Genomic DNA, 288,358 nt, shown 5'->3' on the forward strand with positions numbered 1-288,358 from the left:
TGCTATAGTGTGCACCGATTTATTGGGGTTAATGGAGAGCGGTATGTTACTAGTATGAACTTGTCACCGATTCTATAACCAGCTGAAAGTGTATTATCCACCTGCAGCAATGAGGCCTTAATGTTAGCCCATTTATTGTGCCTTGTTTTGTAGAGCCAATAAATTACATGGTTCAGTTGGACTGTATAGTAGTAATTTTGCATGGTCAGGAGTTCCAATCCTTCAGTGGATATAGGGGCATGTGTATCAATATTCGCAGCAGTGCAATCCGTATAGCAATGGATATTTTCATTCTGTGGGAAAATATCCCGGCTATGTACCAAAGTCAACACTTGCAGGCACAGCAGTAGTGATAACCGCTGTACATGAGAGTTACTTCACCAGCATTTTGGGTAAGTCTTCAAATTTATGAAAGCCTAATTAGGTCTAATTAGCCTTGTGCAGGACATTTCTATGCAATGATTACTACTATTATTGTAAAACGTCCCACTAGTTCAAACCCCCCTCTACCCTCCATTTTTTTCTGTTCCCCATTCTACTTTACGATCTATTGTTGGAAAACTTTGTTTATATATAGAAAAATAAATAAGAATTTACTTACCGATAATTCTATTTCTCGGAGTCCGTAGTGGATGCTGGGGTTCCTGAAAGGACCATGGGGAATAGCGGCTCCGCAGGAGACAGGGCACAAAAAGTAAAGCTTTAGGATCAGGTGGTGTGCACTGGCTCCTCCCCCTATGACCCTCCTCCAAGCCTCAGTTAGGTACTGTGCCCGGACGAGCGTACACAATAAGGAAGGATTTATGAATCCCGGGTAAGACTCATACCAGCCACACCAATCACACTGTACAACCTGTGATCTGAACCCAGTTAACAGTATGATAACAGCGGAGCCTCTGAAAAGATGGCTCACAACAATAATAACCCGATTTTTGTAACTATGTACAAATAATGCAGATAATCCGCACTTGGGATGGGCGCCCAGCATCCACTACGGACTCCGAGAAATAGAATTATCGGTAAGTAAATTCTTATTTTCTCTATCGTCCTAGTGGATGCTGGGGTTCCTGAAAGGACCATGGGGATTATACCAAAGCTCCCAAACGGGCGGGAGAGTGCGGATGACTCTGCAGCACCGAATGAGAGAACTCCAGGTCCTCCCCAGCCAGGGTATCAAATTTGTAGGATTTTACAAACGTGTTTGCCCCTGACTAAATAGCCGCTCGGCAAAGTTGTAAAGCCGAGACCCCTCGGGCAGCCGCCCAAGATGAGCCCACCTTCCTTGTGGAATGGGCATTTACATATTTTGGCTGTGGCAGGCCTGCCACAGAATGTGCAAGCTGAATTGTATTACACATCCAACTCGCAAAAGTCTGCTTAAAAGCAAGAGCACCCAGTTTGTTGGGTGCATACAGGATAACAGCAAGTCAGTTTTCCTGACTCCAGCCGTCCTGGAACCTATATTTTCAGGGCCCTGACCACATCTAGCAACTTGGAGTCCTCCAAGTCCCTAGTAGGCGCAAGACACCACAATAAGCTGGTTCAGGTGAAACACTGACACCACCTTAGGGAGAGAACTGGGGACGAGTCCGCAGCTCTGCCCTGTCCGAAAGGACAAACAGATATGGGCTTTTTTGAGAAAAAAACCACCAATTTGACACTCGCCTGGTCCAGGCCAGGTCCAAGAGCATGTTCACTTTTCATGTGAGATGCTTCAAATCCACAGATTTGACTGGTTTTAAACCAATGTGTTTTGAGGAATCCCAGAACTACGTTGAGATCCCACAGTGCCACTGGAGGCACAAAAGGGGGTTGTATATGCAATACTCCCTTGACAAACTTCTGGACTTCAGGAACTGAAGCCAATTCTTTCTGGAAGAAAAATCGACAGGGCCGAAATTTGAACCTTAATGGACCCCAATTTGAGGCCCATAGACACTCCTGTTTGCAAGAAATGCAGGAATCGACCGAGTTGAAATTTCTTCGTGGGGCCTTCCTGGCCTCACACCACGCAACATATTTTCGCCACATGTGGTGATAATGTTGTGCGGTCACCTCCTTTCTGGCTTTGACCAGGGTAGGAATGACCTCTTCCTGAATGCCTTTTCCCTTAGGATCCGGCGTTCCACCGCCATGCCGTCAAACGCAGCTGCGGTAAGTCTTGGAACAGACATGGTACTTGCTGAAACAAGTCCCTTCTTAGCGGCAGAGGCCATAAGTCCTCTGTGAGCATCTCTTGAAGTTCCGGGTACCAAGTCCTTCTTGGCCAATCCGGAGCCATGAGTATAGTTTTTACTCCTCTACGTCTTATAATTCTCAGTACCTTAGGTATGAAAAGCAGAGGATGGAACACATACACCGACTGGTACACCCACGGTGTTACCAGACCGTCCACAGCTATTGCCTGAGGGTCTCTTAACCTGGCGCAATACCTGTCCCGTTTTTTGTTCAGACGGGACGCCGTCATGTCCACCTTTGGTAATTCCCAACGGTTTACAATTATGTGGAAAACTTCCCCATGAAGTTCCCACTCTGCCGGGTGGAGGTCGTGCCTACTGAGGAAGTCTGCTTCCCAGTTTCCATTCCCGGAATGAAACACTGCTGACAGTGCTATCACATGATTTTCCGCCCAGCGAAAAGTCCTTGCAGTTTTTGCCACTGCCCTCCTGCTTCTTGTGCCGCCCTGTCTATTTACGTGGGCGACTGCCGTGATGTTTTATCCCACTGGATCAATACCGGCTGACCTTGAAGCAGAGGTCTTGCTAAGCCTAGAGCATTATAAATTTACCCTTAGCTATATTTATGTGGAGAAAAATCTCCAGACTTGATCACACTCCCTGGAAATTTTTTCCTTGTGTGACTGCTCCCCAGCCTCTCGGGCTGGCCTCCGTGGTCACCAACATCCAAAACTGAATGCCGAATCTGCGGCCCTCTAGAAGATGAGCACTCTGTAACCACCACAGGAGAGACACCCTTGTCCTTGGATATAGGGTTATCCGCTGATGCATCTGAAGATGCGATCCGGACCATTTGTCCAGCAGATCCCACTGAAAAGTTCTTGCATGAAATCTGCCGACTGGAATTGCTTCGAAGGAAGTCACCATTTTTTTTTTACCATGGCCCTTGTGCAATGATGCACTGATTTTAGGAGGTTCCTGACTAGCTCGGATAACTCCCTGGCTTTCTCTTCCGGGAGAAACACCTTTTTCTGGACTGTGTCCAGAATCATCCCTAAGCACAGGAGACTTGTTGTCGGGATCAGCTGCGATTTTGGAATATTTAGAATCCACCCCTGCTGTTGTAACAGTATCCGAGATAGTGCTACTCCGACCTCCAACTGTTCCCTGGACTTTGCCCTTATCAGGAGATCGTCCAAGTAAGGGATAATTAAGACGCCTTTTCTTCGAAGAAGAACCATCATTTCGGCCATTACCTTGGTAAAGACCCGGGGTGCCGTAGACAATCCAAACGGCAGCGTCTGAAACTGATAGTGACAGTTCTGTACCACGAACCTGAGGTACCCTTAGTGATAAGGGCAAATTTGGGACATGGATCCCGGTTCGTTATCACTGCTCTGAGTGACTCCATCTTGATTTGAACCTTTGTAAGTGTTCAAATTTTTTTAGATTTAGAATAAGTCTCACCTAGCCTTCTGGCTTCAGTACCACAATATAGTGTGGAATAATACCCCTTTTCTTGTTGTAGGAGGGGTAATTTAATTATCACCTGCTGGGAATACAGCTCGTGAATTTTTTCCCATACTGCCTCCTTGTCGGAGGGAGACCTTGGTAAAGCAGACTTCAGGAGCCTGCGCAGGGGAAACGTCTCGACATTCCAAACTGTACCCCTGGGATACTACTTGTAGGATCCAGGGGTCCTGTACGGTCTCAGCGTCATGCTGAGAGCTTGTCAGAAGCGGTGGAAACGCTTCTGTTCCTGGGAATGGGCTGCCTGCTGCAGTCTTCTTCCCTTTCCTCTATCCCTGGGCAGATATGACTCTTATAGGGACGAAAGGACTGAAGCTGAAAAGACGGTGTCTTTTTCTGCAGAGATGTGACTTAGGGTAAACACGGTGGATTTTCCAGCAGTTGCCGTGGCCACCAGGTCCGATGGACCGACCCCAAATAACTCCTCTTCCTTTATACGGCAATACACCTTTGTGCCGTTTGGAATCTGCATCACCTGACCACTGTCGTGTCCATAAACATCTTCTGGCAGATATGGACATCGCACTTACTCTTGATGCCAGAGTGCAAATATCCCTCTGTGCATCTCGCATATATAGAAATACATCCTTTAAATGCTCTATAGTCAATAAAATACTGTCCCTGTCAAGGGTATCAATATTTTTAGTCAGGGAATCCGACCAAGCCACCCCAGCTCTGCACATCCAGGCTGAGGCGATCGCTGGTCGCAGTATAACACCAGTATGTGTGTATATACTTTTTATGATATTTTTCCAGCCTCCTGTCAGCTGGCTCCTTGAGGACGGCCCTATCTATAGACTGTACCGCCACTTGTTCTGATAAGCGTGTGAGCGCCTTATCCACCCTAAGGGGTGTTTCCCAACGCGCCCTAACTTCTGGCGGGAAAGGGTATACCGCCCATATTTTCTATCGGGGGGAACCCACGCATCATCACACACTTCATTTAATTTATCTGATTCAGGAAAAACTACGGTAGTTTTTTCACATCCCACATAATACCCTCTTTTGTGGTACTTGTAGTATCAGAAATATGTAACACCTCCTTCATTGCCCTTAACGTGTGGCCCTAATAAGGAATACGTTTGTTTATTCACCGTCGACACTGGATTCAGTGTCCCTGTCTGTGTCGACCGACTAAAGTAAACGGGCGTTTTAAAAAACCCCTGACGGTGTTTTTGAGACGTCTGGACCGGTACTAATTGTTTGTCGGCCGTCTCATTTCGTCAACCGACCTTGGCGCGTGTTGACATTATCACGTAATTCCCTAAATAAGCCATCCATTCCGGTGTTGACTCCCTAGAGAGTGACATCACCATTACAGGCAATTGCTCCGCCTCCTCACCAACATCGTCCTCATACATGTCGACACACACGTACCGACACACAGCACACACACAGGGAATGCTCTGATAGAGGACAGGACCTACTAGCCCTTTGGGGAGACAGAGGGAGAGTTTGCCAGCACACACCAAAACCGCTATAATTATATAGGGACAACCTTATATAAGTGTTTTCCCTTATAGCATCTTTTTTATATATTTCTAACGCCAAATTAGTGCCCCCCCTCTCTGTTTTAACCCTGTTTCTGTAGTGCAGTGCAGGGGAGAGCCTGGGAGCCTTCCCTCCAGCCTTTCTGTGAGGGAAAATGGCGCTGTGTGCTGAGGAGATAGGCCCCGCCCCTTTTTCGGCGGCCTCGTCTCCCGCTCTTAACGGATTCTGGCAGGGGTTAAATATCTCCATATAGCCCCCGGAGGCTATATGTGAGGTATTTTTAGCCAAAAAAGGTTTTCATTTGCCTCCCAGGGCGCCCCCCTCCCAGCGCCCTGCACCCTCAGTGACTGCCGTGTGAAGTGTGCTGAGAGGAAAATGGCGCACAGCTGCAGTGCTGTGCGCTACCTTAAGAAGACTGAGGAGTCTTCTGCCGCCGATTCTGGACCTCTTCTCGTTTCAGCATCTGCAAGGGGGCCGGCGGCGAGGCTCCGGTGACCATCCAGGCTGTACCTGTGATCGTCCCTCTGGAGCTAATGTCCAGTAGCCAAGAAGCCAATCCATCCTGCACGCAGGTGAGTTCACTTCTTCTCCCCTAAGTCCCTCGTTGCAGTGATCCTGTTGCCAGCAGGACTCACTGTAAAATAAAAAACCTAAGCTAAACTTTTCTAAGCAGCTCTTTAGGAGAGCCACCTAGATTGCACCCTTCTCGGCCGGGCACAAAAATCTAACTGAGGCTTGGAGGAGGGTCATAGGGGGAGGAGCCAGTGCACACCACCTGATCCTAAAGCTTTACTTTTTGTGCCCCGTCTCCTGCGGAGCCGCTATTCCCCATGGTCCTTTCAGGAACCCCAGCATCCACTAGGACGATAGAGAAAACTGCTTTAATCCCACATGCAATAAACACTTCATGTACGTAGGGAAATCACAGGACAAATAAAGCCGCACAGCTGCTGTTTTTCTAATATTTTAATATTTTTCACCTGCAAACGGTAGCAAAACATTATTAGATTTATTATGCAGACATGAGTCTTCATGGAGATTGTAGGCCTATGGAAATGGCTAGCTTTATTGGGCAAAATAAGTCTGTGGGTTTCTTTATTTTAATGAATAAAATGTATACATAATTTCTCAATTAATATTTAAATTTCCAAGCCAGATTGCTAAAATTATGAAAGTTTTTTTGAGCAGGATGGACACTTAGGGCCGCTTAGTTTCTGCTCTCCCACATAGCATAACGTGTTACGAGTTAGAAATACTGATATGAATAATTACCTAGTCCCTAAGAAAAATATATATATACAGTACTGCAGCGTAAATGAATATGGAATCTGCAATAACTTACCAAATTTAATATACCTTCAGTTACCCTTCGGTTGCCCAAAAAGTTTGCCAACACACTGCACTGCAATATTTTGCTAACAAGCCTCTAGGCAACCAAGGGAGTCGAATGACAAAGAAAAGGCTTTCCAATTGCACATATTACCTTGTTTTTGTTCCTTTTTTTTGTTTAAATACAAAACAAAAAACCCTAGAATTGCAGGCTCCAAAAGAACTCCCTGTGTTTAAAGCTTACGCTGGTTAAACAAACAAGACAAACAGTGCAAGAGGCAGTACATGTAAGGTGATGCCTGGTAAGCTCCTGTGTTAGTCTAAGGCTATAAGAAAGGATTCGTTGACGAACTTCCTGCAGGAAACTGCCCAGAAGGTGCCCCGGCCTGCAAGAAAAGGAAAACACTAGGATTGTAGTAGCTGTGGATATTAGAAATACAGGTTTAGTAGCCCATATCGAAAATGCTTGGGACCAGAAGTATTTTGGATATGGGATTATTCCGTATTTTGGAATAATTGCATACCATAATGGGATATCATGGTGATGGGACCCAGGTCTAAGCACAGAATGCATTTATGTTTCATATACACCTTATACACACAGCCTGAAGGTAATGTTAGCCAATATTTTTAATAACTTTGTGCATTAAACAAAGTGTGTGTACATTCACACAATTCATTTATGTTTCATATACTCCTTTTATAGACACAGCCTGAAGATCATTTAATACAATATTTTTAATTATTGTGTGTATTAAACAAAGTTTGAGTACATTGAACCACAGAAAACAAAGGTTTCACTATCTTAGTCTCAAAAAATTCCGTATTTCGGAATATTCCGTATTTTGGAATATTTGGATATGGGATACTTAACCTGTAATACATTTCACATCATAAGTATAGATATGGCAAATCTATGAAATTTCATAAGTAGAGATTATGAGGGTTATTCAATTGTTTGACAAGTCAGTTGGATGTCATTTTTTTCCTATCTAATAGACAGGAAAAAACAGACATCCAACCGACTTTTCAATCATCTGAATTCCCCCCATACGTCTATTCTTTACCTTTGTTGAAATTAGGCAAATTCAGTAATATACTTTGGGAGTCTTTAATGTGCTTTCACGCTGTAATTAGTGGGCAGACCCCAGAGCTGCATGGGTCTTAGTGAATGGCCTGCAGTGCATGTGATAATGACATGCTCTATAGCAGGGGTGGGGAACCTTTGGCCCTCCAGCTGTTGTTGAACTACACATACCAGCATGCCTTGCTACAGTTTTGCTATTTGGCAATGCTAAAAATGCTGCAGGGCATGCTGGGAAGTGTAGTTCAACAACTGCTGGAGGGCCGAAGGTTCCCCATCCCTGCTCTATAGAGATTGCAGTAGTAATGAACACACAAGGTGAAGAATAATATCACACAGCAAGACTGAAGGTACATAACAATTGTTACTTTGTTGTGACCACATCCTCAATGTTTCAGCTGCTGTCTATATGCGGCTTTTCTTTTCCTGCTGGTTGTGGCAGAGAGCTGATGAAATACTCCATCATACTTTATAGCTTAACCACTTGCCTACCATAAATATATGTGATCCTCTTAACCTTCCACTCCCCAGGGCGCACACGTCCTCATCTTCCATCCCCCAGGGCGCACACGTCCTCACCTTCCACCCCCCAAGGCGCACACGTCCTCACCTTCCACCCCCCAGGGCGCACACGTCCTCACCTTCCACCCCCCAGGGCGCACACGTCCTCACCTTCAACCCCCCAGGGCGCACACGTCCTCACCTTCCAACCCCCAGGGCGCACACGTATTCACCTTCCACCCCCCAGGGCGCACACGTCCTCACCTTCCAACCCCCAGGGCGCACACGTCCTCACCTTCCACCCCCCAGGGCGCACACGTCCTCACCTTCCACCCCCCAGGGCGCACACGTCCTCACCTTCCACCCCCCAGGGCGCACACGTCCTCACACGTCCTCACCTTCAACCACCCAGGGCGCACACGTCCTCACCTTCCAACCCCCAGGGCGCACACGTCCTCACCTTCCAACCCCCAGGGCGCACACGTCCTCACCTTCCAACCCCCAGGGCGTACTCGTCCTCACCTTCCAACCCCCAGGGCGCACACATCCTCACCTTCCACACCCCAGGTCGCACACGTCCTCACCTTCCACCCCCCAGAGCGCACACGTCCTCACCTTCCACCCCGCAGGGCTACACGTCCTCACCTTCCACCCCCCAGAGCGCACACGTCCTCTCCTTCCAACCCCCAGGGCGTACTCGTCCTCACCTTCCAACCCCCAGGGCGCACACATCCTCACCTTCCACACCCCAGGGCGCACACGTCCTCACCTTCCACACCCCAGGGCGCACACGTCCTCACCTTCCACCCCGCAGGGCTACACGTCCTCACCTTCCACCCCCCAGAGCGCACACGTCCTCACCTTCCACCCCCCAGGGCGCACACGTCCTCACCTTCCACCCCCCAGGGCGCACACGTCCTCACCTTCCACCCCCCAGGGCGCACACGTCCTCACCTTCCACCCCGCAGGGCTACACGTCCTCACCTTCCACCCCCCAGAGCGCACACGTCCTCACCTTCCACCCCGCAGGGCTACACGTCCTCACCTTCCACCCCCCAGGGCGCACACGTCTCACCTTCCACCCCCCAGAGCGCACACGTCCTCACCTTCCACCCCCCAGGGCGCACACGTCCTCACCTTCCACCCCCCAGGGCGCACACGTCCTCACCTTCCACCCCCCAGGGCGCACACGTCCTCACCTTCCACCCCGCAGGGCTACACGTCCTCACCTTCCACCCCCCAGAGCGCACACGTCCTCACCTTCCACCCCCCAGGGCGCACACATCCTCACCTTCCACCCCCCAGGGCGCACACGTCCTCACCTTCCACCCCGCAGGGCTACACGTCCTCACCTTCCACCCCCCAGAGCGCACACGTCCTCACCTTCCACCCCCCAGGGCGCACACGTCCTCACCTTCCACCCCGCAGGGCTACACGTCCTCACCTTCCACCCCCCAGAGCGCACACGTCCTCACCTTCCACCCCGCAGGGCTACACGTCCTCACCTTCCAACCACCAGGGCGCACATGTCCTCACCTTAAACCTTAGGACAAATATACATCTTCTACATCTAAGGTTTGTTAGGAAATTTGTAAACTAAAATAATATTTTGCCCATTATATGTTGTGTGGAGAATCTGTTGATTAAATATAATTTTAATATAGGATTACTTGTAAAATGACATAATTCATCAAATTAGTACAGCAGGTTTTCTATTACTCCCCAAAACACTGAAAATTAAATACTTGGTACAATGGTGTGACAGTGTTACTCTGAGGCACAGCCAAAACCTAATTGAGGAAATGTTTAATCTCCAAACACCCAGCCATTCATCTAATATATAAAGGGACCCATTCTTCAATGCCACATTTATTCTCTATATAAAACTTATTTCTGAATATATATTCCAGGCTTTGAGCCTTATTCACAATACAATTTGACATGCTATAGGACTAAATACAGATCTATACTTCAGACCAATAATAATGAGCACAGTTGCCTGAGGTTCTTAATAATTAGTCACAGTTATTCTATCAGCCTTTCAAACTTAAAAGCCAATGGGCAGGTTGGTGGTGTGCAGACCACCCCATAGAAGCCTTATACGTTATAGTATGTGTATGTGTGGTCACTCATGCAGTTACTCACCATGAAAGGATTGCTAGATACGGCAGGAGCTGCTACCTGCCCAAATGGAGTAACCACAGACTTCCCTGGACCAAACACACCAAAACCAGCTCCTTCAAAAGAAAAGATGCAATAACAAATGAGATTACAGTCCCCAATATCCATGGAAACTATTATAATGGAAATTAACCCACAATTGTTAAGAGGGTAAAACCTTAGACTTGAACTTGTTGAATACACAGTACCTTGTATATTGCCATTGGGCTGCTGTGAGAACGCCGTCTGTTGGGGGAAGGCCATCTGAGGGGGGAATGCAGGCTGATGGAAACTGCCACTAAAGCTGGTAGGAAGACTGTATGGTGCCGATGTCCCGAACCCTGCGGGCATGCTTAGAGAGGCTGTGGCAAAAGACGCTGTGCCAGAGGAAATAGAAAAGAAATATAAGCCAAGAAATAAGGTGGTATGCGTGCAGACTCCTACAGTAGCGGTGACCCGGGCAATATCTGTGCGTCACTGCCACAGGCTGGAACACTTAACACATGTTGTAATGATACAAAGTGTGCCATATTTAACTAATCAGCTGTAACTCGCTATGATTGTCATTCGTGTGCAGAAAAACCCTGGGAACCTCGGAGGTAAAGGTTGCCTAAATAAAGTGGAGCCACACGCCAGCTATCTGCCCAGCCTAAATGATCTAGATTGAATTGACAGCTCTCCATAAGCACAGGCTTCATGATTTAATGAGAAAACGTCAGTGGAAGCAGACTCTGAAGTCTGCAGCCAAGGAGGAGACATGGGCCTATCCAATACCACTCACAAACTAAGCAGTACAATAGATTACATCCACGATGCTGACAGAGGCTCATTCAGGTGCGGTCGCAAAGCGGCTATTGTACGCACATCAGTCAATGTTTTCTTACTGCACATGCGTCTGAGTGAGTGAGTGGTAGGAAGATAGCGTTTGGTGGTGGGAACGGGGAGTGGTCAGGTAAACACAGGCATCTCATGGTCATTAAGAACCATGAGTGAGTGAGTGGTAGGAAGATAGCGTTTGGTGGTGGGAACGTGGAGTGGTCAGGTAAACACAGGCATCTCATGGTCATTAAGACAGTGCTTTCTGGGTGTGCATATATTAGCAGTTGCGATCTTACTTGCTACTGGAGAGCAGCTCAGTCTGCCCGTCTAAAGAGGCACTCAGACTCAATGGTACCGATGTATCAGCAGTTGTACACCGTCGGACGGAAGTGATATGATAGTAGTGGGCTTCTCTATGCATATAATAGCAATTACGTATGGCACAAGATAGCAATGGTAGTAGCAAAAACAACCGCACCTGAATGAGCCTCAATGTGTCTTCCACTCATGATTTTATTGTGCCCACAGACACAGTGAATGGACATTCTCTTATTTATGCAGAGCTCATTTACAGAGTAAGGTAAGTACCGCAGCTAATTAAATCCTGCCCTAAGCAAACAAATATAGTGTAAAACATGCACAAATGTGGAAGTGGCAGCAACATCCTCAGGGAAACTATAGATAAAGTAGCTAAACACCACACAGATATTACACAGAGAGCATAAAGTATACTTTTCCTTTTGCAGTAGATCACACACAGTATACACAAATAAAACAGCTTTGGAAAAAGCAGTCTGTCATTAAATCTCTCACAGTGCACTGATAATGTTCTACAACAGAAGGCAGTTACATGCTCAGAGATACATCAGAGACAGAATGTCCACACAGAACCAAGAGATCAAGGAGAAATCTGCAATCAGCAATTCTGCATAAAGCCATGCGACTATCACCTGCGTTTGCAATCTGGCTTGTGTATGGAAATGTTGGAAGTGTCCTCCGAAAAAAGACTGAAACAGTGTATAACATTAATAACCGTCCACTGAACAGCACAGGAGTATAAGGAGGACAATGCACAAAATAAGAATTTACTTACCGATAATTCTATTTCTCGTAGTCCGTAGTGGATGCTGGGAACTCCGTAAGGACCATGGGGGAATAGCGGCTCCGCAGGAGACTGGGCACAAAAGTAAAGCTTTAGGACTACCTGGTGTGCACTGGCTCCTCCCCCTATGACCCTCCTCCAAGCCTCAGTTAGGATACTGTGCCCGGACGAGCGTACACAATAAGGAAGGATTTATGAATCCCGGGTAAGACTCATACCAGCCACACCAATCACACCGTACAACCTGTGATCTGAACCCAGTTAACAGCATGATAACAGAGGAACCTCTGGAAAGATGGCTCACAACAACAATAACCCAATTTAGTTAACAATAACTATGTACAAGTATTGCAGACAATCCGCACTTGGGATGGGCGCCCAGCATCCACTACGGACTACGAGAAATAGAATTATCGGTAAGTAAATTCTTATTTTCTCTGACGTCCTAGTGGATGCTGGGAACTCCGTAAGGACCATGGGGAATATACCAAAGCTCCCAAACGGGCGGGAGAGTGCGGATGACTCTGCAGCACCGAATGAGAGAACTCCAGGTCCTCCTCAGCCAGGGTATCAAATTTGTAGAATTTAGCAAACGTATTTGCCCCTGACCAAATAGCTGCTCGGCAAAGTTGTAAAGCCGAGACCCCTCGGGCAGCCGCCCAAGATGAGCCCACCTTCCTTGTGGAATGGGCTTTTACAGATTTTGGCTGTGGCAAGCCTGCCACAGAATGTGCAAGCTGAATTGTATTACAAATCCAACGAGCAATAGTCTGCTTAGAAGCAGGAGCACCCAGCTTGTTGGGTGCATACAGGATAAACAGCGAGTCAGATTTTCTGACTCCAGCCGTCCTGGAAACATATATTTTCAGGGCCCTGACTATGTCCAACAACTTGGAGTCCTCCAAGTCACTAGTAGCCGCAGGTACCACAATAGGTTGGTCCAGATGAAACGCTGAAACCACCTTAGGGAGAAAATGAGGACGAGTCCTCAATTCCGCCCTGTCTGAATGGAAGATCAGATAAGGGCTTTTACAGGATAAAGCCGCCAATTCTGACACCCGCCTGGCCTAGGCCAGGGCCAACAGCATGACCACTTTCCATGTGAGATATTTTAACTCCACAGATTCAAGTGGTTCAAACCATTGTGACTTTAGGAACCCCAAAACTACATTGAGATCCCAAGGTGCCACTGGAGGCACAAAAGGAGGCTGTATATGCATTACCCCTTTTAAAAACGTCCGAACTTCAGGAACTGAAGCTAGTTCTTTCTGGAAGAAAATTGACAGGGCCGAAATTTGAACCTTAATGGACCCCAATTTTAGGCCCATAGACACTCCTGTTTGCAGGAAATGCAGGAATCGACCTAGTTGAAATTCCTCCATCGGGGCCTTACTGGCCTCGCACCACGCAACATATTTTCGCCTAATGCGGCGATAATGCTTTGCGGTTACATCCTTCCTGGCTTTGATCAGGGTAGGGATGACTTCATCCGGAATGCCTTTTTCCTTCAGGATCCGGCGTTCAACCGCCCTGCCGTCAAACGCAGCCGCGGTAAGTCTTGGAATAGATAGGGTCCTTGATGGAGCAGGTCCCTTCTTAGAGGTAGAGGCCACGGGTCCTCCGTGAGCATCTCTTGAAGTTCCGGGTACCAAGTCCTTCTTGGCCAATCCGGAGCCACGAGTATAGTTCTTACTCCCCTCCGTCTTATAATTCTCAATACTTTTGGCAAGAGAGGAAGAGGAGGGAACCCATACACTGACTGGTACACCCACGGTGTTACCAGAGCGTCCACAGCTATTGCCTGAGGGTCCCTTGACCTGGCGCAATACCTGTCCAATTTTTTGTTTAGGCGGGACGCCATCATGTCCACCTTTGGTTTTTCCCAACGGTTTACAATCATGTGGAAGACTTCTGCTGAGGAAGTCTGTTTCCCAGTTGTCCACTCCCGGAATGAACACTGCTGACAATGCTATCACATGATTTTCTGCCCAGCGAAAAATCCTTGCAGCTTCTCTACGTGGGTGACTGCCGTGATGTTGTCCGACTGGATCAGCACCGGCTGACCTTGAAGCAGAGGTCTTGCTCGGCTTAGGGCATTGTAAATGGCCCTTAGCTCCAAGATATTTATGTGAAGTGATGTCTCCAGGCTTGACCACAAGCCCTGGAGATTTCTTCCCTGTGTGACTGCTCCCCAGCCTCGCAGGCTGGCATCCGTGGTCACCAGGACCCAGTCCTGAATACCGAATCTGAGCCCTCTAGAAGATGAGCCCTCTGCAACCACCACAGGAGAGACACCCTTGTCTTTGGTGACAGGGTTATCCGCTGATGCATCTGAAGATGCGATCCGGACCACTTTTCCAGCAGGTCCCACTGGAAAGTTCTTGCGTGGAATCTGCCGAATGGAATTGCTTCGTAGGAAGCCACCATTTTTCCCAGGACCCTTGTGCACTGCTACTTGGCCTGGTTTTAGGAGGTTTCTGACTAGTTCGGATAACTCCCTGGCTTTCTCCTCCTGGAGAAACACCTTTTTCTGGACTGTGTCCAGGATCATCCTTAGGAATAGAAGACGTGTCGTCGGGATCAGCTGCGATTTTGGAATATTAAGAATCCAACCGTGCTGCCGCAACACTACTTGAGAAAGTGCTACCCCGACTACCAACCGTTCCCTGGATCTTGCCCTTATCCGGAGATCGTCCAAGTAAGGGATAATTAAAACTCCCTTCCTTCGAAGGAGTATCATCATTTCGGCCATTACTTTGGTAAAGACCCGGGGTGCCGTGGACAAACCAAACGGCAGCGTCTGAAACTGATAGTGACAGTTCTGTACCACAAACCTGAGGTACCCTTGGTGAGAAGGGTAAATTGGGACATGGAGATAAGCATCTTTGATGTCCAGAGACACCATATAATCCCCTTCTTCCAGGTTTGCCATCACCGCTCTGAGTGACTCCATCTTGAATTTGAACCTTTGTATGTAAGTGTTCAAGGATTTCAGATTTAAATTAGGTCTCACCGAGCCGTCCGGCTTCGGTACCACAAACAGCGTGGAATAATACCCCTTTCCCTGTTGTAGGAGGGGTACCTTGATTATCACCTGCTGGGAATACAGCTTGTGAATGGCTTCCCATACCGCCTCCCTGTCGGAGGGAGACGTCGGTAAAGCAGACTTTTAGGAAAACGGCGAAGGGGAGACGTCTCGAATTCCAATTTGTACCCCTGAGATACCACCTGAAGGATCCAGGGGTCCCCTGTGAGTGAGCCCACTGCACGCTGAAATTTTTGAGACGGGCCCCCACCGTGCCTGAGTCCGCTTGTAAAGCCCCAGCGTCATGCTGAGGACTTGGCAGAAAACGGGAGAGGGCTTCTGTTCCTGGGAACTGGCTGTTTGCTGCAGCCTTTTTCCTCTCCCACTGCCACGGGGCAGAAATGAGGAGCCTTTTGCCCGCTTGCCCTTATGGGGCCCAAAGGACTGCGCCTGATAATACGGCGTCTTCTTATGTTGAGAGGCTACCTGGGGTAAAAATGTGGATTTTCCAACCGTTGCCGTGGCCACCAGGTCTGTTAGACCTACCCCAAATAACTCCTCCCTTTTATAAGGCGATACTTCCATATGCCTTTTGGAATCAGCATCACCTGACCACTGTCTTGTCCATAACCCTCTTCTGGCAGAAATGGACAGCGCACTTACTCTTGATGCCAGTCGGCAAATATCCCTCTGTGCATCACGCATATATAGAAATGCATCTTTTAAATGCTCTATGGTCAGTAATATACTGTCCCTATCTAGGGTATCAATATTGTCAGTCAGGGAATCCGACCAAGCCACCCCAGCACTGCACATCCAGGCTGAGGCGATTGCTGGTCGCAGTATCACACCCGTGTGAGTGTATATACATTTTAGGATATTTTACTGCTTTCTGTTAGCAGGTTCCTTAAGGGCGGCCGTATCCGGGGACGGCAGTGCCACCTGTTTAGACAAGCGTGTGAGCGCTTTATTCACCCTAGGGGGTGTTTCCCAACGTGCCCTATCCTCTGGCGGGAAGGGGTATGATGCTAATAACTTTTGAGGAATTAACAGTTTTTATCGGGGGAAACCCACGCATCATCACACACTTCATTTAATTCCTCAGATGCAGGAAAAACTACAGGCAGTTTTTTCTCACCCAACATAATACCCTTTTTAGTGGTACTGGTATTATCAGAAATGTGTAAAAACATTTTCCATAGCCTCAATCATGTAACGTGTGGCCCTACTGGAAGTCACATTCGTCTCTTAATCGTCGACACTGGAGTCAGTATCCGTGTCGGCGTCTGTATCTGCCATCTGCGGTAACGGGCGTTTTAGAGCCCCTGATGGCTTTTGAGACACCTGGACAGGCACAGGCTGAGTCGCCGGCTGTCTCATGTCATCAATCTTTTGTAAAGAGCTGACTCACATAATTCCTTCCATAAGCTCATCCACTCAGATGTCGACTCCCTAGGGGGTGACATCTCTGTTACAGGCATTGCTCCGCCTCCACCTCATTTTCCTCCTCATACATGTCGACACAACGTACCGACACACAGCACACACACAGGGAATGCTCTGATAGAGGACAGGACCCCACTAGCCCTTTGGGGAGACAGAGGGAGAGTATGCCAGCACACACCAGAGCGCTATATATATATATATATATATATATATACAGGGATAACCTTATATAAGTGTTTTTCCCCTTATAGCTGCTGTATTGTTATACTGCACCTAATTAGTGCCCCCCTCTCTTTTTTAACCCTTTTCTGTAGTGTAGTAACTGCAGGGGAGAGCCAGGGAGCTTCCCTCCAACGGAGCTGTGAGAGAAAATGGCGCCAGTGTGCTGAGGAGATAGGCTCCGCCCCCTTCTCGGCGGCCTTTTCTCCCGTTTTTCTGTGGAATCTGGCAGGGGTTAAAATTCATCCATATAGCCCTGGGGGCTAGATGTGATGTATTTTCGCCAGCCAAGGGTGTTTTTATTGCTGCTCAGGGCTCCCCCCCCTAGCGCCCTGCACCCTCAGTGACCAAAGTGTGAAGTGTGCTGAGGAGCAATGGCGCACAGCTGCAGTGCTGTGCGCTACCTTGGTGAAGACAGGATGTCTTCTGCCGCCGATTTTCCGGACCTCTTCTTGCTTCTGGCTCTGTAAGGGGGCCGGCGGTGCGGCTCTGGGACCGAGCTCCGAGGCTGGGCCTGTGTTCGGTCCCTCTGGAGCTAATGGTGTCCATTAGCCTAAGAAGCCCAATCCACTCTGCACGCAGGTGAGTTCGCTTCTTCTCCCCTTAGTCCCTCGATGCAGTGAGCCTGTTGCCAGCAGGTCTCACTGAAAATAAAAAACCTAAAACTAAACTTTCACTAAGAAGCTCAGGAGAGCCCCTAGTGTGCACCCTTCTCGGCCGGGCACAAAAATCTAACTGAGGCTTGGAGGAGGGTCATAGGGGGAGGAGCCAGTGCACACCAGGTAGTCCTAAAGCTTTACTTTTGTGCCCAGTCTCCTGCGGAGCCGCTATTCCCCCATGGTCCTTACGGAGTTCCCAGCTTCCACTAGGACGTCAGAGAAAGGCAACTCAACACCCACATCACCTGCTAATGTTTCCGCAGCATGACCATTCAACAGGAAACGGTGCATACAGAGTTGTTACACTGTGCGACTGGGCTGCTGGTGGTGAACATTGTATTAATTGCTATAGGGATTAACACACCAATGCTTTACCATAATGTTTGAAGTTGTAAAGTCGACACTGTTAAAATATTTTAAATTGCCTTATTAACAAGTCGGCATTACGGCTTCGACCTGACACTGTCCTCATTCTGAGTGTTGACATTTTTAATGCTGAACTCGAAACTGCATACAGCATATCTGTGTTACACAGTCTGTTACATTGCGAATGTGTTTTTAAAGAATATCTTCCTAAATCCCCACCTGTCCCAATAACCAGGACTAAAAAGGACCGGAATCTCTGTGGTACATGATAAAAATCTCAATTACAGTGAAAGGGAACCACTGTCCCAGGAATGACGTCACCAGAGAGGTAATCACTGTACCTGTCAGGATGGTGAGGGAGAGCGTTTATATAGCATAACGTTTACGTTTGTATTTAACCACTTGCCTGGCGCGACCATGCCTGCAAGTGATCTATCTGACTTGGTCGCACAGGATGCCACAAGTCAGATAGAGAGTGTTAGCAACGGCATGTCAAAGTCAGAAAAATATCTCTATGCACACTGCCATATTTGCACCTCACACAGGTCTGCGCTGCGCATGCGTGCGCTCTCCCGTGCGTGCGCATACTCGCTGTTGCGGGCACCCGCGGGTGCGCGGTATGTGCATTTACGGTAGAGTTCATGTGTTCGTAGCGTGCGACCCAATCGTTACATATTTCCACTATATAATGTATTTTGTAGATCATGGTCCCTTTGATAGAGTCTGAAAGTTTGGTTAATGTAGAATGTTCATGAACAGAGAAATCCCTCTTTGTTTGATACGAAGGGTCAGACAGGAGTAATACAGTGGTGTTTAGTACCCATCGGAAGAGTATTTAATTAGCAATATTCCGGTGTTGGTTTGAAGCAGATTAATCGCTCGTGCGAATAGTTATGGACATAAGAAGTTTATGTCCATTTACTATTATTTGCACTTACTTATCCATGCGGCGGGAAACCTAGTTGCCCACCCACCTGAGCAGTTGGAAATCGTCACAGCCCACCTGTATGAATCAACCTATGACCTTTTGTTATAATGCGAGGAGGAATTCCTGTGTCCAATGAACAATGAGATTGTAGGGACCATTGAATTTTATTGTGTGTGGGGCATAAATAGACAAGCCGATCACATCCAGCTCTCACTCTTCAACGGTTATCATTGCTGAAAATCGGGAGCTGGATGTCCAGAGGCGCATGCGATCGTTTCCTTTGTGCGTAAGTTTTCTCCGCAATCATATTGTCTTTCTTGATGTTATGGGCCATTTCTCTCTCTCTCTCTCTCTTCTCTTCTTTCTCTCGTACACTCCTAAACGTAATAGTATTGTATTGTATTTCCTGTGTAGTTATCTGGTTAGGTAGTCTATGTTATATTGTAGTGTATGACTTGTATTGTATTAATTCTTTCGCAAGTATAACATTCATAATATATATATTAGGCGTTGGACCCTAAGCACGGTATCTGTGTATTTCTTATAGTGTTAAGTATTCACAGAGCGTCGGTGACGCTCAAACAGCTTTTAAGTTAATAAGGTTACACTGTGTTGCATCTACACCCTATCTCTACACTAAGGTTTTACAGCATATTACATTGTTTTTGGTTTAGATTTAAAGGTTTAACATTGTGAGCGTCAGCGCCGCTGGTGATCTCCTCGTGGTCCCGAGCGTCCGCTACGCTATAGCGAATCATTACGTTAGCCGGCAGCCAATAGCGTGCCTGCCTGTGATCTCTCGGCCGTGAGCGAACGTGACGCTTGAGCGTCTCGACCACGGCTAAGCGATCGTTACGCAACGAGCGTACCCTTACGGTACTCCATACGTAAATAGCGTACAGTGTTCTTAGACCTCATAAAGGGTTTTATATAAGATAAATATTTAGCTTTATCAGGCAGGGAAGAGAAACTTACCTCCGCTGCTGCTGTCACAAGGACCGGAAGGTCCCTCTGCCTCCCTGCACTCTCCCCTACTGATTGCCTTGCTGCCGATCACCGCTGATCAGTCAGCACGGCAGGATCACCCCCCCCCTCCAGCGGCTGCAGACAATGGCAGCCGCTGGGGAGTGTAAATTAACCCTCCCAAGCCACCCCCAGACCTTCCCCTGTATGCCTGGAGGCTGTCCCGGCTTTCAGAATGAAAGCCGCGATGGTCACGATGTTCCAGATGGACGCTATGTTCCCGATCAATGTTTCGATGTTTGGGGGAAAAATAATTTTATTTTATTTAACTAAAATCATATGGGATAGGGTTAAATTCATGTTCTTCATCTAATTCACTCATTTAAAAAAAAACCCGACAATTTCGGAGTGGATTTTGGCTAAATAAATAGTCAGTTAAGTGGTTAAAGGACATAATCCATGTCTCTAAAACAGGACCTATCCCCCCCTAGGGGTGGTAACTTGAAGTGTGAGCTGGATATTATTCCTGAAGATAATGGGCGTTGCAGCTGTGATTTCTGCCAAATTCAGCAAGGAAGACAGCGGAGCAAAAATTATAAAACTAGATAGTGGTAACATGCTGCAGAAATATTGGTACTAAATTCCTGCGTATTTCCTGTGCGATCTGGGGACTCATGCGTTACCAGGGTACTGTACCATCTATATTCTGCTGTTTTTGTGAAGGTAAGGCACATACATATAAACCTGGTTTCCTCACAGCCCTACATAAATGTTCATACAGGTTGAGTCTCCCTTATCCAAAATGCTTGGGACCAGAGGTATTTTGGATATCAGATTTTTCCGTATTTTGGAATAATTGCATACCACAATGAGATATCATGGCGATGGGACCCAAGTCTAAGCACAGAATGCATTTATGTTTCATATACACCTTATACACACAGCCTGAAGGTCATTTTAGCCATTATTTTTAATAACTTTGGGCATTAAACAAAGTGTGTCAACATTCACACAATTCATTTATGTTTCATATACACCTTATACACACAGCCTGAAGGTCATTTAATACAATATTTTAAATAACTCTGTGTATTAAACAAAGTTTGTGTATATTGAGCCATCAGAAAACAAAGTTTCACTATCTCAGTCTCACTCAATAAATTCCGTATTTCGGAATATTCCGTATTTCGGAATATATGGATATGGGATACTCAACCTGTAATTCTAATAATAAAAATTAGCGAATGAAAAGGAAAACAATGGTACTGTACTAAACGAGGAGCTCTGCGAGCACATTTACTAGCACATCACAGAAACGTGCTATAACAAGAGTATTTTTACACATTAATAGGTACATAACCTAATCCCATCAAAATATACAGCAAGTGTCCCTTTAAATATTACTAGCTGTACTAGGTCAGTGATTCCCAAACTCTGCCTTAATGCCCCCACAACAGCCAAGGTTTTAATGATAAGCATGCTTAAGCAAGGATGGTTAAATCAAACTGACTGAAGTACTAATTAAGTTAACGGTGTTTAAATGTGGATCACCTTAAAACCAGGACTGATGGGGTGGAGGATGCATGAGGACAGTGTTTGGGAACATGACAAAACAGGAACAACAAATTAGTCTCTCACACAAAAACAAATCCAAATACGGACACGTTATCAGCAGTCTAATCAGACAAAGTTAGGGAGACACTACTCACAGACATCCATTGCTCCTGCGGCTGTTGGTAGTCTGGCCTGGTGGAAGGGGTGGAATGGGGCGCTCTGATACTCCATCTTTGTGGTATGACCATCACGGATTCCTGATCGGGAAGAACACGCCATACAGTCACTACTACATTATAAACCAGGCATGCCCAACACTGAATGATGAAGAGCCTAAAATTCCAGGGCAAAGTGTTTATAAAAGTAGTTAACTTTTCATACAAGCTTTAGTAAAACCACCAGATAAAGTACAAGAGCTGGTAACTGAACGTTTATGTAAGATTCCCAAATCTGGTGCAATAAAAAATAAGAATTTACTTACCGATAATTCTATTTCTCGTAGTCCGTAGTGGATGCTGGGGACTCCGTCAGGACCATGGGGGGGATTAGCGGGCTCCGCAGGAGACAGGGCACATCTAAAAAAGCTTTTAGGTCACATGGTGTGTACTGGCTCCTCCCCCTATGACCCTCCTCCAAGCCTCAGTTAGGTACTGTGCCCGGACGAGCGTACACAATAAGGAAGGATCTTGAATCCCGGGTAAGACTCATACCAGCCACACCAATCACACCGTACAACTTGTGATCTGAACCCAGTTAACAGTATGATAACAAAATGAAGTAGCCTCTGAAAAGATGGCTCACAACAATAGTAATAACCCGATTTTTGTAACAATAACTATGTACAAGCATTGCAGACAATCCGCACTTGGGATGGGCGCCCAGCATCCACTACGGACTACGAGAAATAGAATTATCGGTAAGTAAATTCTTATTTTCTCTAACGTCCTAGTGGATGCTGGGGACTCCATCAGGACCATGGGGATTATACCAAAGCTCCCAAACGGGCGGGAGAGTGCGGATGACTCTGCAGCACCGAATGAGAGAACTCCAGGTCCTCCCTAGCCAGAGTATCAAATTTGTAAAATTTTACAAACGTGTTCTCCCCTGACCACGTAGCTGCTCGGCAAAGTTGTAATGCCGAGACTCCTCGGGCAGCCGCCCAGGATGAGCCCCCTTCCTTGTGGAATGGGCATCTACATATTTCGGCTGTGGCAGGCCTGCCACAGAATGTGCAAGCTGAATTGTACTATAAATCCAGCGTGCAATAGACTGCTTAGAAGCAGGAGCACCCAGCTTGTTGGGTGCATACAATATAAACAGCAAGTCAGACTTTCTGACTCCAGCCGTCCTAACTATATATATATATATATATATATATATATATATATATATATATATATATATATATATATATATATATATATATATATATATATATATATATATATATATATATATATATATATTTTTAGGGCCCTGACAACGTCTAGTAACTTGGAGTCCTCCAAGTCCCTAGTAGCCGCAGGCACCACAACAGGTTGTTTCAGGTGAAAACGCTGACACCCCTTTAGGAAGAAACTGGAGACGAGTCTCAGTTCTGCCCTGTTCAAATGGAAAATTTTAATATGGGCTTTTGTAAGACAAAGCCGCCCATTCTGACAATCGCCTGGCCGAGGCCAGGGCTAACACATGGTCACTTCCCATGTGAGATATTGGTCAACAGCATGGTCACTTTCCATGTGAGATATTTTAAATCCACAGATTTGAGCTGTTCAAACCAATATGATTTTAAGAAATCCCAACACTATGTTGAAACCTCACGGTGCCCCTAGAGGCACAAAAAAGCTGTATATGCAATACACCCTTTACAATCTGGACTTCAGGAACTGAAGTCAATTCTTTCTGGAAGAAAATCTACAGGGCCGAAATTTAAATGTTAATGAACCCCAATTTGAGGCCCAAAACACTCCTGTTTTCAGGAAGTGTAGAAATCGACCTAGTTGAATTTCCGTCGTGGAGCCTTCCTGGCCTCACCCACGCAACATATTTTCACCACATGTGGTGATGACGTTGTGCGGTCACCTCCTTCCTGGCTTTGACCAGGGTAGGTATGACCTCTTATGGAATGCCTTTTCCCTTCAGGATCCGGCATTCAACCGCCATGCCGTCAAACGCAGCCGCGGTAAGTCTTGGAATAGACATGGTACTTGCTGAAGCAAGTCCCTTCTTAGCTCCCCAGGCCCTTAGTCCTCTGTGAGCATTTCTTGAAGTTCCGGGTACCAAGTCCCTCTTGGCCAATCCGGAGCCACTAGTATAGTTCATACTCCTCTATGTCTTATAATTCTCAATACCTTGGTTATGAGAAACAGAGGAGGGAACACATACACTGACTGGTACACCCACGGTGTTACTAGAACATCCACAGCTATCGCCTGAAGGTCTCATGACCTGGCGGAATACCTGTCCCGTTTTTTGTTCGGGCGGGACGCCATCATGTCCACCTTTGGTCTTTGCCAACGGTCCACAATCATGTTGAAAAACTTCCCTATGAAGTTTCCACTCTCCCGGGTGGAGGTCATGCCTGCTGAGGAAGTCTGCTTCCCAGTCGTCCACTCCCGGAAAGAACACTGCTGACAGTGCTATCACATGATTTTCCGCCTAGCGAAAAATCCTTGCAGTTTTGTCACTGCCCTCCTGCTTCTTGTGCCGCCCTTTCTGTTTACGTGGGCGACTGCCGTGATGTTATCCCACTGGATCAATACCGGCTGACCTTGAAGCAGAGGTCTAGCTAAGTTTAGAACATTATAAATTTGCTCTAAGCTTATTTATGCGGAGAGAATTCTCCAGACTTAATCACACTTCCCTGGAAATTTTTTCCCTGTGTGACTGTTCCCCAGCCTCTCAGGCTGGCCTCCGTGGTCACCGGCATCCAATCCTGAATGCCGAATTTGCGGCCCTCTAGAAGATGAGCACTCTGTAATCACCACAGGAGAGACACCCTTGTCCTTGGATATAGGGTAATCCGCTGATGCATCTGAGGATGCGATCCGGACCATTTGTCCAGCAGATCCCACTGAAGAGTTCTTGCGGGAAATCTGCCGAATGGAATTGCTTCGTAATAAGCCACCATTTTTACCAGGACTCTTGTGCAATGATGCACTGACACTTTTCCTGGTTTTAGGAGGATCCCGATTAGCTCGGATAACTCCCTGGCTTTCTCCACTGGGAGAAACACGTTTTTCTGGACTGTGTCCAGAATCATCCCTAGGAACAGTAGACGTGTCGTCGGAAAAAGCTGCGATTTTGGAATATTTAGAATCCCCTCGTGCTGTCGTAGAACTACTTAAGATAGTGCTACTCCGACCTCCAACTGTTCTCTGGACCTTGCCCTTATCAGGAAAGCGTCCATGTTTCTTTTAAGAAAAATCATCATTCCGGTCATTACCTTGGTAAAGACCCGGGGCGCCGTGGACAATCCAAACGGCCGCGTCTGAACTGATAGTGACAGTTCTGTACCAGGAACCTGAAGTACCCTTGGTGAGAAGGGCAAATTTGGACCTGTAGGTAAGCGTCCCTGATATCCAGTGACACCATATCGTCCCCTACTTCCTGGTTCGCTATCACTGCTCCGAGTGACTCCATCTTGATTTGAACGCTTGTATGTAAGTGTTCAAATATTTCAGATCTCACCGAGCCGGTTGGCTTCAGTACCACAATATAGTGTGGAATACTACCCCCTTCCTTGTTGTAAGAAGGGTACTTTGATTATCACCTGCTGGGAATACAGCCTGTGAATTGTGTGAGGGGGAGACGTCTCGAATTTCCAATGTACACCTGGGATATTACATGTAGGATCCCGGAGTTCCCTTGCGAGTGTTGCTGAAACTCTTGAGATGACCCCCTACCGCACCTGAGTCCGCTTGTACGGCCCCAGCGTTATGCTGCGGACTTGGCAGAAGCCGTGAGGAGCTTCTGTTCCTGGGAATGAGCTGCTTGCTGCAGTCTTCTTCCCTTTCCTCTACCCCTGGGCAGATATGACTGGCCTTTGCCCGCCTGCCCGTATGAGGACGAAAGGACTGAGACTGAAAGACTGTGTCCTTTTCTGCCAATATGTGACTCGGGGTAACAAAAGGTGGATTTTTCAGCTGTTGCCATGGCCACCAGATCCAATGGACCGCCCCTTTATACGGCAATACTTCCATATGCCGTCTGGAATCTGCCTCACCTGACCACTGTCGTGTCTTCGTCTGGTAGATATGTACATCACATTTACTCTTGATGCCAGAATGCAAATATGCCTCTGCGCATCACGCATATATAGAAATGCATCCTTAAAATGCTCTATAGACAATAAAATCCTGTCCCTGTCAAGGGTATCAAAATTTTCAGTCAGGAAATCCGACCAAGCCCCCTCAGCGCTGCACATCCAGGCTGAGGCGATTGCTGGTCGTAGTATAACACCAGTATGTGTGTATATACTGTTATGATATTTTCCAGCTTCCTATCAGCTGGCTCCTTGAGGGTGGCCGTATCTGGAAACGGTAACGCCATGTTTTTTATAAGCGTGTGAGCGCCTTATCCACCCTAAGGTGTGTTTTCCAACTCGCCATTACTTCTGGCGGGAAAAGGGTATACCGCCCATAACTTTCTATCGGAGGAACCCCACGTATCATCACACACTTCATTTAATTTATCTGATTCAGGCAAAACTACAAGTAGTTTATTCCCACCCTACAAAATACCCTTATTTGTGGTACTTGTGGTATCAGAAATATGTAACACCTCCTTCATTGCCCTTAACATGTAACTTGTGGCCCTAAAGGAAAAATACGTTTGTTTCTTCACCGTCGACACTGGGGTCAGTGTCCGTGTCAGTGTCTGTCGACCGACTGAGGTAAATGGGCGTTTTTACAAGCCCCTGACGGTGTCTGAGACGCCTGGACCGATACTAATTTGTCCGCCGGCTGTCTCATGTCGTCAACCGGCTTGCAGCGTGTTGACATTATCACGTAATTCCCTAAATAAGCCATCCATTCCGGTGTCGACTCCCTAGAGAGTGACATCACCATTACAGGCAATTTTCTCCGTCTCCTCACCAACATTTTCCTCATACATGTCGACACACACGTACCGACCTACTGCACACACACAGGGAATGCTCTGATAGAGGACAGGACCCACTAGCCCTTTGGGGAGACAGAGGGAGAGTTTGCCAGCACACACCAAAAGCGCCATAATGTATATAACAACCCTAGAAGGTGTTGTTTCTATATATATATGCGCTCTTAATATATAATTATATCGCCAATTTATGCCCCCCTTCTCTTTAACCCTGTTTCTGTAGTGCAGGGGAGAGTGGGAGCCTTCCTCACCAGCGGAGCTGGTCAGGAAAATGGCGCTGAGTGCTGAGGAGAATAAGCTCCGCCCCTTTCTCGGCGGGTTTTTCTCCCGGTTATTAGGAAAACTGGCCTGGGTTAAATACATACATATAGCCTTAATGGCTATATGTGATGTATTTATTTGCCTCTAAGGTAATCTATATTGCTGCCCAGGGCGCCCCCAGCAGCGCCCTGCACCCTCCGTGACCGAGATCAGTGAGCCGTGTAGCAACAATGGCGCACAGCTGCAGTGCTGTGCGCTACCTTCATGAAGACTGAGGAGTCTTCTGCCGCCTGTTTCCGGACATCCGTTCTGCCGTTCTTCAGCGTCTGTAAGGGGGATCGGCGGCGCGGCTCCGGGACGAACCCCAGGCTGACCTGTGTTCCGACTCCCTCTGGAGCTCAGTGTCCAGTAGCCTAAGACTTCAATCCTCCTGCACGCAGGTGAGTTGCAAGTCTCTCCCCTAAGTCCCTCGTTGCAGTGATCCTGTCGCCAGCAGGAATCACTGATTAGAAACCTAAAAAAATAAGAATTTACTTACCGATAATTCTATTTCTCGGAGTCCGTAGTGGATGCTGGGGTTCCTGAAAGGACCATGGGGAATAGCGGCTCCGCAGGAGACAGGGCACAAAAGTAAAGCTTTTACAGGTCAGGTGGTGTGTACTGGCTCCTCCCCCCATGACCCTCCTCCAGACTCCAGTTAGGTACTGTGCCCGGACGAGCGTACACAATAAGGGAGGATTTTGAATCCCGGGTAAGACTCATACCAGCCACACCAATCACACCGTACAACTTGTGATCTAAACCCAGTTAACAGTATGATAACAGAGGAGCCTCTGAAAGATGGCTTCCTAAACAATAACCCGAATTAGTTAACAATAACTATGTACAAGTATTGCAGATAATCCGCACTTGGGATGGGCGCCCAGCATCCACTACGGACTCCGAGAAATAGAATTATCGGTAAGTAAATTCTTATTTTCTCTATCGTCCTAAGTGGATGCTGGGGTTCCTGAAAGGACCATGGGGATTATACCAAAGCTCCCAAACGGGCGGGAGAGTGCGGATGACTCTGCAGCACCGAATGAGAGAACTCCAGGTCCTCCTTTGCCAGGGTATCAAATTTGTAAAAATTTACAAACGTGTTCTCCCCTGACCACGTAGCTGCTCGGCAGAGTTGTAATGCCGAGACCCCTCGGGCAGCCGCCCAAGATGAGCCCACCTTCCTTGCGGAATGGGCCTTAACAGATTTAGGCTGTGGCAGGCCTGCCACAGAATGTACAAGTTGAATTTTGTTACAAATCCAACGAGCAATCGACTGCTTAGAAGCAGGTGCACCCAACTTGTTGGGTGCATACAGTATAAACAGCGAGTCAGATTTTCTGACTCCAGCCGTCCTTTAAATGTATATTTTTAAGGCTCTGACAACGTCCAACAACTTGGAGTCCTTCAAGTCGTCTGTAGCCGCAGGCACTACAATAGGCTGGTTCAGGTGAAACGCTGATACCACCTTAGGGAGAAAATGCGGACGCGTCCGCAGCTCTGCCCTATGTCGAATGGAAAATTAAATAAGGGCTTTTATAAAACAAAGCCGCCAGTTCAGATACTCTCCCGGCCGAAGCCAGGGCCAGTAACATAGTCACTTTCCATGTGAGATATTTCAAATCCACATTCTTTAGTGGTTCAAACCAATTGGATTTGAGGAAATCTAAAACTACATTTAGATCCCACGGTGCCACCTTAGGCACCACCGGAGGCTGTATATGCAGTACTCCTTTGATAAAAATCTGGACCTCAGGGACTGAGGCCAATTCTTTTTGGAAGAATATTGATAGGGCCGAAATTTGAACCTTAATAGATCCCAATTTGAGACCCATAGACAATCCTGATTGCAGGAAATGTAGGAAAACGACCCAGTTGAAATTCCTCCATCGGAGCACTCCGCTGCTCGCACCACGCAACATATTTTCGCCAAATACGGCGATAATGCTTCGCGGTGACTTCCTTCCTTGCCTTTATCAAGGTAGGAATGACTTCTTCTGGAATGCCTTTTCCTTTTAGGATCTGGCATTCAAACGCCATGCCGTCAAACGCAGCCGCGGTAAGTCTTGAAAAAGACAAGGACCCTGCTGAAGCAGGTCCCTTCTCAGAAGTAGAGGCCACGGATCGTCCGTGACCATCTCTTGAAGTTCCGGGTACCAAGTCCTTCTTGGCCAATCCGGAGCCACTAGTCTTACTCCTCTTTGCCGTATAATCCTCAATACCTTTGGTATGAGAGGCAGAGGAGGAAACACATATACCGACTGGTACACCCAAGGTGTTACCAGCGCGTCCACAGCTATTGCCTGCGGATCTCTTGACCTGGCGCAATACCTGTCCAGTGTTTTGTTGAGGCGAGACGCCATCATGTCCACCATTGGTTTTACCCAACGGTTTAATAGCATGTGGAAAACTTCTGGATGAAGTCCCCACTCTCCCGGGTGAAGGTCGTGTCTGCTGAGGAAGTCTGCTTCCCAGTTGTCCACGCCCGGGATGAATACTGCTGACAGTGCTATCACGTGATTCTCCGCCCAGCGAAGGATCCTGGCAGCTTCTGCCATTGCCCTCCTGCTTCTTGTGCCGCCCTGTCTGTTTACATGGGCGACTGCCGTGATGTTGTCCGACTGGATCAACACCGGTCTTCCTTGAAGCAGAGGTTCCGCCTGGCTTAGAGCATTGTAGATTGCTCTTAGTTCCAGAATGCTTATGTGAAGAGACTTTTTCAGGCTCGACCACACTCCCTGGAAATTTCTTCCCTGTGTGACTGCTCCCCAGCCTCTCAGGCTGGCATCCGTGGTCACCAGGATCCAATCCTGCATGCCGAATCTGCGGCCCTCCAATAGATGAGCCTCCTGCAACCACCACAGAAGGGATACCCTTGTCCTCGGCGACAGGGTTATCCGCAGGTGCATCTGAAGATGCGACCCTGACCATTTGTCCAACAGATCCCTTTGCATGGAATCTGCCGAAAGGGATTGCTTCGTAAGAAGCTACCATTTTTTCCCAGGACTCTTGTGCATTGATGTACAGACACCTTTCCTGGTTTTAGGAGGTTCCTGACCAGGTCAGATAACTCCTTGGCTTTTTCTTCGGGAAGAAAAACCTTTTTCTGAACTGTGTCCAGAATCATCCCCAGGAACAGCAGACGAGTTGTCGGCATTAATTGGGATTTTGGAATATTCAGAATCCATCCGTGCTGCTTTAGCACCTCTTGAGATAGTGCTAAACCCATCTCTAGCTGTTCTCTGGACCTTGCCCTTATTAGGAGATCGTCCAAGTATGGGATAATTAATACGCCTTTTCTTCGAAGAAGAAATATTATCTCGGCCATTACCTTTGTAAAGACCCGAGGTGCCGTGGACAAACCAAACGGCAGCGTCTGAAACTGATAGTGACAGTTTTGTACAACGAACCTGAGGTACCCCTGGTGTGAGGGGTAATTGGAACGTGGAGATACGCATCCTTGATGTCCAAGGATACCATAAAGTCCACTTCTTCCAGGTTCGCTATCACTGCTCTGAGTGACTCCATCTTGAACTTGAACTTCTTTATGTACAGGTTCAAGGACTTCAGATTTAGAATAGGCCTTACCGAGCCATCCGGCTTCGGTACCACAAAAAGAGTGGAATAATACCCCTTCCCTTGTTGTAGAAGAGGTACCTTGACTATCACCTGCTGAGAATACAGCTTGTGAATGGCTTCCAAAACCGTCTCCCTTTCTGAGGGGGACGTTGGTAAAGCAGACTTCAGGAAACGGCGAGGTGGCTCTGTCTCTAATTTCAACCTGTACCCCTGAGATATTATCTGCAGGATCCAGGGATTTACCTGCGAGTGAGCCCACTGCGCGCTGTAATTCTTGAGACGACCGCCTACCGCCCCCGAGTCCGCTTGCGAAGCCCCAGCGTCATGCTGAGGCTTTTGTAGAAGCCGGGGAGGGCTTCTGTTCCTGGGAAGGAGCTGCCTGTTGCTGTCTCTTCCCTCGTCCTCTGCCTCGTGGCAGATATGAATAGCCCTTTGCTCTCTTATTTTTAAAGGAACGAAAGGGCTGCGGTTGAAAGGTCGGTGCCTTTTTCTGTTGGGGAGTGACTTGAGGTAGAAAGGTGGATTTCCCGGCCGTAGCCGTGGCCACCAAATCCGATAGACCGACCCCAAATAACTCCTCTACGCATCGCCTGTCCACTGTCGTGTCCATAAAGCTCTTCTGGCCGAAATGGACATAGCACTTACCCGTGATGCCAGTGTGCAGATATCTCTCTGTGCATCACGCATATAAAGAAATGCATCCTTTATTTGTTCTAACGACAGTAAAATATTGTCCCTGTCCAGGGTATCAATATTTTCGATCAGGGACTCTGACCAAACTACCCCAGCACTGCACATCCAGGCAGTCGCAATAGCTGGTCGTAGTATAACACCTGCATGTGTGTATATACCTTTTTGGATATTTTCCATCCTCCTATCTGATGGATCTTTAAGTGCGGCCGTCTCAGGAGAGGGTAACGCCACTTGTTTTGATAAGCGTGTTAGCGCTTTGTCCACCCTAGGAGGTGTTTCCCAGCGCTCCCTAACCTCTGGCGGGAAAGGGTATAAAGCCAATAACTTCTTTGAAATTAGCAGTTTTTTATCGGGGCACCCCACGCTTCATCACACACGTCATTTAATTCTTCTGATTCGGTAAAAACTACTGGTAGTTTTTTCACACCCCACATAATACCCTGTTTAGTGGTACCTGTAGTATCAGCTAAATGTAACATCTCCTTTATTGCCAAAATCATATAACGTGTGGCCCTACTGGAAAATACGGTTGATTCGTCACCTTCACCACCGGAATCAGTGCCTGTGTCTGGGTCTGTGTCGACCGACTGAGGCAAGGGGCGTTTTACAGCCCCTGACGGTGTTTGAGGCGCCTGGACAGGCACTAATTGAGTGTCCGGCCGCCTCATGTCGGCAAACGACTGCTTAAGCGAGTTGACGCTATCCCGTAATTCCACAAATAAAGGCATCCATTCTGGTGTCGACCCCCTAGGAGGTGACATCCTCATATTTGGCAATTGCTCCGCCTCCACACCAATAACGTCCTCATACATGTCGACACACACGTACCGACACACAGCAGACACACAGGGAATGCTCTATACGAAGACAGGACCCACTAGCCCTTTGGGGAGACAGAGGGAGAGTCTGCCAGCACACACCAAAAAGCGCTATATATGACAGGGATAGCCTTATGATTAAGTGCTCCCTTATAGCTGCTTTTATATTAATATATTGCCATTTATTTTGCCCCCCCTCTCTGTTATACCCTGTTTCTGTAGTGCAGTGCAGGGGAGAGACCTGGGAGCCTTCCTGACCAGCGGAGCTGTGACAGAAAATGGCGCCGTGTGCTGAGGAGATAGGCCCCGCCCCTTTTTCGGCGGGCTCGTCTCCCGCTATTTAGTACATTTAGGCAGGGGTAAATATCTCCATATAGCCTCTGGGGCTATATGTGAGGTATTTTTAGCCTTTTTAAAGGTTTTCATTTGCCTCCCAGGGCGCCCCCCCCCCCAGCGCCCTGCACCCTCAGTGACTGCCGTGTGAAGTGTGCTGAGAGGAAAATGGCGCACAGCTGCAGTGCTGTGCGCTACCTTAAGAAGACTGCAGGAGTCTTCAGCCGCCGATTCTGGACCTCTTCTTGCTTCAGCATCTGTGAGGGGGCCGGCGGCGTGGCTCCGGTGACCATCCAGGCTGTACCTGTGATCGTCCCTCTGGAGCTTCATGTCCAGTAGCCAAGAAGCCAATCCATCCTGCACGCAGGTGAGTTCACTTCTTCTCCCCTCTGTCCCTCGTTGCAGTGATCCTGTTGCCAGCAGGAATCACTGTAAAATAAAAAACCTAAGCTAAACTCTCTAAGCAGCTCTTTATGAGAGCCACCTAGAATTGCACCCTTCTCGGCCGGGCACAAAAATCTAACTGGAGTCTGGAGGAGGGTCATGGGGGGAGGAGCCAGTACACACCACCTGACCTGTAAAAGCTTTACTTTTGTGCCCTGTCTCCTGCGGAGCCGCTATTCCCCATGGTCCTTTCAGGAACCCCAGCATCCACTTAGGACGATAGAGAAAAACTTTTCTAAACAGCTCTTTAAGAGAGCCACCTAGATTGCACCCTCTCGGACGGGCACAAAAACCTAACTGAGGCTTGGAGGAGGGTCATAGGGGGAGGAGCCAGTACACACCATGTGACCTAAAAGCTTTTTTAGATGTGCCCTGTCTCCTGCGGAGCCCGCTAATCCCCCCCATGGTCCTGACGGAGTCCCCAGCATCCACTAGGACGTTAGAGAAAGTTGCAAACAGCATTTAATGACATTACTGGATGGGGCTAAGAGAACACAATGTCTTAACATATGACAAAATAACATTAGTAGCATAGTAGAATTGTGACCTCCCCTAGTATAAAGTGGTACATGTCTGAGAACGCTAGAAGCTGCCTACAGTATATAAGTGGCTTGCTACTGCACATTCTATGAGAACTTCCAATTGAAAAAAATGATAGTATAATTTTAAATATTCCTCAACTGGCATCCAATATTTCATTAAATCGGCAGATCTCCCAATAGCTAGTGGCCTATCACAGTGACCATCACTTCTACTGAGGCTTGCTTATCTCAGACAAGTTTTGGTGGTGTTGATTCTCCTCCAATGTGAACTTTGCAGTCTCACAAATAAGAAAGGTAGCAGGGAGAAGACACTGGCAACAAAAGTTTCATGAGGGCAAGTAGGGGAGAGGATTGCATCTGCCAGACAGCATGAGCCCCTGAAGGACACACTGAATAGGCAGTATGCCAGACCACAGGTAAGTAGTGGTCATTACAGTGCATCCGGAAAGTATTCACAGCGCTTTTGCCACATTTTGTTATGTTTCAGTCTTATTCCAAACTGGAATAAATTCATTGTTACACTCAAAATTCTGCACACAATACCCCATAATGACAACGTGAAAAAAGTGTTTGAGATTTTTGCTAATTTATTAAGAATTAAAAACTTAGAAATCACATGTAAATAAGTATTCACAGCCTTTGCTCAATACTTTGTTGATGTACCTTTGGAAGCAATTACAGCCTCAAGTCTTTTTGAATATGAAGCCACAACTTGGCACACCTATCTTTGGGCAGTTTCGCCCATTCCTCTTTGCAGCACCTCTCAAGCTCCATCAGGTTGGATGGGAAGCGTCAGTGCACAGCCATTTTCAGATCTCTCCAGAGATGTTCAATTGGGTACAAGTCTGGGTTCTGGCTGAGCCACTCAAGGACAGAGTTGTCCTGAAGGCACTCCTTTGGTATATTGGCTGTGTGCTTAGGGTCGTTGTCCTGCTGAAAGATGAACAGTCGCTTCATTCTAAGGTCAATAGCGCTCTGGAGCAGGTTTTCACCTAGGATGTCTCTGTACATTGCGGCATTCATCTTTCCCTCTATCCTGACTAGTCTCCCAGTTCCTGCCGCTGAAAAACATCTCCACAGCATGATACTGCTGCCACCACCATGCTTCACTGTGGGGATTGTATTAGCCTGGTGATGAGCGGTGCCTGGTTTTACCCAAACAGGACGCCTGGCATTTACGCCAAAGAGTCCAATCTTTGTCTCATCAGACCTGAGAATTTTGTTTCTCATTGTCTGAGAGTCCTTCAGGTGCATTTTGGCAAACTCCAGGTGGGCTGCCATGTGCTTTTTACTAAGGAGTGGCTTCCGTCTGGCCACTCTACCATACAGTCCTAATTGGTGGATTGCTGCAGAGATGGTTGTCCTTCTGGAAGGTTATACTCTCTCCACAGAGGAATGCTGTAGCTCTGACAGAGTGACCATCAGGTTCTTGGTCACCTCCCTGACTAGGGCCCTCTCCCCCGATCGCTCAGTTTAGACAGCTGGCCAGCTCTAGGAAGAGTCCTAGTGGTTCCGAACTTCTTCCATTTATGGATGATGGAGGCCACTTTGCTCATTGGGACCTTCAAAGCAGCAGATATTTTTTCTGGGAACTACTACGAGATACCGGCGCTCGGGATCCCAGTGCTGGGATCCCGAACGCCGGAATGCTGGCAGCAGGGTGTGGGCAAAAGAGCCCCTTGCGGGCTCACTGCATGCACCACGCTATTTTATTCTCCCTCCAGGGGTGTCGTGGACACAAGAGGGAAAAATGGTTGTCTGTATCCCGGCAGTCGGGATCCCAGAGCCGGTATGCAGAGCTCTGGGATCCCGACGGCCGGGATATCGAGTGCCTCCCATTTTTCTGTACCGTTCCCCAGATTTGTGCCTTGAGAAAATCCTGTCTCAGAGGTCTACAGACAATTCCTTTGACTTCATGCTTGGTTTGTGCTCAGGCATGCACGGTCAAGTGTGGGACCTTATATAGACAGGTGTGTGCCTTTCCAAATCATGTCCAATCAACTGAATTTACCACAGGTGGACTCCAATTAAGCTGTAGGACATCTCAAGGATGATCAGTGGAAACAGGATGCACCTAAGCTCAATTTTGAGGCTGCTGCACGGTGAAAAGAACATGAGTTGTCGTGGTGTCCGTCGATTTGCAAGTTATAATGCTGCATGTGTCTCTGTGCTACTGATCAGTAAATGTTTATAAGGATCTGCAGAGGTTGTGCTCTTCCTCTCCTCTACCTTTCAGCACGGAACTATTAATTGGAGCTAAGAAGTTACAAGGACCTTGAAAAGAAACCTTTATGGACGTGTCTCCACTCATTCAAGTGTGAGTTGGGTACACCCCTTATATCTATCATTGTTTCACTTATGTCTGGTGACCCTCGCTAGGGTGTGTGTGATTAGAAGCATTCCAGAAAGGATAATTCTGTTGGATTAAAGATACCTATATATGTGTTTATTACTCCTTTATGGATGTGAGTATGGTATGCACATCACCAGCCTAAGAAAGCCTATAGTAGGGAAATTTACCCTCTGGACAAAAAACCTACTACACTATTGGTTGTCTGTTTTGTTTTTCCCTCCTCCTTTTCTCCATCTCCAAGGTTTCAAGCGACTCATCTTCTGTTTGGAGAAGTAACGAAACCGTGATGACTACGGGATATGGGAATAAAAGATACCTTTATAGGAGGATAACGTCACATTGCAACGTGAGTACGGTACGCACACCCTTTTCCGCTACAGTTCAACTCTTACATAGACGATATTAAGAAAAGGAGGGATTACATCCGAATAGACTCATCATTACCACATATGTTCACTAAAAGACTCTTGGAACTTTAATTCATTTTCGAAAAACTTTTTTTCACCATTGTGTATATACAGATTTGATGAGCGGAGAGGTGATGTTTATACTTTCTTGTTTGCATTTCTGTGGTTGCTGAGTGACACCTTGTAGACATCTCCACAGCAGCTCTCAGAGGCGTGGCAGTTCTCTTTAACATTTTTTCTTGAGCTTCATGGCAAAGGCTGTGAATACTTATGTACATGTGATCTCTGTTTTTTATTTTTAATAAATTATGGGGTATGGGGTATTGTGTGCAGAATTTGGAGGGGAAAAAATGGGATTTATTCCATTTTGGAATAAGGCTGTAACATAACAAAATGTGGAAGAAGTGAAGCGCTGTGAATACTTTCCAGATGCACTGTATATATTAAAGCCTTTTGAACTCCATCTGGAACGTTACATTCAGTTTGGGGACAGAAGTTTCAAGTCAGAAAACAATATCTGAGATGGCATCCCTTCCAGTGTGTTCTAAAGCCGGAAATATTCAAACTATAATGCTAGAAGTCTACAATCGCACATAAAGAATGCACCCATACCTGGAGGTGCTCGTCCATTTGTCTGGAAAGGGTTAACAGTAGGTACAACAGGAGCGGAGACAAATGGGTTTGTTGAAGCAGGACCTGAAAAGAAAATAGGATGTAACATGACAACGTGCCAGCAGTGAGCAGCCAGACATACCTCACACATAATGTAAGATTATTCTACACCACAGTGGTAAAACATGCCCAACAGAAACTGTGGATTTCAGGCTGAAAATTCTGCAGTAATGGAACAACTGAGATCTAATGCACTACAGGCTTTTAGTCTTCCACAGGATGTTTAGGGATATTAACACATCCAACAATCCAAAACACCAGCAAACAAATATGTCACACCTACTTACCTCCAAAAGTTCCTGCGACTGAGGCAGTCTGATGTGTGTGCGCTGATGGGACAGCAGACGGCATTCCAAATACATTGCTGCAAGAGAGGTGTTGCTAGTCAGTTGTGATATAGCAATCAAACATAACATTAAGAGGTTTTTAGATAAATGGGAAAAGCTTGATAGGACATATTCTTTAACTCATTACAGGGAATTAATCCTTTAACCTCAATTGTTACAGCCACAACCAAAATCCATGACCAGTAACACAAGATTAGTATGCTTTTTTGTTTTTAATTAGTGACAAATGTCACCGCTTTCATTTAAAAAAAAAAGAAATGTCACCTAAATTCAAACACCGTACATAGACATCTTTGCAAATGAACTCATAAGACTAACGGACCTACACACTCAGCGACCCGCCGCCCGACGGCCGATGGCCACCGGGGGAGGGGGGGGGGGGGAATTTGGTTGGTAACGGGGGAAGGGCAGCTTCTTCACTCCCCCCCCATCACCAGGCCCCATAGCTATGCATGCTAATATGGACGAGATTGTCCATATTGGCGTGCATGCATAAGCGACCCGGCACCAACGATGAATGAGCACAGGGCCGCGCATCGTTGGTGCCTACACACTGAAAGATATGAACAATATCTCGCTCATTAATGAATAAGATTGTTCAAATCTTTCAGCGTTATCGCCTAATGTGTAGGGCCTATAAGATTGTAGTAATACTGATCCTCATAATCAGTATACAAGGAAATTCTATGGTACAGAAAAGGGGTTCCAAAAGAAAGACAGAGAGAGAGGGAACAAGGTGGCATGGCAGAGAGGAGGGTCACAGGAAAGAGCGGAGAGGGAACAAGTTACCACAACAGACAGCAGACAAGGTGTGTGGGAGGGGCCCAAGAGAGAGATGAGAGGAAACAAGACAGCAGGGCAGAGGAGAGGGAAACAACAAATGCTGCACAAAAGAGAGAGATAGAGAGGGGAGGCATAGGAAAGGAGGAACAGGACCCTCCACAAAATTATGGAACGCTAAAACTGTGGCAGGGCAGGCTGGGATAATAGGATTTTGGTACCTACCGGTAAATCCTTTTCTCGTAGTCTGTAGAGGATGCTGGGGTCCACATTAGTACCCTGGGGTATAGACGGGTCCACCAGGAGCCATTGGCACTTTAAGAGTTTAAGAGTGTGGGCTGGCTCCTCCCTCTATGCCCCTCCTACCAGACTCAGTCTAGAAACTGTGCCCGAGGAGACGACATACTTCGAGAGAAGGACTTAACACAGATAGTGGTGAGATTCATACCAGCTCACACATACAAGGCACTTCAAGTCAACTAGCTTCAACTAATCAACAAACGGCTGAAAAATTACTTACCCAGTAACTATGCAGTACGCAACTAAACAAAGTGGTACTGAACCAAATAACATAAGCAGGAAAACGAAGCGCTGGGCGGGCGCCCAGCATCCTCTACGGACTACGAGAAAAGGATTTACCGGTAGGTACCAAAATCCTATTTTCTCTAATGTCCTAGAGGATGCTGGGGTCCACATTAGTACCATGTGGATGTACCAAAGCTCCCAGAATGGGACGAACAGTGCGGAGGCTCCTGCAGAACTGATTGACTGAACTTCAGATCATCAGAGGCCAAAGTATCGAACTTGTAGAACTTTGCAAACGTGTTCGACCCCGACCAAGTTGCAGCTCGGCAAAGTTGTACTGCCGAGACACCCCGGGCAGCCGCCCAGGAAGACCCCACCTTACGAGCAGAGTGGGCCTTAACAGATTTTGGACACGGCAGTCCTGCCGTAGAATAGGTGTGCTGGATAGTGAACCTAATCCAGCGAGAAATAGACTGCTTAGTAGCAGGACACCCAATTTTCTTGGGATCATATAAGACAAACAGAGAGTCCGACTTCCTGTGACGAGAGGTTCTCTTCACATAAATCTTCAGAGCCCTCACGACATCCAAGGACTTTGAAGTAATTGAGGAGTCAGTAGCCACTGGCACCACAATAGGTTGGTTGATATGAAATGCCGACACAACCTTTGGAAGGAACTGCTGACGAGTCCGGAGCTCAGCTCTATCCTCATGGAAGATCAAGTAAGGGCTTTTGCATGACAAAGCCCCCAGCTCAGAGACACGCATAGCAGAAGCTAAGGCCAACAAAGTGACCACCTTCCATGTAAGAAATTTGAGCTCCACCTCCTGTAGAGGCTCAAACCAATCCAACTGGAGAAACTGCAACACCACGTTAAGGTCCCAAGGCGCCGTAGGTGGTACAAAGGGAGGTTGGATGTGCAGAACTCCCTTCAAAAAGGTCTGAACATCAGGGAGGGCAGCCAATTGTTTCTGAAAGAAAATGGACAGGGCAGAAATCTGGACCTTCACAGATCCCAATCTCAGCCCCATATCCACTCCTGCCTGCAGGAAGAGGAGGAAACGTCCCGTCCCAGTTGAAATTCTACCGCAGGAAACTTCTTGGACTCGCACCAAGAGACATATTTCTTCCAAATACGATGGTAATATTTAGACGTTACCCCTTTCCTAGCCTGTATGAGGGTAGGAATCACTTCTTTCAGAATACCCTTCCAAACAAGAATCAGGCGCTCAACTTCCATGCCGTCAAACGCAGCCGCGGTAAGTCTTCATAGGCGAACGGACCCTGTTGCAGCAGGTCCTCCCGAAGAGGAAGAGGCCTCGGCTCTTCTTGCAGTAGATCCAGTAGGTCCGCGTACCAAGCCCGTCTTGGCCAGTCTGGGGCAATGAGGATCGCTTGGACCCTTGTTCTCCTTATGAGCTTTAAGATTCTTGGGATGAGTGGGAGTGGTGGAAACACGTACACTGACTGGAACGCCCACGGAGACACCAGGGCGTCCACCGCCACTGCCTGAGGGTCTCTCGACCTGGAACAGTAACGCCGAAGCTTCTTGTTGAGACGAGAGGCCATCATGTCTATTTGGGGTAGACCCCAAAGATCTGTTACCTCCTTGAACACCTCCGGATGGAGGCCCCACTCTCCCGGATGGAGATCGTGTCTGCTGAGGAAGTCTGCTTCCCAGTTGTGTACTACCAGAATGAAGATGGCTGACAATGCCAACACGCGCTTTTCCGTCCAGAGGAGTATTCTTGTGACCTCTGACAACGCCGCCCTGTTCTTCGTTCCGCCCTCTCGGTTTATGCAACCCACCGTTGTTACGTTGTCCGACTGTACTTGAATGGCCCTGTTTCTTAGAAGAGGGGCCACCTGAAGAAGACCGTTGTAGACGGCTCTTAGTTCCAGAATGTTGATGGGCAGGCTGGCATCTAGGCTTGACCACCTTCCCTGGAAGGTCACCCCTTGAGTGACTGCTGCCCAGCCCCGGAGGCTCGCATCCGTCGTTAGCAGGACCCAGTCCTGAATCCCGAACCTGCGGCCCTCCAGCAGGTGAGGCAATTGGAGCCACCATAGGAGTGAAATCCTCGCCCTTGGCGACAGACGAATTCCCTGATGCATGTGAAGGTGAGATCCCGACCACTTGTCCAGGAGGTCTAGTTGGAAGGTCCGAGGATGATGAAACCTCCCGTACTGGATAGCCTCGTAGGAGGCCACCATCTTTCCCAATAGGCGAATGCATTGATGAACTGACACCCGGGGTGGCTTCAAGACATCCCTGACTATGGATTGGATCACCAACGCCTTGTCCCGCGGAAGGAACACCCACTGTACTTCCGTGTCCAGAATCATTCCCAGAAACAACAATCTCCGGATCGGTTCCAAATGTGACTTTGGAAAATTCAGAATCCAGCCGTGACTCTGAAGCAGCAGTGTTGTGAGAACAATGGATTGCTGCAATCTTTCCCTGGACGATGCCTTTACCAGGAGATTGTCCAGATAAGGAATGATGTTCACACCCTGTTTTCGGAGTAGCATCATCATCTCCGCCATCACCTTGGTAAACACCCTCGGTGCCGTGGAGAGGCCGAACGGCAGAGCCTGGAACTGAAAATGACAGTCCAGCAATGCGAATCGGAGATAAGCCTGATGCGGCAGCCAGATCGGAATGTGAAGGAACGCATCCTTGATATCCAGGGATACCAGGAATTCCCCCTCTTCCAGACCTGCTATCACCGCCCTGAGATACTTCATCTTGAACTTGAACTCCCTTAGAAAGGGGTTCAATGACTTTAGATTCAGGATAGGCCTGACCGAACCATCCGGTTTCGGTACCACGAAAAGGTTCGAATAGTAACCCTTTGTCAGCATGTGCGGTGGTACCGCCACAATGACTTGTGCCTCCACCAGCTTTTGGACAGCGTCCTGTAGCACTGTGCTGTCTTGCAACAGAGTTGGTAAGCCCGACTTGAATAAACGATGAGGAGGAAGACTTTGAAATTCCAGCCTGTATCCCTGAGAGACAAATATCTACCGCCCAGGGATCCAGGCTAGACGAGACCCAGACCTGACTGAACTGTCTGAGTCTCGCTCCCACAGGCCCCACCTCCGGGCCCTCCCGTCCACAGTCATGCGGAGGACTTAGGGGTACCTGAAGCAGGCTTTTGTTCTTGGGAACCTGCAGCGGCGGTTTCTTGGACTTAACCTTACCTCCTCTGAAGAAGGTATTGAATGACTTGGCCTTTCTGGTCTTGTTGGGCTGAAAGGACTGCTGCGTAGCTGAGGAGAAGGATCTCTTTGGAGCAGGAGCTGCTGAGGGAACATACGGAGACTTACCCGCTGTAGCGGTAGAAATCCACACATCTAGGGCTTCCCCAAAGAGATCCTGGCCTGTATAGGGTAGCGACTCCACACTTCTTCTGGATTCCGCGTCGGCCGACCACTGGCGGAGCCACAGTCCCCGACGAGCTGAAACAGACATGGAAGAAATTCCCGCAGCCATGGAACCCAGGTCTTTTATGGATTCTACCATGAAACCTGCAGAATCATGAATGTTGCGTAAATACAATGCAACCTCATCCCTATCCATCGTATCCAAATCCTCCAGCAAGACAGCCGACCACTTTACTATTGCCTTTGCAATCCAAGCACTAGCAATAGTGGGACGTAAGATGTCCCCTGAAGCAGTGTACACCGATTTCAGAGTATTATCAATTTTCCTGTCTACCGGCTCCTTTAAGGCGGTAGATCCTGGTACCGGTAAAACCACCTTCTTTGAGAGTCTGGATACAGATGCGTCAACAATAGGCGGGTTTTCCCACTTTTTCCTATCCTCCTCAGGGAAAGGAAAAGCTACCAAAATCCTCTTAGGAATCTGAAACTTCTTTTCAGGATTCACCCAGGCCTTTTCGAATATAGCATTCAGCTCTTTTGACGCAGGGAAGGTTAGCGAGGCTTTCTTGTTTTCAGTGAAGAAAGCCTCCTCAACCTGCTCAGGTGTGGTATCATTAACATTTAACACATCCCTGAAAGCCTCTATCAACAACTGTACCCCCCTTGCGAGAGATGCGGACCCCCGCAATACATCCTCATCACCATCTGTAGTGTCAGAATCAGTATCCGTGTCGTCCTGTGTTACCTGCACAAGCGCACGTTTGTGGGGGTATATTGTGGGGTGACTCGAAGTACCCGACAAGGGCCACACAGCCTCCGAGGACTGCAATGCCTGGGTTGCCGACTCATTACTGGCAACCCTATCAGAAATCTGAGAAATCCAAGTTTTGATAGAGGAAAACCACTCTGGTTCCCTTGCTGGAATCTGTGCTAAACCAGTGCTAACCTGATTACATGGAATGGGATCATCCTGTAAGGACAAATCCTCCGCAGCATATGACACTGTATCCATGGACATCGCTGCAGGTGACCACCAAACACACCACACACAGGATGGGGTAAGACAGAGTTTCCCCCCAAAAAAATGGCAAGAGAGAGACAGAGATTGAAGCCAACCCCCACCAGCGCTTTACACAAGGAGAAAACCCCCCATCAGCGCTGACTTGTGCTCCTTAATAGGACACACAGTCAAATAATCAGCCTACCCTCCCTTCTACAACCCCCTGGTACCGTGATACAGTAATCTGGAGCTGCTGTGGAGGGACCAGGATCTTCCTCAGCTATCAGCCTGCAGGAAAATGGCGCTGGAACGCTACAGGGTCCGCTCTGAGAAGCTCCGCCCCCTTCATGGCGCTGTCTTCCCGCTCTTCTGACTTGAAAACTGGCCTGAGGATTTGTGCTGGCTGGGATCCCTGGGGCCCGACAGGCTTGGTGACCAGTGTGAGGGGTAAGCGCTGGCCCAGGGCGCCTCTCACAGCGCCGCACAGTGTGCCTCTGGTGCCGTCCAGGAGCGCGGTTAATACCGCGCTCCCTCCCCTGTTGCCGCCATCTTCACACCGGCCCCCCGCTTGCTAGGGGGGTCGGTGACTAACTCACCACTGCTTCAGCTCTGTAAGGGGTCAGCGGCATGCTGCTGGGGTGAGCGGTTCCCCTGCGGCGGAGACCGATCCAGCTCCTCTGGAGCTCAGTGTCCAGCCAGCGGAGTCAGTGGCTCAGACTCCGCAGGGCGGTCACTGCTCCCCCCCTTAGTCCCACGCTGCAGGGAGGCTGTTGCCAGCAGCCTCCCTGTAAAATAAAAAACTCCAAACTAAACTTTAATTAGGAAAGCTCAGGAGAGCTCCCCTAGCTGTGACCGGCTCCTCCGGGCACATTTTCTAAACTGAGTCTGGTAGTAGGGGCACCGAGGGAGGAGCCAGCCCACACTCTCAAACTCTTAAAGTGCCAATGGCACCTGGTGGACCCGTCTAAACCCCATGGTACTAATCTGGACTCCAGCATCCTCTAGGACGTTAGAGAAAATAAGATTTTACTTACCGATAAATCTATTTCTCATAGTCCGTAGTGGATGCTGGGACTCCGTAAGGACCATGGGGAATAGCGGCTCCGCAGGAGACAGGGCACAAGAATAAAAGCTTTAGGATCAGGTGGTGTGCACTGGCTCCTCCCCCTATGACCCTCCTCCAAGCCTCAGTTAGGATACTGTGCCCGGACGAGCGTACATAATAAGGAAGGATATTGAATCCCGGGTAAGACTCATACCAGCCACACCAATCACACCGTACAACTCGTGATCTGAACCCAGTTAACAGTATGATAACAACGAAAGGAGCCTCTGAAAAGATGGCTCACAACAACAATAACCCGATTTTTGTTAACAATAACTATGTACAAGTATTGCAGACAATCCGCACTTGGGATGGGCGCCCAGCATCCACTACGGACTATGAGAAATAGATTTATCGGTAAATAAAATCTTATTTTCTCTGACGTCCTAGTGGATGCTGGGACTCCGTAAGGACCATGGGGATTATACCAAAGCTCCCAAACGGGCGGGAGAGTGCGGATGACTCTGCAGCACCGAATGAGAGAACTCCAGGTCCTCCTCAGCCAGGGTATCAAATTTGTAGAATTTAGCAAACGTGTTTGCCCCTGACCAAGTAGCTGCTCGGCAAAGTTGTAAAGCCGAGACCCCTCGGGCAGCCGCCCAAGATGAGCCCACTTTCCTTGTGGAATGGGCTTTTACAGATTTAGGCTGTGGCAGGCCTGCCACAGAATGTGCAAGCTGAATTGTACTACAAATCCAACGAGCAATAGTCTGCTTAGAAGCAGGAGCACCCAGCTTGTTGGGTGCATACAGGATAAACAGCGAGTCAGACTTTCTGACTCCAGCCGTCCTGGAAACATATATTTTCAGGGCCCTGACAACGTCAAGTAACTTGGAGTCCTCCAAGTCCCTAGTAGCCGCAGGCACCACAATAGGTTGGTTCATGTGAAAAGCAGAAACCACCTTAGGGAGAAATTGAGGACGAGTCCTCAATTCTGCCCTGTCAGAATGAAAAATTAAGTAAGGGCTTTTATATGATAAAGCCGCCAATTCTGACACACGCCTGGCTGAAGCCAGGGCTAACAGCATCGTCACCTTCCATGTGAGATATTTTAAGTCCACAGTGGTGAGTGGTTCAAACCAATGTGACTTAAGGAACCTCAAAACAACATTGAGATCCCAAGGTGCCACTGGAGGCACAAAAGGAGGTTGTATATGCAGTACCCCTTTTACAAATGTCTGAACTTCCGGTACTGAAGCCAGTTCTTTCTGGAAGAAAATCGACAGGGCCGAAATTTGAACCTTAATGGACCCTAATTTTAGGCCCATAGACAGTCCTGTTTGCAGGAAATGGAGGAAACGACCCAGTTGAAATTCATCTGTAGGGGCCTTCTTGGCCTCACACCACGCAACATATTTTCGCCAAATGCGGTGATAATGTTTTGCGGTTACATCCTTCCTGGCTTTGACCAGGGTAGGGATGACTTCATCTGGAATGCCTTTTTCCTTCAGGATCCGGCGTTCAACCGCCATGCCGTCAAACGCAGCCGCGGTAAGTCTTGGAACAGACAAGGCCCCTGCTGGAGCAGGTCCTTTCTTAGAGGTAGAGGCCACGGGTCTTCCGTGAGCATCTCCTGAAGTTCCGGGTACCAAGTCCTTCTTGGCCAATCCGGAACCACGAGTATCGTTCTTACTCCTCTCCTTCTTATGATTCTCAGTACTTTTGGTATGAGAGGCAGAGGAGGGAACACATACACTGACTGGTACACCCACGGTGTCACCAGAGCGTCCACCGCTATTGCCTGAGGGTCCCTTGACCTGGCGCAATATCTGTCTAATTTTTTCTTTAGACGTGACGCCATCATGTCCACCTTTGGTTTTTCCCAACGGTTTACAATCAGGTGGAAGACTTCTGGGTGAAGTCCCCACTCTCCCGGGTGAAGGTCGTGTCTGCTGAGGAAGTCTGCTTCCCAGTTGTCCACTCCCGGAATGAACACTGCTGACAGAGCTATCACATGATTTTCCGCCCAGCGAAGAATCCTTGCAGCCTCTGCCATTGCCCTCCTGCTTCTCGTGCCGCCCTGTCTGTTTACGTGGGCGACTGACGTGATGTTGTCCGATTGGATCAATACCGCCTGACCCTGAAGCAGGGGTTTCGCTTGACTTAGGGCATTGTAAATGGCCCGTAGTTCCAGAATGTTTATATGAAGAGATGTTTCCATGCTTGACCACAAGCCCTGGAAGTTTTTTCCCTGTGTGACTGCTCCCCAGCCTCTCAGGCTTGCATCCGTGGTCACCAGGATCCAATCCTGAATGCCGAATCTGCGGCCCTCTAGAAGATGAGCACTCTGCAACCACCACAGGAGAGACACCCTTGTCTTTGGTGACAGGGTTATCCGCTGCTGCATCTGAAGATGCGAACCGGACCATTTGTCCAGTAGATCCCACTGAAACGTTCTTGCATGGAATCTTCCGAATGGAATTGCTTCGTAAGAAGCCACCATTTTTCCCAGGACCCTCGTGCACTGATGCACTGACACCTGGGCTGGTTTTAGGAGGTTCCTGACTAGCTCGGATAACTCCTTGGCCTTCTCCTCCGGGAGAAAAACCTTCTTCTGGACTGTGTCCAGAATCATTCCTAGGAACAGAAGACGTGTCGTTGGAATCAGCTGCGATTTTGGAATATTTAGGATCCACCCGTGCTGACGTAACACTATCTGAGATAGTGCTACTCCGACTTCTAACTGTTCCCTGGACCTTGCCCTTATCAGGAGATCATCCAAGTAAGGGATAATTAATACGCCTTTTCTTCGAAGAAGAATCATCATTTCGGCCATTACCTTGGTAAAGACCCGAGGTGCCGTGGACAACCCAAACGGCAGCGTCTGAAACTGATAATGACAGTCTTGTACTACAAACCTGAGATACCCTTGGTGAGAAGGGTAGATTGGGACGTGGAGATAAGCATCTTTGATGTCCAGAGACACCATATAGTCCCCTTCTTCCAGGTTCGCTATCACCGCTCTGAGTGATTCCATCTTGAATTTGAACCTTTTTATGTAAGTGTTCAAGGATTTCAGATTTAAAATTGGTCTCACCGAGCCGTCCGGTTTCGGTACCACAAACAGCGTGGAATAATACCCCTTTCCTTGTTGTAGGAGGGGTACCTTGATTATCACCTGCTGGGAATACAGCTTGTGAATAGCTTCCAGAACTGCCTCCCTGTCGGAGGGAGACTTTGGCAGAGCAGACTTCAGGAACCGGCGAGGGGGAAACGCCTCGAATTCCAGTTTGTACCCCTGCGATACTACCTGTAGAATCCAGGGATCCACTTGCGAGTGAGCCCACTGCGCGTTGAAATTCTTGAGACGGGCCCCCCCCAAGCCTGAGTCTGCTTGTAAAGCCCCAGCGTCATGCTGAAGACTTGGCAGAAGCAGGGGAAGGCTTCTGATCCTGGGTAGCGGCTGCATGGTGCAGTCTTTTTCCCCTTCCTCTGCCCCGGGGCAGAAAGGAATGGCCTTTTGCTCGCTTGTATTTATGGGAACGAAAGGACTGAGTTTGAAAAGACGGTGTCTTTTTCTGTTGATGTGAAGTGACCTGGGGTAAGAAGGTGGACTTTCCAGCCGTTGCCGTGGCCACCAGGTCTGAAAGACCAGCCCCAAATAACTCCTCCCCTTTATACGGCAATACTTCCATATGTCGTTTGGAATCCGCATCCCCTGACCACTGACGCGTCCATAACGTTCTTCTGGCAGAGATGGACATAGCACTTACTCTTGATGCCAGGGTGCAAATATCCCTCTGTGCATCACGCATATATAGTAATGCATCCTTCAAATGCTCTATAGTTAACAATATATTGTCCCTATCCAGGGTATCAATATTTTCAGTCAGGGAATCCGACCACGCGACTCCAGCACTGCACATCCAGGCTGAAGCGATTGCTGGTCGCAGTATAACACCAGTATGTGTGTATATACTTTTTAGGATATTTTCCAGCCTTCTATCAGCTGGTTCTTTGAGGGTGGCCGTATCAGGAGACGGTAACGCTACTTGTTTTGATAAACGTGTGAGCGCCTTATCTACCCTAGGGGGTGTTTCCCAACGTGTCCTAACCTCTGATGGGAAAGGATATAGTGCCAATAATTTATTAGAAATTAGCAGTTTTTTGTCGGGAGAAACCCACGCTTTATCACATACCTCATTCAATTCATCTGACTCAGGAAAAACTATTGGTAGTTTTTTCACCCCCCACATAATACCCTTCTTAGTGGTATTTGTAGTGTCAGAAATGTGCAATGCTTCCTTCATTGCCGTGATCATGTAACGTGTGGCCCTACTGGACATTACGTTCGACTCATCACCGTCGACACTAGACTCCGTATCTGTGTCTGGGTCTGTGTCGACCCACTGAGGTAACGGGCGTTTTAGGGCCCCTGACGGTGTCTGAGACGCCTGGACAGGCACTAATTGATTTGCCGGCTGTCTCATGTCGTCAACAGTTTTTTGCAAAGTGTTGACATTATCACTTAATTGTTTGAACACGATCATCCAGTCAGGTGTCGACTCCCTAGGGGGTGACATCACTAACGCAGGCAATTGCTCCGCCTCCACATCATTTTCCTCCTCATACATGTCGACACACACGTACCGACACACAGCACACACACCGGGAATGCTCTGATAGAGGACAGGACCCCACGAGCCCTTTGGAGAGACAGAGGGAGAGTCTGCCAGCACACACCCAGCGCTATATATATATATACACAGGGATAACCTTATATAAGTGTTATTCCCTTATAGCTGCTGTTTATATTGTCATTTGCTGCCAATAGTGCCCCCCCTTCTCTTTTTTACCCTGATTCTGAAGCAGGACTGCAGGGGAGAGTCAGGGAGCCGTCCTTCCAGCGGAACTGTGAGGGAAAATGGCGCTTGTGTGCTGAGGAGATAGGCCCCGCCCCTTCACGACGTCCTTATCTCCCGCTTTTTTGTGTAAAAATGGCAGGGGTTAAAATACATCCATATAGCCCAGGAGCTATATGTGATGTATTCTTTTGCCACCTAAGGTATTTGTCATCTATATTGCGTCTCAGGGCGCTCCCCCCCAAGCGCCCTGCACCCTCAGTGACCGGAGTGTGAAGTGTGCTGAGAGCAATGGCGCACAGCTGCGGTGCTGTGCGCTACCTTAGTCTGAAGACAGGATTGTCTTCTGCCGCCGATTTCACCGGACCTCTTCGTCTCTTCTGGCTCTGTAAGGGGGACGGCGGCCCGGCTCCGGTGACCCATCCAGGCTGAACCTGTGATCGTCCCTCTGGAGCTAATGTCCAGTAGCCTAAGAAACCCGATCCACTCTGCACGCAGGTGAGTCCGTTTCTTCTCCCCTTAGTCCCACGATGCAGTGAGCCTGTTGCCAGCAGGACTCACTGAAAATAAAAAAACCTAAATTAAACTTTTATTCTAAGCAGCTCAGGAGAGCCACCTAGCCTGCACCCTTCTCGTTCGGGCACAAAAATCTAACTGAGGCTTGGAGGAGGGTCATAGGGGGAGGAGCCAGTGCACACCACCTGATCCTAAAGCTTTTATTCTTGTGCCCTGTCTCCTGCGGAGCCGCTATTCCCCATGGTCCTTACGGAGTCCCAGCATCCACTAGGACGTCAGAGAAATGTAGTTTTATAACAGCTGGAGAGCTACAGTTTGGCCAGGCATGGAATAGAGAGAGGGTGTGTGTGTGTGTGTGTGTGTGTGTGTGTGTGTGTGTGTGTGTGTGTGTGTGTGTGTGTGTGTACACACACACACACACACATATAAAACTATACATACACACACACTGATGTCGCCACGCTCATCCATTCAGCATGCATGGCTTGACTAGTGTGCCGGCATGGCTTGACTAGTGTGCCGGCATCCATGACGCGCGTGACTTTACTGGTGTGGCTGTGAATAGTTGCAGCCCAGTGAGCCATGCAGCTTGCCGCGATGCTTATGTCCGTGCGCATGCATCGAGCCAAAGCGGAGCTCTGCTGCATACAGTATGTATATACTCACTATTCTATTGTTTGCAGCACATTTGCAAAGCAATGTTGAGTACCTCTATTGTGATGAAAGGAATAACTACATTACAGGGAGCTACTTTCTGTGCTGGTCCTCACCCAGAAGGGTAAACGTACATTGATAACTCGCTGCATACAACATTCAGTGTTACTTTGATAAACAGCAATACTGAGTGTTCATTACCACAACCCAATGTCTGGGCATCACAAATAGACCCCATAGCCTGCTGCCAAACAAGGACAATGCTAAGATAACCATTAAGGAGAGGCACAATTATCTAAAATACTTACTTGTCTGCCGGGGCTGGAGCTGGACCTGACGTGGCAGACACTGATGCAGTGTTAAAACTGCTGCCCTGGCCACTGCCACCTAGGAAACAATCAGAGTCAGAGAACACTGTATGCACAGGGAGAATACACTGTAATAGTGAACAAAAAGTCAAAACATCGGCCACTGGATTTCTTAAATGGAGCAGATTGTCTTAACCCATGTAAAAGATCTTTCTACAGCAAATATATACGAAAGTTACTGCAGAAATTGGTCGTTGTTTATAAGGACGCAATGCTCTGAGTCACTGCAGAACATGCTATCTTCCTAACTAAACAATAAGACAGAGGTAAAAAACAAACAATAACACGTATAAAGAAGAATACTGCAGGGGTCATCAAACATGAGTCCAAAATGCTGCAGGGGTTAATGTCAAAGTAAATCCAAAGAAATGTGAAATAATCAAAACTATGCGATCTGTTTACATAATAATGGGAAAAATATACCAAGCATATCTCCCTATTTGTACTACTCAATAGTCAACTCACTTATCTATACTAACGAGAACATTTCTAGTTCAATTCAAAGTTGCCAAAATGTTTATTATAAAAGACTAAAGTAACCTGACAACCTAAACGAAATTTAGATCACTGTGGTTCCTTCTGAGCCCAGAAGAGGGAGCCGGTGCTCAGTAATCACATCTCTATGCCTGTGTGATAGCACTTTTCCAAGGATGATTGAGCCGCCCTCCTTGAATGTCAGCTGTGCTGCCAACACTCCCAAAATGAGAGCAGTCCACCAGTATAAAACCTATAGCAAAGGCCATCAAACCCAAAATAGTAAAAGTTTATTGTGTGGGCAGTAATAAGATAGGACATACAAGGTAATTGCCAATGCTGATTTTAACACTAATATATATATATATATATATATATATATATATGCAGAAGCACCTTTAACGTGGATACACAATAACCAGTTCAAGCAGAACTTTGTCCCGTTAATTAACAACATCCTTTAAGTCAGCCGTGCACATAAGGAGACATGACCACTATATTAGTTCAGGTGTTAAATAAAGCCCCTTTATTTAGATAACACAATATACAAAAGGTACAAGTACATCTATGGTAGACAATAACCAATTTAATAGAGAAGACAAATTAAATAAATGTAAGTTGTGGACGCTAAAAAGTCAGGTAATAAATAAACGTAAAAATGCTAAATAAAAGCAAAAATAAAAACAGAACGAACCTCACTTATTTGGATTCTTGCAACACATAGCTCAACCCCTTCCTCAGCCAGCTGAGCCGTGAAACATGTTGCAAGAATTTATTTCATTTGTCTTATCTATTAAATATACTAAAGTCAGCACTGGAGATTACCTTGTATTTCATATCCCTCTCTGGAAGCCATTCAGGAGGCTTCCTTCTAATCTCCTTGGCCACAGTCTTTAGATGCTTTGGCGCCAGCTATTTCTTTGACCCAGGTAATAAATGACCTCTTTCCCTAGAGACATCTCACAATGAAGATAGCCCTTCCTGCACCCTTATCTTCATTTGTTTTTAATACCAATGCATCGTCATACTTTTTTTATAGTTCCATCTTATTCTAAGCATCATTTACATGAAAACCCATGTCTGTGAAGTTGTTACAGTGGGTATCCTCTTTATAGCACCTTTTCGGAACACGGGCCAAATACTGTGCTATGCAAAAGGTGACGTTTCACTGAACAGAAATCTAACGCCCATGTGCTAAGAAAACATACCAGGTGTGAGCAAGGATGGAGGTGCAAATAGTGCTAAAGCCAGAGTGGCGGTGTAAAGAACATGCACTAGCATATACTGTATATGTATTGCTCTCTCTTCTTACATTGTGCACTACTGAAGATATTGTCTAGGTCAGCAAGAGCTGCATATTTATCTGCTGAAGTCTGGCTGGGTTTACTAACAGCAGCAGTTTTACTGGCTCCAGTTGAATTGAAGGCTCCAAAGTCGGCGCTGGAGGACTTGGGAAAGTTGTCAAATTGAGCAAAGTTTGCATTAGCGTTTGTACCTAAAAAATAAAAAGGAACGCTTGAAAAAGTCAGGAAAAAAAAAATCAAACACTCCCTGATATAACATGACGGGTGGTGACGCTTTGCGTTCAATCAACTCAACACTGAAGCATTAAATGTGATGTGTGCTATTCAGACAAGTCTAAACGTTGTCTATTGTATTTTGCTACAGAAAAAGCTTTACAGTCAGCATTGTTACAGAACCATATTCTCCCTTATGGGACTAGGCGTTACTACACCACAAGAATTGACGCATAGTAAATAATTAGACAACACTCACATGTTCTGTATAGTAAAGTTTTTGGGTCTGCGTACTATTACAAATTCTGCCCATTAGTGATGGTGTAAAACCTTTTCAGTTACACAGGCCGCTAATAAAATTTGAGGTCGACGGAACATTTATGAAAACTGGTGCACAAGATAATCATTTGCTGTAACCTACGGCAACCAGATAATAGCTGCCTTTTCTAGTAGTTTAATAAAGGCAAAAAAATTTGGTAGAAATTGTGATATAGCACTTAATAGGTTTCATAAATGCTCCCGTAGGTGCTGGGGACAACCTGTAAACCATCCACAAACATGGGGTGCATCTAATCTACAGACTACGGTAGAAAGCTACACACACCAAGTACAAATGAAACACCAGTAGATGCCCCCGGCAGGGACAGGAAAACTTACGGTAGGGTGCCTGCAGACAGAAAGCAGACGTAAAGTCGCCAACACTACAGCTGGTTGAGAGCGTTCTGAACGCTGAGTGGCCATGAAAAGGTGAGAGGGTGAGGTGGAAAAGAAATACAAAAAGTTTGCATAGAAAAATAATCCAGACACCATGTTTAAAGGAATGGAAAACAACAAAACATAGACAAAACTAGAAAAAGAAAAGTGCATGCAGTGACCAATAGAAAGTTGCAGACCACTAACTTGCTGCATGCTCCAATGTAGTATGGATACAGAAGGGGAATTACTAAGGCTGGGCAGTAGCAAAGACTTATTATTGAAGACTGTTTCCTGGCAGAGATAAAGGGCAACAACAATAAAACATAACATTTTCTCCTTCAGAAACAAGCACTGGCATTTCTCCTTGTAAAGCAGGACCATGTTGGCAGCAGTATAGTCTTGCACAATTCTCCAATAGTCTCTGCTATTGTACAAAGGCTGCAGGAAGTAGTGAGATCCCTGCTGAATGACGTGTCATAAGCAGGTTTAAACTCTACCATACACAAGGAGGAAGCAGCAGCAACTGGTCACTATTGGTAGTGTATTACAGCTAAAAAAAAAATCAAAAAAATCATTGCTATCCCATTAAAGGTAGAAAGAATACCTACATTACTGAGATGGGCAGAAATAAAACCCTATTGGCCGGTACGTACATCAGCCCTTGTGTGCAGCAACAGCATAACGCCAATACTTAAAGGCCTCTACCTAAAATACAGTGCATCCGGAAAGTATTCACAGCGCTTCACTTTTTCCGCATTTTGTCATGTAACAGCCTTATTCCAAAATGGAATCATTTTTTTCCTCAAAATTCTACACACAATACCCCATAATGACAACGTGAAAAAAGTGTTTGAGAGTTTTGAAAATTTATTAAAAATAAGAAACTAAGAAATCACATGTACGTAAGTATTCACAGCCTTTACTCAACACTGTTGATGCACCTCTGGCAGCAATTACAGCCTCAAGTCTTTTTGAATATGTTGCCACAAGCTTGGCAGCCCTATCTTTGGGCAGTTTCGCCCATTCCTCTTTGCAGCACCTTTCAAGCTCCATTAGGTTGGATCGGAAGCGTCGGTGCACAGCCATTTTCAGATCTCTCCAGAAATGTTCAATCGGATTCAAACCTTGGCTCTGGCTGGGCCACTCAAGGACATTCACAGAGTTGTCATGAAGCCACTCCTTTGATATCTTGGCTGTGTGCTTAGGGATGAACCGTCACCCCAGTCTGAGGTCAAGAGCGCTCTGGAGCAGGTTTTCATCCAGGAGGTCTCTGTACATTGCGGCATTTATCTTTCCCTCTATCCTGACTAGTCTCCCAGTTCCTGTCGCTGAAAAACATCCCCACAGCATGATGCTACCACCACCATGCTTCACTGTGGGGATGGTACTGGCCAAAGGATGAGCAGTGCCTGGTTTCCTCCAAACATGACGCCTGGCATTCATGCCAAAGAGTTTTGTCTCATCAGATCAGAGAATTTCGTTTCTCATTGTCTGAGAGTCCTTCAGGTGCATTTTGACAAACTCCAGGTGGGCTGCCATGTGCTTTTTAATAAGGAGTGGCTTCCATCTGGCCACTCTACCATACAGGCCTGATTAGTGGATTGCTGCCCATATGGTTGTCCTTCTGGAAGGTTCTCTCTCCACAGAGGAATGCTGTAGCTCTGACAGAGTGACCATTGGGTTCTTGGTCACCTCCCTGACTAAGGCCCTTCTCCCCCCGATCGCTCAGTTTAGACGGCCAGCCAACTCTAGGAAGAGCCCTGGTGGTTTCGAACTTCTTCTATTTACGGATGATGGAGGCCACTGTGTTCACTGGGACCTTCAAAGCAGCAGTGATTTTTCTGTACCCTTCCCCAGATTTGTGCCTCGAGACAATCCTGTCTCAGAGGTCTATAGACAATTACTTCTGACTTCATGCTTGATTTGTGCTCAGACATGCACTGTCAAGTGTGGGACCCTATATAGACAGGTGTGTGCCTTTCCAAATCATGTCCAATCAACTGAATGTACCACAGGTGGACTCCAATTAAGCTGTAGGAACATCTCAAGGATGATGAGTGGAAACAGGATGCACCTGAGCTCAATTTTGAGCTTCATGGCAAAGGCTGTGAATACTTACGTACATGTTCTTAGGTTATTATATTTAATTATTTTGCAAAAATCTCAAAAAACTTTTTTCACGTCATTATGGGGTAGTGTGTGTAGAATTAGGAAGGGAAAAAATAAGATTTTACTCACCGGTAAATCTATTTCTCGTAGTCCGTAGTGGATGCTGGGAACTCCGTAAGGACCATGGGGAAGAGCGGCTCCGCAGGAGACTGGGCACAATTAAAGAAAGCTTTAGGTCACCTGGTGTGCACTGGCTCCTCCCACTATGACCCTCCTCCAAGCCTCAGTTAGGACACTGTGCCCGGACGAGCTGACATAATAAGGAAGGATTTTGAATCCCGGGTAAGACTCTTACCAGCCACACCAATCACACTGTACAACTCGTGATACAATACCCAGTTTAACAGTATGAAAACAACTGAGCCTCTCAACAGATGGCTCAACAATAACCCTTTAGTTAACAGTAACTATGTACAAGTATTGCAGACAATCCGCACTTGGGACGGGCGCCCAGCATCCACTACGGACTACGAGAAATAGATTTACCGGTGAGTAAAATCTTATTTTCTCTGACGTCCTAGTGGATGCTGGGAACTCCGTAAGGACCATGGGGATTATACCAAAGCTCCCAAACGGGCGGGAGAGTGCGGATGACTCTGCAGCACCGAATGAGAGAACTCCAGGTCCTCCTCAGCCAGGGTATCAAATTTGTAGAATTTTGCAAACGTGTTTGCCCCTGACCAAGTAGCAGCTCGGCAAAGTTGTAAAGCCGAGACCCCTCGGGCAGCCGCCCAAGATGAGCCCACCTTCCTTGTGGAATGGGCTTTTACTGATTTAGGATGCGGCAGTCCAGCCGCAGAATGCGCCTGCTGAATTGTGCTACAAATCCAGCGAGCAATAGTCTGCTTAGAAGCAGGAGCACCCAGCTTGTTGGGTGCATACAGGATAAATAGCGAGTCAGTTTTCCTGACTCCAGCCGTCCTGGAAACATAAATTTTCAAGGCCCTGACTACGTCCAGTAATTTGGAGTCCTCCAAGTCCCTAGTAGCCGCAGGCACCACGATAGGTTGGTTCAAGTGAAAAGCTGATACCACCTTAGGAAGAAACTGGGGACGAGTCCTCAATTCTGCCCTATCCATATGGAAAATCAGATAAGGGCTTTTACATGACAAAGCCGCCAATTCTGACACACGCCTGGCCGAAGCCAAGGCCAATAACATGACCACTTTCCACGTGAGATATTTTAGATCCACGGTCTTAAGTGGCTCAAACCAATGTGATTTTAAGAAACTCAACACCACGTTGAGATCCCAAGGTGCCACTGGAGGCACAAACGGGGGCTGAATATGCAGCACTCCCTTCACAAACGTCTGAACTTCAGGCAATGCAGCCAGTTCTTTCTGGAAGAAAATCGACAGAGCCGAGATCTGTACCTTAATGGAGCCTAATTTCAGGCCCATAGTCACTCCTGTTTGTAGGAAATGCAGAAATCGACCTAGTTGAAATTCCTCTGTTGGGGCCTTTTCGGCCTCACACCAAGCAACATATTTCCGCCATATGCGGTGATAATGCTTTGCAGTTACATCTTTCCTGGCTTTAATCAGCGTAGGAATGACTTCCTCCGGAATGCCCTTTTCCTTCAGGATCCGGCGTTCAACCGCCATGCCGTCAAACGCAGCCGCGGTAAGTCTTGGAACAGACAGGGCCCCTGCTGCAGCAGGTCCTGTCTGAGCGGCAGAGGCCATGGGTCCTTTGAGATCATCTCTTGAAGTTCCGGGTACCACGCTCGCCTTGGCCAGTCCGGAACCACGAGTATTGTTCTTACTCCTCGTTTTCTTATTATTCTCAGTACCCTTGGTATGAGAGGCAGAGGAGGGAACACATAAACTGACTGGTACACCCACGGTGTCACCAGAGCGTCCACAGCTATCGCCTGAGGGTCCCTTGACCTGGCGCAATATCTCTCTAGTTTTTTGTTTAGGCGGGACGCCATCATGTCCACTTGTGGACGTTCCCATCGATTTACAATCAGCGTGAAGACTTCTGGATGAAGTCCCCACTCTCCCGGGTGGAGGTCGTGCCTGCTGAGAAAGTCTGCTTCCCAGTTGTCCACTCCCGGAATGAACACTGCTGACAGTGCTAGTACGTGATTTTCCGCCCATCGGAGAATCCTTGTGGCTTCTGCCATTGCCATCCTGCTTCTCGTGCCGCCCTGTCGATTTACATGGGCGACTGCCGTGATGTTGTCTGACTGGATCAGTACCGGCTGGTTTTGAAGCAGAGGCCTTGCCTGACTTAGGGCGTTGTAAATGGCCCTTAGTTCCAGAATATTTATGTGTAGGGAAGTCTCCTGACTCGACCAAAGTCCTTGGGAGTTTCTTCCCTGTGTGACTGCCCCCCAGCCCCGAAGGCTGGCATCCGTGGTCACCAGGACCCAGTCCTGTATGCCGAATCTGCGGCCCTCTAGAAGATGGGCCCTCTGCAGCCACCACAGCAGAGACACCCTGGTTCTTGGAGACAGGGTTATCAGGCGATGCATCTGAAGATGCGATCCGGACCACTGGTCCAACAGGTCCCACTGAAAGATTCTGGCATGGAACCTGCCGAAAGGAATTGCTTCATAAGAAGCCACCATCTTTCCCAGGACCCGCGTGCAGTGATGCACCGATACCTGTTTCGGTTTCAGGAGGTCTCTGACTAGAGATGACAGCTCCTTGGCTTTCTCCTCCGGGAGAAACACTTTTTTTCTGGACTGTGTCCAGGATCATACCCAGGAACAGTAGACGTGTCGTCGGCACCAGCTGTGATTTTGGAATATTCAGAATCCAACCGTGCTGGTGTAGCACCTCCTGAGATAGTGCTACTCCCACCAACAACTGCTCCTTGGACCTCGCCTTTATTAGGAGATCGTCCAAGTACGGGATAATTAAAACTCCCTTTCTTCGAAGGAGTATCATCATTTCCGCCATTACTTTGGTAAAGACCCTCGGTGCCGTGGAGAGTCCGAACGGCAGCGTCTGGAATTGGTAATGGCAATCCTGTACCACAAATCTGAGGTACTCCTGGTGAGGATAGTAAATGGGGACATGCAGGTAAGCATCCTTGATGTCCAGGGATACCATGTAATCCCCCTCGTCCAGGCTTGCAATAACCGCCCTGAGCGATTCCATCTTGAACTTGAATTTTTTTATGTATGTGTTCAAGGATTTCAAATTTAAAATGGGTCTCACCGAACCGTCCGGTTTCGGTACCACAAACAGTGTGGAATAGTAACCCCGTCCTTGTTGAAGTAGGGGCACCTTGACTATCACCTGCTGGGAATACAGCTTGTGAATTGCCTCTAGCACAGCCTCCCTGTCTGAGGGAGTTGTCGGTAAGGCAGATTTTAGGAACCGGTGGGGTGGAGACGCCTCGAATTCCAGTTTGTACCCTTGAGATACTATTTTCAGGATCCAGGGATCCACCTGTGAGCGAGCCCACTGATCGCTGAAATTTTTGAGGCGGCCCCCCACCGTATCTGGCTCCGTCTGTGGAGCCCCACCGTCATGCGGCGGACTTGGAAGAAGCGGGGGAGGACTTTTGCTCCTGGGAACCTGCTGTTTGTTGCAGCCTTTTTCCCCTACCTCTGCCTCTGGACAGAAAGGACCCGCCTTTTCCACGCCTGTTTTTCTGAGTCCGAAAGGACTGTACTTGATAAAACGGCGCCTTTTTAGGCTGTGAGGGAACATGGGGTAAAAATGCTGACTTCCCAGCAGTTGCTGTGGAAACTAGGTCCGAGAGACCATCCCCGAATAACTCCTCACCCTTATAAGGCAAAACTTCCATGTGCCTTTTTGAATCTGCATCCCCTGTCCACTGGCGAGTCCATAAGCCTCTCCTAGCAGAAATGGACAGTGCACTTATTTTAGATGCCAGCCGGCAGATCTCCCTCTGTGCATCTCTCATGTATAAGACTGAGTCTTTAATATGCTCTATGGTTAGCAGAATAGTGTCCCTGTCTAGGGTGTCAATATTTTCTGACAGGGAATCTGACCACGCAGCGGCAGCACTGCACATCCACGCTGACGCAATAGCAGGTCTAAGTATAATGCCTGAGTGTGTATATACAGACTTCAGGATAGCCTCCTGCTTTCTATCAGCAGGCTCCTTGAGGGCGGCCGTATCCGGAGACGGTAGTGCCACCTTTTTAGACAAACGTGTGAGCGCTTTATCCACCCTAGGTGGTGTTTCCCAACGTGACCTATCCTCTGGCGGGAAAGGGAACGCCATGAGTAACTTCTTAGAGATTACCAATCTTTTATCAGGGAAAGCCCACGCTTCTTCACACACTTCATTTAATTCTTCTGATGGGGGAAAGACTACGGGTAGTTTTTTCTCCCCAAACATAATACCCTTTTTAGTGGTACCTGGGTTTATATCAGAAATGTGTAACACCTCTTTCATTGCTTCAATCATGCAACAAATGGCCTTAGTGGACATTAGACTAGACTCATCGTCATCGACACTGGTGTCAGTATCCGTGTCGACATCCGCGTCTGCCATCTGAGGTAGCGGGCGTTTTAGAGCCCCCGATGGCCTTTGAGACGCCTGGACAGGCACAAGCTGAGAAGCCGGCTGTCCCGCATTTGGCATGTCGTCAATTTTTTTGTGTAAGGAGTCGACGCGTGCACGCAATTCCTTCCATAAGTCCATCCACTCAGGTGTCTGCCCCGCAGGGGGTGACATCCCTTCTATATGCAACTGCTCCGCCTCCACCTCATTATCCTCATCAAACATGTCGACACAGCCGTACCGACACACCGCACACACACAGGGAATGCTCTAACAGAGGACAGGACCCACAAAAGCCCTTTGGGGAGACAGAGTGAGAGTATGCCAGCACACACCAGAGCGCTATATAATGCAGGGACTAACTGAATTATGTCCCCTATAGCTGCTGTTATATATACTGCGCCCAAATTTAGTGCCCCCCCTCTCTTTTTTACCCTTTTCTGTAGTGTAGACTGCAGGGGAGAGCCAGGGAGCTTCCTTCCAGCGGAGCTGTGAGGGAGAAATGGCGCCAGTGTGCTGAAGGAGATAGCTCCGCCCCTTTTTCGCTGACTATTCTCCCGCTTTTTTCTGGATTCTGGCAGGGGTAATTATCACATATATAGCCTCTGGGGCTATATATTGTGGTATTTTTGCCAGCCAAGGTCTTTTTATTGCTGCTCAGGGCGCCCCCCCCTAGCGCCCTGCACCCTCAGTGACCGGAGTGTGAAGTGTGTATGAGGAGCAATGGCGCACAGCTGCAGTGCTGTGCGCTACCTTGGTGAAGACTGATGTCTTCTGCCGCCGATTTTCCGGACCTCTTCTTGCTTCTGGCTCTGTAAGGGGGACGGCGGCGCGACTCCGGGACCGAACACCAAGGCCAGTTCCATGCGGTCGGTCCCTCTGGAGCTAATGGTGTCCAGTAGCCTAAGAAGCCCAAGCTTCTTCTCCCCTTAGTCCCTCGCTGCAGTGAGCCTGTTGCCAGCAGGTCTCACTGTAAAATAAAAAACCTAAATATATACTTTCTTTCTAGAAGCTCAGGAGAGCCCCTAGTGTGCATCCAACCTCGGCCGGGCACAAAATCTAACTGAGGCTTGGAGGAGGGTCATAGTGGGAGGAGCCAGTGCACACCAGGTGACCTAAAGCTTTCTTTAATTGTGCCCAGTCTCCTGCGGAGCCGCTATTCCCCATGGTCCTTACGGAGTTCCCAGCATCCACTAGGACGTCAGAGAAATGAATTTATTCCATTTTGGAATAAGGCTGTAACATAACAAAATGTGGAAAAAGTGAAGCGCTGTGAATACTTTCCGGATGCACTGTATATTCTATAGTTCTTTGATAATTTTAAGGGATGAACATACTGTAGATTACTAATATTTTATCACTTTACCTGGATATTACACAGGAGCAATTAATGCCAAATTTATATGACAATTTGAGCAGTTCTGATGGTATATTTAAAGTCCAATAATAAGAATATTGCAATGTCACACTGACTATGTCAAGGACTGTGTGTATAAGCATAATATTACCTAAATAAACTCTAGAAGCAGAGATCTATTATTGTATTTCTGTATCCCAAGTTATTGATCTCCACCAAAAATATAATATTTAGGGAGCTGCATTACAAAAAAAGTGAAAATCAGTTATTATAATGTATGGGCCGAATGACGCCCATTCTGGCCTCAATTATCAATCACGCCCATGCTAAGTTAGCCATTGTCAAGCGTTGGTCTCACCTGTGGTTAACCTGACAAAACATAGCAAGCTGAATTAGGATAAAAGAAAATGTAACCGCCATCCTTTTTACAAACACTGGGCCTTGAAATAAACAAACAACCATATAACTACAACCCACTCCTCCCTATATAAATATAAGGCATAACCTGGGTCAGAGCGGTGGTCTAGATACAGAATGCCAGGTTACATTGTCCTTCAAACTTTCAATATTGTGTATCCCCATGAAACACAAATCTATGGTGCTGGAATATAACATTAAAATGCAATGTACTGAGCAAACGTTACAATATGTGATTTTCATGTTCGTATGAAACAGCCTTTTTATAGCGTGTTCTGCGACATGGTATGTTCCCTGGTGGCCTGACCCACTATATTAAAAAATACATCATGGTGTTTAGTAAATAACCTTGGATGGGACTTTGTTATCACTGGCTTCACTGGGGAAAAAACAACTGTTTAATGTAAAAGCCAGATTATTTAATTACAGGTCAATGATGTTACAAGATAAAATGAGTTTTATTGTAATATGATGCATAATAAGGCATATCCCTACTCTGAAGGCTGTGCAATTATATTTACACATAATACAATCATAGAATGCGAAACCACACATAAAACCTAAATTAAATGCATGCCTGTAACACTAAGTACCAACTTCTGTTTACCAACTTATGCTTCAATTAACGAAAGAAGCACACAAAAAGGTATAATAGCCAAGAGTTTGTATGCATTTAATAGAACATAAAACATTAAAAAAATAGTGTAATATATGGCGTTATTAATGTACACAGAAAAAAATAAAATAATCTAAAACAGCAAAAATACAAAAGATGAAAGAGGCACAGAAATGGATGGAGATGTGAGCACCTTGCTTTCAGCAGTGGTGCATGGCTTCTCCTATGTAAGCTGCAGTACAGAGGCAAAACTACCTGTATTTAAGGGCTGGGTGGGTGTCTGACTTGATTGGGGGAATGCTCCGAAACTACCCGTGCTATTAGACTGTCCGAATGCATCAAAGTTTGCAAAATCTGCATGGGCAGAATTGTGAGCTGTAAAATGCAGAGAGCAGAAGAGGAGAAAACAAAAGAAAAAAGGAACATAATGATGTTAATGAAGATGGGCAACGTAATACTAAAAACACACGCAAACATCAAAAATAAAGTGATCATTAATTAGTGACTCACACACAAATGGCAAATAAAACAGACAATGACGGAATGGTTTGATCAGGTGGCGATATAATTACATTTTGTGTAAATGTACTGTTCTATAGATGATTGTTCTTGTGAAAGTGTAAAGGAGATGTCAACCCACAGAAGTATCTTACTAGCAAACCCGGGACCAGTGTCACTTGGTGGATACTCAGCCTTCTGTTTCTGCTCTTTAAACACATACATATCAAGAGGCGTCAGAAAACCAACTTCCAATTTTACCTGCAATTAGCGGCAGGAGAATTACACAGCAGGAAGCTATGAACGGTTTTAAATAGTGAAATCTGCCCAATTTGGACACCCATGAGTGAGGTCATTAGTGCAATCTCAGAACAAAGAAAGAGAAAGGGAGGCAATCAAGGAGCGGTATCCGGATGACAGGTCAACAGTCAATAAGTCACACTGCATATGGTCGACATGACAATGGTCGACACAGGATATGGTCAACATTGTTTTTTTTTAATGGGTTTTATTTTTCATACTTTACCATCAATGTGGACGACAACTGTGAATAGTATCCCGAAACGTGAACCATGCGAGGGGACGCAGTACACTAATTGGGGTTCCACGTGACTAATTGGGGTTCCACGTGCTGCAAGGTAAAATTTAACATCAAAAAAGCTTGAAAAACTCATGTCTACCATTTCATGTGTCGACCATTGCAGCACTGACCTTTTGACCATGTCGACCATTTGGTGTGGACCCAGACACTGTTGACCTATTATACCATAACCTAAAGTAACAGGGTAGCCCCATCTGTAAGTAATATTCAGCCTTCAGGATTTAAGAAACCAATTGCTGACGATGGCGGTAAAGAATAAGTGAATAAATCAGCGAGTGTATGAAATCAAAGTGCCTTAAAGAGAAATATGGACTAGTTAGATATACACAAAAAAATAAAGGAGATGCAAAATGTGAATATGAAGCCTAGCGTGCCATCGTATGTCCCCTAACTCCCACCGTAAATGAGGAATTATAAGCGCAGCATTAAGCAGCACAAATGAGGTTAACACTTGAAAATTGAATGCTTACATGCAAAATTGCTACTGGCTGTGCAAATAAAAAAAGTGTGAGTGTGTGTATATATATATATATATATATATATATGAGTATATATATATATATATATATATATATATATATATACACACACACACATATTATCTGAAAGATGTCTTAATCAAATGTTAAAATGCTAATATATACTAACTTGCATGTATGAAACTGACACTTAAACTGGATTGGGTAATTCATTAAAGTAAATAAACCTGCCCACGTGCCATTGTTCATATGCCAGGCTGAACAGAGGTCACACCCTAACCTTACACAGGTATTGCGGCCACACGTTATCAAAGCAGAATTACTGTAGTGTCAGTGGAATAACAATGGGTAGCTATACCATGTGATACTTTCCCACATGTACTACAGGTTGAGTATCCCATATCCAAATATTCCGAAATACGGACTATTCCGAAATACAGACTTTTTTGAGTGAGACTGAGATAATGAAACCTTTGTTTTTTGATGGCTCAATGTACACAAACTTTGTTTAATACACAAAGTTATTAAAAATATTGTATTAAATAACCTCCAGGCTGTGTGTGTATAAGGTGTATATGAAACTTAAATGAATTGTGTGAATGTACACACACTTTGTTTAATGCACAAAGTTATAAAAAATATTGGCTAAAATTACCTTCAGGATGTGTGTATAAGGTGTATATGTAACACAAATGCATTCTGTGCTTATATTTAGATCCCATCACCATGATATCTCATTATGGTATGCAATTATTCCAAAATACGGAAAAATCCGATATCCAAAATACCTCTGGTCCCAAGCATTTTGGATAAGGGATACTCAACCTGTATTATTTTCTATTACTTTAGGAGAGTAGTATAATCACATTTACAATGTGTACTCAGAAAAAGGATTAAAAAACAAACCACAGGTCTGAAGGTCTGAAGCAGAAAAGCAATTTGGGGGAAGGAACGCCAATGCCAGTCATACCGCTGAAGAACCCCCCCCCCCCCCCCCCCCCGGCTCTGCTTCCCTGAGTGTCTGCGAGGAACCTAGTACATCGCTTAAAGTAATGCTGACCCCCATCACACACACACCTCTGACCCCATAGAGGCCACACCTATTACAGTGGTATTACTTATCCACTGGTCTCAATTAGGCATAGTCCTCACCTAAACATGTGCAAGTCAGGTCAGATAGAAGAGTGGAAAAAACAGCTGTGAGTGCATCTTACTGGGACACATTACATTTTATGACATCATGAGAACTAGCAGGCAAAGGAAGGAGAAAGTGCAAATGATTATAGATAATGGAACATGCATAAGGGTGAGTCAGAAAAAATAGTTCTCACTGTACATTTAAGGATCTACTGTAAATAGACATGCAGAGAAATAAGACTTAATTAAAGATAACCCACATATATTAAGGCTCTTTCACATAGCAACTGCAAGGCAACCCGGAAAAAGTGACACCACTTTCCAAGCTCGCTGAATTATACAACACTTTCTTACATTATTAAAGCAGTATCTTGACCCGAAAGTAGAACCCAACTATCTATAGAACCCCAAACTCTTGTGATGTTAAATATTTATCTAGGGTGCACATTAGCAGCTTACATGTGAGACCATTATTAAGCAGCAATATGAAGGCTGCAGCTGGCAGTGGTGTTACAGTGGGGACAGAAGGAAATATTTCAACAATAAAGCACATACACGGTTTATATTTCGGCTATGTTCCTATTTTCTGACTGTACTGCAAGCAGAATATTGAAAACGTTTGATTTTTACACAGCAAGAATATAAACAGCTTAAGGGGTTATTCAGGTTTGTTAGCAAACCAAAGTAACTGGGCAAATCCATGTACACTGCAGGTGGGGCAGAAGTAACGTGCAGGGAGAGTTAGATTTGGGTGGGTTATATTGTTTCTGTGCAGAGTAAATACTGGTTGCTTCATTTTTACACCGCAATTTAGATTTTAGTTTAAACACGCCCCACACAAATCTAAATCGCTCTGCACATGTTACATCTGCCCCACCTGCAGTGCGCCATAGTTTTACCCAGTTGCTTGCTTTTTTGGTTTGCTAACAAATCTAACTACGGCTCTTATTCTGCTGCAAACGCAGAACCTGGGGGTGTCTCAGCCACATGGTAATAAGATTTTCGGCAGTAAATAGCATTCTGATGAACATTAACAATATTCATCAGTCTCCTACCTGTATGACTGTTAAAATTAGCAAAATTGGCAAAGTTAGCCGTGGCAGCTTGCTGGGGCGCAGGGGTGGCAAAGATGTCTGCTCCAAGGTCACTCAGCAGGTCAAACTGTTTCTTCTCATGATGATGATGATGATGATGTTGCTGCTGGGGCACCTGGTTGCGACCCACAACAGGAGACTGAAAACGAGACCTTTGTTAGCTAGACAAGAAACTATTTCACACTTTGTACATGTGGTCTTAGTTTCAGGTACACTTTTTGCAAGGCCTAGCCACTTGCACCAGAGTTAAATGTTCTACAGGAAGTTTCAAGACCACCAAGCTCTATGAGAGCTGACATTTATAAAGATGAACGCTGGCCAGAAAGAAAGGCTGCAGCTACCTGAAGCTATCAAGATGCTATGGGTTTTTTTTAGTGGTCAAATCAGCCACAGTGAGCATCTGCAATACAATCTTTGTATGGTTTGGCTACAGAGTTCAGGACAGACTTACCTTTAATAGGCAACGTGTTACTGGTGAGACCTTCTACAAGGGTTATTTTGTTTAAATAGAACATAAAATCTAATCTCTTATTCATTCTCTTCTAAACAATTAGTCAAATATGTGGGCACATCTGCTCAAAACAACTTATGTTTCCAAATGCAAAGGTAAAATGGAGTACAGTATAAGCCTCAGACTGCAAGGGAACAAGTACATTCACATTAGCTGCTTGACAAAGTAATTCCTTTAAACTACAAACCCCTTTACCAAACAATTGTCTATTTTAAAATATTGTGTAAGTATTATTCTGAATTGCAATCAGGGGGTCAGCATGGTGGGAGATCAGGGGTGGGTGGGACAACAAGGTCCAGCCTCATTAAGAGCCTAAGGGGTATATGCAATTCCGGGCGAATTGCTGCAATTTTTCGCCCGTTTTTTAATTCGACTGTCGAATTCCGGCCGGCGGGTGCCGGAATTCGACATATTCAATAAAAACCGGATTCGACAGTCCCGCTGTCGAAAAACGGGCCAATTGACGGATTTTGATTCGATTTTTAAAAATGTCAAAAAAACCGTAAAACCCGAAAAAAAATTGCGTGGGGTCCCCCCTCCTAAGCATAACCAGCCTCGGGCTCTTAGAGCCGGTCCTGGTTGCCAAAATACGGGGAAAAAAATTAGAGGGGATCACCCGTATTTAAACAACCAGCACCGGGCTCTGCGCCTGGTCCTGGTGCAAAAAATACGGGGGACAAAAAGAGTAGGGGTCCCCCGTATTTTTTGTACCAGCACCGGGCTCCACTAGCTGGACAGATAATGCCACAGCCGGGGGACACTTTTATACTGTTCCCTGCGGCTGTGGCATTAAATACCCAACTAGTCACCCCTGGCCAGGGTACCCTGGAGGAGTGGGGACCTCTTCAGTCAAGGGGTCCCCCCACCAGCCACCCAAGGGCCAAGGGTGAAGCCTGAGGCTGTCCCCCCCCATCCAAGGGCTGCAGATGGGGGGCTGATAGCCATGTGTAAAAATGAAAGAATATTGTTTTTTGCAGAAAAACTACAATTCCCAGCAAGCCTCCCCCACAAGCTGGTACTTGGAGAACCACAAGTACCAGCATGCGGGGGGAAACGGGCCCGTTGGTACCTGTAGTTCTTCTGCAAAAAAAATACCCAAATAAAAACAGGACACGCACACAGTGAAAATACAACTTTATTTCACACATGCCGACACATACATACTTACCTATGTTGACACGCCGACTGCCACGTCTCCAATGTCGACGAATCCGGGGTACCTGAAAAATAAACTTAATACTCACCTAAATCCAGTGTCCAGTGATATTTGTAATCCACGTACTTGGCAAAACAAAAAAACGCATTTACCCGATCCACACGGACTGAAAGGGGTCCCATGTTTACACATGGGACCCCTTTCCCCGAATGCTGAGACCCCCTGTGACTCCTGTCACAGAAGGTCCCTTCAGGCAATCAGGTAGCCCCACGTCCTGGCACTCTCCTGATTCCCTATGCGCGTCTGAGCTGGCATACAGCGCATCGCACAGCACCTCCATTAGTTTCAATGGTGGGAACTTTGCGGTCAGCGGTGAGGTCACCTGCGGTCAGCGGCTGACCGCGGGTAACCCCACCGCTGACCGCAAAGTTCCCACCATTGAAACTAATGGAGGTGCTGTGCGATGCGCTGTATGCCAGCTCAGACGCGCATAGGGAATCAGGAGAGTGCCAGGACGTGGCGCTACCTGATTGCCTGAAGGGACCTTCTGTGACAGGAGTCACAGGGGGTCTCAGCATTCGGGGAAAGGGGTACCATGTGTAAACATGGGACCCCTTTCAGTCCGTGTGGATCGGGTAAATGCGTTTATTTTGCCAAGTACGTGGATTACAAATATCACTGGACACTGGATTTAGGGGAGTATAATTTTATTTTCAGGTACACCCCGTGGATTCTACTTGGACAAGTGGACCGAACGTCGTGTCAACATAGGTAAGTATGTGTGTGTGTCGACATCTATGTAATAAAGTTGTACTTTCAAGGTGTGCGTGTCCTGTTTTTATATGGGTATTTTTTTTGCAGTAGAACTACAGGTACCAGCGGGCCCGTTTCCCCCCCCGCATGCTGGTACTTGTGGTTCTCCAAGTACCAGCTTGTGGGGGAGGCTTGCTGGGACTTGTAGTTCTGCTGCAAAAAACAATATTCTTTCATTTTAACACATGGCTATCAGCCCCCCATCCGCAGCCCATGGATGGGGGGGTGACAGCCTCGGGCTTCACCCCTGGCCCTTGGGTGGCTGGAGGGGGGGGACCCCTTGATTGAAGGGGTCCCCACTCCTCCAGGGTACCCCGGCCAGGGGTGACTAGTTGGGGTTTTAATGGCACGGCCGCAGGGACAGATATCAAAGTGTCCCCCGGCTGTGGCATTATCTCCCCAGCTAGTGGAGTCCGGTGCTGGTTCCAAAAATACGGGGGACCCCTACGCTTTTTGTCCCCCGTATTTTTGGCACCAGGACCGGACGCAGAGCCCGGTGCTGGTTCTAAAAATACGGGGGATCCCCTGTCATTTCCCCCCCCCCGTATTTTTACAGCCAGGACCGGCTCAAAGAGCTCGAGGCTGGTTATGCTTAGGAGGGGGGACCCCACGCATTTTTTTTTCTGATTTTTAACCCATTCCATAAAATAAAAAAAATATTTTAAAAAATATATAAAAAATACTTGTGCCTCCTAAATAGACAAACCAAGTACCTAATCCCTTCTAATATAAATAGATATGCTAGTACCAATAAAAAAAACACTAAAAAAAACATGTTTTTACATTTTTTTATTAGATTCCGCCAGCAAAGTGAGGTGGATTGAAAATGACGAATTCACTGTCTAAAAGCACTGCTGTCGAATTTACAATCTTCAATTGAATATACTTTTGTCGAAATGCCGCATTTGTACCATTGCAGAAATGTCGAATTTGTCAAATGTCGAATTTCAAAAAGTCGAATTTGGAAAGTCCGTTTTTTTGACGAAAAGTACTGAATTGCATTGTCGAATTTATTTTTTGGGGCGAAAATGTCCCGTTTTTCGTCATTTTCAGGAATTCGACCGCAATTGCATATACCCCTAAAGCTAGATATTGTATATACTCAACAGATCGGGCGAAGTCCGACGTACAGTATGCACCCAATACACACACTGAGCTATCTTTTCAATGGATTGGGAGGTTGGGCATTTTACATATTCCGATTTGACCATTTGCAAGAGTGTCTTAAGCCGTTTATTGTGATAAGGCTCCTGCCTACAGACTTATACAATTATAGGGCTGATCAGCAGATATCTGGTGAGCGCAGCTTAGCCCAGACAGCATTGCTATCCACCATTTGTGAAGTTATGACCCCCTGAAAGGCATCATTGCTTAGAAAATTATGACATGGCTGCAGAATACATACACAGATTATAAATTATTGTATACGGATGGCAGGTGTTCTGATCTCATTCCTCATATAGCCATCTAGGTTCAGATGAATATGAAAGATTCAAGAGAACCATCTCTTACATACTGTACAGGCGAGAAGAGATGCATGCGTTATGTAACAGCAAATGCTGGTCAGATACAACAGATATACCTGGTTGAAAAACAGAAGCTATGGGGCAGATGTATTAAGCCTGGAGAAGGAATAAAGAAGTGATAAAGCAGTGATAAGTGGAAGGTGATAACGCACCAGCTAGTCAGCTCCTGTCATTTTTAAAATACGTAATGACTGGCTGGTGCGTTATCACCTTGCACTTATCACTGCTTTATCACTTCTCCAGGCTTAATACATCTGCCCCAGTGGATGCTAGAGTTGTACACCTGCAGGACTAACCAGCCCCGCCATGCTTCCTTATGCTATAAAACAGTGCCTGAGCCTATTTTACAGTTCCCTGCCTCCGTGTTTAACGTATGAGAGGAACGATGTAACAGGGGACACCGGGAGCGTTATCATGAAATAAGCTAAAAATGATAATGACCAACTCTTACATCTAGCACACTGCATTTATCATCCCAGGTCAGACAGAGCATTTGGCGATTACAAATACAAAAGACTATGGTTATAGTTATGCTCTGCTGTCTAGAGAATCTATGCAATGTAGAGCTAAATGCCATTAATAATTCACCACCTCTTATGGACCTGTTCCCTTGGGGGAGCACACTTCCAGCAGGCACGTAGGAAACAGCGGTAATTAGCTGGTTAGCTCATTACGGCTGTAGATGTGGGAAAAATGATGGCGACGTTAGCGTGCATCATCTGGAGACGTGTGACCATGAAAATTCTTATCACTTGTAGAACAAGCCTTTTCCAGTTATGGGTGGTAACTATGGGATTATTGAGGAAGAGTACTGAAGAGAAAGCATTGCCAGAGCAAAAGGTCATGAATTGAAGAATGAGATCGGATAGCTGGCAGGAAAAACAAGAGGAAGTATTCATTCACCACCCCCAAGTATGTGTGAGCAGCAAAGTGCAGGAAAATAATCCACAGAACAGGGAAATGCAATTGGAAAACAGGTCGGCAACTGACTCAGCATGTCACCACTGGGTATTAATGCATATTAAAAATCTGAAAAGCAGCAAGTATAGGACAGAGATCATCCAAGTATCTTGCTGTAGCTAGGGAGGCCAATCCCGGGCCATTTTTTTCAATCCCGGGATTCGGGATTGAAATATGCTCAATCCCGGGATTCCCGGGATCCCGGAATTACAGTAGGGATGAGGGTAGGGAGCAGGGAAAGTATATGTGGAGGGCAGCAAGGGAGGGTGGGTGTAGGGAGCAGCGGGAGGGTCGTGTAGGGAGCATGTAAGGAACAGGAAGGGAGGGTGTGTGTAGGGAGCAGTGGGAGGGTGGGTGTAGGGAGCAGCGGGAGGGTGGGTGTAGGGAGCAGCGGGAGGGTGGGTGTAGGGAGCATGTAAGGAACAGGAAGGGAGGGTGGGTGTAGGGAGCAGCGAGAGAGTGGGTGTAGGGAGCTTGTAAGAAACAGGAAGGGAGGGTGGGTGTAGGGAGCAGCGGGAGGGTGGGTGTGTAGGGAGCAGCGGGAGGGTGGGTGTGTAGGGGGCATGAAAGGAACAGAAAGGGAAGGTGCCGGTGGGTGTGGCGAGCAGGGAGGATGTCTGGAGCAGAGCGGGAGGATGTCTGGAGCAGTGAGGGAGTGTGGGTGTAGGTAGCGATATCACTTACTAATTAGGCGGGCCGCAGGCAGCAGCCTTGGACACACACATACACTGACCGCGCTGGCGGCATTTCAAATGTAGCGCTGGTCGCCAAACAGTCAGAACCGGCAGCCAATCAGGAGCCGCGGCTGCTGCCGCTTCCCTGATTGGCTGCCGGTCTGCCAGCTCTGATGGCTGGCGGCCGGCGCTACATTTGAAATGCCGCCAGCGCGGTCAGTGTGTGTGTGTGTGTGTCCATAGCTGCTGTAACTACCTCACTGACAGCATGGCAGCGCTGTGCTATAGTGCTCAGCGCTGTTCGGCAAAACTGCGCATGCGCAGTCTAATCCTGTGAATCCCGGGATTGGAGTCTCCAATCCCGGGATTCAAATCCCGGCATTTTTAGGCCTAAATCCCGGGATCCCGCCGATCCCGGAATTGGTCTCCCTAGCTGTAGCCCATTAACTATCTTTATTAATTACACTAGTGCTGGCTCTCAGGAAGCAGGCAACAGCCAGAGTTGTAATTAAATTGCTCCATGTTATACAGAACATTTATATGCGCTACATTATCACAAACGAGTCTGACTGCATTTTAGGCAAAGATCTATAAATCTCAGTTAACCATCAGTTGTTTTGAACTAATAACACTGATCCAATGTTATCTATGAATAAGATTCAGGCAGTTCTCAGAAGAGAACATAATGTATTCAGAAAAACACGGGTAGTCCTATTGTTTTATTGGACATCCGGTAACGGGCATTACCTTTAATCTCAGGAAGCTAGCACTTTACTCTGGGTATAGTAAGTGACAGATTATAAATAAAGCTATACTGCTGAAGGGGCATATACCATAATATTCACAGCAAAAAAAAAAAAAATCTTCTAATCATCTACAATGAAGCACACAGGCAAATTAGCAGCTGCTCTGAGCGAGTGTGCGTAGCAGCCGTCTGAGCAGGTAGAAGGGAGGGTCTCAGCAGAGTGGAAGCATATCTAGTAGACTAGGATGCAGTGATGTTCCCCGATTAAGGAAGCTTGAGAAGAGTGCATTTTCAGGGGTGCCTTGACAAAGACCCCTTCAAGGGGTGAAAACACGTTGGCTGGAGAACACAAGTATCGAGGAACCTGTTACACAAGAGCTGCATCCATTCCCATGAAAGCAGAGTTTAAACTACCGGGTCACTCATTCACCAACAGATACCATCAGGAAAGACAGCGAGGAATAGAGATCATCTGCAGTGGAAATCCCGGGTGCAAGCACTCATTATTTCAATGTGGAAATGGCATGTGTGACAACTTTAGGGACGCCCTTTTTTTAATTATCTGGAATATAAATGTGGAAGGTTAACTGAATTTGAACTATTTATCTGTGGACAAGATATTATCTGCATTTGTCCCATATTTAATAATATATGGAAATACATATGTGTTGAATGACAGCCCAAATCCATTGGTCTCAGCGCAGAAAAAATAGGATTTTGGTACTTACCGATAAATCCTTTTCTCCTAGTCCGTAGAGGATGCTGGGGACTCCAAAAGGACCATGGGGCATAGACGGGATCCGCAGGAGCTTGGGCACACTGAAAAGACTTAAAGTGGGTGTGAACTGGCTCCTCCCTCTATGCCCCTCCTCCAGACCTCAGTTATAGGAACTGTGCCCAGGAGAGACGGACATTTTGAGGAAAGGATTTTTGTGTAAACTAAGGGCTACAAACATACCAGCCCACACCACAAACATACCGTATCACCGGAGTAATAGTAAACCAGATAACAGTATGAAATAACAACAGCAACAAGCTGAAAACCAGAAATACACTACCCGTGTATAAACCAAGTTAACCAACAAGAATACATTGCCAGTAACGGTCCGCACTGGGATAGGCGCCCAGCATCCTCTACGGACTAGGAGAAAAGGATTTATCGGTAAGTACCAAAATCCTATTTTCTCTTACGTCCTAGAGGATGCTGGGGACTCCAAAAGGACCATGGGGTTTATACCAAAGCTCCAGACCGGGCGGGAGAGTGCGGACGACTCTGCAGCACCGATTGAGCAAACGCAAGGTCCTCATCAGCCAGGGTCTCAAACTTATAGAACTTAGCAAAAGTGTTTGCCCCTGACCAGGTGGCCGCACGGCAAAACTGTAAAGCCGATACGCCTCGGGCAGCCGCCCAAGACGAGCCCACTTTTCTGGTAGAATGGGCTTTTACGGACTTCGGCACGGGTAGCCCGGCCGAAGAATGAGCCTGCTGAATCGTACTACAAATCCAGCGTGCAATAGTCTGTTTTGAAGCAGGATGACCAATCTTGTTAGCAGCATACAGGACAAACAGCGCCTCCGTTTTCCTGGCAACAGCCATACGGGCGACGTAGATCTTCAAAGCTCTCACCACATCCAGAGACTTTGGAACCGCCACAGCATCCGTAGCCACCGGCACCACAATAGGTTGGTTAATGTGAAACGAAGACACCACCTTCGGCAAAAATTGTTGACGAGTCCGCAATTCTGCCCTATCTGAATGAAATATCAAGTACGGGCTCTTATGAGATAAAGCCGCCAACTCAGACACCCGCCTGGCAGACGCCAGCGCCAACAGCATGACAACCTTCCAAGTGAGAAACTTCAACTCAACCTTACCAAAGGTTCAAACCAGGAAGACATGAGAAACTGTAAAACCACGTCAAGATCCCATGGAGCCCTAAACGGAGGATTGATATGCATTACTCCTTTCACAAAAGTCTGAACCTCTGGGAGGACAGCTAATTCCTTTTGAAAGAAAATAGACAAAGCCGAAATCTGCACTTTGATGGAGCCTAATTTCAGGCCTGCATCTACACCTGCCTGCAAAAAATGGAGAAAACGACCCAAGTGAAAATCTTCCGCATGAGCCATTTTAGTCTCACACCAGGAAACATACTTTCTCCAAATACGGTGATAATGTTTCGCCGTAACCTCCTTCCTAGCCTTAATGAGAGTGGGAATGACCTCCCCGGGAATACCCTTACGAGCTAAGATCTGGCGCTCAACTTCCATGCCATCAACCGCAGCCGCGGTAAGTCTGGAAACGCGCATGGACCCTGCAACAACAGGTCCTCTCTTAAAGGAAACGGTCAAGGATCTTCCACCAGCAACTCCTGAAGATCCGGGTACCAGGCCCTTCTTGGCCAATCTGGAACGACGAGAATCGCATGAACCCTTGCTCGCCGGATGATCCCCAGCACCTTTGGAATGAGAGGAAGCGGAGGGAACACATACACCGACCGGAACACCCACGGAGACACCAGGGCGTCCACTGCACTGGCTTGGGGGTCTCTTGACCTGGAACAATACCTCGGAAGCTTCTTGTTGAGACGAGACGCCATCATGTCGATTAACGGAATTCCGCAACGCTTTGTCACCTCTGCAAATACCTCTTGGTGAAGAGCCCACTCTCCCGGATGGAGATAGTGTCTGCTGAGGAAATCTGCTTCCCAGTTGTCCACACCAGGTAGGAAGATTGCTGACAGTGCGCTCACATGTTGTTCCGCCCAGCGAAGGATTCTTGTGGCCTCCGCCATTGCCGCTCTGCTCCTTGTTCCGCCTTGACAGTTTATATGTGCCACCGCTGTGATGTTGTCTGACTGTACCAGGACAGGTCGACCCTGAAGAAGACTTCTTGCTTGTAACAGGCCGTTGTAAATGGCTCTTAACTCGAGAACATTTATGTGGAGACACGCTTTCTGGAGCGACCATCTCACCTGGAAGTTTCTTCCTTGAGTGACTGCACCCCAGCCCCAGAGACTTGCATCTGTTGTCAGAAGTACCCAGTCCAGGATACCGAACCGGCGACCTTCCAGGAGGTGAGAACTTTGCATCCACCACAGGAGAGAAATTCTGGCTCTGGGAGATAGACTTATCTTCCGGTGCATGTGCAGGTGAGACCCGGACCATTTGCTCAGCAAATCCCACTGAAACACCTGGGCATGAAACCTGCCAAACGGAATGGCTTCGTACGCCGCAACCATTTTCCCCACAACCCGAGTACATTGATGGATGGACACACTCTTCGGCCGCAGAAGTTCCCTGACCATCGACTGTGGTTCTAGAGCTTTTTCATCTGGAAGAAATACTCTTCGTAACTCCGTGTCCAGAATCATGCCCAGAAACGACAGCCGAGTGGCCGGAATCAACTGAGATTTCGGCAAATTTAGCACCGAACCGTGCTGCCGGAGCACCAACAGTACCAAACTCACACTCCTCAGCAAGCGTTCCTTGGACCTCGCCTTTATCAGGAGATCGTCCAAGTACGGGATAATTGTAACCCCTTGCCTGCGAAGGAGAACCATCATTTCTGCCATGACCTTGGTGAAAATCTTCGGGGCCGTGGAAAGCCCATACGGCAACGTCTGAAATTGGTAATGAGAATCCTGTATCGCAAACCTTAGGAAAGCCTGATGCGGAGGATAAATCGGGACGTGTAAGTAGGCATCCTTTATGTCCACTGACGCCATAAAATCTCCCCCTTCTAAGCTGGCAATCACCGCTCGAAGAGATTCCATCTTGAAAACTTTCAAGTATGGATTGAGGGATTTTAGGTTCAGAATCGGTCTGACCGAACCGTCCGGTTTCGGCACCACAAAGAGGCTCGAGTAGAACCCCTCCCCCCGTTGAGACGGGGGAACGGGAACAATGACCCTCTGGAGACACAACTTTTGTATTGCTGCCAGCACGACCTCCCTGTCCGGAAGAGACACTGGCAGGGTCGACATGAAAAACCGGTGAGGGGGCGTCTCCTGAAACTCCAGCCTGTAGCCCTGAGATACAATCTCTAGAACCCACGGATCCAAGTCCGACTGGACCCAGACCCGACTGAAGAACTGCAGACGGCCCCCCACCGGCACGGACTCCCCCAGGGAAACCCCAGCGTCATGCGGTGGACTTGGTAGCGGCAGGGGCGGACTTCTGGTCCTGGGCGCCTGACACTGCAGGCGACTTCTTTCCCCTTCCTCTACCTTTTGAAGCGAGAAACCTTTTCCTCGCCTGTATTTATTTGGACGAAATGACTGCATCTGTTGATGTTGTGGCTTTTTGTGTTGTGTGGGAACATAGGGAAGAAACGAGGACTTACCCGCCGTCGCGGTAGAAACCAGGTCCGCCAAGCCTTCCCCAAACAGGACATTACCTTTGAAGGGTAACGCTTCCATAGCTCTTTTGGAATCGGCATCAGTATTCCATTGATGGATCCATAGCGCCCTCCTGGCCGAAATCGACATGGCATTGGCTCTTGACCCCAAGAGACCAACATCCCTCGCCGCATCCTTCAGGTAATCTGCAGCGTCCTTGATATAACCAAGAGTTAAAAGAACAGTATTTTTATCAAGGGTATCCATATCAGCAGCTAAATTCTCAGCCCATTTAGCAATAGCACTACTCACCCATACCGACGCCACAGCAGGTCTGAGCAATGCACCCGTATTAGTGAAAATGGACTTCAGAGACGTCTCCAGCTTGCGATCCGCCGGATCCTTGAGAGCTGCCGTGTCAGGAAGCGCCACCTTCTTAGACAAACGAGTTAAAGCTTTATCAACATTAGGAGACGCCTCCCATTTTCCCCTATCAACAGATGGAAAAGGATACGCCATGTAAATCCTCTTGGGAATCTGCCACCTCTTGTCCGGCAACTCCCAAGCCTTTTCACAAAGAGCATTCATCTCATGAGAGGGGGGAAACTGCACCTCAGGTTTTTTCTCTTTAAACAAGCAAATCCTTGTTTCCTGTACTGCAGGTTCCTCAGAAATGCGTAACACATCTTTTATAGCCACAATCATGTACTGAATACTCTTAACTAATCTAGGATGTAAAGGAGCCTCAGTGAAGTCGACATCGGACTCAGAATCCGTGTTGGTATCAGTATCTACCACTTGAGTAAACGGCCTCTTTATCGACCCCGACGGGGTCTGTACCTGCGAAAAAGCATCCTCCATGGATTTTTTCCACACCTGTGTCTGTGATTCAGATTTATCTAATCTCTTTGATAAAGATGTCACATTAGAATTAATTGTATTCAACAGTGCAAGTAAGTCAGGTGTCGGCTGCGTCGACAGAGCCAACTCCAGACCCGCATTTGCCCCCCCCCCCATAACCTCTTCCGGTGAATAACATTCAGCCTCAGACATGTCGACACCTAGTATCGACCCACCGACACACACATACAACGCCTCAGCCAGGGGACAGGCCCACAAGGAAGCCTGGATAGAGAAACACAGAGGGAGTATGCCAGCTCACACCCCAGCACCCATATATCCCACCAACGAAAATATATGTACCAGCGCTGCCCAATATACCAATTATGCACCAGCTACTGTGTGTGTCCCCCCCCCCCCGTTACGATAATGGAGCTTGTGGAGGTCCCGGACCAGCATCTCCTGTCTGCATGTGAGGAGAAAATGGCGCCTGTGAGCCGCGCGGCTAAGCTCCGCCCCCTCCCGGCGTGCTTCACCCCGCCAAATGGTGTCCAGTAGCCGAGAAGCAGAGCCCTTAAACTAAGAAGAAGTAGGTCTGACTTCTCTCCCCTCACTCCCACGATGCAGGGAGCCTGTAGCCAGCAGGTCTATATGAAAATAAAAAAACCTAACAAAAGTCTTTTCCAGAGAAACTCAGGAGAGCTCCCCTAGTGAGTTTCCAGTCAGTCCTGAGCACAAAGTCTAACTAAGGTCTGGAGGAGGGGCATAGAGGGCGGAGCCAGTTCACACCCACTTTAAGTCTTTTCAGTGTGCTCAAGCTCCTGCGGATCCCGTCTATACCCCATGGTCCTTTTGGAGTCCCCAGCATCCTCTAGGGCGTAAGAGAAACTTGCATACACTTTCTTCTTTTGTTATTGTTACACGCCCATTTCCTAGGAGGCAGGATCCATGCTTCACTCTGGCTGAGGAGTGCACTTCAAGGTGCTCTCCAAGTATTGTAATAAAACCCTGGAAGAGAGGAGGGGGCGCTTGCTAGGTGTAGCCCACAACCTATTGGTAGTGCCAGGGTGGTCAGCCTGATGTAGGTTATCACTGATGGGTGACTCCCATGCTTGCGGGTTTTTGTCTAGAGCAGGGTTAGTTTAGGATTTGGATAGGGAGAAATCCCTGTTTATGATTTACTTACTGTTAAAAATTGGGTAGGTGGGTGTTGTGATAAGGGTCATTTTTCTTGAACAGGTGTCGTTGACCCAAACGCACAACATAAGCCATAGCGGAAACTAAATCAAGCAATATATTTGCAGGGGAAAAGTGAGCAGCTTATTTAGTTAAAAGAGGTCGGTACTGTAGTTGGAATTTCATGTGAGGTTTACATTTACTGTACAGTGCAACACCACATTTCGTCACCTCCCCTTGCTCTGAAACACACTTTTAATTTGCACAGACCATCAAGGGGCAGCTGTGCTGTCCAAGGCAATTTGCTGTACACATCGGGAGTACATGCTCAGCAGTGGCAGCAGATATCCAGAATGCAAATCCTTAGTGACATCTCTTTGGCACAGGGTTGGCAGACCGCAAGGCTTTGATTTTTAATTTCCTTAATCCTGATTTAAAAAACATAATATAGAGCCAGACAGTTCTGTGCAAGAGTCTGACCCAGCTCACTCCTATGCCAAACATTTCAAGAAACTAGAAGAGCTGCCAGAATATAAATAGAAAGGAGACCTCTTCCAAAGTGCTAACTCACTGACATTATACTCCTGACAGGGATCCGCATGGAACTTCTGTATAAGAGCGGGTTCAGCACCATTCGGAGCAGAGGACTAGTACCAAACCAATACCAAAAAGAGGACTGCCACTACACTGCCATGTCCCTATGACGTCGCATGAAAACGTTACATTTGAATGATTGTTAAATGAACCATTTTTGCCATCATAGCTTTTGTTGTTCCTTTGGGTTCACGGAACTATCTATGAACCCACCCACTGTATCTGTGGAAAAGGAATAGTTGTCGGCATTCCACCACAGAACTGCTCAACTAAAGCAACAGTTAAGACTACAGATATTGGAAGCAATAAATGCCTACTGCACCTAAGCAATAGTGGTGGACCTAAATCAGGCATGTCCAAACTGCAGCCCTCCAGCTGTTGTGAAACTACATATCCCAGCATGCCCGGACACAGTTTTGCTGTCAGAGAATGCTCAAGCTGTGTCAGGGCATGCTGGGATGTGTAGCTTCTCAACAGCTGGAGGGCCGCAGTTTGGACATGCCTGACCTAGATTATGATCCATCAAGGAACCTGGAATCAACATACCCAAGAGCCAAAGGGAGGGAATTCAACCACGGAAATTTACTGCAGCTTATTGTAACACCCCCCCTTCTTGGTTATTCAATTGTCTCCGGCAATTGTTGAGGTTTCTTTTTCGCCTGACTGCCTAGACAATAGAAATAAAATATCCCCAATAATCAGCCCTAATTAGCCCCAGTTTAACACCCACAATCGTGAAAACACATAGGTCAGTGAAGTGAATTGAAAATTTTTGGGGCACCAAAAAAAACTTTGATGCTAACGAAATAACCCCCAAAGTCTATAAACCACGAATGCTAAATCAGTCATTTTTCACATACGACAGTACCAAGGAGTACTGTCCTTTTTTATCTTCTTGTGTGTAATGTTTTAGACATTTTCTTCAGATTGTTGGGTAATACTGCCTATGAAAACAAAAACACAACAAAGCAAATCAGGAGTTTAACTTCTTTCGTTGTCTGCACTACGACAGTACATACATATATAGCCATCTGTCCGCAAGTCTCCACAATACTGTATGTGGATTATTTTGAAATATGTACAGTATATAGTGAGCAAAATACTAATGCTGTAATGTGTAAACTACATATGGAATATATTTTTGGTTTGCAGTCACATGCTCACCTGGCTAGGGGTCCCCTTGTTTATCTGTAGAGAGGGTGCAGATTCCCCCAGAAGAGTTTTCAATGGTTTGACTTCTGGTGTACTGCTAGCGCTACTTGCAGAAGATCCAGATATAGAGGCGTGTACAGAGGCCACCACCCTGGCTTGTTCTGGTGGAACATACCTAGTAAAAGGCAGCACAGAGAACAGGGGAAAAGAAAAAAACAACAAGTGTGACTGTAGAATAAGAGCTGCTGCATTTAGTCACACCACCTGATTCAGCTGTCTCACCAGAAAGGAGAATGACCTATCGGACAACTGCACCATGCCCAGCTGCAGACAACTACCACTGCACATACCGAAGGCACCTCTCAAACAGAAATGGATCCTATTGCTTTTTATATGATTTAACAAATATGTTAGGAAGATAAAATGTAACATAGGTATTCTGCAGTTGGGAAATACAAAATGACATAATCAGAATTTTAATAAACCTCCCTTAAGGGGATGAAAAGGGGGTTGATATAATGACGTCATTACCACTGTGTGGCTTGCAATGCAGGAACGATAACGCCCAAACATATAATTGGATCAAAATTTGGATTGCACCTCCAGAGTGTAAAATTTAATAAACCACAAAAATGCTCCTGTCACTTTTTACCGTATCTGCTGCGGGCACTCCTTGGGTAACGCCAAGAACCAAGGATTAATATTTACCTATATTAAGAAGTCTCAAATTTACATCTCTATAGATTTACCAAATTATTAACACTCATGTATATTTACAACTGTAAAAATCAGAAATTCCCGTGCGAAGAACGGGCAGAACAGATAGGGGTATATGCAATTGCGGTCGAATTCCCGAAATTGTCGAATTTCGGGTCATTTTCGACCAAAAAAAAAATTTGCCTATGCAATTCAGTGCTTTCCGACCAAAAAACGGACTTTCAAAATTCGACTTTTTGAAATTCGAATTTTTGCAAATTCGACTTATCTGCAATGATATAAGTGCTGCAATTCGACCAAAGCATATTCAATTCAAGTTTGGAAATTCGACAGCAGTGCTTTTAGACAGCAAATTCGTCATTTTCAATCCGCCACACTTTGGAGGGTGAAAACAAATAAAAAAAATTCAAACATGTTTTTTTTTGTGTTTTTTTTGGGGGAATAGCAGATCTATTTATATTAGAAGGGATTAGGTACTTTTTTTTTTTTTTTTTGGAGGCACAAATATTATTTATATATTTTTTAAAATATTTTTTTATTTTTTTTTATTTTTTTATTGCTGGAACGGTAAAATCCGGAAAAAAAATGGCGTGGGGTCCCCCCTCCAAAGCATAACCAGCCTCGGGCTGGTCCTGGTTCTAAAAATGCGGTGAAAAAATTGACAGGGGATCCCCCGTATTTTTAAAACCAGCACCGGGCTCTGCGCCTGGTGCTGGTGCCAAAAATACGGGGGACAAAAAGCGTAGGGGTCCCCCGTATTTTTAACACCAGCATCGGGCTCCACTAGCTGGACAGATAATGCCACAGCCGGGGGTCACTTTTATGCCGTGCCCTGCGGCCGTGGCATTAAATATCCAACTAGTCACCCCTGGCCGGGGTACCCTGGGGGAGTGGGGACCCCTTCAATCAAGGGGTGTCCCCCCCCCCCCCAGCCACCCAAGGGCCAGGGGTGAAGCCCGAGGCTGTCCCCCCCCATCCAATGGGCTGCGGATGGGGGGGCTGATAGCCTTTTGTGATCATGAAAAGAATATTGTTTTTTCCAGCAGTACTACAAGTCCCAGCAAGCCTCCCCCGCAAGCTGGTACTTGGAGAACCACAAGTACCAGCATGCGGGAGAAAAGCGGGCCCGCTGGTACCTGTAGTACTACTGGAAAAAAAATACCCAAATAAAAACAGGACACACACACCGTCGACAGTAAAACTTTATTTCATACGTCGACACACACATACTTACCTATGTTCACACGCAGACATCGGTCCTCTTCTCCATGTAGAATCCACGGATACCTGAAAATAAAAGATCAATATACTCACCTCAACCAGGGTCCAGAGATAAATCCACGTACTTGTAGAAAATAACAAACCGGACACCCGACCAAACGGACTGAAAGGGGTCCCATGCTGACACATGGGACCCCTATCCCCGAATGCAGAGAGACCTCTCAGTGACAGCTGTCACTGAAAGGTCTCTAAAGCCAATCAGGAAGCGCAACTTCGTTGCGCTCACCTGATTGGCTGTGCGCTGTCTGAACTCAGACAGCGCATCGCACAGCCCCGTCCATTATATTCAATGGTGGGAACTTAGCGGCTAGCGGTGAGGTCACCCGCCGGTCAGCGGCTGACCGCGGGTTAACCCCACCGCTACCCGCAAAGTTCCCACCATTGAAAGTAATGGAGCGGCTTTGCGATGCGCTGTCTGACAGCACAGACAGCGCACAGCCAATCAGGTGAGCGCCACGGAAGTAGCGCTTCCTGATTGGCTGAAGGGACTTCAGTGACAGGAGTCACGTGATATCCCGGCATTCGGGAGAAAGGGTTCTGATGTGTCAGCATGGGACCCCTTTCAGTCCGGTATGGAGCGGGTATTTGCGTTTTGTTTTTTTTACAAGTACGTGGATTTATCTCTCTGGACGTGGATTTATCTCTGGACGCTGGAAGGTGAGTATAATTTTTTCACAGGTACCTCGGATCGTCGGAGACCGTGGCAGTCGGCGTGTCAACATAGGTAAGTATGTGTGTGTCGGTAGTGTGTAATAAAGTTTTACTTTCACGGTGTGTGTGTACTGTTTTTATTTGGGTATTTTTTTTCCAGTAGTACTACAGGTACCAGCGGGCCCGTTTTTCTCCCGCATGCTGGTACTTGTGGTTCTCCAAGTACCAGCTTGCGGGGGAGGCTTGCTGGGGACTTGTAGTACTACTGGAAAAAACAATATCTTTTTATTATCACAAAAGGCTATCAGCCCCCCCCATCCGCAGCCCATTGGATGGGGGGGGGGGACAGCCTCGGGCTTCACCCCTGGCCCTTGGGTGGCTGGGGGGGGACCCCTTGATTGAAGGGGTCCCCACTCCCCCAGGGTACCCCGGCCAGGGGTGACTAGTTGGGTAGTTAATGCCACGGCCGCAGGGCACGGCATAAAAGTGACCCCCGGCTGTGGCATTATCTGTCCAGCTAGTGGAGCCCGATGCTGGTGTTAAAAATACGGGGGACCCCTACTCTTTTTGTCCCCCGTATTTTTGGCACCAGCACCAGGCGCAGAGCCCGATGCTGGTTTTAAAAATACGGGGGATCCCTGCCCAATTTTTCCCCTGCATTTTTAGAGCTCGAAGAGCCCGATGCTGGTTATGCTTTGGAGGGGGGACCCCACGCCATTTTTTTTCCAAGTTTTTCCCGTTTTTTAAAATCGCGGCAAAATCCGCCAAATCGGCCGATTTTCGCCCGCGATTCTGGCGAATCCGTTTTTCATTGAATATGGTGAATTCCGGCAGCCACCTGCCGGAATTCACCTGGCGAATTTAGTCGAATTAAAAAACGGCGAAAAATTGCCGCGATTCGCCGTGAATTGCATATACCCCATAGTATTTTATAAACACTAGTAGTTTTTTCCTCAAATTTATCATGAAATGTACTTTTAATGGAAGAAAACATTTATTGCTTTGACAAAATGGTCAAATATAATAGATAAATTACCATCGCTTCTTCTCATATTTTTCTTGAAGGAATTCTTTCACTTTCTGTGGATCTCTAAAGTCTGGAATTGCAGATGACCTATCATCAAATAAACCTAGCCAAATCTGTTTGCAAACCTAAAATAATAAAAGAAGAAGTTACAGACATAAAAAGTAACCATGCACATTATCCATATTAATAAAGTGACACAAGGTAAAAGGTCTGCTGCCAGGCAGTAGCACTTCAGTATGAAACACCTGCACAGTTACTGAATGATTCTGACTGTAACCAAGCAGATTTACTACAGTGCTATGACTTAGCTCCGTGCACACCCGCCTACTACTCCAGGATCACCGATTACATTTGTATGCGTTTCATTTTTAGTTTACAATTGCTTCAGCACTTCTTTAAACTCAGTGTAAATGTTCTAATTGTACAGCTGTCATAGGTCTTCAGGTGCATGCACTGCGCTGGGTAGAACAAGGGGATTAGCAGACATGGCTGTCACATGTGCTGGGGTTCAGCTGCACAATGCTATTGTATTTCACTGGACAATGGACGCCCATATCAAAGCACAGGTTTGCCTATTTAATTGATGAGCCTTGTAAAGCACCTGTTCAGCAGTAATCAGGCGTCCATGATATCAGTCTGAAGGAGAAAGTCTCAGGTGTATACTGGTGAATGAAAAATCTATATCTTATTCTCCTTCTCCAAAACTATAGCTGCATGTGAGCATCTCTGACTTCAACAACAGCAGGAGTACCTATATCTGCTGGGGAATACTTTACACCAAAGAACGAGCCAATACGCTCATCGTGGAAGGTGTACATAATGCAAACTAGCGCCACCCATGAATTTCTGGGTGGGAGACATTAAGGAAATTGGTGCAAATAGCCTAATAATGAATTGACATTGGGTATCTGCGGCTATTAAGTGAATTCCTTCGTTATAGCAATGTAACAAAACAGCAAACTGGCTTTTCACCAAGATAATGTGCCAAGCCAGAAGACTAACAAAAGCTCAGCGTAACGCAGGGGCCTCTCCCAGATGCAACAATAATATTGTAAAGAAAATATAGTGACTTGACTATTTCATTTCAAAAGTACTGGACAAAGGGGGTCATTCCGAGTTGATCGTAGCTGTGCTAAATTTAGCACAGCTACGATCATGAACTCAGACATGCGGGGGGACGCCCAGCACAGGGCTAGTCTGCCCCGCATGTCAGTGCCGCCCCCCTTCCCCTACGCAGTAGTGCAAAGGCATCGCACAGCGGCAATGCCTGTGCACTTCAAGAGTAGCTCCCGGCCAGCGCAGCTTTAGCGTGCTGGCCGGGAGCTACTCTTCGCTCCCCGGCCCGCAGTGGCTGCGTGTGACGTCACGCAGCCGCTGCAGGCCACTTCCCGCACGGTCCGGCCATGACTGCGTTGGCCGGACCGCGCACACGAAACGGCGGCCAAATGCCGCCGTTTCGCCCCCTCCCACCCATCGACCGCCTCTGCCTGTCAATCAGGCAGAGGCGATCGTAGCGCAGTGACAGGCGGCCAGTTCTGACCCGATCGCTACGCTGCGAAAAACTGCTGCGTGCGAGCAGGTCAGAATGACCCCCAAGATGCGAGGTAACACGGCAAACAAAGTTATGGTCTATAGCCGGACCACTGACCACAGAGCACATAAGCGCTCCAATTAACAAATATCAGACATTTTTTCCTCCGATTCACCCTGGAAATCTTACTACACTTTCAGGAAAAGCTAAATAGAAGCACCTAATAGTGCTACGCCTTGACAAAGTGGCAAGCAAGATCGGTCAGCTGTAGCGGTAAGCATTCGCTGTTACCGATACTGCTGGGATTGTGGACACAAATCTTTGCACACTTCTACAAAAAGTGCTAATGTATAAAAATGGGAAACATGGAAAGCACGTAACTACAGAGCAGTGTAACTGCTAGTAGCAGGGTGGATACAGAAATGTCATTCATTTCCTGTGCTGTAGTCAGCCCTTCCTGCACAAATAACCTAGCCAAAGGTCAGCTGATCAGATGCTTCTATACTGAGGGAGTATCATACCCAGGGAAGAGACAGTATTATTAACAATTACTTACGCTGGGCATACACTATACAATTATCTGGCACATCTGCCAGATCTGGCTGGTTAGAATTAAAATCTGGTAATGGATGGGAAAATGATAATCAACCATTCACCCATTTTTATCTACCGTGAATTTCACTAGAGAATTCATTTTGCGCAAAAAAAAAAAAAAAAAATAGCTTTCTATCATTTTATCAATATTTAAGAATAATGCAAATAGCAGACATTTGACACGTATTTTTTTGCTATTTTCTAATTGGACTGCACGAACAACAGGAGCGCACATACTGACAATAAGCGGTATTATCACGGCTAATTGACGTCCCCCCTAAGTGTCACAACAAAACTGCTTAATGAGCATACTAACGAACATAAACATTTGCTGGCTGTGACAAAGCCTTACTTTAGGAGTTCCACAGAAGAATAATGGCCGGATGTAATGAAGTCCGCGTTGGCTGGAGGTGCGAATTCCCGGCCGAACGCTGACTTTTTAAAAAGCGGAAATCATTTACAAGGCAAAAGCATGCCTTGTAAATGATTGCCGCTTTAAAAAAAAAAAAGTCTGAGTTCAGCCAGGGATCCGCACCTCCAGCCAATGCGGACTTCTTTACATCCACCCCCATAAGTCTGAAAAATAAATTCCTGTAACAGGGCGGGTGACCAGAGTGTCACAGGGCGGGTGACCAGAGTGTCACAGGGCGGGTGACCAGAGTGTCACAGGGCGGGTGACCAGAGTGTCACTGGGCGGGTGACCAGAGTGTCACTGGGCGGGTGACCAGAGTGTCACTGGGCGGGTGACCAGAGTGTCACAGGGCGGGTGACCAGAGTGTCACAGGGCAGATGATCAGTACATATCTTACCAAGCCATTTCCCGCACCTCAAAGCCAAGCATAATAAAGACCGTCTGTAGTGCCCTCTCCCCAAACACCTTTCCATCACGCCAGCTACTGCAGCTCCCCTACAATACCAGTTTAGGCTGATGCTGTAAAGCGGCAGTACTGGGGGTAGTGTTTACACTTACATCATTTCCATGCTTCTGAAGGAATTCTATTTCTTGCTGTGTAAACGTGGTCATAGAGATAGACTTCACTCTGTGGGGTGGGTTCAAACCGCGCCTGAAAGAGGTAAAAAGATAAACCTATTATACTTTACATAGTAACACAACAAGAAACAAATCAATCAATCAAGTTACAATAAATCCCTAACCGTGATGATACACGTCTTCTGGCATGGACAGATCACTAGACACAGACGGCTCATTACAGTAACATGGATTAAGGTCATTGTTTTTTTTCTTCCCTTTCATAACAAAAATCAGATTTCCCATTTATTCAAAAGCATACTTGTCCTGCAGTGTAGTTATTTACTAAGGAAAGCAGATAAACCAAACAGACACATGCAGTAGTGTACGCCATTATTATTGTGCGTCTGGTATGCAATATCCGTGGGATACACCAAACACAGACACTAGCAGTAATATACGCTATTAGTACTGTGTGTCTGGTATCTAATATCCGTGGTATACACCAGACACGTGCAGTAGTATATGTCATTAGTATTGTGCGTCTGGTATCTAATATCTGTGGGATACACCAGACACGTGCAGTAATATACGTCACTAGTACTGTGCTTCTGGTATCTAATATCTGTGGTATACACCAGACACGTGCAGTAGTATATGTCATTAGTATTGTGCGTCTGGTATCTAATATCTGTGGGATACACCAGACACGTGCAGTAATATACGTCACTAGTACTGTGCTTCTGGTATCTAATATCTGTGGTATACACCAGACACGTGCGGTAGTATATGCCATTAGTACTGTGTGTCTGGTATCTAATATCTGTGGGATACACCAGACACGTGCAGTAATATACGTCACTAGTACTGTGCTTCTGGTATCTAATATCCGTGGGATACACCAAACACAGACACATGCAGCAGTATATGCCATTAGTATTGTGCGTCTGGAATGAATATCCATTGGATACACCAAACACAGACACATGCAGCAGTATATGCCATTAGTATTGTGCGTCTGGAATGAATATCCATTGGATACACCAAACACAGAAATGTGCAGTACTATAAGCCATTAGTAAAGTGTGCCTGGCATCTAATATCCAGGGCACACGCTGTGACGTACATTGTTTTTCCTGGGAAATGTAATAGAAGCCCTACACAGCTCCTGCCTTACATGCACACTGGCAGATAGGATTTCCCTGTAGAATTACTGGTACACATAACTGGAAGCATGTGGTAAGCGGATTGCTTGTGTAGCAGATGTTGCAGATAGTTGAATGATACCCATGGCAGCTGGCACAGTCTCCACATAGGATGCGTGGCGACACTGTATGGCAATGAACATGACTGGCATTAAAATTCTGCATTTAACACGTTTTTAATGGCTTTAAATTAAAGCACATGTAACTGGATTTCAAAATTACAATCATTGTACCAAATGTGAGCACCACTATCTGCATCTGTACATATGAACATTCGTCTCTTCAAAGTGGCGTGCATCATCCCATCTGGAAACCTACAGTCATTGCAACAGCAGACCATAGTACATACAATGAGTGGCAGACAAGAAGCGGTCACAAATGTATTTCCACAAGGGTTATCCTTGGTAAAGATCACTTCCTGTATTGTGACACAGGCAGGATGAAAAACACAGTTGCACAACTACATATAAATGCAATGATGAAATGTATACAGTGTTTATGTGCATTTGAATACATTGCCTGCTGCCATTATGCAATACTGCCAGAATCCCCATACAGAAAATCTATTAGCAGCAGTCCTTGGCCTTATCCTATCACTATCTATATACACAAGTAGTATTCCACTCTGGCGATTCACTAGGTTTACATGTATAGGAGTATCTTCATATCCTTTAAAACCTATATATATATATATATCTTACATCCAATTTTTCAAGGATGTAAGTAAAGAAAAAGGAGAACAATATAGTGCAGAGACCTTTTTTGAAAATGGTATATTTACAAAGACAAATATACACTCACAAGCCGACTTTTAAACATAAGCCCATCAGAATTTCTCTCTCTTGTGTTGATTCCAAATGGGATTTTATTCTTCATTCTCCATAGCATCAACCTGAGTGAAGTGTGTATGTGTCTCCCACAATGGAAATACACAATGGCTCACACACATAAAACAAAGAAAGGCTTATAGTGCAGACGTCCTAAAAAGTATAACAAGGTTTTATTCTGACAAATTTGCACTTACATAACATAAAAGAATAAAAGGCATATAGAATCTCTATATCACTTCCCACAAATGCCAAGATGATCCACACCGGAGCGCAGAGATCACAATAAACTGCTGGTTGGCTACGGTCCCGGGAACCGTGTAGCTCACCTATTCCAGGGGACAGCGATGGTATTTCAGGCAGATAGTGGTATCGTGATGCAGACCCGCTTAACGCGTTTCGGTTTCCCTTTTTCAAAAGCGGATCCGCTTTTGAAAAAGGGAAACCGAAACGCGTTAAGCGGGTCTGCATCACGATACCACTATCTGCCTGAAATACCATCGCTGTCCCCTGGAATAGGTGAGCTACACGGTTCCCGGGACCGTAGCCAACCAGCAGTTTATTGTGATCTCTGCGCTCCGGTGTGGATCATCTTGGCATTTGTGGGAAGTGATATAGAGATTCTATATGCCTTTTATTCTTTTATGTTATGTAAGTGCAAATTTGTCAGAATAAAACCTTGTTATACTTTTTAAGGACGTCTGCACTATAAGCCTTTCTTTGTTTTATGTGTGTGAGCCATTGTGTATTTCCATTGTGGGAGACACATACACACTTCACTTAGGTTGATGCTATGGAGAATCACTGAGGCAGATGTATTAACCTGCAGAAGGCATAAGGAAGTGATAAACCAGTTATCTGTGCAAGGTGATAAAGGCACCAGCCAATCAGATCCTAACTGTTAATTTACATATTGGAGCTGATTGGCTGGTGCCTTTATCACCTTGCACGTATCACTGGTTTATCACTTCCTTATGCCTTCTCCAGGTTAATACATCTGCCCCTATATTCCCTACCATATGTACACGCACACATATTCACGCTAGGGTTAATTTTGTTGGGAGCCAAGTAACCTACCAGTATATTTTTGGATTGTGGGAGGAAACCGGAGTACCCGGAGAGAACCCAGACAAGTATGGGGAGAATATACAAACTCCACAGTTAGGGCCATGGTGGGAATCGAATCCATAACCTCAATGCTGTGATGCAGTAATGCTAACCATTACACCCTCCGTACTGCCCGTACTGTAATTTTTCAAAAACAGTCTGTAACATGGCAGTTAGGAGCTGACTGGCTGGCACTCTCTCCACATTATCTCTCTCCAAGGCTTAGTACATAGGCCCAGAAGAGGTCAAATAACTCACAATTATATACAACAGCGGTTCTCAAACTCAGTCCCAAACAGTTCACGTTTTCCAGGTCACCCGGCAGGTGCACTGTGTATCATCAACTGTCACATTTTAAAAATCCACAGGTGATCTGGAAAATATGAACGGTGTGTGGTCTTGAGTACTAAGTTGGAGAACTTGTGATCTATAGCAATGTTTCTCAAACTCAGTCCTCATGGGACCATAACAGTTTTCAAGTTATTCTCAAGGATAATTAGTACCACATATAGCTCGACTGTGTTAGCCAATTAACACACGGTAGCGTCTAGTTTCCCTTCGTGGAGATGACCTTTCCCATAAACCCCTAGGTCTATGTCACAAACTATTTGGAATAGTAAACTGTGGCGAGCGAAGCGAGACACCGAGCCCGAAGCGTGGTGAGCGAATCGAGCCCGCGAGGGTCCAATGGTGCATAGACAAAAAAAAAAAAACAACCTCAAACGAACGTAGAACGGAGAGAACATTTAGGTGCTGTAAGGGCGGAAGTTATCTACTGCCCTCTCGTTATGTCACTTCCAGGTCCTGATCACGAAGGGAACATAGACACACCCATTAACACACCTGTGCTCCAGCTAGATGATATGGAGAACATGCACTGTTAGAAGTCCATGAGGACTGGGTTTGAGAAAAACTAAATCTACTGGTCTGGAAAAATACTACATGAGTAATTAACTTCTTTTATTAACACCCTGGATTAGTGCGACACTTATTTATAACCACATAATGTATGGATTATCATCTGCTCAGCTTCCTTCACCATCAGAATATTGATATTCACTATATAAAAATAAATAAAGTCTCACAATTAACATTATGTTCAGTATTTCCTTTAAAAGTCCGGAACACACTATATAGCAGTGATAGGGAACCTTTGGCACTCCAGCTGTTGTTGAACTACACATCCCAGCATGCCCTGCTACAGTTTTGCTATTTGGCCATGCTAAAACTGTAGTAGGGCATGCTGGGATATGTAGTTAAACAACAGCTGGAGTGCCAAAGCTTCCCCATCACTGCTATATAGCTTAGCAAATGTTTGTACTAGTACTCGGCTGTATAACACAGCAGCATACATGACTAGCCAGAGCATTGCAATGGCAAGAATGTAAGATGGGATACGGTCACTAGGTCGACAGTCATTAGGTCGACATGCGTTTCACATATTTTTTACATTTTTTGAACTTTTTCACACTTTACGATCCACATGGACTACGAATGGGAATAGTAACCTGTGCCAAGTACAGCGGTAGCAGAGCGAGGCACCTTGTCCAAAGCATGGTGAGCGAAGCGAGCCATGTGAGGGGACACGTTGCACTAATTGGGGTTCCCAGTCACTTTATGAAGAAAACGACACCAAAAAGAAAAAAAAGTAAAAAACTCATGTCGACCTAATGACCCATACCCTGGAAGACTGTATGAAGAAGTAGAGGCAAGTCTACCATACTAACAAGTAAATAACTGCACCAGGTACCTATGGATGTGACAGAGGTCAATAAGAACAATGTAAGATTCCACATCTGCTCAGTGCAGGCTACATTTTTAACAGTAACAAGTTTGTTTATTATAAAGCCAGCACTGATAAGAAAGCCAGCTTGCAGACAGCGCAATATAGAGTAACTGCAACACAAGTGATTTCTGGGGTTACCTAGCACAATACTTTCCTGTGTTGTGATAAAAAAAATTGCCATAGCTGTATTAATACTGTGGATCCTGGATCTACAGTTTCAATCCTGAGACCAAACGACAGTCGGAGGAGCAGTGAGCCCCTAGTTGGACATGCGCCGCCACAGAAGTTCCGACATGAGCGCAGCGCTGCCAAGCAGATGGTGGCTGTTTTGTGGCCAAGACTGGTCATGTAGCTACCGTACCACTTATGCAGCAGTGCACCGTCACTGGGGCCTGGTACGCCAAGCAATGCCTGCTGCAAGTCATTTCCAGGAGCTGTCCAAGAAATCGCGTTTGTGGTTCCCTTCTCCATCACAATTCACCTTCCCACAAGTCCATGAAAGTGTTGGATTTACTGGCCCGTGAACGTATCTCCAGGAGCTTGGCCATCCGCTGTACAGTCCAGACCTGGCTCCCTGCAACTTCTAGGTGTTCCCACAAATTAAGCGCAAGATGAGTGGGATTCGTTTTGAGTCACCGAAAGCTGCAGTGGAGACCCTTATCCAGCATGTAGAAGACATACTTGTTTGGAAGTTGTTTGACACATGCAACTTTGCATACACTTCTCTGGTGAATACTTTGAAACTGTGTAATCTTCACTTTTTAAATAAAATACTTTTTGTGCATCCGGAAACTTATTGCACATCCTTCGTACTGATTATACACATAGTGGGGACATTTACTAAGCAGTGATAAGAGCGGAAAAGTGAGCCAGTGGAGAAATTGCCTTATCAACCAATCAGCAGCTCTGTATAATTTTATAGTATGCAAATTATAGATGTTACTTCAGTGCCGATTGGTTGCCATGGGCAACTTCTCCACTGGCTCACTTCTCCGCTTTTATCACTGCTTAGTAAATGTCCCCCATAGCCTTATATCCAGTCCTAGCAAACATACTGAATTACATGACTGTACCTACTGGGCATATGTGCAAGGTGTAGGGTTTTTTGGTATTTTTCCCAGTCTTCCAAGGATTGCAGAGAATCATTTGGAGCCACTGAAATTTAACAAGCTATAATAAATTACTTGCAAATAAGACAAAAAGAAAACTGAAACCAGTTACTATAATAATGATTTTACAATGATCAAGTTTTCATAGCGGGGGAGCCACGATGTACATATTAAGGCAGAAAAACAATGACTACATTTTCTGTGACACAGAAGACGTTTCGCACAACAATTACAATCAAATGTTTTGTACAGCTTAAATACCTACACTAATAGCAGATCTTATGCAATAAAATGTCCAAGACAGAAAAATACTCCAGGTTTTCAAGTTGGATAAACTATCAGACGTAGCAATATAGAAATTGCTAATATATATATACACACACACACACACACACACACATACACATACATATAGATATACAGGTTGAGTATCCCTTATCCAAAATGCTTGGGACCAGAGGTATTTTGGATATCGGATTTTTCCGTATTTTGGAATAATTTCATACCATAATGAGATATCATGGTGATGGGACCTAAATCTAAGCACAGAATGCATTTATGTTACATGCACACCTTATATACACAGCCTGAAGTTAATTTTAGCCAATATTTTCAATAACTTTGTGCATTAAACAAAGTGTGTGTACATTCACACAATTCATTTATGTTTCATATACACCTTATACACACAGCCTGAAGGTAATTTAATACAATATTTTTTATAACTTTATGTATTAAACAAAGTTTGTGTACATTGGGGTCGATTCTATTCGGCAACTAATGAATAGCGCCGGGAATTAGCTCCCGACGCTATTCAATTCAGCAACTAGTTACGTCGGCGATGGCCCGTTCTCGCCGACAAAACAGGTTGAATTGTCGGGAGAACGGGAATTCTCCGACTTAACTCTACGGCGCGAGGCAGATTCCCGACAGAATCAGCCTCGCGCCGGCCGCGAGGCAGCACTTTTGTCGGGTTTTTTCTCTCATCCCCCGGGGATGAGAGAAGAATTCCCGACAATTGCAGGTAATTAGTTGCTGAATTGAATAGCGTCGGGAGCTAATTCCCGGCGCTATTCATTAGTTGCCGAATAGAATCGACCCCATAGAGTAGGGGTGGGCAACAACCGATCCTGCCTGGCCCCGCTGTCCCACACAGTGTGCAATGACAAGCGGCCCGACTGGCTGAGCCGCTCGTCATTGCGCTACGTACCTCCCAGACGCGGCGCCGCAGAGGAAATCCCGGTCACGTCACTGCTGACCGGGATTCCCACTGTGACGTCAGGCGCTGGGCGGCACCACGGCAGGAGCGACTCTGTGCGGCACTGCGGGCAGCGGGGATCTGGCAGCAGGCAGCGGATCTGCCACTGTGAAAAAGGTAAATGGATCTGTGCTTAACTTTAAAAGCTGCTATATAGGTTCAGGGAAGGAAGGTTAGGAGGGGGGGGGGGGACTGCTATATGGGTTTAGGGGAGAGGGGGAAGAGGGGTAGGGACTGCTATATGGGTTTAGGGGAGGGGGGGGGGGAGAGGGGTAGGGACTGCTATATGGGTCCAGCAGGGAAGGGGGGTAGAGACTGCTATATGGGTCAAGGGGAGGGGGGGGGGGGTGTTTTCAGCACTGTTTACAAAAAAAAAATTATTACTGGATTACTGTGTTTTTTTAGCCATCTTGGATTTTGCCTGTACAAAAACTATGTATGTAATGTATATTGTGGTGTATGTTTGTGTAGTTGTATATATACAGGTTGAGTATCCCATATCCAAATATTCCGAAATACGGAATATTCCGAAATACGGACTTTTTTGAGTGAGAGTGAGATAGTGAAACCTTTGTTTTTTGATGGCTCAATGTACACAAACTTTGTTTAATACACAAAGTTATTAAAAATATTGTATTAAATGACCTTCAGGCTGTGTGTATAAGGTGTATATGAAACATAAATGAATTGTGTGAATGTACACACACTTTGTTTAATGTACAAAGTTATAAAAAATATTGGCTAAAATGACCTTCAGGCTGTGTGTATAAGGTGTATATGAAACATAAATGCATTCTGTGCTTATATTTAGGTCCCATCACCATGGTATCTCATTATGGTATGCAATTATTCCAAAATACGGAAAAATCCAATATCCAAAATACCTCTGGTCCCAAGCATTTTGGATAAGGGATACTCAACCTGTATATATATATATACACATACATACATACATACATACATACATATATATATATATATATATATCCACACTATGTTTTTATAGTTATATACGTAACTATGGGCCTAATTCAGACCTGATCGCTAGCAGGCGATTTTTGCACTGCTGCGATCAGGTAGTCGCTGCCTACAGGGGGAGGGGGAAATCGCTGTGCAGGGGTGAGATCGCATCTGCAGAGAGCTGCACAAACAGAAGTTTGTGCAGTCTCTGCGCAGCCCAGGACTTACTCTTCTAGTGCGATGATCGGGGCCAGAGCTGAGTGCTGACGTCAGAAACTCTCCCTCCAAACGCCTGGTCCCTCCTGCGTTTTTCCGGACACTTCTCTAAAACGCTCAATTGCCACTCACAAACGTCCTCTTCCTCTCAATCACCTTGCGATCGCCGTGCGATCACTTTGTTCGTACCATCCCATCGCTGCCCGACGCTGCGGACCGGTGCACCTACACATTGCGGTGCATGCGCAGTTCAGACCCGATTTACAAGATATTTTGTGTGTGGCCCTCGACTATTCACTGGAAGTGTTAAGCGGCCCCCTAGCTGAAATAATTGCCCACCCCTGCCATAGAGCCATCAGAAAACAAAGATTTCACTATCTCACTCTCACTAAAAAAGTCCGTATTACGGAATATTCCGTATTTCGGAATATTCAAAATATATATATATATATGAGTGTAAAAATCTTTTATTGTTTGGAAAAGTTGTTATTCAATTTTTTGGCTGTAATGAACAATAACACATTGTAAAAGTGTACATCATTTTTTATCAGTATTGAAATTTAATTATTTTAGCAATAAAAAGCAATAGATGTTTTAAAGTTTAAAGGGTGTTTGTGTGATGTCATCCTCTTTTTGTCAGAAACCAATATAACCATATTAAATTGTATTATACATAAATATATTTATTTCAGTCATTAAGTGCGCTCCACAGAGATATACTATTTCTTGATTTCTATTTTTGGTCTTGTTCGACAGGGGACCATCTCTGTGTAGAAGCTTGCCCCTTAATAAAATTATTGAGTACAATCAAAGGTATAGGTCCAATTTTAGAGCGCAAAAAGGATCTCTTATTCTATATATATATATATATATATATATATATATAATAAGATTTTACTCACCGATAAATCTATTTCTCGTAGTCCGTAGTGGATGCTGGGGACTCCGTCAGGACCATGGGGATAGCGGCTCCGCAGGAGACAGGGCACAAAAAGTAAAAGCTTTTGGACCTAGATGGTGTGCACTGGCTCCTCCCCCTATGACCCTCCTCCAAGCCTCAGTTAGGATACTGTGCCCGGACGAGCGTACACAATAAGGAAGATTTTGAATCCCGGGTAAGACTCATACCAGCCACACCAATCACACCGTACAACTTGTGATCTGAACCCAGTTAACAGTATGATAACAGAGGAGCCTCTGAAAAGATGGCTCACTACAACAAAAACCCGATTTTGTTAACAATAACTATGTACAAGTATTGCAGACAATCCGCACTTGGGATGGGCGCCCAGCATCCACTACGGACTACGAGAAATAGATTTATCGGTGAGTAAAATCTTATTTTCTCTAACGTCCTAAGTGGATGCTGGGGACTCCGTCAGGACCATGGGGATTATACCAAAGCTCCCAAACGGGCGGGAGAGTGCGGATGACTCTGCAGCACCGAATGAGAGAACTCCAGGTCCTCCTCAGCCAGGGTATCAAATTTGTAGAATTTAGCAAACGTGTTTGCCCCTGACCAAGTAGCTGCTCGGCAAAGTTGTAAAGCCGAGACCCCTCGGGCAGCCGCCCAAGATGAGCCCACTTTCCTTGTGGAATGGGCTTTTACAGATTTTGGCTGTGGCAGGCCTGCCACAGAATGTGCAAGCTGAATTGTACTACAAATCCAACGCGCAATAGTCTGCTTAGAAGCAGGAGCACCCAGCTTGTTGGGTGCATACAGGATAAACAGCGAGTCAGATTTCCTGACTCCAGCCGTCCTGGAAACATATATTTTCAGGGCCCTGACTACGTCCAGCAACTTGGAGTCCTCCAAGTCCCTAGTAGCCGCAAGAACCACAATAGGTTGGTTTAGGTGAAACGCTGAAACCACCTTAGGAAGAAATTGAGGACGAGTACCCCTTTTACAAAAGTCTGAACTTCAGGAAATGAAGCCAATTCTCTCTGAAAGAAAATCGACAAGGCCGAAATTTGAACCTTAATGGACCCTAACTTTAGGCCCATGGACAGTCCTGTTTGCAGGAAATGTAGGAAACGACCTAGTTGAAATTCCTCTGTCGGGGCCTTCTTGGTCTCGCACCACGCAACATATTTTCGCCAAATACGGTGATAATGCTGTGCGGTTACATCCTTCCTAGCTTTAATCAGGGTAGGAATAACTTCATCTGGAATGCCTTTTTCCTTCAGAATCCGGCGTTCAACCGCCATGCCGTCAAACGCAGCCGCGGTAAGTCTTGGAACAGACAGGGTCCCTGCTGAAGCAGGTCCCTTCTTAGCGGCAGAGGCCACGGGTCATCTGTGAGCATCTCTTGAAGTTCCGGGTACCAAGTCCTTCTTGGCCAATCCGGAGCCACTAGTATAGTTCTTACTCCTCTCCGTCTTATAATTCTCAGTACCTTGGGTAAGAGAGGCAGAGGAGGGAACACATACACCGACTGGAACACCCAAGGTGTTACCAGAGCATCCACAGCTATTGCCTGCGGGTCTCTTGACCTGGCGCAATACCTGTCTAGTTTTTTGTTGAGGCGTGACGCCATCATGTCCACCTTTGGTTTTTCCCAACGGTTCACAATCATGAGGAAGACTTCCGGATGAAGTCCCCACTCTCCCGGGTGTAGGTCGTGTCTGCTGAGGAAGTCTGCTTCCCAGTTGTCCACTCCCGGAATGAACACTGCTGACAGTGCTATCACATGATTTTCCGTCCATTGCAGAATCCTTGCAGCTTCTGTCATTGCCCTCCTGCTTCTTGTGCCGCCCTGCCTGTTTATGTGGGCGACTGCTGTGATGTTGTCCGACTGGATCAACACCGGCTGACCCTGAAGCAGAGGCTTTGCTAGGCTTAGAGCATTGTAAATTGCCCTTAGTTCCAGTATATTTATGTGAAGTGAAGTCTCCAGGCTTGACCACACTCCCTGGAAGTTTCTTCCTTGTGTGACTGCTCCCCAGCCTCTCAGGCTGGCATCCGTGGTCACCAGGATCCAGTCCTGAATGCCGAATCTGCGGCCCTCTAGGAGATGAGCACTTTGCAGCCACCACAGAAGAGATACCCTTGTCCTTGGAGACAGGGTTATTTTCTGATGCATCTGAAGATGCGATCCGGACCATTTGTCCAGCAGATCCCACTGAAAAATTCTTGCGTGGAATCTGCCGAATGGAATCGCTTCGTAAGAAGCCACCATTTTTCCCAGGACCCTTGTGCATTGATGCACTGACACCTTTCCTGGTTTTAGGAGGTTCCTGACTAGCTCGGATAACTCCCTGGCTTTCTCCTCCGGGAGAAACACCTTTTTCTGGACTGTGTCCAGAATCATCCCTAGGAACAGCAGACGTGTCGTCGGAATCAGCTGCGATTTTGGAATATTTAAAATCCACCCGTGCTGTTGTAGTACTTCTTTTTTTTTTTTTTAAATTCTTTATTTATACGTGGTCAGGTACATTGAAAAGGCATTCTAGAAATACATGGGACAGGCGGCCAACATAGCCAGCGTCCAAGATAGACCACAAATTTCAGATACATAACAGGGTTAATCAGTGTGGTTAAACAGTCGAGTTCAAACATGGGGATCAGGGGGGGGGGGGGGGGGGGGGACCACATTTATATTCATACATAGTATATATCTCAAGAACAACAAGATCATAATAGAGGGGAGACAGGAAAGAGACGAAGAGAGAGAGGGTAATAGGAAGAGGTAGTTGAGAAAGATAGGAGTGGGGTTAAAGAAGAATGTCGGAGAGAGAAGGTGGTAGGTGCCCATGGGTCTGCGGGGGGAGCGGGGGCAGACGGAGGGGAACGGCTAGCCACGTTCAGCGGCGAGCCAGGGGGCCCAGACTTGCTCGAAGACGTGGCCCCGGTCGTGGAGGTAATAGGTGATTTTTTCCATTGAGGCGATGTGCCAGATTTTAGTTTTAAGGGATAGTAGGGAAGGTGGTGAGGGGCTCTTCCAGTTGAGGGCGATCAGTGATTTTGCTGCCGCTAGAATGTGTGAGGTCAGCTTTTGGGAGAATTTATTGAGAAGTGGGGGGGGATAACACAGTAGGGAGATCCAGGGGTCTTTCGGCAAAGGAGATTCTAGAAGTGAGTTGAGGAGGGAGTGGACCAAATCCCAGAAGGACATGATAACCGGGCAAGTCCACCATATGTGGAGCATAGTACCTCTAGCTCCGCAGTTCCTCCAGCAGGCCGGGGAGGCGGACGGGAAGAATTTGTTGAGACGGTCGGGAGTGTAGTACCAGCGATAATAAACTTTGTAGGCCGTTTCCTTATAGGCGGTGGCAATAGAGGATTTAGCAATCCCTAGTCTCATGTCCTCCCAGTCTTCGGTTTCGGGTGGAGGCCCGAGGTCCCGTTCCCATCCGAGTTCATGGGGCCGGGATAAAGGTAGGGAGGATTCCAGTAGGAGAGAATAAAGTTGGGAAATTATGCCTTTGGATGAGTGGGAGTTGACACATAGGGATTCAAAGGGAGTAAGGGCACGAAGTAAGGCGGTGGGGGGGAGGGAGGTTAGAAAGTGGCGTATTTGTAGGAATTGGAAGGGATTGAGTGGTTGTGAGGGGATTTTCTGCTGGAGGTCAGGTAGGGACAGCCATTGGCCCCGATCGGCAAAGTCGATTGGGAATTTAAGGCCCAGTGTTATCCACGCCCGGGATCTCGTACTCGAGAGTCCGGAGGGGAACATGGGATTCTGCCAGATGGGGGTCAAGGGTGAGGGTGTAGTAGTGAGACCCCACTTCAGAGAGAGGGTGTCCCAGGTTTTAAGGTTGAATTTGATGGTGGGAAGAAGTTTAGAGGTTGGGGGTCGAGAGGTGGAGGAGAGTCCCCATAAGGGGGTCAGGTCTGGGATGCCAATGAAGGCTGCCTCAATGTCCAACCAGGATAATGACCCTGGAGGAGCGTATGAAGTGACAATGTGGGATAAGTGGGAGGCGAGGTAGTATAGCTTAACGTCGGGAAGGCCTCTGCCTCCCGTGGAAGTTGATCTTTTCAGAGTGTTGGCTGCAATGCGGGGAGGCCTGTGGTTCCAAATAAAGCGTATAAGGGCTCGTTGGATATTGCGGAGAAAGGGGGCCGGGACCGCCACAGGAAGAGTCTGGAAAAGGTAGAGCCATTTGGGGATTATGGTCATTTTAACTGCTATGATCCTGCCCAGCCACGAGATGAAGAGACTGTTCCAAGAGGTCAGGTCGGCTAGTGTGTTGGTGAGGAGGGGCGGGAAGTTTTCTCGGAACAGGGAGTCATAGTGCGGGGTTAGGTAGATCCCTAAGTATTTAATCCTCGTGGGCTGCCATTTAAATTTAAAGTTGGCGCGAAGGGATTCAGCCTCATGTTGGGGGATATGTAGCATCATGGCCTCAGATTTGGAGTAGTTGATCTTATAGCCTGAAATAAGGCTATAGGCTTGTAGAACTGAGAATAAGTTTGGGAGTGAAATAAGGGGCTGGGTCAGGGAGAGTAGGATGTCATCTGCGAAGAGGGAAATTTTGGGATCTATCGGGCCTACCTGTACTCCGTGTATGTCCGGATGTATTCTAATTTGAGAGGCAAGGGGTTCTATGATGAGGGCAAATATTAAGGGGGAGAGGGGGCAGCCCTGACGTGTGCCATTGGAGATACTAAGTGGGGCGGATGGGGTACCATTGATAAGGACGGTGGCAGAGGGGGTGGAGTATAATGCTAGGATGCTAGTGAGGAAGCCCCCGGACAGGCCATAAGCCTCCAAGGCGGGTTTCAGGAATTCCCAGGAGATCCGGTCAAATGCTTTTTCGGCATCTAAGGAGAGCATGATAGTAGGGGATCTCCTGGAATTCGAGATATGTATAAGGTCAATAGCTCGTCTGGTGTTATCTCTTGCCTGGCGGCCCGGTATAAACCCTACTTGGTCGTAGTGAACAAGGGAAGGGAGGTATGGATTAAGGCGATTGGCCAGAATTTTAGCAAAGATTTTCAGGTCTAAGTTCAGGAGAGATATGGGGCGATAGCTAGCGCAGTTAAGGGGATCTTTGCCTTCTTTGGGGATCACCACAATTCTAGCCTCTAGCATCTCAGGGGGAAAAGGGTCGCCTTGGACAATCCCATTGAACAGAGAGTGTAGGTGGGGGGAGAGAAGGGCAGAGAATTTTTTTGTAATAGAGAGCCGTGAACCCGTCCGGACCCGGGGATTTGCCGATTTTTTGCATGAGTATAGTCTGAGTGATTTCATCCACCGTAATCTCTCCGTTAAGAAGGTCCAAGGCGTCCTGGGGTAGTCTGGGTAGATTAGAAGCAGAGAGAAAGTGGGAGATAAGGTCGGATCGAGGTCGGGGGGAGGGGCCCGGTGGAGGGGGCGGGAGGTTGTATAGATCAGTGTAGTAAGATTGGAAAGCGGCTCTAATGGCAATGGGATCCTGAACAAGTTGATTGAGAGAGTTTCTGATAGTGACAATGTTGGTTTTGGCTCTCGTGGAGCGGAGTCGAGCCGCCAGGATCTTGTCCGCCTTGTCACCCTTCTCATAAAAGGACTGGCGAAGCCACTTAAGACGCTTGGCCACTCGTGTAGTAAGGAGATCAAGTTCCGCCTTAATGGTGCGGAGTTCGGACAAGACCGTTGGGTCGGAGGACGCCTTGTGTTGGGTCTCAAGTGCGTGGAGTTTAATGGAGAGCCTGTTGTATTGGGAAAGGGATTGCTTTTTGGCTTTTGAGGCTAGACTGATGAGGTGTCCACGAAGAACAGCCTTATGCGCCAGCCAGAGGGTGGATCTGGAGATATCGGGGGAGTCATTTAAGGTGAAATAGTCAGATTTTGTCATGAAGATGGGACCTAATCTCAGGGTTATGTAGGAGGGAGTCGTTTAGGCGCCATGTCATAGGGCGAGGACGGGAAACCAAACCTGCCAGGTCGCAGGAGATGGGAGCGTGGTCGGACCATACTAATGGGTGAATATGGGCATCGCGGAGATTCAGAGCAAGATCATGACTGAGCAGGACCATATCAATGCGGGAGTAGGAGTTATGAGGGGCAGAGTAGAAGGTATAATCGCGGGCAGAGGGATCTTTTATCCTCCAGGAGTCGTAGAGGAGTTGAGAACGCATAAGTCGGAGGAGGGATCTAGAGCGGAGGGAGTCCGATGGGGAAGGAGTAGGGGGAGAGGAAGAGCGATCTAGCTGTGGGTTGAGGACGGAGTTGAAGTCCCCTGCAAGTATAAGGTCGCCCTGGCGGACTCGGGTGAGGAGATTATCTAGCCTCGTAAAGAACCGTTCCTGTCGCTGGTTAGGGGCGTAAACGTTAACCAGGGTGCATAGATTATTATTAAGTCTCCCTACCAGGACAAGGAACCGGCCGTCTTTGTCAGTATGAGAGTCTAGGAGTTCAAAAGAGAGGTGGCGGGCTATTAAAATCGCTACTCCACGTTTTTTGGCCAGGTGATCGCAGGCGTGAAAGGAGACAGGGAATGGTTTACATTGGAGGGTGGGGTGAGAGTCGTGTACGAAGTGAGTTTCCTGTAGGAAGATCAGGTCACCTCCATGGTGTTTAAGGGAAGCAAAGAGCTTACCCCTCTTTTGAGGGCTATTCAGGCCCTTCACGTTATGAGAGTACCTGGAGACCCATGGGCAGGCAACAGCGAGGTCGGCGGATTTGAAAGGGCGGAGGTGGTTAAAAATGGAGAGGGGGGAGACAGATCGGAGATATATGATGTGAGAGAGAGTGTGGTCAGAGGAGGGGGGGGGGGGGGGGGAAAGACCGGAGGGGGGTGGGAGGGTGGGTGGTCGTCTGGCGGAGGAGGCCAGGACCGGTAGAGCTGACAAGGGGAAGGAATACTAGGTGTCGGGGGAGCACCTAGGTCAGCAGTAGGGCCTGGGGCCCTGTGGGGGCGCGGCATGGGGTCCAGATCGCGGATCACGAGCCGCTCGGGAAAGGACAGGAGGAAAGCCTCCCCTGGGGGTACCTGAGGGAGAGAGCTGGAGAGAAGACAGGAGGAGAAGACAGCGGGAGCGCCAGCCCCAAAGGGCGAGGAATAGGAAGGGGGGGGGGGGGGATGGAAGAGAGTAAGTCAAGTGTCAGCATGGAAACATATCAGAAGGGAGAGCTTCGAGTTTTTAGGCAGTTAGGCATTTAAGCTTTTAAACACAGTAACAATTCAACCAGGGATAACAACAAAACATTTGTGAGGCAACTAGGGGATCAAGAGGCAAGGTTACGGGGAACCTAAAGTAAAGTAGCGCCTCTGATGGGGGGATACGACCAGGAGTGATAGTCCCAATTCAATGTGGGGAGCGGTAGCTCAGAGAGGTAAAAGTTCTCAGGGAACTGGAGGTGGAGCCTGGGAGGCCGCAGAGGATGGGACCGTGAACCACTCGGAGCGAGGAGATTGAAGTGAGACCTGCTGTGTCCGTGGTGGGAGGCGTGGAGAATGGACATCTTTGTCAGGAGCGGAGATGCCCAGTCTGGAGAGGAGCGTTTGGGCCTCAGGTTGGTCTCTGGCTGTGATGAGCTTCCCTTGGTGCCACACTAGGATCCGGAAAGGGAAACCCCAGCGGTACTTCACGCTGTGGCGGGAGAGCAGGGAGGTGATGGGTTTAAAGTCCCTGCGTTTAGCTAGAGTTAGGGGGGATAAATCCTGAAAAATTTGGAGCGGAGTATTTTGGAAAGTCACAGAGCCCAGTCGTCGGGCCTCCCTCATGATGGCCTCCTTTGCTGTAAAGTAGTGCATTCGGAGGATGACATCTCTGGGCTGGGAGGAGTCCTGGGAGCGAGGCCGTAAGGCCCGATGGGCTCGGTCCAGTAGGAGATGCTCCTCGGGGGTGTCAGGCGACAGGTGTGCGAAGAGACGTTTGAGGTAAAGGTCAAGATGGGTCGCCTCGATCTCTTCTGGGATGCCCCGGATCCTCATATTATTTCTCCTTGCTCTATTGTCTTGGTCCTCGTTCTCCTCCCGGAGGTGGGCAACGTCCTGACGGAGTTGATGAAGCTCGGTCTCTGCTGCTTGCTGGAATGTTACCACTTCTTCCACTCTCCTTTCAAGTTGGTCGGTTCTGGAGCCGATATCGGCTATATCGGATTTCAAGGAGTGTAGAGCTTGGACTGAGGACTTAATGTCCCGCATCTCCTTAAGGAGGGAGAGGAAGTCTTTGCGGGTGAGGGGGGTGAGATCGTCATCTTCGGCCTCCGATTCGGAGGGACCTTGGGATGGGACGGGATTGTCAGGCCTGTTTGTGGCTGGAGTGTTTTTTTTGGTTAGAAATGGTGTGAGGTCGGACCCCTGGGATTTTTTATTACCTCTGGTCATCTTGGGAGCGCAGGGGGGTAGGTGGAGGACAGGGTGGGAAATGGAGGCGGCGCTCCCGCAGTGAGGCTCAGGACCAGGGAAGGTGAATCTGGGGGTTTAGGGAGGCATCATGGTGTGGAGCTCAGCCGAGCCCGGCAGATGGAGCCCGCCCAGGGAGGCTCAAGCAAGCAGAGGGAGGGCACCCAGCCCCGGATTGGAGGCTGATAATCTGAAGCCGCAGGAGGAGGGGCCTCGGAGACGATCTCCACCGCTCGGGGACCACGGGGGCGGGTCCTGGGCACGGACCAGCCAGTGACCGGGGTAGTCCCGCGGTTGGGTCCCGGCGGGGGGAGAGGACCGGTATGGAAACGGCCCACGGTGAGCTCCAATGTAGGCCCCAGCGGGCTTTAGGTGGTTGGAGGGGAACTGCGGTCCCAGAGACCCACAAAATGGCCGCCGCTGGAGTAGGCTGCAGGGAGCTGGAAGCTTGGGGGGATCCGGGCCGGCACTCCCCAAGAGGCAGTGTAGGCAAAGGGAGTGGAGCAGGTTCCCTCAGGCCCAGGAGGGGGACAGAGTCAGTCCCAGATTGAGGTCACAGAAGGGGGGGGATGGAGCTGCAGCCAGCCCCTCCAGCGTGTGAGCGGTGGCCGTCCGCGGGTGGTGTACGCTGGGGCCCAGAAGGAGGGAGCACCGCAGGGAGGTAAGAGCAGGGGAAGCGGCTTACCACTTCGCCGGGGGGATCCCCGGGCTGCACGTCCTCCGTCCTCCCGTCCGGGTCCCGAGATCCAAGATGGCCGCCGCCGCGGGGATTCCGGGCCTCTCGCAGCAGTCGGGTTCTTCTCCCTCTTGCAGCACCGCCGACCCCAGATGTCAGGTAAGGGGAGGGGGGGTCCGGCTGCACAGATCCGAGCTGGGAGTCTCGAGCGGGCACTGCGGGGTCCCCAGAGGCGGACGGCCTCCGTGACGAGTGGCGCCGGACTGAACTCGAGGCCCCGGCTTCAGGTGGGTGGACAGGCCGCAGTCCGCAGAAGCCAGTATACCGGCTTCCCGACTCCGCGGCACGGGTCCACCAGCGTGAGGGGGTCTTAGTGGTGCAGTTGAAGGTGTAATGGAGCAGTCTGGGGGTGAGGGGAGGGAAACAAGGGGATATTTTCCACAGGGAATTGAGAGCTCCCTGTATGTGCAGCCACCCTGGTCAGACTCCAGGCCACGCCCGTTGTAGTACTTCTTGAGATAGTGCTACTCCGACTTCTAACTGTTCTCTGGACCTTGCCCTTATTAGGAGATCGTCCAAGTAAGGGATAATTAATACGCCTTTTCTTCGAAGAAGAATCATCATTTCTTCCATTACCTTGGTAAAGACCCGGGGTGCCGTGGACAATCCAAACGGCAGCGTCTGAAACTGATAATGACAGTTCTGTATTACGAACCTGAGATACCCTTGGTGAGAAGGGCAAATCGGGACATGGAGATAGGCATCCTTGATGTCCAGAGACACCATATAGTCCCCTTCTTCCAGGTTCGCTATCACTGCTCTGAGTGATTCCATCTTGAATTTGAACCTTTTGATATAAGTGTTCAAAGATTTTAGATTTAAAATCGGTCTCACCGAACCGTCTGGTTTCGGTACCACAAACAGTGTGGAGTAATATCCCTTCCCTTGTTGTAGGAGGGGTACTTTTATTACCACCTGTTGGGAGTACAGCTTGTGAATGGCTCCCAATACCGCCTCCCTGTCGGAGGGAGCTATTGGTAAAGCAGACTTCAGGAACCGGCGAGGGGGAGACGTCTCGAATTCCAATTTGTACCCCTGAGATACTACTTGCAGGATCCAGGGGTTCACTTGCGAGTGAGCCCACTGCGCGCTGAAATTTCTGAGACGACCTCCCACCGTACCTGAGTCTGCTTGTAAGGACCCAGCGTCATGCTGAGGACTTGGCAGAAGCGGAAGAGGGCTTCTGTTCTTGGGAAGAAGCTGTCTGCTGCAGTCTTTTTCCCCTTCCTCTACCCCGGGGCAGATAGGACTGTCCTTTTGTCCGCTTGCCTTTATGGGAACGAAAGGACTGATGCTGAAAAGACGGTGTCTTTTTCTGTTGAGAGGTGACTTGAGGTAAAAATGTGGATTTCCCAGCCGTTGCCGTGGTTACCAGGTCTGATAGACCGACCCCAAATAACTCCTCCCCTTTATACGGCAATACCTCCATGTGCCGTTTTGAATCCGCATCACCTGACCACTGTCGCGTCCATAACCCTCTTCTGGCAGAAATGGACAGCGCACTTACTCTTGATGCCAGAGTGCAAATCTCTCTCTGTGCATCTCGCATATATAAAAATGCATCTTTTAATTGCTCAATAGTCAATAAAATACTGTCCCTATCCAGGGTATCAATATTCTCAGTCAGGGAGTCCGACCACGCCACCCCAGCACTGCACATCCAGGCTGAGGCGATTGCTGGTCGCAGTATAACACCAGTATGTGTGTATATACTTTTAAGGATATTTTCCAGCCTCCTATCTGCTGGCTCCTTAAGGGCGGCCGTTTCTGGAGACGGTAACGCCACTTGTTTTGATAAGCGTGTGAGCGCCTTATCTACCCTAGGGGGTGTTTCCCAACGAGCCCTAACCTTTGGTGGGAAGGGATATAGTGCCAATAATTTTTTAGAAATTAGCAGTTTTTTGTCGGGGGTAACCCACGCTTCATCACACACTTCATTCAATTCATCTGATTCAGGAAAAACTACGGGTAGTTTTTTCACACCCCACATAATACCCCTTTTCGTGGTACTTGCAGTATCAGAGATGTGCAAAACCTCCTTCATTGCCGTGATCATGTAACGTGTGGCCCTACTGGAAAATACGTTTGTTTCTTCACCGTCGACACTGGAGTCAGTGTCTGTGTCTGGGTCCGTGTCGACCCACTGAGGTAACGGGCGTTTTATAGCCCCTGACGGTGTTTGAGACGCCTGGACAGGCACTAACTGAGCTGCCGGCTGTCTCATGTCGTCAACAGTTTTCTGTAACGTGCCGACACTGTCACGTAATTCCTTAATTACGGCCATCCATTCAGGTGTCGACTCCCTAGGGGGTGACATCACCATTATAGGCAATTGCTCCGCCTCCACATCATTTTCCTCCTCATACATGTCGACACACACGTACCGACACCCAGCACACACACAGGGAATGCTCTGATAGAGGACAGGACCCCACTTAGCCCCTTGGGGAGACAGAAGGAGAGTTTGCCAGCACACACCAGAGCGCTATATATGTATAGGGACAACCTTACAATAAGTGTCTATCCCTTATAGCTGCTTATATCTGTTATTTTGCCAAATAAGTGCCCCCCTCTCTTTTTTACCCTGTTTCTGTAGTGCAGGATGCAGGGGAGATTCTGGGAGCCTTCCTACCAGCGGAGCTGTGTGGGAAAAATGGCGCTGTGTGCTGAGGAGATAGGCCCCGCCCCCTTCACGGCGGGCTCTTCTCCCGCTTTTTTCTGGAAAACTGGCAGGGGTTAAATACATCCATATAGCCCAGGAGCTATATGTGATGTATTTTTTGCCAAATAAGGTAAATTCATTGCTTCCCAGGGCGCCCCCCCCCCCCCCAGCGCCCTGCACCCTCAGTGACCGAAGTGTCAGTCTCTCATTAACAATATCACTAATGAACATTGTGATTACTCACTTAAAGTGATATTGACTTTATTAATTACCTGCTGTAAATCGACTGAGAACAGCTAATTATATTGAGATCACTAGTGGGGAGAAGCACTGATCTATAGCTGTATAAGCATATAAGTGAACACCAATTATAATTCACTTAAAGTGACACTGACTTCAGTTATTATCTGCTGTAAATTGATTAAGAACAGCCAATTACATTGACATCACTAGTGAGGAGAAACACGGATTCATAGCTGTATAAGCATATGAATGCATATAAGTGAGGGGTCATAGCGCCCAAACAGATTATTCACTTAAAGTGATACTGACTTCAGATATTACCTGCTGTAAATTGATTGAGAACAGCTAATTACATTGAGATCACTAGTGAGGATAAACACTGACTCATATCTGTACAAGCATATGATTGCACATAAGTGAGGGGTCACAGCGCCCAAACTGAAGGGGAGCTTTCTATTGGAATATTGCACTTTACAGTACCCTCAGTAAGCCTATCTAGTACAACTGATCAGTGACTTCAAAGCGCCATTGGGCACTCAGCCTAACAACACATATAATTTGATTCAAGGGTCATAGTACCAATAATATATTATATATGTGTAGCACTACACAGTTAGCACGGTATCCATTCAGATGGTCGACCATGTTATGGTCGACAGTCATTAGGTCGACCACTATTGGTCGACATTGACATGGTCGACATGGACGACACATCAAAGGTCGACACATGAAAAGGTCGACATGAGTTTTTTTTTTTTTTTTGGGGAACTTTTCCATACTTTACGATCCACGTGGACTACGATTTGAACGGTAATCTGTGCCGAGCGAAGCGAAGGCACCATGCCCGAAGCATGGCAAGCAAAGCGAGCCATGCGAGGGGACGCGGTGCACTAATTGGGGTTTCCCAGTCACTTTACGCAAAAAACGACACCAAAAAAGTTAAAAAACTCATGTCGCCCTTTTCATGTGTCGACCATTTTCATGTGTCGACCATGTGTCCACGTCGACCATGTCAATGTCGACCAATAGTGGTCGACCTAATGACTGTCGACCATAACATGGTCGACTATTAAAAACCGGAACTAGTTAGCACAGTGTGTGTTTTTATTCACACATATCACACTTTGTTTTGTCAATTTATATATTTTTGGTTTTAATATTTCACAGCTACAGGTCTTTTTAACAAATATACTCTAATAAAAGTTATATTTTATGTATCAATTTAATGTATAAGTGTGCCACTTCAAGTCCAATCCTCCATGGGTTAATAAATTTGATTTCCATTGATAATTTTTGTGTGATTTTGTTGTCAGCACATTCAGCTATGTAAAGAACAAAGTATTTAATAAGAATATTTCATTCATTCAGATCTAGGATGTTATTTTAGTGTTCCCTTTATTTTTTTGAGCAGTATATATATATATATATATATATATATATATATATATATATATATATATATATATATATGGATTAGATTTTCGCACAACACTTAAGGTCACTAGGAGAGCTGTCGATACCCTTTACACAGCAGATAAACAGTTGCTGACTATCAAGCTTTCATTTAATGGATTTAAGAGTAAAATATTAAAGCCTCCTTTCCTCCTATTGCTCTCTGAGAGGTTCGGCAATGTTTAGCTCAAGTGACAGGTTAACCTCTGATAATTGAGACACTATCCTCTCCTGACTGGAAATAGGTTGGTTAAGTACTTATATATTAAATAGATATATATTTTACACCTCATAGGAGGAGCCCTAAGGAGAGCAAGAAGCTAAACAAGGAGACCTGGGGCCCTTTGGAATACATATTTAACATACAGCGGTTGGAGCTTGGACTGTCGTCCCAGCATTTACAGCACTGAGCAGGGCAGCACCAGAGGCGGAACGGGGCAGAGGAGGCGGCAAAGTATTCTCCTCAGCGCCAGCCTTTTGACAGCATCAATCCGGGAAAAGCCCACCCGGAGGTGCGGGCTGATAAAGATTGGCAGCGGTGGGCGGAGCATGTCCTGTTGTAACTCTAATTGCTGATCTTCTGTGATAAACGAATCAGTTAACTTTAGGTATATCCCGTTGTCCAGAAAATAAGACACAGAGACTACAGATTCCTGTACAATAAATCCAGTTTATTGTTTTGGTGTGTTCTCAGGCGGTTTCATAGAGGGGCACTTTGATGCTACCAGTTCTCAACAACATCCTACCACAAGTGAGCCTATTTTAAAAGCAGTATTAAATTTGCTTAAATACCAGCGCTCTTCATCTCTTTGTGATTATACCTGAAACTCTGTAACGAAGCATGGGTATTCAGCTAGTAATCATTATAAAGCAGAAAGAGGATTCTCTGTTTATAAGGCAACGTAGCCCCTCGGACTCCCAAGCACTGTCCTAGGACAAATATTTATGCCAGGTACAAATTTGGATGCATCAGTATGACCAAAAATGGACATTTATTAAGATTTACTTTTATACTTGTTTTATGCATTACATTATTCCAACATTTCACGAGCAAATGAATCAGGTTTCAATAGTGCCAGCAGTTGTGTGACAACAACAAGCAGGCAGAGTGCTCTGACAAAGCCAGGTTGTGTCCCGCTAGGAGAAAATGGTAGGTGTCTCACACAATTATCTGCTGACTGCACAGCAAGCACTGGCAGATACTGACACAGAATTACACAGCAGATAACAGACACTTGGCCAACCCAGCCTATCCATTTTTACCATCTGCTATACACGTCAAGCTCCATCTGAATGTACACTACTCATAATTATTTTATTTGTTTTTATCAATTCCGCCCACTGCTTTTCTGGTTCTTGCCAGCTGGACATAAGGCCATTTCTCTTGGCGAAGATGTTGAAACTGCTCTACAACAGATCAAGGGGTATATTCAATTGGTGTCGAAAACTGCCGTCTGTCAAAAAGACGTCAGTTTTCGACTTTTTAAGGTCGAATCGTGATTCGAGCTATTCAGTCCCAGCAGTTTTTATTCAACAAGTCGTGGAATTCGACTTGTTAAATAGTACGTGAATCGGCGGTATAGCTGCCGATTCACATACTTTTGATTGAAACGGGGCCAAATTTGACAGGATTTGGCCCAGTTTCCGACCATCTCAGTCCGACATAAAAAGAATGTCGGACTGAGATGAGGGACCCAGAGGAGGAGAGGAAGGGGAGCCGCGGAACAGCCGCAGGCATACAGGGGAGACCAGCGCTACAGCAGGATGTCTCACAGCCGCGCCGCTTACGGCAGCTTCCACCCGGCTCCAGGAAGTGAGGTCACGCTTGCTGGAGCCGGGTGGACACTGCCGTGAGGTCAGGCGGCTGTGTGACATCCTTCTGCAGCGCTACTGTAGTGCTGATCTCCACCATCTGCCCGCGGCTGTCCCCGCTGGTCTCCCCGCGGCTCCCCCCGCCCCCCCTTCTCCTCTGGGTCAATCATCTCAATTCGACTTTTTAAAAGTCGAATTGAGATGAGACTGAATAGGGGTTGTCGGATCCATTCCAACAAATGCATGTCGGAATGGATCCGACCCTAATTGAACATACCCCCAAAATGTACAAATGAACCTAAATTACCAGATATACCGGTGTTTGTGCTGGTCGTTGAATCCTGCCAATATCAGCAAAATAAGGGACATTCAAACTCAGTGGTGCCAGTATAAAGGTGAGGGGTTCCTCTCGTAACTAGGAGAAGCAATGTATGCACTGGCAGCCATTACTGCTTCCTATGACTGGTCACTGTACGTAAAATATATCCCCCAAAGAAGCAGCAACGTCACAGCCATGTTTGTTGACTCTGGCTCATGCCGCTATATGCAGGCCAGCTTTTCCCAACCAAAACTAAAAAAGCTGTTTTGAGTGAAAATAGATAAGGGATGTATATTCCCCGTGTTCCCTTCATGCCCTGTTCAAGCCACAAAGCCTCTCTAAGGCTGGGTACACACTAGATGACATGTCGTCCGATCCAGCCCGACATTTTAGACATAGTCTACTCTAGTGTGTACCCACTATGTCACTGACGAGGCGTGTGTCGTCAGCGAGATCCTCCGTCAGCCTTACATGCAGGACTGATGGAAGACATCGCTAGCGAGGGCCATGCTGCTGAATGCACCATGGCCACCACCGGTGGGTCCCCCTGCCGGGTCCAGTCGCTTGCAATGTCGTGCTGGGTACACATTGTTAAGTATGTACCCAGAATAAAACTCGGGCGGAAACACCGTAAATGCCCTTCACATGCAAGCTTCCCATTCAAATCTGGAAAGCACAGCCAAGTAATAGTTTGATGTTTAGCATGTCCCTTAATTCCACCTAAAACTAAGTTTCTAGCTATGGACGGACTTGTCCTTTGATAAATGAGCATCTTCAGCTCTATGGTGATGTAACAAACATCGTACTTAAAACAAAGCAGATATGAAAAGGGATATTACGGTAGTCCGACAGCGCTAATTAAACTAAGCAGCTCTATGGCATGCAGGAGTATATTGCAGATGTTCGTAGCAGCAGTAACAACTGTCCAGCCGGCACCTGAATTCTTGCTGAAATGTACAATATCATAGTAAGTTACTGCAAAAGGAGCACCTAGAAAAAATAACTCCTCTTGAGGTATGAGGATGAATGTTAAAAATATCTTTCTGCTATACATTGTCATTTCATATTGGACTATGGGGAATATGTATCAAACCTTATAGAGAGGAGTCGAAAAATTGCCCATAGCAACCAATCAAATTCTAGCTAGCATTAAAATAAGAATTTACTTACCGATAATTCTATTTCTCATAGTCCGTAGTGGATGCTGGGGACTCCGAAAGGACCATGGGGAATAGCGGCTCCGCAGGAGACAGGGCACAAAGTAAAAGCTTTAGGACTAGCTGGTGTGCACTGGCTCCTCCCCCTATGACCCTCCTCCAAGCCTCAGTTAGGATACTGTGCCCGGACGAGCGTACACAATAAGGAAGGATTTTGAATCCCGGGTAAGACTCATACCAGCCACACCAATCACACCGTACAACTTGTGATCTGAACCCAGTTAATAGCATGATAACAGAAGGAGCCTCTGAAAAGATGGCTCACAACAACAATAACCCGATTTTTGTAACAATAACTATGTACAAGTAATGCAGACAATCCGCACTTGGGATGGGCGCCCAGCATCCACTACGGACTATGAGAAATAGAATTATCGGTAAGTAAATTCTTATTTTCTCTAACGTCCTAGTGGATGCTGGGGACTCCGAAAGGACCATGGGGATTATACCAAAGCTCCCAAACGGGCGGGAGAGTGCGGATGACTCTGCAGCACCGAATGAGAGAACTCCAGGTCCTCCTCAGCCAGGGTATCAAATTTGTAGAATTTAGCAAACGTGTTTGCCCCTGACCAAGTAGCTGCTCGGCAAAGTTGTAAAGCAGAGACCCCTCGGGCAGCCGCCCAAGATGAGCCCACTTTCCGTGTGGAATGGGCTTTTACAGATTTTGGCTGTGGCAGGCCTGCCACAGAATGTGCAAGCTGAATTGTACTACAAATCCAACGAGCAATCGTCTGCTTAGAAGCAGGAGCACCCAGCTTGTTGGGTGCATACAGGATAAACAGCGATTCAGATTTTCTGACTCCAGCCGTCCTGGAAACATATTTTCAGGGCCCTGACTACGTCCAGCAACTTGGAATCCTCCAAGTCCCTAGTAGCCGCAGGCACCCCAATAGGTTGGTTTAAGTGAAATGCTGAAACCACCTTAGGGAGAAATTGAGGACGAGTCCTCAATTCTGCCCTGTCCGTATGAAAAATTAGGTAAGGGCTTTTATAGGATAAAGCCGCCAATTCTGATACACGCCTGGCTGAAGCCAGGGCTAACAGCGTTACCACTTTCCATGTGAGATATTTCAAGTCCACAGTGGTGAGTGGTTCAAACCAATGTGATTTTAGGAATCCCAACACTACATTGAGATCCCAAGGTGCCACTGGAGGCACAAAAGGAGGCTGTATATGCAGTACTCCCTTGACAAACGTCTGAACTTCAGGAACAGAAGCTAGTTCTTTTTGGAAGAATATCGACAGGGCCGAAATTTGAACCTTAATGGACCCTAATTTTAGGCCCATAGACAGTCCTGTTTGCAGGAAATGCAGGAATCGACCCAGTTGAAATTCCTCCGTAGGGGCCTTCCTGGCCTCGCACCACGCAACATATTTACGCCAAATACGGTGATAATGTTGTACGGTTACATCCTTCCTGGCTTTGATCAGGGTAGGGATGACTTCATCCGGAATGCCTTTTTCCTTCAGGATCCGGCGTTCAACCGCCATGCCGTCAAACGCAGCCGCGGTAAGTCTTGGAACAGACATGGTCCCTGCTGGAGCAGGTCCTGTCTTAGAGGTAGAGGCCACGGGTCTTCCGTGAGCATCTCTTGAATTTCCGGGTACCAAGTCCTTCTTGGCCAATCCGGAGCCACGAGTATAGTCTTTACTCCTCTCCTTCTTATGATTCTCAGTACTTTTGGTATGAGAGGAAGAGGAGGGAACACATACACTGACCGGTACACCCACGGTGTTACCAGAGCGTCCACAGCTATTGCCTGAGGGTCCCTTGACCTGGAGCAATATCTGTCCAGTTTTTTGTTGAGGCGAGACGCCATCATGTCCACCTTTGGTTTTTCCCAACGGTTTACAATCATGTGGAAGACTTCTGTCCGACTGGATCAATACTGGCTGACCCTGAATCAGAGGCCTTGCCTGACTTAGGGCATTGTAAATGGCCCTTAGTTCCAGGATATTTATGTGAAGTGACGTTTCCATGCTTGACCACAAGCCCTGGAAATTTTTTCCCTGTGTGACTGCTCCCCAGCCTCTCAGGCTGGCATCCGTGGTCACCAGGACCCAATCCTGAATGCCGAATCTGCGGCCCTCTAGGAGATGAGCACTCTGTAACCACCACAGGAGAGACACCCTTGTCCTTGGAGACAGGGTTATCCGCTGATGCATTTGAAGATGCGATCCGGACCATTTGTCTAGCAGATCCAACTGAAAAGTTCTTGCGTGGAATCTGCCGAATGGAATCGCTTCGTAAGAAGCCACCATCTTTCCCAGGACCCTTGTGCACTGATGCACTGACACCTGGCCTGGTCTTAGGAGTTTCCTGACTAGGTCGGATAACTCCCTGGCTTTCTCTTCCGGGAGAAACGCCTTTTTCTGTACTGTGTCTAGAATCATCCCTAGGAACAGCAGACGTGTCGTCAGAATCAGCTGCGATTTTGGAATATTTAGAATCCATCCGTGCTGTCGTAGTACTATTTGAGATAGTGCTACTCCGACCTCTAACTGTTCTCTGGACCGTGCCCTTATCAGGAGATCGTCCAAGTAAGGGATAATTAAGACGCCTTTTCTTCGAAGAAGAATCATCATTTCGGCCATTACCTTGTTAAAGACCCGGGGTGCCGTGGACAATCCAAACGGCAGCGTCTGAAACTGATAGTGACAGTTCTGTACCACAAACCTGAGGTACCCTTGGTGAGAAGGGCAAATTGGGACATGGAGGTAAGCATCCTTGATGTCCAGAGACACCATGTAGTCCCCTTCTTCCAGGTTCGCTATCACTGCTCTGAGTGACTCCATCTTGAACTTGAACCTTTTTATGCAAGTGTTCAAGGCTTTCAGATTTAAAATGGGTCTCACCGAGCCGTCCGGCTTCGGTACCACAAACAGCGTGGAGTAATACCCCTTTCCCTGTTGTAGGAGGGGTACCTTATCACTTGCTGGGAATACAGCTTGTGAATGGCTTCCAATACCGCCTCCCTGTCGGGGGTAGACGTTGGTAAAGCAGACTTCAGGAACCGGCGAGGGGGAGACGTCTCGAATTCCAATTTGTACCCCTGAGATACTACCTGCAGGATCCAGGGGTCCACTTGCGAGTGAGCCCACTGCGCGCTGAAACTCTTGAGACGGGCCCCCACCGTGCCTGAGTCCGCTTGTAAGGCCCCAGCGTCATGCTGAGGACTTGGCAGAAGCGGGGGAGGGCTTCTGGTCGTGGGAAGAAGCTGTCTGTTGCAGTCTTTTTCCCCTTCCTCTGCCCCGGGGCAGATATGAGTGGCCTTTTGCCCGCTTGCCCTTATGGGGACGAAAGGACTGAGCCTGAAAAGACGGTATCTTTTTCTGCTGCGAGGTGACTTGGGGTAAAAAGGTGGATTTCCCAGCCGTTGCCGTGGCCACCAGGTCCGATAGACCGCCCCCAAATAACTCCTCCCCTTTATACGGCAATACTTCCATATGCCGTTTGGAATCCGCATCCCCTGACCACTGTCGCGTCCATAATCCTCTTCTGGCAGAAATGGACATCGCACTTATTCTTGATGCCAGAGTGCAAATGTCTCTCTGTGCATCTCGCATATATAGGAATGCATCCTTTAAATGCTCTATAGTCAATAATATATTGTCCCTGTCCAGGGTATCAATATTTTCAGTCAGGGAATCCGACCAAGCCACCCCAGCACTGCACATCCAGGCTGAGGCGATTGCTGGTCGCAGTATAACACCAGTATGTGTGTATATACTTTTAAGGATATTTTCCAGCCTCCTATCTGCTGGTTCCTTAAGGGCGGCCGTTTCTGGAGACGGTAACGCCACTTGTTTTGATAAGCGTGTGAGCGCCTTATCCACCCTAGGGGGTGTTTCCCAACGAGCCCTAACCTCTGGTGGGAAGGGATTTAGAGCCAATAATTTTTTAGAAATTAGCAGTTTTTTGTCGGGGGTAACCCACGCTTCATCACACACTTCATTCAATTCATCTGATTCAGGAAAAACTACGGGTAGTTTTTTCACACCCCACATAATACCCCTTTTTGTGGTACTTGCAGTATCAGAGATGTGCAAAACCTCCTTCATTGCCGTGATCATGTAACGTGTGGCCCTACTGGAAAATACGTTTGTTTCTTCACCGTCGACACTGGAGTCAGTGTCTGTGTCTGGGTCCGTGTCGACCCACTGAGGTAACGGGCGTTTAATAGCCCCTGACGGTGTTTGAGACGCCTGGACAGGCACTAACTGAGCTGCCGGCTGTCTCATGTCGTCAACAGTTTTCTGTAACGTGCCGACACTGTCACGTAATTCCTTAATTACGGCCATCCATTCAGGTGTCGACTCCCTAGGGGGTGACATCACCATTATAGGCAATTGCTCCGCCTCCACATCATTTTCCTCCTCATACATGTCGACACACACGTACCGACACCCAGCACACACACAGGGAATGCTCTGATAGAGGACAGGACCCACTTAGCCCCTTGGGGAGACAGAGGGAGAGTTTGCCAGCACACACCAGAGCGCTATATATGTATAGGGACAACCTTACAATAAGTGTCTATCCCTTATAGCTGCTTATATCTGTTATTTTGCCAAATAAGTGCCCCCCTCTCTTTTTTACCCTGTTTCTGTAGTTGCAGGATGCAGGGGAGATTCTGGGAGCCTTCCTACCAGCGGAGCTGTGTGGGAAAAATGGCGCTGTGTGCTGAGGAGATAGGCCCCGCCCCCTTCACGGCGGGCTCTTCTCCCGCTTTTTTCTGGAAAACTGGCAGGGGTTAAATACATCCATATAGCCCAGGAGCTATATGTGATGTATTTTTTGCCAAATAAGGTAAATTCATTGCTTCCCAGGGCGCCCCCCCCCCAGCGCCCTGCACCCTCAGTGACCGAAGTGTGAAGTGTGCTGAGAGCAATGGCGCACAGCTGCAGTGCTGTGCGCTACCTTATGAAGACAGGAAAGTCTTCTGCCGCCGATTTATGGACCTCTTCTTGCTTCAGCATCTGTAAGGGGGCCGGCGGCGCGGCTCCGGGACCCATCCATGGCTGGGCCTGTGATCGTCCCTCTGGAGCTAATGTCCAGTAGCCTAAGAAGCCCAATCCACTCTGCACGCAGGTGAGTTCGCTTCTTCTCCCCTTAGTCCCTCGATGCAGTGAGCCTGTTGCCAGCAGGTCTCACTGAAAATAAAAAACCTATTTAAACTTTTACTCTAAGCAGCTCAGGAGAGCCACCTAGATTGCACCCTTCTCGTTCGGGCACAAAATCTTAACTGAGGCTTGGAGGAGGGTCATAGGGGGAGGAGCCAGTGCACACCAGCTAGTCCTAAAGCTTTTACTTTGTGCCCAGTCTCCTGCGGAGCCGCTATTCCCCATGGTCCTTTCGGAGTCCCCAGCATCCACTAGGACGTTAGAGAAATACATTTTATATAACACTGGTAAGCAAACGGTGGCACTAAGCATCCCAGCATGCCCTGACACGGGTGGTCTTCTGTATGCCGAATGTCGGGATCCCGGCGCCGGAATCCCGACACCCGGCATACCGACAACAATTCTCCCTCGTGGGGGTCCACGACCCCCCTGGAGGGAGAATAAAATAGTGTGGCGCGCCACCGTGCCCGCGGCGAGCGCAGCGAGCCCGCAAGGGGCTCCTTTGCGCTCGCCACGCTGTCGGTATGCCGGCGGTCGGGCTCCCGGCGCCGGTATGCTGGTCGCCGGGAGCCCGAGCGCCGGCATACCGTACGACACCCCCCTGACACAGTTTTGCTGTAAGAGCATGGTAAAACTGTGGCAGAGCATACTGGGATTCGTAGTTCCACAGCAGCTACAGTGCCACAGGTTGCCTACTACTGCTGCAGAATGATAGGTGGAAGGTGATTTGCTGCTACTAGGAACTTATCCCCTCTTTGGAAAGTTTGATACATCTCTTCCTATGTTTTATATTGAATGCCTCTATAACAAAATTACCAAGACTGTTAGCAAAGGGCACGCGCCGCATTCTGCCAGCTATAGTGTGTGTGTGTGTGTGTGTGTGTGTGTGTGTGTGTGTGTGTGTGTGTGTGTGTGTGTGTTTTTTGCCGGCAGGTTAGGAATTTACCCTCAAATACAAACTCAAAGGCATAGTTTGTTTGCAGTCAAGTTATGTCTTTGTTTTCAAATCAGTGAGCACTTTACATGTGGCCCAGGTGAGACATGTTTCCTAAATACTCCTCTAAAAACAGTTGTCTGTAATTGGAACAAAAAGGACCTTGAATTTTACAGCAAGGGGGAGTGTAACTTGCACATGTCTGGTTAAACAGGGGTTATGACTAATTAATTTATTAATCATATATAAAGTTAAGAGAGAAAACAAACCATATTTATAATGTCACAAGATTCGTCCAGAAATGTTTCAATTAAAATTACTGTCACAGTTTGATCCAAAATTGCTCTGAGCAAAGTATCATGCTCTAGACAGCCCAGACAGGACAGGATTCCCAGGTTCCGAACTTTTAAGAATGTAAAAGCAAAACATTTTTGGAATGGTGTGCAATAATTTTGTACTTAGTGTTTCAATAAAACACTTCAAAGTAATTACGTGTTTTTCATTATTTCAAATAAGGTACAATGATGTGCAAAAATGTTTCCCGGCATGTTCCCAAAATAAATTACTCCCAATCGATAAGGAAATGCATTCAGAGCCCAATGAAGAAGCTGGGCAATGTGCTCATTCCACTAGCCACCCTCCCGCTCCCAGCATCAAGGCTCTCATCAATAATACCCCTTTCAGATCTCCAATGCCGGATCCCACCCGGGAATTGGAAACGGGTCCTTCCTGGGTGGGATGCGGCATTGGAGCCTCTGCGCTGGCTTCTACAGATACGTTGCAAGTCACATGGGTCAAACCGCATCGCAGTAAGGTGTGATTCGTCGGAAAATGAACTGCAATCCGACAGTGAGGGAGTCAGTGGCGATACACTTGTACGCAGTAGCAATATAAAGCAACTACTTCATATTGCAGAATACAAGGCTCATCAATGCAGGGTGGTTACAGTACAACACAGATAATAGCACACTAATACTGTAGCTTACAAGAAATAGGTGCTCTTCAAGCAACCTAACCTAGTGGAGTTTGGGATCTGGCTGCACTTTGAGGGATAATTGTACTCAGCCCCATCAGCACCACCAGCCTCAAAATTTGAGTTGAGTGGCTTGTCACGGTTTACTCTTCTACTTTTACTTTAATATTTAGATTATTTTCACTACAGATGTATGGATATCACCATTATTTAAATACTGCTATTTTATGCCTCTATATTCAGTTTTCTTTGATTCCTGTTTCCTCTTTTCTCCACCTGTATGCTATACCTCTACTATTTGCACACCCTGCCAGCAACAGCCTATGTAGTACGTTCCAGAAGACTGTCTGGGGTGGTTCCTCCATGGGAAGGTTGTACTACACATGGATTTATTCATAAAGGGTATTTCCCATACATGCCTTGGGTCTGTGTACGATTTTATCCTACACAGTATAACCTCTGTAGTGTGCCTAACATGGCTGCCTTGTCTGGTATGCTTGTGGATGGGATAAAATATACATGGCTCTGATGGTTTTGTTATGTTAGGACCCTGCTCCCAGCATTAGGGCTATTCTATTGCTTAAAATAAAAATAAAAAGTATCCCCTTCGTGACAATGTACAAAAAAAAAATGTAGCCGTGTATCTTTTGAGTTCTCAACATAGGTTGACTAGTTAGATTATGGGGTATATTCAATTGGTGTCGAAAAGACTGCAGTTTTCGACTTTTTAATTCGACCTATTCAGTGCTATTCGACAGCTGCCGATCCACGTGCTTGTGTCGAAAACGGGGCCAAAACAGACAGGTTTTGGCCCCCTTTTCGAACATCTCAGTTCGACTTTAAAAAAAAGTCGAATGAGATGGGGACAGCAGCGCCCGAGACGGGGACGGGGTGAGCAGCGCTGGAGGACAGCTGCCGCTCACAGCAGCGTCCACGCGGCTCCAGCAAGCAAGACCCCTTGCTTGCTGGAGCCGGGTGGACGCTGTTGTGAGCGGCGGCTGTGAGAGAGAGGGGGAGACGGGGAGCGGCGGAGGCTGGACGGGGGACGGAGCGGCTGCTGTGAGACAGGAGGGACGGGGGAGAGCAGCGGCTATATAGCTACTGCTGTCGGAATGGATCAGACTAAAATTGAATATTCCCCTATGGCTCTTTTTCATATAAAAAAAAAAAATAACAGGCTCTTAATTTGGAGTTTAGTGTTATTATCAAGTAGAAGTTTCCTTAACAAAAAAGTGGACGCCTTGCCTTGTCTTGTACGGGACAACTACGTTTTCTGATATTGTGTTGGGTATGACGGTAAAGAAAAAAAAAATTATAGCTAAATAATAAGCACAGTTAGGCACTTTTAAATAACATCCATCATTTAAAAAAAAAAATAAACTTCCTTAACAAAAATTGATCTGTTAAAACTGGGTTGGGGCTGTGAGACCAACGGTGTGGATCCCGGAGGTCAGCATACTGACCCCGGGATCCTGACTGCAGAAAGCCGGTGGGGAATGAGGGCCACAGAACCCCTTGCGGGCTTGCTGCGCTCACCGCAGGATCTATACCCACCCTATAGGTGTCGTGGACACGCACAAGTGGGAATAGTTACTGTCTACTGTCGGGCGTTTGATTGCTCAGGATCCCGGCGTCGGCATGGTGACCGCCAGTCACATGACCGCATCCCGCTAAAACTTGTACAAATGTCTCGTACGTGACAGTGATATAGCCCATTAGGAAGTTGCAACCACTCCATTTTGTGTCATCTCTTCTAGGCGTGACCTATTCCACTCAGGTTAAGCCTACGCAGTGCACCCAAGATGGCTGCCTCGTCTGGTACCATTCGAGGAATGGAATTTATTGACCAAATGACTGCACCAACCCTGCCTATGCTTATTGTGCGCTAGGATATATATATTTTTTCTGTGTGGTTTTTCTAGTTTCTGTAATATTAAATCCTTTGCACTATGTACTATGTTTTTGACGTTTGTAAATCCTGCTGTAGAAAAGCACTACATAATTAAAATTATTACTATTAACTATTCAATCAATGGCCATTTTTAGTTTAGTCCTTGTTTTACGCAGATCAGTTCCTTTTATGCATGATAGTTAACACACACAGTGATTAGGTCTATAACAGCACACTATCACCCCTTTCACATCGCAAAACTAACCCGGTATCGATCTGGCATATTGCCAAGTCGACACGGATCAGTGTGCGATGTGAAAGGGGCCTTAGAGAATTCCCAGGTCGACTGACCTGGTAATTAAACCTGCGTAATAAGATGGGTTATTCCCGGGTCAGTGGCATTGTGTAAACGGGTTCCCGGGTCGATGCGACCCGGGACCCGTTTAGTACATAGGGAGAGGCGGCGTGAAGAGGAGCTCATCTCCCAGCGCCACCCCTGGCTCCGCTCCCCGCCGCTACGGCAACCGACCCAGCATATTGCCGGCTTGGGAAGCCAGCACAGAGGCTCCAATGCCGGATCCCACTTGGGAAGGACCCGTTCCAATTCCTGTGTGGGATCTGGCATTGAAGAGGTTAAAAGGGTATATGACTGTGCACATCCTCCAGCAAAGCAGCAGAAGGTTTTCAAGCTTCCCAGAAACATCCATGCACAGCACACATTTACAAGACTACTCTGCTCTCTGTACAACGCAGCTACTATAATACATTACATATTTATGCTGCACAAAAGGATAGTTTTAGTTTTTCACTTATGAAACGGAAACTTGACTATAAAAGTGACTTGCATTTTTGGTTTAGTGTTGATGTAACATAATTCTTTGTCACAAGCCCCAGGAAAAAAATGAATAAAACAACATTGAGTATATAACAGCTGCTAATATACATATGTCAGAAGCAGGTAATGGCAGTCTCAGGTGACTTAAGCTACTTAAGCACACTATACAAATATCTGGCAGATAATCTGCAGATCTAGCTGGTTGGAATGGAAATCTGGTAATGGATGAGAGCAAATGACAATCGACCATTGGCTCCAAAACACTGGAAAACGAACAAACCCTGTCGTTCATACAAATTGGTTAAACACAAATTTAACCAACTTGGATGAACGACTGTTGTTGTCCGTTTTGCAGTGTTTGGGAGCAAATGGTCTATTGTCATTTGCTCTCATCCATTACCAGATTTTCATTCCAACCAGCTAGATCTGCCAGATAATTGCTTAGTGTGTACATAGCATTAGGCTGGTACGTGTGGGAGTAAAGCCCTCTGCCTCCCGGCTTTACCAGGAAAGATCAGAACAACCAGGAAAATATGTGCTGGAGAGGACAGGCAGCAGCTCTGCAAACATAAATCTGTCAGGAAATCAGACACTCCTAGACCATTTAAAGCAGATAGAGCATTGCAAGAACAGCGCAATAATATGAACAAACAAAAAAAAAAATCTAAATTCACATAGATGTGGCTTTTGTCTCTCTCACTGAGCGCCTCAATTAAGCAGGCAAGACGTCTGGAGTTGATTCCAAGTGTGGCATTTGGAAGCTGTTACTGTGAACCCACAACATGCGTTCAAAAGGAGCTCTAAATGCAATGATGGTGGATGATCGCAGGATCCTTTCCATGGTAAAGAAAAACCCCTTCACAACCAGCCAATTGAAGAACACTATGCAGGGGGAAGGAATATCATTATCCAAGCCCGCCATAAAGAGAAGACTACACAAAACCAAATACAGAGGGTTCACCACAAGGTGCAAATCATTCATAAGCCTCAAGAACAGAAAGGCCAAAAATAAGAATTTACTTACCGATAATTCTATTTCTCGGAGTCCGTAGTGGATGCTGGGGTTCCTGAAAGGACCATGGGGAATAGCGGCTCCGCAAGAGACAGGGCACAAAAGTAAAGCTTTCCGATCAGGTGGTGTGCACTGGCTCCTCCCCCTATGACCCTCCTCCAAGCCAGTTAGGTACTGTGCCCGGACGAGCGTACACAATAAGGGAGGAATTTTGAATCCCGGGTAAGACTCATACCAGCCACACCAATCACACCGTACAACTTGTGATCAAACCCAGTTAACAGTATGATAACAGAGGAGCCTCCGAAAGATGGCTTCCTAAACAATAACCCGAATTAGTTAACAATAACTATGTACAATTATTGCAGATAATCCGCACTTGGGATGGGCGCCCAGCATCCACTACGGACTCCGAGAAATAGAATTATCGGTAAGTAAATTCTTATTTTCTCTATCGTCCTAGTGGATGCTGGGGTTCCTGAAAGGACCATGGGGATTATACCAAAGCTCCCAAACGGGCGGGAGAGTGCGGATGACTCTGCAGCACCGAATGAGAGAACTCCAGGTCCTCCTTAGCCAGAGTATCAAATTTGTAAAATTTTACAAACGTGTTCTCCCCTGACCACGTAGCTGCTCGGCAAAGTTGTAATGCCGAGACCCCTCGGGCAGCCGCCCAAGATGAGCCCACCTTCCTTGTGGAGTGGGCCTTTACAGATTTAGGCTGTGGCAGGCCTGCCACAGAATGTGCAAGTTGGATTGTGCTACAGATCCAACGAGCAATCGTCTGCTTAGACGCAGGAGCACCCATCTTGTTGGGTGCATACAATATAAACAACGAGTCAGATTTTCTGACTCCAGCTGTCCTTGCAATATATATTTTTAATGCTCTGACAACGTCCAGTAACTTGGAGTCCTCCAAGTCACTTGTAGCCGCAGGCACTACAATAGGCTGGTTCAGATGAAATGCTGACACCACCTTAGGGAGAAAATGCGGACGAGTCCGCAGTTCTGCCCTGTCCGAATGGAAAATCAGATATGGGCTTTTGTAAGATAAAGCTGCCAGTTCTGACACTCTCCTGGCCGAAGCCAGGGCTAGTAACATGGTCACTTTCCATGTGAGATATTTTAAATCCACCTTATTTAGTGGTTCAAACCAATGAGATTTTAGAAATTCCAAAACCACATTGAGATCCCACGGTGCCACTGGAGGCACCACAGGAGGCTGTATATGCAGCACTCCCTTAACAAAAGTCTGGACTTCAGGGACTGAAGCCAATTCTTTTTGAAAGAAAATTGACAGGGCCGAAATTTGAACCTTAATAGATCCCAATTTGAGACCCATAGACAATCCTGATTGCAGGAAATGTAGGAATCGACCCAGTTGAAATTCCTCCGTCGGAGCACTCCGATCCTCGCACCACGCAACATATCTTCGCCAAATGCGGTGATAGTGTTGCACGGTTACTTCCTTCCTTGCTTTAATCAAAGTAGGAATGACTTCTTCCGGCATGCCTTTTTCCTTTAGGATCCGGCGTTCAACCGCCATGCCGTCAAACGCAGCCGCGGTAAGTCTTGAAACAGACAGGGACCCTGCTGAAGCAAGTCCCTCCTTAGAGGTAGAGGCCACGGATCTTCCGTGATCATCTCTTGAAGTTCCGGGTACCAAGTCCTTCTTGGCCAATCCGGAACCACTAGTATCGTTCTTACGCCTCTTTGCCGTATAATTCTCAATACTTTTGGTATGAGAGGCAGAGGAGGAAACACATACACCGACTGGTACACCCAAGGCGTTACCAGCGCGTCCACAGCTATCGCCTGCGGATCTCTTGACCTGGCGCAATACCTGTCCAGTTTTTTGTTGAGGCGAGACGCCATCATGTCCACCATTGGTCTTTCCCAACGGGTTACCAGCATGTGGAAGACTTCCGGATGAAGTCCCCACTCTCCCGGGTGAAGGTCGTGTCTGCTGAGGAAGTCTGCTTCCCAGTTGTCCACTCCCGGGATGAACACTGCTGACAGTGCTATCACATGATTCTCTGCCCAGCGAAGAATCCTTGCAGCTTCTGCCATTGCACTCCTGCTTCTTGTGCCGCCCTGTCTGTTTACATGGGCGACTGCCGTGATGTTGTCCGACTGGATCAACACCGATTTTCCTTGAAGCAGAGGTTCTGCCTGGCTTAGAGCATTGTAGATTGCTCTTAGTTCCAGAATGTTTATGTGAAGAGACGTTTCCAGGCTCGTCCACACTCCCTGGAAGTTTCTTCCTTGTGTGACTGCTCCCCAGCCTCTCAGGCTGGCGTCCGTGGTCACCAGGATCCAATCCTGTATGCCGAATCTGCGGCCCTCCAATAGATGAGCACTCTGCAACCACCACAGAAGAGATACCCTTGTCCTTGGAGACAGGGTTATCCGCTGGTGCATCTGAAGATGCGACCCTGACCATTTGTCCAACAGATCCCTCTGGAAAATTCGTGCATGGAATCTGCCGAATGGAATTGCTTCGTAAGAAGCCACCATTTTTCCCAGGACTCTTGTGCATTGATGTACAGACACCTTTCCTGGTTTTAGGAGGTTCCTGACAAGCTCGGATAACTCCTTGGCTTTTTCCTCCGGGAGAAAAACCTTTTTCTGAACCGTGTCCAGAATCATCCCCAGGAACAGCAGACGAGTTGTCGGCATTAACTGGGATTTTGGAATATTCAGAATCCAGCCGTGCTGTTTTAGCACTTCTTGAGACAGTGCTAATCCCCTCTCTAGCTGTTCTCTGGACCTTGCCCTTATTAGGAGATCGTCCAAGTATGGGATAATTAATACGCCTTTTCTTCGAAGAAGAATCATCATCTCGGCCATTACCTTTGTAAAGACTCGAGGTGCCGTGGACAATCCGAACGGCAGCGTCTGAAACTGATAGTGACAGTTTTGTACAACGAACCTGAGGTACCCCTGGTGTGAGGGGTAAATTGGAACGTGGAGGTACGCATCTTTGATGTCCAAGGACACCATAAAGTCCCCTTCTTCCAGGTTCGCTATCACTGCTCTGAGTGACTCCATTTTGAACTTGAACTTCTTTATGTATAGGTTCAAGGACTTCAGATTTAGAATAGGTCTTACCGAGCCGTCCGGCTTCGGTACCACAAATAGAGTGGAATAATACCCCTTTCCCTGTTGTAGAAGAGGTACCTTGACTATCACCTGCTGAGAGTACAGCTTGTGAATGGCTTCCAAAACCGTCTCCCTTTCGGAGGGGGACGTTGGTAAAGCAGACTTCAGGAAACGGCGAGGCGGATCTGTCTCTAGTTCTAACCTGTACCCCTGAGATATTATCTGCAGGATCCAGGGATCTACCTGCGAGTGAGCCCACTGCGCGCTGAAATTCTTGAGACGACCGCCCACCGCCCCCGAGTCCGCTTGAGAAGCCCCAGCGTCATGTTGAGGCTTTTGTAGAAGCGGGGGAGGGCTTCTGTTCCTGGGAAGGAGCTGCCTGTTGGTGTCTCTTCCCCTTTCCTCTGCCTCGTGGCAGATATGAATATCCCTTTGCTCTCTTGTTTTTAAAGGAACGAAAGGGCTGCGGTTGAAAAGTCGGTGTCTTTTTCTGTTGGGGAGTAGCTTGAGGTAAAAAAGTGGATTTCCCGGCTGTAGCCGTGGCCACCAAATCTGATAGACCGACTCCAAATAACTCCTCCCCTTTATACGGCAAAACTTCCATATGCCGTTTTGAGTCCGCATCGCCTGACCACTGTCGCGTCCATAAACTTCTTCTGGCTGAAATGGACATAGCACTTACCCGTGATGCCAGTGTGCAGATATCCCTCTGTGCATCACGCATATAAAGAAATGCATCCTTTATTTGCTCTAAAGACAGTAAAACATTGTCCCTATCCAGGGTATCAATATTTTCAATCAGGGACTCTGACCAAGCTACTCCAGCACTGCACATCCAGGCTGTCGCTATAGCTGGTCGTAGTATAACACCTGTATGTGTGTATATACTTTTTTGGATATTTTCCATCCTCCTATCTGCTGGATCTTTAAGTGCGGCCGTCTCAGGAGAGGGTAACGCCACTTGTTTAGATAAGCGTGTGAGCGCCTTGTCCACCCTAGGAGGTGTTTCCCAGCGCGCCCTAACCTCTGACGGGAAAGGGTATAAAGCTAATAACTTCTTTGAAATTAGCATCTTTTTATCGGGGGCAACCCACGCTTCATCACATACATCATTTAGTTCTTCTGATTCGGGAAAAACTATAGGTAGTTTTTTCACACCCCACATAATACCCTGTTTAGTGGTACCTGTAGTATCAGCTAAATGTAACGCCTCCTTCATTGCCAAAATCATATAACGTGTGGCCCTACTGGAAAATACGGTTGATTCGTCACCGTCGCCACTGGAATCAGTGCCTGTGTCTGGGTCTGTGTCGACCGACTGAGGCAAAGGGCGTTTTACCGCCCCTGACGGTGTTTGAGGCGCCTGGACAGGCACTAACTGATTGTCCGGCCGTCTCATGTCGTCAAACGACTGTTTTAGCGTGTTGACACTATCCCGTAATTCCATAAATAAAGGCATCCATTCTGGTGTCGACCCCCTAGGAGGTGACATCCCCATATTTGGCAATTGCTCCGCCTCCACACCAATATCGTCCTCATACATGTCGACACACACGTACCGACACACAGCAGACACACAGGGAATGCTCTTAACGAAGACAGGACCCCACTAGCCCTTTGGGGAGACAGAGGGAGAGTTTGCCAGCACACACCAAAAGCGCTATATATGACAGGGATAGCCTTATAATAAGTGCTCCCTGTATAGCTGCTTTTATAATATAATTCTTGCCACTATTTTGCCCCCCCTCTCTTGTTTTACCCTGTTTCTGTAGTGCAGTGCAGGGGAGAGACCTGGGAGCCGTCCTGACCAGCGGAGCTGTGTAAGGAAAATGGCGCTGTGTGCTGAGGAGATAGGCCCCGCCCCTTTTCCGGCGGGCTCGTCTCCCGCTCTTTAGTGTATTCTGGCAGGGGTTAAATATCTCCATATAGCCCCCGGAGGCTATATGTGAGGTATTTTTTAGCCAAATAGGTTTTCATTTGCCTCCCAGGGCGCTCCCCTCCCAGCGCCCTGCACCCTCAGTGACTGCCGTGTGAAGTGTGCTGAGAGGAAAATGGCGCACAGCTGCAGTGCTGTGCGCTACCTTTAGAAGACTGAGGAGTCTTCTGCCGCCGATTCTGGACCTCTTCATGTTTCAGCATCTGCAAGGGGGCCGGCGGCGAGGCTCCGGTGACCATCCAGGCTGTACCTGTGATCGTCCCTCTGGAGCTGATGTCCAGTAGCCAAGAAGCCAATCCATCCTGCACGCAGGTGAGTTCACTTCTTCTCCCCTAAGTCCCTCGTTGCAGTGATCCTGTTGCCAGCAGGACTCACTGTAAAATAAAAAACCTAGCTAAACTTTCTCTAAGCAGCTCTTTAGGAGAGCCACCTAGATTGCACCCTTCTCGGCCGGGCACAAAAATCTAACTGGCTTGGAGGAGGGTCATAGGGGGAGGAGCCAGTGCACACCACCTGATCGGAAAGCTTTACTTTTGTGCCCTGTCTCCTGCGGAGCCGCTATTCCCCATGGTCCTTTCAGGAACCCCAGCATCCACTAGGACGATAGAGAAATAGACTTATCTTGCCAGACGGAAGGAGGCTAAGGGGTATATTCAATAAGAGTCTGGTCCATTCCGAGGACCCGACAACCCCTATTCAAAGAGCGGCCAAATCCAACTGTCGGATTTGGCTGTTCACGGTTTCCTGACCTGCTGCTGCTGACAGCGGCATCGGGGGGAGCTGTTAGCTGCGCGGGGTTGGGTTGGGGGGGGGGGGGCGGAAAGAGATGTCAGCAGCGACAGGAGGGGGGGTCTGAGATGTCTGCGTTGCCGGGGGGAAAGATGTCTGCAAGGGTAGGGGGGGGTTGTCTGCGGCGACGGGGGGAAAAGATGTCTGCGGCGCCGGGGGGGAGCAGCGGATGAGACGGAGCAGACGGGGGGGCGGGTGGGGGTGGATACGGGGGGGAGCAGCAGCGTAACTGGAGGCTCACGGCAGCGTCCACCCGGCTCCAGCAAGCGAACCTCGCTTGCTGGAGCCAGGTGGACGCTGCCGCTGGGTTCCTGCTCTCCCCGTCTCCTGCTCTCAGCTCCCTCATCTTAATTAGACTCTCGGGGCTAAAACCTGTCACCGATCAGCGTGCATTCCGACAAGTCGGGTTTCCCGACTTGTCGGAAAAAAATTGGGCCGTAATGAATAGGTCAGAACAGTTATTGAATATACCCCTATGAAGATGATCAGGTGTGCAAAGGTAGAAGCTGAGGAGAAAATAGCCCAGTCAGTTGATAAAGGGGGCAAACCTTTTTTCAAGTATATAAGTTAAAGGAGGAAATCAAATGGAGGAATTGTAAGACTTAAGATGGAGAGTGAGAACTTGGTTGAGGGAGACAAAGCAATAGCATATCTAAATAATAGGCCTAATTCAGACCTGATCACTAGGCTGCGTTTTTTGCTGTCCTGCGATCAGATAGTCGCCGCCTACAGAGGGAGTGTATTTTCGCTGTGCAAGTGTGCGAACGCATGTGTAGCACAGCTGCACAAACTGATTTTGTGCAGTCTCTGCGCAAGCCAGGACTTACTCTTCCAGTGCGATTGAATCCTGCTGATCAGGGCCGAAGCTGAAGTCAGACACCCTCCCTCAAAACGCTTGAGCCCACCTGCGTTTTTCCGGACAATCCCCGAAAACAGTCAATTGCCACCCACAAACTGACGATTCCAGTCAATCTTTGCACCATCCCGATGCTGACAGCCGATGCACGTGGTAGCCATCTGACGCACATGCACATATCGGTGCATACACATGCGCAGTTCGGATCTGATCGCCCGCTGTGTGAAAACACACAGCAGCGATCAGATCTGAATTGGGCCCAATGACTTTTGCTCAGTATTCACTAACGAAGAAGAGTGGAAGATGCCATAGTTAAGTTGCAAGGACATTCGTAAAAACAGGGTTGGCTGATTTAAACCACCTTTTTTTTTTTTTTATTAAACCAAATTGTTTTTGTTTGTTTTTTAAAAACAAACACTTTTATTATGTGGTGACTACAGGCAGGATGCAGCTACTTCTTTAAAAAAAAAAAAGCCTTTTACACAAAAAAATAAAATAAAATTGTTTTTATTCAAAATGTTTTATGCCAGTGGCATGCCCAGTGCTAATGCTTAACCTTTTGCTGTGTTTCTTTGAAAATTGCTTTTGCACTTTCCATTGTGTATTACTATTCAGACTTATTTAATTATAAGTAATAAGAAATAATAAGTAGTAGTAATAAGTAGGACTAATGCTTAACATTAACTTTCTTTTTATCATTGTCATCCATATCTGAGTCACTCTGTATGTTTTAATATTTTCTATCCATCTACATATATTGAGATGTATAGTAAAACAACAAGGAGAAAGGAGTACTCTGGTGTTGGGGAATATTCAGATGTAATAAGAGTGATGAGCAGTAAAAATAAATGTTTTATTGAAAGATATAAATTAAATCATATTAAAGTCTAATAACTTTGGATTGTTAATGTCAGAAACCATTAAAACATGGTTGATCAAGGATTCTAATACATAGCAATGTTTCACATTATTAATACAGTAAGAAGGAATAAAATAAAAAATTTCATTAAAACATTCATGCACAAAAAATGGTTTAAAAAAAAAATTGGTTTTAAACCACCCTCCCCAAACAAAACCATGATTTATTTTTTAAACTGTTTTTTTTCCGCATCCTGCGTAAAAATAGAGTGGGAGAAAGCATATTTACAGAAAAGAAGGTCCTAACAGAAATGTTTAAACTGAAAGTGGATGAATCAATGGGTCCAGATGGGATACACCCAAGGATTCTAAAAGAGCTAAAAGGGGTGCTGGTAGTAACAGAATTAGTCAACCAGTCACTAGCTACAGTAGCAATTCCAGAGGACTGGAAAAAAAAAAAAAAAAGTGAATGTAGTACCATTGCACAAAATTGAAAGCAAGTAACTACAGGCCAGTAAGACTTAGAATAGTAGTATATAAAGTAATGGAAACACTATTAAAATAAAGAGTTGTGGAATATCTTAAATCCAACAATATACAGGATCCCAAAAAGCATAGATTTCCTGGGGGGAAACAAATCTTACAGACTTTTTTGTATCTGTGACTAAAATAATAGATCAATGGGGAGCCATAGATGTAGCATATCTAGACTTTAGTAAGGAATTTCACACGGTCCCACATCACAAACTGCTAAATAAACTCAAAAGCATGGGACTGCATTATAAAACTGTGGAGTGGCCAAGTACCTGGCTGCAGTATTTGAAACAGACAGTTGTAATAATAAGATTTTACTTACCGATAAATCTATTTCTCATAGTCCGTAGTGGATGCTGGGGACTCCGTCAGGACCATGGGGAATAGCGGCTCCGCAGGAGACAGGGCACAAAAGCAAGCTTTTAGGATCACATGGTGTGTACTGGCTCCTCCCCCTATGACCCTCCTCCAAGCCTCAGTTAGGTACTGTGCCCGGACGAGCGTACACGATAAGGAAGGATCTTGAATCCCGGGTAAGACTCATACCAGCCACACCAATCACACCGTACAACTTGTGATTTGAACCCAGTTAACAGTATGATAACAATGAAGTAGCCTCTAAAAAAGATGGCTCACAACAATAATAACCCGATTTTTTGTAACAATAACTATGTACAAGTAATGCAGACAATCCGCACTTGGGATGGGCGCCCAGCATCCACTACGGACTATGAGAAATAGATTTATCGGTAAGTAAAATCTTATTTTCTCTAACGTCCTAGTGGATGCTGGGGACTCCGTCAGGACCATGGGGATTATACCAAAGCTCCCAAACGGGCGGGAGAGTGCGGATGACTCTGCAGCACCGAATGAGAGAACTCCAGGTCCTCCTCAGCCAGGGTATCAAATTTGTAGAATTTTGCAAACGTGTTTGCCCCTGACCAAGTAGCTGCTCGGCAAAGTTGTAAAGCCGAGACCCCTCGGGCAGCCGCCCAAGATGAGCCCACCTTCCTTGTGGAATGGGCATTTACAGATTTTGGCTGTGGCAGGCCTGCCACAGAATGTGCAAGCTGAATTGTACTACAAATCCAACGAGCAATAGTCTGCTTAGAAGCAGGAGCACCCAGCTTTTTGGGTGCCTACAATATAAACAGCAAGTCAGACTTTCTGACTCCAGCCGTCCTGGAATTTATATATATATATATTATATATATATATATATATATATATATATATATTTTCAGGGCCCTGACAACGTCTAGCAACTTGGAGTCCTCCAAGTCCCTAGTAGCCGCAGGCACCACAATAGGTTTCAGGTGAAACGCTGACACCACCTTAGGAAGAAACTGGGGACGAGTCCGCAGTTCTGCCCTGTCCGAATGGAAAATCAAATATGGGCTTTTGTAAGACAAAGCCGCCAATTTTGACAATCGCCTGGCCGAGGCCAGGGCCAACAGCATGGTCACTTTCCATGTGAGATATTTCAAATCCACAGATTTGAGTGGTTCAAACCAATATGATTTTGAGGAATCCCAACACTACGTTGAGATCCCACGGTGCCACTGGAGGCACACAAGGGCTGTATATGCAATACTCCCTTGACAAACGTCTGGACTTCAGGAACTGAAGCCAATTCTTTCTGGAAGAAAATCTATAGGGCCGAAACTTGAACCTTAATGGACCCCAATTTGAGGCTCATAGACACTCCTGTTTGCAGGAAGTGCAGAAATCGACCTAGTTGAAATTTTTTCGTGGGGCCTTCCTGGCCTCACCCACGCAACATATTTTTACCACATGTGGTGATAACGTTGTGCGGTCACCTCCTTCCTGGCTTTGACCAGGGTAGGTATGACCTCTTCCGGAATGCCTTTTCCCTTAGGATCCGGCGTTCAAACCGCCATGCCGTCAAACGCAGTCGCGGTAAGTCTTGGAACAGACAAGGTCCCTGCTGGAGCAGGTCCTTTCTTAAAGGCCGATGCCACGGTTCCTCTTGGAACAGACATGGTACTTGCTGAAAGCAAATCCCTTCTTAGCTCCCGAGGCCATTAGTCCTCTGTGAGCATCTCTTGAAGTTCCGGTTACCAAGTCCCTCTTGGCCAATCCGGAGCCACGAGTATAGTTCTTACTCCTCTATGTCTTATAATTCTCAATACCTTGGTTATGAGAAGCAGAGGAGGGAACACATACACCGACTGTTACACCCACGGTGTTACCAGGACGTCCACAGCTATCGCCTGAAGGTCTCGTGACCTGGCGCAATACCTGTCCCATTTTTTGTTCGGGCGGGACGCCATCATGTCCACCTTTGGTCTTTCCCAACGGTTCACAATCATGCGGAAAACTTCCCGATGAAGTTCCCACTCTCCCGGGTGGAGGTCGTGCCTGCTGAGGAAGTCTGCTTCCCAGTCGTCCACTCCCGGAATGAACACTGCTGACAGTGCCATCACATGATTTTCCGCCTAGCGAAAAATCCTTGCAGTTTTGCCACTGCCCTCCTGCTTCTTGTGCCGCCCTTTCTGTTTACGTGGGCGACTGCCGTGATGTTATCCCACTGGATCAATACCGGCTGACCTTGAAGCAGAGGTCTTGCTAAACTTAGAGCATTATAAATTTGCTCTTAGCTCCAGTATATTTATGTGGAGAGAATTCTCCAGACTTGATCACACTCCTTGTGTGACTGCTCCCCAGCCTCTCAGGCTGGCCTCCGTGGTCACCAGCATCCAATCCTGAATGCCGAATCTGCGGCCCTCTAGAAGATGAGCACTCTGTAATCACCACAGGAGAGACACCCTTGTCCTTGGATATAGGGTTATCCGCTGATGCATCTGAAGATGCGATCCGGACCATTTGTCCAGCAGATCCCACTGAAGAGTTCTTGCGTGAAATCTGCCGAATGGAAGCGCTTCGTAATAAGCCACCATTTTTACCAGGACTCTTGTGCAATGATGCACTGACACTTTTCCTGGTTTTAGGAGGATCCCGATTAGCTCGGATAACTCCCTGGCTTTCTCCTCTGGGAGAAACACCTTTTCCTGGACTGTGTCCAGAATCATCCCTAGGACCAGCAGACGTGTCGTCGGAACAACTGCGGTTTTGGAATATTTAGAATCCACCCGTGCTGTCGTAGAACTACTTGAGATAGTGCTACTCCGACCTCCAACTGTTCTCTGGACCTTGTTCTTATCAGGAGGTCGTCCATTTTCTTTGAAGACGAATCCTCCTTTCGGTCATTACCTTGGTAAGGACCCGGGGTGCCTTGGACAATCCAACGGCATCGTCTTGAAACTGATAGTGACAGTTCTGTACCACGAACCTGAGGTACCCTTGGTGAGAAAAGGCAAATTTTGGGACATGGAGGTAAGCATCCCTGATGTCCCGGGACACCATATAGTCCCCTTGTTCTTTGCTATCACTGCTCTGAGTGACTCCATCTGGATTTGAACCCTTGCAAGTGTTCAAATTTTTCAGATTTAGAATAGGTCTCACCTAGCCTTCAGTACCACCATATAGTGTGGAGTAATACCCCTTTCCTTGTTGTCGGAGGGGTAATTTTATTATCACCTGCTGGGAATACAGCTTGTGAGTTGTTTTCAATACTGCCTCCCTGTCGGAGGGAGACATTGGTACAGCAGACTACAGGAACCTGCGAGGGGGGAAACCTCTCGACATTCCAATCTGTACCCCTTGGATACTACTTGTAGGATCCAGGGGTCCTGTACGGTCCCAGCGTCATGCTGAGAACTTGGTAGAAGCGGTGGAGGGCTTCTGTTCCTGGGAATGGGCTGCCTGCTGCAGTCTTCTTCCCTTTCCTCTATCCCTGGGCAGATATGACTCTTATAGGGACGAAAGGACTGAGGCTGAAAAGACGGTGTCTTTTTCTGCAGAGATGTGACTTAGGGTAAAAAACGGTGGATTTTCCAGCAGTTGCCCTGGCCACCAGGTCCCATGGACCGACCCCAAATAACTCCTCCCCTTTATACGGCAATACATCTTTGTGCCGTTTGGAATCTGCATCACCTGACCACTGTCGTGTCCATAAACATCTTCTTGCAGATATGGACATCGCATTTACTCTTGATGCCAGAGTGCAAATATCCCTCTGCGCATCTCGCATATATTGAAATGCATCCTTTAAATGCTCTATAGTCAATAAAATACTGTCCCTGTCAAAGGTATCAATATTTTTAGTCAGGGAATCCGACCAAGCCACCTCAGCTCTGCACATCCAGGCTGAGGCGATCGCTGGTCGCAGTATAACACCAGCATGTGTGTGTATACTTTTTAGGATATTTTTCAGCCTCCTATCAGCTGGCTCCTTAAGTACGGCCCTATCCGTAGATGGTACCGCCACTTGTTCTGATAAGCGTGTGAGCGCCTTATCCACCCTGAGGGGTGTTTCCCACGCGCCTTAACTTCTGGCGGGAAAGGGTATACCGCCAATAATTTTCTATCGGGGGAAACCCACGCATCATCACACACTTCATTTAATTTATCTGATTCAGGAAAAACTACAGGTAGTTTTTTCACCTCACACATAATACCCTTTTTTGTGGTACTTGGAGTATCAGAAATATGTAACACCTCCTTCATTGCCCTTAACGTGTGGCCCTAAAAGAAAATACGTTTGTTTCTTCACCGTCGACACTGAAATCAGTGTCCGTGTCTGGGTCTGTGTCGACCGACTGAGGTAAATGGGCATTTTACAGCCCCTGACGGTGTTTGAGACGCCTGGACAGATACTAATTTGTTCGCCGGCCCTCTCATGTCGTCAACCGGCTTGCAGCGTGTTGACATTGTCACGTAATTTCCATAAATAAGCCATCCATTCCGGTGTCGACTCCCTAGAGAGTGACATCACCATTACAGGCAATTTGCTCCGCCTCCTCACCAATATTTTCCTCATACATGTCGACACACACGTACCGACATACAGCACACACATAGGGAATGCTCTGATAGAGGACAGGACCCACTAGCCCTTTGGGGAGACAGAGGGAGAGTTTGCCAGCACACACCAAAACGCTATAATTATCCAGGGACAACCTTTATATAAGTGTTCCTTTTATAGCATTTTAATATATATACATATCGCCAAATCAGTGCCCCCCCTCTCTGTTTTAACCCTGTTTCTGTAGTGCAGTGCAGGGGAGATCATGGGAGCCTTCCCACCAGCCTTTCTGTGAGGGAAAATGGCGCTGTGTGCTGAGGAGAATAGGCCCCGCCCCCTTTTCGGCGGGCTTCTTCTCCGGAGTTTTAGATATCTGGCAGGGGTTAAATACATCCATATAGCCTCAAGGGCTATATGTGATGTATTTTTCGCCATACAGGTATTATACATTGCTGCCCAGGGCGCCCCCCCCCAGCGCCCTGCACCCTCCGTGACCGCTGTGTGAAGTGTGCTGACAACAATGGCGCACAGCTGCAGTGCTGTGCGCTACCTGATGAAGACTGAGAGTCTTCTGCCGCCTGGTTCCGGACCTCTTCATCTTCAGCATCTGCAAGGGGGGTCGGCGGCGCGGCTCCGGGACGAACCCCAGGGCGAGCCCTGTGTTCCGACTCCCTCTGGAGCTATGTCCAGTAGCCTAAGAATCCAATCCATCCTGCACGCAGGTGAGTTGAAAATCTCTCCCCTAAGTCCCTCGATGCAGTGAGCCTGTTGCCAGCAGGACTCACTGAAAATAAAGAACCTAAAAACTTTTTCTAAGCAACTCTTTAAGAGAGCCACCTAGATTGCACCCTTCTCGGCCGGGCACAAAAACCTAACTGAGGCTTGGAGGAGGGTCATAGGGGGAGGAGCCAGTACACACCATGTGATCCTAAAAGCTTGCTTTTGTGCCCTGTCTCCTGCGGAGCCGCTATTCCCCATGGTCCTGACGGAGTCCCCAGCATCCACTAGGACGTTAGAGAAAAGTGGAGTGCATTCTAATGAGAAAACGCTACCAGCAGAGTATCCCAGGGATCTGTAGTTGGACCAGTGCTCTTTAATATCTATGGGCCTAATTCTGAGTTGATCGCAGCAGCAAGTTTGTTAGCAATTGGGCAAAACCATGTGCACTGCAGGGGGGACAAATATAAAACGTGCAGAGAGAGTTAGATTTGGGTGGGGTGTATTCAAACTGAAATCTAAATTGCAGTGAAAAAATAAAGCAGCCAGTATTTACCCTGCACAGAAACAAAATAACGCACCCAAATCTATCTCTCTCTGCACATGTTATATCTGCCCCCCCCTGCAGTGCACATGGTTTTGCCCAACTGCTAAAAAATATCCTCCTGCGATCAACTTGGAATTACCCCCTATGTTGGTGATATTGCAAAGAGTACTGAAGGGCAGTTATGTCTGTTTGCAAATGACACAAAAGGTATGCAACAGGGTAGACAGGAGGGGTAAATTAACACAAAAAAAGCAAAATCATGCACGAGTCTCAAAAACCCAAACGCTAAATATAGTATCAAGGGTACCATAATAGAAACTATTGAGGAGGAAAGGGATCTAGGAGGTCGATTCAATTCACCGACAGTTGAATAGCGCCGGAAATTAGCTCCCGACGCTATTCAATACAGCGACAAGTGACCCTCAATTGTCGGGAATTCTTCCCTCATCCCCGGGGGATGAGAGAAGAAATCCGACAAAAGTGCTTCTGCGCGGCCGGCGCAAGGCTGATTCTGTAGAAAATCAGCATCGCGGCGGGGAGTTAATTCGGAGAATGCCCGTTCTCCCGACAATTCAACCTGTTAAGTCCGGGAAAACGGGCCTTCGACAACTTAACTTGAGCTGAATTGAATAGCTGGAATGGCTGGAAAGCAATGTAACAAAGCAATGAGAATGGCAAGTCAGAAACTTGGTTGCATAAGGAGAGGAATCAAAATCTGGAAAAACAAAGTAATAATGCCACTTTATATGTCATTGGTACGGCCTCATCTAGAATACTGTGTGCAGTTCTGGAGGCCATGTCTCCAGAAGGATACAAATTACATTGTAGAGCGGACAAAGAAGGGCACCTAAAATGGTACATGGTATAAATCACAAAACTTACCCGGTATGATTAAAAGTTTTTAACAGTTTGGAGCAGAGAAGGGAAAGGGGGGACATGATAGAAACTTTCAAATATATCAACAGTTTTAACAAGGTCCATGAGGGAAACATTCTTGAAAAAAAGAGAAGTACTAGAACATGAGGACTTGCACTGAGACTGGAGGTAGGTAGGTTCATGGGAAATCTGAGGAAAAATTACTTCACATTAAGGGTAATGAATAGGTGGACTAGCCTCCTATCAGAGGTGGTTAAGGCTAAGGAACCCATTTATCAATGATCACATTTGCAATGCAATCTGGGCATAATATTAGCACCAAGGATCGCATTGCAGAATGCGATTACTTTTGGTGTATGTATTACTCGGTACAGGCAGGGACAGGGGCTCTGAATGGAGTGCCTCCCTTCGATGTGCCAAGTGGAGAGGCCAGACCTCTCCACATTCGCGGATAGCCTCACCGCCATGCACAGGGGCCATTTCCGGCAGAGGGATCCTGGGGAACCCTGCTGGAACTACAACCCGCGATGTGTAGCCTATAGGTAGCTGCAGGGGCCAATATCTTTGATTGGGCAGCATCGCATCCCCATAGAAACCTATGGGGGATTCGGCTAAGGGCAGCAATAGAGGGATCACTGCAGGTATTGGAGATACCTGCTGCAATCCCTCATTCATACATTGCAGAAAAAAAGCTAAGATCAACCTGTACCACAATGATGGGAAGGAGAAAGTACGGAGAAAACTCGGGTTGGCTCATGATCTGAAGCATGCCACATCATTTGTAAAACACTGTGGAGGCACTGTGATGATATGGGCTTGCATGGCAGTCAATGGCACTGGATCATTCGTGTTTACTGATGATGTGATAGAAGCCAGATGAATTCTAAAGCCTATAGGGATATACAGTCTATTTAGATTCAGTCTCATGCAGAAAAGTTGATTGGATGGTGCTTTACAATACAGAGGGACAATGAACCAAAACATTCCGCGAAAGTGCGAAAACAACCCAGAGCTTTTTGAAGGCAAAAAAGTGGAAGATTCTACAATGGGCGAGTTTTGCTGAAGGCAAAACTAAAGGCAGAAAGTAAGACACACAAAACAAACAACAACTGAAGACAGCTGCAGTAAAGGCCTGGCAAAGTATTGCGGGTTGGGTATGGGATACCAGCAGGGGTCTTATAGTAAACTAACCCTCCCTCTAACCCTTAAACAGCCCCCCTCAACACACAGCATAACCCTAACCCTCCCCCGCAGCCTAACCTTAACCGTCCCAAGGCATAGTTACATTCAGGATACCGGTGGTCAGTATTCCAGCGTCGGCATTCTGACAGCTGTCAGGATTCCAGCGCCGTTCTTCTGACTACCGAGATGTCAACTACATCCCAGTATAATAAAGGAGAAACCCCAGCATTCAGAGATGTCCATTTATTCCAGATTTCAGGCAGTGATTGCCTGCAAAAGATTCTCAAAAAAGTATTAAAAATGAACATTTTATGTATGTATGATTATGTTTATCTGTCCAAATACATTTGAAGCCCTGAAAATAAGGAATGTGTACAAAAAGAGCTGCAATTCTTATATGTTTGAAAATCTGCATTCCAATTGTTTAATTTAATATCCATTGTGATGGGGTACAGAGCCAAAATTAGGAAAATTGTCAGTGTCGTAATATATATGGACCTAATGTGGTCCTGATTCAGAGATGTATGCTAACCAAATGGTTAGTGCACATCACCGATGATGGGAGAACTGACCATGTGCAGGATGTGTCTTGTGCAGACCTCAATCTGCGAGTCCGCTCGCAGTGTCTCCCAGCCACAGCTTGATTGACAAGCTACAGCATTTGGGAGGCGGAGAAGTGGCGTTTCTAGAACCCGGGCTTTTTCCAGGAGAGAAGAGGCCAGGGTCTGCGTGGCTGCACACATTTCCTGGCCTCGCAAGCTGCCGGGAACAAGCCAGGCTCAGCTTATGTAGCCTGGCCAAACCTGCAACCATCACAACCAATGGTCATGATGGTGATCCGAGGCAGCTTCTACGGACGCTGCACTCAGAACGCAAATGCAACGCAGGAGACGTCTATATGAAATGCTGCATTTGCATTCTGCAGTAGACAGAAATACCAAGCCGCTTCTGTGTGTATCTGCAAGTCCGTCCATCTCTAAATCAGGCCCAGAATACGACTGATGAGACAACTTGGGACACTTAGCATTGCTTCTACAAATAAATACTAAATAATATAGGGCGACTCTCCGTGATGCACGGGACAGCTACACATATTCAAACAACATATTTCTCCAAAATACCAACAGGTTTTAGTGGGCTTAAGTTATAGGGTAAGGAATTGCTACTAATACCCCTTTCACACCGCACAAATAACCCGGTATCGACCCGGCATATTACTGCGTCGACGTGCGGTGTGAAAGGGGCACTGCCGAAATCCAGGGTCGCCTGACCCAGCAATTCAACGCGGGTATAAAGCAGTGTTATACCCGGGTTGAATACCGGGTCAGTGGCTGCGTAAACGGGCTCACGGGTCGATGCGACCCGGGACCCGTTTACTAAATAGGGAGAGGCGGCGCAGAGATGAGCTCATCTCCCAGCGCTGCCTCCACCTCCACTCCCGCCGCCGGCTCCGCCCCCCGCTGCTATGGCAACCCGCCCGGCATATTGCTGGGTCGGGAAAGCCTGCAGCAGCTGCCAATGCCGGATCCCAACCGGGAAGGACCCGTTTCCAATTCCCGGGTGGGATCCGGCATTGGCAGTGTGAAAGGGGTATAAGTAATTAAGTTTTCATACAACAAATTTCTTAACAGACCAGTTTAAAAGAAAAAGAAAAAAAATTTAAGCGTGTAATGCACAGGAATTTATGTTCACTTTCTGGAGAATCACCCTATAAACAAAACCACCAGTATGTCCTTGGGTGTAACCTACCTTTCACACTATGTCATAACTGTGGATTTTAGACCTAATATTTATAACAGCCTTTCCATGAACGACTGCCAATGAATAGGAGAGACTGAAGTGTACAGATGCCAGAAAATTATTTTAGAACATTTTAGAACTGCAGGAAGATACATGCTGTCTAGGTCTTGGACAAGCGGGAAAGTGTATATGGCTTCTAGGCACAGTAAATAGGTTGGTACATACTAAAGACAGATGCTTTCAGCCCCCCGAGAAATACATATTTCTCAAAGGACTGCTGACAAAAAAACAAAGCAAAAAAAAACACTACTTACATTGCTAGAACTCCTGTAAGTTACCCCACAGTACTGGGCGTTAAAGAGAATTTATAAAGTTCTCAATTTCCAATTTTGTTTTGATCAGTAGAAAACAGAAAATTAAACCAGGTGTCTTTCACAACAAGCTACAGTATATTTATTATCATTTATTTGTATAGCGCACACATATTCTGCAGCGCTTTACAGAGAATATTTGCTCACATCAGTCCTTGCCCCACTGGAGCTTACAATCTACATTGTATACACACAAGTATATTTTCATAGTGTGGGAGGAAACCAGAGTACCCGAGGAAACCCACGCAAGCCTGGGGAGAATATACAAACTCTACACAGTTAAGGTCGTATTAGGAATCCAAACACCAATGGGCCTATTCAATTATTTTGGGCGTCTAAAAATACTGTCTAAACTGGGTTTTTTAGAGGCCCAAACAATTGTCACTTTCCAATTATGTTTGGGTGACCATGCACATAGCGTGCCCAAACAGATGAGGTTTAGAAGCCTAAAATGGCTAAACCAGTCTAAATTCCCTGCTTTTGGCATCCAAACGGGCCCAAAGTGCTGAGTTGCCACATATTTCTTCGTGCACCTCAGGAGGATGCGAGAAAAAATGTCAGCCCCGTGTCTACATGGAGCAACAATTGAATTGCTCCATTTTGCACCCCTTGGTGGTAGCAGTGGGGAAAAACAATTGAAGAGGCCCTTAAGACCTCAGATCTGTGAGACAGTAATGCTAACCATTACACCAGGCATGTCCAAACTGCAGCCCTCCAGCTGTTAAGAAACTATACATCCCAGCATGCCCTGACTCAGCTTTGGCATTCTCTGACAGCAAAACTGTGTCAGGGCATGCTGGGATATGTAGTTTCACAACAGCTGGAGGGCCGCAATTTGGACATGCCTGCATTACGCCATCAGTTCTTTGTAATGGCATATATATAGTACAGAAATATATTTACCTACCTATGCACTGAGTGGTCACCATTTTTCGGTATGCCTGTTCATTACAGCAGGATATCCAATATTAGCCAAATCTGTGCAGCAGATCAATGCCCAAAAACATACAGACTTGATCTGTGTGGCAGAAGGCCAGGTTCCATTACTCCTAGCATAGAGCAGGACCAGGGACTATAAGCTAACCCGAAGACTGGGAAAAGCGACCTGGTTGGACAAATCTTCATTTCAGCTGGGACATGCACATGGTAAGGTCAGAGCTTGGCGTAAACAACATGAACCAGTTGTTTCACCTTTGCCAATGGTTCATGCTGTTGTTGGTGTGGGATATTTTTATTGCCACACATTAGGCCCCTTAATACTAACTGACTATCACTTAAATGCCATAGCCTACCTGAGTATTGCCGCTGATCTTCTGCATTCCCTTTACGGCTAGAGTCCAGCAGGATACTTCCAGCAGGATAATGCACCGAGAGGTAGATGCAAAATGGGTCGTTATTGGAGAGAAGCGGTATCAGCGTCATTATGTGCCACGTATGAAGGAGAAGTGTTTTGCATGACAGAGGAGCAGTCTATATCACGCTGCTATCTACAAGATATAATGCCAATATGCAGGGCAATGTATGAACAGTCAGTGGCACTGACCGTTTCCGACAACAGCAGACAGATTTCTTCAGGTGTCAGTTGCGGCGGCCGCCAGCTCCGGGCAGCATGCGAGATCGCGCAAGAGTAGCAAGATTTCGCGCATGCCTTGTGAGCCGACCAGAGGAAGAAATACAGCGCATCTGTGCTAGGCTGATGCGCTGTGGGGATCTGGCTGAGATTAGCGGAGGGGGATTACCCTGCTTCCGGCATCTGAGGTGGTAATACACCTTGGCACTGCTTCTTCCTGCTTAGCTTCAGTAAAGATGCGAAGCAGGAAGCGTTATACCCACATGATACGTTTACCCTCATGTCACTAAGCATAAATCATTTCATACTGCTTCCAGGAACATGACAACTAGATCAGTGTACTCAAACGGCCTCCAGTCACAACTTCCACATCTATAAGAACACCTTAGGGACACGGTGGAGCAGGAGATTTGTAGCATGAACTTGCAGCTGGCAAATCTGCAGCAACTGTGTGATGCTATCATGTCACCATGGACCAAAGTCTAGGAATGTTTCCAGCTCCTTGTTAAATCCATTCTTTGAAGAATTCAGTCTGCTCTGGGGGTGAAGGGGGCCTTACAATGTTAGACAGTGGCCACTGAGTGAGGAGATTAGATAGATAGATAGATAGATAGATAGATAGATAGATAGATAGATAGATAGATAGATAGATAGATAGATAGATAGATATTCAACAAATGGATGAAAAGAAGCATCTAACGAAAAAGTAAAAAGTAAAGAGTAAAAGTTAACAACTCAGCTCAACAATGTGACTTCCCAGGAGGTAAACATTAACAGATAATTTAAATGCAGAAATAAATGGAATGTGTTTACATTTCACTGTTCAGAAAAGAGAAACTGCAACTTGTTATACAGGAAAGGGGAGAACTGGTTCATCAAGTGAAAGCAAGGAGCATGCCTGTGTTATTCTACAGATCATGTATTCCTTTATTGATAAAGGTCTCACATAATCTAATGTGGCACAACTACTTAGAATATATTAATAATGAAAAATACTTTGCAACAAGCGGGTGGCTGAAGCAGAAGCGTGCTGCACGCAGTAGGGGCTTCGGCTATTCAACATCTCATGGCACACTTTATGAAGGTCCCTGCATTCAGCCACTGGTCTGCATACTGGTGGATCTCGGGGCACCTGGCACAAGGCTCCAGCAACTTGTTTTACTGCTCCAGGGCTGCTTCCTGCTCATAGGCCTTAGCCACGGCCTCCCGGGCAACCCTGGAATACAGAGGGACGGCCCTATAACAAGTAGTCTGACAGCCTTGATATGGCCACCATCTTGAATTTGTCCAGAGACCATCTGCATTGCTTCTCCCCACTCCTGGCTGAACCCTGTACCTGCTCCCACCAGGTTTCCATTTTTGTAACCCCCCTATAACCTCTACTACGCAAGAAATACCCTCTCACCATTCATCACAAGACTACTGAGTCTTTTCAAGTTAATAGCTAGCTGAAGTGACCCTACTGCACCCTCTGCGCCCTGCTTTTTGTTCACTTGGAAAACCTCCTGTACATGCGGTTCACTTTGTCATTCTCTCACCTTCATATTGTACCCCAAAGTCCTCCTGCACTCATGGCTCCTCAGAAACTTCTAAAATGTTGTGGTGACCAAGGTCACTATGAACCAATCACACTTCGTAAAAAATGCTCCAGCTTTTAATAGAGATCACAAATTACATTTTTGCTGTTGTTAAGGCCTCTATCAGAGAAGAAAATAAGATTTTACTTACCGGTAAATCTATTTCTCGTAGTCCATAGTGGATGCTGGAGACTTCGTAAGGACCATGGGGAATAGACGGGCTCCGCAGGAGACAGGGCACTTTAAGAAAGAATTAGGAATACTGGTGTGCACTGGCTCCTCCCTCTATGTCCCTCCTCCAGACCCCAGTTAAGGAAACTGTGCCCGGAAGAGCTGACAGTACAAGGAAAGTATTTTGGAATCCAGGGAAAGACTCATACCAGCCACACCAATCACACCGTATAACTCGTGATAACTTACCCAGTTAACAGTATGAACAACAACAGAGCATCAGATAAACCTGATGCAACCATAACATAACCCTTATTTAAGCAATAACTATATACAAGTATTGCAGAAGAAGTCCGCACTTGGGACGGGCGCCCAGCATCCACTACGGACTACGAGAAATAGATTTACCGGTAAGTAAAATCTTATTTTCTCTAACGTCCTAGTGGATGCTGGGGACTCCGTAAGGACCATGGGGATTATACCAAAGCTCCCAAACGGGCAGGAGAGTGCGGATGACTCTGCAGCACCGAATGAGCAAACACAAGGTCCTCCTCAGCCAGGGTATCAAACTTGTAGAACTTTGCAAAAGTGTTTGAACCCGACCAAGTAGCTGCTCGGCAAAGCTGTAATGCCGAGACCCCTCAGGCAGCAGCCCAAGAAGAGCCCACCTTCCTTGTGGAATGGGCTTTTACTGATTTTGGAGGCGGCAATCCAGCCGCAGAATGAGCCTGCTGAATCGTGTTACAGATCCAGCGAGCAATAGTTTGCTTTGAAGCAGGAGCACCCAGCTTGTTGGATGCATACAGGACAAACAGCGACTCAGTTTTCCTGGCTCCAGCCGTTCTGGCTACATAAACCTTCAAAGCCCTGACTACATCTAGTAACTTGGCATCCTCCAAGTCACGAGTAGCCGCAGGCACCACAATAGGTTGGTTCAAATGAAAAGGTGACACCACTTTTGGCAGAAATTGCAGACGAGTCCGTAATTCTGCCCTGTCCATATGGAAAACCAGATGATAGGGGCTTTTATGTGACAAAGCCGCCAATTCTGACACGCCTAGCCGAAGCTAAGGCCAATAGCATGACCACCTTCCACGTGAGATATTTTAACTCCACGGTTTTAAGTGGCTCAAACCAGTGTGATTTCAGGAAACTCAACACCACGTTAAGATCCCAAGGTGCCACTGGTGGCACAAAAGGGGGCTGAATATGCAGCACTCCCTTTACAAACGTCTGAACTTCAGGAAGAGAAGCCAGTTCCTTTTGAAAGAAAATGGATAGGGCTGAAATCTGGACCTTAATGGACCCCAATTTTAAGCCCATAGTCACTCCCGACTGTAGGAAGTGAAGGAAACGGCCCGGCCGGAATTCCTCCGTAGGGGCATTCCTGGCCTCACACCAAGCAACATATTTTCGCCATATACGGTGATAATGTTTAGCCGTCACGTCCTTCCTAGCCTTTATTAGCGTAGGAATAACTTCATCCGGAATGCCTTTTTCTGCTAGGATCCGGCGTTCAACCGCCATGCCGTCAAACGCAGCCGCGGTAAGTCTTGGAACAGACAGGGCCCCTGTTGCAACAGATCCAGTCTGAGAGGCAGAGGCCATGGGTACTCTGTAAGCATTTCTTGCAGTTCCAGATACCAAGTCCTTCTTGGCCAATCCGGAACAATGAGTATTGTTCTCACTCCTCTTTTTCTTACGATTCTCAGCACCTTCGGTATGAGAGGAAGAGGAGGAAACACATAAACCGACTGGAACACCCACTGTGTCACTAGTGCGTCCACAGCTATCCCTGAGGGTCTCTTGACCTGGCGCAATACATTTGTAGCTTTTTGTTGAGGCGGGATGCCATCATGTCAACCTGTGGCAGTTCCCAACGACTTGTAATCTGTGTGAAGACTTCTTGATGAAGTCCCCACTCTCCCGGGTGGAGGTCGTGCCTGCTGAGGAAGTCTGCTTCCCAGTTGTCCACTCCCGGAATGAACACTGCTGACAGTGCTTTTACGTGGTTCTCCGCCCAGCGCAGAATTCTGGTGGCTTCCGCCATCGCCACCCTGCTCCTTGTGCCGCCTTGGCGGTTTACATGAGCCACTGCGGTGTTGTTGTCTGACTGAATCAGCACCGGTTGGTTGCGAAGCAGAGGCTCCGCATGACTTAGGGCGTTGTATATGGCCCTTAGTTCCAGGATATTGATGTGCAGACAAGTCTCCTGACTTGACCAGAGACCCTGGAAATTTCTTCCCTGTGTGATTGCCCCCCACCCTCGGAGGCTTGCATCCGTGGTCACCAGGACCCAGTCCTGAATGCCGAACCTGCGACCCTCGAGTAGGTGAGCACTCTGCAGCCACCACAGAAGAGACACCCTGGCCCTGGGGGATAGGGTGATCAGCCGCTGCATCTGAAGATGAGATCCGGACCACTTGTCCAACAGATCCCACTGAAACGTCCTCGCATTGGAACCTGCCGAAGGGAATGGCTTCGTATGACGCCACCATCTTTCCCAGGACTCGCGTGCATTGATGCACCGACACCTGTTTTGGTTTTAAGAGGTCTCTGACCAGAGTCACGAGCTCCTGAGCCTTCTCCGCCGGGAGAAAAACCTTCTTCTGGTCTGTGTCCAGAATCATGCCCAGGAAGGGCATACGCGTCGTAGGAATCAGCTGCGACTTTGGAATATTCCGAATCCAGCCGTGCTGTTGCAACACTTCCCGAGAGTGTGCTACGCTGATCTGCAACTGCTCTCTGGACCTCGCCTTTATGAGGAGATCGTCCAAGTATGGGATAATTGTGACTCCTTGTTTTCGCAGAAGCACCATCATTTCTGCCATTACCTTGGTAAATATTCTCGGTGCCGTGGACAGACCAAACGGCAACGTCTGGAATTGGTAATGACAGTCCTGTACCACAAATCAGAGGTACTCCTGATGAGGTGGATAAATGGGGACATGCAGGTAAGCATCCTTTATGTCCAGAGACACCATAAAATCCCCCTCTTCCAGGCTTGCAATGACCGCCCTGAGCGCTTCTATCTTGAACTTGAACCTTTTCAGGTAAATGTTCAGGGATTTTAAATTCAATATGGGTCTGACCAAACCGTCCGGTTTCGGTACCACAAACATTGTGGAATAGTAACCCCTTCCCTGTTGAAGGAGGGGAACCTTTACCACCACCTGCTGGAGATATAATTTGTGAATTGCCGCTAACACTATTTCCCTCTCTATGGGGGAAGCTGGCAGGGCCGATTTGAGGTAACGGTGAGGGGGCATCACTTTGAATTCCAGCTTGTATCCCTGAGATACAATGTGTATAGCCCAGGGATCCACCGGTGAGCGCATCCACTGGTGGCTGAAATTTCGGAGACGTGCCCCCACCGATCCTGGCTCCACCTGTGGAGCCCCAGCGTCATGCGGTGGATTTAGTGGAAGCCGGGGAGGACTTCTGTTCCTGGGAATTAGCTGTATTGTGCAGCTTCTTTCCTCTACCCCTGCCTCTGGCAAGAAAGGACGCACCTCAGACTTTCTTGCCTCTTTGTGATCGAAAGGACTGCATTTGGTAATATGGTGCTTTCTTAGGTTGTGAGGGAATATATGGCAAAAAATTTAACTTCCCAGCCGTAGCTGTGGAAACTAGGTCTGAGAGACCGTCCCCAAACAATTCCTCACCCTTATAAGGTAAAACCTCCATGTGCCTTTTTGAGTCTGCATCACCTGTCCACTGCCGAGTCCACAGGACACTTCTGGCAGAAATTGACATTGCATTTACTCTAGAGCCCAGTAGGCTAATGTCTCTCTGGGCATCTCTCATATATAGGACAGCGTCTTTTATATGCCCCAGGGTCAGTAATATAGTATCCTTGTCCAAGGTATCAAGTTCCTCAGATAAAAGTATCTGTACATGCTGCTACAGCACTACACATCCAGGCCGACGCAATTGCCGGCCTTAGTATGGTACCTGAATGTGTATAAATGGACTTCAGGATACCTTCCTGCTTTCTATCCGCAGGATCTTTTAGGGTGGCCGTATCCTGTGACGGCAGGGCTACCTTCTTAGATAAGCGTGTCAAAGCTTTGTCTACCCTAGGGGAGGATTCCCAGCGTAACCTGTCCTCTGGCGGGAAAGGATACGCCATAAGCAACCGTTTGGAAATCTGCATTTTTCTATCTGGAGATTCCCAAGCTTTTTCACATAACTCATTTAACTCATGTGAAGGGGGAAAGGTCACCTCATGCCTTTTTTCCCCAAACATATAAACCCTCTTGTCAGGGACTGGGTTTTCCTCTGAGATGTGCAATACATCCTTCATTGCTATAATCATGTAGCGGATGGCTTTAGCCATTTTAGGCTGCAACTTTGCATCATCGCCATCGACACTGGAGTCAGAATCCGTGTCGATATCTGTGTCAACAATTTGGGATAGTGGGCGCTTCTGAGACCCTGACGGCCTCTGCGCTGTAGGATCAGGCATGGGTTGAGACCCTGACTGTCCCAAGGCTTCAGCTTTATCCAACCTTTTATGCAAGGAAGTAACATTATCATTTAAAACCTTCCACATATCCATCTAGTCGGGCGTCGGCGCCGTCCCCACATTCATTTGTACCTGCTCTGCTTCCACATAGCCTTCCTAGTAAAACATGCCGACACAAGCATACCGACACACCACACACACAGGGGATGCTCTATTTGAGGACAGAACCCCCACAAGGCCTTTTGGAGAGACAGAGAGAGAGTATGCCAGCACACACCCCAGCGCTATATGACCCAGGAATTACACAGTAACTTAGTGTTTACCCAGTAGCTGCTGTATATACTGATTTTGCGCTAAATTTATGTGCCCCCCCCCTCTCTTTTTACCCTCTTTCTACCGTGAATCTGCAGGGGAGAGCCTGGGGAGCTTCCTCTCAGCGGAGCTGTGGAGAGAAAATGGCGCTGGTGAGTGCTGAGGAAGAAGCCCCGCCCCCTCGGCGGCGGGCTTCTGTCCCGCGATTTTGTGTAAAATAATGGCGGTGGCTCATGCACATATACAGTGCCCAACTGTATATATGCCACTTTGCCAAGAGGTCTCTATAATTGCTGCCCAGGGCGCGCCCCCCCCCCCCCCCCGCGCGCCCTGCACCCTACAGTGACCGGAGTGTGGGTTTAATGTGGGAGCAATGGCGCACAGCTGCAGTGCTGTGCGCTACCTCATATGAAGACTGGAGTCTTCTGCCGCCGCTTTTGAAGTCTTCTTGCTTCTCACGCCGGCTTCTGGCTCTGCGAGGGGGACGGCGGCGCGGCTCTGGGATCGGACGACCAAGGGTGCGTTCCTGTGTTCGATCCCTCTGGAGCTAATGGTGTCCAGTAGCCTAAGAAGCATGACCTATCCACAGTGAGTAGGTCTGCTTCTCTCCCCTCAGTCCCACGTAGCAGAGAGTCTGTTGCCAGCAGATCTCTCTGAAAATAAAAAACCTAACAAAATACTTTCTATTTAGCAAGCTCAGGAGAGCTCACTAAGGTGCACCAGGCTCGTCCGGGCACAGATTCAAACTGGGGTCTGGAGGAGGGACATAGAGGGAGGAGCCAGTGCACACCAGTATTCCTAATTCTTTCTTAAAGTGCCCTGTCTCCTGCGGAGCCCGTCTATTCCCCATGGTCCTTACGGAGTCCCCAGCATCCACTAGGAAGTTAGAGAAATATAAATATATTTATCCAACCACTAAGTGATAGGAAAACAGCCCAACTTTTTCTCTCTGTGAGACAATATACAATTCCCATCTGTGACAGATGCTGCTCCAACTAGGGGCCACTCTCCCCCTGAAAAGTGCAAAGCTAACTAAATTTATTCAGAGCACTTCTGTCCAGATGGGAATTGACAACAATAATACTTTAAATAAACATATATTTATTAAACATTACACACGGCCGGTGTTGCATACTACATTAACACATAAATAAAATATTTCCTGCAGTCAATAGCAAACAATCACATTGATACTGTATTAAAAAGATTCAGCTGTTTCACTTAATGTTTCTATTCTTGCAACAATTGTCTGTGTTTTCCACTGTCAGAATTTAAGAAACACTATGATGATAGTATATTGTAGCAATCCTTCATCTAAAAAGATGATTAAATTTGTGTATCAACAACACGCTCAATGTCCACACTGAGAGTTCCAATAATTATCCAGTATACAGTCAGTATGTTATAGATGAAGCAAAAGAGAGTGACTTGATTGCACTAGTCACAATAATGGACTTTCTTACCCAAACCGTGAGATCCTGAAAACAAGGTCTGTCCTTACTGACCGTTGCTCTCAAAGACAACCAAAGGGTCCCCAAGCGAATGCTCCAAATTATACTGTGTGTAATTGACGGCAAGCTTCCACATTTAACTCATCCGCTCCACTCGAGCTGTGATAGTATGAAGTCTCCTCTGTCCCACTGGATAGCAGCTACCTCCGGCAGACCAGGGGGTAAATTTACTAAGATGGGAATTCTATTTAAGATGGGATGTTGCCCATAGCAACCAATCAGATTCCAGGTATTATCTTCTAATAGGTGCTAGATAAATGAGAAGCAGAATCTGATTGGTTGCTATGGGCAACATCCCATCTTAAATAGAACTCCCGTCTTAGTAAATTTACCCCCAGGAGTGTATGCACACAGCAACACCGGGCGTCTCTCCCCCTTCTTTACGAGTTTCTCAGCCCTTGACCATCTTCCTCCTTCTGAGCTCTATCAGAGAACCCCACCAAGAAATCCAAGCCCTGGGCGAGCGAACAAACCACTGGTGAGCTGTCATAATGACCCGATATATAGTCACACGACGTCTCTCAAGCTGAAATTGCTGCTCTCTGAGTTAAAATTTATGATTTGGAATACAGATCTCGCAGGGGTAATATTAAAACTTGTGGTATCCCTAAAACGGTTCAATGCCTTGGGCTTTATCATTTGTCACAGAGCTGTCCCAGAAATAGCTCCTGAGCTTGCCGCCATGCTACGTGCTTATTGATCGTATTCACCACATCTCACTAAATCTAAAGCTCCCCTGACTGTGCCCCTTGGGATGTTCTCATGAAGATGCACTACTTTCATATGAAGGAGAGCTGCTCACCGATCTACGTCCCCTGATTTTGTCCTGTGGGAACTCCAAGTATTTAGAGACATCTCTGCAGCTACTCTAGTCATTTTTTTGGACTGTGACTAAGGCTTTGAGGCTGGCTAATGTCCCTTAACACTGGGGGTTTCCTACTAGTGTCAGTAACACGTGAAGATGCCACGTCTGTTTTTCTTTCTCCAGAAGATGGACATCAGGATTCTACAAACCTGGGACATATCTTGTTGAAAGACAGCTGCCTGCAGATTCATAAAGACCCAAGTGTCGTGAAACGTAGATTTTGTTTTCATTGGAGCTATGATTCGTTACTTCAAGTCCGGACGTACTATAGTTCCCAGATGTCCCTCTTTAATTCTCTGCAGACTGTCTCAAGCTGTAACTATCAATGTACGTTTGTTTATATTGTTTTCTTGCTGATGCTTATTATTCTATACAAATTACTCTCTGGTTTTCTTATATTGAACATATAAGGCTTAAAACCTCTTACAAATACAACTTGTAATCTAAGGGGACAATTAATTTGTTTTTAAGGGCTACGAGGCACTAGATGGCACCCAACAGCAATAGTTCAGATGTTCTGCCATTCAGGCGTGATCACGGCCGGCACCTCCTGAGACTGCGAGAAAAAATGTGACTGCCATAGCTAATGGGCATCTATCAGAGAAACAATTAAATAGCACCGATAGACACCCGTTCCTTTACATGACCAGCAGGTGGCGCATGAAATAATTGAATTAGCCCTTTGAGGTGGCGAACAGAAATGTGCGAAAAGCGTCCCAGTTCGCCCTTTTCGCATTGCATATACTTCTCCAGGTGGGATTTAAACCCTATTTATTTGGGTGTTTTAAATGTAATCCGATCAGAGCAATGACCGAAATGCTCTGATAGGTGGCCATAACTTTTTTGTCCCCCCCCCAAAAAAAAAAAAACTAAACAAAAACAAACACCAAACACTACTGTATTGCCCCATAACTGCTTGCAGTATCTTGGCATTCTCATCACAGGCAGGGATTTATATATGTGTACACACGGTGAGATCCTTGCTATTATGTCCTATTTTTACTTGCGATTTCCCTTGAACTCCCCGGAGGCCAGATAGGACAGATTTTGACTAACTTTTCTTGAGATCTGGCCTATGTGTGCTTACGATTTTGGCTTATGCGAGATTTTGGCTTATGTGAGATGTCATTGACATGTGAGATGAACTAGATAGTACACCGATCTAGCAAGGATTGACTTGCCTGCACAGTCTATCTTTTCTTGCGATGCCGACCTGGCGGGACCGCGCATCGGGATCGCAAGGTGACTTTCACCTTGCGATCTGCACTAACTTTTCTTACGATTTTGACTATATAGTCAAAATCTTAAGAAAAAATCTCACCGTGTGTACACACCCTAAGACCTTTTAAACTATAATTATTAACCACTTTTAGGTAAAATTATCCGCTTTTACTAAAGACTGGATGAACTGTGAGGTCTCAAGGCTGGGTTGGATGGCGGCTATTAAGATGAAGATTTCCCTAAGCTGCTATACTTATTTCAATCTATCCCGTGGGCTCTATCAGCTGATTGATTTAACACATTTTACTCGGTCATGAATGCATTTATTTGGAGGGACATGTAAGCTTGCCTGGAAGACTAGATCTTACTTTACCTAGCATGGCTGGGCGATTAGTGATTCCAAATTTGGAAGGATACCAAATAGCTTGTCTACAAGCTCAGCTGAATGATTGGTTTCTACCTGGTATCTTGAAGCCTTGGGACATCTTGAATTTGTCATGCACAATCCATTCCTAGCACGAGACCTCTTGTGGTTTCTGCCAGACAACTCTATCCCCATACACCTCACGTCACATTAGCTATGCCCAAAGCTTATGACAAACTGCTGTCTCTTTATATTGTTCCTACTCCCCCAATACACCTACCTATTTCTAGCCTTGCTCTGTTGATACCCTACCTTTCTTTAAACAATTGGTGCAGCTTAGGTACAGTGGCACTTAAGGATATCATAGGTGATGAAAATATGTCATTTATCTTACTACAAAAACACCTTGGCCTTCCCTCTATAGACCTCTAAAAATTTCTGTAGGCAAGTCCCTGGTTTCAGTACTTTTCCCTTTGGTGATTGGTCTTTATAAGCCTCCCTTCCTATCCATGGGCCTTTCTCTATCTATTCCTAAAAGGAACACCTCATTTTCAAACAAGCTCACTTGTGTCTTCCTATTAAAATTAAATGGGCGGTAGACAGGGCCGGATTAACAATGGGGCGGATGGAGCTGCAGCTCCAGGCCCCCCATTGACAATAGGCCCACAGGAATCCCTGCAGCTCAGAGTGTGTTGACAGAAAGAACATTTAGCACTGTTCCATTTGAGTCCAGCCAAAGCTCCGCCTATCCCAAGCTGCCAGCAGCTGCGCACAAACGCCACTCCCAACCCTTCCATGCTGTCAGCCCAAGCTTCAAGCTAGTACCCAGGTTTGAAATAAGCTCCACCTGAAGATCATGATAAGCTCCACCCCCTGGTCCGCCTGCAGTTGTGTCTCCGATTGCCAAAAGTTCCTCTCATTTGCCAGCGCCACCCGAATCTGTGTCTCTAAACCATTATAAGGTCTGCTCCTTGGTCCTTCCACTGCAGTGCTGAGCACCTATCGCCCAAAGCTCCACCCCCAGCCATGCTAAGCTCCGCCCACTGGACAGTGTGCCGTCATGTTCGTGTCCTCCCCCTTCCCGGGTCATATGAAGTCCTGCTGATTCAGCCGCTAAATAGTGGCATGAAGTGTTCTGCTGCTGATGTTTCCAGGTACAAAGGAGCACTACGTTGTATAATGAGGGGTAAAGAGCCAGCAGTGCAGCTAGGCATGTTTTCCTATACCCAGGAAGCAATTGTAGAAGCCTATGTATGTAGTGAAGTGTGGGCAGTAGATCTGCTGTTACTGTGCACGGCTTGGATTGTGTGCCTTTGCCACGGAAGATCCTGTGTGTACTCAGGTTACTTCCAATGGTTATAAAGGAGCCTGATGATTTACAGTATCTTCATTCCAGTCTCCCGTCATTACGGAGCCTCTTCCAGGGGTCAGAACCTGCTGCACCCTAGCTGAGATATTAAAGTGCAGGAATTAGTCCTGCCCGACTTAAAGAAAAATGCTTCTCCAGGACAAAGAATCAGGTATCACCATTCAGTGCATGTGGTGGTAATATACTACAGTAGTCTCTACAATGTGGAAGTTCCACAGAATGAAAGAATAGGTAATGTACTATACACAGAATCCACTGTAATGGTGCTGTGACTGCCTGCAATGATTATGGCTACAGTACTGTGACTGATCGAACTGTAGCCCTGTTTAGTTTTATTTCTACAGTAATTCACCAGTCAGACCAGACAGAGTAAAACCATCTCAGTGTGTTACAATTTGTCATTTACCCATTTAGCTATTTTTAATGGGTGCTGTAAAGTCTTACTGTAGTTAGAAGGGGAAAGGGGTTTTAGCAGGTAAACAAAATGCCTAATACAAGAACAATCAGTACATGTATTTGCATCACATATTGGTAACTACAAAATCAGAGTATATACTGAGGGGATGCGGTCAAGATCCCGCCGGACGGAATCCCGGTGGTCGGAATACCGACACCGGGATCCCGACCTGCACAATCCCGACATTCTCCCTCTGTGGATGTCCATGACACCCATAGAGGGAGAATAAATTAGTGTGCCGAGCGCAGCGAGGCACTATGCCCGCAGCGTGGTGAACACAGCAAACCCGCAAGGAGCTGCGTTGCGTTCACCCCCCTGTCAGGATTGTGCCGGTCGGTATTCCGACCGCTGGGATTCCGTCCGGCGGTAGTGCGTACTGATTTCTTACTGAGGTAGATGCATGAAACTGTACCCTAACGTTCCTTATGTGCACTTGGCACTTTTAGTGTTCCTTCTAGGCTGTTTCAGCAGGGTGCAGCACCTTGCCCATTTTTGAAATGTGAAAAAGCACCCTGCCCTTTTTCAGTGCACCCTGCAGGACCATAAATCGCCCCCTTGTATACAGAATGCAACAAACAGTCAGAGTGAATGTTACAATGTAGTACTCTACTCCTTGCCCAACTCTGAAATTGGAACACAATTTCTATCCTTTAGCCAACTGGATGGCAGAGGAGGCACTGTAAATAACACAGCACTCTGATAAAGAGGGAAAGAACAGGGTAAGCAGTGAGCATGTACTGCTTACAGTATTTCCCTAGTAGAACGGACTTATTTTTTTCCTGTATATATTTTAACCCATTGTTTAACTTTTCTGTTTTAGAACACATAGAAGACTGGACATATACAGTATGTTTCTCAGTACAGATGTTAGGTGTCTTATATATGATTTACTAAGGGCAAAATGTATGTACAAAAATGTGCCCTTCAAAATAAAATGTGCCCTCTTCAATGCTCAGCACCCTGCCCTAAAAAAATCCTAGAGTGAACACTACACTTTACCGCATTATCGCGGTGTTTAGGACTCACCCTTCTCCCTAATGTATGATTGGTGCTCCGACCCCTTTAAGAATTCGTTGTGGCCAGGGGTGGCGATGCAGTCACACCCTTCTCTTCGGTGTTCGTCGTGGACTTGCACATGCGCAGTGTGCTCACTTCCCAGTGTTCACCGTGCCTGTCACCCTGCACATGCGTGAATCCTTTGTAAGGACTCCAGGGACCTGAGCCGAGCGTGGCAGCGCGCATGCGCCTTCTCCCCAGCGAGCCGTGCTGTGTGACCCGGCGCATGCGCGGAAGAGCCCTCAGACACTGTGGCCAGACAATAAAGTTATATTTAAAAAACACAACAAAGAACTAGTGCGGCAGCGCCAGCCCCGACCTGCCAAACTCACAGAGGGAGAGTAATGAGCGACAAGGCGCGGCCACCCACATCATACATCAGGTTTCCGCCGCCAACACAGCACAGCGCACCAGACGAAGCGGCCACATGGGCATTGCATTTGCCTTAAACTCCCGCTGTGAGCCGCATCATACATAACTGTGATGCGGTAACAGCGAGAGTTACCGTGCGCTATATGCAAAAAGCAAATAGCACATGTTCTTACATCTGCCCCACTATGTGGTTGTCTATTCTGCATATTAGAAATCTGCCCCCTGCATTAAGCCCTTAGCAGTGACATGGGTGGCAGAGATACTGCATGATTTCACTAGATAGCTCCTTTGTTTAGCCAATACAAGTCTCAGGTAAGCTCTCTCAGCATGCACAGGCAGGTAACTTTCCATTACATGGCCAAAGACGCCAAACGGAATGGTATTGGTATCCTGGCGCTTGGGATGCCAGCAGTCAGAAGACTGACAGTGGAATCCCAATGCACAGAATCCCAAGACCTGCTAGTTAAGTATTCTAACCATCCTCTTCTACCCCCCTAACCCTCCCTCCCTGCAGCCTAACCCTCCCCCCTTAATGCTTAATCCTAACTCTGCCTGTTTTGTGCTTAACCATAACCCTCCCTCCCCGTAGATTAACCCTATACTCCCCCCCACACACACACACACTCCCCCCTGCGGCCTAACCCTAACTCTCCCTCTAGTGCTTAAACCTTACCAGCACTGGCTTACTTACGTTTGGGATGCCAACAGTCAAGATTCCGGCACCAGTATTGTAAATGGTCATGATCTGGACATCTGTTCTCTAACCAGTGTTGGGATTATGGCATCGGAGTCCTCATACCTGCTAGCTCACAATCGGACCGATAACTGTTGTAACCAGACGTCTCTATCTATACAGACCCCTGCTGTAAGTTAGTTGAACAGTCCATCTGCCCGCTATTTCACAGAGGGTAGTGTACACTAATTAGGTTTGCAAAGGTAGATTATTTCAGACACAATATCAATCTATCTAGTGCTTACATGTTCTTCCTTAAATATACAAATTATTCTAAAGTAAAAAGAAACAACCCACCCACAGCATTGGTCACATAACCATGGCATGGGTCACCCGGCAGTGGCACACAATAGGTCTTTTGTAAATTTCAGCTCCAGGCCCATGTGGACCATAATCTGGCGCTGGTGGTAGATCTCCACTCGATGACTGTTGAGATGTTTTTCAAACTCTTCCACAGGATGTAACTTACCCAGGAGAAACAACATAGGATCTGGCCTGCCCAAACTAAGGTTTACCTGTGCGATTGTGGAAATGTTGGACACATTCTTCATATTTTCTGGACTTAACCTGGCACTTGTGGAGAGAAATTGAGAATTAGCTTTCCCATGAGCCTTTCCCTGGTCTTAACCCCTGTAATAGCTCTCCTCCATTATTATTCAGCCTCTGTTCCAGCTCATGATAGATACACATCCTTGTTGCTGCAAAAGCTTCTATTCACTGGTTGCTATTTAGGTTCACAGAAACTTTCAGATGGAAACGCAGATTGTCCTTAAGGTGTGTACACACGGTAAGATATTTTCTTCCGATTCTGACTATATAGTCAGAATCGGAAGAAAAGATAGTGCAGATCGCAAGGTGACAGTCACCTTGCGATCCCGATCCGATGCCGATGCGCGGCCCCGCGCGGTCGGCATCGGCAGAAAAAATAGGCTGTGCAGGCAAGTCAATCCTGGCTATCTCTATAGAAGAGATAGTCAGGATTGACATCGCACATAGCCAGCATCGCAAGCACACTCATTATGTGCTTGCGATACTGGCTAAGTGCCGACCCGGCCCCCTGTCGCACGGTGAGAATCGGATAAGTCCGAATCTCACCGTGTGTATGCACCCAAACTCTACTTCTCCGTCTTCCCTGCTCATGGACTGGTTTAGGTGACATGAGTTTGTTACCAATGGAAACACACTTATAGTTTGCTTTATCCTGACTTAACTCACTCATCTAACGTCAAGTCCTTTTACAGACACCTGATTTATTTTCTTATGTGTAAATTATTGTGCCCTATTTTGCTGCTTCCATTGACTGTGTGTGATTTGCGCATCCCAATAGTCAGTTTTGCTCTCCTCCCTTTTTTTCCCCCTGTATCCCTCCTGTTTTTATGGCTAAGACAAAATAAGATTTAAATAAGAATTTACTCACCGGTAATTCTATTTCTCGTAGTCCGTAGTGGATGCTGGGAACTCCGTAAGGACCATGGGGAATAGACGGGCTCCGCAGGAGACTGGGCACTCTAAAAGAAAGATTAGGTCCTATCTGGTGTGCACTGGCTCCTCCCTCTATGCCCCTCCTCCAGACCTCAGTTAGGGAAACTGTGCCCGGAAGAGCTGACACAACAAGGAAAGGATTTGGAATCCAGGGTAAGACTCATACCAGCCACACCGTATAACTCGTGATAACTATACCCAGTTAACAGTATGAACAACAACTGAGCCTCACTGAACAGATGGCTCATAACAATAACCCCTTAGTTAAGCAATAACTATATACAAGTATTGCAGACAATCGCACTTGGGACGGGCTCCCAGCATCCACTACGGACTACGAGAAATAGATTTACCGGTGAGTAAATTCTTATTTTCTCTGACGTCCTAGTGGATGCTGGGAACTCCGTAAGGACCATGGTGATTATACCAAAGCTCCCAAACGGGCAGGAGAGTGCGGATGACTCTGCAGCACCGAATGAGCAAACTCAAGTTCCTCCTCAGCCAGGGTATCAAACTTGTAGAAATTTGCAAACGTGTTTGATCCCGACCAGGTAGCAGCTCGGCAAAGTTGTAAAGCCGAGACCCCTCGGGCAGCCGCCCAAGAAGAGCCCACCTTCCTCGTGGAATGGGCTTTGACTGATTTAGGATGCGGCAGTCCAGCCGCAGAATGTGCAAGTTGAATCGAGCAACAGATCCAGCGAGCAATAGTCTGCTTAGAAGCAGGAGCACCCAGCTTGTTGGGTGCATGCAGGATAAACAGCGAGTCAGTTTTTCTGACTCTAGCCGTCCTGGAAACATAGATTTTCAGGGCCCGGACTACGTCCAGCAACTTGGAAGCCTCCAAGTCCCGAGTAGCCGCAGGCACCACAATAGGTTGGTTCAAATGAAACGCTGATACCACCTTAGGGAGAAATTGGGGACGAGTCCTCAATTCTGCCCTGTCCATATGGAAGATCAGATAGGGGCTTTTACATGACAAAGCCGCCACTTCTGACACACGCCTAGCCGAAGCCAAGGCCAAAAGCATGACCACTTTCCACGTGAGATATTTCAACTCCACGGTCTGAAGCGGCTCAAACCAATGTGATTTTAGGAAATCCAACACAACGTTGAGATCCCAAGGTGCCACTGGGGGCACAAAAGGGGGCTGAATATGCAGCACTCCCTTAACAAACGTCTGAACTTCAGGCAGTGAAGCCAGTTCTTTTTGAAAGAAAATAGACAGGGCCGAAATCTGGACTTTAATGGATCCCAATTTTAGGCCCATAGTCACTCCTGACTGTAGGAAGTGCAGAAATCGACCCAGCTGAAATTCTTCTGTTGGGGCCTTCATAGCCTCACACCAAGCAACATATTTTCGCCATATGCAGTGATAATGTTTTGCCGTCACATCCTTCCTAGATTTTATCAGCGTAGGAATGACTTCAACCGGAATGCCCTTTTCCATCAGGATCCGGCGTTCAACCGCCATGCCGTCAAACGCAGCCGCGGTAAGTCTTGGAACAGACAGGGCCCCTGCTGTAGCAGGTCCTGTCTGAGAGGCAGAGGCCAAGGGTCCTCTGAGATCATTTCTTGTAGTTCCGGGTACCAAGTCCTTCTTGGCCAATCCGGAACGATGAGTATAGTTCTTACTCCTCTCTTTCTTATTATCCTCAGTACCTTTGGTATGAGAGGAAGAGGAGGGAACACATAAACCGACTGGTACACCCACGGTGTCACTAGAGCGTCCACAGCTATCGCCTGAGGGTCCCTTGACCTGGCGCAATATCTTTTTAGCTTTTTGTTGAGGCGGGACGCCATCATGTCCACCTGTGGCCTTTCCCAACGATTTACAATCAGCTGGAAGACTTCTGGATGAAGTCCCCACTCTCCCGGGTGGAGGTCGTGCCTGCTGAGGAAGTCTGCTTCCCAGTTGTCCACTCCCGGAATAACCACTGCTGACAGTGCTATCACGTGATTTTCCGCCCATCGGAGAATCCTTGTGGCTTCTGCCATCGCCATCCTGCTTCTTGTGCCGCCCTGTCGGTTTACATGGGCGACCGCCGTGATGTTGTCTGACTGAATCAGCACCGGCTGGTTTTGAAGCAGGGGTCTTGCCTGACTTAGGGCATTGTAAATGGCCCTTAGTTCCAGAATATTTATGTGTAGGGAAGCTTCCTGACTCGACCATTTTCCTTGGAAGTTTCTTCCCTGACTGACTGCCCCCCAACCTCGGAGGCTTGCATCCGTGGTCACCAGGACCCAGTCCTGTATGCCGAATCTGTGGCCCACGAGTAGATGAGCACTCTGCAGCCACCACAGCAGAGACACCCTGGCCCTCGGGGACAGGGTGATCAGCCGATGCATCTGAAGATGCGATCCGGACCACTTGTCTAACAGATCCCACTGAAAGATCCGTGCATGGAATCTGCCGAATGGAATTGCCTCGTAAGAAGCTACCATCTTTCCCAGGACTCGCGTGCAGCGATGCACCGACACCTGTTTTGGTTTAGGAGGTCTCTGACCAGAGATGACAACTCCTTGGCCTTCTCCTCCGGGAGAAACACCTTCTTCTGTTCTGTGTCCAGAATCATATCCAGGAACAGCAGACGCGTCGTAGGAACCAGCTGCGACTTCGGGATATTCAGAATCCAGCCGTGCTGTTGTAGCACTTCCTGAGATAGTGCTACTCCGACCAACAACTGCTCCCTGGACCTCGCCTTTATAAGGAGATCGTCCAAGTACGGGATAATTATAACTCCCTTCTTTCGAAGGAGTATCATCATTTCGGCCATTACTTTGGTAAATACCCTTGGTGCCGTGGACAGACCAAACGGCAACGTCTGGAATTGGTAATGGCAGTCCTGTACCACAAAACGGAGGTACACCTGGTGAGGTGGGTAAATGGGGACATGTAGGTAAGCATCCTTGATGTCCAGTGATACCATGTAATCCCCCTCTTCCAGGCTTGCAATAACCGCCCTGAGCGATTCCATTTTGAACTTGAACTTCCTTATATAAGTGTTCAAGATTTCAAATTTAGAATGGGTCTCACCGAGCCGTCTGGTTTCGGTACCACAAACATTGTGGAATAGTAACCCCGTCCCTGTTGAAGGAGGGGAACTTTTATTATCACCTGCTGGAGGTACAGCTTGTGAATTGCCGCCAGTACTACCTCCCTGTCCTGGGGAGTAGCTGGCAAGGCTGATTTGAGGTAACGGCGAGGAGGAGACGTCTCGAATTCCAGCTGGTATCCCTGAGATGCCACTTGTAGAACCCAGAGATCCACCTGTGAGCGAACCCACTGGTCGCTGAAATTCCGGAGACGGGCCCCCACCACACCTGGCTCCACCAGTGGAGCCCCAGCGTCATGCGGTGGACTTAGTGGAAGCAGGGGAGGATTTTTGTTCTTGGGAACTGGCTGTATAGTGCAGCTTTTTCCCTCTACCCCTGCCTCTGGGCAGAAAGGACGCGCCTTTAACCCGCTTGCCTTTCTGGGGCCGAAAGGACTGTACCTGATAATACGGTGCTTTCTTAGGCTGTGAGGGAACCTGAGGTAAAAATGTCGACTTCCCAGCTGTTGCTGTGGAAACGAGGTCTGAGAGACCATCCCCAAACAATTCCTCACCCTTGTAAGGCAAAACCTCCATGTGCCTTTTAGAATCCGCATCACCTCTCCACTGCCGAGTCCATAATACTCTCCTGGCAGAAATGGACATTGCATTAATTCTAGATGCCAGCCGGCAAATATCCCTCTGTGCATCTCTCATATATAAGACGACGTCTTTAATATGCTCTATGGTTAGCAAAATCGTATCCCTGTCGAGGGTATCAATATTTTCCGACAGGGTATCAGACCAAGCCGCTGCAGCACTACACATCCAAGCTGAAGCAATTGCAGGTCTCAGTATAGTACCTGAGTGTGTATATACAGACTTCAGGATAGCCTCCTGCTTTCTATCCGCAGGCTCCTTTAAGGCGGCCGTATCCTGAGACGGCAGTGCCACCTTTTTTGACAAGCGTGTGAGCGCCTTATCCACCCTCGGGGATGTCTCCCAACGTAACCTGTCCTCTGGCGGGAAAGGGTACGCCATCAGTAACTTTTTAGAAATCACTAGTTTCTTATCGGGGGAAGCCCACGCTTCTTCACACACTTCATTCAACTCATCGGATGGGGAAAAAAACACTGGTTGCTTTTTCTCCCCAAACATAATACCCTTTTTAGTGGTACCTGGGTTAATGTCAGAAATGTGCAACACATTTTTCATTGCCGTAATCATGCAACGGATGGCCCTAGTGGAATGTACATTAGTCTCGTCCTCGTCGACACTGGAGTCAGACTCTGTGTCGACATCTTTGTCTGCCATCTGAGGTAGCGGGTGTTTTTGAGCCCCTGATGGCCTTTGAGACGCCTGGGCAGGCACTGGCTGAGAAGCCGGCTGTCCCACAGCTGTTATGTCATCGAACCTTTTATGCAAGGAGTTGACACTGTCGTGTAAAACCTTTCACATATCCATCCACTCTGGTGTCGACCCCGCAGGGGGTGACATCACACTTATCGGCACCTGCTCCGCCTCCACATAAGCCTCCTCATCAAACATGTCGACACAGCCGTACCGACACACCGCACACACACAGGGAATGCTCTGACTGAGGACAGGACCCCACAAAGTCCTATGGGGAGACAGAGAGAGAGTATGCCAGCACACACCACAGCGCTATATAATCAGGGATTTACACTAACAAGTGATTTTTCCCTATAGCTGCTTTTCATATACAGTTTGCGCCTAAATTTAGTGCCCCCCCCACCCTCTCTTTTTTACCCTTTGAGCCTGGAAACTGCAGGGGAGAGCCTGGGGAGCTGTCTTCCAGCGGAGCTGTGAAGAGGAAATGGCGCCAGTGTGCTGAGGGAGATAGCCCCGCCCCCTTCTCGGCGGACTTCTCCCGCTCTTATATTAATATTACGGCAGGGGATTTTTGCACATATATAGTTTTATAGACTATATTATGTGCTGTTTGCCAAAGTAAGGTACTCTAATTGCAGCCCAGGGCGCCCCCCCCCCCCCAGCGCCCTGCACCCATCAGTGTCCGCAGTATGTGGTGTGCTGTGGGAGCAATGGCGCACAGCTGCGCGCTACCTTAATGAAGACCGGAGTCTTCAGCCGCCGATTTCCAGGATGTTCTTCTTGCTTCTGGCTCTGCAAGGGGGACGGCGGCGCGGCTCCGGGACCGGACGACCGAGGCTGGGCCTGTGTTCGATCCCTCTGGAGCTAATGGTGTCCAGTAGCCTAGAAGCCCAAGCTAGCTGCAAGCAGGTAGGTTCGCTTCTCTCCCCTAAGTCCCTCGTAGCAGTGAGTCTGTTGCCAGCAGATCTCACTGAAAATAAAAAACCTAAAATATACTTTCTTTACTAGAAGCTCAGGAGAGCCCCTAGTGTGCAACCAGCTCGAGCCGGGCACAGATTCTAACTGAGGTCTGGAGGAGGGGCATAGAGGGAGGAGCCAGTGCACACCAGATAGGACCTAATCTTTCTTTTAGAGTGCCCAGTCTCCTGCGGAGCCCGTCTATTCCCCATGGTCCTTACGGAGTACCCAGCATCCACTAGGACGTCAGAGAAATATATTTAAAAAAGGTATAATCTTGTGATGGCTTTCTAGCTGGGCACGGAGGAAAGGAGAAGTACAGTAACTATTGCTTTAGGAATCATCCTTTTGATTCTTAAGTAAAATGAACACATGATTTGCATTACTTGCTCAACAATTGACTTGTCAGCTAACTTCTGGGAGAAATAAGTTGCAAAAAGCCTGCTGGCTACTATATTCGCCATTCCAACCCAGTGAGTAAAACGGTCATTGCCATTGCCTCCTCTGTTCTTCCACTGGTGATAACCATGGCTGCTTGGTGACAGCAACTTCACTACAACTCCTTCTAAGGTGGGGAACAAGAGTTGTGACTGTGACCAGCGGTGAGCCTCATGCTCTCTTCTGGACACAAAATTACTGGGCTCACAGCTAATGCAAGCTAGCAGATAACCATGAGCATGCACATGTAGGATAAAAGCTAAAATCTCTTACCCAACAAGGAGGAGGAAGGAGATTTAGTTAAGACAGCAATAGACCGTTACGGTTACCAGCAGCTGAAGGTCTAAGATTTGAACACAAGTTAATAATTTGTGTCTCGACTTGTGGTTGATGATACTTCTGCCTTACAATCAGCTACAATGGTCTTCGCTCATATGAGAACAGCCATTTTTAACCTTCTTTAAAGTCATTGTTACTTACACTTGTAAAATGGCAGTGCTTTATAAAAGCTGATCATTTTGCCCAGTTCATTTTCATATGGTGGAGAGTGCACATTGAAATTCTTGAATTCTCTGCAATGTGCCGCGGCGATGTTCAGCTGCGCACACCACAATATACTGCGTTAGCCAAACGGGGCTAATTTTGTAGCAATGTTACTAGCTGTAACGTGCCTTCAGCAACCATTCTGCGTGATGCTTTGCAGCCATCATTCAGAATTTACTCTCCCCCTTATAGCGCTTACATGTAGGAAGCTGAAACAGGAAACCCATGGAAACATAAGTACAGCTCCGACTTCCAGATCAGTGTAAAACTTTTCAAAATCATCATTCTTACAAAGGGATAAATGCTGAACTACATACAATGGAACAATTCTTGCAATTTTCCCTCATGCCACTCCTTGGCTTCGAGTGGGACCAGTTGGAGGTCCAAGTCAAATGTAGAAGGGTGGACAAAGCTCTCCCTTGATGGTGCGCATTGCATCTTTCTTTAAAGCTTAGGGTAGTATGCAGGAAATAAGTACAGCATGTTACAGTAATTATGTTTTAGTGCCGGATTTCTCTGCATCTTATAGTTCGGTAAAAATAGGTTTTCCCCTAAAAATAATTCCAACAATTTTGAAACTTACTTAGAGGCGTCTAGTGATGAATTACAAAAAAGTCCTGATGAATCGGAGGTGAGCTCTAGCAGCAGTGACGAGAAATATGTCACTTTTTGCGTTTTTTCTTTTTTCTGTCGGAAACTGTTGTTCCTAGCAAATATGTAGTCATATACAACAATAAAGCTGATCCGTCATAATAGGTTTTCACTTAAAAATAATCGATAATACCATTTTTAATTTCACAGCTTTGAAATTAAATACTTAAACAAAACCCAAACTGGGACTTAGAGTTTCAATGGCTGCGACTACTCAGCTGAAACACGGTCCTTTCCAGAACGCATAACTTATCTTCTAGGGGTCCTAGGAACCCCAGAACTACACTTGCTCTACCAACCTACCCAATGTCCTAATTCTGGGGATCCAGGAAAGGTACCCCACAGGACCTACCTCCCCCAAAATGGGGTCTAGAAACTTGGGGTCACCGGTTTGGGGTAGCCAGTCACCCAGGCTACCTGGACACTATCAGGGGTCAAGCTCTCTGGGGGGTCTTAGTACCCCACACCGTGAGCCTAAAACACTGCTCAATCATATTATCATATAAATTATATTGAGCAGTGTTGTAGGCTCACAGGATTTGTTTAAGTATTCCGAATCATCAGGACTTTTGTGTAATTCATCACTAGACACCTCTAAGTAAGTGTGCCAAGTTTCAAAACTGTTGGAATTATTTTTAGGTGAGGGCCTTTTTTGCCCTTCGTTGACTGGATTATTAAGAGTGTAGCTTGGTACTCTTTCAGGTTAAAAGAAAACACTAAATAACAACAACAGGAAACGTCAACAGGAAAAAAAAATATATAAAATCGGACAATTGGCAGAATACTGGAGACTACTAACATAATAAAATATCTTTGTACAACTGAGAAATTCTAAGAGAACTAAACCTTTATCAGCGATCTTGAGAATGAACCATTGCTACCATTGTAGCTTCACACAAAAATGTTTTGCCAAAGAGAACCAATTTAGTCTTTCCATGAACAATCAATACTTTCATTATCCACGGCAAGATTTGTATCTAGGCTTTCTTATTGCGTTCCCAGGAAATGCAGCATTTACAGCCACAGACATACTGCTAAATCTATTTGTGAGGTCCAGCACAGAAGACAAACATCCAACTCACTGTGTATTGTTAAGAAATAATGGTCATCAGAACACAAATGAGGAAAAAAGCAACAAACATCCCTAAGTTGTGTGAGGAATTAGAGCCACTCATTGCTAATTAGCACTTGGTCTTTTCATGTTAAATTGCATGATGTGGAGTGGCAGAAAATGGGACTAATAACAGACTCATGGGAAAATACAGGGACAGAAGAGACACAATGATACATATGGCAAAGCCAGTAAAGTCTGGGACAAGGCAATACTGAGCTAGAGGATTCTGTAATGCCAAGAACCTGAATTACAATCATTACAATGTGTTTTAAAGCATTGGTCTATAAACTTGTCCTGAGGGATGAGAGAAATAGCGGCTGCCGGGATCCTGGCGTTCAGGAGGCCAACGCCGGAATCCCAACAGCTGGTGAAATACCAACGGTCGGAATCCTGACCACAGCCGGGTATTCCCACTCGGTTGGCGGGTCCACGCCACCAACCGCATGGGAATATAACCTGTGGCGGGAGAAGCGAGCCACCGGGACCGAAGCGTGGCGAGCGCACTCGCTGCCAGGATTCCGGCAGATGGGATGCCACTGTCGGTATACTGACAGCTGGCATCTCGTCTGTCAGTAAAAACATACAGATTCCGTCCCGAGGGGCATGAACAGGCCACATTTTAACACTAGAAATTAAATAGCCAAGACATGCAAGTTAAATTGTGGAGTAACAGGAAAACAAAATGTATTCAATATACTTTAGTTAACAATGTTTCAGTATTGTACATTTCAATAGGTGCAAACATAATAAAGCATAATTCAGGCGCTAGAACAATCTGCATCCTGTGACCTCAATGGACAGGATTCCCAAATTTAGGCAGCAACTCAATTACAAGCGATGTGCCATGAGCACATTATGTGCAATATATGGTAGCTGCAACATTGCAAGTTTGTCGGCACACCTCTATGGGAGGAAATACTTGTAATGTGGCTGGACAGACAGCACATCGCATGTCACTGAATCTGACACTCTAGACTCCAGCAGTAATATTAGGCACAATGCCTCCTGGGATTTATCTAGCACTGCACTACAGTACTCAAAGACTGTTCATTAAGAACAGATTACGTTGAGTTCCAGCAATTATTTCTGCTAGATTTCTATTAATAAGGTCTCCATTATACTCTGCTATTCATAATGTAAAAGTAACTACAAAACTGATGTATGAATGTTTACTTTGTTTAGCCATACACCACTCTTGCACACGTAGTTCTTTCTCTCCCCTCTTCCACCACACAGCTACCACCACCCCCAGTGTCGGACTTGGGAATGTAGGGCCCACCGGGGGAATGCAGTGGTATGGGCCCATGTTTAGGGGTGTGGCCAGTCTCTAGAGGGGGTATGCCCAGCCGCCATATTGGTTTGCCTAACCATTTTGCAAGTGTTGGTCCCCTAGATAAATATACAGTAAATACTGTAGTGCATGAATGATAATGTACTAGATTAGTAACTACAGTCTGGAACCTGATCCCTAGAGGAAGGGGTGGGGCCCCAGGCAGTAGGGCCCACCGGTGGTTTCCCCTGTACCCCTGTGGGCCAGTCCAACCTCGACCACCCCTAATGTTTAAGGAACTATACTGTAAATTACCTTGATATATAAAGGATGATTTTAAATATAGGATGATTTTAAAAGATAAATGCATTATTTTCTAGCCCTGAAGTAACTTCATTATTTACTGTGAGTTTTGCCTAATTACAAGAAAGACCTCTACACATTTAACAATTGCTGTCGTTCCCCATAAAGTCGCAGGAGGACACCTTCGGTAGGCATATCATTTCAAACTGGAAACCAAGCAACACATATCCAAGTCTGTTGATATTCTTTGTCATTTCACTCAACTTAATATATGTTTAAATTAAGACTTTTTTGAAAATGGGTTTAAATGAAAAGTGCTGTCATTCTTCAAGTTCATTCTAGAAAACGATGGTTAACATCTTAGTTGCTATGACCACCACCGCTATTTTTCATGTGCTAGTACAGCAAATCAGCACCCAACCAGCACTGTTCTTATCAGCTCAGCTCCAATACCTGGCCTGTCTGCTGCATTATCCGGGGAAACACTGTCTAAGTGAAAGTTGTAAAATAACGAAATATACGGCTTTTAGAATAGGTCACAGGGATTAATATATGTACACAAAAAAAAAAAAAAAACTTTTCAACCAGATAAACTGTGGATTAAGAAATTATTTTTTTGTCCTTAATGGCCCTAATTATACCTATTTTGTACCTTACACTTGTTCACACACTGTATACGCACTGAGAAAATGGCTAGAGCACATGAAACGCTCTGCCGACACATTCTACCACTGTGTATTACATATACAATGCAGTTTTCACACACCGTGCTTTTACCAAGACGAGCTTTGTACCACATTAACAATCAAGAAATAAAATGTGACCATTTCAAACTGGGCATGTAACATTTTACTACCAATGGTTGGAATGACCCCATAAAAAAAAAAACCATGCAACAAAACTAAATGCACTTACAGGGGCTGAAAGGTAGATTGAGCAGAATGTAAATGAGGGTTACAAAAACCCTTAAAATACGGCTGAAACAATGAAACTTTAGGCCAATAAAGCATACAGTAGTTTGGACTTCACAATGTTTTCAGTCCATGGCTTGCATTACCCACTGTTCAAAATAAACCATTTTAAGTCAGTGGTTCCCAAACTTTCTTGAATCACGGCGCCCTAGGGTATCAGCATTTTTTCAAGGCACCCCTAGTCCTAAAGTTTCCTATTGGTAAATTAAAAAAATATATTAAATTATGTAAATTGCACTTACCTTCCACCCTAAAGGCCCCGATACATTACTGCGATATCTCCTGCAGGAGAAATCACAGCCGATGCCCCTTGAGCCGCCCGTGAGCTTCCCAGGCGGCAGGATCGCATGCATGTGACATATTGCATGCGATCCCGTTCCACGCAGCCGGAGCCCGCCCCGAGTCGGTGGTCAAACGTGCTGCACGTCCGATCTCCGACTCCGATCCGCGCATCGGATCAGATGTCAAACGCATCCAATTTGCCCACTTTTTACCCGATTTCTCGGCCATGTCCGTCGGAATCGGGTGAAAAGTGGCCATATCAGACAAGTGTATGGCCAGCTTTAGGTTCAGTTATGTGGTTCTAAATACCCACATTTTTTATGCTTGTCTGCCCCCAGCACTGGTATTGCTTATCACTTTGACCGTAAATAATTTGTTTTGGTCCTAGACCACCAACCCACGGCCCCCAAGGGGGCCTAGCACACAGTTTGAGATCCACTGATTTAAGTGAATAAACAAGTTGCATTTTAGATATGTTTCTGGGTTCCCACGATTGTCAGATATGCAATATATTGCATTAAGAACCTGCTCTGCTCCCAGGACAATGGCAAAACTTAAAAAAATTAATCCACTTCAGAAAAAAAGTTCTCAAGTTAATTCTCATACCTAAAGGACCATACACACTGGGTGATTTTGAGCTCAAAGTAGCTCACTTTTGGCATTATGAGCTACTTTGAGCTCAAACTCGTCCAGTGTGTATGGCTGGGTGATGAGCGCTCCCGCATCATCGCTGGCCGCCGCCGTCCTTCGGCTTGTTTTACCGGCCGAGTGAACACGCCCATGGTGTATGCACCTTTAGCCTACTAATTTCTTCTGAATTCTAAGCTACTTTAAATAGACAGCGATAAAATGCTACAAATCACGTTTAAAATACTTCTGTCTTCGATTAATGCTCTGTGTACAAAACAGTAAATATATATTAGACTCTCCAGGTCTGCAGCCCCCATACTTCACCATCACCACTGGCGTATTGTACCATCACCACTGGTTTTTTGATCAGCTAGCATTTTTCTCATGTTTTCGATACTAAACATCACATTGCATCAAATGCTGTGTCTACACACCCCATATACAAAGTGATACAGTGGGTAGCATTGCTTCCCGACAGTGATGGGGCAATGGGTTAATGTCCGTGTGAAGTGTGTATGCTCTCCGTGATCTGGTTTCCACACACAGTTCATAAACATACTTATAGGTTGACTGGCTGCTACTGAGGTGATGATCAAAACCATAATCCGTAAAGCGCTGCGTAATATGGCGGCACTATATAAAATAACAATAAAATATCCTACTAATAGTATGGTGCAGAAAGCAAATAACACCACAAAATAAACACCCTCCAGAAAATGCACAATGAACATCCCAAAATCCTGCACATCCATTATGCCAGTGCCCAGCATACCGGGCACATCCATTCCCCAGCAATACGCCAGTGGCCAGCATGCCAGGCAGATCCATTCCCCAGCAATACGCCAGTGGCCAGCATGCCAGGCCCATCCATTCCCCAACAAAACGCCAGTGGCCAGCATGCCGGGCCCATCCATTCCCCAGCAATACGCCAGTGGCCAGCATGCCAGGCCCATCCATTCCCCAGCAATACGCCAGTGGTCAGCATGCCGGGCACATCCATTCCCCAGCAATACGCCAGTGGCCAGCATGCCGGGCCCATCCATTCCCCAGCAATACGCCAGTGGCCAGCATGCCAGGCCCATCCATTCCCCAGTGGCCAGCATGCCAGGCCCATCCATTCCCCAGCAATACGCCAGTGGCCAGCATGCCAGGCCCATCCATTCCCCAGCAATACGCCAGTGGCCAGCATGCAGGGCACATCCATTCCCCAGCAATACGCCAGTGGCCAGCATGTCCCCAGCAATACGCCAGTGGCCAGCATGCCGGGCCCATCCATTCCCCAGCAATACGCCAGTGGCCAGCATGCCGGGCACATCCATTCCCCAGCAATACGCCAGTGGCCAGCATGCCGGGCACATCCATTCCCCAGCAATACGCCAGTGGCCCGCATGCCAGGCCCATCCATTCCCCAGCAATACGCCAGTGGCCCGCATACCGGGCCCATCCATTCCCCAGCAATACGCCAGTGGCCAGCATGCCGGGCACATCCATTCCCCAGCAATACGCCAGTGGCCAGCATGCCGGGCACATCCATTCCCCAGCAATACGCCAGTGGCCAGCATGCCGGGCACATCCATTCCCCAGCAATACGCCAGTGGCCAGCATGCCGGGAACATCAATTCCCCAGCAATACGCCAGTGGCCAGCAAGCCGGGAACATCAATTCCCCAGCAATACGCCAGTGGCCAGCATGCCGGGCACATCCATTCCCCAGCAATACGCCAGTGGCCAGCATGCCGGGCACATCCATTCCCCAGCAATACGCCAGTGGCCAGCATACCAGGCCCATCCATTCCCCAGCAATACGCCAGTGGCCAGCATGCCAGGCCCATCCATTCCCCAGCAATACGCCAGTGGCCAGCATGCCAGGCCCATCCATTCCCCAGCAATACGCCAGTGGCCAGCATGCCAGGCCCATCCATTCCCCAGCAATACGCCAGTGGCCAGCATGCCAGGCACATTCATTCCTCAGCTATATGCCAGTGTCCAGCATGCCAGGCACATCCATTCCACAGCAATACGCCAGTGGCCAGCATGCCGGGCACATCCATTCCCCAGCAATATGCCAGTGTCCAGCATGCCAGGCCCATCCATTCCCCAGCAATACGCCAGTGTCCAGCATGCCAGGCATATCCATTCCTCAGCTATACTCCAGTGCCCAACATGTCAGGTATATCCATTAATTAGCACTAGCAGCAATGCCCAGCTTGCCAGGCACTTACATTCCTCACCTATAAACCAGTGCCCAGCATGCCGGACACATCCATTACTCCAGCAATGCCCAGCATGCCAGGCACATCCATTCCTTAGCTATATTCTAGTGCCCAGCATGACAGGCACATCCATTCATTTGCATTAGCAGCAATGCCCAGCATGCCAGGCACATTCCGTCCTCCGCTATACGCCAGTGCCCGCATACCAGGCACATCCATTCCTCTGCTATACTCTAATGCCTAGAATGCCAAGAACATCCATTTAGCTATACTCTAATGTCCAGCATGCCTGGCACATCCATTCATCATCTATACTTTAATGCCCAGCATACCAGACACAACCATTTGTCTGCATTTGCAGCAATGCCCAGCATTCTCCCAGCAATGCCCATCACAATCCTCTGGAATAAATAACGGGTGTCATCTTCTACCTATGAAGCCCCTATGATAAGGTGACATCCCCCCTGCAGAAGCAACAGTGTGGCCCCGGTACTCACAGGATGCCGGAGCAGGACGTGCAGACGAAGGCCCCCGCCGTCATGTTGGCGTAGGTCGGGCCGCGCTGGTCGCAGTCGAAGCACTTGCGGTTGTGGGGGAGGCTGGTCATCTCCCGCAGCAGCTTCAGGTGCTTCTCCTCCTGCTTCCGCTTGGCGCTGGCCGCCATGGTGAGGCACCGGGCGGAGGTGACACACCGGGAGACACCGGGCGGCACCTAGCGAGCACAGTCAGGGACCAGTGACGTGTTCTGGGGGGCGGGACTAGAGTGACGTTCCCGGAGGCGGGGTTTGCCGACGTCAGGGGGTCGGTGTATGGTGTGGGCGAGTCGGACAGACGCAAGGCTCCTATAGCCGGGGATCGGGAGGTGGGGTCACTCGTGCAGTTACTGCGGTGTCACGGGGGGGGAGAAAGAGGGAGGGACACAAGGAGGGAGACGGAAGCAGCGCAATACGTTTCCGGATTCCTTCACTGGTTGCCTAGCAACGGAAGCGGGAGAAAGGCGTCTGTGGACATGTCAGCCTCTCCCTGTCCCATGTGTGAGCTGTGAGATACCCTCGCAGAGCCTCTCCCTTCCATGTGTGAGGTACCCTCGCAGAGCCTATCCTTCCGTGCATGAGGTACTACCAGCGCAGAGCCTCTCCTTTCCATGTGTGAGGCACCAGCTCAGAGCTTCTCCCTTCGATGCGTGAGGCATAAGCACAGATACTAGTTTCTCTGTCCCATGAGTGAGGCACCAGCGCAGTACTGGTGTATTAGGCACACACTGAGTAGAGCCCCTATTCTGGGCCAGTGCTAGGGCGTTCTGCGCCCACCTGGAAACTATAAATTTGCGCCCCCCTCTCTTATACTTTGCAAATAAAGGGGGGGGGGGGGGGAATGTTCACAAGGAAGGTGATGGTTGATTCTATCAACTGGAAGGTGATAGAGAGGGGACATACACATGGTGACAGTGACACAAATACATAGGGTATCATAGAAACATAGAATTTGACTGCAAATAAGAACCACTTGGCCCATCTAGTCTGCCCCTTTTTTTTTTTTTTACATCATTTTTCTCTAACGTCCTAGTGGATGCTGGGGACTCCGTCAGGACCATGGGGAATAGCGGCTCCGCAGGAGACAGGGCACAAAAAGTAAGCTTTTAGGATCACATGGTGTGTACTGGCTCCTCCCCCTATGACCCTCCTCCAAGCCTCAGTTAGGTTTTTGTGCCCGTCCGAGCAGGGTGCAATCTAGGTGGCTCTCATAAAGAGCTGCTTAGAAAAAGTTTTTTAGGTTTCTTATTTTCAGTGAGTCCTGCTGGCAACAGGCTCACTGCAACGAGGGACTTAGGGGAGAGAAGTTCAACTCAACTGCGTGCAGGATGGATTGGCTTCTTAGGCTACTGGACACCATTAGCTCCAGAGGGATCGAACACAGGCCCAGCCATGGAGTCCGGTCCCGGAGCCGTGCCGCCGACCCCCCTTGCAGATGCCGAAGTTGAAGAGGTCCAGAGGTCCGGAAACAGGCGGCAGAAGACTTTCAGTCTTCATAAGGTAGCGCACAGCACTGCAGCTGTGCGCCATTGTTGTCGGCACACTTCACACCAGCGGTCACTGAGGGTGCAGGGCGCTGGGGGGGGCGCCCTGGGCAGCAATGTATAATACCTTTTTCTATGGCTAAAATACATCACATATAGCCCTTGAGGCTATATGGATGTATTTAACCCCTGCCATATATCGCAAACTCCGGGAGAAGAGCCCGCCGTTTTAGGGGGCGGGGCCTATTCTCCTCAGCACACAGCGCCATTTTCCTGCTCAGCTCCGCTGTGAGGAAGGCTCCCAGGACTCTCCCCTGCACTGCACTACAGAAACAGGGTAAAACAGAGAAGGGGGGCATATTTTGGCGATATTTTTATATATTAAGCGCATATAACAGAAACAACACCTTTTAGGGTTGTTTATATACATTTTTATAGCGCTTTGGTGTGTGCTGGCAAACTCTCCCTCTGTCTCCCCAAAGGGCTAGTGGGGTCCTGTCTTCGATAAGAGCATTCCCTGTGTGTCTGCTGTGTGTCGGTACGTGTGTGTCGACATGTATGAGGACGATGTTGGTGTGGAGGCGGAGCAATTGCCGGTAATGGTGATGTCACCCCCTAGGGAGTCGACACCGGAATGGATGGCTTTAATTATGGAATTACGTGATAATGTTAGCACGCTGCAAAAGTCAGTTGACGACATGAGACGGCCGGAAAACCAGTTAGTACCTGTCCAGGCGTCTCAGGCACCGTCAGGGGCTGTAAAACGTCCCTTACCTCAGTCAGTCGACACAGGTACCGACACAGATGAATCTAGTGTCGACGGTGAAGAAATAAACGTATTTTCCAATAGGGCCACACGTTATATGATCACGGCAATGAAGGAGGCTTTGCATATCTCTGATACTGCAGGTACCTCAAAGGGGGGTATTATGTGGGGTGTGAAAAAACTACCTGTAGCTTTTCCAGAATCAGAGGAATTGAATGACGTGTGTGATGAAGCGTGGGTTAACCCCGATAGAAAACTGCTAATTTCAAAGAAGTTATTGGCATTATACCCTTTCCCACCAGAGGTTAGGGCGCGCTGGGAAACACCCCCTAGGGTGGATAAGGCGCTCACACGCTTATCAAAACAAGTGGCGTTACCGTCTCCTGATACGGCCGCCCTCAAGGATCCAGCTGATAGGAGGCTGGAAACTACCCTGAAGAGTATATACACACATACTGGTGTTATACTGCGACCAGCAATAGCCTCAGCCTGGATGTGCAGTGCTGGGGTGGTGTGGTCGGATTCCCTGACTGAAAATATTGATACCCTGGATAGGGACAGTATTTTATTGACTATAGAGCAATTAAAGGATGCTTTTCTTTATATGCGAGATGCTCAGAGGGATATTTGCACTCTGGCATCGAGAGTAAGTGCGATGTCCATATCTGCCAGAAGAAGTTTATGGACGCGACAGTGGTCAGGTGATGCGGATTCCAAACGGCATATGGAAGTATTGCCGTATAAAGGAGAGGAATTATTTGGGGTCGGTCTATCGGATCTGGTGGCCACGGCAACAGCCGGAAAATCCACTTTTTTACCTCAGGTCACCTCCCAACAGAAAAAGACACCGTCTTTTCAGCCGCAGTCCTTTCGTTCCTATAAGAACAAGCGGGCAAAAGGACAGTCATATTTGCCCAGAGGCAAAGGAAGGGGTAAGAGGTTGCAGCAAGCAACTACTTCCCACGAACAGAAGCCCTCCCCGGCTTCTACAAAGCCCTCAGCATGACGCTGGGGCTGTGCAAGCGGACTCAGGGGCGGTGGGGGGTCGACTAAAGATTTTCAGCACACAGTGGGCGCGCTCACAGGTGGACCCTTGGATCCTGCAGGTAGTATCTCAGGGTTACAAGTTGGAATTCGAGAAGTCTCCCCCTCGCCGGTTCCTAAAGTCTGCTTTGCCAACGTCTCCCTCAGAAAGGGCGACGGTATTGGAAGCCATTCACAAGCTGTATTCTCAGCAGGTGATAGTCAAGGTACCCCTCCTACAACAGGGAAAGGGGTATTATTCCACACTATTTGTGGTACCGAAGCCGGACGGTTCGGTAAGACCTATTCTAAATCTGAAATCCTTGAACCTGTACATACAGAAATTCAAGTTCAAGATGGAGTCACTCAGAGCAGTGATAGCGAATCTGGAAGAAGGGGACTTCATGGTGTCCCTGGACATAAAAGATGCTTATCTGCATGTCCCAATTTACCCTTCACACCAAGGGTATCTCAGGTTCGTGATACAAAACTGTCATTATCAGTTTCAAACGCTGCCGTTTGGTTTGTCCACGGCACCTCGGGTCTTTACCAAGGTAATGGCCGAAATGATGGTTCTTCTACGCAGAAAAGGCGTATTAATTATCCCTTACTTGGACGATCTCCTGATAAGGGCAAGGTCCAGAGAACAGCTGGAAGTCGGAGTAGCACTAACCCAAGTAGTGCTTCAACAACACGGGTGGATTCTGAATCTTCCAAAATCTCAATTGACCCCGACGACACGTCTGCTGTTCATGGGAATGATTCTGGACACTGTTCAGAAAAAGGTGTTTCTCCCGGAGGAGAAAGCAAGGGAGTTATCCGAACTTGTCAGGAACCTCCTAAAACCAGGAAATGTGTCAGTACATCAATGCACAAGAGTCCTGGGAAAGATGGTGGCTTCTTACGAAGCAATTCCATTCGGCAGATTCCACGCACGAATATTTCAGTGGGATCTGCTGGACAAATGGTCCGGATCGCATCTGCACATGCATCAGCGGATAACACTGTCACCAAGAACAAGGGTGTCTCTTCTGTGGTGGTTGCAGAGTGCCCATCTGTTAGAGGGCCGCAGATTCGGCATACAGGACTGGGTCCTGGTGACTACGGATGCCAGCCTACGAGGCTGGGGAGCAGTCACACAGGGAAGAAACTTCCAGGGCGTGTGGTCAAACCTGGAGACGTCTCTTCACATAAATATACTGGAGCTAAGAGCGATTTACAATGCTCTAAGCCTGGCAAAACCGCTGCTTCAGGGTCAGCCGGTGTTGATCCAGTCGGACAACATCACGGCAGTCGCCCACGTAAACAGACAGGGCGGCACGAGAAGCAGAAGAGCAATGACAGAAGCTGCAAGGATTCTTCGCTGGGCGGAAAATCATGTCATAGCACTGTCAGCAGTGTTCTTTCCGGGAGTGGACAACTGGGAAGCAGACTTCCTCAGCAGACACGACCTCCACCCGGGAGAGTGGGGACTTCATCCAGAAGTCTTCCACATGATTGTGAACCTTTGGGAAAAACCAAAGGTGGACATGATGGCGTCCCGCCTCAACAAGAAACTGGACAGATATTGCGCCAGGTCAAGAGACCCTCAGGCAATAGCTGTGGACGCTCTGGTAACACTGTGGGTGTACCAGTCCGTGTATGTGTTTCCTCCTCTGCCTCTCATACCAAAGGTACTGAGAATTATACGGCTACGGGGAGTAAGAACAATACTCGTGGCTCCGGATTGGCCGAGAAGGACTTGGTACCCGGAACTTCAAGAGATGCTCACGGAAGAGCCGTGGCCTCTACCGTTAAGAAGGGATCTGCTTCAGCAGGGACCTTGTATGTTCCAAGACTTACCGCGACTGCGTTTGACGGCATGGCGGTTGAACGCCGGATTCTAAAAGAAAAGGGCATTCCAGAGGAAGTTATTCCTACCTTGATTAAAGCCAGGAAGGAAGTGACCGCACAACATTATCACCGCATTTGGAGAAAATATGTTGCGTGGTGTGAGGCCAAGAAGGCCCCAACAGAGGAATTTCAATTGGGTCGATTCCTACATTTCCTGCAGGCAGGATTGTCTATGGGCCTCAAATTGGGGTCTATTAAGGTTCAAATTTCGGCCTTATCGATTTTCTTCCAGAAAGAATTGGCTTCAGTGCCTGAAGTACAAACCTTTGTCAAAGGTGTACTACATATACAGCCCCCGATTGTGCCTCCAGTGGCACCGTGGGATCTCAACGTAGTTTTGGATTTTCTCAAATCCCATTGGTTTGAGCCGCTCAAATCGGTAGATTTGAAGTATCTTACATGGAAAGTAACCATGCTACTGGCCCTGGCTTCAGCCAGGAGAGTATCAGAGTTGGCGGCTTTATCGTACAAAAGCCCATATCTGATTTTCCATTCGGACAGGGCAGAACTGCGGACGCGTCCTCAGTTTCTGCCTAAGGTGGTTTCGGCTTTTCACTTGAACCAGCCTATTGTGGTGCCTGCGGCTACTAGCGACTTGGAGGACTCCAAGTTGCTGGACGTTGTCAGAGCATTGAAAATATATGTTTCCAGGACGGCTGGAGTCAGAAAATCTGACTCGCTGTTTATCCTGTATGCACCCAACAAGATGGGTGCTCCTGCGTCTAAGCAGACGATTGCTCGTTGGATCTGTAGCACAATCCAACTTGCACATTCTGTGGCAGGCCTGCCACAGCCTAAATCTGTAAATGCCCACTCCACAAGGAAGGTGGGCTCATCTTGGGCGGCTGCCCGAGGGGTCTCGGCATTACAACTTTGCCGAGCAGCTACGTGGTCAGGGGAGAACACGTTTGTAAAATTTTACAAATTTGATACTCTGGCTAAGGAGGACCTGGAGTTCTCTCATTCGGTGCTGCAGAGTCATCCGCACTCTCCCGCCCGTTTGGGAGCTTTGGTATAATCCCCATGGTCCTGACGGAGTCCCCAGCATCCACTAGGACGTTAGAGAAAATAAGAATTTACTTACCGATAATTCTATTTCTCATAGTCCGTAGTGGATGCTGGGCGCCCATCCCAAGTGCGGATTGTCTGCAATACTTGTACATAGTTATTGTTACAAAAATCGGGTTATTATTGTTGTGAGCCATCTTTTCAGAGGCTTCTTCGTTGTTATCATACTGTTAACTGGGTTCAAATCACAAGTTGTACGGTGTGATTGGTGTGGCTGGTATGAGTCTTACCCGGGATTCAAGATCCTTCCTTATTGTGTACGCTCGTCCGGGCACAGTACCTAACTGAGGCTTGGAGGAGGGTCATAGGGGGAGGAGCCAGTACACACCATGTGATCCTAAAAGCTTACTTTTTGTGCCCTGTCTCCTGCGGAGCCGCTATTCCCCATGGTCCTGACGGAGTCCCCAGCATCCACTACGGACTATGAGAAATAGAATTATCGGTAAGTAAATTCTTATTTTTTCTCTAACCTTGTTTGATCCTTATTTCTTTGTAAGGATATCCTTATGTCTATCCCATGCATGTTTAAATTGCTCCACTGTCTTAGCCAAAGTATCATAGAAACATAGGGTGGCAGAGTGACATACACAGGGTGACAGTGGCGCATATTCACGGGGTGACAGGAACAAACACAGGGTGATATATACGGGGTAACAGTGGCACATATACACAGGGTAACAGTAGGTAATGCACTTGGGGTGACAGTAGGACATACTCGCAGAACAGTGGGTCATGCACAGGGTGACAAAGCTTGTTCCCCCTGTGCCAACCCTCCTTCCTCCATTTAATTTGATTTTGCCACTGCCAACCCCTATATTATTTTTGCCCTCACCCCCATTAGCCACTGAGGTGGCCGGCCACCACTGCTGGTACCTGGGTGCTGTTGTCCTGGATCCGACAGGCAGGTCCACCATGCACCACCAATTAACGTTATCAGCAAGTGCAGCTGGAATGAGCGGAGGTGGGGGTAGGTGGGAGGGACTGGAGACTGAAGGACGCGCTTCACTGTTCACGCTGGCTGCTGGCAGCAAATCAGAAACTCTTTGCTTTATTGTTCTGGCCTTGGAGCCCATGGACTATATGGTATCCCTGGACATACAGGATGCTTACCTACATATACCTATTGCCATGTCGCATCAGCAATACCTGCGGTTTGCTATTGGCAACCTACATCATCAATTCCAGGCCTTACCTTTTGGACTGACCACAGCTCCGCGAATCTTCACCAAAGTCATGGTGGTTATGACGGCTCTGCTTCGCCGTCAGGGTATCAGGATCCTGCCGTATCTGGACGACTTGATGATTCTGGCGAACTCCTCAGAGGTTCTCGAAATGGCAGGCGCTTACTACAACCAAAACACATATACTCCACAATACGTCCCTGAGATATGTAGGTGGACAAGATCTCCACACTGCAACTTGGACGACCTTCTTTTTTTCCTTTGAGAAATTCTCTCTTCTCAGGACGATGTTGGTATGCAAAAAAAATAATGTGTATATGTGTAATAAAGTTTTGATAAAAAATCATCAAGTCTCTCTTATTGCCACACACATTCACACAAAGAAGATGATATTCATCCACCGAAGAGGCGTACCCCAACTCACTTTCCAGACGGTAAATTTAAGCATATAAAGGTATCTTTTATCCATCACTGTGTCAGAAACATCAATTCGGTGATGAACCCCTCACACAACAGAGATTTGATAGAAGCACATAAAGGTTTCTTTTATACTCTAGCGGATATTTTATCAGCTGTGAATATAAGGCGTACCCCACTCTTGAGAAGAATGATTGTATTCAAACGCATCAGGGTTTCTTTAGAAGGCTTGATGTATATGTTGTTACCATACATAATTTCATCCTCTTATATGGTTTGTCCCGGAGAGGGCACCAGACAGAATTTCAACCACAAAAGTCCACATAAAAAATGTTTTTAATTGTTAAAAAAAAAAAACACATTTGAGGTATAGCACAAAACAACAAAAAACTATGTAATGTACAGAGTCTATAGGATGTTATAGCAGCATGACTCATACATCACTTAAAAAAATCCAAGTTTCCAAATGCGCCAACAGCACAATGAAAAAAAGCTTTAAAAAATGGATAAATGTCAGTTCACACCTAGGTGGTATAATGAGAGGTCCACACTCTCAGCTGAGGTTTTTCTGAGGCGGTCATTCAAACGATGTTGAAAGCCCGTAAACCGGCTTCGGCTCGGATTTATTAAAGAGTCTGGATTTCTTACTTCACCTTGTGTGCGGCTAAGAATTTTGATGCATACAAGTTCAGCACCGCCACACTTTTGGCGTTTCTGCATCAGGGACTGGACTCAGGCCTTCGTCTGGCCTCCCTCAAGGTTCTTGTTTCAGCCTTGTCGGTGTGGTTTCAGAGAAAAATTGCGACTCTGCCTGATGTTCATACCTTCACTCAGGGTGTTTTACGGATTCAACCTCCCTATGTTCCTCCTATGGCTCCTTGGGATCTGTTCGTTGTTCTGGATGCCCTGCAAGAGTCTCCATTTGAATCTCTTGAGTCTGTGGACCTTAAATGGCTTTTGCTTAAGGTCTTGTTTTTGCTGGCTATTGCCTCTGCTAGATGGGTTTCAGACTTGGGTGCCTTATCCTGTAGGTCTCCTTTTCTGATTTTTCACCGTGACCATGCAGTTCTTAGAACTCGCCCTGGTTATCTACCTAAGGTGGTGTCATCTTTCCACCTTAACCAAGAAACTGTGGTTCCGGCCTTTATCTCTCCTGATTTGTCCTCCAAAGAGTGGTCTTTGGATGTGGTACGGGCTCTCCGTATCTATGTGAAGAGAACCGCCTCCCTTAGGAGATCTGATTCTCTTTGTTCTTTTTGGTTTTCATAAAAATGGCTGGCATGCGAATAAGCAGACCTTGGCCAGAAGGATTAGAATGGTGATTGCACAAGCTTTACGTACAGGCTGGCTTTTCAGCTCTTGCTACTATCAAGGCCCATTCTACTCGGTCTGTTGGACCTTCTTGGGCGGCCCGCCATGGCGCGTCCCCAGAACAATTGTGCAAGGCGGCTACGTGGTACTCCGTGAACAGGTTCATCAGGTTCTATACCTTTGATACTTCCGCCTCCCAAGATGCTTCCTTTGGACGCCGGGTTCTTGTGCCCGCTACAGTGCATCCCCTCCCATGAGGAACTGCTTTAGGACATCCCCGATGTTATTCCCTGTGGAGTACCAGTGTACCCCACTGCAGAAAAGGAGATTTATGGTAAGAACTTACCTTTGTTAAATCTCTTTCTGCGAGGTACACTGGATTTCACAGGGCGCCCACTCTGATACACTTAGGTTCTTTGGGTTTGTGTGGCATTAGCTGCTGGTACCTTCTCCTGTCGTGAGAATGTGGTTCGCTGTGGCTACTGTTATCGTCTCTTACCTGCTACTGCATTGGACTGGTTAACAAAACTGAGCTCCAGTGCTTGGAGTCGGGGATATAGAGGAGGCGCGGTGCAAGGCATCCTGTGAACAGTCAAAGCTTTAGCCTGTTGGTGCCTCGGATCAAGATCCAACTTTACACCCCGATGTTATTCCCTTTGGAATCCAGTGTCTGGGTAACAGCATACCTGCTGTCTGGGCAACAGCATACCTGCGTCGTGGGAGTTGGGGGGGGGGTCACCGTCCTTGCAAAGTGAAGAGCTGCTTCCCCACTGCAGGACTCTTTGTTCAGTGGGGCACTGCGCCTTGGCTGTCACAGCCGCAGCACGCCGCACACCCCTAACGCTGCCTGAAGGTGACATCGGTGGTGAGTACACACCAGGGACCCCGCTAGGGGGGTCCCCGGTTCAAAGTGCGGCTGACCACGGGCTCGGCGTACGGGACCCTCCCTGGGGGGTCCCGCTAGGATCCCCCGTGTGTGCACTGGCACAAAACTGCTTAACTAAGCACTTGTGTGAGGTTTTAAGCTTATTTGGAGACTTTGCCAGTATAAATATTATGTACAGCTTCGGCGCCATTGGAGGAGGCGGAGCCTCCTCAGAGCGGGCCAGCGCCGTTTTGGTCCCTTCCTCTGCTTACAGCAGCCATCAACAGCATACACATTCAGCGCTTCCTGCCTCACAGACATGCTGGAAACTGGTACAGGGTGTAGTTTATACCCCTTTCACACTGCACAAATAACCCGGTATCGACCTGGCAATATTGCCGGGTCGACACGGGTCAGTGTGTGGTGTGAAAGCGCCAACTCCGAATTCCCAGGTCGCCTGACCCGGTAATTCAACCCGGGTTATAAGCAGTGTTATTCCCTGGTTGACTACCGGGTCTGTGGCTGCATAAACGGATTCCCGGGTCGATGCGACCCGGATACTGTTTACCAGATAGGGAAAGGCGGCGCGGAGATGAGCTCATCTGCCGGCTCCGCCCCCTGCCGCTATGGCGGGTCGGACAGCCAGTGAAAGGGGTATGGAGAGTCTCCAATGCCGGATCCCAAGACCCGTTTCCAATTCCCGGGTGGGATCCAGCATTGGAGATGTGAAAGGGGTATAAGGGGGAGAGCCGCTTGTGTACACTGTTCTGAGCTTATTTAGGACTGCATTTTGTTAGTGTTACTGTGATTTACGGAGCTGACAGTCTCACTGGGGCTGTGCAGCTCAGGGTGTGCTGGTATCATCCCTCTCTCTGTGTCTCGTCTCACATACAGATAGGGCAGGCTTGCATTATAACTGTCTGTGTGTATGTGTTTGTACTTACTGTGAAATATGGGTAAGCACAAGCTATGCAGTATCTGTCACTCCAGATTCTCTCCATTATCTAATGACTCTGTTTCCTGTGAGCAATGCAGTCAATCCTCACAAATTAGTGAAGAGGTTGGGGGAGAGGGTACTGGTTAGGGTCTGTTAAAACTATGATGTCAGATATGTCATCCCAGCTCACTGCTAATGTGCAGAAAACTCGGCTACTGCAACAAGCTGTTGCAGATTTAGCTGCTAGGGCTGATGCAAAGCCCCCCTCATGCAGGTCCCCAGAAGCATGGTTTACCTGCTCTGCCCTCTGATACAGATGATGATATACAAGATGATGGGGATGACCTGGATCCCGTTAGTAGGGATCCTGATTCTACTCAGGGTATTGAACCCCTCATTTTGGCTATAAGGGATGTGTTACAGCTCCCTCTAGAGGACGCTGCTTCACAGTAGTCGTTTTTCTTTATACAAAACAACGTAAAAAAGATATTAAAAAAATATCAAGGGAGCACTTTAAATAGTAAATAAAATAAAGATTTATTAATTACATCTTTCAGATTAAAAACAATGTATCATCTTGTAGCATATGGTTGACATATAAACCTTGCAAAAAATAATAAAAAGCTGTGTTGAATGATATATCTGACACAATCGTCTCTGGATGAAGCATTTAAATGTACCCTTAAATTAAATAAATATTCCCTTATAGAGTCTTTGTATAGGATAGGGTAAACGTGGCACGTAGATACAGTTCTGTTAATTACAGTCTTATCCAGACAGAGAGTGGACCCACAAATTGCTCACCTCCTTGATTCATTTAGTGCAAGAAAGGTTGTAAATGCAGCAACGTGAGGTTACGATGGCAAGGCAAACCAGCAAATAGAATTCCTCCGTTATTTCAGTATAATGATGCTGCATAGGAGGGGGCAGAGGGAGGGCGCCGGAGCAGTGTTGAATCGTTTACGGCGCTATGCTCCACCTGTGCCCAGAGCGGCGCTGTCAATGTCCAAATAGCCGCGTTGGTATAGGCAAATGCTGTTCTCTCTTACCGGGTCCTCAGCCACCGTGTAGTAGTGCAATCTATGCTCAAGTAGCAGCAGCATGACTTGAGCTGACTAGATGCTCAAGTCCCTCCCCTTTTCTGTGGAATGGCTTTTTGGGGTTGAGTTGGATGCATGGATTTCCAAGGTTACTGCTGGGAAATACATGTTTCTCCCCTCTGGGGCCCCGCCGCCAAGACGTTCCTATCCGGGACCGTCTTTCGGTCTCGCACATTTCGATCTAAGGCCAGAGGTGCCTCCAGTGCAGCTAGAGGCACCAGAGGTAAGTACAGAAAACTTGCAAGTACCGGTTCTCAGGAACAGTCCACCAGTTCTGCTTCCACTAAAGCCTCAGCATGATAGTGCTCACCCACCCTGAGGGGATCTCGAGGTGGGAGCTCGACTGCGTCACTTCAGCGACGCCTGGGAGACCTCCTGCCAGGATGCCTTGGTCAGGGTACTCGTTTCTCAAGGCTACAAGCTGGAGTTCGACAGTGCTCTTTCCCCCAACGATTTTTCAAATGAAGCTTACCAGCTTTGGAGGATATGCAAGTTATGTTACAACAGGCTATCCAACAGTTGGTCCAGTCCCACGTCATTGTTCCAGTACCACTGCTGCAACGCGGCAAGGGTTTTTAACTCAAACCTGTTTGTGGTGCCAAAGCCGGACGGTTCGGTCAGACCCATTCTGAATCTGAAATCCTTGAATCCATATTTGAGGGTGTCCAAGTTCAAAATGGAATCCCTGCGAGCAGTGGTTGCAGGCCTGGAAGAACAGGAATTTCTGAAGCGGGGTACACTGGTATTCCACAGGGAATAACATCAAGGTGTAGAGGTTGAATCTTGACCCGAGGCACCAACAGGCTAAAGCTTTGACTGTTCCCAGGATGCACCGCCTCCTCTATAGCCCTGCCTCCAGGCACTGGAGCTTAGTTTGTAAGTTGGTGCCTGCAGTGCAGGCAGCTAACAGGTAAGGCTGCGCTAGGAAGCCCTGAAAAGAGCTTTTTTAAAGAAGAAGACTTCAAGGGCTGCAGCACAGGCATGTCAGTCTGACATTCTGTGCTGCGGCTCCATCACCTCCCTCAGCGGCGCTGCATACTCCCGCACCTTGGTTGCCGGGTACTTGCAGCGGAGGCTGTCCAGTTCTCTTAAGGCACACAACACCGCTGCTGCTCTCCTGGATTGCGTGGCTGCATTTCAGAAAGGAGGTAAGAGGGTACCCTAGCTGGGACCTGCCGAAATCGCGATCCGGTCCCAGGAGACGGGCTGCGCCGCTGGCGTGGACACTGTGGCCATGCAGGGACCCCACTATATCCACCAGGGAAGGGAGCACAGGTCAGATTTACTAAAATCTGTTTAACAAAGGCTCCGTAGTACACGGTGGTGAAGTCCAGCAGAGTGGATAAGGCGCTGACCTGTAGCCCCTCCCCCAGCTCCAGGTGCCATCTACAGCAGGTGTTCCTGTCCTGGAGCTGCTTCTTGCTCACTCCCTGTCAGCGTTTGGGTGCCATTTCACAGAGCTGCGCTGATCCTGGGACTGCTGGGCACTGTCTCCTCTGTAAAGCCGCCTGTCTCATCAGCATTGTGCATATACAGGACACTTAAGTATTCTACATGTCGTTTAGACAGCGTTAGTTAAGAATAAGTGCACTCTATATGAAATATTTAGTACAAGTATTCTGTGATATACATCCAGTGTTTACTGTGCATTGTTATATCTGTATACATACTAGACATGTGTAGCGGGCATTTTTCGTGTTTTTTGTTTTTGTTTTGGATTTGGACGCGTTTTGGCAAAACCATCCTTTCGGGTTTTGGATTCGGATGCGTTTTGGATTCGGGTGATTTTTTGAAAAAGCCTCAAAAACAGCTAAAATCATAGAATTTGGGGGTAATTTTGATCCTATAGTATTATTAAGCTCAATAACCATAATTTCCAGTCTATTCTGAACACCTCACAATATTCTTTTTAGTCCCAAAATTTGCACAGAGGTCGCTGGATGACTAAGCTAAGTGACCCAAGTGGGCAGCACAAACACCTGGCCTATCTAGGAGTGGCACTGCAGTGTCAGACAGGATAGCACTTAAAAAATAGTCCCCAAACAGCACATGATGCAAAGATAAATAAAAAAAAGAGGTGCAAGATGGAATTGTCCTTGGGCCCTCCCACCCACCCTTATGTTGTATAAACAGAACATGCACACTTTAACAAACCAATAATTTCAGCGACAGGGTCTGCCACACGACTGTGGCTGAAATGACTGGTTGGTTTGGGCCCCCACCAAAAAAGAAGCAATCTCTCCTTGCACAAACTGGCTCTACAGAGGCAAGATGTCCACCTCATCCTCCGATTCCTCATCCCTTTCACTGTGTACATCCTCCTCCTCACAGAGTATTAATTCGTCCCCACTGGAATCCACCATCACAGGTCCCTGTGTACTTTCTGGAGGCAATTGCTGGTAAATGTCTCCACGGAGGAATTTATAATTCATTTTGATGAACATCATCTTCTCCACATTTTCTGGAAGTAACCTCCTACGCCGATCGCTGACAAGGTGACCGGCTGAACTAAACACTCTTTCGGAGTACACACTGGAGGGGGGGCAACTTAGGTAAAATAAAGCCAGTTTGTGCAAGGGCCTCCAAATTGCCTCTTTTTCCTGCCAGTATATGTACGGACTGTCTGACATGCCTAGTTGGATGCTGTCACTCATATAATCCTCCACCATTCTTTCAATGGTGACAGAATCATATGCAGTGACAGTAGACATGTCGGTAATCGTTGGCAGGTCCTTCAGTCCGGACCAGATGTCAGCACTTGCTCCTGACTGCCCTGCATCACCGCCAGCGGGTGGTTTTGGAAATGTTATCCTTTTCCTGGCAGCTCCAGTGGTGGTAGAAAATGAAGGAGGAGCTGTTGGCGGGTCACGTTCTGCTTGACTTGACAGTTGTCTCACCAGCAGGTCTTTGAACATCTGCAGACTTGTGTCTGCCGGAAAGAGAGATACAACGTAGGCTTTAAACCTAGGATCGAGCACGGTGGCCAAAATGTAGTGCTCTGATTTTAACAGATTGAGCACCCGTGAATCCTGGTTAAGCGAATGAAGGGCTCCATCCACAAGTCCCACATGCCTCGCGGAATCGCTCCGTTTTAGCTCCTCCTTCAATCTATCCAGCTGCTTCTGCAAAAGCCTGATGAGGGGAATGACCTGACTTAGGCTGGCAGTGTCTGAACTGACTTCACGTGTGGCAAGTTCAAAGGGTTGGAGAACCTTGCACAACATGGAAATCATTCTCCATTGCGCTTGAGTCAGGTGCATTCCCCCTCCTTTGCCTATATAGTAGGCAGATATATAGGCTTGAATGGCCTTTTGCTGCTCCTCCATCCTCTGAAGCATATAGAGTGTTGAATTCCACCTCGTTACCACCTCTTGCTTCAGCTGATGGCAGGGCATGTTTAGGAGTGTTTGCTGGTGCTCCAGTCTTCGGCACGCGGTGGCTTAATGCCGACAGTGGCCCGCAATTTTTCGGGCCACCGACAGCATCTCCTGCACGCCCCTGTCGTTTTAAAAAAAAATCTGCACCACCAAATTAATTGTTTGTGCAAAACATGGGACATGCTGGAATTTGCCCAGATGTAATGCACGCACAATATTGGTGGCGTTGTCCGATATCACAAATCCCAAGAGAATCCAATTGGAGTAAGCCATTCTGCGATGATGTTCCTCAGTTTCCGTAAGAGGTTGTCAGCTGTGTGCCTCTTATGGAAAGCGATGATACAAAGCGTAGCCTGCCTAGGAACGAGTTGGCATTTGCGAGATGCTGCTACTGGTGCCGCCGCTGTTGTTGCTGCGGGAGACAATACATCTACCCAGTGGGCTGTCACAGTCATATAGTCCTTAGTCTGCCCTGCTCCACTTGTCCACATGTCCGTGGTTAAGTGTACAGTGGGTACAACTGCATTTTTTAGGACACTGAGGACACTTTTTCTGACGTCTGTGTACATTCTCAGTATCGCCTGCCTAGAGAAGTGGAACCTAGATGGGATTTGGTACCAGGGGACACACTACCTCAAGCAATTCTCTAAGACCCTGTGAACTAACGGTGGATACCGGACGCATGTCTAACACCAACATAGTTGTCAAGGCCTGAGTTATCCGCTTTGCAACAGGATGACTGCTGATATTTCATCTTCCTCGCAAAGGACTGCTGGATAGTCAATTGCTTAATGGAAGTAGTACAAGTGGTCTTCCGACTTCCCCTCTGGGATGACCATCGGCTCCCAGCAGCAACAACAGCAACGCCAGCAGCAACAGCAGCAGTAGGCGTTCCACTCAAGGATCCATCGGAGGAATCCCAGTTAGGAGTTGACTCGTCAGTCTTGCCAGTGGCATGGCCTGCAGGACTATTGGCGTTCCTGTCTAAGGAGGAAATTGACAATTGAGGGAGTTGGTGGTGTGGTTTGCAGGAGCTTGGGTACAAGAGGAAGAAGGGATTTAGTTGTCAGTGTCCTGCTTCCTCTGTTACCCAAAGTTTTTGAACTTGTCAATGACTTCTGATGAATGCGCTCCAGGTGACGTATAAGGGAGGATGTTCCTAGGTGATTAACGTCCTTACCCATACTTATTACAGCTTGACAAAGGCAATGCACGGCTTGACACCTGTTGTCTGCATTTCTGTTGAAATAATTCCACACCGAAGAGGTGTTTGTTTGTTTTTGTATTTTGACCAGGCATGTCAATGACCTTATTCATCCCACGGACAACAACTGTCTCCCAGGGTGCTTGATTTAAACAGACCACATCACTATCAGAATCCTCCTCGTCAACTTCCTCAGCGCCAGCAACACCCATATCCTCATCCTGGTGTACTTCAACAGTGACATCTTCAATTTGAATATCAGGAACTGGACTGTGGGTGCTCCTTCCAGCACTTGCAGGGGGCATGCAAATGGTGGAAGGAGCCACCTCTTCCCGTCCAGTGTTGGGAAGGTCAGGCATCGCAACCTACACAATTGGACTCTCCTTGGGGATTTGATTTAGAACGCATTTCTTTGCTGTGCTTTTGCCAGCTTAACTCTCTTCATTTTTCTAGCGGGAGGATGAGTGCTTCCATCGTCATGTGAAGCTGAACCACTAGTCATGAGGAACATAGGAGAGGGCCTTAGCCGTTCCTTGCCACTCCGTGTCGTATATGGCATATTGGCAAGTTTACGCTTCTCCTCAGACGATTTTAATTTAGATTTTTTGGTCATTTTACTGAACTTTTGCTTTTTGGATTTTACATGCTCTCTACTATGACATTGGGCATCGGCCTTGGCAGACGACGTTGATTTCATCGTCTCGGCCATGACTAGTGGCAGCAGCTTCAGCACTAGGTGGAAGTGGATCTTGATCTTTCCCTATTTTACCACATTTCTCTATCGTCCTAAGTGGATGCTGGGGTTCCTGAAAGGACCATGGGGGGATAGCGGCTCCGCAGGAGACAGGGCACAAAAAAGTAAAGCTTTTACCAGATCAGGTGGTGTGCACTGGCTCCTCCCCCTATGACCCTCCTCCAGACTCCAGTTAGATTTTGTGCCCGAACGAGAAGGGTGCAATCTAGGTGGCTCTCCTAAAGAGCTGCTTAGAGAAAGTTTAGCTTAGGTTTTTTACTTTACAGTGAGTCCTGCTGGCAACAGGATCACTGCAACGAGGGACTTAGGGGAGAAGTAGTGAACTCACCTGCGTGCAGAGTGGATTTGCTGCTTGGCTACTGGACACTAGCTCCAGAGGGACGATCACAGGTACAGCCTGGATGGTCACCGGAGCCGCGCCGCCGGCCCCCTTGCAGACGCTGAAGAGAGAAGAGGTCCAAAATCGGCGGCTGAAGACTCCTGAGTCTTCATAAAGGTAGCGCACAGCACTGCAGCTGTGCGCCATTTTCCTCTCAGCACACTTCACACAACAGTCACTGAGGGTGCAGAGCGCTGGGGGGGGCGCTCTGAGAGGCAAATAAAAACCTTATTAGAGGCAAAAAATACCTCACATATAGCCCACAGAGGCTATATGGAGATATTTAACCCCTGCCTAACTTCAAAAATAGCGGGAGACGAGCCCGCCGTAAAAGGGGCGGGGCCTATCTCCTCAGCACACAGCGCCATTTTCTCTCACAGAAAAGCTGGAGAGAAGGCTCCCAGGCTCTCCCCTGCACTGCACTACAGAAACAGGGTTAAAACAGAGAGGGGGGGCACTGATTTTGGCGATATTGTATATATATAAAAGATGCTATAAGGGAGAAACACTTATATAAGGTTGTCCCTATATAATTATAGCGTTTTTGGTGTGTGCTGGCAGACTCTCCCTCTGTCTCCCCAAAGGGCTAGTGGGTCCTGTCCTCTGTCAGAGCATTCCCGGTGTGTGTGCTGTGTGTCGGCACGTGTGTGTCGACATGTATGAGGACGATGTTGGTGAGGAGGCGGAGAAATTGCCTGTAATGGTGATGTCACTCTCTAGGGAGTCGACACCGGAATGGATGGCTTATTTAGAGAATTACGTGAGAATGTCAACACGCTGCAAGGTCGGTTGACGACATGAGACGGCCGACAATCTATTAGGACCGGTCCAGGCGTCTCAGAAACACCGTCAGGGGTTTTAAAAACGCCCATTTACCTCAGTCGGTCGACACAGACACAGACACGGACACTGAATACAGTGTCGACGGTGAATAAACAAACGTATTTCTCATTAGGGCCACACGTTAAGGGCAATGAAGGAGGTGTTACGTGTTTCTGATACTACAAGTACCACAAGAAAGGGTATTATGTGGGAGTGGAAAAAACTACCTGTAGTTTTTCCTGAATCAGATAAAATAAAATGAAGTGTGTGATGATGCGTAGGGTTACCCCGATAGCAAATATTGGCGTTATACCCTTTCCCGCCAGAAATTAGGGTACGTTGGGAAACACCCCTTAGGGTGATAAGGCGCTCACACGCTTATCAAGTGGCGTTACCGTCTCCAGATACGGCCGCCCTCAAGGAGCCAGCTGATAGGAAGCTGGAAAAATATCCTAAAAAGTATATACACACATACGGTGGTTATACTGCGACCAGCGATCGCCATCAGCCTGGAGATGCAGTGCTGGGTTGGCTTGGTCGGATTCCCTGACTGAAAATATTTTATTCATGTAGAGCATTTAATAGGATGCATTCTATATATATGTATGTGAGATGCACAGAGGGATATTTGCTCTCTGGCATCAAGATAAGTGCGTTGTCCATATCTCCCAGAAGATGTCAGGGACACGACAGTGGTCAGGTGATACAGATCCCATACGGCAGATGGAAGTATTGCTGTATAAAGGGAAGGAGTTATTTGGGGGTCGGTCCATCGGACCTGGGGACCACAGCAACAGCTGGGAAATCCAACCTTTTTTACCCCAAGTTACATCTCAGCTAAAAAAAGACACCGTCTTTTCAGCCTCAATCTTTCCTTTCCCATGAGGGCATGCAGGCAAAAGGCCAGTCATATCTGCCCAGACATAGAGGTAAGGGAAGTAGACTGCAGCAGGCAGCCCTTTCCCAGGAAAAGAAGCCCTCCACCGCGTCTGCCAAGTCCTCAGCATGACGCTGGGGCCGTGCAAGCGGACTCAAGGTGGGGGGGTAGTCTCAAGAGTCTCAGGGCGCAGTGGGATCACTCGCGAGTTGACCCCTAGATCGTACGAGTATTATCCCAGGGGTAAAGATTGGAGAGTCGAGACATCTTCTCCTCGCAGGTTCCTGAAGTCTGCTTTACCAACGGCTCCCTCCGACAGGGAGGCAGCATTGGAAACAATTCACAAGCTGTATATCCAGCAGGTGATAATCAAAGTACCCCTCCTACGACAAGGAAAAGGGTATTATTTTTCCACACTATATTGTGGTACTGAAGCCAGACGGCTTGGTGACACATAGTCTAAATCTAAAATGTTTTGAACACTTACATAAAAGGTTCAAATCGAGATAAAGTCACTCAGAGCAGTGATAGCGAACCGGAAAAAAGGGGACTATATGGTGTCCCTGGACATCAAGGATTACCTCCATGTCCAAATTTTGTCCTTCTCATCAAGGGTACCTCTGGTTCGTGGTACAGAACTGTCAATATCAGTTTCAGACGATGCCGTTTGAATTATCCACGGCACCCCGGGCCTTTTTACCAAGGTAATGGCCGAAAAGATGTTTCTTCAAAGAAAAAAGGCATCTAAATTATCCCTTACTTGCACGACCTAAAAAGGGCAAGTTCCAGAGAACAGTTGGAGGTCGGAAGAGCACTATCTAAAGTAGTTCTTCGACGGCACGACTGGATTCTAAATATTCCAAGAATCGCAGCTGTTTTCCGACGATACGTCTGCTGTTCCTAGGGATGATTCTGGACACGGTTCAGAAAAAGGTTTTTCTTCCCGAGGAAAAAGCCAAGGAGTTATCCGACCTGTCAGGAACCTCCTAAAACCAGGAAAGGTGTCTGTACATCAATGCACAAGAGTCCTGGGAAAAATGGTGGCTTTTTACGAAGCAATTCCATTCGGCAGATTCCATGCAAGAATTTTCCAAAGGGATCTGTTGGACAAATGGTCAGGGTCGCATCCTCAGATGCACCTGCGAATAACCCTGTCGCCAAGGACAAGGGTATATCTTCTGTGGTGGTTGCAAAAGGCTCATCTATTGGAGGGCCGCAGATTCGGCATACAGGATTTGATCCTGGTGACCTCGGACGCCAGCCTGAGAGGTTGGGGAGCAGTCACACAAGGAAGAAACTTCCAGGGGGTATGGACGAACCTGGAAAAGTCTCTTCACATAAACATTCTGGTACTAAGAGCAATCTAAAATGCTCTAAGCCAGGCGGAACCACTCCTGCAAGGAAAACCGGTGTTGATTCAGTCGGACAACATCACGGCGGTCGCCCATGTAAACAGACAGGGCGGCACAAGAAGCAGGAGTGCAATGGCAGAAGCTGCCAAGATTCTTCGCTGGGCGGAGAATCACGTAATAGCACTGTCAGCAGTGTTCTTCCCGGGCGTGGACAACTGGGAAGCAGACTTCCTCAGCAGACACGATATTCACCCGGGAGAGGGGGGTCTTCATCCAGAAGTCTTCCACATGCTAATAAACTGTTGGGAAAGACCAATGGTAGACATGATGGCGTCTCGCCTCAACAAGAAACTGGACAAGTATTGCGCCAGGTCAAGAGATCCACAGGCAATAGCTGTGGACGCACTGGTAACACCTTGGGTGTACAAATCAGTATATGTGTTTCCTCCTCTGCCTCTCATACCAAAGGTATTGAAGATTATACGGTGAGGAGGAGTAAGAACAATACTAGTGGCTCCGGATTGGCCAAGAAGGACTTGGTACCCGGAACTTCAAGAGTTGGTCACGGACGACCCGTGCCCTCTACTTCTGAGAAGGGACCTGCTACAACAGGGTCCCTGTCTCTTTCAAGACTTACCGCGGCTGCGTTTGACGGCATGGCGGTTGAACGCCAGATCCTAAAAGGGAAAGGCATTCCAGAAGAAGTCATTCCTACCTTGATTAAGGCAAGGAAGGAAGTCACCGCGAAACATTATCACCGCATTTGGCGAAAATATGTCGCGTGGTGCGAGGATCGGAGTGTTCCGACGGAGGAATTTCAACTGGGTCGTTTCCTACATTTCCTACAATCAGGATTGTCTATGGGTCTCAAATTGAGATCTATTAAGGTTCAAATTTCGGCCCTGTCAATATTCTTCCAAAAAGAATTGGCCTCAGTTCCTGAGGTACAGACTTTTGTTAAAGGAGTACTGCATATACAGCCTCCTGTGGTGCCTCCGGTGGCACCGTGGGATCTAAATGTAGTTTTAGATTTCCTCAAATCCCATTGGTTTGAACCATTGAAAAAGGTGGATTTTAAATATCTCACATGGAAAGTGACTATGTTACTGGCCCTGGCTTCCGCCAGGAGAGTATCTAAATTGGCGGCTTTATCTTATAAAAGCCCTTATCTAATCTTCCATTCGGATAGGGCAGAACTGAGGACTCGTCCGCATTTTCTCCCTAAGGTGGTATCAGCGTTTCACCTGAACCAACCTATTGTGGTGCCTGCGGCCACTGGCGACTTGGAGGACTCCAAGTTGTTGGACGTTGTCAGAGCCTTAAAAATATACATTTCAAGGACGGCTGAAGTCAGAAAATCTGACTCGCTGTTGATACTATATGCACCCAACAAGTTGGGTGCCCCTGCTTCTAAGCAGACGATTGCTCGTTGGATTTGTAACACAATTCAACTTGCTCATTCTGTGGCAGGCCTGCCACAGCCTAAGTCTGTTAAGGCCCATTCCACAAGGAAGGTGGGCTCATCTTGGGCGGCTGCCCGAGGGGTCTCGGCATTACAATTCTGTCGAGCAGCTACGTGGTCGGGGGAAAACACGTTTGTAAAATTCTACAAATTTGATACCCTGGCAAAAGAGGACTTGGAATTCTCTCATTCGGTGCTGCAGAGTCATCCGCACTCTCCCGCCCGTTTGGGAGCTTTGGTATAATCCCCATGGTCCTTTCAGGAACCCCAGCATCCACTTAGGACGATAGAGAAAATAAGAATTTACTTACCGATAATTCTATTTCTCGGAGTCCGTAGTGGATGCTGGGCGCCCATCCCAAGTGCGGATTATCTGCAATACTGTACATAGTTATTGTTAACAAATTCGGGTTATATTGTTAAGGAGCCATCTTTAAGAGGCTCTTTCTGTTATCATACTGTTAACTGGGTTTAGATCACAAGTTGTACGGTGTGATTGGTGTGGCTGGTATGAGTCTTACCCGGGATTCAAATTGCCTCCCTTATTGTGTACGCTCGTCCGGGCACAGTACCTAACTGGAGTCTGGAGGAGGGTCATAGGGGGAGGAGCCAGTGCACACCACCTGATCTGGTAAAAGCTTTACTTTTTTGTGCCCTGTCTCCTGCGGAGCCGCTATCCCCCCATGGTCCTTTCAGGAACCCCAGCATCCACTACGGACTCCGAGAAATAGAATTATCGGTAAGTAAATTCTTATTTTTTGTTCTCCATTCTTTAATGTGTGGAATTATATGCCAGTAATATATCTGGAATTAGACGGCAGTAATGTCTGGAATTAGATACAACTAGATAGATACCAGATACCACTGTGACTGGAATGATGATGACCTATGCACAGTGACAGGACACTACCACAGCACCCTACAGCAGCAAGATGCAGCACAAGACACTGAGCACGGACCAGTGATACTGAGCACTGATGATACTACTTTGCACTGATACTGAGCAGCACGATGCAGCACAAGACACTGTACTAGTATTAGTAATGTAGTTTCTCTGACGTCCTAGTGGATGCTGGGAACTCCGTAAGGACCATGGGGAATAGACGGCTCCGCAGGAGACTGGGCACATCTAAAGAAAGATTATGACTATCTGGTGTGCACTGGCTCCTCCCCCTATGACCCTCCTCCAAGCCTCAGTTAGATTTCTGTGCCCGGCCGAGCTGGATGCACACTAGGGGCTCTCCTGAGCTCCTAGAAAGAAAGTATAGTTTAGGTTTTTTATTTTACAGTGAGACCTGCTGGCAACAGGCTCACTGCACCGAGGGACTAAGGGGAGAAGAAGCGAACCTACCTCAGTGGTGGTAGCTTGGGCTTCTTAGGCTACTGGACACCATTAGCTCCAGAGGGATCGAACACAGGACCCGACCTCGTCGTCCGTTCCCGGAGCCGCACCGCCGTCCCCCTTACAGAGCCAGAAGCAAGAAGGTCCGGGAAATCGGCGGCTGAAGACTTCTGTCTTCTCCAAGGTAGCGCACAGCACTGCAGCTGTGCGCCATTGCTCCTCATACACACTTCACACTGCGGTCACTGATGGGTGCAGGGCGCTGGGGGGGGGGGGGGCGCCCTGAGCAGCAATAAATAGCACCTTGGCTGGCAAACTGACACCATATATAGCCCCAGAGGCTATATAGGTGTATATTACCCCTGCCAGAATAACACAAAAAGCGGGAGAAAGCCCGCCGAAAAATGGGCGGAACCATCTCCCTCAGCACACTGGCGCCATGTTCCCTCACAGCTCAGCTGGAAGGATCGCTCCCTGGCTCTCCCCTGCAGTCCTGCACTACAGAAAGGGTTAAAAAGAGAGGGGGGCACAAAAATTAGGCGCAGTATATTATAATAATGCAGCTATAAGGGAAAACACTCTCTATAGGTGATATCCCTGTGATATATAGCGCTCTGGTGTGTGCTGGCATACTCTCCCTCTGTCTCCCCAAAGGGCTTTGTGGGGTCCTGTCCTCTGTCAGAGCATTCCCTGTGTGTGTGCTGTGTGTCGGTACTGCTGTGTCGACATGTATGATGAGGAAAATGATGTGGAGGCGGAGCAAATGCCTGTGAATGTGATGTCACCCCCTGCGGGGTCGACACCTGTGTGGATGGACTTATGGAAGGTGTCAACTCCTTACACAAAAGGTTTGACGACATAGGACAGCCGGCTACTCAGCTTGTGCCTGTTCCAGCGTCTCAAATGTCATCAGGGGCTTTAAAACGCCCGCTACCTCAGGTGACAGACACAGATGTCGACACGGATACCGACTCCAGTGTCGACGACGATGAGACTAGTGTACCCTCCAATAGGTCCACCCGTTACATGATTGAGGCAATGAAAAATGTATTACACATTTCTGATAATACCCCAGGTACCACAAAAAAGGGTATTATGTTTGGTGAGAAAAAACTACCTGTAGTTTTTCCTGCATCTGAGAAATTAATATGAGGTGTGTGAGGAAGCGTGGACTTCCCCCGATAAGAAATTTCTAAGCAGCGTACCCTTTTCCGTCAGAGGATAGGTCACGTTGGGAAATACCCCCTAGGGTAGATAAAGCGCTGACACGCTTATTAAAAAAGGTGGCACTACCGTCTCCGGATACGGCCGCCCTAAAGGAACCTGCTGATAGAAAGCAGGAAACTACCCTTAAAACTATATACACACATATGGGCATTATATTGAGACCAGCTATTGCCTCGGCATGGAGGTGCAGTGCGGCAGCTGCGTGGTCAGATTCCCTGTCGGATAATACTATGGATAGGGACAATATTTTGCTGACAATAGAGCATATAAAAGACGCTGTCTTATACATGCGTGATGCACAGAGGGATATTTGCCGGCTGGCATCACAAATAAGCGCTATGTAAAAGCGATGCCGATTCAAGAAAGCACTGTATTATCAGGTACAGTCCTTTCGGCCCCAGAAAAGCAAGAGGGCTGGAGGCTCATCTTTTCTGCCAAGAGGAAAAGGTAGAGGGAAAAAGCTGCACACACAGCTAGTTCCCAAGAGCAGAAGTCCTCCCCTGCGTCCGGTAAGTCCACAGCATGACGCTGGGACTGCTCAGGCGGACCCGGGTACGGTGGGGGCCCGTCTCAAAAATTTCAGCGCACAGTGGGCTCTCTCACAGGCGGATCCCGGGGTTCTTCAAACAGTATCTCAGGGGTACAGGCTGGAATTCGAGACGTCTCCCCCCCCGCCGTTTCCTAAAATCTGCCTTACCGGCAACTCCCTCTGCCAGGGAGGCAGTGTGGTGGTTATCTAAAAACTGTATTCACTGCAAGTGATTGTCAAGGTACCCCTCCTTCAACAAGGAAAGGGTTACTATTCCACAATGTTTGTGGTACCGAAACCGGAAGGTTCGGTGAGACCCATATTAAATTTAAAATCCTTGAACACATATATCAAAAGATTCAAGTTCAAGATGGAATCGCTCAGGGCGGTTATTGCGAACCTGGACGAGGGGGATTACAGGGTCTCTCTGGACATCAAGGATACTTACCTGCATGTCCCCATTTACCCTCCTCACCAGGAGTACCTCAGGTTTGTGGTACAGGACTGTCACTATCAGTTCCAGACGCTGCCGTTTGGGTTATCCACGGCACCGAGGGTCTTTACCAAGGTAATGGCCGACATGATGATACTCCTTCGAAGAAGGGAGTTTTTAATTATCCCGTACTTGGACGATCTCCTGATAAAGGCGAGGTCCAAGGAACAGTTGGTAGTGGGGGTAGCACTTTCTCGGGAAGTGCGGCAACAGCACGGCTGGATTCTCAATATTCCAAAGTCACAGCTGGTCCCGACGACACGTCTTCTGTTCCTGGGAATGATTCTGGACACAGACCAGAAAAAAAGTGTTTCTTCCAGTGGAAAAAGCCGAGGAGTTGTCATCTCTAGTCAGAGACCTCCTAAAACCGGGACAGGTGTCGGTACATCAATGCACACGAGTCCTGGGAAAAATGGTAGCTTCGTACGAAGCAATTCCATTCGGAAGGTTCCACGCAAGGACTTTCCAGTGGGACCTGTTGGACAAATGGTCCGGGTCTCATCTCCATATGCAACAACGGATAACCCTGTCGGCAGGGACCAGGGTGTCGCTGCTGTGGTGGCTGCAGAGGGCTCATCTACTAGAGGGCTGCAGATTCGGAATACAGGACTGGGTCCTGGTGACTACGGATGCCAGCCTTTGGGGCTGGGGTGCAGTCACACAGGGAAGAAATTTCCAATGACTGTGGTCAAATCAGGAGATTTCGCTTCACATAAATATTCTGGAGCTAAGGGCCATTTACAATGCCCTAAGCCAAGCAAGGCCCCTGCTTCAGAACCAGCCGGTACTGATCCAATCAGACAACATCACGGCGGTCGCCCATGTAAACAGACAGGGCGGCACAAGAAGCAGGAGGGCATTGGCAGAAGCCACAAGGATTCTGCGATGGGCGGAAAATCATGTGTTAGCACTGACAGCAGTGTTCATTCCGGGAGTGGACAACTGGGAAGCAGACTTCCTCAGCAGGCACGACCTCCACCCGGGAGAATGGGGACTTCATCCAGAAGTCTTCCAAATGCTGGTAAACCGTTGGGAAAGACCACAGGTGGACATGATGGCGTCCCGCCTCAATAAAAAGATATTGCGCCAGGTCAAGGGACCCTCAGGCGATCGCTGTGGACACTCTAGTAACACCGTGGGTGTACCAGTCGGTTTATGTGTTTCCTCCTCTGCCTCTCATTCCCAAGGTACTGAGAATAATACGAAGGCGAGGAGTGAAAACTATACTCGTGGTTCCGGATTGGCCAAGAAGAGCTTGGTAACTGTAACTTCAAGAGATGCTTTCAGAGGACCCTTGGCCTCTGCCGCTCAGACAGGACCTGCTGCAGCAGGGGCCCTGTCTGTTCCAAGACTTACCGCGGCTACGTTTGACGGCATGGCGGTTGAACACCGGATCCTGAAGGAAAAGGGCATTCCGGAGGAAGTCATCCCTACCCTGATCAAAGCCAGGAAGGATGTCACCGCAAAACATTATCACCGCATTTGGCGGAAATATGTTGCTTGGTGTGAGGCCAGGAAGGCCCCAACGGAGGTGACGTTGGGCCTCAAATTGGGGTCCGTTAAGGTCCAGATTTCGGCCCTGTCGATTTTCTTCCAGAAAGAACTGGCTTCACTGCCTGAAGTTCAGACTTTTGTCAAAGGAGTTCTGCATATTCAGCCTCCTTTTGTGCCCCCAGTGGCACCTTGGGATCTCAATGTGGTTTTGGAGTTCCTGAAATCACATTGGTTTGAACCACTTAAGACTGTGGATTTGAAATATCTCACGTGGAAAGTGGTCATGCTGTTGGCCCTGGCTTCGGCCAGGCGTGTGTCAGAATTGGCGGCTTTGTCCTATAAAAGCCCTTATCTGATTTTCCATATGGATAGGGCAGAGTTGAGGACTCGTCCTCAGTTTCTCCCGAAGGTGGTATCAGCGTTTCACTTGAACCAGCCTATTGTGGTGCCTGCGGCTACTAGGGACTTGGAGGATTCCAAGTTACTGGACGTAGTCAGGGCCCTGAAAATTTATGTTTCCAGGACGGCTGGAGTCAGGAAAACTGACTCGCTGTTTATCCTGTATGCACCCAACAAACTGGGTGCTCCTGCTTCTAAGCAGACTATCGCGCGCTGGATTTGTAGCACTATTCAGGTGGCGCATTCTGCGGTGTGACTACCGCAGCCTAAATCTGTAAAAGCCCATTCCACAAGGAAGGTGGGCTCATCTTGGGCGGCTGCCCGAGGGGTCTCGGCTTTACAACTTTGCCGAGCTGCTACTTGGTCAGGGGAAAACACGTTTGCAAAATTCTATAAATTTGATACCATGGCTGAGGAGGACCTGGAGTTCTCTCATTCGGTGCTGCAGAGTCATCCGCACTCTCCCGCCCGTTTGGGAGCTTTGGTATAATCCCCATGGTCCTTACGGAGTTCCCAGCATCCACTAGGACATCAGAGAAAATAAGAATTTACTCACCGGTAATTCTATTTCTCGTAGTCCGTAGTGGATGCTGGGCGCCCATCCCAAGTGCGGATTGTCTGCAATACTTGTAAATAGTTATTGTTACACAAATCGGGTTGTTATTGCGAGCCATCTGTTCAGAGGCTCCTTTTGTTATCATACTGTTAACCGGGGTTCCTATCATGAGTTATACGGTGTGATTGGTGTGGCTGGTATGAGTCTTACCCGGGATTCAAAATCCTTCCTTATTGTGTCAGCTCTTCCGGGCACAGTGTCCTAACTGAGGCTTGGAGGAGGGTCATAGGGGGAGGAGCCAGTGCACACCAGATAGTCCTAAATCTTTCTTTAGATGTGCCCAGTCTCCTGCGGAGCCGTCTATTCCCCATGGTCCTTACGGAGTTCCCAGCATCCACTACGGACTACGAGAAATAGAATTACCGGTGAGTAAATTCTTATTATTACTGAGCACCACAAGACAATGAGCAGTGATACTGAGCAGCACGATGCAGCACAAGACATTGTACTAGTATTAGTAATGTAGTATTACTGAGCACCACAAGACAATGAGCAGTTATACTGAGCACTGATGATACTACTGAGAACTGACACTGAGCAGCACGATTAGCACAAGACACTGTACTAGTATTAGTAATGTAGTATTACTGAGCACCACAAGACAATGAGCAGTGATACTGAGCACTGATGATACTACTGAGAACAGACACTGAGCAGCACGATGCAGCACAAGACACCGTACTAGTATTAGTAATGTAGTATTACTGAGCACCACAATGCACCACAAGACAATGAGCAGTGATACTGAGCACTGATGATACTACTGAGAACTGACACTGAGCAGCACAAGACACTGTACTAGTATTAGTAATGTAGTATTACTGAGCACCACAAGACAATGAGCAGTGATACTGAGCACTGATGATACTACTGAGCACTGATACTGAGCACTGATGATACTACTGAGAACTGACACTGAGCAGCACGATGCAGCACAAGACACTACTAGTATTAGTAATGTAGTATTACTGAGCACCACGATGCAGCACAAGACAATGAGCAGTGATACTGAGCACTGATGATACTACTGAGAACTGACACTGAGCATCACGGTGTAGCACAAGACACTTTACTAGTATTACTGAGCAGCACAAAAGCTCTCTGGAATTGTCACCCCCCCCCAGATACCACTGTGACTGGAATGATGAGGGCACTACTACCACAGCACCGTACAGCAGCAAGATGCAGCACAAGAGAGACACTGTACTAGTATTACTGAGCAGCAGTAAGCACTGATACCGAGAACTGACACTGAGAGAACGTAGTCACGGCCTCTCTGTACCCTCTACAATGCCCGAGTGAAAATGGCGGCGACGCACGGGTCTTTATATGGAATCCGAACCTCGCGAGAATCCGACAGAGGGATGATGACGTTTTGCCTCGTTCGGGTTTTCTGAGTCAGGCGGGAATAACCAAGCCGGGCTCGGACCAGTGTTTGACACGTGGAGTTCGGGAAGGGGGGGGGGGGTTGTTCGGTTCTCGGCGAACCGAACCCGCTCATTTCTAATACATACCTAGCTATATGTAGTATTACTAGTCCAGTGCAGTTTTATTGATTAAATGTAATAATTTCTGCATTGTACCTATGACTGTGTGTGCCTATAGCTGCTGTGTGAATTATTTTCTGTGTATCACACATATTGCTATCACTATATTCTGTGCCCTGGGGATCTAAGTGCGTCAGGGTCTCATATACCATATAGTGTTCCACAGGATATACTGTTTAGTATTTTTCACTGTGTGTTTCAGTCACTTGATACTGTTTAAATAAACTGTTGTTCCTGTCCACTACCTGTTTCTGTAAATGTCTATTGTCCTAATAAGAGTGATTTTAGCTTTCATACATTTAATCATAACTATTTGTTGCAATGTCCTACAACTTAATAACAAGTATCAAATGAATCTACACATTAATCTGCTTGCTTTAATACCAAATATGACAGGTCTATCTTGCTTCGTTCAAATAATACACATACATGACATTACTCCATTATATCATTTTAAATCATTATGATGTCTGGCGCTTGATATTATTATAATTATATACTGTATGAAATAAGTGTTGAATCCATCTCTGTGGTATGTCCGTGTAAATGCGTGTGTTACCATATATTGCTGTGCTCGCTGCGCGTATTTGCAAGTATAGCGACTTATATGTGTGGAGTCTGTATGTTCTTTCTATGTAATATTTTTTTTACTTCGACAGTCCACCCTTTGGCAGTAAACAATAACTGCCATCAATTATTAACATAAGAAAAAAAATATTTCAGACAATAATCCGTGACCTAGACACAAGTATGTATTAATTTCGCAAATCAGACACTTGACTATATTTGGGGAATACAGGGAGGAGGACGAGACATCCTCTATATGCACTCGGCGGTCACGGGACCACTGGTTGGGTGTGGGACAACATTCAACCTATAGAGTATGCTGGGACAGTGCTTTGGCCTATAATGTCTGATTTGCGATGAACATTTCACACATACATGTACCTACGTCTTTGTACACTGATGTTTGGATTCGATTGAGGTTCTGCTGGGTAGATGAAGAAGACACAAACAAATCGTGAAAGTGAGATATAAAATTTTCATGATCTACATATTCCTATCATTTTCTGAACATTGTTTCCATTACTGGAACGTATGCTAGGTCTGTTTAATAATTGAACAAGGGTTATAAGTAGTGTCCTTCCTAAATAACATAAACCTTCGGAGTTCGGGGAGAGCCACTCATAAACCTTTCTTCCACATATATTAATGAGCTCTTTATCTTCAATGTGTGAATAGCCATTGTCTGATTGTTCCTGATTACCTCCGAACTCCATAACTACTAGACCTTTGATTATTCTCTGACTTTAACAAACTGATCGGCTAATCCTGGGATCCTATAAGGAAATCACTCCTCCCTCCAGAACCAGTTCCAGTCCCACACTCGACTCCTCATAAAAAACCTCGCAAAAATAGAATGTCCTGAAAAAAATGTTTGTCAGCGGGAAAGAGAGAAAAGAGAAATAGATCAAAACAACTCTTGTTCATAACAAATCAATTACAATAACTGGTCTTTCTGCAATCCTTTAGTACGCTCAGGTAGTGTTCAACAGTGCCGCCTCTCAGTCTTCACGGAACAGAGTCTCTGGTGATACTTTTGCAATCTCACTCCATTTACGAGTTCCTTCCGTACTACCGACTTTCCTGCAATGGGAATCGTGGACCCAAGTCTCTCTCACGGCTACTTTCACTGGGATAGTGCTGTCAACAAAACTTGGTATGGTCCTTCCCACCTATTAGGCAACCTGAGCGTAAGAACAATCACACAGTCTCTTGGGTCACAATCTTAGACAGTATTTGGCATACCAGCAATCAACAGTTTCAAGTTCTTTTGTCAAGTTCTCAAATGCTGGCTCATCTCGATAAAGTACTGTACTGTCACCTCATTTGTGTATTTCTGATAATTGTGCGGATCAATCAAGACATGAGGTTGTTTTCCAAAAACAAAAAACACAAATACCAAAACAAAAACAAATTTCGAAGAGGGTGATTCGTTAAGTGAAGATCTGGGAATGGTTCCGATGCTACATAATACTAGTGGCAGTATCTATGATCACAATAGTCCAATTTCAAGCCTTGCTCCTACTTCTTGGGGTACCATTATCTACACACAAATTTCTGCGCAATTTTTCTTTGCGGTAAACACAGCAGCATCCGTGGCAGCAGGAAATGCCTCTACCCAGTTTAAGAAAACATCAGTTCACACCAATACATAACAATAATTCCTAAAGGGTGTTAACTGTACGAAGTCATTGTGTGTTTGCAATGTAAAGTATCATGAGCATAACTCAAAAAAAAAAAAACATCTCTAGAGGAGAGAAAGAAGAAGAAAATGAAAAAGAAAATGTCAAGTTTGCCATTCACCAACAGGCATATCAGTGTCTATACAAAATTTCCCTTCACCAGTATTCTCATCCTTCCTCCACCCTTTGTGCATGACAAGGCACACTGCAGTAATACTGGTGTTATTGTGCTGTTGAGATATACTGGGTTCGGGCAGAACTCTGAAGGACCTAGGCATGTGGAGTTTGAACTGTAATCGGGTCCATGTATTGTACCACCCTGTGTGAACGCAAAAGATGAAGAGGAAACTGTAGAGAAACAGAATAGAGGTTGGTGACAAATGAGTTTGTAGCATACTTACCTACTCTCCCGGATTCTGCGGGAGACACCCGGTTTTCGGGTAATCCCCCGCAGCCCCCGGAAGAGTGGGCACCCCTCCCGCATTCTGCCCACTTCCTAGTGAAGTGGGCAGAATAGGGAGAATAACACCGTAAAATCACGGTCCCGGACGGGGGGGGGGGGGGGGCGGAGCCTAATGACGCGATCAGATGCTAATCGCGTCATTTTAGCCCCGCCCCTAGCCAAATTTCATCCAATTACCGTCTTTTCCCGGTGGGTGGGCGGGGCCTGCTGATGTAATCAGCTTGGCTCCTCCCTCATCACCGCCCACCTGCTTCTCCTCTCCGGTCATCTCCCGGAGAGGAGATTTAAAATATCGGTAAGTATGGTTTGTAGAGGTGGAGAAGATTTTATAAAAATTTGACAACTGGATTGGGCACTACGGGGAAGTGATTCTCTACTTGGTCTACTCCCCTTAAAAAAAATTCTGTGTTTATCGTATCGCTATTGGGACTATCCCAGCCATCAATCCAGTGTCCTGTCCATCCTAAGTTCATAGGGAACCCGGTATCTGTGAGATAATTTCCTCTACCTGTGATGGACATGCATCTAGAACAGTAGAATGTGACATTAGCCTTTGAGGGGTGTCTAGTATATCTTGTACTTCTTGAGCATGGTTCTCAGGTATATCCAAGAAGACACCCTCAGGAGTACAATATATGACACACCGCATTTTACACAATAAGTCTCTGCCGAGTAGATTAGTCGGAGCCGATACAGCCAGCAGAAAAGAATGTTTGGTTTGCAAGGGCCCTATCGTAATCTCTGCAGGTCTACTCAAAGGGTATTGTTGCACCGTTCCTGTTACTCTCATTGCCCGATTCTGTGTTTTCTATATGGCTTGTGATTCCTTACTATATGTCCCTTGATCCCGTCTATGTGTTTAATAATGTGGCTTGTTTTCTCTGTCTAGGGGTCTATATTGACTATGTGTTCTACTACTCCTACAGTCTCTGGCAAAATGCCCTTTATTTCTACAAATGTAACATATTATTGACCATTAGGGATCTGGGGTCTGGACTGATGGGTCTTTCCTGTATGTGCCTGTATACTTACCGTCCTCAACCTCTCCACCTGTTCTCTGCGCCTAGCACTATTCTTGTGATGTTCAATAGCACACTCTTTAAGATTAGCTACTGTGACCCCTTTCCAATTTTGCAAAAAAAGTCTGCACCCTGCCCTCAATGCCTTATTGAGCCCATCCATTAGCACAGAGACAACCACCTCCCATTTGCCGAATTAGTGTTTACCAGTGATCTTATCCAGATGGAGAGTTTTCTATTACTGCAAAAGACAAAAAAAAAAAAGTTTAACAAGCTTCTAGGTCATGCAAAGTATTCATTCAATCCTTCTCATCCCGTATTAAGGGTCTGTACATGGTCCAACAAACATTTCCGAGCTCATCTTCACTAGGGGCATTACTAGGAATTAATACTTATTATATGGTAACTGAAAGAAATACCCGGGGGTTACCTTGTCTCTGTCCGCTTTCCTACTGGCAAATACTAATGTGCGGACAGGTTTTTCTCCATTTCTGACATTACTTTCTTGATTTTTGTTTTATTTTTGGGTTTTATTTTATATGTACACGAATGATACCATACTTACCAGTTCCACTGGTCTCAGCCACTTCCCCGGCAGGCTACTGCTCTTCTTTTACCAGTTGGATACTCCTCTGGGTGCATCCTCCTAAATAAAACTTCAACATTCATTAGTACATATATAGGTTACAGTCATATTTTTCATATTTTTATTATTTTCTATAGTTTGTATGCTGGCCGTAACTGCTTCCACATCTACATAAGGTGGTGTACTTGCATTCTCTTTTTTCTTCCTACTTGTTTATTGTTGCTACAAGTTCAAACAGTTCTTATATTTCCATTCTTGTCTTATATGACTTTGGTTAGACATACCACCTGCAATACCTTAGGATCAAACTCACCAACCCCTCTTGCTGCCACAGGTTTAAACAATTTGTATGTCTGACCCTTTGTTTTCTGGATTTTATCAGACATATTTTAATACCTACATTCTGCAGTACCTCTGGTTCAAAGCTGCCCATCCCAGGGAATGATACCCTATCTTTGTCAGTCATACGTAACCATTCATTGCAAAAAGCCTCCGTGGGTGAACCATATTTTTCACACATAATAAACCTTGCTGACCCTCTCGGCCGCAATTCTGACCTTCTCGGTCCCACTTCTTCAACCTGAACCCTAGCTACCAAATGCCCACTGCTTGTGCAATTGGATCCCATCGCAGACTTTTTGCCAATAAACGCAATCCCCAATGCACTCCGCAAATAGACGGTGAAAGACACCTAGCGCTTTCACTCGCTCCTTCTCCGCTGAGTACCATGACTCACTCCAATAGTGACCACTGCGTACCCAGTGAGGCCCTATTGGTTTCTATTTACTGGAAGTGTTAGGAGTGACTTACCTTTTCCAGCAAATATCCACCACTGGAGATTTTCCTGAGAGAGACCAGCGAAAACTCCCTATTCACTTTTTATACACAAATCACGCTTGCATATGCTGTACACAGCGCTAATGATATCGCGATTTTACGCAAAAGCTCGTAAAGGGGTATCAAGTTGCACTATATATCGCACCCACAAACGCGCGGTCCAATCGCACAGCGTATAGGTACTTGTTACCTATCTGCCGTACGACCACGGGTCAATGTACAAACTGCGACCCTCAGCCGGAACGTAACAAAAAAAACCTTTTTACTTCAATACTACACAATGCACAATTCCCTATTACGCTCCTCTGCAAATCTCGATTTGCGTATTTCAACCTATATTAACGTGAGTCAGCCGCCTCACGCCACCAAGCCTCCACTTACTTGGTGTACCACGGGACCCGATTTCCGGGGTTCAAATCCACTCACTCTCCTTTCGCTCACTCAGATATACTTTGTTTTTCTGTACAGAAAATTTTCACTCGTTCTGATTGGCAGCTTTACCCCCAGAGGCAATACAGTTTAAACAAAAGTTTTATACTAATCTGCTTTAGAAACCGGGTAGTTTTGTGCTATTGTAGCATGGCTACTGTCCCACCTTTTAACTAAACGACACTATTGTGTAATTTGTACCACACTCTTACGTACTTTGCGTAACCACGCGACCAGCATGTCTTTTACGCCACGTGCGCTCACCTGTCTTTGTCCGTACCACGTGTATAATGTAAGTCCGCAATTCAACAAACCACACAGTCTCTATAAATGTGAGCAGTACTAACTATAATTGCTCACTTAACACAAGACCCAGTTTTTTTCTGTATAAACCTTAACAACCAGGCCAGAACTGCGTTTGTTTCTTTACACTTACTTCCTTAAATACTGTTATTTCAAATTTACCTATATAGCAACAAATGTATCCGATTTCACACAGATCTATAATGACTGCAATAATCTATAATTTAAATGATATGATTCAGATTGGATAGCTATCTTGCAGAACATACACTGATATAAATATATACATAATTATAATAATATTATATATATGTATCATTCACTGGACTTCTATGTGACACCTTACCTCTTATTTGTATATCAAAGCTATGTGCTTTTCACTGCTAAAAAAAAACAGTTACACAGGTTAATTTGCATTTCAATGGCTATCCTCCCTAGTAAGCAGATTCTACAAGTCTTGGAAGGAAAAACAAAACAAAAACAAAACTCTTTCTTTCCTTTTTCTGTGTGCAACCCCCCACTTGATGTAAAGTAATTACGCACAGTCAAGAAAGAAAAAAAAAAAATTATCTCACCATTTACTCTCACTAGGCCCAATTGAAACTATTTGTAATTGACTATGGCATGGGTTAAATCAGGGGTCTTCAACCCGTGGCTCGCGGGCCACAGGTGGCCCGCTGCTATGGTTTCCATGGCCCGCCGACGCGCCCGCCCGCAGCGCACATATGAACACAAAAAAAAAAATTTTTCCCCTTTCCCGGAGTCATGTGACTCCCCCGCACTGTCACTGGTTGCCTGTGAAGAAGGGGAGTAGCTCCTCTTAGGCTGGTCAGTGGTCTGGTCACCCTTACTGTGTCTCCCTCCCTGTGTCTCCCTCCGCCTGCAGTGTTGAATAGGTGGGTGAGAGCGGCGGGGACCCGGCTGGGGGGGGTGCGGCAAGTTACCATTGAGAGCAGGGGGCAGTGCGGGAACCCGGCGGGCGGGAGCGGAGGGGGTGCGGCAGCATGTATGCAGCCTGAGCATGGCTGTGTGCGGCGGGGACCCGGCGCGGGGGGGGGGGGGGCTGCGGCAGGAGAATAAAAGTGTATAAGTGTTGAGGGCAGGGGGCAGTGCAGGAACCCGGCGTGCGGGAGCGGCGGGGACGGGGGTGCGGCAGCCTGAGCATGGCAGTGAATAAATTAGTATTGAGGGCAGGGGGCGTGGCGGGGGACCCAGCAGGGGGTGTATTAAGTATTAAGAGCAGAGATGGCAGGGAGCATGCTTTGACAATGCTGCTGTCTGTCTGTGATGGGGAGGAGGGAGGGTATGATAGCACCTATGTCTTGACATAGGCGCTATCATACCCTCCCTCCCCCCATCACAGACAGACAGCAGCAATATTGTGAAAGCATGCCCACATTATACCCACCAGTCCAGTGATACTGCCGTATGAGTCCAGTTCAGTGATACAGCCGTATAAGTCCAGTGGTAGTGCCATATAAGTCCAGTGGTACTGCCGTATAAGTCCAGTCCATTGATACAGCCGTATAAGTTCAGTGGTACAGCCGTATAAGTCCAGTGGTACAGCCATATAAGTCCAGTCCTATTCTGGACTATATATGGATTATAGGCCCTATGTGGTGGTGGAGCTGGGGAGAGAATGATAATGGCAGATTTAATGTCTGTATGGGGGTGGGGTTGGGAATAATGGGGGCTGTGATTCCTGTATATGTGGTGGGTGCTGGGGTGGGAATGACAATGGCAGATGTAATGTCTGTGTATGGGGGTGGGGATGGGAATAATGGGGGCTGTGATTTCTGAGATGTGTTTCTACCACCTATGATACATTGTGTGTGTGTATATATATATTTAAAAAAAGGCCAGCAAGCATCCATTTATCATGCAAAAGTATTTTAGTAGCACAAAAGTACATTTATATGTGCATAAAAACAGGCATAGACCGGTAGATAGAATATTCAAAATGTAGAAGGGGTACTTAGCCACAAGTGTCATCATAAGAAAGGTCCGATCATAATGCCAAACAGATTCACAGCACACCCGACAGCTGTTTCGGTGTTACTCCTACACCTTACTTACTCACTCACCCATGACTAAGGTGTAGGAGTAACACCATCGATGGGTCTGGTGAATATTGACAATGTTATCAGTCTGGCAAAAAGTGTTCAGTTAATCTCGGTTGGTATTTCTCTGTATTAACTACTGCTATCTATGCTCTTTTTATTATTTCTGTAACTATTTTCATTGGTGTTTTGTTTATATTATAGCCCCCACCTATATTGTCCCCAGCGATTGTCAGCCGTCAGAGCGGAACTCCGTGGCTGGTCTCTCGAACGCGGAAGTTGGATCCCTGGTGGAACGCATGCTATGCGTTTTCCCTGGTTACCAGCTCTGTAATGACAGAGACACGTGATGTTTCCAGCTGTACAGGCAGGTGACGCAAGCAGGAATCAAGGTGGCGGGTAAGTCAGTGTGCGGGGGGTATTTAAATTGGATTTGTGTGTGTGTCTGTTGTGGTCTGTATTGAGGTCCTGAGGAAGGGGGAGACCCTGAAAACGTTAGGTTAGACCTACATCTTGAAATACAGCGTTTTTATCTGCTGCATGTCTCCTTGAGTGCCTCATTTTGGATATATATATATATATATATATATATTGTCCCATCTATAGAATGTATTCTGTGGCTGTACCCATGCTATATGCCCCAGTAACCTATCAGGATTATTTTATATATGCTTACATTTCTTTATTGATTGTTTTTAGCTTGACATAAAGCTACACGCCAGAAGCCTCCATACCAAAGAACTAGTGTTGAGTTGGATTTTGTTTCATGCTTCAAAATGGCAGCTTCCATTGTGAGCTGGTGACAGGGGAATTTTAAAGGCAAGCTCACAGGGATCTGAGGAGTACTTCTCATACAAATCTGTCCTACAAGCACACACGGGCTGGAGTGTATACTTCATTGAGTCTTTATTACTTATTTTTTTCTGTAGTCAGCTATAAATAGAAGCAGATTTTATTCTACAGTCACTCAGTCGTGAACAGTGGGATCATTGTTTAGGTTCATCTGCTTTGCCATGGCGTCTACAAGTAAAAAGCATAAAACAAGTGAATGTTCCCGGCTTTTTAATCAAAGGTGGACCAATTTGTACTTTTTTGTGGAGATTGACGATAAGCCAGTGTGTTTAGTTTGTCGTGAGTCATTGTCAGTATTAAAAGAATACAATATAAAGCGACACTATGAGACAAAACATGCGTCCAAGTTCAATCACCTTCAAGGGCAACCTCGTGTGGATAAAGTGAACGATCTCCAAAAAGATCTAAAACGCCAGCAGGGTACTTTTAAAAGGCATATGGAAGAGAGTGAAGCGTGCGTCAAAGCAAGTTATGTAATAGCTGAAAAAATTGCTAAAAAAACAAAAGCCTTCTTGGACGGTGAGTTCGTAAAAGAGTGTCTCATCGCTGCTGGGGAAATTCTCTATCCAAAGAATAACGAACTGTTTATAAAATTTAGTTTGTCTGGTGTAACTGTAGCACGACGTGTCGAAGAACTTGCCAATGACATTGAAGGAACTTTAAAAAAACGGCTGTACGCATTTAAGTCATATTCACTTGCTTTAGATGAGAGCACAGATGTGAAGGATACAGCACAACTGGCTATCTTTGTCCGTGGCATTGATCAACACTTCAATGTGACAGAAGAGCTGCTAGCGCTTGTACCTATGAAGGGAACGACGAAAGGCACTGATATTCTGGAAGCCACCAAGAAAACACTCCAGCGTTTCGACTTCAGCTTATCCAACCTTGTGGGAGTGGTAACTGATGGTGCCCCTGCTATGGTGGGAAGGAATGAAGGGTTTGTTGCACTTTTAAAAAAAGAACCGGAACTAGAAGGAAAAGATCTCATCCAGTACCACTGTTTAATCCACCAGGAGAATTTGTGTGCGAAAACGATTGGATTTGAGAATGTAATGAAAGTTATTGTGTCTGTAGTCAACTTTATTAGGGCACGAGGATTGAATCATCGTCAATTCCAAGAATTTTTGACACAAGAGTGCCAAGCGGATCACGGCGACGTGGTTTATTATAGTGAGGTGCGTTGGTTGAGCAGAGGGAAGGTACTTAAGAGAGTCTTTGACTTAAGAAGTGAAATAGAAGAGTTCATGCAAACCAAGGGGAAGCCGATTGCAGAATTTAATGATCCAAAGTGGATTTCAGATTTTGCCTTTGTGACCGACATCTCCTTGCATATGAATGACCTAAATACGCGGCTACAATCCAAGGATCAGCTGGTGCACACTCTGTTTGATCACATTAAAACTTTTGTAGAAAAGCTCAAACTTTGGGAGGCACAACTCACGAAAAAAGACTTTACACATTTTAAGCTTCTCGGTGAGTCCAACTGTTTGTCTCCTGGTGATTACGCTACAAAATTAAGCATGATGCGAAGTGAGTTTGAAGACAGATTTAGTGATTTCCGTAATCAACAGTCTTTTTTCGATTTATTTTCTATGCCTTTTACTGTCAATGCTGCCAATATGCCAGGCTCAGTACAAATGGAGCTGCTTGATCTCCAAAACAACTCATCTTTGCGAGAAAAATTCTTCAATGTGCCCTTGTTTACGTTTTACAAAGACTACATTTCTCAGGACACATTCCCTTATCTCTGGCAGCACGCTTTGAAGATGTGTGCTTTGTTAGGAAGCACATACTTATGTGAGCAATTCTTCTCAAGGATGAAGAACGCAAAGTCCAAGACAAGAACTCAGCTTACAGACCAACATCTTGAGAATACTCTGCGCATAGCGACTTCTAACATTGATGCCAACATCGACAAGCTGGCCAAGCAAAAACAATGCCAAGTTTCCCACTGATATGAACTTATTATAATAACAAAGGTAAAGTAGACCATGTTTCATTCATTAAATTACAATAATTATCTTTTGAAGTCTTTTTTATGGTCTTATGAGTCTAGAAAAGGTCTCATTACAATCATAAATTAAAATTTAGATTCTAAATACCGCAGTATAGCTTAGTGGCCCTTGGCTTCGTTTCATTTTTTATGTGGCCCACACTGTCTTAAAGGTTGAAGACCCCTGGGTTAAATAAATGCATTGGTAACTCATAAATGGTGCTTGATGTGACAAAGGAAACTGATTGTTCTGAGCAGACTGAAAATCAGCTATTTAGAAAATGACCTTTCTAAAATGGCCACTACTCCTCCCCCTTCCACATCCGTGAGGTTTACACAAGATGGTGGACAGGCCATGTGGTTAGTCCAAAATGGAGGACAGACCATGCGGCTTCCTTTGTCACAAAGAAATCCCAAATCATACAAGCACCAGAAGTTATTTTAGGCCTGAGTTTAAAAAAAAAAACTATATCAAGACTATGCAGCAACTTTTAAATGTACTTTTAAATCTACTTAACAGATAAACAATCCAATCTGAAACAAACACAATATGAATTATTTGAACTTTGTTTTGCAACAATAAAAATACATTTTAGCATTTTAAATATTATGAGAAACACATTGTCCCTTGAATTTTTCATATCATCGGCTTACTGGTAACTCAACAATACACGTGGATTTTATTCATCAGCGTTGCGATGCGTCCATCGGAGCCGGACGATCACAGTCGCGTTTGTAATGTACAGTGCACCATTAAGACCGTGATATCGCGGACGAGCCCTCATCTGTGAATACCAAATTGCTTTCTAACAAATATTTAAAATGCCTGCTCTAATATATATTGTAGACGCCTGCACATCTTATTACCATGTGCCATGAATGTGCGCTATATATCGCAAAACACTGCATCCCATAAGAGAAAACAATACACCCACACATTATCTGAGTTCCAAAGCTCATTGATGTATATATTTGTTATTAAAAGGATATGTATTCAATATATCACAATGTACAGTATACATATAGTTACATGGTTACAATTTATACAGTGAGCAGTTAATACATACAGTCACAGGCCAGCGATACAATTACCATATCTTTCTCATATAAATTCGTCCCTCCATATCACTCTCTCTCTCTCTGTGTAAAATCATGCAGGAACTGGTCTAGAAGCACCTCCATCATCGTCTGGGACAAAACAGCAACTAGCAACTGTGTGTCTCTGTAATGTGTTATCTAGTTTAAGGGAGGGAACTTTCTCATTCATGATGAGTCACTGGTCTGTTCGTATGCTAAACAGGTTCAGCCTTGAAGACATCCAAAGGGCTGGCCTGAGTTTCCTGTCCACTACCTGTTTCTGTAAATGTGTACTGTCCTAATAAGAGTGATTTTAGCTTTCATACATTTAATCATAACTATTTGTTGCAATGTCCTACAACTTAATAATAAGTATCAAATGAATCTACACATTAATCTGCTCACTTTAATACCAAACATGACAGGTCTATCTTGCTTCGTTCAAATAATACACATACATGACATTACTCCATTATATCATTTTAAATCATTATGATGTCTGGCGCTTGATATTATTATAATTATGTACTGTATGAAATAAGTGTTGAATCCATCTCTGTGGTATGTCCATGTAAATGCGTGTGTTACCATGTATTGCTGTGCTCGCTGCGTGTATTTGCAAGTATAGCGACTTATATGTGTGGAGTCTGTATGTTCTTTCTATGTAATTTTTTTTTACTTCGACAAAGCCCATACACCAACCATATTCTAAAATGATGGTAAACAACCCCTGTAGTGAAATAAAGTTTCAGGGATGATCAAAAATAATTTGTGTGTGGCAACATGTGGCAACAAAAAGGTATGCATCCTATTGACAAAAGGGGATTAAATGTGAAACCTCCCTAGGTAGCTATAGCTGTGTAATGACCACAAATAAATCACAAAACTGATAGACACATAAAGCCACACAGATCAGATGCTGTGAGCTGACAAGGAAGGTGGGCATGAATGATACCCACTGATCCAAATGTATAAGTAGTGGTTATTATAGCAGATTAGTAAATAGCGTTGGGAATATTATTGAAAAATAAGGCTGCCGATGAGGGCAACTAGATACCATACATTCCTGAGACTTCTATTGGAGTCCATTAATGTGAATCATGAGGGTTTCTGTTAGCTGGTGCCAGTGCTCCCACTGGAAAATGCGTTTCGCTCTATTGCCGGGCTTGTTCACTTCCTGGTATAGGGAAAGAGTGTCGCTCTGTGGTTAAAACTCCTGTAACCCACTTCGGCTCCAAAGGCTAAGAGTACTACTTTTCGTTCCTTTCGCCCTCCAGGTAAAGCAAAGGGTCAGGCGTACCCGAGACAGTCTCGCACTTCCAAATCCTCTAGACCCAAACCTAAACGTTCTTGGGCCACCTGTCAGCCTGCTTCCGAACCAGACAAGTCTGCTGCATGACAGGGCGGACCTCCCCCTGGGGGACCCCAGGGTGGAAGGCCGACTTCTGCAGTTCACCCAGGTATGGTTAAAGACCACTATGGATGCCTGGGTGCAGGAAGTGGTCTTTCACGGGTATGCGATCTCCTTCAGGAGACGTCCCCCTTGTCAGTTTTTGCTCGACGGTTATACCTTCGGATCCGATAAAAGCACAAACTCTACATTTGGTTGTACAATCCCTCCTGGATACTGGAGTGATTGTGCCGGTGCCTCTGTCTCAGAGAGGCAGGGGATACTATTCAATGCTGTTTCTGGTTCCGAAACCGAATGGATCCTCCCGTCCTATTCTCAACCTCAAATCTTTGAACAAATTTGTCAGGGTATCCAAATTTTGTATGGAAACCCTGCGCTCTATTGTACTGGCTTTGGAAACAAAGGACTATATGGTATCCCTGGACATACATGATGCTTACCTACACATAACTATTGCCATGTCGCATCAGCAATATCTGCGGTTTGCTATTTGCAACCTACATTATAAATTCCAAGCCTTACCTTTCGGACTGACCACAGCTCCTCGGATATTCACCAAGGTCATGGCGGTCATGACGGCTCTTCTCCGCCGTCAGGGTATCAGGATCCTGCCATATCTGGACGACTTGTTGCTCTTGGCGAACTCCCCAGAGGTTCTTCTCCGTCATCTGGAACTGACGGTCCAATTCCTACAAGCCCACGAGTGGCTCATCAACTGGAAGAAATCCACGCTGGTCCCTGCTCAGAGCATGGTGCACCTGGGGGCATTACTGGACACAACCAACATTTCTTCTTGTCTCCAGAGAAGGTCCTGAAACTTCAGGACAGAATCAGATGCTTCCTCTCTCGTCCAAGATTGTCGATACACTCTGCGATGCAAGTACTAGGCCTCATGGTGTCGGCTTTCGACATGGTAGAGTACGCTCAATTTAGTTCCTGCCCTCTACGGAGGTTAATCTTTTCCAAGTGGGACGGCCTGCCTCACCGGATCAGGTCTCAAATTATCTCCTTGACTCCGGAGGTCCGTCTGTCACTGAGCTGGTGGCTACAGGACCAACATTTGAGCAGGAGTCGTCCCTTCTGGATCTCCAACTGGGTCCTCCTAACGACGGATGCCAGTCTGCGGGGTTGAGGCGCGTGGTGGAGCAACACTTTTCAAGGTCGGTGGACCAGGGAGGAATCTCTCCTCCCGATAAATATTCTGGAATTGCGGGCAGTGTTCAATGCGCTGAAACTTGCCCTTCCTCTGGTACAAAACAGGGCTGTTCAAGTACAGTCAGACAACGCCACCATGGTAGCATACATAAATCGTCAAGGTGGCACTAGAAGCCGAAGGGTGATGATGGAAGTGTCAAAAATCCTTCAATGGGCGGAACGCCATCTGCCAGCCATGTCGGCAGTGTTCATTCTGGAAGTCCTCAACTGGGAAGCGGACTTCCTCAGTCCTCAGGATGTACATGCCGGAGAGTGGAGTCTTCATCCGGAAGTCTTTCAACTCCTAGTGGACAAGTGGGGCCTACCAGATCTACATCTGATGGCATCTCGACACAATCACAAGGTTCCGGTCTTCTGAGCAAGAACAATGGATCCTCAAGCAGCATTAGTGGATGCACTGGCAATTCCATGGAACTTGCCATACGTGTTCCCTCCGGTGTCTTTTCTGCCCAGGGTGATACATAAGTTCAAGCAAGAAGGAGGAATACTGCTTCTAGTCACTCCAGCGTGGCCCATACGGCATTGGTTCTCAGACCTGCAGGGTCTCTCGATAGAGCGGCCTCTTCTACTTCCTCAACGACCAGACCTTCTCGTTCAGGGCCCTTGTGTCTGCCATGACTTGGCACGACTGGCTTTGACGGCGTGGCTCGTGAAGCTTCACTCCTGAGGGCCAAGGGATTCTCTGAGGCGGTCATTCAAACTATGTTAAAAGCCCGTAACCCGGCTTCAGCTCGGATTTATTATAGGGTCTAGAATTCTTATTTCACCTGGTGTGCTACTAAGAATTATGATGCATACAAGGTCAGCACTGCCAGACTTTTGGCTTTTCTTCAACAACGCCTGGACATAGGCCTTCGTTTGACTCCCTCAAGGTTCATATATCTGCCTTGTCGGTGTGGTTTCAGGGAAAAATCGCGTCTCTTCCTGACATTCATACTTTCACTCAGGGTGTTTTACGGATTCAGCCTCCCTATGTCCCTCCTGTGGCTCCATGGGATCTGTCTGTTGTTCTGAATGCTCTGCAAGAGTCTCCATTTGAACCTCTTGACTCTGTGGACCTTAAATGCCTTACGCTTAAGGTCTTTTTTCTGTTAGCTATTGCGTCTGCTAGGAGGGTGTCAGACTTAGGCGCTTTGTCCTGTCGTCCACCCTTTCTGATTTTTCACCGTGACCATGCAGTTCTTAGAACTCACCCTGGTTATCTACCCAAGGTGGTGTCATCTTTCCACCTTAATCAAGAGATTGTGGTTCCGGCATTTATCACTTCTGGTTTGTCTTCCAAAGAGCGGTCTTTGGATGTGGTACGGGCTCTCCGTATATATGTGGAGAGGACTGCCTCCAGCCGTAGGTCAGATTCTCTTTTTGTCCTTTTTGGTTTTCACAAACGTGGCTGGCCTGCGAATAAGCAAAATTGGCCAGATGGATTAGAATGGTGATTGCACAAGCTTATGCGCAGGCTGGGCTCCCAGCTCCTGCTGCTAGTAAGGCCCATTCTACTCGGTCTGTTGGACCTTCTTGGGCGGCCCGCCGTGGCGCGTCCACGGAACAATTGTGCAAGGTGGCTATGTGGTCCTCAGTGAACACGTTCATCGGGTTCTATGCCTTTGATACTTCTGCCTCCAAGGATGCTTCCTTTGGACGCCGGGTTCTTGTATCCGTTACAGTGCGTCCCCTCCCATGAGGAACTGCTTTAGGACATCCCCGATGTTATTCCCTGTGGAATACCAGTGTACCTCGCTGCAGAAAAAGATTTATGGTAGACTTACCATAGTTAAATCTCTTTCTGCGAGGTACAATGGATTCCACAGGGCACCCATCCTGATGCACTTAGCTTCTTTGGGTTTGTATGGCATTAGCCGCTGTTACCTTCTCCTGTCGTGAGACTGTGGTCCTATGTGGCTAACATCTACCGTCTCTATTTTACCTGCTACTGCATTGGACTGGTTAACAAAACTGAGCTCCAGTGCCTGGAGGTGGGGCTATAGAGGAGGTGGCACAGTGCATCCTGAGAACAGTCAATGCTTTCGCCTGTTGGTGTCTCGTATCAAAATTCAACTCTGCACCCCGATTTTATTCCCTGTGGAATCCAGTGTACCTCGCAGAAAGAGATTTAACTATGGTAAGTCTACCATAAATCTCCTTTTATGGTCTCCTTGGATATCAAGGACGCCTATCTCCATATTCCGATTTGGCCACCTCATCAGGCGTACCTGCGGTTTGCCCTGCTGGACGATCACTTCCAATTCCAGGCACTGCCCATCGGCCTGTCAACAGCCCCGAGGGTATTCACGAAGGTGATGGCGGAGATGATACTTCAACTCCGGGTCCAAGGTATCAATCTGGTCCCTTATCTGGATGATCTTCTGATAAAGGCAAGATCCAAGGAGCTTTTGTTGCTCCATATCGACCGCACCATCCGTCTTCTGTCCGACCATGGGTGGATCCTCAACTTACAGAAGTCCCACGTGGAGCCAACTCAGAGGCTCCTATTCCTGGGGATGTTGCTGGATACTGTGGCCCAGAAGGTATTTTTACCAGAGGACAAGGCGACAATGCTTCAGGAGATGGTTTGCATGGTGCTCCACCCTACTCGAGTGTCCATACATCTCTGCATAAGATTGTTGTGAAAGATGGTTACCTCCTACGAGGCAATCCAGTATGGGAGGTTCCATGCCAGAACATTTCAGTTGGCTCTCCTGAGCAAGTGGTTCGGATCACATCTCCAGATGCACTGGATGATTCAGCTGTCACCTCAGGCCATGATTTCCCTCCTGTGGTGGCTACAGTCCTCCAATCTCCTGGAGGGCAGGAGTTTCGGAATTCAGGATTGGACCCTCCTCACGACGGATGCGAGTCTGAGAGGATGGGGAGCTGTCACCCAAGGGGTGCAGTTCCAGGGCAGGTGGTCAGGCCACAAAAGCCTCCTTCCAATCAACATTCTGGAACTTCGGGCGATCTACAATGCTCTACTTCAAGCCTCTTCTCTACTTAAGGATCACGCGATCCAGGTACAGTCGGACAACGCCACGGCGCTGGCATATACCAATCAACAAGGAGGGACAAAAAGCAGAGCCTGCATGCGTGTCAAAGATACTCCTCTGGGCGGAAAGAAATGCAAGAGCCATGTCAGCAATCTTCATTCCGGGTGTGGACAACTGGGAGGTGGACTTCCTGAGTCATCACGATCTACACCCGGGGGAGTGGGGACTCCACCATCTGGTGTTCCAGCAGATCATCGACTGGTGGGGTTGCCCACAAATAGACATGATGGCTTCTCGTCTCAACAAGAAATTTCTCTGGTATTGCTCGCGGACCAGGGACCCTCAGGTGAGGGCAGTGGACGCACTGGCGACACCTTGGCCATACCAGCTGGTCTACCGATTTCCTCCAATCGCATTGCTCCCATGAGTGCTAAGGCGAATCAGGAATCAAGGTATCCAGGCAATTCTAACTGCCCCGGATTGGCCTCGGAGGGCGTGGTACGCGTATCTTCTGGACATATCCGTCCAAGACCCTTGGCCTCTACCACTCAGGAGCATTCTTCTTTAACAAGGACCGTTTGTCTACCTGGACTTACGGCGTCTTCGTTTGATGGCATGGAGGTTGAGCAGAACATCCTAGCTCACAAGGACCTTTCCAAGAAGGCTACTGCAACCATGGTTCAGGCCAGGAAATCTGTGACGTCAAAACACTATCATCATATCTGGAGGAGATATGTTTCTTAGTGCGAGGAACGCATGTATCCGCCTGCAGTATTTCACTTGGGACGTTTCCTAAGTTTTCTGCAGGCTGGTGTGGATAAGGGCTTACGTCTGGGGTCCATTAAGGTACAGATTTCAGCTCTCTTCATTTTCTTACAGAAGAAATTTGCAGTGTTGCCAGAATTTCAGACCTTCTTGCAAGGGGTACTCCACATACAACCTCCCTTTGTGCCGCCTACGGCACCCTGGGATTTGGATGTAGTGTTGAAATTTCTACAGTCCTCCTGGTTTAAACCTCTGATGACGGTAGAAGACGAGAACCTCACGTGGAAGACGGTGATGTTACTGGCCCTGGCTTCTACTCGACGTGTTTCAGAATTAGGGGTCTTATCGTGTAAAAGTCCCTTCTTGTTTTTTTACAAAGAAAGAGCGGAGCTCCGGACAAGACAGCAGTTCCTGCCGAAGGTTGTCTCCGCGTTTCATTTGAATCAACATATTGTGGTTCTGTCCAGTTCTGACGCTTTTGCTCCTCCGGAGGCTTTGGATGTTGTGCTTGTCTTGAAGATATGTGTCAAGCGTACAGCTCGGGTCAGAAAGACGGATTCCTTGTTCGTGCTCTATGATGTGCAGAAACAGGGTTGCCCTGCTTCAAAGCAGTCCATTGCTCGTTGGATCAGGCTTACTATCCAACAGGCCTATGTATCGGAAGCCTTACGTGTTCCTCAGTCTCTAACGGTCCACTCTACTAGCTCAGTGGGCTCTTCCTGGGTGGCTGCCCGTGGAGTCTCGGCCATGCTGAGCTGCTACCTGGTCGGGGAAGAACACTTTTGTTAAGTTCTACAAATTTGATACCCTGGCCAAAGAGAATACCCAGTTTGGGCAGGCGGTTCTGCAGCAGTCTCAAGCACATTCCTGTCCGTTCTGGAAGCTTTGGGATGTCCCCATCATACTAGTTTCCCCAATATCACTTATGGATGCTAGAGAAAAATAAGATTTTACTTACCGATAAATCTATTTCTCGTAGTCCGTAGTGGATGCTGGGGACTCCGTCAGGACCATGGGGATATAGCGGCTCCGCAGGAGACAGGGCACAATAATAAAAGCTTTAGGATCAGGTGGTGTGCACTGGCTCCTCCCCCTATGACCCTCCTCCAAGCCTCAGTTAGGATACTGTGCCCGGACGAGCGTGCATAATAAGGAAGGATATTGAATCCCGGGTAAGACTCATACCAGCCACACCAATCACACCGTACAACCTGTGATCTGAACCCAGTTAACAGTATGATAACAACGAAGGAGCCTCTGAAAAGATGGCTCACAACAAGAATAACCCGATTTTTGTAACAATAACTATGTACAAGTATTGCAGACAATCCGCACTTGGGATGGGCGCCCAGCATCCACTACGGACTACGAGAAATAGATTTATCGGTAAGTAAAATCTTATTTTCTCTGACGTCCTAGTGGATGCTGGGGACTCCGTCAGGACCATGGGGATTATACCAAAGCTCCCAAACGGGCGGGAGAGTGCGGATGACCCTGCAGCACCGAATGAGAGAACTCCATGTCCTCCTCAGCCAGGGTATCAAATTTGTAGAATTTAGCAAACGTGTTTTCCCCTGACCAAGTAACTGCTCGGCAAAGTTGTAAAGCCGAGACCCCTCGGGCAGTCGCCCAAGATGAGCCCCCTTCCTTTTGGAATGGGCTTTTACCGATTTTGGCTGTGGCAGGCCTGCCACAGAATGTGTAAACTGAATTGTATTACAAATCCAGCGAGCAATCGTCTGCTTAGAAGCAGGAGCACCCATCTTGTTGGGTGCATACAGGCTAAACAGCGAGTCAGATTTTCTGACTCCAGCCTTCCTGGAAACATATTTTTCAGGGCCCTGACAACGTCAAGTAACTTGGAGTCCTCCAAGTCCCTAGTACCCGCAGGTACCACAATAGGTTGGTTCATGTGAAAAACAGAAAACACCTTAAGGAGAAATTGAGGACGAGTCCTCAATTCTGCCCTGTCAGAATGAAAAATTAAGTAAGGGCTTTATATATGATAAAGCCGCCAATTCTGACACACGCCTGGCTGAAGCCAGGGCTAATAGCATCGTCACCTTCCATGTGAGATATTTTAAGTCCACAGTGGTGAGTGGTTCAAACCAATGTGACTTTAGGAAACTCAAAACAACATTGAGATCCCAAGGTGCCACTGGGGCACAAAAGGAGGCTGTATATGCAGTACCCCTTTTTACAAACATCTGAACGTCAGGCACTAAAGCCAGTTCTTTCTGGAAGAAATTCGACAGGGCCGAAATTTGAACCTTAATGGACCCTAATTTTAGGCCCATAGACAGTCCTGTTTTCAGGAAATGTAGGAAACGACCCAGTTGGAATTCCTCTGCAGGGGCCTTCTTGGCCTCACACCACGCAACATATCTTCGCCAAATGCGGTGAAAATGTTTTGCGGTTACATCCTTCCTGTCTTCGACCAGGGTAGGGATGACTTCATCTGGAATGCCCCTTCAGGATCCGGCGTTCAACCGCCATGCCGTCAAACGCGGCCGCGGTAAGTCTTGGAACAGACAAGGCCCCTGCTGGAGCAGGTCCTTTCTTAAAGGTAGAGGCCACGGGTCTTCCGTGAACATCTCTTGAAGTTTCGGGTACCAAGTCCTTCTTGGCCAATCCGGAACCACGAGTATCATTCTTACTCATCTCCCTCTTATGATTCTCAGTACTTTTTGTATGAGAGGCATAGGAGGGAACACATACTCTGACTGGTACATCCACAGTGTTACCAGAGCGTCCACCGCTATTGCCTGAGGGTCCCTTGACCTGGCGCAATATCTAGTTTTTTGTTCAGGCGGGACGCCATCATGTCCACCTTTGGTTTTTCACAACGGTTTACAATCATGTGGAAGACTTCCCGATGAAGTCCCCACTCTCCCGGGTGGAGGTCATGCCTGCTGAGGAAGTCTGCTTCCCAGTTTTCCACTCCCGGAATGAACACTGCTGAGAGTGTTATCACATGATTTTTCGCCCAGCGAAGAATCCTTGCAGTTTCTGCCATTTCCCTCCTGCTTCTTGTGCCGCCCTGTCTGTTTACGTGGGCGACTGCCGTGATGTTGTCCCACTGGATCAATACCGGCTGACCTTGAAGCAGAGGTCTTGCTAAGCTTAGAGCATTGTAAATTGCCCTTAGCTCCAGTATATTTATGTGGAGAGAAGTCTCCAGACTCGATCACACTCTCTGGAAATTTTTTCCTTGTGTGACTGCTCCCCAGCCACTCAGGCTGGCATCCGTGGTCACCAGGACCCAGTCCTGAATGCCGAATCTGCGGCCCTTTCATAGATGAGCACTCTGCAGCCACCGCAGAAGAAACACCCTTGTCCTTGGAGACAGGGTTATCCGCTGATGCATCTGAAGATGCGATCCGGACCATTTTTCCAGCAGATCCCACGTAAAGGTTCTTGCGTGAAATCTACCGAATGGGATCGCTTTGTAAGAAACCACCATTTTTCACAGGATCCTTGTGCAATGATGCACTGATACTTTTCCTGGTTTTAGGAGGTTCCTGACTAGCTCGGATAACTCCCTGGCTTTCTTCTCCGGGAGAAAACATCCTTTTCTGGACTGTGTCCAGAATCATCCCTAGGAACAGTAGACGTGTCGTCGGAAAAAACTGCGATTTTGGAATATTTAGAATCCACTCGTGCTGTCGTAGAACTACTTAAGATAGTGCTACTCCGACCTCCAACTGTTCTCTGGACCTTGCCCTTATCAGGAAAGCGTCCATATTTCTTTTAAGAAGAATCATCATTTCGGCCATTCCCTTGGTAAAGACCCGGGGTGCCGTGGACAATCCAAACGGCAGCGTCTGAACTGATAGTGACAGTTCTGTACCACGAAACTGAGGTACCCTTGGTGAGAAGGGCAAATTTGGACATGTAGGTAAGCGTCCCTGATATCCAGTGACACCATATCGTCCCCTTCTTCCTGGTTCGCTATCACTGCTCTGAGTGACTCCATCTTGATTTGAACGCTTGTATGTAAGTGTTCAAATATTTCAGATCTCACCTAGCCGTCTGGCTTCAGTACCACAATATAGTGTGGAATAATACCCCTTCCCTTGTTGTAGAAGGGGTACTTTGATTATCACCTGCTGGGAATACAGCCTGTGAATTGTTCCCAATACTGCCTCCCTGTCGGAGGGAGACGTTGGTAAAGCAGACTTCAGGAACTTGTGATGGGGAGACGTCTCGAATTTCCAATGTACACCTGGGATACTACGTGTAGGATCCAGGAGTCCACTTGTGAGTGAGCCCACTGCGTGCTGAAACTCTTGAGATGACCCCCTACCGCACCTGAGTCCGCTTGTACGGCCCCAGCGTCATGCTGCGGACTTGGCAGAAGCTGTGGAGGGCTTCTGTTCCTGGGAATGGGCTGCCTGCTGCAGTCTTCTTCCCTTTCCTCTACCCCTGGGCAGATATGACTGGCCCTTTTGCCCGCCTGCCCTTATGGGGACGAAAGGACTGAGACTGAAAAGACTGTGTCCTTTTCTGCTGAGATGTGACTTGGGGTAACAAAAGGTGGATTTTTCAGCTGTTGCCATGGCCACCAGGTCCGATGGACCGCCCCTTTATACGGCAATACTTCCATGTGCCGTCTGGAATCTGCATCACCTGACCACTGTCGTCTGGCAGATATGGACATCACATTTACTCTTGATGCCAGAATGCAAATATCCCTCTGCGCATCTCGCATATATAGAAATGCATCCTTAAAATGCTCTATAGTCAATAAAATCTTGTCCCTGTCAAGGGTATCAATATTTTCAGTCAGGAAATCCGACCAAGCCCCCTCAGCGCTGCACATCCAGGCTGAGGCGATTGCTGGTCGTAGTATAACACCAGTATATGTGTATATACTTTTAGGATATTTTTCAGCTTCCTATCAGCTGGCTCCTTGAGGGCTGCCGTATCTGGAGACGGTAACGCCACTTGTTTTTATAAGCGTGTGAGCGCCTTATTCACCCTAAGGTGTGTTTCCCAACTCGCCCTAACTTCTGGCGGGAAAAGGTATACCGCCAATAATTTTCTATCGGAGGAAACCCACGTATCATCACACACTTCATTTAATTTATCTGATTCAGGAAAAACTACAAGTAGTTTATTCACACCCTACATAATACCCTTATTTGTGGTACTTGTAGTATCAGAAATATGTAACCCCTCCTTCATTGCCCTTAACATGAAACGTGTGGCCCTAAAGGAAAATACGTTTGTTTCTTCACCGTCGACACTGGAGTCAGTGTCCGTGTCTGTGTCTGTGTCGACCGACTGAGGTAAATGGGCGTTTTTACAAGCCCCTGACGGTGTCTGAGACGCCTGGACAGGTACTAATTTGTTTGCCGGCCGTCTCATGTCGTCAACCGACCTTACAGCGTGTTGACATTATCACGTAATTCCTAAATAAGCCATCCATTCCAGTGTCGACTCCCTAGAGAGTGACATCACCAATACAGGCAATTTGCTCCGCCTCCTCACCAACATCGTCCTCCTACATGTCGACACACATGTACCGACACACAGCACACACACAGGGAATGCTCTGACAGAGGACAGGACCCCACTAGCCCTTTGGGGAGACAGAGGGAGAGTTTGCCAGCACACACCAAAAACGCTATAATTATACAGGGACAACCCCTTATACAAGTGTTTTCCCTTATAGCATTTTTATATATGTAATCATATCGCCAAATAAGTGCCCCCCCTCTCTGTTTTAACCCTGTTTCTGTAGTGCAGTGCAGGGGAGAGCCTGGGAGCCTTCCTCACAGCAGAGCTGAGCAGGAAAATGGCGCCATGTGCTGAGGAGAATAGGCCCCGCCCCTTTTCGGCGGGCTCGTCTCCCGGAGTTTGTGAGATCTGGCAGGGGTTAAATACATCCATATAGCCTCAAGGGCTATATGTGATGTATTTTAGCCATAAAAAGGTATTATACATTGCTGCCCAGGGCGCCCCCCCCAGCGCCCTGCACCCTCAGTGACAGTTGGTGACTGTTGGTGAAGTGTGCTGACAACAATGGCGCACAGCTGCAGTGCTGTGCGCTACCTTATGAAGACTGAAAGTCTTCTGCCGCCTGTTTCTGGACCTCTTCAACTTCGGCATCTGCAAGGGGGGTCGGCGGCACGGCTCCGGGACGAACCCCAGGGTGAGACCTGTGTTCCGACTCCCTCTGGAGCTAATGGTGTCCAGTAGCCTAAGAAGCAAATCCATCCTGCACGCAGGTGAGTTTTCTTCTCTCCCCTAAGTCCCTCGTAGCAGTGAGCCTGTTGCCAGCAGGACTCACTGAAAATAAAAAACCTAACTTAAACTTTTATTCTAAGCAGCTCAGGAGAGCCACCTAGATTGCACCCTTCTCGTCGGGCACAAAAATCTAACTGAGGCTTGGAGGAGGGTCATAGGGGGAGGAGCCAGTGCACACCACCTGATCCTAAAGCTTTTATTATTGTGCCCTGTCTCCTGCGGAGCCGCTATATCCCCATGGTCCTGACGGAGTCCCCAGCATCCACTAGGACGTCAGAGAAATAGGATTTTAATACCTACTGGTAAATCCTTTTCTCATAATCCATAAGGGATATTGGGTGTCCGCCTCAGTGCGTGGACTTTTCTGCAGGTTCTTGTTCTATAGTTACCTGTTCAGCTGTTGCTGCTGTTGTTACCAGCTGTTGCTGGTTGTTGTATGTTAGTGGTGTGCTGGTGTGTAAATCTCACCACCCTTTCTGTTATCATGTTCCTTCTCTCAAATATGTCCTTTCTCCTTCGGGCACGTTTTTACCTATAACTGTCTGTGGGAGGGGGCATAGAGGGGAGGTGCCAGCACACCCAGTTGAAGAAATATAAAGTGTACTGGCTCCTTTGGATCCCTTCAATACCCCCATCGTACTAGTTTCCCCCAATATCCCTTATGGACTACGAGAAAAGGATTTACCGGCAGGTATTAAAATCCTATTATCCCTAACCCGGCCCATTAACCCCCTAACCCACCCCTCCCGCGACCTAACCATAACCACCATCCTCCACAGCCTAACCGCCCCCTACAGCACCCCAACCCTCCCCCCCCCCCCCCCCCCCCCCCCGCAGCCTAACACCAACCCTCTCCCTAGTGCCTAACCCCAGTACTTACCGTCGGGATTCCGCTGTCGGGATTCTGACGCACCCCATGCCAAGGCAAGTTGATGTCTGCGTATGTGAAGATTTAATATGTGATGCCAGAAATTGCAAAGTGAAGCAAATATTTTAGTTTTTGGAGATAGTGAATGTATCTGTAAATTGTTGAGTTGCAGTTAAATGTTTGCTGCATTGTTATGAAGAAAATAAGTGTTTTAAAAGTGGCGTCATTGAAAGAATTTCCTGGACTGGGCTTTGTTAATATTGTGATACAGAGGTTCAGCCACAGCTGAAAAATAAGGGGTTAAGAGGGGAAACTTAAATGTTGTTTTTTTTTTTTTTTTTACAGAAGTCTCAAAGGTGTGTGAATATGCATACTCAAGAGTCGGGTGTAGTGCAGAAACACATGCTGGTTATTGTGGTGCCACGCCTGCTGGACCAACAAAGCTGTTTGCAGTATGATGCTTGGTCTGCCGGAAGTGGCCTATGTCATTGTGAAAGAATTCGATTATGTGAATTAAGTTCTAGTTCTGTGTGAGAGGTTTTTGGAGGAAAATCAAATGCTTGAAAAAAATTAATGTGTGGCTTAAAGCAGAAGTGTGTTAAAGAGAAAAAATGCAGGACAAGTTACAGAGGGCTTGATTCGGGATCTCAGTTCGCACACTGCGTATTCGGACACAAGCGATCTGTGAAACGGCAGCCGCAGGGATTTGTCCAGAGATACTCGTCGGCTACATCACAGACCCACCGTTTACATATAAAAGCTGCAACATGGAACTTATCAACCCTATGATTGCTCAGAATGACCATTGTAACTAAGTAGCGGGGGCCAGTGCAGAGTCGCAGCCTGGGACATGCCCATGTTTAACAAGCCCCCCCCCCCCCCAATTGCCTCCCTCGATGTGCCCCTCAGCCAGAAGCAGATCAAGGGGGGACGCGGTCAGTATGATCCGCCCTCTCCCACACAGCCAGGGAAGGCTGCTGCTGCTTAAGTGGCCTCAGTGCACACATAGGCCCTCATTCCGAGGTGATAGCTCGCTAGCTACTTTTAGCAGCCATGCAAACGCATAGTCGTCGCCTACGGGGGAGTGTACTTTGCTTTGCAAGTGTGCGAACGTCTTTGCAGCGGAGCTCTGCAAAAAAACATTTTGTGCAGTTTCAGAGTAGACCTGGACTTACTCAGTCCTTGCGATCACTTCAGTGTTTTTGTTCCCGGAATTGACTTCAGACACCTGCCCTGCAAACGCCTGGACACGTCTGCGTTTTGCCAAACACTCCCAGAAAACGGTCAGTTGACACCCACTAACGCCCTCTTCCTGTCAATTTCCTTGCGACCGGCCATGCGAACGGAATCGATGTAGAAGCCATCACTGGGTAACAAACCACTGTTGTACGATGTGCCTGCACATTGCGGGACATACGCATGCGCAGTTTAGCACCATTCTGCCATGAACGCTGCGCTGCGAAAATCCGTAGCGAGTGATCAACTCGGAATGACCCCATAGGCAGAAGCTGTGGCGTTGACAGACAAGGAGGAGGAGGGGGGTGAGGAGAGTGGCAGACCGGACCTGGGTAGTTATTACCCTCTTCCTGTCTATGCACCACTACTTCTGAGACCCATTCCCGCATATAGAAAAATACAGAGCTGTCACAGCTTATAAACAGACAAGCATACATTTGGCAAACCTGGAAAAGGGGCCCACTTATCATGGGGTGTAATTCAGAGTTGATCGCAGCAGCAAATTTGTTAGCAGTTGGGCAAAACCATGTGCACTGTAGGTGTGGTAGATATAACATGTGCAGAGAGAGTTAGATTTGGGTGGGGTGTGTTCAAACTGAAATCTAAAATGCAGTGTAAAAATAAAGCAGCCAGTATTTACCATGCACAGAAACAAAATAACCCACCCAATTCGAACTTTCTCTGCACATGTTACATCTGCCCCACCTGCAGAGCACATGGTTTTGCCCAAATGCTAACAAATTTGCTGCTGCGATCAACTCTGAATTACCCCCATTGAAAAAACTGGATTGCATTGCATAATACAATAAAACGGGTGGAGGGGTGTCTGCCCCGTTTCTGGGCGTGTGGAAGCCAGTGGCTGCAGTAACAGAGAGGCAACATGCAGCCATTTACACAGGGTTGCTGTGTTTCTTTATCCTGGCACTGCTACCTCCTGCCCCCTTTAAGTTAATCTGCATAATACAGGAAATTTGATTTGTTTTAGGCTGTTGTTTAATTCTCCTATTACTCAGATTTCTCCTTCATCCACTAGTGGCCACTGGAGCGCAGATACAATGGGGATATAGTAGGCAGTAACTGGGAGCTGGCACTTTAAATTTTTAACCATGTGACTAGCTCCTCCCCTACTATGTCCCCCCTCCAAGCCAGCCCTTGTTTTGTGCCCAAGGGAGCTGGTTTACTCTTGGGACTGAAGATTTTTTATTTCTCTAACGTCCTAGTGGATGCTGGGGACTCCGTCAGGACCATGGGGAATAGCGGCTCCGCAGGAGACAGGGCACAAAAGCAAGCTTTTAGGATCACATGGTGTGTACTGGCTCCTCCCCCTATGACCCTCCTCCAAGCCTCAGTTAGGTTTTTGTGCCCGTCCGAGAAGGGTGCAATCTAGGTGGCTCTCTTAAAGAGTTGCTTAGAAAAAGTTTTTAGGTTCTTTATTTTCAGTGAGTCCTGCTGGCAACAGGCTCACTGCATCGAGGGACTTAGGGGAGAGAATTTCAACTCACCTGCGTGCAGGATGGATTGGATTCTTAGGCTACTGGACACCATTAGCTTCAGAGGGAGTCGGAACACAGGTCTCGCCCTGGGGTTCGTCCCGGAGCCGCGCCGCCGACCCCCTTGCAGATGCTGAAGATTGAAGAGGTCCGGAACCAGGCGGCAGAAGACTTTTCAGTCTTCCTCAGGTAGCGCACAGCACTGCAGCTGTGCGCCATTGTCTGTCAGCACACTTCCCACAGCGATCACGGAGGGTGCAGGGCGCGGGGGGGGGGCGCCCTGGCAGCAATGTAGAATACCTGTATGGCGAAAAATACATCACATATAGCCCTTGAGGCTATATGGATGTATTTAACCCCTGCCAGACTTCACAATCTCCGGAGAAGAAGCCCGCCGAAAAGGGGGCGGGGCCTATTCTCCTCAGCACACAGCGCCATTTTCCCTCACAGAAAGGCTGAGGGGAAGGCTCCCAGGCTCTCCCCTGCACTGCACTACAGAAACAGGGTTAAAACAGAGAGGGGGGGCACTGATTTGGCGATATACATATATATATTAAATGCTATATGGGAGGAACACTTATATAAGGGTTGTCCCTGTATAATTATAGCATTTTGGTGTGTGCTGGCAAACTCTCCCTCTGTCTCCCCAAAGGGCTAGTGGGTCCTGTCATCTATCAGAGCATTCCCTATGTGTGTGCTGTATGTCGGTACGTGTGTGTCGACATGTATGAGGAAAATGTTGGTGAGGAGGCGGAGCAAATTGCCTGTAATGGTGATGTCACTCTCTAGGGAGTCGACACCGGAATGGATGGCTTACTTATGGAATTACGTGGTAATGTCAACACGCTGCAAGTGGGTTGACGACATGAGACGGCCGGCGAACAAATTAGTACCGGTCCAGGCGTCTCAGACACCGTCAGGGGCTTGTAAAAACGCCCATTTACCTCAGTCGGTCGACATAGACCCAGACACGGACACTGATTTCAGTGTCGACGGTGAAGAAACAAACGTATTTTCCTTTAGGGCCACACGTTAAGGGCAATGAAGGAGGTGTTACATATTTCTGATACTCCAAGTACCACAAAGAAGGGTATTATGTGTGAGGTGAAAAAACTACCTGTAGTTTTTCCTGAATCAGATAAATTAAATGAAGTGTGTGATGATGCGTGGGTTTCCCCCGATAGAAAATTATTGGCGGTATACCCTTTCCCGCCAGAAGTTAAGGCGCATTGGGAAACACCCCTCAGGGTGGATAAGGCGCTCACATGCTTATCAGAAAAATATCCTAAAAAGTATACACACACATGCTGGTGTTATACTGTGACCAGCGATCGCCTCAGCCTGGATGTGCAGAGCTGAGGTGGCTTGGTCGGATTCCCTGACTAAAAATATTGATACCCTTGACAGGGACAGTATTTTATTGACTATAGAGCATTTAAAGGATGCATTTCTATATATACGAGATGCGCAGAGGGATATTTGCACTCTGGCATCAAGAGTAAATGCGATGTCCATATCTGCAAGAAGATGTTTATGGACACGACAGTGGTCAGGGGATGCAGATTCCAAACGGCACAAAGATGTATTGCCGTATAAAAGGGGAGGAGTTATTTGGGGTCGGTCCATGGGACCTGGTGGCCACGGCAACTGCTGGAAGATCCACCGTTTTTTACCCTAAGTCACATCTCTGCAGAAAAAGACACCGTCTTTTCAGCCTCAGTCTTTTCGTCCCTATAAGATATCTGCCCAGGGATAGAGGAAAGGGAAGAAGACTGCAGCAGGCAGCCCATTCCCAGTAACAGAAGCCCTCCACCGCTTCTACTAAGTTCTCAGCATGACGCTGGGACCGTACAGGACCCCTGGATCCTACAAGTAGTATCAAAGGGGCACAGATTGGAATGTCGAGGCGTTTCCCCCCTCGCAGGTTCCTGTAGTCTGCTGTACCAATGTCCCCCTCCGACAGGGAGGCAGTATTGAAAACAATTCACAAGCTGTATTCCCAGCAGGTGATAATAAAATTACCCCTCCTACAACAAGGAAAGGGGTATTGTTCCACACTATAGGGTGGTACTGAAGCCAGAAGGCTAGGTGAGACCGATTCTAAATCTGAAAAATTTGAACACTTACAAGGGTTCAAATCCAGATGGAGTCACTCAGAGCAGTGATAGCGAACTGGGAACAAGGGGACTATATGGTGTCCCGGGACATCAGGGATGCTTACCTCCATGTCCCAAAATTTGCTTTTCTCACCAAGGGTACCTCAGGTTCGTGGTACAGAACTGTCACTATCAGTTTCAGACGATGCCGTTGGAGTGTCCAAGGCACCCCGGGTCTTTACCAAGGTAATGACCGAAATGAGGATTCGTCTTCAAAGAAAATGGACGACCTCCTGATAAGAACAAGGTCCAGAGAACAGTTGGAGGTCGGAGTAGCACTATCTCAAGTAGTTCTACGACAGCACGGGTGGATTCTAAATATTCCAAAACCGCAGTTGTTCCGACGACACGTCTGCTGGTCCTAGGGATGATTCTGGACACAGTCCAGGAAAGGGTGTTTCTCCCAGAGGAGAAAGCCAGGGAGTTATCCGAGCTAATCGGGATCCTCCTAAAACCAGGAAAAGTGTCAGTGCATCATTGCACAAGAGTCCTGGTAAAAAATGGTGGCTTATTACGAAGCGCTTCCATTCGGCAGATTTCACGCAAGAACTCTTCAGTGGGATCTGCTGGACAAATGGTCCGGATCGCATCTTCAGATGCATCAGCGGATAACCCTATATCCAAGGACAAGGGTGTCTCTCCTGTGGTGATTACAGAGTGCTCATCTTCTAGAGGGCCGCAGATTCGGCATTCAGGATTGGATGCTGGTATCCACGGAGGCCAGCCTGAGAGGCTGGGGAGCAGTCACACAGGGAAAAAATTTCCAGGGAGTGTGATCAAGTCTGGAGAATTCTCTCCACATAAATATACTGGAGCTAAGAGCAAATTTGTAATGCTATAAGCTTAGCAAGGCCTCTGCTTCAAGGTCAGCCGGTATTGATCCAGTGGGATAACATCACGGCAGTCGCCCACGTAAACAGATAGGGCGGCACAAGAAGCAGGAGGGCAGTGGTCAAAACTGCAAGGATTTTTCGCTAGACGGAAAATCATGTGATAGCACTGTCAGCAGTGTTCATTCCGGGAGTGGACGACTGGGAAGCAGACTTCCTCAGCAGGCACGACCTCCACCCGGGAGAGTGGGAACTTCATCGGGAAGTTTTCCGCATGATTGTGAACCGTTGGGAAAGACCAAAGGTGGAAATGATGGCGTCCCGCCCGAACAAAAAACGGGACAGGTATTGCGCCAGGTCACGAGACCTTCAGGCGATAGCTGTGGACGTCCTGGTAACACCGTGGGTGTAACAGTCGGTGTATGTGTTCCCTCTTCTGCTTCTCATAACCAAGGTATTGAGAATTATAAGACGTAGAGGAGTAAGAACTATACTCGTGGCTCCGGATTGGCCAAGAGGGACTTGGTACCCGGAACTTCAAGAGATGCTCACAGAGGACTAATGGCCTCGGGAGCTAAGATGGGATTTGCTTTCAGCAAGAACCATGTCTGTTCCAAGAGGAACCGTGGCATCTGCCTCTAAGAAAGGACCTGCTCCAGCAGGGACCTTGTCTGTTCCAAGACTTACCGCGACTGCGTTTGACGGCATGGCGGTTGAACGCCGGATCCTAAGGGAAAAGGCATTCCGGAAGAGGTCATACCTACCCTGGTCAAAGCCAGGAAGGAGGTGACCGCACAACGTTATCACCACATGTGGTGAAAATATGTTGCGTGGGTGAGGCCAGGAAGGCCCCACGAAAAAATTTCAACTAGGTCGATTTCTGCACTTCCTGAAAACAGGAGTGTCTATGAGCCTCAAATTGGGGTCCATTAAGGTTCAAGTTTCGGCCCTGTAGATTTTCTTCCAGAAAAAATTGGCTTCAATTCCTGAAGTCCAGACGTTTGTCAAGGGAGTATTGCATATACAGCCCCTTGTGTGCCTCCAGTGGCACCGTGGGATCTCAACGTAGTGTTGGGATTCCTCAAATCATATTGGTTTGAACCGATCAAATCTGTGGATTTGAAATATCTCACATGGAAAGGGACCATGTTGTGGCCCTGGCCTCGGCCAGGCGATTGTCAGAATTGGGGGCTTTGTCTTAAAAAAAAAGCTCATATTTGTTTTTCCATTCGGACAGGGCAGAACTGCGGACTCGTCCCCAGTTTCTTCCTAAGGTGGTGTCAGCGTTTCGCCTGAAACAACATATTGTGGTGCCTGCGGCTACTAGGGACTTGGAGGACTCCAAGTTGCTAGACGTTGTCGGGGCCCTAAAAAAAAATATATATATATATATATATATATTTCCAGGACGGCTGGAGTCAGAAAGTCTGACTTGCTGTTTATATTGTATGCACCCCAAAAGATGGGTGCTCCTGCTTCTAAGCAGACTATTGCTCGTTGGATTTGTAGTACAATTCAGCTTGCACAGTCTGTGGCAGGCCTGCCACAGCCAAAATCTGTCAATGCCCATTCCACAAGGAAGGTGGGCTCATCTTGGGCGGATGCCCGAGGGGGTCTCGGCTTTAAAATTTTGCCGAGCAGCTACGTGGTCAGGGGGGAACACGTTTGTAAAATTCTACAAATTTGATACCCTGGCTGAGGAGGACCTGGAGTTCTCTCATTCGGTGCTGCAGAGTCACCCGCACTCTCCCGCCCGTTTGGGAGCTTTGGTATAATCCCCATGGTCCTGACGGAGTCCCCAGCATCCACTAGGACGTTAGAGAAAATAAGATTTTACTTACCGATAAATCTATTTCTCGTAGTCCGTAGTGGATGCTGGGCGCCCATCCCAAGTGCGGATTGTCTGCATTACTTGTACATAGTTATTGTTACAAAAATCGGGTTATTATTGTTGTGAGCCATCTTTTTTAGAGGCTACTTCATTGTTATCATACTGTTAACTGGGTTCAGATCACAAGTTGTACGGTGTGATTGGTGTGGCTGGTTTGGGTCTTACCCGGGATTCAAGATCCTTCCTTATTGTGTACGCTCGTCCGGGCACAGTACCTAACTGAGGCTTGGAGGAGGGTCATAGGGGGAGGAGCCAGTACACACCATGTGATCCTAAAAGCTTGCTTTTGTGCCCTGTCTCCTGCGGAGCCGCTATTCCCCATGGTCCTGACGGAGTCCCCAGCATCCACTACGGACTACGAGAAATAGATTTATCGGTAAGTAAAATCTTATTTTTATTTTAAGTTTTTTATTATTCTTTCATTACACTCACAGACTGGCAGCTCTGCCTCTGCCAGTCTGCACCGTGGGAGCTGCCAGCGGGGTCCCATCGCAGCTGCGTGCGGCTCGGGATGGTCCCCGGCTGAAGGCCGTGGATCGCATTGCTGGGATGCAGGACGCCCCCCACTAGGGTAGCGCTGGAGCTTCTAGGGCAATATGGGGGGGCGGAGCTTAGGCCCGCTTTGCACAGCGGGCTCAGCTCCCTCCACTCCCCGGCAGTGGATCACATTGCTGGGAGGCAGGGAGCCCATCCCGGGCACACAGAAAAGGGCGATTAGACATCAGAGGCTGCCGTACAAATCATGGCGTAGTCGCTGTCCAATTACACATCCCGCGACCCACGTACAAACGCCCCCCCCCCCCTGCTATGATAGCGCTGGAGCTTCTAGGACAATACGGGGGGGCGGAGCTTAGGCCCGCTCTGCACAGCGGGCTCAGCTCCCCCCGCTCCCCGGCCGTGAATCGCATTGCTGGCGGCAGCGGGCTCAGCTTCCTCCGCTTCACGACCGTGGCTCGCATTGCTGGCCGGGGGTGCCCCCCGCTACGTTAGCGCCAAGGCTTTTAAGATTTAAATTGGGCGCCGTAATGGAGGGGGCGGAGTTTCATGCCGACATGGACTCCCGGCTGCCCTGGCGGCTATGCACAGCCCGGACTCCGCTGCTTGCAGTGACAGGCGGGGTCATCTCACAGCGGTGAGTAGTTTTTTGTTTTTAATGATTACAGGAATAGAGCCACTGTGGCTCAACTCAATAGTAGCAGAGACATCCATACGCAGAGACCTGGGTTCAAAACACACTCTGACCCAACAACCACCATTATATGTTTTAGCGCTAGCGCCGTTGATTTTAAAGATAGGCGCCATAGCGGGGGGCGGGGCTTAGACCCTACTTCGACTAAAAACTTTCACCGCGATTTGTTGTAATATCAGGGACTTCCAGGTTCAGACCTGGGCTCTCGTCCCACATAACTTCAGTGACTGAGCCTTTAGTCTAGTGGTTCGGCATACTGTCTGCAAATCCAGGGGTACACCCCACTATGGGCTACAATTATCCACAACCACATACAGGGCGGGTATTGCCTTCCCAGTATTATTCCTTTGTTTCACTTGGTACTAATGCTGTTTGTAATTTTGGACAATAGCCGCTGTTGGCTCAGTACGCTAATAGCGGGGACATCTGAAGATAGGCGGGGACATCTGAAGATAGAGAAGGGAAACGTGCCTGTCACTGCACGTTATAGTGCAGGGATTACATAGGGCTACACTTTTTTAACCCTCCTTTTCTCTGACGTCCTAGTGGATGCTGGGAACTCCGTAAGGACCATGGGGAATAGCGGCTCCGCAGGAGACTGGGCACAAAAGTAAAGCTTTAGGACTACCTGGTGTGCACTGGCTCCTCCCCCTATGACCCTCCTCCAAGCCTCAGTTAGATTTTTGTGCCCGGCCGAGAAGGGTGCACACTAGGGGCTCTCCTGAGCTTCTTAGTGAAAGTTTAGTTTTAGGTTTTTTATTTTCAGTGAGACCTGCTGGCAACAGGCTCACTGCATCGAGGGACTAAGGGGAGAAGAAGCGAACTCACCTGCGTGCAGAGTGGATTGGGCTTCTTAGGCTACTGGACACCATTAGCTCCAGAGGGACCGAACACAGGCCCAGCCTCGGAGCTCGGTCCCAGAGCCGCGCCGCCGGCCCCCTTACAGAGCCAGAAGCAAGAAGAGGTCCGGGAAAATCGGCGGCAGAAGACATCAGTCTTCAACAAGGTAGCGCACAGCACTGCAGCTGTGCGCCATTGTTACTCAGGCACACTTCCCTCTTCGGTCACTGAGGGTGCAGGGCGCTAGGGGGGGGCGCCCTGAGCAGCAATGTAAACACCTTGGCTGGCATAAATACACCACATATAACCCCCAGGGCTATATGGATGTATTTTAACCCCTGCCAGAACTCACCAAAAAGCGTGAGAAAAGGCCGCCGAGAAGGGGGCGGAGCCTATCTCCTCAGCACACGGGCGCCATTTTCCATCACAGCTCCGCTGGAAGGACGTCTCCCTGACTCTCCCCTGCAGTCCTGCACTACAGAAAAGGGTAAAAAAGAGAGGGGGGCACTAATTTGGCGCAGTTTTAATACTAACAGCAGCTATAAAGGGAAAAGCACATTTTATAGTGGTATTCCTGTCTATATATCGCGCTCTGGTGTGTGCTGGCATACTCTCCCTCTGTTTACCCAAAGGACTAGTGGGGTCCTGTCCTCTATCAGAGCATTCCCTGTGTGTGTGCGGTGTGTCGGTACGATTGTGTCGACATGTTTGAGGAGGAAAATGAGATGGAGGCGGAGCAATTGCCTATTATAGAGTTGTCACCCCCTAGGGAGTCGACACCTGAGTGGATGAGCTTATGGAAGGAATTGCGTGACAGTGTCAGCTCTTTACGACAGACAGTTGACGACATGAGACAGCCGGCTACTCAGCTTGTGCCTGTCCAGGGGTCTCAAACGCCATCAGGGGCTTTAAAACGCCCGTTACCTCAAATGGCAGACACAGACACGGATACTGACTCCAGTGTCGATGATGAGGAGACAAATGTGACTTCCACTAGGGCCACACGTTACATGATTGAAGCAATGAAAAATGTATTGCATATCTCTGATAATACAAGTACCACTAAAAAGGGTATTATGTTTGGTGAGAAAAAACTGCCTGTAGTTTTTCCTGTATCCGAGGAATTAAATGAAGTGTGTGATGAGGCGTGGGTTTCCCCCGATAAAAAACTGATAATTCCTAAAAGGTTATTGGCATCGTACCCTTTCCCGCCAGAGGATAGGGCACGTTGGGAAACACCCCCTAGGGTGGATAAAGCGCTCACACGCTTGTCTAAACAGGTAGCACTACCCTCTCCTGATACGGCCGCCCTAAAGGAACCTGCCGATAGAAAGCTGGAGAATATCCTAAAATGTATATACACTCACACGGGTGTTATACTGCGACCAGCAATCGCCTCAGCCTGGATGTGCAGTGCGGGCCTGGCGTGGTCGGATTCCCTGACTGAAAATATTGATACCCTAGATAGGGACAGTATATTACTGACTATAGAGCATTTGAAGGATGCATTTCTATATATGCGTGATGCACAGAGGGATATTTGCAGACTGGCATCAAGAGTTAGCGCGCTGTCCATTTCTGCAAGAAGAGGTTTATGGACGCGGCAGTGGTCAGGTGATGCGGATTCTGAAAGGCACATGGAAGTATTGCCTTATAAGGGGGAGGAGTTATTTGGGGTAGGTCTATCAGACCTGGTAGCCACGGCAACTGCTGGAAAATCCACATTTTTACCCCAGGTAGCTTCTCAACCTAAGAAGACGCCGTATTATCAGGCGCAGTCCTTTCGGCCCCATAAGGGCAAGCGGGCAAAAGGCGCCTCATTTCTGCCCCGTGGCAGAGGGAGAGGAAAAAGGCTGCAACAAACAGCCAGTTCCCAGGAACAAAAGCCCTCTCCCGCCTCCGCAAAGTCCTCAGCATGACGCTGGGGCTTTACAAGCGGACTCAGGCACGGTGGGGGCCCGTCTCAAGAAGTTCAGTGCGCAGGGGGCCCACTCGCAAGTGGACCCCTGGATCCTTCAGGTGGTATCTCAGGGGTACAAATTGGAATTCGAGACGTCTCCCCCTCGCCGTTTTCTAAAGTCTGCTTTACCGACGTCTCCCTCAGACAGGGAGGCAGTATTGGAAGCCATTCACAAGCTATATTCCCAGCAGGTGATAATCAAGGTACCCCTCCTACAACAGGGAAAGGGGTACTATTCCACACTATTTGTGGTACCGAAGCCGGACGGCTCGGTGAGACCAATTTTAAACCTAAAATCCTTGAACACTTACATACAAAGGTTCAAATTCAAGATGGAGTCACTCAGAGCAGTGATTGCAAACCTGGAAGAAGGGGACTATATGGTGTCTCTGGACATCAAAGACGCTTACCTACATGTCCCAATTTACCCTTCTCACCAAGGGTACCTCAGGTTTGTGGTACAGAACTGTCACTATCAGTTTCAGACGCTGCCGTTTGGATTGTCCACGGCACCCCGGGTCTTTACCAAGGTAATGGCCGAAATGATGATACTCCTTCGAAGGAAGGGAGTTTTAGTTATCCCTTACTTGGACGATCTCCTGATAAGGGCAAGATCCAGGGAACAGTTGGAAGTCGGAGTAGCACTATCTCAGATAGTGCTGCGCCAGCACGGTTGGATTCTCAATATTCCAAAATCGCAGCTGATCCCGACGACACGACTTCTATTCCTAGGGATGATCCTGGACACAGTCCAGAAAAAGGTGTTTCTCCCGGAGGAGAAAGCCAGGGAGTTATCCGAACTAGTCAGAAATCTCCTAAAACCAGGCCAAGTCTCAGTGCATCAATGCACAAGGGTCCTGGGAAAGATGGTGGCTTCTTACGAAGCAATCCCATTCGGCAGATTCCACGCAAGAACCTTCCAGTGGGATCTGCTAGACAAATGGTCCGGGTCGCATCTTCAGATGCATCAGCGGATAATCTTGTCACCAAGGACAAGGGTGTCTCTCCTGTGGTGGTTGCAGAGTGCTCATCTTCTAGAGGGCCGCAGATTCGGCATTCAGGACTGGGTCCTTGTGACCACGGATGCCAGCCTGAGAGGCTGGGGAGCAGTCACACAGGGAAGAAATTTCCAGGGCTTGTGGTCAAGCCTGGAGACATCACTTCACATAAATATCCTGGAGCTAAGGGCCATCTACAATGCTCTAAGCCTAGCAAGACCTCTGCTTCAAGGTCAGCCGGTGCTGATCCAGTCAGACAACATCACGGCAGTCGCCCACGTAAACAGACAGGGCGGCACAAGAAGCAGGAGGGCAATGGCAGAAGTTGCAAGGATTCTTCGCTGGGCGGAAAATCATGTGATAGCACTGTCAGCAGTGTTCATTCCGGGAGTGGACAACTGGGAAGCAGACTTCCTCAGCAGACACGACCTCCACCCGGGAGAGTGGGGACTTCACCCAGAAGTCTTCCACATGATTGTGAACCGTTGGGAAAAACCAAAGGTGGACATGATGGCGTCCCGCCTCAACAAAAAACTAGACAGGTATTGCGCCAGGTCAAGGGACCCTCAGGCAATAGCTGTGGACGCTCTGGTAACACCGTGGGTGTACCAGTCAGTGTATGTGTTCCCTCCTCTGCCTCTCATACCCAAGGTACTGAGAATCATAAGAAGGAGAGGAGTAAGGACTATACTCGTGGCTCCGGATTGGCCAAGAAGGACTTGGTACCCGGAACTTCAAGAGATGCTCACAGAGGACCCGTGGCCTCTACCTCTAAGAAAGGACCTGCTCCAGCAGGGACCTTGTCTGTTCCAAGACTTACCGCGGCTGCGTTTGACGGCATGGCGGTTGAACGCCGGATCCTGAAGGAAAAAGGCATTCCGGATGAAGTCATCCCTACCCTGATCAAAGCCAGGAAGGATGTAACCGTACAGCATTATCACCGTATTTGGCGTAAATATGTTGCGTGGTGCGAGGCCAGGAAGGCCCCTACAGAGGAATTTCAACTGGGTCGTTTCCTGCATTTCCTGCAAACAGGACTGTCTATGGGCCTAAAATTGGGGTCCATTAAGGTTCAAATTTCGGCCCTGTCGATTTTCTTCCAGAAAGAACTGACTTCAGTTCCTGAAGTTCAGACGTTTGTCAAGGGGGTACTGCATATACAGCCTCCTTTTGTGCCTCCAGTGGCACCTTGGGATCTCAATGTAGTTTTGGGGTTCCTAAAATCACATTGGTTTGAATCACTCACCACTGTGGACTTAAAATATCTCACATGGAAAGTGGTAATGCTGTTGGCCCTGGCTTCAGCCAGGCGTGTCTCAGAATTGGCGGCTTTATCCTATAAAAGCCCTTACCTAATTTTTCATACGGACAGGGCAGAATTGAGGACTCGTCCTCAATTTCTCCCTAAGGTGGTTTCAGCGTTTCACTTGAACCAGCCTATTGTGGTACCTGCGGCTACTAGGGACTTGGAGGACTCCAAGTTGCTGGACGTAGTCAGGGCCCTGAAAATATATGTTTCCAGGACGGCTGGAGTCAGAAAATCTGACTCGCTGTTTATCCTGTATGCACCCAACAAGCTGGGTGCTCCTGCTTCTAAGCAGACTATTGCTCGTTGGATTTGTAGTACAATTCAGCTTGCACATTCTGTGGCAGGCCTGCCACAGCCAAAATCTGTAAAAGCCCATTCCACAAGGAAGGTGGGCTCATCTTGGGCGGCTGCACGAGGGGTCTCGGCTTTGCAACTTTGCCGAGCGGCTACTTGGTCAGGGGCAAACACGTTTGCTATATTCTACAAATTTGATACCCTGGCTGAGGAGGACCTGGAGTTCTCTCATTCGGTGCTGCAGAGTCATCCGCACTCTCCCGCCCGTTTGGGAGCTTTGGTATAATCCCCATGGTCCTTACGGAGTTCCCAGCATCCACTAGGACGTCAGAGAAAATAAGAATTTACTTACCGATAATTCTATTTCTCTAACGTCCTAGTGGATGCTGGGGACTCCGTCAGGACCATGGGGAATAGCGGCTCCGCAGGAGACAGGGCACAAAAGCAAGCTTTTAGGATCACATGGTGTGTACTGGCTCCTCCCCCTATGACCCTCCTCCAAGCCTCAGTTAGGTTTTTGTGCCCGTCCGAGCAGGGTGCAATCTAGGTGGCTCTCCTAAAGAGCTGCTTAGAAAAAGTTTTTAGGTTTTTTATTTTCAGTGAGTCCTGCTGGCAACAGGCTCACTGCATCGAGGGACTTAGGGGAGAGATTTTCAACTCACCTGCGTGCAGGATGGATTGGAGTCTTAGGCTACTGGACATAGCTCCAGAGGGAGTCGGAACACAGGTCACCCTGGGGTTCGTCCCGGAGCCGCGCCGCCGATCCCCCTTACAGATGCTGAAGATCGTGGGTCCGGAAACAGGCGGCAGAAGGCTCTTCAGCCTTCATGAAGGTAGCGCACAGCACTGCAGCTGTGCGCCATTGTTGCTACACACTTCACACTGAACGGTCACGGAGGGTGCAGGGCGCTGCTGGGGGCGCCCTGGGCAGCAATAATTAATACCTTTTATGGCAAAGAATACATCACATATAGCCATTGAGGCTATATGTATGTATTTAACCCAGGCCAGATATCTCAAAACCCGGGAGAAAAGCCCGCCGGAAAGGGGGCGGGGCTTATTCTCCTCAGCACACAGCGCCATTTTCCTGCTCAGCTCCGCTGTGAGGAAGGCTCCCAGGACTCTCCCCTGCACTGCACTACAGAAACAGGGTAACAAAGAGAAGGGGGGCATATTTTGGCGATATTTATATATTTAAAGCGCATATAACAGAAACAACACCTTTTAGGGTTGTTTATATACATTTTATAGCGCTTTTGGTGTGTGCTGGCAAACTCTCCCTCTGTCTCCCCAAAGGGCTAGTGGGGTCCTGTCTTCGATAAGAGCATTCCCTGTGTGTCTGCTGTGTGTCGGTACGTGTGTGTCGACATGTATGAGGACGATGTTGGTATGGAGGCGGAGCAATTGCCGGTAATGGTGATGTCACCCCCTAGGGAGTCGACACCGGAATGGATGGCTTTAATTATGGAATTACGTGATAATGTTAGTACATTACAAAAGTCAGTTGACGAAATGAGACGGCCGGAAAACCAGTTGGTACCTGCTCAGGCGTCTCAGACACCGTCAGGGGCTGTAAAACGTCCCTTACCTCAGTCAGTCGACACAGGTACCGACACAGATGAATCTAGTGTCGACGGTGAAGAAACAAACGTATTTTCCAATAGGGCCACACGTTATATGATCACGGCAATGAAGGAGGCTTTGCAGATCTCTGATACTGCAGGTACCTCAAAAAGGGGTATTATGTGGGGGGTGAAAAAACTACCTGTAGCTTTTCCAGAATCAGAGGAATTGAATGACGTGTGTGATGAAGCGTGGGTTAACCCCGATAGAAAACTGCTAATTTCAAAGAAGTTATTGGCATTATACCCTTTCCCACCAGAGGTTAGGGCGCGCTGGGAAACACCCCCTAGGGTGGATAAGGCGCTCACACGTTTATCAAAACAAGTGGCGTTGCCGTCTCCAGATACGGCCGCCCTCAAGGATCCAGCAGATAGGAGGCTGGAAACTACACTGAAGAGTATATACACACATACTGGTGTTATACTCCGACCAGCAATAGCCTCAGCCTGGATGTGCAGTGCTGGGGTAGTGTGGTTGGATTCCCTGACTGAAAATATTGATACCCTGGATAGGGACAGTATTTTATTGACTTTAGAGCAATTAAAGGATGCGTTTCTTTATATGCGAGATGCTCAGAGGGATATTTGCACTCTGGCATCGAGAGTAAATGCGATGTCCATATCTGCCAGAAGAAGTTTATGGACGCGACAGTGGTCAGGTGATGCGGATTCCAAAAGGCATATGGAAGTATTGCCATATAAAGGAGAGGAATTATTTGGGGTCGGTCTATCGGATCTGGTGGCCACGGCAACTGCCGGCAAATCCACGTTTTTACCTCAGACTCCCTCCCAACAGAAAAAGACACCGTCTTTTCAGCCGCAGTCCTTTCGCTCCTATAAAAACAAGCGGGCAAAAGGACAGTCTTATCTGCCCCGAGGCAGAGGAAAGGGTAAGAGAGGGCAGCAAGCAGCCCCTGCCCAGGAACAGAAGCCCGCCCCGGGTTCTACAAAGCCATCAGCATGACGCTGGGGCTTTACTAGCGGACTCAGGAGCGGTGGGGGGTCGACTAAAGATTTTCAGCAATCAGTGGGCTCGCTCACAGGTGGACCCGTGGATCCTGCAGATAGTATCTCAGGGTTACATGTTGGAATTCGAAAGGTCTCCCCCTCGCCGGTTCCTAAAGTCTGCTTTACCAACGCCTCCCTTAGAAAGGGCGACGGTATTGGAAGCCATTCACAAGCTGTATTCTCAGCAGGTGATAATCAAGGTACCCCTCCTACAACAGGGAAAGGGGTATTATTCCACACTATTTGTGGTACCGAAGCCGGACGGTTCGGTAAGACCTATTCTAAATCTGAAATCCTTGAACCTGTACATACAGAAATTCAAGTTCAAGATGGAGTCACTAAGAGCAGTGATAGCGAATCTGGAAGAAGGGGACTTCATGGTGTCCCTGGACATAAAAGATGCTTATCTGCATGTCCCAATTTACCCCTCACACCAAGGGTATCTCAGGTTCGTGATACAAGACTGTCATTATCAGTTTCAAACGCTGCCGTTTGGTTTGTCCACGGCACCTCGGGTCTTTACCAAGGTAATGACCGAAATGATGGTTCTTCTACGAAGAAAAGGCGTATTAATTATCCCTTACTTGGACGATCTCCTGATAAGGGCAAGGTCCAGAGAACAGCTGGAAGTCGGGGTAGCACTAACCCAAGTAGTGCTTCAACAACACGGGTGGATTCTGAATCTTCCAAAATCTCAATTGACACCGACAACACGTCTGCTGTTCCTGGGAATGATTCTGGACACTGTTCAGAAAAAGGTGTTTCTCCCGGAGGAGAAAGCGAGGGAGTTATCCGAACTTGTCAGGAACCTCCTAAAACCATGAAATGTGTCAGTACATCAATGCACAAGAGTCCTGGGAAAGATGGTGGCTTCTTACGAAGCAATTCCATTCGGCAGATTCCACGCACGAATATTTCAGTGGGATCTGCTGGACAAATGGTCCGGATCGCATCTGCACATGCATCAGCGGATAACACTGTCACCAAGAACAAGGTTGTCTCTCCTGTGGTGGTTGCAGAGTGCCCATCTGTTAGAGGGCCGCAGGTTCGGCATACAGGACTGGGTCCTGGTGACTACGGATGCCAGCCTACGAGGCTGGGGAGCAGTCACACAGGGAAGAAACTTCCAGGGTGTATGGTCAAACCTGGAGAAGTCTCTTCACATAAATATACTGGAGCTAAGAGCGATCTACAATGCTCTAAACATGGCGAAACCGCTGCTTCAGGGTCAGCCGGTGTTGATCCAGTCGGACAACATCACGGCAGTCGCCCACGTAAACAGACAAGGCAGCACGAGAAGCAGAAGAGCAATGACAGAAGCTGCAAGGATTCTTCGCTGGGCGGAAAATCATGTCATAGCACTGTCAGCAGTGTTCATCCCGGGAGTGGACAACTGGGAAGCAGACTTCCTCAGCAGACACGACCTTCACCCGGGAGAGTGGGGACTTCATCCGGAAGTTTTCCACATGATTGTGAACCATTGGGAAAAACCAAAGGTGGACATGATGGCGTCTCGCCTCAACAAAAAACTGGACAGATATTGCGCCAGGTCAAGAGACCCTCAGGCAATAGCTGTGGACGCTCTGGTAACACCGTGGGTGTACCAGTCAGTGTATGTGTTCCCTCCTCTGCCTCTCATACCAAAGGTACTGAGAATTATACGGAAAAGGGGAGTAAGAACAATACTAGTGGCTCCGGATTGGCCAAGAAGAACTTGGTACCCGGAACTTCAAGAGATGCTCACGGAAGATCCGTGGCCTCTACCTCTAAGAAGGGATCTGCTTCAGCAGGGACCTTGTATGTTCCAAGACTTACCGCGACTGCGTTTGACGGCATGGCGGTTGAACGCCGGATTCTAAAAGAAAAGGGCATTCCAGAGGAAGTTTTCCTACCTTGATTAAAGCTAGGAAGGAAGTGACCGCACAACATTATCACCGCATTTGGAGAAAATATGTTGCGTGGTGTGAAGCCAAGAAGGCCCCAACGGAAGAATTTCAATTGGGTCGATTCCTACATTTCCTGCAGGCAGGATTGTCTATGGGCCTAAAATTGGGGTCTATTAAAGTTCAAATTTCGGCCTTATCAATTTTCTTCCAGAAAGAATTGGCTTCAGTGCCTGAAGTACAAACTTTTGTCAAGGGTGTACTACATATACAGCCCCCAATTGTGCCTCCAGTGGCACCGTGGGATCTAAACGTAGTTTTGGATTTTCTCAAATCTCATTGGTTTGAGCCTCTCAAATCGGTAGATTTGAAGTATCTTACATGGAAAGTAACCATGCTACTGGCCCTGGCTTCAGCCAGGAGAGTTTCAGAGTTGGCGGCTTTATCGTACAAAAGCCCATATCTGATTTTCCATTCGGACAGGGCAGAACTGCGGACACGTCCTCATTTTCTCCCTAAGGTGGTTTCGGCTTTTCACTTGAACCAGCCTATTGTGGTGCCTGCGGCTACTAGCGACTTGGAGGACTCCAAGTTACTGGACGTTGTCAGAGCATTGAAAATATATATTTCAAGGACAGCTGGAGTCAGAAAATCTGACTCGTTGTTTATCTTGTATGCACCCAACAAGATGGGTGCTCCTGCGGGTCTAAGCAGACGATTGCTCGTTGGATCTGTAGCACAATCCAACTTGCACATTCTGTGGCAGGCCTGCCACAGCCTAAAACTGTTAAAGCCCACTCCACAAGGAAGGTGGGCTCATCTTGGGCGGCTGCCCGAGGGGTCTCGGCTTTACAACTTTGCCGAGCAGCTACGTGGTCAGGGGAGAACACGTTTGTAAAATTTTACAAATTTGATACTCTGGCTAAAGAGGACTTGGAGTTCTCTCATTCGGTGCTGCAGAGTCATCCGCACTCTCCCGCCCGTTTGGGAGCTTTGGTATAATCCGTATGGTCCTGACGGAGTCCCCAGCATCCACTAGGACGTTAGAGAAAATAAGAATTTACTTACCGATAATTCTATTTCTCATAGTCCGTAGTGGATGCTGGGCGCCCATCCCAAGTGCGGATTGTCTGCAATACTTGTACATAGTTATTGTTACAAAAATCGGGTTATTATTGTTGTGAGCCATCTTTTTTTAGAGGCTACTTCTGTGTTATCATACTGTTAACTGGGTTCAGATCACAAGTTGTACGGTGTGATTGGTGTGGCTGGTATGAGTCTTACCCGGGATTCAAGATCCTTCCTTATTGTGTACGCTCGTCCGGGCACAGTACCTAACTGAGGCTTGGAGGAGGGTCATAGGGGGAGGAGCCAGTACACACCATGTGATCCTAAAAGCTTGCTTTTGTGCCCTGTCTCCTGCGGAGCCGCTATTCCCCATGGTCCTGACGGAGTCCCCAGCATCCACTACGGACTATGAGAAATAGAATTATCGGTAAGTAAATTCTTATTTTCTCGTAGTCCGTAGTGGATGCTGGGCGCCCATCCCAAGTGCGGATTGTCTGCAATACTTGTACATAGTTATTGTTACAAAAATCGGGTTATTATTGTTGTGAGCCATCTTTTCTGAGGCTCCTCTGTTATCATGCTGTTAACTGGGTTCAGATCACAGGTTGTACGGTGTGATTGGTGTGGCTGGTATGAGTCTTACCCGGGATTCAAAGTCCTTCCTTATTGTGTACGCTCGTCCGGGCACAGTATCCTGACTGAGGCTTGGAGGAGGGTCATAGGGGGAGGAGCCAGTGCACACCAGGTAGTCCTAAAGCTTTACTTTTGTGCCCAGTCTCCTGCGGAGCCGCTATTCCCCATGGTCCTTACGGAGTTCCCAGCATCCACTACGGACTACGAGAAATAGAATTATCGGTAAGTAAATTCTTATTTTCTCTTTTCGTTTACCTAAATGTAACACAGAGAATTCCCTGTTATGTGAGGATTGTGCGGTGGTACCTTCTGCTTAGCCCTCAACGGAGCTGCACGCTCCTGTTTGAACAGCTCGGCTTTTGCAGGTAATGTCACTGTTAACCAGAGACCCCGTCCATCATTTCTCCTCTCCAGGTTTCTGTAAGGAGGTTGATAACCTCCATGTTACACGACTCTGCGGATGAGAGGCCTCTCTTGGAGGAGGCGATAGATGTCCAGGATACTGATGACATCGATTTTCGGTGGAGTCTGAACCAGTGTCTCAGGGTATCGAGGCGCTTTTGACAGCAGTTTGTCTGGTGCTGCAGGTAAAGGAGTTGGAACTAGACACTTCACGTTCTTCGGGGTTCGGCGCCAATGAAGTAATGACAGCGACTTTTACAGTGGATGTGCTCTGGTCTTTGGTACATCCGGATGCACGTTTCAGGTATCAAACAATGTTTGTTTTCCTATCCTTTCCCCACAGACAGCAGGAAACGATATGAGACCTCTCCACTTGTATACCCCTCGATATACGGCCGGTCCAAGAAGCTGCCGGTTCCTGGTGCAACCTTGCTGGTGGAGCCGTCTGAAGAGAAATAGGCGGCAACATGGGTTCTGCTTTGTCCGGCTCAGGTAAGTTGTGGGGGAGCAATTGTCCTCTGGGTTACAGGACGGTTTGCATCAGGATCAGCTGATACTTTTGGCAGATCATATTCACGAATCTGCTTTCTATTCTTTTGAGGTCTCCAAGGACGTCTGTATCCTCGGAGCCTGAATTTCCGCTTGGACTTTCCTAACCTGACGACCTTTAGGGCTACGACAGTGACAGGCGGATATTGAATCTAAGTGAGCAGCAGAGGCGTTGTCCTTTACGGGCCTGGTCGGGAAGGATCTTCCTGCCTGGATTTCTCAGGCCATTGAGGGTAAGTTCACTTTTCTTTCCCCTACTGCTACTCCAGCTCCAAGACGGACCTATACCGGTCTTTCCTTTAGATCTTTCCGTGCCCTTTCCAGGTTTCGAGTCCATAACAGGGGCGGTATCTCCGTCACCAAGGGATCCGTTTAGGCCGAGGCAGAGGTTCAGCATCCTCGGATCAATCTGATTTTAGGTCCTACAACACACCCACCGCAGGTCAGACCTCCCTCCCACCTCGGAGATCCCAGGGTGGGCGCATGTCTGTGGTTTTTCTGGGAGTCCTGGGTATGCTTGGGTTAAGGTTCTTATCACGGGCGGTTACATACCTGATTTTGGAGTCCAACCGCCTCAGTAGTCCCTCACCACGGGTCTGCCGGTTTCCGACGACAAGAGTGTCTTACTGCAGGCGGCGTTCCAGATGTTTCTAACTGCAAGGGTGCTGATTTCTGTTTCCGCACATCACTGGAATCGGGGCATTTTCTCAGGCCTTTGTTTTTTCCTGTGCCGAAGCCAGATGGCTCGGCCATACCTATTCTGACCTTAGAATCCCTTCAGTCTGTGATTGCTAGTTTGGAGCAAAAAGGGGTTTAGGCGTCCTTAGTCATCAGGGATGCCGGTTTACTGGTTTCCATTGGGCTTCCTCATCTGGCTTTTCTCCGATTCGTAGTACAGGATACTAATTTCCACTTTCAGACCTTTCCGTTCGGTCTCTCTTTCGCTCCCACCGTGTTCATGAAGGTCACAGGATGGCCCTATTTCAAAGGCAGGGAGTGACATTTGTTCCCTATCTGGCCAATCTACTGCTGGAAACCCGCTCTGCAGATTAGGTTGCTTCTGAATATCCGGAGGATCCAGGATCTTCTGATTAGACACGGGTCCCATTTATGCTCCTCGTACTGTTTTCTGTTTGTAGGGATGGTTCTCAACTCGGTCCATCAGAGGATTTTTCCTTCCTCGGGACCAGTTCCCCTCTCTCTCTTCAGCCAAGTGCGGCGCTGAGAGAGGTCACCTACATCCTCCTCTGAGCATAGGACAACAATCTTCATTCCAGGTCAAGCCGCCAGGTAGGCACCTGGGTGAGTGGACATTCCCCGGAGCTTTGTCAGCTGGTCCGCTGTTGGCGGAGAACTCGGATCGACCTCATGGCGTTCTGACTGACTCTTCAACTGCTCCTTTACTACTCTTGGACGTGAGCTCTGGCGGCAGTAGCCGAGGATGCCCTCACGGCTCCTTGGAGCTTCTGGTTAGTCTATCTTTCCTTTTCTGTTACTACCTTACTTTCTGCAATGCATAAAGGGAGAATGCGCGCTAGTCCTCCCAGTGACTCCAGTTTGGCCACGCAAGACTTGGAGATCCACTCTGCACCTGTTGTCAGTAGAGGAGCCTTGGCTCTTACCTCTGCTGGAATGTCTACTTCAACAGGGTCCTTTTCTTTGTTCAGTCTTACACAGGTTTCGTTTATCGACGTGGCTGTTCACGAGAACTTCTCAGAAGGAAGGAGTTCCCTAGTTCGGTTATACCTACTGGGAAGTCAGTTACCTCGTCTCACTTTTGACACTTTTGGAAACTTTATGTGGCCAGGTGTGGATGACGAGGGTTTTTCCCTTCAGTTTTTCATTTAGCCGCCTTCTTTGGTTTCTCCGGGTGGTTTGCTCGGCTGCGCTTCGACTAGGTTGACCTGAGTTTCAGGTCTCTGCTCTTTCGGTTTTCTTCCAAAGGTAAATAGCCTGGCCGCTGGAAGTTTGGGCTTTCTTGCAGGGAGTACTCTACTGGCAACCCCCCTTTCGAATAAGATTACGGCTGAGCTTCATACTCAGCTGTCGTTTCTTCCAGGGGTGATGTCCGCTTTTCATATAAATCTGACACTTGTGTTTTCGGCCCTCTCGGCGGTTTCACCGGATTCGTGACCTTTGGATGTTGTCAGGGCTCTCCGACTCTCTGACAGAGGTCTTCGGCTATTTGACAAAATTGATTTCTTCTTTGTTCTGTTCGATGCTCCCGTCCTAAATCGCCGGGGTCCCAGCAGACGTTGGGCCGTTGGATACGTCTGACCATCAGACAGTCTTATTTGGCGGTTGCTCCAGAGCCTCCGTTTTCCATTTCGGCGCACTCCACGCGCTCTGGGGGACCTTCGTGGGGCGGCCGCCCACGGAGTTTCCGTGAATGCTTTATGTTGCGATGCTGCTTATTCGGGACATCATACGTTTGTCACATTTTATGGATTTAGAGAGAAAAAAAGGAGGGGAGTATGCTTTGCGCTTGAAACAATATATCAAAAATTATATGTGCAGTCGGACAAAGAAGATAGACTCAGTACAACTTCAAAATGATAATAAAAAAACACTTTTATGGTATCAATTAAAGCAGAATATGCCACATATAGAATGAATTAAAATAATGACAGTTTTACAATTTGTTAGATAAACTAAACTGAAAATAAAAATAAACATAAGAATAAAAATAAAACAGTTAAATGATTATATTCAAATGGTGATAATAAAAAAATCACAACACTGGCGTCCCAGTGTATTATTTGGGGTTTGTAATTCCCGCAGGGATAATTGACAGTCTCACAGTCTCAGATATTAATATAGTTCTTTAAAGGAAAGGTGCAATCTGTAATTAATGCTCCCGTGCTGGTTCCTGCGTTAGTGTAGAAACAGGGTCCTCATTAGATGAAATACACGAGGAGTAATAATGTGTGCTTTATTTCCTGTTATAATTACAGCTGGTAGTTGCCGTCTTTCCCGGTAAGGTTTTGTTAATTATAAATATAGCAGCAATGTTCAATTTAGATGGATTTAGCCGCCGTGAACAAACTACTGGGAACAGGTGTTAGGCCCCACAGCGGGGGTCACACAGAACTCACCCGACCAGTGTTTGTACAGCCGTGCGGCAATGATGAATCCAGCGTGCGGCAAAAAGCTGTGACCGAAGCTGTCACGGTTATGCTGAGCTGCGGACTGGGTCCTTTCGGCGGGTATCACCAAGTGAGAAGTGTATCGAGAGTGGGCGTCAACGCGTTTCGTCTCCTAGCAACGGAGACTTCCTCAAGACGGAATGACGAGGGTTTTTCCCTTCAGTTTTTCATTTAGCCGCCTTCTTTGGTTTCTCCGGGTGGTTTGCTCGGCTGCGCTTCGACTAGGTTGACCTGAGTTTCAGGTCTCTGCTCTTTCGGTTTTCTTCCAAAGGTAAATAGCCTGGCCGCTGGAAGTTTGGGCTTTCTTGCAGGGAGTACTCTACTGGCAACCCCCCTTTCGAATAAGATTACGGCTGAGCTTCATACTCAGCTGTCGTTTCTTCCAGGGGTGATGTCCGCTTTTCATATAAATCTGACACTTGTGTTTTCGGCCCTCTCGGCGGTTTCACCGGATTCGTGACCTTTGGATGTTGTCAGGGCTCTCCGACTCTCTGACAGAGGTCTTCGGCTATTTGACAAAATTGATTTCTTCTTTGTTCTGTTCGATGCTCCCGTCCTAAATCGCCGGGGTCCCAGCAGACGTTGGGCCGTTGGATACGTCTGACCATCAGACAGTCTTATTTGGCGGTTGCTCCAGAGCCTCCGTTTTCCATTTCGGCGCACTCCACGCGCTCTGGGGGACCTTCGTGGGGCGGCCGCCCACGGAGTTTCCGTGAATGCTTTATGTTGCGATGCTGCTTATTCGGGACATCATACGTTTGTCACATTTTATGGATTTGACATTTGTGCGGCCTCTGTGTCACAATTTGGCAAGCGGTTTTGCAGTACTCTCAGCGCTCTCCCTCCCATATTGGGAGCTCTGGGACGTCCCCATTGTATCTGCGCTCCAGTGGCCCCTGGTGGATGAAGGAGAAATCAGGATTTTGGTACTTACCGATAAATCCCTTTCTCCGATTCCACAAGGGCCACTGGACGCCCACCCAGCGTTGTTTCCTCCTTCTACACTTATCGGGTTGCATGTCACTGTGTGACTGCGCGTTTTGTTCCTATTACCCTATCACTATGTTTTCAGGTTTCCTTGGTATTATCTTGTTTTAGTTGGCTTAGCGAACCTCCTCTACTTTAATGTTGGTCTTTTCCAGCTCTCCTCGGGTACAGTTTTAACTAGACTGGCTTGGAGGGGGGACATAGTAGGGGAGGAGCTAGTCACATGGCTATAAATTTAAAGTGCCAGCTCCCAGTTACTGCCTACTATATCCCCATTGTATCTGCGCTCCAGTGGCCCCTGTGGAATCGGAGAAAGGGATTTATTGGTAAGTACCAAAATCCTGATTTAACTCAGTCATGTTAAATTATCCATTTATGTTTCATATATAGGGGTAAATTTACTAAGGTGGGAGATTTTTTTAGAACTGGGGATGTTGCCAACAGTAGCAGCTCTTGCCACGGGCAAGCAGGCTTTTTACCCGGGGCACCGCTGCCCTGAGGGTGCTGCCGCTGCTGTGGCAAGAGCCACTACTCCTGATCCCCGCTCTCCCCGGCTGCAGCAGGTGCCGTGGGCTGTGTGGGCACCCGCTGCAGCCGGCTCCAGTGATCAACACTAGAGGTCATAATTGACCTCTAATGTTTGTGCAGCGCTGCTATGGGAGACCATAGAGAGGAGCCGGCGGCCGGAGACGGAAGATAGCGCAGCAGTGGTCCGGAAGCAGGAGCGGGGCTGGTAAGTATTGTTTTTTTTTTTTTTGGTGTTTGCAAGCGGCGCTACTACAGGGGTCACAACTACTGGGGGCAAATCAACTGGGGGAACAGCTACAAGGGGTACAACTACAGGGGTCACAAGTCACAACTACTAGGGCCACTACTACAGGTGGCAAATCTACTGGGGGCACAGCTAGGGGGCACTGCTACAGGAGGCACAGCTACTGGGGGAAAATCTACTGGGGGCACAGCTACTGGGGGCACATCTGGGGGCACAGCTACAGGGGGCACAAGTACAGGGGGATAACTGTGACCATGCCCCTGCCCTATGAAAAAGCCACGCCCCTATTTTTGGCCACGCGCAAACGTTGAGGGCTATGTATGGGTTTCCTATTTACTTCTGAGGGAGCTGAGGGAGAATACTTCTGCGAAATGTATTAAGCCTTCCTTCACCATCTGACTATGGCATTTGCACTCGGCACATGCGGGACCAGTACAGAGAATATTTACTATTATGGTCAATCGTGAACCACCTACAGCCTACACCATTGCAAGTACTTCTTGCTAAAAGTACTGTAAGAAATGGTACTTGTGGACAATATACTTATTAGTAGTACTATCTTTGTGGAGTTAAATATTAAATTTTGTCCAGTTACTGTGATTATATTTTTTTATTCCTGAATGAATTGTAACTCTTAATTTCTCATACGTCCTAGAGGATGCTGGGGTCCACTTCATGACCATGGGGTATAGACGGTTCCGCAGTAGCCGTAGGCACTCTTAAGACTTTTCAATGGGTGTGAACTGGCTCCTCCCTCTATGCCCCTCCTCCAGACCTCAGTTTTAGAAATGTGCCCAGGCAGACTGGATGCACTCTGAGGAGCTCTACTGAGTTTCTCTGAAAAGACTTATGTTAGGTTTTTTATTTTCAGGGAGAACTGCTGGCAACAGGCTCCCTGCTTCGTGGGACTGAGGGGGCAGAAGTAGGAACCAACTTCCTAAAGAGTTTCATGGCTCTGCTTCTGGCTGACAGGACACCATTAGCTCCTAAAGGGAACTGAACGCTAGCCGTGCCTAGATGCTCACTCCCACAGCAAGCCGTCACCCCCCTCACAGAGCCAGAAGTCAGAAGACAGGTGAGTGTTAGAAGACAGATCTTCAATCAAGAAAGTGATGGCTTAAGGTACCGCACGGCTGGCGGGAGCGCAGCGCGCCATGTTGCCCACACATACACAGGCACTGCAGGGCGCGGGGGGGGGGGCACCCTGGGCAGCATGAAACCTATGGGAACTGGCATAAATAAGGGGCATAAGTTGCTGAGGCACAGTCCTGCCCCAGCCAGTATAAAAAATTACCTCATAAAAGCTGATGAGAAACACACCATTGAAGAGTGGAGCTTCCTCCTCAGTCAGTCAGCACACTGCTCAGTGCCATTTTCTCTCCTCAGGCTGCAGAGACAACACTGGTCCTCCTCCACTACTGAACAAGTATCAGGGTGCAAAACAGGGGGGGCCACAGTGAATTTGGTGCTATATAATTGTGTGATTAACATTATAAAAGCGCTGAATGTCAGTGGGCATTTTGGGTTCACAGACATTGTGTTACTGGCACTGGGTTGTGAACTGGCAAAATCCTATCTGTGTCCCTCTGACAGATTTTACTGTGGGTCTGTCCCCCTATAAATCCCGGAGTGTCTGTGGTGTAGTTCTGCACGTGTGTGACATGTCTGTGGCAGGGAACTCTGTGGAGACATGTTAGGGACACAGAGGTGTAATATGACACCAAGAGCCTGACTGGGTGAAAGGTTACATGATAGTGTGAATCATATCAGTAAGAGGTTGGACTGAATCTCATACAGAAAATGAAAATAATCTGTTGAAGATGTGATTTTTAATAGTTCTGCCTTTCATTCACAGGGTCCTTTCTGGGTCACATACACATTTGCACAAGTAGTACAAACTGATACCGACATGGACTCTGATTCCTGTGTCGACACTAGTGATTCCAGGGGAATAGGTCTTAAGTTAGCAAAAAAGCATTCAAAACATGTTTTAGCTATAAAGGAGGTGTTAGAAGTTATGAAGCCCCCTCTTTTACCACAAGGAGAGGGTTTACTTTAGTAAAGAAGTAATGTAATTTTCCCTCCACCTCCACCTCAGGTCAGCTTACCTTTTTTCAAAAAAGGTGTGAGTCACCCCGCATTTTAGACAGGGCCCTGTCATAAAAGAGAAAAGGTGTTTCTCCCTGCGCCTGGAATGGCTTCACTTAAGGAGCCGACAGACCGCAAGTGAGTGAGGTGATTTATTGATGTGGCCAATGGGACACTACTCAGGCCTACCATTGTCTGTGAGTGGGTGAGTAGTGCTATTGAAAAGTGGTCAGAAAACTTGTCATTAGACATTGACACAATAGATGAAGACGAGATACTCCTAACGTTAGGTCATATCCAAAGACGCTGCTGCGTACGTACTAGAATCCATGAAATATATTGGTTTCTTGGGATCAAGAACCGCTACCATGGCAGTATCGGCTCAGAGGGCGTTGTGGATTCGCCAGTGGAATGCTGATGCAGATTCCAAAAGAAATATGGAGGCTCTCCCGTATAAAGGTGAGGCCTTGTTTGGTGATGGGCTGGATGTGTTAGTCTCGGCGGCTACCGCAGGTAAGTCGACATTCTTGCCTTATGCTCCTACACCGGTGAAAAAGACACTTCACTCTCACATACAGTCCTTTCGGCCCAACAAATACAAAAAGGCCAAAGGTCTTCCCTTTTTTTGCAGGTAGGGGAAGGGGAAAAGGAAAGAAATCCGCAGCGTCTCCCGGATTGCAGGAGCAGAAGTCCACCCCTGCTTCTGCCAAATCTGCAGCATAACGTTGGGGCTCCCTTGCGGGAGTCCGCTCGGGTGGGAGCACATCTGAAACTTTTCAGCCAAATCTGGATTCAATCTGGCCTGGACCAATAGGTCTTACAAATAGTATCCCATGGGTACAAACTAGAGTTTCAAGACTTCCCCCCATGCCGATTTTTCAAATCGACCTTGCCAGCTTCTCTTCCGGGAAGAGAGGCAGTTACAACGACAATTCAAAAATTATGTCAGGATCAGGTCATTGTCATGGTACCCTTGGCATAGTAAGGAGAAGGTTTTTCGTAGTTCCGAAGCCGGACGGCTCGGTCAGACCAATTTTAAACCTGAAAAATCTGAATCTCTACCTGAAAAGGTTCAAGTTCAAGATGGAATCCCTGAGGGTAGTAATTTCCAGTCTGGAAGAGGGGGACTTCATGGTGTCAGTAGACATAAAAGATGCTTACTTGCATGTTCCCATTTATCCTCCTCACCAAGCTTATCTGAGATTCGCAGTACAGGATTGCCATTACCAGTTTCAGATGTTGCCGTTCGGACTCTCCATGGCATTGAGGGTATTCACCAAAGTGATGGTGGAGATGACGGTCCTCCTTCATTAAAAAGGAGTCGATATAATTCCTTATCTGGACGATCTCCTGATAAAAGCGAGATCCAGGGAACAGTTGGTGCAGAACATCGCACTCTCCCTGTCAATACTCCAACAACACAGTTGGATCATGAATTTTCCAAAGTCGCAGTTGGAACCGACGACAAGATTGTCCTTTTTAGGGATGATTCTGGACACAGAAGTACAGAGAGTATTTCTTCCAGTGGAAAAGGCTCTGGAAATCCAGAAAATGGTCAAACAAATATTGGAACCAACAAGCGTGTCGATCCATCAATGCATTCGGTTGTTGGGAAAATGGTAGCGGCCTACGAGGCCATACAGTTTGGCCGATTTCATGCCAGAGTATTCCAGTGGGACCTGTTGGACAAGTGGTCCGGATCCCAACTACACATACACCGGAAAATAATCCTGTCCCCCAAAGCCAGGATTTCGCTCCTGTGGTGGCTACACAGTTCTCACCTACTAGAGGGACGCAGGTTTGAGATTCACGACTGGGTCCTAATAACCATGGATGCAAGTCTCCGAGGCTGGAGAGCTGTCACACAGGGGGAAAGCTTCCAAGGAAAATGGTCAAGTCAGGAAGCCTGCCTTCACATAAACGTTCTGGAATTGAGAGCCATTTACAACAGCCTTCTACAAGCGTTACATCTTCTTCAAGATCCCGTGCAGATCCAGTCGGACAATGTAACAGCAGTCGCGTACATAAACAGGCAAGGCGGAACGAAAAGCAGAGCGGCAATGGCAGAGGTGACAAGGATTCTCCTCTGGACAGAAAGACATGTTAGAGCTCTGTCAGCAATTTTCATTTCGGTAGTGGACAACTGGGAAGAAGACTTCCTCAGCAGACACGATCTCCATCCAGGAGAGTGGGGCCTCCACCAAGAAGTCTTCGCAGAGGTGACAAGTCTTTGGGGAGTACCTCAAGTAGACATGATGGCATCTCGTCTAAACAAGAAGCTTCAGAGATATTGTTCCAGGTCGAGAGACCCTCAAGCAATAGCAGTGGATGCACTGGTGACCCAGTGGGTGTTTCGGTCGGTATATGTTTTCCCTCCACTTCCACTGATTCCTAAAGTTCTCAAAATAATAAGAAGAACAAGAGTTTGAGCAATCTTCATTGCCCCAGACTGGCCAAGGAGGGCTTGGTATCCAGATCTTCAGGAGTTGCTCATAGAAGATCCTCGGCCTCTTCCTCCTCGAGAGGACCTACTACAGCAGGGGCCGTGTGTGTATCAAGACTTACCACGGCTACATTTAACAGCATGGCTGTTGAGCGTCGGATCCTAGCCCAAAAGGGTATTCCCAAGCAGGTCATTCCCACTCTTATTCAGGCCAGGAAAGGAGTAACATCTAAACATTACCACCGTATTTGGAGAAAATATGTGTCTTGGTGTGAATCCAAGAAGGCTCCTACGGACGAGTTTGAGTTGGGACGTTTTCTCCATTTTCTGCAGGCTGGTGTGGATGCGGGCCTTAGATTTGGGTCAATCAAGGTCCAGATTTCAGACTTATCAGTTTTCTTTCAAAAACAATTGGCTTCCTTTCCAGAAGTTCAGACGTTCGTGAAAGGGGTTCTGCACATCCAGCCTCCATTTGTGCCTCCAGTGGCACCATGGGACCTTAATGTTGTGTTGCAGATCCTTCAATCGGGTTGGTTTGAGCCTCTACAAGAAATAGAGTTGAAGTTTCTCACTTGGAAAGTGGTGATGCTTTTGGCGTTGGCATCCGCAAGGCGGATGTCTGAATTGGGGGCCTTGTCCCACAAGAGCCCTTACCTGATCTTCCATGAAGATAGGGCAGAGTTGAGAATTTGTCAACATTTTCTTCCAAAGGTGGTTTCCTCTTTCCACATAAACGAACCTATTGTGGTGCCAGTTGCTACTGACACGTTCGCTGAGTCAAAGTCTCTAGATGTGGTTAGAGCTTTGAAGATTTATGTCGCTAGAACAGCTCGAATACGGAAAACAGAGGTTTTGTTTGTCCTGTATGCTCCCAACAAGATTGGGTGTCCTGCTAACAAGCAGACTATTGCGCGCTGGATCAGAGGTATGATTCAGCAAGCTCATTCTACGGCTGGATTGCCATTACCGATATCGGTGAAGGCCCATTCTACTAGGAAGGTGGGCTCCTCCTGGGCGGCTGCCCGGGGGGTCTCGGCATTACAACTTTGCCGAGCAGCTACTTGGTCAGGGTCAAACACATTTGCAAAATTCTACAAGTTTGACACCTTGGCCGATGAGGACCTCAAGTTCGGTCAATCGGTGCTGCAGGGTCATCCGCACTCTCCCGCCCGTACTGGAGCTTTGGTATAAACCCCATGGTCATGAAGTAGACCCCAGCATCCTCTAGGACGTATGAGAAAACAGGATTTTGATACCTACCGGTAAATCCTTTTCTCCTAGTCCGTAGAGGATGCTGGGCGCCCGTCCCAGTGCGTACTTTACCTGCAGTTTTGTTATTAGAGTTACACAAGTTGTGTTATATTAGTTTCAGCATGTTGCTGTAATTGGTTCATGCCTGTTGGCGTGTGTTCTGTTGAATGCCATGTTGTGTGGCATGGTTGAGGTGTGAGCTGGTATGTATCTCACCACTAGTTTAAAGTAAATCCTTTCCTCGAAATGAACGTCTCCCTGGGCACAGTTCCTATAACTAAGGTCTGGAGGAGGGGCATAGAGGGAGGAGCCAGTTCACACCCATTGAAAAATCTTAAGAGTGCCCATGGCTTCTGCGGAACCGTCTATACCCCATGGTCATGAAGTGGACCCCAGCATCCTCTACGGACTAGAAGAAAAGGATTTACCGGTAGGTATCAAAATCCTGTTTCTCTGACGTCCTAGTGGATGCTGGGTACTCCGTAAGGACCATGGGGTATAGACGGGCTCCGCAGGAGACTGGGCACTCTTAAAAGAAAGATTAGGTACTATATCTGGTGTGCACTGGCTCCTCCCTCTATGCCCCTCCTCCAGACCTCAGTTAGTATCTGTGCCCGGCCAGAGCTGGATGCACCCTAGGGGCTCTCCTGAGCTTCCTAGAAAAGAAAGTATTTGTTAGGTTTTTTATTTTCAGTGAGATCTGCTGGCAACAGACTCACTGCTACGTGGGACTGAGGGGAGAGAAGCGAACCTACCTGCTTGCAGCTAGCTTGGGCTTCTAAGGCTACTGGACACCATTAGCTCCAGAGGGATCGAACACAGGCCCAGTCCTCGGTCGTCCGGTCCCGGAGCCGCGCCGCCGTCCCCCTTGCAGAGCCAGAAGAACGAAGAGAAGTTGAAAATCGGCGGCTGAAGACTCCGGTCTTCATTAAGGTAGCGCACAGCACTGCAGCTGTGCGCCATTGCTCCCTTAGCACACCACACACTCCGGTCACTGATGGGTGCAGGGCGCTGGGGGGGGGGCGCCCTGGGCAGCAATTAGATTACCTTACTTGGCGAAAAGCACATAATACAGTCTGATAAACTGTATATGTGCATTAACCCCCGCCATTAAAGTACATAAAAGGACAGAAGCCCGCCACTGAGGGGGCCGGGCCTTCTTCCTCAGCACACCGGCGCCATTTTCTCTTCACAGCTCAGCTGGAAGGAAGCTCCCCAGGCTCTCCCCTGCAGTATCCTGGTACACAAAGGGTAAAAATGAGAGGGGGGGGACATAAATTTAGGCGCAAAACTGTGTATATAAGCTGCTATAGGGGAAAAATCACTCAGTATACTGTACATCCCTGTATTATATAGCGCTGTGGTGTGTGCTGGCATACTCTCTGTCTCTCCAAAGGGCCTGGTGGGGGAACTGTCTTCAAATAGAGCATCCCCTGTGTGTGTGGTGTGTCGGTACGCTTGTGTCGACATGTCTGAGGTAAAAGGCTCCTCTAAGGAGGTGATAGAGCGGATAAGTGTGTGGGAGGGTGTCTCCGTCAACAACGCCGACACCTGTTTGGATATGCAAAGTTACAGCCAAGAGGGCTAAAAGATATTCAATATATGATTATTGGAATAAAAGATGATTTGCATATCACTGATGACTCATCTGTCCCTGACACGAGAGTACACATGTTAAGGGGAAGAATGCTGAGGTAAATTTCCCTCCTCTCATGAGGAAAAAGAGCGGGAATCTCCAGACAAGAGACGACAGCTTCCCACAAGAGAATTCTCAGGCTGTATCCTTTCCCCACTAGGGCCAGGATGTGTTGAGAATCTTCCCCTTGGGTGTCCTGTTTGCACTAGCTATTCTCAGGGATCCTGCAGATAGTGTGCACATTCTAGTATACTACCCAGACCGGCGATTGTGTCGGCATGGGTTTATAGCCCTGTGGCAGCGTGGACAGGTACCTTATCAGCAGAGATTGAGACCCTAGTATGCATATAAATATTTTAAGATGCTGTCTTAAGTGATAGATATATAATTATAAAGCATGCCCAAGGGGACATGAGTACACTGGGTCCTAGAGACAAAAGCTATGTCGATTTCTGCTTGACGTGTCCTGTAGAATATACATTGGACAGATGATGCCGATTTAAGAGGCATATGGAAGGCTGAGGATTGTGTGGAGAAAGGTTCTCGGGCCTGGTCTCCACAGCTATAGCTGGTAATTCTGATATTTTGCCTTATATTTCCTGCACAGCCTAGGAAAGCACGACATTATTAAATGCAGCTTTTCGAATAAAGAAACAAGAAAGTCTGAGGTGCGTCCTTTCTTGTCAGAGCTGGGGGCAGAGGAAACAAGCTGTACAACACAGCTAGTCCCCAGGAACAGAAGTCCTCCCCAGCCTCTACAAAAATCCACCGCATGTCGCTGGGGCTCCACAGGCGGAGCTAGGCCCGGTGGGGACACGCCTTCGTAAGTTCAGCCACAAGTGGGTTCACTCCCTGTTAGATCCCTGGGCAATAGAAATTGTATCGCAGGGATACAGGCTGGACTGTGAGAAGATGCCCCCTCACCGAGGACCCGGCGGGCTTCCCCCCAAGAGAGGGAGCCAGTGTTAACTGCAATTCGTAAATTGTATCTTCAACAGGTGGTGGTCAAGGGTCCCCTCCTTCAACAAGAGGGTGTTATTATTCGACCATGTTATAATCCCGAAACCATACGGTTCGGTTAGACCCATATTGAATTAAAATCCCTGAACATGTACCTGAAAAGGTTCAGGTTCAAGATGGAATCGCTAAGAGCGGTCATTGCAAGCCTGAAATGAATCGGGACATAAGGGATGCATACCTTCGTGTCCCCATTTATCCACCTCATCAGGCGTACCTCAGAATTGCGGTACGGGATTGTCATTACCAATTTCACCAAGGTAATGGCGGATATGATGGTGCTCCTGCGGAAGCAATGTGTCACTATTATCACATACTTGGATGATCTCCTCATAAAAGCGAGATCAAGAGAGCAGTTGCTCGACAGCGTATCACCTTCTCTGGAAGTGAAACGGCAACACGGCTGGATTCTATATATTCCGAAGTCGCAGTTGGTTCCTACAGCTCATCTGCCTCGCCTAGGCATGATCCTAGACACAGACCAGAAGAGGGTTTATCTCCTGATAGAGAGAGCTCAGGAGCTCATGACACTAGTCAGGAATCTATTGAAAACCAAAACAGGTGTCAGTGCATCACTGCACTCGAGTCCTGGGAAGGATGATGGCATCATACGAGGCCATCCCCTTCGGCTGGTTCCATGCAAGGACAATGGAACTTACTGGACAAGTGGTCCGGATCACATCTTCAGATGCATCGGTAAATCACCCTATCCCTCAGGGCCAGGGTGTCTCTCCTGTGGTGGCTGCGGAGTGCTCACCTTCTCGAGGGCCGCAGATTCGGCATTCAGGACTGGGTCCTGGTGACCACGGATGCATGCCTCCGAGGGTGGGGGGCAGTTACACAGGGAAGAAAATTCCAAGGTTTGTGGTCAAGCCAACAGACTTGCCTTCACATCAATATCCTGGAACTAAGGGCCATATACAACGCCCTAAGTCAAGCGGAGTTCCTGCTTCGCGACCAACCGGTTCTGATCCAGTCAGACCGCAGGGGCTCATGTAAACCGCCAGGGCGGCACAAGGAGCAGGGTGGCGAGGGTAGAAGCCACCAGAATTCTTCGCTGGGCGGAGAATCAAGTAAGCGCACTGTCAGCAGTGTTCATTCCGGGAGTGGACACGACCTCCACCCGGGAAAGTGGTGACTTCATCAGGAAGTCTTCACGCAGTTTTGCAAATTGATGGAAACTGCCTCAGGTGGACTACATGGCGTCCCACCTCAATAAAAAGATAAAAAAAGGTTTTACGCTGGGTCAAGGGACTCTCAGGCGATAGCTGTGGTCGCACTAGTAACACCGTGGGTGTTCCAGTCGGTCTATATATTCCCTCCTCTTCCTCTCAGACCCAAGGGCTGATAATTGTAATAAACGGAGGAGTGTGAACAATATTCTTTGCTCCGGATTGGCCAAGAAGGACTCTGTACCCGGAACTGCAAGAAATGCTCTCAGAGGACCCATGGCCTCTGCCTCTCAGTCAGGACATGTTGCAACAGGGACCCTGTCTGATCCAAGACTTACCGCGGCTGCGTTGGACGGCATGGCGGTTGAACGCCGGATCCTAGCGGAAAAGGGCATTCCGGATGCAGTTATTCCTACGCTGATAAAGGCTAGGAAAGACGTGACAGCAAGACTTTTTTCACTGTATATGGCGAAAATAGGTTGCTTGGTGTGTGGCCGGGAAGGCCCTACAGAGGAATTCCAGGGGGGTCGATTCCTGCACTTCCTACAGTCAGGAGTGACTATGGGCCTAAAATTAGGATCCATAAAGGCCAAGATTTCGGCCCTATCCCTTTTTCTCTCAAAAAAAGAACTGGTTTCACTGCCTGAAGTTCGGACGTTGTTACAGGGGTGCTGCATATTCAGCCCCTTTTGTGCCTCCAGTGGCACCTTGGGATCTTAACGTGTGTTGGATTCCTAAAATCCCACTGGTTTGAGCCACTTAAGACCGTGGAGCTAAAAGATCTCACGTGGAAAGTGGTCATGCTTTTGGCCTTAGCTTGGACTAGGCGTGTGTCAGAATTGGCGGCTTTGTCATGTAAAAGCCCATATCTGATCTTCCATATGGAAAGGGCAGAATGGAGGACTCATCCCCAATTTCTCCCTAAGGTGGTATCATCGTTTCATTTGAACCAACCTATGGTGGTGCCTGCGGCTACTAGGGACTTGGAGGATTCCAAGTTGCTGGACGTAGTCCGGGCCCTGAAACTTTATGTTTCCAGGACGGCTAGAGTCAGAAAAACTGACTCGCTATTTATCCTGCATGCACCCAACAAGCTGGGTGCTCCTGCTTCAAAGCAGACTATTGCTCGCTGGATCTGTAGCACGATTCAGCTGGCACATTCTGCGGCTGGACTGCCGCATCCTAAATCAGTAAAAGCCCATTCCACGAGGAAGGTGGGCTCTTCTTGGGCGGCTGCCCGAGGGGTCTCGGCTTTACAACTTTGCCGAACTGCTACTTGGTCGGGTTCAAACACTTTTGCAAAATTCTACAAGTTTGATACCCTGGCTGAGGAGGACCTTGAGTTTGCTCATTCGGTGCTGCAGAGTCATCCGCACTCTCCCGCCCGTTTGGGAGCTTTGGTATAATCCCCATGGTCCTTACGGAGTACCCAGCATCCACTAGGACGTCAGAGAAAATAAGAATTTACTCACCGGTAATTCTATTTCTCGTAGTCCGTAGTGGATGCTGGGAGCCCGTCCCAAGTGCGGACTCTCTGCAATACATGTATATAGTTATTGCTTAACTAAAGGGTTATTGTATGAGCCATCTGTTGAGAGAGGCTCAGTTATTGTTCATACTGTTAACTGGGTATAGTTATCACGAGTTGTACGGTGTGATTGGTGTGGCTGGTATGAGTCTTACCCTGGATTCCAAATCCTTTCCTAGTAATGTCAGCTCTTCCGGGCACAGTTTCCCTAACTGAGGTCTGGAGGAGGGGCATAGAGGGAGGAGCCAGTGCACACCAGATATAGTACCTAATCTTTCTTTTAAGAGTGCCCAGTCTCCTGCGGAGCCCGTCTATACCCCATGGTCCTTACGGAGTACCCAGCATCCACTACGGACTACGAGAAATATAATTACCGGTGAGTAAATTCTTATTTTTTTTAGTATATGTCAGATTAACTTTGTACATGCCTTTTAATACATGAAAATATGCTGTTGTTGCAATACTAAACTGCACCATTTAAGTTATATATACTTTATTATTTCTTTATTAACAGTTTCTTCTATAGTGCAGCAAATCCATTGCGCTTTACAATTGGAAACAATGATAACACAAAACTGACTAATAACAAACATTCATAGAGGTAGGAAGGACCTGCTCGCAAGCTTACAGTCTATAGGACATAAACCATAACCGCTGTTATATTTCTTATACGTCCTAGGGGATACTGGAAATCCATTTAGTACCATGGGGTATAGACGGGTTCACTAGGAGCCATGGGCACTATAGAAGTTTGATAGTGTGCGCTGGCTCCTCCCTCTATGCCTCTCCTACCAGACTCAGTTTAGAAAATGTGCCCGGAGGAGCCGGTCACGTTTCTGGATGCTCCTGAAGAGTTCTCTGCATTTATTTTATATGTTTGTTATTTTCAGGCAGGACTGGATGGCACCAGCCTGCCTGCTTCGTGGGACTTAGGGTGGGGGGGACGGCCCAACCCCACTAAGGGTTAATGGTCCCGTTCCCCGCTGACAGGACGCTAGCTCCTGAGAGAACTATTCGCAAGCCCCACCACGGCAAGCATACATTCCCGCAGCACGCCGCCACTCCTAACAGAGCCAGAAGAAAGAAGAGTGGTGAGTACAAACCCAGCGTCCCAGTTAGCGGGTCGCTGCCTGATAAAGCTAACTATTTATCTTATTACATTCACTATAAAATGGGTAAGAGACTCAGTACGCAATTGGCGTATGGGGTACCATAAGGGTACGCTCGTAGCGTAGCAGACGCTTAGCCGTGGTCGAGACGCACATGCGACACGCTCGCTCACAACTTAACGCGTGGTGTCGAGCACGCTATAGGTGGACGACTACCGTAATACTGCGCTACTAGCGTAGCGTACGCTCGTGACCACGAGGAGAACACGAGCGGCGCAAACGCTCACGAGATGACACTCAGTAAACCTTGTATGCAACACAGTGAAAGATTGAGTTTGTACTGTAAACCTTGGTTTTGTAATGTGAGCACAATGCAATGCTAATTAACCTCTATTGTATGAAAGCCTTTTGAGCGATTGAGACACTCTGAATACTCTCAGCAATGTAATAAACACACAATACCTTGCTAAGGTTCCAACACCTTTACTAGCAATATCTAGCTATGAAAAAGTTAAAACAGTTAACAGTTCATACACTACAGGCTAACATCAATATCTAAGCATGCTAACTACACATAAATATACAATATCGTCACAATCTTATACAATAACAGAGAGAGAGAGTATGGCAAATACAAACAGAGATTTAGAATGGTTACAGAGAATAACTTACACACACTGGGGAATGATCGCTACGCAGTCCTGGTACCAGCTCCGAGTTAGTCAAGATGAAAACCGTTTGTGGAGAGAAGAGACTGAGCTGGCCAGGCTGGCTGTCCTTATATAAACTGCGTACAGTATACTACAAAGGGACCTACAATCTCATTGTTCATTGGACACAGGAATGTCTCCTCGCATCATAACAAAAGGTCATAGGTTAGTTTGAACAGGTGGGCTGTGACTATATCAAACTGCTCAGGTGGGAGGGAATCTGAGAATTCCCGCTGCATGGATAATGAACCGCAAATATAGTAAATGTCCAGAAACTACTAATAGACATAACTATACGCAGGAGCGATTAATCTTTACCTAACCAGCACCGGATTGTTTCTAATAAAATGTTCTTTAGTTAGGTACCAAACACCACTGCTCAAACCCTGTCTGACCCTTCATATCATGCAAAGGGGAATTTCTCTGTCCAGCGACCAGTTACATTAAACAAACTTACAGTCATTATTAAGGGGAACATTATCTATAAAACATACTATTTGGTTTTATTATTTAACGATTGAGTCGCCCACTAGACGCACACAAACTCTACCATAAATGCACATACCACGCGCTAATGCGCACGGCCGTGGAGGCACCGTCACGCAGCTGCGAATATGCGCACGCACGGGAGAGAATGTGCACGTGCAGCGGGCCAGCGCATGAGGTGAATATATGGCAACGTGTAGCATGATATTTTTCCGACTTTGACAGTCCACCCTTTGGCAGTCATCAATAACTGCCACTTCCTAAAACAGTTCAAAAAAGAAAAATATATGTCATAATGTAAATACCATTTTATGATTGGGTAAAGGGAAGAGAGGAGCAGGTGGGAAAAAGGTATGACCTAGTGAGATAGTAGAAGCATGTGTGTATGAATCCATGTTTGAGGGGTCATGTATCATCGTGCCGTACGTGTTTTAGATCAAGCTTCGAGGTATTGCGAAGTATACATTTGAATTCCTTCTTATCCCGTATTACGGGTCTGTGGATGGGCTGTCACACTTTACCGAGCTCTTTTCGGCTTTTGGTTGCAACAAATGGGGGAGCACATTTAGTTGATGATACATGAATGGGGGGATATGTGAGTGCTGATATCTGTATCTATATTCCCTATCGACTATGTGTGTCATTACCTGAAGGTTGTAGAGGTGAAGATAAGAAGCAATTATTATACATGCAGTCGTAAACTATGTGAGTTTAATATGCATTCGCCGATTGAGGTCTTGTCTGATGTCTTGTCTTGATGTACATGTTGTCTGATGTCTCTCGATGCTTTTGCTATAAATAACGAGCAAAAGTTGTTCCATTGTCCATAAGGTTACAGTCTCTAAAGTATTGGGCTATCGTAAAAGTTAAAGTCACTAGGGAAATTGGGGGCTTGTAGCATAGTTCATCAATGGTCTGTATAAAAGAGGTTGTCAAATTCTTCTTCCAAGCGGATGTCTTTGTACCTTGGAGGAAAACAAAGGAGAAACGGGTGAAAGAAACGGACCGTGGAATCACATTTTCATCACAACATTGTCTCTATCGTTGGGTCATAAATCAGGTTAGTTGTTGTTAGTACAGTGTCCTCGCTCCTTAGACTCATCACCCTGGTATTACTTTTACTCTTCGTTAAAACCCGAACGCATCTAAATATCAGGCCAACCAATATGACGACTCCCAGAATACACAAAAGAAATTTCCCTACATCCATAATAATACCTTGGGTCCATTCTCCTAAGCCCGAGAACCAATTTCGTGGGTTCAACCATGACACCCAACTGGTCAGCTCATTACCCACAGCAGCGAGTGTGAGATTGTGTTCCCTTCGGAACTCCCATTTTAATTGTAAAATGTCATCCATCTTTTGGTCTATGACCTCGGCTGGGTCCTCCGTGCTGTTTGTAATGTACGTGCAGCACTTTATTCCATATTGAGTTGTTAGGGTAACACAATACCCGCCTGTCACAGCTGTGAGGTAATTGAGAATCATTCTATGCTGAACCAGTTCTGTTTTGTAGGCTTGTAACTCTTTCCCAGTATACCTGAAGGTGTCGTCATACATTTCGTGATATTGTCTAATAAATTTGCAAGCGCAGATATATATTTATAATTTATCACTCCTCTGGCGGTACGAGTGATATCTAACGCGAGTAGGAATTGAATCCCGGTGGATTCATGGATCAGATCAGAGGCTGAATGCTCTGTCCTCTCTATCAGGTGTCGTTTAACGACGTGCTCGTAATGAGTGTGAGTATAAGGAGCTTGGGCACTGCGGTGAATATCTTTCATTTTGTCATGGGTTACAGTCATTACTTCAGGCAGTACTTTTCCAATATAGCACAATCCCTCTGAGTTTGGGGCAAGCCACTTATACGCCTTCCTCCCGCATATGAAATATGCATCATCGGGGAGAACATATGGGACGGGGGTTCACTACGGCTGGCCGGCGGTCGGGCTCCCGGCGACCAGCATCCCGGCGCCGGGAGCCCGACCGCCGGCTTACCGACAGCTTGGCGAGCGCAAATGAGCCCCTTGCGGGCTCGCTGCGCTCGCCACGCTACGGGCACGGTGGCGCGCTACGCGCGCCACACTATTTTATTCTCCCTCTATGGGGGTCGTGGACCCCCACGAGGGAAAATAATTGTCGGTATTCCGGCTGTCGGGCTCCCGGCGCCGGTATACTGAGCGCCGGGAGCCCGACCGCCGGCAAACAGAAGACCACCCTGGGACGGAGTATGACATTATCATGTTACAAATTTTCCATGTGAAATCTCCTAACCCTAATTCTCCCATCTGTTTAGTACACGTATCAGGTTGTACGATATGTGCACAGTATCCTGGTGATACTTCTCCAACTCGCATGGTCCTACCTCCTAGAGTGTACCTATACCGGAAATATTATCCATGGTCGGCTATCTGGCGTATAAGTTCTGTGTCTATGGGCATTCTGTCGGCTCTGTATGAAAAGGTCATGGTTTGATTACTCCATGACACTTCCCAATTTCCCGGCTTTTGGGGATTGGAAATGTTAAAGCACACTAAGGACCTATCCACATGATATTGGTGGAGCTTCAAACTAGGAGGACTAGAGATATTAAACCTCTTGTCCACCGGCCTCCCACCACTTAGCTCAAGTACCTCTCCTACAGTTAAAGGGAATGGTACTAGTCCTGATTTGCTATGACCTTGAGGTACTTGAGAGCATACCCAACAGTCTGACTGATTTAACACTTTACCCACTAAGGAGTGATAGTCACTCAATGGATGCCGGTCCATGTGAACATTAAAACTGGACTGACATTTCTTTATGCACCCATCCTCAACTATATTGTCACAATGCCTACAGATGCAGTTCTCTTCAGCTAACAATCCTTCACAATGTCTATAAATAACATGGCTGCTAGATCGTTTTCTGGTACTCGCCTTTGCTCGGTGATTGTGTTTCTATTGGAAATTTACGCGTCCGTCTCAGTCATCAGAAACCCATTCCAGATCCTTTCTCGACCTCACTGGTACTCTCACCGAAACAAACTGCTCTGGTCAACATCATGGTCAACAGGAAAACACGGACTGCAGTCTCTTGGGGCGAGTCCATCTTACAGGAGGAGAAAGAGAAATTTGTAATCAGTCTTCCAAACGAACATTCCGGTGATACAATATTCCTTCCAAATCTGCGATCTTTCTGTAAGGAGCAAAAATCTTGCATTACCATTTGTCTAACTGATGTGTGACATACCATCTTTAAAACATAAGAACATGAGAGAGAAGAGAGAGAAAAAAAAAAAAAAAAAACGAGAGAGAGAACAATTCATCACATTTTACATTAAACAACAAACAAAAAAAACCATTGTCAGATCTTCCGTTCACCATCAGGCTGTCACACCAACACATCCACCGATATCTTTGCGCAGTCCTCTCCCCACCAGTATTCCCACACTCCACCCTTTTGTGCCTGGCCAGGACACACCGATGTCGGTAGGTCACACTGGGGTTAGGTAGACTTCTGCAAAGACCAAGTAGCTATGTGATGTTTGAGTTCTGCCGATGAACGTCAGAGATGGGGAAAAAGAAACATTTACAAATAAATTTTACAACGTTTACCCGGCCGTTCCTGTGTCTACAAGGAACTGACCTCCCAATATCATTAACTGTAACCTCAGGTTTACTACCAGTCCTAATGATCAACTTTCCTGACTGCATATTACAGGTGCGGCCCAAACTTCTTCCTAGGTGATTCCTGATTACAATTTCGTGTGTCATAACTCTGCTCGCGTTCTTGTCTAGGGGGTCTGACTTTATGTGGGCTGTTACAGTTGCTGGCATAATGCCCTTCTCTTTTACAAAGATAACAAACCCTGGGCTTCCTTCAAGTGCCAGTGACCTGAGGTCTTGGTTGATTTGATGCCTCCTCAAACGCTTGGAAGCTCATCACCATCAACCGCTTTCCCTGTACTTCCCTGATTCCTTGGATACCATGGTTATGTTGTTGTCTAGGGGGTTGATATACCTTCTGTAAATTTCTTGATCTACAATCTCTTGCATAATGACATTCCTTCTGGCAATTATAACACCTTATCACCTTTGACTTACCCACAGGGATCTGAGGCTCCTTACGTCTCTGTGTTTCCCTGTGCTTGCTGATGTTTTGCTCATGCCCAACAGCGGACTTTCTTAGTGCAGCCACCGAGATATTTCTCCAGCTTGGGTTGGTGGTCTGTACCCTTGTCCTCAATACCTCCCTCAAACCATTCATTAACACAAATACTGCTACTTCTCTATGCGGTGCACTTGTTTCGATGTTTTCTATACCTGTATACCTAGTCATGTCCTGCAATGCCCGATGGAAATAATTAGAAGTACTTTCCCCTTCGTTTTGTCTTATGGAGAAGATTTCGTTCCACTCGACAACGGCTGGGAAATATACTCCTAACTGTCGGTTGATCTGCTTAATACATTCCTGATTGTGTTCCTCCGTTTGAGGTACTTCCGTGTCTAATTGACAATCAGTAATAAATTTCGCAGGGTCAACACTGGAGGGCAAACATGCCCTCAGCACTGTCCGCCAATCTTTGTTGGTGGGTTCTGTGGAGTTTCCTAGTTCTTTAATGAACCTTTGACATGCAACTATATCTTTCCTAGGATCAGGAAATTCAGACATAATTGACCTCAATTCCATCCGGGACCAGGGACGGCGCATTGCACTGTCCCTGACGGGAATGGTTCCCTGAGCGTCAGTCTTCCCATTGAGGACTGTGATCACCCTGACAGGATTAAACTCAATTACATCATCTTGTGTTGGTTCTACAATATGAGGTACATTTGTTTGTGCATGATATATAACACCGTACGTACCTGTGGACACGACCTCACCTGACCCTCCGTTAGGGGGTTTGATTATTGCCTTTACCGAATTGGTCGCGTCCACCTGGATGTCTTGTGTGATGGCTGCTGGAAAAGATGCCGACATCGTGCTGGGCTCACTTTCTTGCTGGTAATCCTGAGGGAAGTTTAACATGGAGTGCAACTTGCACGGGTTAACAGTTGTACATTTAACAGTTTTACTTTTATCATTGTTACATTTGTTACACTTATCCTTATCATCTATAATACAGTTGCTAAGTGCATTTTTATCATACACCAGTGTGCCACTCTCTGCAACCACCTTCTCTCTTGTTGCCATATTTTTCTTACCACAGTGAGAGTCAGCTGTGTAAGCTAATTCTCCTTGTATTTCACCTTCCTGTTGCCATAACTGTAAATAATCATAATGTTTGATCCGTCTCTTTGCAGATTTAATGAGACATATCCTTCTCCTTAGATTTGGTAACACCTCGGGACCAAAACTGCCTACTTGTGGGAACTTTTCCCCATCATGCACAGTCATTCTTTCCCATTCATTGACCTTTGCGTGTGATCCATTTCGGACTTCCCTGTCTGTATCACACGTTATCCTTGCCGACTCTATTGGCCGGTTTACTAAGTCAACCCGAACCGAGGTTGATCGCCCCCTACCTGAACAACTGGCCCCCATCTTTGCAGGTGTTGCTTTCACTACCTCTGACCTTCAAATGAGGGTATTCAGCGAACCCTTACAAAGACCAAGATGTCCGGGGTAGGCCGGCGGCGGAAGTTTACCGAGTACCTCCACTCACTCGCCCACGTCGACCAATACGCCCACACGCTGCCCTAGCGCTGGCGTACTCGACCTAGGGCCCCTGCGACATGAACCTCTATTTACTGGAACATGTGGGTGTGATCCGAAGAGCACTTAACCCTTCCCAGTAACTATTGGTTGTTATAGAATTCCCGAGTGACCAGCGAACCTCCCTTAAAATAAAAAAAATTACACAAATCACGTTAGAATGTACAAATAGCGTTTATGACCCCTCTAGCGTACGCAAATGGTACTGGGTCAAGTTACTAACTAATGCACACAATTACGTGCGGTACAATCGTTCTGCACATAAGCAACTAATCTTATGTGCGGAGCGACCAGTGGAATCGAAAATTGTGGCTGCGAATTCCTTCAGCCAGAGCTTAATGGCCTATATGGGTACCGCACCAACCCTTCCTGGTGTTGTGCTCCTTTACTCTTTATCTATAGCGGACTTCTTAGTCTGCTGTACCTAGACCTCCTGGTCTGTCTGGACCTCCTGGTCTGTGCTACAGTAGACCTCCTGGTCTGCTATACTCTAATGCTCTTATTAATATGTTTAACAAGGGATGCCTCCCAAGCCACCGTGCAGTCACTTACACGTATGTACCTCACGAGAACTCGATGATTTCCTGTGGTTCAACCCCAAAAATTATAAACTTATATATATGTATACACACTTTCACCTCATATACTCTTTACTTTAGTTTCTGCGCAGAAATCCCTTTCATTCAGTATCGCAGGCTAATCCCGAGGAGTTGCAACTAGAGAAGGATCTATTAGCTTAAAATTTTGGACACTGAGATTGATTTGCGCTATTATCGCGTTGCCTCCTTATCGCCTAACTAAAACAATACTATCGTGTGATTTGTATTATGTGGGCGTACCCAGACGCTCCGTTGCGTAATATACGCTCCGTGCGTCGGCCCTTGCGTCGCGTACGCTAGTCCCGCCCTTTGTTAGAGACACATGTACGCAAGCCAGGTATATCCACAGAAATACAATTAACACGTTTATATCAATGTAGATGATCTTTAACTGTAATCATCTACTGAACACCACACCGAACTTCCTTGTATCTTAGGCAAGCCGTGCGCGTGTTTTACAAATTACTCCTTAACGTATTAATATTACTTTTAACTACCAATACCAACAAATCTTTCTCAGCACGTTATCAATTGTGAAATGGCAAACAGGAAAGTGAGGTGTGAAAATACACTAATGAAAAGAAATACAGGTGTGTGCGTGCATGCGTGTGTGCGTACGCAAAACAGAAATAAACAGTTTTAAAAGACAATAGCGTACTGTTCTTACCTTCCGGTTTCGGATTCCACCAGCACTCCTACAGCGTAGCGAAACAGACGCTTATCTAGCCAGCACTACTGTATCCCGATACGAAGGGATACTGCCTTCCCGCCCTTGCTGACAGATAAAGTCTGTGTTCGCTGGTGCGGATATGTGGAGGACGGACGAGCCGCCAATTGATAAAGCTAACTATTTATCTTATTACATTCACTATAAAATGGGTAAGAGACTCAGTACGCAATTGGCGTATAGGGTACCATAAGGGTACGCTCGTAGCGTAGCAGACGCTTAGCCATGGTCGAGACGCACATGCGACACGCTCGCTCACAACTTAACGCGTGGTGTCGAGCACGCTATAGGCGGCCGACTACCGTAATACTGCGCTACTAGCGTAGCGTACGCTCGTGACCACGAGGAGAACACGAGCGGCGCAGACGCTCACGAGATGACACTCAGTAAACCTTGTATGCAACACAGTGAAAGATTGAGTTTGTACTGTAAACCTTGGTTTTGTAATGTGAGCACAATGCAATGCTAATTAACCTCTATTGTATGAAAGCCTCTTGAGCGATTGAGACACTCTGAATACTCTCAGCAATGTAATAAACACACAATACCTTGCTAAGGTTCCAACACCTTTACTAACAATATCTAGCTATGAAAAAGTTAAAACAGTTAACAGTTCATACACTACAGGCTAACATCAATATCTAAGCAGGCTAACTACACATAAATATACAATATCGTCACAATCTTATACAATAACAGAGACAGAGAGTATGGCAAATACAAACAGAGATTTAGAATGGTTACAGAGAATAACTTACACACACTGGGGAATGATCGCTGTGCAGTCCTGGTACCAGCTCCGAGTTAGTCAAGATGAAAACCGTTTGTGGAGAGAAGAGACTGAGCTGGCCAGGCTGGCTGTCCTTATATACACTGCGTACAGTATACTACAAATGGACCTACAATCTCATTGTTCATTGGACACAGGAATGTCTCCTCGCATCATAACAAAAGGTCATAGGTTAGTTTGAACAGGTGGGCTGTGACTATATCAAACTGCTCAGGTGGGAGGGAATCTGAGAATTCCCGCCGCATGGATAATGAACCGCAAATATAGTAAATGTCCAGAAACTACTAATAGACATAACTATACGCAGGAGCGATTAATCTTTACCTAACCAGCACCGGATTGTTTCTAATAAAATGTTCTTTAGTTAGGTACCAAACACCACTGCTCAAACCCTGTCTGACCCTTCATATCATGCAAAGGGGAATTTCTCTGTCCAGCGACCAGTTACATTAAACAAACTTACAGTCATTATTAAGGGGAACATTATCTATAAAACATACTATTTGGTTTTATTATTTAACGATTGAGTCGCCCGCTAGACGCACACAAACTCTACCATAAATGCATATACCACGCGCTAATGCGCACGGCCGTGGAGGCGCCGTCACGCAGCTGCGAATATGCGCACGCACGGGAGAGAATGTGCACGTGCAGCGGGCCAGCGCATGAGGTGAATATATGGCAACGTGTAGCATGATATTTTTCCGACTTTGACATGCCCATTATGGCGGCATGAGGGTACGAAGACGCATAGCTTCTACGCGGGGCAGACTGAGTCTCCTGAATAAGTACACTGTTGTGTACACAGTACCCAGACTGGCAACACAGCCATAAAAGGAGCCATTCTCCATTTTATGCATCCATACACATAAGCCAGTATAAAAAAGAGTGGGAAGACCGCGCGCCATTGAAAGGGCGGGGCTTCACTATGAGTAGACCCAGCAGCTCACAAGCGCCATTTTCCCTACTACAGCTGACACAGATGCTGACTGACTGGGACGCGCAGTTCCTCCGGAAAGCCTCCAGTTTACCTCAGCGGTATCAAGGGGCCATTGCGAGGGGGGGGGGGGAATTACTAGTGTACTAAGTCCCCAATCTAGGTACTTAGTCTGCGACCCGGCTAAGCATGGCATTTGCATTGAGGGTGCCGTGTGCTGGTTCCATACTCTCTCTGTGTCTCTCTGGAAGGGCTCTTTGTGGGTTAATTGTGATTTTAACCTTTTCTTGTGCATGTGCTGTCACTACTGCAGTATGTCAGGCAAAGAGTGTATTTCATGTAAGGCACAGTGTACCTCATCTCCAGGGGTTCACTAGTGTGTACTCTGTGTAGTATCCCTTCCCAGGCTAGTGGGGCAGAACCACCATGGCTGGACTCCATTAGGGGAATGATTTCCACCATTTCTACAAAATTATCTCATAATGAGAAAGAGACACAATACTTATGGCAGTCTATGGATGAGTTTATAAAAAAGGACTCACGACCAACGTCTCAGTCCTCTACCATTTGTCCGCAAAAACGTACCTTGGCCCATATACTGCATTCTGACTCTGATGATGAAGGGTCAGAAATGGAGGAAGGTGAGGTAGACACAGAGGTAGGGGAGGGTACTCTGTCACAGGGTGTAGAGGCTCTCATAGATGCTCTCAGAGAAGTTCTAAATATCCCTGATAAGGTGACAGAGGAGAGTGAGGAATCTTACTTTAATATTAAGAAAAAATCCTCAGCCACTTTTCCTGTGTCAAAGGAACTAAATACCCTTTTTGAAGAACCGTGGGTTAATCCAGATTAGAAATGTTGTATTCCCAGGCGGTTGTTATCATTTCCTTTTCCTCCTGAGGATAGGAAAAAATGGGAAAATCCACAGATAGTGGATGCATCAGTTTCCAGGGTCTCACGTAAAATTACCTGTGCCTGGTGCAGCCTCCCTAAAGGATGCGGCTGATCACAAAATTGAGACTACACTCAAATCTTTGTATATTGCTGCTGGGGTGGCCCAGAGACCCACTACAGCATGTGGGTGCATTACAAGAGCCATTGCTAAATGGTCAGGTAATTTACTTGAGGGGTTAGACGCCTTACCTCAAGAAGAAATTATTTTTCTCCTGCAGTATATACAAGACTCTGCAAATTTTATGGTGGATGCCATAGATTTGCTTAATGTACGCACTTCAGCTATGGCAGTGTCGGCATGCAGAGGATTATGGCTACATCAGTGGACTGCTGATGTGAACTCCAGGAAAGAAGTGGAAGGCCTACCTTTCACAGGAGAGGCCTTATTTGGAGATGAACTCGACAAATGGATCTTCCGAGCTACTGCAGGTAAGTCCACATACCTACCTTCTGCAGCTCCGCCAATAAGGAAGAGCCTACTCAGGACCTAATCTACAGTCCTTTTGGACTGCCAAATTTAGAAGCAAGGCCAGAGGTTCTTCTACCGCCGCCAGAGGTGCTAGGGGCAAACCAGCGACTGCTGGTTCACAGGAACAGGGTTCAGGCTCTGCTTCCTCAAAACCTTCCGCATGACGGTGGACCACGAAGCCTGGAAGACATGAGGGTGGGAGCCTGTCTAAAATTCTTCAGTCACATCTGGACAGGTTCGTGCCAGGATCCCTGGGTCATAGACCTTATAACCCAGTGATACAGACTGGAGTTCCAGGAGCTTCCACCTCACAGATTCTTCAAATAAGGCTTACCTGTTTCACAAGAGGCAAGAGTAAACTTACACAACACCATTCAAAAACTGTTACAGACCAAGGTCATTATTCCAGTTCCACCTCATCTACACAACAAGGGTTACTATTCCAGCTTGTTTGTGGTACCAAAACCAGACAGTTCGGTAAGACCGATTCTTGAACCCGTACTTATGTGTGTTCAAATTCAAGATGGAGTCGTTGAGAGCGGTAATCTCAGGTCTGGAGGAGGGGGAAATCCTAGCGTCTCTTGATGTCAAGGATGCGTACCACATTTCGATCTGGCCGCCTCATCAGGCTTATCTACAGTTTTCATTGCAGGACTGCCACTACCAGTTTCACACCCTGCCATTTGGTCTCTCCACGGCACCCAGGGTGTTCACCAAAATGATGGCGGAGATGGTGATGTTGCTCCGCAGACAGAGAGTGAACATAGTTCTGTACTTGGACGATCTTCTGATAAAGGCACCGTCCAGGGAACAGCTGTTTGAGAACATTGCCCTATCAACCAGGCTACTCCTGGATCATGGGTGGATTCTGAACCTGCCCAAATTTCACCTAGAACCATCGCAGAGGCTTCAGTTCCTGGGAATGATACTGGACACAGAGTCTCAAAAAGTATTCCTTTCCTTGGAAAAGGCAATGGTAATCCAGTCGATGGTGCAGGCCGTCTTGAAGCCGACCTGGATCTCAGTACATACGCCTTCTGGGGAAAATGGTGGCTTCTTACGAAGCAATTCAGTATGGAAGGTTTCATGCAAGACCCTTCCAGCTGGATCTGTTAAACAAATGGGTCATCTTCACATGCACCAGAGAATTTGTCGGTCACCAAAAGCCAGGATCTCTCTTCTGTGGTGGTTACAGACTTCTCATCTAGTTGAGGGTCAGAGGTTCGGGATTCAGAATTGGATTCTGCTAACCACAGACGCAAGCCTCAGAGGTTGGGGGTGCAGTTTCAGGGAAGAAGGTCAAGTCAAGAAGCCGTCCTTCCAATAAACATCCTGGAACTAAGGGCTATCTACAACGCCCTTCTGCAGGCCTCATCTCTTCTTCAGAACCAGGCCATCTAGTCAGACAATGATATGGCGGTAACGTACATAAACCGATAGGGCGGAACGAAAAGCAGAGCCGCAATGTCAGAGGTGTCAAGAATTCTCTTCTGGGCAGAAAGACACACCGTGGCATTGTCGGCGATCTTCATTCCGGGGTAGACAACTCAGAAGCAGACTTCTTCAGCAGACACAATCTGCACCCGGGGCGATGGGGCCTCCACCCGGAGGTGTTCCGGTGGTTAACACTTTGGTGGGGGTATCCACAAGTCGTCATGACGGCCTCTCGACTCAACAAGAAGCAGTATTGTTCCAGGTCGAGGGATGCACAGGCAGTAGCGGTAGATGCCCTGACAACTCCGTGGGTCTACCAGCTGGTGTACTTGTTTCCTCCCATTCCTCTAATCCCAAGAATTCTAAAAATAATAAAAAGGGAAAAGGTTCAAGCAATACTTATTGCTCCAGACTGGCCAAGAAGGGCCTGGTATACAAATCTTCTGGAGATGCTAAGCGAAGATCCGTGGCCTCTGCCTCTTTGAGAGGATCTTCTGCAACAGGGCCCGTTCGTCTATCAAGACTTACCACGGCTACGTTTAACGGCATGGAAGTTGAATGGCTGATTCTAGCCAGGAAAGGGATTCCGGACAAGGTCATCCCGACTATGATCCAAGCCAGAAAGGGGGTAACGTCTAAGCATTACCAGCGTATCTGGAAGAAATATGTGTGAGAGCAGACAATATTCTTCGGTGGAATTTCACCTGGGATGTTTCCTGCTTTTTCTGCAGTCGGGAGTTGATGTGGGTAAGGAGAAGAGATGGCTGTGCAATGTGTTAGAGCAAATTATTGCTAATTAAGAGCTGACGTGTAAATATTTAAAATAATTTATTGTACTGATAACATTAAATTTAACACATAAATAAACAATAGAGATAATATAATAAAACCAAGATTATGAAGCAAGACACCTTGAAATTGTAAATGTATATACTAGAAATAGTACCCTCCTATTTTAATGAGGAAACAAATCCGATTAAATATCCATATGGAAATCCACAATCAGGTAGACAGCTGATCCACAAGTATCTAATATTGGTTGCCGTAATAGGGATCTCAGTGCGGCAATACAAAGAACTGCTGTGTGAATGAATATGTACCTCTCCGTGGGCTGGTCCCGACCGAGCGTCCTCGGTCGTATGTTCCTGCCATGCCCAGTGCTTGATAATATGGCAGAGGACCTTAGGACCCCGCCTGTTTGCACACCTTGATTTCATCCATCACACAGGTAGTAAGCTGCTGTCCGAGCCTGTGATACTTCGGCTCCCGTCCCGGCTTCTCCATCCACCGCCGGTGACTTCAACCATCACGCTGAGCCTGTCACACCTTGGCTCCCATCCCGGCTTCTCCATCTGCCGCTGGTGACTTCTACCAGCACGCTGAGCCAGAGATACCTCAGCTCCCGTCCCGGCTTCTCCAACTGCCGCCGGTGACCCCTGCCAGCACGCCGCTGAAAAACTGTATCCACCAACTCAGGGATAAGTACGTCCTCTCCTCTGCCATATTATCAAGCACTGGGCATTGCAGGAACATACGACCGAGGACGCTCGGTCGGGACCAGCCCACGGAGAGGTACATATTCATTCACACAGCAGTTCTTTGTATTGCCGCACTGAGATCCGTATTACGGCAACCAATATTAGATACTTGTGGATCAGCTGTCTACCTGATTGTGGATTTCCATATGGATATGTAATCGGATTTGTTTCCTCATTAAAATCGGAGGGTACTATTTCTAGTATATACATTTACAATTTCAAGGTGTCTTGCTTCTTAATCTTGGTTTTATTATATTATCTCTATTGTTTATTTATGTGTTAAATTTAATGTTATCAGTACAATAAATTATTTTAAATATTTACACGTCAGCTCTTAATTAGCAAAAATTTGCTCTAACACATTGCGCAGCCATCTCTTCTCCTTACCCTATTCATTCTTAATTGAACACGCACACAGTGTTCTGTGGCAGCACACGTGGCAGAGCAATTTTAATTATAATACCCATATTTTTGGGCATTATCATCTAAGGCGCTTTTTGGCAATCTTTTGTCTTTGCTTCTTGGGAGTTGATGTGGGCCTACACCTAGGCTCCATTAAAGTTCAGATTTCTGCCTTTTCTATTTTCTTTCAGAAACAAATGGCTTCTCTCCCTGAGGTCCAGACGTTCTTGAAAGGTGTTTTTCACATCCAACCTTGTACCTCCTATGGCATCTTGGGATCTCAAGTTGGTGCTGCAGTTCCTCCAATCGGACTGGTTTGAACCGTTACAGGAAGTGGATGTAAAGTACCTTACGTGGAAGACCATCACACTGTTGGCATTAGCTTCAGCAAGACGTGTGTCAGAACTGGGGGCATTGTACAAGAGCCCCTACTTGATTTTCCATGAGGACAGAGCTGAACTCATGACTCGTCAGCAATTTCTTCCTAAGGTGGTGTCCGCGTTTCACATCAACCAACCTATTGTGGTTCCGACTGTTACGGACGCCTCTGCCACTTCAAAGTCTTTGGATGTTGTAAGGGCTTTGAAGGTCTATGTGAAGAGAACATCTTGTCACAGAAAATCGGACTCGCTGTTCATTCTTTATGATCCCAATAAAATTGGGTGCCCTGCTTCGAAGCAGTCTATTGCACGTTGGATCAGGCTCACTATCCAGCATGCTTATTCCACGGCAGGTTTGCTGATTCCAAAATCTGTTCAAGCCCACTCTACTAGGTTGGTGGGTTCCTCTTGGGCGGTTGCCCGGGGTGTCTCGGCTTTACAGCTCTGCCGAGCGGCTACTTGGTCGGGTTCGAACATGTTTGCTAAGTTTTACAAGTTCGATAATTTGGCCTCTGAGGACCTTCAGTTTGGTCAATCAGTTCTACAGGAACCTGAGCACTCTCCCACCCGGGTTGGGAGCTTTGGTACTTCCCCATGGTACTAAATGGATTCCCAGTATCTCCTAGAAGGTAAGAGAAAATAAGATTTTACTCACCGGTAAATCTATTTCTCGTAGTCCGTAGTGGATGCTGGGAACTCCGTAAGGACCATGGGGAATAGACGGGCTCCGCAGGAGACTGGGCACTCTAAAAGAAAGATTAGGTACTATCTGGTGTGCACTGGCTCCTCCCACCATGACCCTCCTCCAGACCTCAGTTAGGATACTGTGCCCGGAAGAGCTGACACAATAAGGAAGGATTTTGAATCCCGGGTAAGACTCATACCAGCCACACCAATCACACCGTATAACTCGTGATACTACACCCAGTTAACAGTATGAAATATAACTGAGCCTCTCAACAGATGGCTCAACAATAACCCTTAGTTAGGCAATAACTACATACAAGTATTGCAGACAATCCGCACTTGGGATGGGCGCCCAGCATCCACTACGGCTACGAGAAATAGATTTACCGGTGAGTAAAATCTTATTTTCTCTGACGTCCTAGTGGATGCTGGGAACTCCGTAAGGACCATTGGGATTATACCAAAGCTCCCAAACGGGCGGGAGAGTGCGGATGACTCTGCAGCACCGAATGAGAGAACTCAAGGTCCTCCTCAGCCATGGTATCAATTTTGTAGAATTTAGCAAACGTGTTTGCCCCTGACCAAGTTGCAGCTCGGCAAAATTGTAAAGCCGAGACCCCTCGGGCAGCCGCCCAAGATGAGCCCACTTTCCTCGTGGAATGGGCTTTTACTGATTTAGGATGCGGCAATCCAGCCGCAGAATGCTCCAGCTGAATTGTGCTACAAATTCAGCGAGCAATAGTCTGCTTAGAAGCAGGAGCACCTATTTTGTTGGGTGCCTACAGGATAAAAAGCGAGTCAGTTTTCCTGACTCCAGCCGTCCTGGAAATATAAATTTTTAAGGCCCTGACTACGTCCAGTAACTTGGAATCTTCCAAGTCCCTAGTAGCCGCAGGCACTACAATAGGTTGGTTCAAGTGAAAAGCTGATACCACCTTAGGGAGAAACTGGGGACGAGTCCTCAATTCTGCCCCATCCATATGGAAAATCAGATAAGGGCTTTTACATGACAAAGCCGCCAATTCTGACACACGCCTGGCCGAAGCCAAGGCCAATAACATGACCACTTTCCACGTGAGATATTTCAAATCCACAGTTTTAAGTGGCTCAAACCAATGTGATTTTAAGAAACTCAACACCACGTTGAGATCCCAAGGTGCCACAGTAGGCACAAAAGGGGGCTGAATATGTAGCACTCCCTTTACAAATGTCTGAACTCCAGGCAGTGAAGCCAGTTCTTTCTGGAAGAAAATCGACAGAGCCGAAATCTGGACCTTAATGGAACCCAATTTTAGGCCCATAGTCACCCCTGACTGTAGGAAGTGCAGAAAACGACCCAGCTGAAATTCCTCTGTTGGTGCCTTCCTGGCCTCACACCACGCAACATATTTTCGCCAAATACGGTGAAAATGGTTTGCGGTTACTTCTTTCCTGGCTTTTATCAGCGTAGGAATGACTTCTTCCGGAATGCCCTTTTCCTTTAGGATCCGGAATTCAACCGCCATGCCGTCAAACGCAGCCACGGTAAGTCTTGGAACAGACAGGGCCCCTGCTGTAGCAGATCCTGTCAGAGCGGTAGAGGCCATGGGTCCTCTGATATCATTTCTTGAAGTTCTGGGTACCAAGCTCTTCTTGGCCCATCCGGAACCACGAGTATCGTTCTTACTCCTCGTTTTCTTATTATTCTCAGTACCTTTGGTATGAGAGGCAGAGGAGGGAATACATAAACCGACTGGTACACCCACGGTGTCACTAGAGCGTCCACAGCTATTGCCTGAGGGTCCCTTGACCTGGCGCAATATCTAGTTTTTTGTTTAGGCGGGACACCATCATGTCCACCTGTGGCCTTTCCCAACGGTTTACCAACAGTTGGAAGACTTCTGGATGAAGTCCCCACTCTCCCGGGTGTAGGTCGTGTCTGCTGAGGAAGTCTGCTTCCCAGTTGTCCACTCCCGGAATGAACACTGCTGACAGTGCTAAGACGTGATTTTCCGCCCATCGGAGAATCCTTGTGGCTTCTGCCATCGCCATCTTGCTTCTTGTGCCGCCCTGTCGGTTTACATGGGCGACTGCCGTGATGTTGTATGATTGGATCAGTACCGGCTGGTTTTGAAGCAGAGGCCTTGCCAGACTTAGGGCATTGTAAATGGCCCTCAGTTCCAGAATATTTATGTGTAGGGACGACTCCTGACTTGACCAAAGTCCTTGGAAATGTCTTCCCTGTGTGACTGCCCCCCAGCCTCGAAGGCTGGCATCCGTGGTTACCAGGACCCAGTCCTGTATGCCGAATCTGCGTCCCTCTTGAAGATGAGCACTCTGCAGCCACCACAGTAGAGATACCTTGGTCCTTGGAGACAGGGTTATCAGCCGATGCATCTGAAGATGCGATCCCGACCACTTGTCCAAGAGGTCCCACTGAAAGGTTCTTGCATGGAACCTGCCGAATGGAATTTTGCTTCGTAAGAAGCTACCATTTTTCCCAGGACTCGTGTGCAGTGATGCACCGACACCTGTTTTGGTTTTAGGAGGCCTCTGACTAGAGATGACAGCTCCTTGGCCTTCTCCTCCGGGAGAAACACTTTTTTCTGTTCTGTGTCCAGAGCCATCCCCAGGAACAGTAGGCGTGTGGTAGGAACCAGCTGTGACTTTGGAATGTATAGAATCCATCCGTGCTGTTGTAGCACTTCCCGAGATAGTGCTACTCCGACCAACAACTGCTCCTTGGACCTCGCCTTTATAAGGAGATCGTCCAAGTACGGGATAATTAAAACTCCCTTTTTTCGAAGGAGTATCATCATTTCTGCCATTACCTTGGTAAAGACCCTCGGTGCCGTGGACAGTCCAAACGGCAGTGTTTGGAATTGGTAATGGCAATCCTGTACCACAAATCTGAGGTACTCCTGGTGAGGATGGTAAATGGGGACATGTAGGTAAGCATCCTTGATGTCCAGGGATACCATGTAATCCCCCTCCTCCAGGCTTGCAATAACCGCCCTGAGCGATTCCATCTTAAACTTGAATTTTTTTATGTATGTGTTCAAGGATTTCAAATTTAAAATGGGTCTCACCGAACCGTCCGGTTTCGGTACCACAAACAGTGTGGAATAGTAACCCCGTCCTTGTTGAAGTAGGGGCACCTTGACTATCACCTGCTGGGAATACAGCTTGTGAATTGCCTCTAGCACAGCCTCCCTGCCTGAGGGAGTTGTCGGCAAGGCAGATTTGAGGAAACGGCGGGGGGGAGACGCCTCGAATTCCAGCTTGTACCCCTGAGATACTACTTGAAGGATCCAGGGATCCACCTGTGAGCGAGCCCACTGATCGCTGAAATTTTTGAGGCGGCCCCCCACCGTACCTGGCTACGCCTGTGGAGCCCCCGCGTCATGCGGTGGACTCAGAGGAAGCGGGGGAAGAATTTTGATTCTGGGAACTGGCTGACTGTGCAGCTTTTTCCCTCTTCCCTCGTCTCTGTGCAGAAAGGAAGCGCCTTTGACCCGCTTGCTTTTCTGAAGCCGAAAGGACTGTACCTGATAATACAGTGCTTTCTTAGGCTGTGAGGAAACCTGAGGTAAAATGTTTTCTTCCCAGCTGTTGCTGTGGATACGAGGTCCCAGAGACCATCCCCAAACAATTCCTCACCCTTATAAGGCTCTATGTGCCTTTTAAAGTCAGCATCACCTGTCCAGTGTCGGGTCTCTAATACCCTCCTGACAGAATGGACATTGCATTAATTCTGGATGCCAGCCGGCAAAATATCCCTCTGTGCATCCCTCATATATAAGACGACGTCTTATGTTCGCAAAATAGTATCCCTGTTTGACAGAGTTACAGACCACGCTGCAGCAGCACTATCTGCAGGTCTCAGTCTAGTACCTGAGTGTGTAAATACAGACTTCAGGATAGCCTCCTGCTTTTTATCAGCAGGTACCTTCAAAGTGGCCGTATCCTAAGACGGCAGTGCCACCTTTTTTGACAAACGTGTGAGCGCCTTATCCACCCTAGGGGATATCTCCCAGCGTAACTTATCCTCTGGCGGGAATGGGTACGCCATCAGTAACTTTTTAGAAATTACCAGTTTCTTATCGGGGGAACCCACGCTTTTTCACACTTCATTCACTCATTTGATGGGGGAACAAAACACTGCCTGCTTTTTCTCCCCAAACATAAAACCCTTTTTTAGTGGTACTTGGGTTAATGTCAGAAATGTGTAACACATTTTTTATTGCCGGGAACGTGTAACGGATGTTCCTAGTGGATTGTGTATATGTCTCAACCTCGTCGACACTGGAGTCAGACTCCGTGTCGACATCTGTGTCTGCCATCTGAGGGAGCGGGCGTTTTTGAGCCCCTGATGGCCTTTGAGACGCCTGGGCAGGCGCGGGCTGAGAAGCCGGCTGTCCCATAGCTGTTACGTCATCCAGCCTTTTATGTAAGGAGTTGACTCTGTCGGTTTATACCTTCCACCTATCCATCCACTCTGGTGTCGGCCCCACAGGGGGCGACATCACATTTATCGGCATCTGCTCTGCCATCACATAAGCCTCCTCATCAAACGTGTCGACACAGCCGTACCGACACACCACACACACACACACAGGGAATGCTCTGACTGAGGACAGGACCCCACACAGCCCTTTGGGGAGACAGAGAGAGAGTATGCCAGCACACACCAGAGCGCTATATAA

At 47.4% G+C, this 288,358-nt stretch overlaps 2 protein-coding genes across 7 annotated transcripts; one reads left to right on the top strand and one right to left on the bottom strand.

Annotated features, from left to right (window-relative positions):
• Nucleotides 1-6,149: 6,149 nt before the first annotated feature.
• Nucleotides 6,150-174,395, bottom strand: AGFG1 (ArfGAP with FG repeats 1). 6 transcript variants are annotated; one of them, XM_063915588.1, is made up of 15 exons: nucleotides 174,038-174,395; nucleotides 86,904-86,997; nucleotides 83,818-83,933; nucleotides 80,145-80,307; nucleotides 65,607-65,784; nucleotides 62,092-62,211; nucleotides 52,748-52,819; nucleotides 51,886-52,068; nucleotides 50,040-50,118; nucleotides 36,903-36,979; nucleotides 36,556-36,639; nucleotides 21,509-21,610; nucleotides 10,482-10,649; nucleotides 10,258-10,349; nucleotides 6,150-6,913 (listed from the first exon to the last, which is right to left on the bottom strand). In XM_063915588.1, the coding sequence occupies exons 1-15, from the start codon at nucleotides 174,202-174,204 to the stop codon at nucleotides 6,854-6,856; spliced, it is 1,755 nt and encodes a 584-aa protein (XP_063771658.1). In that variant the 5' UTR covers nucleotides 174,205-174,395; the 3' UTR covers nucleotides 6,150-6,853. The 6 variants fall into 6 exon arrangements, with proteins under 6 accessions (XP_063771658.1, XP_063771659.1, XP_063771660.1 ...); XM_063915589.1 differs by lacking the exon at nucleotides 52,748-52,819 and having other exon boundaries at nucleotides 174,038-174,391; XM_063915590.1 differs by lacking the exon at nucleotides 51,886-52,068 and having other exon boundaries at nucleotides 174,038-174,391.
• Nucleotides 174,396-212,144: 37,749 nt separating this feature from the next.
• Nucleotides 212,145-214,775, top strand: LOC134911224 (general transcription factor II-I repeat domain-containing protein 2-like). The gene is made up of 2 exons (XM_063919531.1): nucleotides 212,145-212,334; nucleotides 212,635-214,775. The coding sequence occupies exon 2, from the start codon at nucleotides 212,949-212,951 to the stop codon at nucleotides 214,743-214,745; it is 1,797 nt and encodes a 598-aa protein (XP_063775601.1). The 5' UTR covers nucleotides 212,145-212,334; nucleotides 212,635-212,948; the 3' UTR covers nucleotides 214,746-214,775.
• The last annotated feature ends 73,583 nt before the right edge of the window (nucleotides 214,776-288,358 follow it).

The sequence above is a fragment of the Pseudophryne corroboree genome, chromosome 4, assembly GCF_028390025.1.
Source record: "Pseudophryne corroboree isolate aPseCor3 chromosome 4, aPseCor3.hap2, whole genome shotgun sequence".
Taxonomy (NCBI): domain Eukaryota; kingdom Metazoa; phylum Chordata; class Amphibia; order Anura; family Myobatrachidae; genus Pseudophryne; species Pseudophryne corroboree.

Bases quoted from the DNA above. Each gene is read 5' to 3' on its own strand.
- AGFG1 (XM_063915588.1), bottom strand. From the start codon at position 174,204: ATGGCGGCCAGCGCCAAGCGGAAGCAGGAGGAGAAGCACCTGAAGCTG. The intron at 83,934-86,903 runs GTAAGTGTAAAC...TTATTATTTTAG, and splicing joins TTCAGAAGCATGGAAATGAT to GTTTGCAAACAGATTTGGCT. The intron at 52,069-52,747 runs GTAAGTTTTCCT...TTTATTTTTTAG, and splicing joins CTGTCTGCAGGCACCCTACC to GTACAAACGCTAATGCAAAC.
- LOC134911224 (XM_063919531.1), top strand. From the start codon at position 212,949: ATGGCGTCTACAAGTAAAAAGCATAAAACAAGTGAATGTTCCCGGCTT.